The 284786-nt window shown below is 48.2% G+C and overlaps 7 protein-coding genes across 17 annotated transcripts; 3 read left to right on the top strand and 4 right to left on the bottom strand.

Moving 5' to 3' along the window:
* Positions 1-5380: 5380 nt before the first annotated feature.
* On the top strand, positions 5381-76751 carry CHST12 (carbohydrate sulfotransferase 12). 3 transcript variants are annotated; one of them, XR_012996397.1, is made up of 3 exons: positions 5381-5443; positions 29475-29554; positions 76603-76751. XR_012996397.1 is itself a non-coding variant. In XM_076350751.1 (2 exons), the coding sequence occupies exon 2, from the start codon at positions 11076-11078 to the stop codon at positions 12333-12335; it is 1260 nt and encodes a 419-aa protein (XP_076206866.1). In that variant the 5' UTR covers positions 5423-5443; positions 10981-11075; the 3' UTR covers positions 12336-12756. The 3 variants fall into 3 exon arrangements, 2 of the variants coding, with proteins under 2 accessions (XP_076206866.1, XP_076206867.1); XM_076350751.1 differs by lacking the exons at positions 29475-29554; positions 76603-76751 and adding an exon at positions 10981-12756 and having other exon boundaries at positions 5423-5443; XM_076350752.1 differs by lacking the exons at positions 5381-5443; positions 29475-29554; positions 76603-76751 and adding exons at positions 5645-5683; positions 10981-12756.
* Positions 47278-48797, bottom strand: LOC143166616 (galanin receptor type 1-like). The gene has a single exon (XM_076351143.1). It carries the CDS (start codon positions 48795-48797, stop codon positions 47469-47471), a length of 1329 nt encoding a protein of 442 aa, XP_076207258.1. The 3' UTR covers positions 47278-47468.
* On the bottom strand, positions 62409-64917 carry GRIFIN (galectin-related inter-fiber protein). Its single transcript, XM_076351494.1, has 4 exons — positions 64906-64917; positions 63303-63382; positions 63046-63208; positions 62409-62573 (listed from the first exon to the last, which is right to left on the bottom strand). Exons 1-4 carry the CDS (start codon positions 64915-64917, stop codon positions 62409-62411), a joined length of 420 nt encoding a protein of 139 aa, XP_076207609.1.
* Positions 76752-126572: 49821 nt separating the features above from the next.
* Positions 126573-138611, top strand: LFNG (LFNG O-fucosylpeptide 3-beta-N-acetylglucosaminyltransferase). Its single transcript, XM_076350975.1, has 8 exons — positions 126573-126999; positions 134336-134384; positions 135312-135411; positions 135567-135720; positions 135827-135912; positions 136214-136379; positions 136670-136755; positions 136846-138611. The coding sequence occupies exons 1-8, from the start codon at positions 126598-126600 to the stop codon at positions 136910-136912; spliced, it is 1110 nt and encodes a 369-aa protein (XP_076207090.1). The 5' UTR covers positions 126573-126597; the 3' UTR covers positions 136913-138611.
* A 6894-nt stretch (positions 138612-145505) lies between these two features.
* Positions 145506-225570, bottom strand: TTYH3 (tweety family member 3). 3 transcript variants are annotated; one of them, XM_076351396.1, is made up of 14 exons: positions 225521-225570; positions 185050-185219; positions 177197-177308; positions 176352-176572; positions 175462-175557; positions 172822-172894; positions 172403-172478; positions 164603-164658; positions 163210-163302; positions 162997-163089; positions 162112-162248; positions 159916-160092; positions 158904-158979; positions 145506-151217 (listed from the first exon to the last, which is right to left on the bottom strand). In XM_076351396.1, exons 1-14 carry the CDS (start codon positions 225527-225529, stop codon positions 151146-151148), a joined length of 1461 nt encoding a protein of 486 aa, XP_076207511.1. In that variant the 5' UTR covers positions 225530-225570; the 3' UTR covers positions 145506-151145. The 3 variants fall into 3 exon arrangements, with proteins under 3 accessions (XP_076207511.1, XP_076207510.1, XP_076207512.1); XM_076351395.1 differs by lacking the exon at positions 225521-225570 and adding an exon at positions 224577-224731; XM_076351397.1 differs by lacking the exons at positions 158904-158979; positions 159916-160092; positions 225521-225570 and adding an exon at positions 224577-224731.
* A 6516-nt stretch (positions 225571-232086) lies between these two features.
* Positions 232087-262157, bottom strand: IQCE (IQ motif containing E). Of its 6 annotated transcripts, XM_076351514.1 has the most exons (23): positions 262074-262157; positions 260631-260678; positions 259952-259994; positions 258578-258718; positions 258153-258284; positions 257100-257170; positions 256294-256407; positions 255575-255625; positions 254974-255044; positions 254677-254749; positions 254215-254264; positions 251350-251507; positions 250789-250844; positions 250263-250471; positions 249364-249468; positions 248510-248612; positions 246132-246227; positions 245396-245419; positions 242034-242129; positions 240840-240970; positions 240002-240120; positions 235504-235640; positions 232087-232670 (listed from the first exon to the last, which is right to left on the bottom strand). In XM_076351514.1, the coding sequence occupies exons 1-22, from the start codon at positions 262113-262115 to the stop codon at positions 235510-235512; spliced, it is 2064 nt and encodes a 687-aa protein (XP_076207629.1). In that variant the 5' UTR covers positions 262116-262157; the 3' UTR covers positions 232087-232670; positions 235504-235509. The 6 variants fall into 6 exon arrangements, with proteins under 6 accessions (XP_076207629.1, XP_076207628.1, XP_076207630.1 ...); XM_076351513.1 differs by lacking the exon at positions 232087-232670 and having other exon boundaries at positions 233569-235640; XM_076351515.1 differs by lacking the exon at positions 232087-232670 and having other exon boundaries at positions 233569-235640; positions 259952-259991.
* Positions 262158-262795: 638 nt separating this feature from the next.
* On the top strand, positions 262796-275614 carry BRAT1 (BRCA1 associated ATM activator 1). 2 transcript variants are annotated; one of them, XM_076350770.1, is made up of 14 exons: positions 262796-263024; positions 263370-263524; positions 264308-264455; positions 265403-265775; positions 265869-265988; positions 267140-267231; positions 267489-267607; positions 268122-268308; positions 268703-268776; positions 269353-269455; positions 269737-269835; positions 270848-271026; positions 271242-271347; positions 273981-275614. In XM_076350770.1, the coding sequence occupies exons 1-14, from the start codon at positions 262847-262849 to the stop codon at positions 274034-274036; spliced, it is 1989 nt and encodes a 662-aa protein (XP_076206885.1). In that variant the 5' UTR covers positions 262796-262846; the 3' UTR covers positions 274037-275614. The 2 variants fall into 2 exon arrangements, with proteins under 2 accessions (XP_076206885.1, XP_076206884.1); XM_076350769.1 differs by lacking the exon at positions 273981-275614 and having other exon boundaries at positions 271242-272202.
* The last annotated feature ends 9172 nt before the right edge of the window (positions 275615-284786 follow it).

Below are 284786 nucleotides of genomic sequence, written 5' to 3'. Positions count from 1 at the left end.
AAGAGGCCAAGGCTTAGCTGCCACCTCCAATTTGGGCTCTCCCTCTGTGTGAATCACAGAGTCTCCAATGTGTCCAGTGGAGTGACGGGAGTTGTAAATAGAGATGCACCATGCAATCTGCTGTGAGGGGACCTGTGTTGTCCAGGATGGTCACCTTTTATGCCATTAACTGATCTGCTGGGCCCTGGTTTGATGACTCTGGTGAAACTGATTTCACTCGGCACCCTGGAACAGGAGGGAGAGTTAGGAGCTCATTAGTTTCTTGCTTGCTGGCTGACTCATTTTGTAGCCAAGGCTCTATATGGGAGATACACAGTCAAAAAGCTTTGCCTTTGTTTCTCTGTACATAGAAGTTGTTACAGTAATATTTCAGGTGAAATTTAATGTCTTCCACATGTTTGAAAGTGCTTTGAAGGGGAAAAGTATAAAAGCTTTGAATGAAAAGCAAATTATGCGGCAATTGCTTTGATTTTTAGCAGAAACTAGCAGGTGTTGCTGCAGGAAAGATGACTCCCAAGCTGCGTTCCCCCACCCCTCTAGACTTGCATGGGAAAAAGTCAACTGCAGACATTGCTGCTGTTCCACTGAGTCTGGAGACCTTGGAGGAAATTGCTGCCAACACCAAAAGCATCTCCCTCATTGCAGCCAGTCGCCGTTCCAGAGCCCAACACAGAGACCCTGGGAGCAAAGTCTCCTCAGCCCACTTCTCTGAGGAGGATGTGCTTGAGCTGAAGTATCTGGAGGCCAATTCCACCCCAGATTGTCAGACAAGAGACAGTGCACATATTGGGGGTTTGCAGTTGGAGCCCGCAGCTGGCAGCCAGCTGCGCTCCCCAGCCAGGGGAGTGCTGAAGAACAGGAGAGACCAGGAGCTGTCTGCTGAGCAGACAGCCAGAAAGAAAAGATCTCGCACTCTCGAACCAAACTTCAACAGGGTAGGACCTTTGTTTCGTTCTAAAGGGGATGGGTTGAGCAGAAGGCATAGACCCAGTGGAGCTAGGGTGGTTTTTAAATACAGTAAGAGAGAAACATAGTACAAACTGCATTAGAAAATAAGTTAAATATCTTTATTCTTCTATAATGCCCTTGACCTCCTGCCTAAACAGCAAACTAAGCCAGTCAGGTGGGAAGGGAATTTTTTTGGTACAACGTGGCAACACTCAGAGGTGAGAGACATCACCACTGAGGTTAACTCAACTTGGTGTCTTTCAGATCTCGAAAGCTAAGCGTTGGACTCCCTCAAGCCCCAATACAGACAAAGCTTGTGAGAACCACCTGCGCCGAGCTAGACTCTTCCATCAGTCAAAAGCTGCAAGTAGCCTATCCATTGCCACAAAGGTCAAGGTTCCTATCGGCCACCATTCAGGTAGGGGCCAAAGAGCCACTGGTGACATCCTGCATCAGCTCTGTTGGAAAAGATGGATTGTCACGTGAGAAATAAGCCAGACTAAAGGCTAATGATCAGAACTATGAGTAATCGGATCTTTTTTTTTTTTTTATATGGTCTAAGTAGCTTTTGATGGGTAAGAAAGCACATCCTTTGTAGACAACTGCCTCAGCTATGCCTCTGTAACCTAGGGGGAAGAATTAGTGTTCAGCTGGATTCACATGCAACAAGTTGCTGATCTCAGTCTAGTCATTGACAGAGTTTCACATCCAAACCGAGCCTCAGCAAGGAGACCAAGACATGACGGGCTGCACTGACCATCTGTCAGCTTCAGCTGTTTTGCTTTGTGCAGACACACAAGGCCAGGATGAGTTTAGGGGAACTGGATACCCAAATCCTATTGAAATGTAGCTAGAATCCTTCCCCATTCTGGCAAGGGGTGCTTACTGATGCTAATTAGTTTTTCTTACTTATTTTTTTTACTAAAAACCAGTTAACTTTTGATTTACAATGCTATAATTTATTTTGGCTAGCTATTGCATTGCAAAATGTTTTTAAACTGAGCTCTGCTCCCACTGTTTATAATGAAGCTCTCCCTGCCTTTGATAGCGGGGACTCCACTAGAGGTGCTGCCAAAAGACAATGTTCCTGCAAGCACCATCCAGCAGAGCAATGCTGATTGCGTCAAAGGACAGGTCCTACAGAAAAGCAAGCCGAGGGCGAGTACATGAAATATCAGGTTGGCTGGCTCAGGAGGCACTACTATATTCTTCAGCACTTGCTCTGTTGCAGTCTGAACCTAAAGAACTGTAAATGCAACACAAACAGTCCAGCTGGGAAAGCAGTCACGTGGGTAGGGGTTTTACAGCCAAGTTTTAAGCCTTTTTTTTTCTTTTTTTTTTTCCCCAACAGATGACACGGGCAATGTTCCAGAATGAGTTACACTCCATCTCCCTCTTAGCCAAAAATAACCTCTTAGGAAGAGAAAATAACATTTTCAGAGGTGTTCATAATCCTAGTCTAATCCATATGTAAAGTACAAAGTTTAATCTGAGTTAGCCATCTGATAACATACTGCTTCTACTGAAAAGTGTCACTTTGGGATTTTCTTAAGGTAACGATGTGCAGATCCTAGCACCTTTGCCAAACTCTCCCCTCCACAGCCTGTGGCAGTCTGTCTCTTCCCCACTTAGACTGGCAATGAGACTCAAATCGAAGCATGAGAAACTTGACCAAATACTTCATCCTCCCTCACTTGCAGGGCCTGCAGATGGTGCCAGCAGTCGGCAAAAGCAGCAGTCAGTCGCCCACTTGGGGAACCAGCCGAAGACTAAATAGAAGTCGCTGGGAGAGCAGGACTCTCTTATGACCCCAAGGGATCGCAATTTTGAGACTGCTGGAAGTCGGTTGAGTGTGCCTTAAAATGTAATTTAGCTTCTGTGTTGCGATGCTGAAAAGCAGAGGGAAGGCTAGCAGGGGGAGAGGGACCTTATACCTTGTAGATTACTCTTTCCATATCCATACTGCAAGTCTTTCCCCTCTACTGTGCGGTCTAGCTGTTAACTTCAGTTTAAGACAAACAGGATGTTAACAGAGTCCAGGAGAAGAGGAAAAACCTCATTTTCCCCACAGTCTTCTCCCAGAAAATGTCAGCATGGAGCCCGAGCTGCCTTTTTTCCCGGGGCAAAAGTGTGGATACCACCCATGCATCCAAAAGGCTCCCTGACTATTAAAACCAAATGTAAATGCCTGAGAAATAGTTTCTTCCCCGCTGTCCCTGTGTATTGCTGTGAAGGTGGGAGGTGTAACGCACGCCTGGAATGCTGTTTGGGTGAGCAGATGTTTGGCTGTGAGAGCAGCTAGCGATTGCTCTAAGCTCTTTTCCACCTACAGAGCATTTCAGATCTGACTGCAGCCGGGAGAAGCAGCGTGGTGATAGGTGAAGACCCTGATAAGAGCTAGCCTGGAGGTAAACCTCGGGAATGTGTTTTTCTTTTTGGAACAAATGCCTCCAGCCAGCAGCCTTTTCCATAAGGGGCTTTTTAAAAAGTATTTTCCCTGCTTTTTAAATATGCTGCAAATAAATTGGTTCTGGTCACACCACTGAATAAATAGTGACTCCATGCCCGAGACAGGAGTGGCTTCCCTCCTAGGTCTGCTGAAGTATCTAAGATGACAATCTCAGGTGGGTTCATGCATTTTTCAAATGGATGAAGAACCCTTTTTACAGCTGCAGCACTTGCAAAGAATTCTCCTGTCTGCTCTTTCTGACTTGCTGTGTGGCACCAAGCACGCTGCCTGTCCCTCTGTGCCTCTTGCTTTACTACCTGTCAAGAAGATGAGGGATAGCTCACTCCAGGGATGAGAAAACTTAAATTACTTGCATTTATAAAATGCGTCTTAAACCCCTGAAGTGGGGATGCGATACAAGCGTGTAAGCTGGCATAAGCAAGCGGCCGACTTTCCTTATGAAACAGGAAGAAGCAGGAAGAGGTGCGATTGCGCAGTCAGAAGGTCAGGAAAACTTGTTCTCTGGGGCTGACTCTTTCACATAAACAAAGATATAAAAAAATTACACACAGATAAAATAAGCACAGACTGTGTGAAACAAACCTGTGCCAGCAGGTCTTGAGCCAAGCCTCTATTTACAAGACCTCACATGACCTGCAAGCACTGAAAGACCAAAAGTGAGGGAAAACGGAGTTTTCCAAGCATATACATCTCCACTAATTACCTTTGGGCTGAATCACCATGAAAAGTTGCAGTGTTCGGAACTATTTCATACAAAGAGTGGGACATTTGAGCCAAATGCATCAGTTTGAGGATGTATCTCTGAAGGGAGGCTGTGTAACAGAGAGTTTGATAATTTGCCATGACTGTTGTGAAGAGCACGGAGCCCCATGGTATGCTAAGTTCCCTGTTTTTAAAACCTACATTTCAAGTCTGTTAATAAATCTAAAAGTTGGGGATATACTCTCAGAGGTAGAATCTGTAAATTACCATTTGCAGCTGTGAGGATGGCTGCCCATCTCCTGTGCAAAGCAGGACCACGCTTGGTTTCAATGCTGGTCTAATGGCTTTTTCATTTGGTTCTTGATCACAAGAGTAGCAAAGGGAGCTTACACTCTTCCGGGCTCTTCAAGCAGCATTTTCTAGCCTTGCTGTATCTAGTTATCTGTACTTCGCTCCTAATAAAGACTGCTGGGCTAGAACCCGAAAGGCTGGGTTTTCTTCCACGAAACAGCACGAAACTGGCTACATCTAACTGTGAGCTCCAGCAAGCAGCGACGTGGGGTCTCGGGATACTGCATTCATCTCGGGCTGAGGACTGCTGCCACCGCATCCATTGCTGGCTCTTCCTATTCCCCATCCTGTCCCTGGGGCAGGGCCGGTGCTGGAGGGGGGGTTTCTCTCTGCAGCCCCTGAGCCCCCAGTCTGCAGGGAAATTACATACCCACGCAGGGTTACGGTGTGGTGTGAGTTCTCCGCGCAACCTGTAACCAATTTAAAAAGGAGTTTTAGGTTAAATTTTCCTTGTGTAATTGCTCGAAGGGGGGTGGGCAGGTGGCAACGCAGCCCCATTTCAGAGCGCTTTGAGAAGGCAGTCATCTCTTCAGCGTTCGCTACCCCTGGTTTTCTACAGAGGTCTCGGTCTCGTTCCGGCTGTGGGAAGGAGCCGGGGGCTGCCGTCCCCCGGTGCCAGGGCAGCCCCCCTGCTCCCGGCCTGGCCCACGGGCCCCTCCTGGCAGGCCGGCCCGCACCAACGGCGCCCGAGCCCCCGCTGCCTTCAGGGCCCGGGGTCCCACCGGCACCCCGCGGCGGCCGGGGCGGGGAGCACCCGCCAGGCCGCGGGAGAGGCGCGCAGGGAGCGGAGCAGGGCGGGCCGGGGCCTCTCGCCGGCGGGCGGAGCGGCGCCTGCGCCGCGGCCCCGCGGAGACCCCCGCGCCCGGTGTCTCGCGAGAGGCGGCGGCGGCGGCGTCCGGGTAGCGGCGGGACGGGGACGGGCAGCGGGAGGAGGAGGAGGAGAGGAGGAAGGCGCCGCTGCCCGGGCGGGAGGTGAGCGCGGGGCCGCCCACGGCGGGGCGGGGACGGCCTCTGCCTGCGGACAGAGCAGGGCCCGGCGGTCGGCGCCTGAGGGGACGGGTTGGGCGGCGGCGCTGCCCGGGGCGCGGGTGAGGCGGTCCCGGCGGGGGGTACCGCCTCGGGGCCGGGCGAGCTCCAGTTGTGAGCTGCAGCCGGGGCGCGGCGCCCCCTCCGCGTTTCCCTCCGCTCTCCCCGGCGGCCCCAGCGTGCCAGGTAGGGCGCAGCGCTGGCCGGCTCCGCGGGCACGGCTCCGTCGGCAGCCGGCGGGACGTCGTGTGCGGGGCTGGGCAGCGCTGCCCGTCCTCCTGCCTCGGCGGTGGCAGGGAGGCGGTTGGGTCTGTGGGGTGGCGGGCGGCTCTGCGAGGCAGTTCCCCTTCTCCAGACCATGGAACGCTGGCTTTCCCCCGCTCTGCTGCCAGTGCTGGGCCTGAGGCTTGGTAACAGCCCGCTTGTGCAGTTCTTGTGTGTTGTTCTGCAGTCTGTGTTGCTTCTGGACTCGGGAGCGTCTGCGGTCTGAGCAGCTACAAAAGCAAACCCAGGAAACAGCCTCTTCATTGGAGCGTTTCTACTGATGGTAGAGCGCGGCTTTTAACGTTGCTTCGCAAAGACGGCCGTTAACGTGATTAATCCTGCTTCAACTTCATGCACAGAACTTCAGAGCAGAGCTGAACTATAAACAGTAGAAAACTATGCTTAAATCAGGTGTTTGCAAGGCAGAGGCAGGCGGTGCGAGTGGCAGGGTCTGATTTCTGGCCCCTGTGTTGACATACGACAAATGTTCTGTGGTTGTTGGCCCAGGCTATAGGCACCCAGGCTTGCTGAGGCTCATCCTGCATTTGTAAGGCCAGGAATAAGGGGTGTGCTTGAAGTTTGCGACAAAGGTAATGAACGAAAAGGACGTGCTGCATTTTGGGAGTTTCCTTCTGGAAATCTTAGAAATATGGTTATTGAGACAACTTCCAAGTATGGATATTAAAAAAGAGGTGACTGGTGCTGCCAAGCCTGTACAAACCAGGCTTTGTGGCAGCGATGGGAGGGAAGGCGCTGGGATAGCTACGTAGGTTAGCACGTTCTTTTGCTGGTCTCTAGCATATATGTGCTAAATAGGAGTAAAATGCAATGCAAGCCCTACTTTTTGCTTAAACTGTGCATTTATACTAACGTAAGCGCTGATGTCATTACATGGGTTAAAACTTCCCTGCTCTGCAAAGGGTGCTAGATTTTTGGAAAGCTGGGGAGAAGCAATTTATTGAGTGGTGGCCAAGCGCATGAAATTCATTTCTGGTTATTGGTACAGCACCTCGTCTGCTTTGACTGATGGGAGCTCGCTCTCCTGCACGTGCAGGAAGTTAAACTGGTTCCACTTCTCTAGAGCCTGCTTCTTCCCTAAGCGTAACTGGTAGCAGGTGTGTACCATGATACGTGGGTAAAGAAGGCTGCCTGGGTTGAGCAATTGCTGGTGAATGCAGGTGCCCCAGGGGAAAGTATCCACTTGAATTTGGTTTTTTTGTATGTTTTTAAAAGTTCTCATTCCACCTCTTTCTGTCTTCAGAAGCAGGCAAAGCCCAAGTAACGTACCTGAAATCCCTTCTCACGTTAGAATGAGTGGGCGCTGGAGGAGGTGAGCTGGCGCTTAATGCCTGACCTATGCCTTGCGCTTCCCCGCGGGGAGTTAGGAGCAACGGATAGGGACAAGCCTGGGGAAACACAAAGCAAGAAGAGGTGGAATCTGTACTCAAGCCTTTGGAGGCACAGCCCCTTCGAAACCATCCCTGTTCATAGAGAGGGGTTATTGTCCTCTGTCTCCGGTACATACCTGTGTGTAAGCTCCTTTATGTTCTGCAGGCCTTACTGCTCCTGTAAGTGAGCTGGAGTTACTCTCTTTTGCAAAGAGACGCTGTGAGAGAGTGTAGTCATTGCACCAAGCCAAGAGGAGAGGAAGAAAGAGACAGGAATTACTTAAGCTGCTGTTTGCCCTGAGAACAAACAGTTACAATTGGGCTGTGAAGTGCAAATAAGGTTTCCAAATCCCTGAGGAGTTGCATTTGCAATAGCTTTTGCAATAAGAGTGCTGGGGACACATCCCCCCTTTCTGGTTTTAAATGAGAGTTTGAGAGGTGGTTATTTGACATGGCAGCTTGTGATAGGAGAGGATGGGACCAGTGACCTCGGACCTGTGTCTTTCTCGGGCCTGGGATGGGGAGAAGAGTCCTTGGTTCGCATCCAGGCCAGGTTCAGGATGGAGATGATCACGGAATGGCTGCTCAGGGGACTCTGCAGGGTGATTATAGCGCTTGGTCTGTTTCCCGGTTTGCCAGCGTCATGTCACAGAAGCAGCTTTGTGTGGATCCTGGTGCACGTTCTTGTTGGCTGGTGACTTTGGGTTAAACTTGAATGTAAATTCTTGGCTCCTCTTGGAGGCTTTTCCTTTTGATTCTGGCAAGGGGAGGATGGAGGCGCATTCCCTCTGATGTGCACAGAGACCTCTAATTTGTGTTTTCAGTCTGGTGTCTTTTATGAAGTGCTCGGGAAGAGGATGTATCATAGTCAATAGAGTAACTCTGTTTTCTGCGGCGTTTTTCTCGTGAGGGGGAATTAAGCTGCATTATTGCTCTTTTCCAGGGTTCTGCTCTGGCACTGATAGAGTTAACAGAAGTGGAGTCATTTCGATTCTGTGCTGCTTGCTGCTGTGTGTCTTGGAAAAGCCAAATGCTCTGGCAGGCCTGTGTGCTGTGTCCTGGAAAGCAGGCTCGAGCCCTTGGGGTGCGCCCGGTAAAGCTACATTATGGTGGTGGCTTTGACAAAGAGCCCTCCTTCCGTCTGCCCGAGGAATGCGTGTGCTACACATGCCTCGTTTGCTTCTGTCACTGCTGCCGAGAGGGTGATCTGTCCATGCCGGGGTGGGACAGCTTTGCAGAAACGCTAGCAGGCTGCTGTGCTGCCTGAAGCTGTGGAAGCTGCTGGGAATAGGGATGGCAGAAGGGGATGCTCCGTGCAGCTTTCCAGGCTTGCTGCATTCCAGCCAGCCTAAAGGTCTCAAGCAGCGCTGGAAACCCAGTGTGCTAGGAATTATGTGCGCAGTGGGCACCCTGTTCATCCTGAATAGGAGGCAGTCCCTACCCCGAACAGCTAACTGTCTCGAAAGCAAGGACAGATTCAGGCAAAATGCAAACCCAGAAGTGTGCCAAGCGGTAGGCTTGGCAGCATCACTCCATTATCTTCTGCTGTTGGACTGAGATGCTTGGCCTGAAGTGCTGACGCACATATGTAATTTGCCCCTTCTTTAACTCCATGCTCATCTCTCTGGGTGTTTCTTCTTAGATCTGCTCCATCCTCAATCGTGACTAGCTAAACGTAGAGAATTACTGCTGAGTAATATCTGCTTCTTGCTCTGCAGAGTACAAAGTGTTATGTCTGCAGTTCCTCCAGCTCCTCTTCACGTGTAGAATAAAAGCCTGGCTCCAGGAAACACAGCATTTGGTGTTGCAGTGCAAAGCCATGTGTTAGGCTTACAGCTACACTGAATTTCTGGCTCTCCCTACCTCTGAAGTGTACATAAATACACCAGAGTGGAAAACCCCTAAGCCTTCGGTTCTGCATTTTATGTATTTTGGGACAAGATGAGTTAATGCTTTGATATGGAAACGTAACTGGTATTGTTCCTGTTTCTTACTAAATACCGGTCTAATGCTTTTGGTCTAGTGTTTGAAACCACGACTTTGATTGTTAAAATCTGGCATCCCTGAGGCATAAGCACAGCTACGAAGATGGCTCTTTAGACAAGTCATTCAATGCAAGGCTGCTGTGAGCTTCAAAGGCGCTGAGCAAATTTCCCCTGGGAATGACAGGGCTCAGCACTTTTGCATATCCGACTCTCAGGTTCTTCATATCCCTGTACAGGGTAGGGTTGGTGCTGTTTAAGGGTGGCGTATGAACTGGCTGGGGAGGAAGAGAGACCCAGCTATCATTTTGAAAAGCTTTTCAGGGCAGCTTGCCCTGAAGTGGTTTTGTTTTCAGAGCTGGTGTTTGTAGGGTTTGTTCTGAAGTCGCTAGAAAGAATGAGCATGTCTGCAGAAAGGGCGGCTCTTGTTTTCTATCTGTAGGTGCTGTTCTGTGCTTATAATCAGGGTCTGGACTGTGCTTGGAGGGGAGGAGGAGTTTGGAGTGACTACTTTTTGCTTGTCTTTTGACGTTAAACCTTGCAGAGAGAGACTGTAAAACATCAAACCTTGGTTTGTCTCTCAAAATATCAGATAGCTGCTCCTCACTTTACTACGTTGTTCTTCCCTGGCTGTAGGCACTGGCTCCTTGATCACTGGGGAGAGAGCAAGGCTGGTTTGCCAGCCTGCCTCTGCGCAGAGCCTTGGACCAGAAAACATGCAGCAGCTTGGGGAGACGGATCTCCCTTGAGGAGCTTGCCGGTGGAAAGGGGCTGGGAGTCAGCAGGGAAGCAGGTAGCAGTGAAAAGATGGGACTGGTTGAAGTAAAAAAAAAACAAACCTGCTGCACCCTCCAGAAAAGGTCTTACGAGCTGCCCTTTTAACAGTGATTTCTCGCCTGTCTTTGGTGATCAAGAGTTGTTAGGGATGAGTGCAACAGAAATAAAAATTACATTAAACCAGGAAAAGACGTCCTGACTTAACACAGTCTGGACACGGACAAAGATTTACCAGAGCATCTTTAATCTCTGAAATCATACAGTTAAAAGTAATTATTCCTTTAGATTTATGTTGATGCGTGGCTCTTACGGGGCTATGTCCCTTTGGGGGTTTTTGTAGGAAAACTGTTTGTGTAATCTCTGTTCTTAACAAAATGAAGTAGCTACCAAGAAAGATCGTGGAGGTGACATCTACTGGGTGTCTTCACACAGATTAAATGAGATGGTGCATTCAGGTCAGTGATGTTCTCTCAACAGGGGCTTGCTCTAGCCACTGAGGCAATGGCATCTTCAGCTATGTATTTATAACTCTGATAAGGTCTTTGTTTTCAGCACAGTGGTACAGAGCATCTTCATGGGAAGATGAGATGACAGTGTGAATACCACAAACTAAAATCATGGATTGAGCCCTCTTTCTTCCTGTGGTGTGTTAGATACGTTTAAAAAGCAAGGAGGTCTGAAAGGTGGTTGGCTCTGCATGCTTTCTGAATATAGTTGTATTTTTTAATACTCTCAAACTTCCCTCTGCAAACTCTAGACCTGAAATCTTTATATTTTATTTATTTTTAAAATGAAAACAGAGCTTCTCTTGAAATCACATGACTCTAGAAGCCTGAGATTGATAAAAACCCCATGATTGCTATGGAAACTGGTAAAATTGCAACACGTTATGCCTCCTTTTGTCCAGTCATCGCTTCTCCACGGGGTCTCTATGGGTGCCTCAGACTCACGCAGCTGTCCCCGTGTGGAAACGGACGGTCAGCCCCGTAACGAGTCTTGATTGTGCAAGGTCATTCTCTCCAAACCAGAGTGATTAAGGGTTCAACTAACTTTTTTTCTGGTACCTTTCCAGGCTCCTGGTCTGCAGCACCATGCTGGATCCCAAGCCTCACTCTGCAAGTCAGAGGTGAATCCAGGTGAAAGCCAGCTATCACAGTAGGTGTCAGGATGACCAAAGCACGGCTCCTCCGTCTCTCTGTGGTGCTGGTCTCCATCTTCATGATCCTCTTGATCATTGTGTACTGGGACAACGTGGGAACGGCTCACTTCTACCTGCATACATCCTTCTCCAGGCCTCATTCCCCAGGAGCCATCCCTGGTATCACAGCAGGTGAAGACTGGGAAGCCTTGCCAGATGTGGATGAATTTTTGGCAAAGCTGCTTAGTTCGAGCCTGAAACAGAATAGCTCTATCCCCCGAAAGACAGAGCAGCTCCTGGTCCAGGGCTCCAGCAAGCCTGTGGTGAGCAATTTGGAGGAGAACGTGCGGGGCTACGACTGGTCTGCACACAATGACAGAAACAGCTTGGACCAAGAGAAACTGCAGATAGAGAGGCAGAGAACGTTGCGGGAGTTTTGTGCCAATTCCAGCTTCACCTTCCCCACCAAGGAGCGCTCCTTTGATGACATCCCAAACTATGAGCTCAACCACTTGATCGTGGATGACCGCCACGGCATCATCTACTGTTATGTCCCCAAGGTGGCCTGCACCAACTGGAAACGGGTGATGATTGTGCTAAGTGAGAGCCTGCTGAACCAGGGGGTCCCATACCAGAATCCTCTGGATATCCCCCGGGAACATGTCCACAACACCAGCACCCACTTGACCTTCAACAAATTCTGGCGCCGTTACGGGAAGTTCTCCCGGCACCTCATGAAGATCAAGCTGAAGAAGTACACTAAGTTCCTCTTTGTACGAGATCCTTTTGTCCGCCTCATCTCTGCCTTTCGCAGCAAATTTGAGTTGGAGAATGAGGAGTTCTACCGGCGTTTTGCCATCCCCATGTTAAAGCTGTACTCCAACCATACCAACCTTCCCACCTCCGTAAGTGAGGCCTTTGGGGCAGGCCTCAAAGTCTCCTTTTCTGACTTCATCCAGTACTTACTGGATCCCAGGACAGAGAAGATGGCCCCCTTCAATGAGCACTGGAGGCAGGTTTACCGCCTGTGCCATCCGTGCCAGATAGACTACGATTTTATTGGAAAGCTGGAGACGCTGGATGAGGATGCTGCTTATCTATTGCAGCTCCTCAAAGTGGACAGGCTGCTTCGCTTCCCCCCCAGCTACCGGAACAGGACTGCCAGCAGCTGGGAAGACAATTGGTTTGCCAAAATCCCACTGGCTTGGAGGCAGCAGCTCTACAAGCTTTATGAAGCAGATTTTGTACTCTTTGACTATCCCAAGCCAGAAAACTTGCTTAAAGACTAAAAGCGATTGGGCGGTGGGTGTGGGAGGGAACATCTGAAATACCAAAAATGTTTAAAGCCTCCTCATTTTTGCTCTTAACTCCCTTCCCCATACAGGTTGGTACAATGGAATATATTTTTTCTACCGCTTCCCCTTCCGTTTTTGCAATAATGCCAGAGTCCAGGGTATTCCAGCCAGCTGTGCATATGCAAAAAATGCCAGGTTTTTTTGTTATCACTTGTTTTCTGTTTTTTAAAATGTCCCCATGTTTTGCAATGGGTCGCTGCCCTTGGTCACTCTGCCAGCTGTGTCCTTCAGTAGCTTTTTATTAATACTTTTTAAAAATTAATATATTTAAGATATTTAATACAATGCGTGTGGCGTGGCAAAGGAAGGGAAGGAATAAAAAAAAAAAGTAAAAGAAAAACCCAAGAAATTATGCAGTTGCCTCTGTGTTGTCTCGGGGCTGCTGTTTCAGAGGTCCGAGGTTTGCAGAGCACTCAAATCTCTTTAGGACCTGGGTTTGTCGGTGGTGCCTTCGCCAGCCACGTCTGCTGGTGATCGCTCTGAGCTGGGCTCAAGGCAGATCGGATGGGTCGGTGCCCGATTCTTCCAGGGCTGTTTGGCAGAATACCAGTGCTCCGGTGACGAGCGCTGCTCACAGCTGGTGAGCGTGACGCCAGGGTCACAGGAAGGACATGGCGGTTGGGAGCAGTGATACCAAGCCCCGTGGGGTGTTTGAGGATGTGCATGTGGCCAACGCGGTACCTCTGCACTGCTTCACTTTTTGGCAAAGTGGTGGTGGGACTTTACTTTCCAAAAAGCTGAGTTTCCTCAGCCCTTGTATACCTTGCTAGTGTGGAGCATCTTCCATGACATGTCCCATTCCAGGATGGTGCCTGAAGTTCTTGGGGGTTGTGGCCAACCTGGATGGGCAGAGCGTGCTCGTGGATGGATGTGCTGTCCAGAAATTGGCATCCAGGCTTCACACTGCCTTCACACACACAGCTTAGGCAGAAACACAGGTCACCATATCGCAGCCGGTTGCAGGATGGGGAGGTGGTGTGCTGCTGCGTGGCCTGGTCGCTGCTACATACAGTACAGGTCCCTTGAAGTGTGCTATGTCCTCATTCCTATGCATGCTTTAAGGGGACATGGCAGGGATGCAGATGCTTATCCCTGGAAGAAGAAGATGCAAAAGGTTTCTTTCAATCAGTAGGCGTCAAGGTGAACTCAAAGTTCATTTGCTTTCAGAGTGCCAGCTACTGCTCGTGACGCTGCATCCTCATCCACTGCTTTTCTGTTTATACCAAATGACCGATGCAGATTTAATCATCTGCCTTGCTGGGACCTGCTGCAGGGGTGATGGTTGCCCACTGTGCTAGGAGCATGTGGGCTGCTTCCCAAAGGAAATTAATGCTTTTAGAGAGACTTTTTGTGTCTCATCAGCTGAATCTGCTTCTCTTTTTCTCTCTGAATTGCTCTGCAAAAACTGTCTGCATAGCAGATTGGGCAGGCAACTCTTTTAGAGCTGAAATGCTTAATTATTTCCCTGGGCTGTGGATGGTATCAGTGATGAAGGTCTAGGGTCAGGCCTTGGGAGGCAGCCTTGCATTTTGGGCAGACTTCTTTATAATGGCCTTTTACTCAGTTTCTCTCCGAGACCATCAGCAGGCATGACTTCCCCTCTCGCTCCTTGCTTCCCCAACCTCTGTACACATACATCTTCGTGGCATTGCATGCTCTTCCTAGCAAATATGCTATATCAAGCTTTTTAACCTATAAATGAAAGGTAATTTAGTAGTTGAGCTCGAAATGAATAGTTTGTTTCTCATTGTATTCACACCACTCTCCTGTAATTTCTGCAGAGATATTTGCAGTTTAAATGAGCCTGAAGCCATGATCAGGGTCTTGGTGCTTAACTTTTCACAGCTTGGGGAAAAAGGAAGTGCCTGTTTCTGAGTCATTATTTAAAACTAATAATAGAAAAGCGTTGATCTGTTCAATTTTTTTTCCAGTTACCAGCTAATTGCTGCAAAACAGAAAGATGTTGAGAATCTCATCTCCTGTAATGAGTAATCCCGGGAGTCTCTTGGTTCCTGCAACATTTACGTTTCTTCAGGGTGGGTTCATCTCACTCTTCAAAGATACAGCATGGATGTTTTAATCTCTTGTCTTTACAAAGTGTTTATTTTTTTATCTTTTAATTTAAATTTAATTGATGTTTAGTATGTGTAGAGGTGGGCGGCTGGGACCGTAGCACAGTTGCCGTGCAAACTTCCTTCCAGCTGCTTCCCCTGCACCTCTTGATCTGGTCCTGTCTCTTCCTGCCCCGCCGACCAGCGCTTGGCCGACGTACCCCTATGACACCGGCTCGCCCTGCAAACTGGCTGCTGCCTTCTCAACCGCAGTTGTCCTGTGATTCATGGCCATGGCTTGTCCCAGCCAAGAGCCCGGGAGCATCTTTTCAAGTTCACAAGCTGTCAGTCAGTCATCCGGGGCAGAGGAGGAATGGGTTGCAGAGTGTTACCTCATTTTTGGCAGCAGGGTCCTGGTTGTGCAATTGGCAGAGAAGGTGCAAAATGGCTACAAATCCTGCACAGCAGCTGCTCCATGTGATGGGAGAGCGTATCCTCTCCTTATGGCTGCCTTGTAATTTAACAGCAATAGAACAAAAAGCCCTCCCTTCCCTTGCGGACATTGGGTAGAGAGGGGAGACTTTGAACGCACTGACTTCTCTCCTCTCTCCCCATCCAAAGCTGGATAAAGGGGATAAATTCCAGCGTTATGTGCTAATACCACCCTATGTCATGCTAAGGTCCAAAACACCCCATAGCCAAAGTTCAGCGAGCTGCCAGCAGGCTGCCTGCATCCCAATGGCTTCATCAGCCTCCGTAAGAGCTGCAGTCAGGAGGATGGATGGCATAAGGCCACTGAGGGCTCTGTCTTCTGTACTTTCCCTCTTTCACCCCATCGAGTCCAGCGGGCGTTGACATTTAAGACACTTTAATGTTTGTAGACCGATACCCAGCCAACGTGCTGGGTGCTGTTGGCTCTCTCCTCGTTTCCCATTGCCACGCGTCAAAGCGCTTGCCGGGAGGAGCAGTAAAGCTCAGATGGAGAGGGTTCACGTTGCAGTGGATGGCTTCTGGGTTCCAAATAGCTTGTTCCTTGCTGCTCTTTTCTTTTGAAGCCCTCCCTCCCCACCCTTCCACCACTGTGAATGTATTGTTAAGAAGTCAAAGGGGGTCCAGGCTGCGCTGAGCTTTGTGGTAAGACCACTGGCTTGCCAGAACTGGGACGTAGCCTCTGGCTTTGGGAATGTGCATTTTTTGTGGGTTTCTTGCTCTCTTCTTATGATGTAAAAGGGGGAGGAGTGGGGGGGAGAGAAGGACAAAGAGTTCAATCAGCCATGCTTCCTTACCCCCTGGTTTCCTAAAGGAGCTGGAATTTGGTATTTGACAAATAATAGCAGAATGATTGCAAAGGGCAGGCGGTATGCATCCGTGCTGGCCTGAAGTTAGAAGAGGGCTAAAAATCCTGGAGTGTAGATGGTTATGATACTAGTACTGATTTTATAAGGGGTGGAAAAATGCTTTGAAGTGACCTATTTGAGTCTGAATAAACCTGGCTTTGTCATTTCATGCTTAGCCTGCAAAGTTATGTCCTGTTCCCCCCCAGCTTGCTTTTCCCTGGGGTTGACCACTTGGCCAAAGTCAGCACAGAGTCTCTAACCAGGCAGAACCGATGCACAGATGCAAAAATAACCTGGGGATTGACCAAGCTGTTTCCAGCTGGGTAGAACTGAGACCAGCTTTAGTGCTCGCTCAGCATCGAAGCCGAAGCCTTTACACAACCATTGAACATCGGTCCCTTGCTGTTTGATGCCGGATTCACTACTACAGTGGGATGCGTGTGACCTGGCCCTGCAGACCCTGCGTGCTCCAGGGAAGGACTGTCAGGCCTCAGAGCTCTTTGCTTTTTGAGCAGCGACGTGGCTTTGCCAGGGTATGGAGTGTCCTTAACACATGGGTACCTTTGCATTTCAGTAGTTTTTGCCTTAACCCTTTAATTCACTTGCGGTTTAGGGGGACAAAATTGTAGACCCACTACCCACGGACAACAAAAATTTGCCCTGGGATAACATCTGGGATGAAGTGTTTTGGCTGTGTGTTTTGCATCCCTCAAGGTGGCACTGGGGGGATGGAGGGCAGGGGATGAATGGCAGCGTTGAAAGGGTGGCGAAGAAAAGCTAGTTTGTTCCTTCTTATGTAAGCTGGACTTCCGCGGCAGCCCGCGGTGAAAGCCGGTGACTTGGCAGGGTGCTGCGTGGCTGTGGTGCAAAACAGTGCCAGGGAGGGTGTGGGGTGTGGTGACTTACAAGCAAGTCGTGTTGCTTGAATTTAAGGGCTTGCCCATGTTGGTCTTGCTTGTAAACCCTCTAGTCAAGGGCAGGAGGGGGAAAAAAAAAAAAGCAGAATTTAATAAAGCCATCGATAACCAGCTGTTTGGGGAAGAGATGGGGAGGGTGGGTGGTGCTGGGTCTGGAGCAGGCATAATGCAGCTCTTCTGCTCTCTCCTTGATTAAATCAAATTGGGGATTGTGGCGGTGGGCTCCCCCTGCCCTGCATGAGCAATGACCACCAGTTGGGGTCGTCGTGGCTGCATCCAGCTTATGCTGGACTTTGGGGATGGATGGCAACACAGTAGCTAAGGGCTGCCTGTAGCAGTGACCCAAATGACTTGCTGATATGCAAATATGACTATAAGTCAATCATCTTACGCTATAAATAGTGGACAGCCCAGGGCCCGCTGAGCTCTCCTGCACGGCAGCGGGCTGCACGGCGGGATCTCCCCTTGAGTAGGGACACCTCTCGAGGTTACTCCTCGAGGTTTAGAGATTCCTTGCCGCAACAGATCCTCGGTAAGTGACTAATAGCATGCTAAACTTTGAAATCTTAGCTAAGTGATATAAAGGATTGATTGCGCATATATAATCCTTTAGACATAAACCGTTGACCAAGTCTGGGACTAGGATTGGATCCAGCCGCACCTAGACTCCTCTCTGAGAAGTTTAGAAAGCAAGGGGGTCCTTTCTGAACCTCATGACTCAACGGGAGGGTCTCCCTGACAGTTTTGTCTGACCCTGTCCTCTATGCAGTAAATAATCAAGTGTACCTTGCCATCGAATCTTGTTCACTGTCGCATTTACCATTGAACCTTGTTAATTCACACTTTAACTCACTGTTTTCTATCAATAAAGTATCGTTGCTTCTCTCTTATGAGTGAAGTGCAGTCTCACTCCATCCGTGACAGGCATCTAGCTCAGACTGTGGAGGTTGAGGCTTCTCCTTGCAGGAGCTGGGTAGCGTTTGGCCTGGATGCTGTGGGAGAGCCCCGTGCCGGGACAGGAGCGATGCTCAGCAGGCCGGCGGGGCTGGCTGAGCCTCTCGCTGCAGTCGCTGTGTCTGTGCAAGGTGCCATGGGAGCCAGGACCGTGCGGCCATTCTGCAGTGGCCCATCTGAAACCCATTTTCTGTTCCTGGGCTCTGACAAACGCCACTGCTGCTCCCCGCAGCCTGGCTCCCTTGGCAGCAGGGGTCCATCTCTTACACCCGCTGTCAGCGGCAATTCCTGTCACGGGTGCCCTGTGAAACGATTGAGCAAAGCACAACCAAACCTGCAGTCAGGCTGTTGCACCCAGCAGGAGCTTTTATTTGTGCAACCTGTGTCGCAGGTAGTGCCTAGCCTTTGGGTCGCAAAGGGCTGGAGTATGGGGGGTGTGAATACACTTAAAAAGTGAGTGACCCTCCTCTCCTCCTGCCTGCTGGCTCACTGCTGGAGCTGGGAATCAGGCCCTGCTGCCTTTTCCCTGCAAGATATGAAGCTCCTTTCCCTTCGTCTCTTCTCAGTGTCCCCCTATGTCTAGCACCGCCAGTGTCCCCTCAAGCGTCCCGACGTGCCGTGTTGCCTTCCTGCGGGGCTGGCTGCGGTGGCCTGATGTCCCCGCAGCCCTGCTTCGTCTTTGCTTTTTGTGGTATTGCCTCGTTCAGGGGTGGCTTAAAATAAAATGTTTTTTAAAAAAATAAGAAGTGGAGCAGTTGTAGCAGCTGGTTCCTGTCGGGACGGAGGTGCGAGATTAGCAGCCTGACCTTTTACAAGGAGGGAGGGAAGTTTCCATACCAAAACCCTCTGGCTGTGGGTTTGGGCACCCTGAGCCAAACCTCTTTGAACTTGGGCCTTTCTTCCTCTTTAATGCTCATAAAACCCAGCTGCCCCACCTGAAGATGGTGTTGCCTCGCCTTGGGAGGCTTTGGGCCGCAGCCTCAGCTTCTCTTTTGTGTCTTGTTTCTGCCTGGGGGCAGCGCCTGCCAGCGGTGGGGGGGGGCAATGTGTCTGCCGGCAGCAGGGTGCAAGGGTTTGGGCTCTCACCATTGACAGGCCAACAGAAACGTGGTGAATTCAGGAGCAAACCTGACGCTGGAGGCCCCTAGGGAAAGCTGTCGTGGTACTCAATGGAAAGCAATCACCTTTCTGCAGGCTTTTTGTTTCTTTGTGAGCCTTTCCCTGAGACTGGAAAATTAATTGCTGCCACAGAATACCAAAGCCTCCGGAAAGCCACACGGAAGGTGGTGATTTAAAAAATAATCTATAGGCGCTAATGGAGAGTGGCGCAGTAATTTTAGCAGACTGCCCCAGAGGGGAAGCGGGGCAGGTGAACAGGGCTGTTCAGCAGTCTTTGCTCACCATTTATACCTTAAGACTATTGCTTTTCATTTCTTTGGCTTTTCAGGTGTTGGCGTCCTTGCCATCTGGACCGTGAGGTTTGGACTCTGCTGGTAGGGTCCATTGCATTTGGAAAGAGACGGTGACCCCCAGGCTGTGGTGGGATGCAGGGTGGCGGCAGGAGTTTCCCTTGCAGAGGCTGCTGTGAATACAGGTGTTACAAACCCAGGGACTCATGCAATGGACCGTGTTCTCCTCAAATGATAAGGCAGAGCTGAGGAGCATGTTTTTAATTAGCAGTGCTGCTAATTGTTTGCTGTAAGCCCTTCGGTGAGTTATGCAAGCTGTCTTCTGTTTGTCCCCCGTAAGGGGGGAGTGGGAGATACCTGTTTTCTGGAGGGCTCCTGGGTATGAGCTGTGTCCACGGGAGGTTTGGAGGTCTCCAGGAGGAGCAGTGCCTTGGGAGGGTTCGAAGACAGGGCTGCAGCATTCAGCAATGAAAACCAAAACTGCCTCAATCCAGACTTTTCTTGTCACAGGGTGAGTCTGGAAGCTGCTGGCATGAAAACTGTCTGTATTGATTCAAGAAGTATGTACCCTTTGGAGAGCTCAAGGGCTTGTATGGGTCTATGGGCAAAACTCAGCTATGGAAATGCACAGAGTTCATGGCTCGCCGTCCCGCTCTGTCCCTGGCTGGCTTCCAGGCAGCTCGGGATGCAGGGGAGGTGCAGAGCATGCCATCTCTCTGAACAAAATGTCTTTCTTTATCTTGGAAAATGCTGGGCATCCTTGAGCAGATGGTGCTCAGCCAGCTGAGATGGCAGTGAGCATTAGCGGGGCTGTTGCTTTTCACCTAATGAAGGGGTTTGTAATTTTGTCTCAGGTTCTCATCCTCAGACTGTGCCAAATCTGGGTGTCAGACTGTACCAGCATCAAAATACTCCCAGCCCTGCCCAAACTATTTGTTAAATAATTGAGGGAGGCTTTTCCTGATCCACCAGGCAGTGCCTTCACGAATCCCGTGTTTTATCCCCCAGGCGGATGGATCATGCGCAGCTTTGGCAAAGACACATTTTGTGGCAGAGAAGCTGCAGTTTCAGTGTTTATTTCTCTGTCATTGCAGGAATTCAAAATGGATGGAAGAAAATGCCATCGAGATTGACTCTTGTTTTGTTTGGACCCTGGACAGGTCTCTGTGGAAAATATGGGAGGAGCATGGGGGACAGAAAAGAGCCAAGAAGACGTGTCAAAAAGACAGCGGCGGCCAAAAGAGTGGTCAGCAGGGAGTGGAGCAGGGCTGGGGATGCATTTCTGAAGGATAAAAAGGGTGGGGGGAGTTGAGGGCATCTACAAACAAAATGGGGGTGCTACAGAGTGGGTAAATGCTGAGATGAGCGAGAGGGGCTGCTGAGAAACCAAGTGCCATCTGCTGCAGCATGGAGACCTGCCCTGTTTGCTTTTCCGGGCTGGGAGCAGGGGCCAAAGTAGAGGAGAAAATAAATAACTGCATAATTAAGTGGAGAAAGCTTATCAGAATACAGCGGGCAAAATCCAAGGGGTTCTGACACATGATGTGGGGTCAGATTATCTGAAATAGGTGTGGCTTCGTGAATGGTGGTGGGACTTGTAGGCTTGGACTGAACAAGCAGTCATTTAGAGGCAGACTAAAAATAGCAGTGGGCTAAGGTGCTCCTTGCCTGCGCTGGGAGAGGAAGGCTTGCAGCTTCACCAGCTGTCGGGCTCTGCAAGCAGGGCCATGTCCACAGGGGATGGAAGTGCAGGAGAGATGGTGCCAATGACCTTTCACATGCTATTGGGCACATCTATCTGTATCCAGTTTTTCTCTCTCTTGACCTTTGCATGCCTTATTGATTTCAGACTCTCTATGTTTTGGCTCTTGGGTAAATCAGAAGTATTTGTCACCTAAATCAGAAGTATTTGTCACCTAGAATGGTCATGCTGAGAGTATAAAGCTTTTTACAAAGCCTTCAGTGACCTTTAGCTAATGGGAAATCAATGAACTGAGTGTATATAAGCATTTCCCAAGTGCTGGGTAATGATGTGCACAGTGGGGACCCACCTTGGCATAACATGGCTACCCAACAGTAGTCTGGGCATGCAGGTCTTCTGGATAAAGGTTCTTGCATCAGGTCAGGATGACCTAGACTTGTGTTTCTTGATTATCTTTACTTGTGTCTCATATATTGTGAGTGTGAATGTATGTGTATGTAAGTCAAGTGGCAGAATCAGTCCACAATCCTGGGGAGGTGAATGCATTTGAAATGTTTAAACAAACACCTAAGTTTTTGATAGGGTGAAATATATGCAAGTTACGGCCTTCTGTTTTCTATAAGCAGAGGATCATTTTTGTGATTACAATTAGTATGTTGCAATGAATTGACATTCCTAGGATGGTCACTCCTCCCTATTAACGCAGTTTCGTTCTTCAGTTCTCCTAAGCAAGCCCCCGTTGTGACCGGGGGATGCTTGTGCTGTGCAACCACCGGGCAAAAGCGGGTGTTGCGTTGGATGTGGGACAGTCAGGCTCTAACAGCAGCTGTGGACATCCCTCTGGCTGTACATCCCTGAGCCTGCTTGCTTTTTTCCTGTTCCAGCTACCGTTAGCAGCCAAAGCGTGAACCCAGCACACGCAGACACAGCTGCTGTGTGCACCGACCAGTTTTCACTGCGTGGATCCAGGGATTAGAGCAAGTCCCCGGTTAGTGGGGCTGGGAGCTAATCCCTGCTTCAAAATTATGGAATCGGGATCGTGTTGGTTTTTCCCTCTTCTCATTTAGATGCCTCAAATCCGAGCTTTCTGGATTTCTTGGATTCTCAAAATAGCATCAGGTTTCCTTCTAAGACTTGCCAGCTGCAACAGGAGAAAGAGCATAGTGTATGGTGGACAGTAAAACTCGTAGCGTTATTCCACAGGTACTACCGAATCAAGGCAATTCTCAGATTGATTTTGCATCATACACACAGATTTTCCTGGGGAAAGTGAGGGTGCTAGGAGCCAGCCTGAAAACAAAAGCCCTTTGTAAGACCAGGACAAACCGTGTTTCTGTTCCGCCCCGCGGCACCAGGTAGAGGCAGAGTAGCAAGATGAAGCTGTTGCATGGTGAGGTCCCCTTCACGTACCAAAACCGGGTCAGGTTGGGACCAGGTCCCCCAGCACAGCCATGGCTCCAGGCTGCGGCATGATTTCTGGGAGCAAATCTGTTTAACGTAAGATGCAAAGCATCTCTCATCAGCAAGTGAGAATGTGAATTCAAGATGTCAGGGCAGGTTCCAGATGCTGTTGCACTTTGCATGTATGACATTTTTTAGAGCTTAGCAAAAGGTCAGTGTGCTTGGATGCAGTTCCTGACTTTTGGAAAGTCTGCAGGTTTGGGAGTAACGCTTTTCATTTTATTTGTCATAGGAAAACAGCCTGCTTACAAAGTTTGCCTTTGGAATTGAGATGCTAGCTGAAATCTAGCTCTTGAGTTTGTCAGTTTAGGCTAAAAAGATAACTAGGGACAAGTTTGTTTGGGGTTTTTTTCTTTTTTCTTTCTTTTTTGTTTTTTCCTCCAATATACAGGGAAAATCTTTCAGTATAGATCAGCTTGCTGTTGTCAGTGTTAGCTTTTTTTTTTCTGGCCATGCCGATTGGAAGGAAATTTCCAATACAGCATAGTTGCCAGAAACAGATTCTTTGCTGGAACATTTTGCTTAAAATATTCTGACTTGCTCCTTGCAGTGATGCCATTTAGTGTGAGAACACACGGCAATTGGCTGCTTTGTTCTTAACTCTGAGCTTGACATTTTCTTTATTTTTGTTGGGTTTTTTTGCTGGTGTTTGCTTTGGACAAGCCTGTTATCACACTACAGAGATCAGGATGCCACTCGGATGTCCACAAGCAAAGTCTTTCTGTAGGATCCTTTCTTGGCCCTTCTATAGACCTGTGTAGTACTGGGAGTCGAGAGCAATGGCAGGAGGAATCCCATCAGGATGGGGTTAATATGCTGGTGAAGGACCAATATGTGGGCAAGGCGTTGGAGACAACCTGGTTTTTCTCTCGTCTTCTGAACTTCTTCCTTCTGGGAGTTAGACACTATGTATTTGCCTCCAGGATCTCATTTGGTGCCTTCCCAGTAAAAATGGGGAAACTACACGTGTTTGGCTTGATCTGCCTGACCCTGGCAAGGCATTTCTGAGGCCATTGTGCTACTGCAGCTCACTGCCCTGCAGCTGCAAGGCTTGACAGCATGACACCGAGACATTGCTCTTCTCAGCCCTTTTTAGACAGTTACCCAAAGATAGCATGAGCTGTGTTTGGATTTGTTTTTCTTCTTTTCTTGTTTGGTCAAAAGCAACAGGGGATATTTCCCCCCGAAAGAACAGCAGTGTTTGGTTTGAGAGAGGATGAGGTCAAGAAAAGGCAGGAAAAGGCTGTCTCATTGTGTTTTCAGTTACTCAATTGCTTTTTTGCACCTGCACCAGACTTCCACTGGTGAGAACTGGGGCTTTGCTGGGCTCCCAGAACAGCGCTGTCGGAGAGGAAATGTCTTCCACTCCCCAGTCGCGTCCTGTGTTTTCCTTCTCACTCTGTCATCACTTTACAGAGTAAAATCCCAAGCTCACATCAGTCCCTCCAAGGTCTCCGGAGCAGCTCCGAGTGGGCGGCTGTGTCTGCAGAGCCCACCGTAGCACTGGGCAGGCACCAGCTCCATCCCAAAAGTGATGGAGCTGAAATTAGCTCCTCAGCAGGATTTTTCTGGCTCGGAGCTGTATCACAGCTATACCATTTCCACTTCTGCAGTTAGCCTGGAGATGGTTTTGCCTCATGTGCTGTAAAACTGCCTTTAGGATCAGGGCATTGACATAAGAAACCGGGGTTGAATTTATGGGAAGGCAAAGCTCTGTCGTCTTCAGCAAATGCAGCCACCGCCTGACACATAACTCCTGAGCCTTCCTAAACACACTATGGCATGAAAGGGGAAGAAAAACCCAGGATTAGCTGCATCAAATCTTTGAGTGTCTTGACTCACGTCAATGGGACTTCAGTCCCCGTGTCCGGGAAAATGCTCGTTTTTATGCTTTTTGTTTCTTAACACGAGCAGAACAGAAAAGAGCTGGGGCAAGGGACAGAGCGCGGTTTTCCCTTCACCCCCTGTTAGGGACGTGGAGGAGATTAGCACATGTGCAAGGTCTCGGGCCAGGCTGCAGAGGAGGTCAGCTCTGGGATTTGTGCCCCGACATCAGCCCCGTCCCCTGCAGACTGCTGCTTTCTGACAGACAGGCAGGGCAGTCGGATGCCGTAACAACGACGCGTTTTTCTTGCTGTGCAGCACAGGCTTATCAGGTGTTTGGGCTGGAAGGCTGCAAGGCTTTTAGCGCTTTGACATTTACACAGCCATCCACCGTTGTGTTTCCAGCTGTCGTCAGGCTGGGAGAGTGGCAAAGACCAGCAGCGAAGGGGTTAATGGCGAGGTGATTTTAAGGGCTCCCTCCCCAGTAGGGACACGTCTCTCATTTTTCTCCAGTGAAGTTCTCTGCAAATAAAGAGAGACTTTGCAAAATGAGACGTTTAAGAGTAAAAAAGAAGGAAGAATAAAACAATTTTAAGAATAAAAGATTTCTTTCAAGAAAAGAATAAAAATTTTAAGAATAAAAATGAAGGAAGAGGAAAAAGAATTTGTAGGTCACGTTTCTGGGCTGTTTCAATAGCAGTTTAACAGAAATAAACTCTCTGTGTGTAAATGTATTGGAGCTGCCTTTGCGTCGCCTTTCCGGAGAGCAGAGAGCACCAGGAACACGGCTGTGTCCAAGGGCCGGGATATATGACTAAGAGGTCGAGGCGAAGGGTTTTCCATTCTTAGCTCTGCAACTGGGTCACGCTCTGATCTTCAGTGACTCACTTACCTGCTTGATGCCTCCAGTTTTCCTGAGGTTACAACTACTAACTTGTTTCTAAGGGTTCAGAAACAATCTTGGGCCAGACAGATATAGAGAATTACAGAAAACATGTTTTAGGTTAATGGCTGCAACAATGAAATGGTTTCAGTTATTTACTACCCCAGGCTGTGGTTACAAGGCAAGTTAAGCGAACAATTAGGTTACTGCTGCGGCGCCTGTAGGGAGGTACTGACCCATTAAAAATCTTATTTTGCTGGACACCTTGTACAGAGGTTTTAGTTTATGCTAGTTATCCTTAATCTAAATCATGCGTATTTGATAGTTTAGTGTGCTGCAGTTGAATCCTTTCCTGTTGTGTTTTTCAGGGATGTGTGGTACGTGCCTTCTATTAGCTCCAAAGCACTGCACACAAGATTTTCTGCATGCAATAGTCTCTGGATTTTAATAACTTACTGGGCAGGTCGATGGAAAGTTGACATCTGTCTAGTCCTATTGGCACCTCCTTGGCTTTATTTTGACTTAGGAAACTGCAGTGTGAAGCAGGCTTTTTTCTGCCAAATAATTTTTTTTCCTAGGATGTTGTGGGTTTTTTTTCTTTTCCTATTCCTGCTTTAACTTTGCTTGCTCTGCCTATTTTAAAGGATGAAGAAGGCTAACCCCTGTTCTCCTTCCCTGCTCCCACTCAGGCACCTTTTGAAGAGTACCCACAACCTCAGTTTTGCAGTCCGTGCAGTTTGAGTGTGTTAGATACCCTGGTCTCTAACACCAGCTATGAGGGCTGTGTTTAGTCTAGCAGCATTTGAGATTATACTTGAGCTGGTGGAGCTGGGAGAGGACTTTAGAGATGCTAGAGAAGAAAAGTTATTCCAAGAAACCAATATACTCTCAGGAGCCCCAGGGGCAGCAAGAGAGAGAATAGAAATAGGTTATCTAAAGCCCAGGCAAATAAAATATTCTTATTATAACTCCACGGGCACTACGCCAGCTCTCTGTAAGCAATATTTCTCTTTGCATCTCACTTTGCCAGTTAATTGGACATCTATTATTTCATGATTTCAGCAGGAAACATAGCCTGAGTGATGACTTTGGTACCCAGCCCAGTGCTGCTGTGCACTTTCCGAGCCCTGAATTGTGGAAATACTTCCAGTCGGTCTCTGCTCCTTCTCCAAATGTGTACGTGAATTGTCAGTGCTGCTTGGTGACATTTTCTAGGGACAGCGGTTCTGCGACACGCTCCTTCAGCAGACAGCGCCTTCCGTGATGTTCAGGACCCTGCAAGGATGGAGGGTGGAGGTGGCTCCTCCTTTCCCATCTCCTGCTCCTCTCCCTGCCCTGCCTGAGGACCAGTTTTGCTGCTTCCTCAGGGACATCGGGGCAGCTGAAGGACAGAGCCACACACCGTGTGGCAGCCCAGGGTTGGTCCCCCAGTGCCCAGTTCTCTCTGCCAGACAATTTCAGCCACAGTTGCATCTAGAAGCGTCGGTAGAAGCAGCTAATTTTAAGCTGATACAATTTCTTTAATTTTTTTTTCAAGATCATGATTTTGTAAACAAGTTTATTTACCCTTCCCACCCGACTCTGGGGTTATCCGCACGCAGCCAGGGAAGGCAAACCAGAGTCTGAGCACAGTTATAGCTGCCTGCCTGGATGCTCCTAATGAATTGTTTGCAGACAAGCTTCAGACCTGCAATTACTCACAGAAATTATTCAGCAAATAGTTTTGAATAATGAATCCCTTTGAGAAATTTGAGTTGTTTTGCAGGCAGATTCCAGACAGAGAGCATGTTCAGAAGTCGTAGCTTTTAATACATTTTCCCCTCTGTTTGCCAAGCTGTGGAGTTGGCATAGCATCCCTTTCCAATACCTTCATGTAGGATTAAACCTCTCCACCAGACACATGTGATGCAGGCTGAGAGTGCCCACTCGAGAGTCTCCTGCTCTGATAGAGCTACACGCACTGCGTGCCCCCATGTCCCCCCCACATCCCCTCCTTGATGGGGGTCTCGGTTGCTGTTTTTCCAGTCCAGCTTCCCTGGAGTGAGTCAGCGGGGATGTCTTCACCCGTAGATGCTACCAGCAGTGCAGAGCATCAAGGGTTGGAGAGCTGGAGCCCACCTGGTATTACCCCTTTTGGCCAGTATTGCCTCTATGGTCTGCAAAATCTGCACCTTAAATTGCCGTGGGCCCTTTGAGCAAAGGGGCTGTAGAAGTGCAAAGAGTCAGGAGAGGTCTGGGTGAGAATTTGACATCCTGAGAGCTAAAAGAGGAGGAAAAAGCAGCTCATGAGGTCAAGTTTCTGCGGGTTTGTTCCAGCTCCCGCCCGCCAGACAGTGAAGCATGGTGTGTGATGTTTTATAGCCAGGGGATGGAGAGCTTTTGGCAGGGAAGGCAGAAATGACTGACACCACTTTGCGAGCTGAGGCTGCTCGGTCCCTGAGTCCCATCGAGGGGCTGATTACTGTGGAATACGAAGATGGCACTTGCCAGCAGGGAATCATGAGGGCAAGGAGCTGAGGACCTGGCTTTTTTTTTGGGGCAAGTGGCTTTCAATCACCTGCTCTGGACCCTGCAACTGGCCGAAGCGGTTGATGCTATAGGAGGGACAGGGCAGAACCTGGTAAGCGTGCTGATAAGTGAAGGACACAGGTCCTGGGGTGAAGAGGAGAGTTCAGCCTGGTGGCACAATAACCTGACGGTTAAATACTGGGGCCTGTCACTCACATGGCCCTAAATCTTCTGTATCCACTTTTACAGACCAGGGAAAGGCTCAGACACCAAAGGAGAGAGGAGAGGTGATCCCCACCAAGAGATCTGCTCAAGCCTGGTCAGGAGATATGTTTGGGGTAAGGCACGGGGTGTGGTTCAGATGATCCCCCCTGCACATGCGACAAGGAGCAGCGGGAATCTGCCCTTCATGAGACAAGCCCTGCAGGGTCAGGCTGGGGGGGGCTGGGGACCCTTCAGGGCAAAGAAGAAAGATTTGGAACATTGTGATGGGTGTCCTCTCCTCCACACATGGTTCTGTCCCCCACAGTCAAGGGATGGGGGTCCATAAAACCAGAGTTGGCATTGCCACAGCAACAGGGTCTGTGCATCCTCGCTCAGCGCCTCACAGGACAGATCTCCGGGTTATCTTCCACTTACCCGTGAGCTCCCATTGAACTGGGGCTGGTTTCCAGCCCCAAGGGATTTGCCTTAGTGAACGCAGCAGCTGCACCTTTTCCACCCCAAAAGGGATGTGGGAGGAGGAGAGGGGAAAGTCACAAATGGCATAGAGAGGCGTGGGGGAACCATGCTGCCAAAATGGTCCGTTCTTCATTTTGGAGCCGCTAAAGGGAAAGGCTGGCGGTGCTGCCCGTGCAGACATCCACGGAGCACGTGCCGCACGTTCACTTGTCCCATGCCCGTTGCAAGGAGCCAGTGTATCCTTGTAAATAGATAGGCTCTGCTCTAATTGGGCACCGCTGTTTGCATATTTGAAGCACTATGGCCACAATCTGTCAGCGGGAGAGCAGCAGCGAAGGAAACAGCTTTAGACGCTCGTACGCAAATACCTCCGCCTGACGGTAGGACAGGAATACAAATTAACTCATGTCTCTGTTGGGCTCTGTGCATTTAGATTTACAAATTCTGCATTTTCAGCTGCGTTTGAAAAACACCCCAAAGCTCCCACAGCCCCTTCCGAAGGGGCCGAGATGCGAAATTCCCTTTCTCGGGATGTTTTGCCACCTAGTGCCCAGCTGGGAAATCTCAGCCAGCAGCCTGCTGCAGGCAAAGCTGGGGCCCTGTGGAGGCAAAAGCACCAGTGATCACTTTTTTAGGACAGCATAAATATTTCAGGAGGACAAGGTAATGCAGGAGCCTAGATTTAGGGACTTCTGTGGGTGAGACTCATTGGTAGCCAACAGCACTTATTGATATCTTGTTTCTGACAGTAGACCTCAAAGTCTTAAATTGTTCCACTGCTGTCATGCCTGTTGCATCTCTGAAAAGGCGGTGGTGGAAAGAGTGAAGAAAGGAGAGGAGCAAAGACCTGCTGACCTGGGGGATGAGTATCACAAAGGGCGGTAGAGTTGGATGTGAAGAGAAACGGCAGAAAGGACAGGGATGACCTGGGAGAACATCAGACAAGAAAACAACTTGCACCAGTCACCAGCCTGGGTCTGTCTTGGTTCCCTCATCCTTCAGACAGCAGCTCACTCCTGCTGTCCAAGTGTTTTGTGGATCTGGAGCTGATGGTGGGGCTGAAGCTCTGGAGGGGAAGCCCTCTGCCTTGTTTTCAACTGGCCAAGAGCTTGTCTCATTGCTGTTCCCCTGCTGCTCAGGAGATGCTTGAAGAGATGCTGGTGATAGACGAGACCTGTCTGTGTGTAGCAGGCAGGAGGTTTGTCAGATAGCAAGGGAGAACGATGACACTACTGACCCAGACAGACCCAATACCAGAGCAAACTCCCTGTCTGCCTGGAAGGCAAATAAAATCAGCTGGGAAGCCAGACCCATGATGGTTTTTCTCTCTCTCATTGCTATGACAGTTTGCAGATGATGGAGGAATGCCCTGTTGGTGGAGAAGGGTGAGAAGGCAGAAGGTAGAGATGGAGCTGAAGAATGACAGGTAAGCAAAGCCTGCCAGAGCATCCTATTTGTCCATTAGTCAATATGTCACCTCTCTCACTTGCCACCTCTCCTATAGACAGGGCATGAGCAGCACATACAGCCATTTCTGGCACGGGAATTTGGCATCTCTCACCATCACCGGGTTTCACTGGGAAAGGGGGACTTGGAGAGCCACTGTCAGAGGTGACTTCCTGCTGCTATGAGATGCAGCCTTAAAATGGCAGTTGGAAACTGCTGAGGAGCAAACATCACAGTGCCTGGGCAGTGGCTTGGTGCTTTTCCTAGCCAGGAGCTGACTTAGGAGAGAAAGTCCTGTCCTAAAGAAGCCTCCCACAAGCATCCCGCCTGCATCTGGAGGATGCTTCTGGAGAGACAGGCACTCAGGGTGGGTGCTTTGCCATCTCGGGGACCAGTCTGCCCAACTCTGGCATTAGCTAGCATCATCATGGCACCGAGTGCTGTGACTGGTTCAACAGCAAGGATGGGCAATTGCGTTCATGTCCTTCTGCCGCATTGTATTTGTACTGCCAAGCAATCTGGTGCTGCCTGCATCTAATACGGCCAAACACTTTGTGCTCACAAGGATCAGATTTTCAAAGCTATTAGCCTCCTAAATATGCCATTAGTCACCTAAATAGGTGACTAATGGCTTCTAAGTGGACTATGTTCTAACAAACCTGAGACATACAAAGGGGCTGAGAAAGGACAGGAGAACGGGCTTTGTATCATTTTTAAAAAAGCTGCAACTCTCAAGTGTTTTGAAAGAATATGTTTAATGTCTAATATTCATTTCTAATGAAAAGAAAAACCTGAATGAAGTACCTGAAATATTTCAATTACTTTATCGATTGGTATTATAAAGTATATGTTACTAAACCGCATTCTGTTGTGCTTCTGCAGCAACTGATAAACAGCATCCTTGGCAAGTGTTTTCACAAGCTCCGTGTTTGTATTCCTCTAGTTTGCAAAACGCAGCTCTGTGGAGTTCGGCTTACCCTTATCTATTTATCTTAAAAGCAAAGTACCAAAATATCACTGTAGCAGATAGATACACAAATTGTCTCAAGTAGTATCCTTCTGATGGTCTTAAAAATGGAAATAACAAATTGCAAAACATAGTTATCATCAATGGCTGAAATAAAAATAGAATCATCGCTACACACATTTTTTTTAATTATTTTGCAAGTTTGAAGGTCATACAATATCCAGTTTTGCTGTTTGCTTTATCAGCTCAGGTATCAGAGGAGTCTAGTTCAGAGCAGAAATAAGGCCCCATAAATGATAATGGTTGCATCATAAATGTAACAAAATTCATGTCTCTGACCTGTGAGAGACACCAAGCTGGTGCATGGGGAGGAAGCTACAGTTCAAAATCACCATGAAGTCATCAGAAAATCTTTTCCAAGTTGCTTTTATCTCCAGCCGGGAAATGTGGTGAAATCTAGACTTTCCTCATGCCTTGCAAAATTGGTCGTCAAAGTATGTATCTACAAATAAGTTAACTTCCACTTAGATGGAACGAAGATTCCAGTATCTCATTGAGTCATCATAAAGACAATCAACAACTTGTATCCTGTTTCATCAAAAATCCCTGTGGAAATCCACTTTTTCTTCCTTGAGACGTGGTGCTATAGTCTTGATTCGAGCAGGCGTTGGATGCAGGGCGGTGATTCTGCTGAGGCATCAACTAGATTTCAAAGCTGAATTCTAAAAAAAAAACCCCTCTCAATTTGTCTATCTGATATATGTTACAGAAGCATGGGAATTAAATTTAATGGTCTTTCTTTGTAGAGTCCAGAGACTCAGTAATTTTAATGCTGGATTCTTTTCAATCTGATTTTTAATTTGACATTAGTTTTTAAACTGGGATGCTTACAGAATGGCTGCGTGGTGCAATTCAGGGATGGGCTAGGAATCCTGGGCTATTTCCTGCAGAGCTGGAACAAGACGAAATACGATGAACATCGTTTCAGATATCCCAGTGTTTGGTCCCAGGACACTGGAGTGTCTCTAGGGCCAAGTCACCTAAATCAGAAGTATTTGTCACCTAGAATGATCATGCTGAGAGTATAAAGCTTTTTACAAAGCCTTCAGTGACCTTTAGCTAATGGGAAATCAATGAACTGAGTGTATATAAGCATTTCCCAAGTGCAAATTGAACCAACCTCTTTGGTTCAACAAGGCCAAGTGCCGGGTCTTGCACTTCGGCCACAACAACCCCATACAGCGCTACAGGCTGGGGGAAGAGTGGCTGGAAAGCTGCCTGTCGGAAAAGGACCTGGGGGTGTTGGTTGACAGCCGGCTGAACATGAGCCGGCAGTGTGCCCAGGCGGCCAAGAAGGCCAATGGCATCCTGGCCTGTATCAGAAATAGTGTGGCCAGCAGCAGTAGGGAAGTGATCGTGCCCCTGTACTCAGCACTGGCGAGGCCGCACCTCGAATACTGTGTTCAGTTTTGGACCCCTCACTACAAGAAGGACGTTGAGGTGCTGGAGCGTGTCCAGAGAAGGGCAACGAAGCTGGTGAGGGGTCTGGAGAACAAGTCTTATGAGGAGCGGCTGAGGGAACTGGGGTTGTTTAGCGTGGAGAAAAGGAGGCTGAGGGGAGACCTCATCGCTCTCTACAACTACCTGAAAGGAGGTTGTAGCGAGGTGGGGGTCGGTCTCTTCTCCCAAGTAACAAGTGATGGGACAAGAGGAAATGGCCTCAAGTTGCACCAGGGGAGGTTTAGATTAGATATTAGGAAAAATGTCTTTACTGAAAGAGTGGTGAAACATTGGAAGAGGCTGCCCAGGGAAGTGGTTGAGTCCCCATCCCTGGAGGTATTTAAAAGACGTGTAGATGAGGCACTTAGGGACATGGTTTAGTGCGCATGGTGGTGTTGGGTCAATGGTTGGACTCGATGATCTTAGAGGTCTTTTCCAACCTCAATGATTCTATGATTCTATGATTCTAGGGCACAGTGACATGCCCAACCGTCATGGAGACCTGGGTGATAAAAGTGCTAATAGCTTCTCAGTAGGTCTAACGAGGTATCGCATTGCAGCAGCAGACCTAGGAAAACGCATGACTTCCTACTGATTTCATATCGTCTTAAGGATCTCTGGACCAACTACGTCATTGAGAAGTTTGTTACTTCTTCAAGAGCCACAGAATCATGCAATGGTGGAGATTAAATCCAGATATCAAATGTTCCAGGCATATACTCGAATGCAGTCCTGTGAAAAACTTGGATTAGTGTCAAGCAATTTATCAGAGGACAATACCAAACTGGCATCTTCTTGTTACAGTTGCTTATAACTTTATCTTATTCAGTGACTAGCGCAGTACGTAATTCTCTAGGAGCAAGGTGCGAGTGTTTGGGAAATCTTTATATAGTCTATGAAACCTGGAAGGAAAAGATTAAGGATGTGCATTCTTTATAAGAATACTGTGGGGTCTACTCCTGTTGAAAGAAGCTGCCTTTAAAGAGAGCAGAGATGAAGTCCATGACCTGCAGAGCTGGAGTGCCTGGGAGATCAGGGCTTGGGAAGAGGACTTTTGTTGGAAATCCATACTGACCTTGGGGATGTGGGGCAACAAGGGCATGGGAGGCCACCTCCAGGACACGGCAGAGGGGCTGGGTGCTTTCATGCATGCCAAAGATGAGGCCTGGAGCCACCAAAGAGCACAAGGATTAGGCAGGTTGGAAGCCAAACACATCGACATTGCAAGTCCAGCAGGGAGGCTTTTACGAAGGTGTTGTGTGTACTGTATGCTTTAATTTAAACCCTTCTTCTGAATTGGCTCCACGCCCTTTCCACTGTGTGGATTGAAAGAGAGCTAGTTCAAAAGCAGTTACTTAATGTTCCTGTTGGATGTTCTCTTAGGTTTATATTTCTTGGATGTAGGAGAAGTGTGCACACAGCATTTCCTAGTTGAAAGCTAGCATGCGGTTCATGTGTTCTCACCAGAAGGAGAATACACGTATCCTACTTTGCTATTTTTTTTGAAGACTACAGAAAGAAAGAGCCTGTGGAAGAGGGTCTCTCACCTGTTTGCACGGTGGTAGGGAAGACTCTCTGAGATGGAGCCAATAGCTCTTCTGGATTTTGCAGATGCTTTTGTGCATCCTGCGCATTGACAGTCCCATGTTACAGCCCGACCCCATTCTGCATTTCCCGAGACATCATTCACTTGTGTCTGTTGGATGCAACAACTGACTCAGATTTCAATTCCTCCGTTTCTCAGCTGTTTCTGTTGACACCCAGTAGATGGTGCCACCATGTAGCACATTTGTTTGAGTGGTTTCTTATCGGAGGCTTTTTATGTTTCCTTCAAGGACTACCCATGTCCTACCATCCAGCAGAATTCTTTCCTTCCCCCTCTTTTTAGAGTTTTTTCCCCAGGTCTTGATTATTACTCCAGAAGGCATTTATACCTTTAAATTTTCCCTATTTTCCTCATGCCATCTATTTAGCATCCTTTTTACAGTACAAATATTTAGGAAAAAAAGCCCAAATTGTGATCATTCATGTTTGAATTTATATAATTTCCCTGGCTTTTCATGTTTTTTGAGTAAAAGTCAGTGCTCAGGTTTTGTATTGGGCCAGAATCTAGTGTTAGAAAAACCCTACGAAGCAAGTGGTACTGGAGAAGAAATGTTGCAAAGTGAGCGCTCAGCATCCTCGGTCATGTCTTGAGGAGAGTCTTAGCTCTCCATTTTCAGACTCCCTGGCAGCATGTTTGCAAGCACTGAGAGATCCACCATTAGTTTGACCTCTGGCCAGGCTGGAAGTCATGGTAGCTAATTTCTTGTAACCAGAGCTGACAGCAAAGAAACAAACGGTGACCTCCATTTCTGGCTTAGATGTCTTCTGCTGCATCAGCCCCAAAATAAGAATACTTTCTGTGTAGCACAAATGCTTTGATAATTCAGGCTGTCAACTTGTCTGCAAAAGCCAGAAAAAAAGATATGAGAGGCAGCTTCCCTATGGCCAAAATGCAATACTTCGTTCCTGATCCTTTGTTCTCTTTTTTGTTAGAAGTTTCACCTGTGGAGCATTTGGTTTTCTGGGTCTCAAAGCATGGCTTTCCTTTAGCAGGCTGTTTAAATATTTACCTTCTCTGCCCTTCCCATCCCACCATACTTCAAAATGGAGAAGGGAACATTTGGCCATGTGCAGACTGGAAGATGCTTTGTCTGAGCGAGTAACAAATATTTGCAGTTTAATAAAGACTGGAGCTTTCAGTCTTTGGGAACATGTATTTCAGCCTCAATTTGGAGTAAGCGATGAGGTGATTACTAAACCCTGGTTGCCATGGGGAAGGGAGGAGGGTGATTGCTTTTTGATTGAAGAAATCAAGAGTTACCTACAGTAACTTATCGCTAATACAAACTCAAGGTGCACTTGGCATCAATGCATCTTACAGGGAGCAGCAGTCAGTCTCATGAACGTCTAAGGAGTCAGCTTTAGAAATATTAGTTATTGATGCTGAAGGTCAGCTTTTTGTGGCCGGCCATTCCTTGTAATGTCCCTCGAATTTTGTGCGACTGTGGGAGTGATTCCTGCAAGGGCCCTTGATTGAATTTGTGCGTGGTTCGGGGATACTCACAAATCAAGCAGACAGCTGGCCACCTACAAACCAGCACTTCGGCGGCGCAAAGCATCAGTACGAAATGGAAACTGGAGGCTGAGGGCTTCTTAATAAGTCAGATTATTGAGCCTGTGTGCTGGAGAGTGACTCCTGCCTTAGAATTCAAAGATCTTAGAAGGAAAGCTGTACAGTGTTGGGCTGTTCATGGGGTTGTAAAGTTGTCCCAGCTGAGCGGTGTGTGTTGGAGGGTTTGTGTCTGTGTTTTGGTGCTTGGAGCACAAGGAAGAGGCTGGCTCCTCGATTAGATATACCAGGCCTGACTCTTTCCACCCTGGGATAAAGCTGCAGCAATCCCTCCCCAGGAAAAACAGAAAGGCAAGGGGAATATGAGAAGGGAGCAAGACCTGCGTGTAGCAGAGGTCATTTTCCGTCACTCTGGCGATTGTTTAGAGAGAGACCCCATGGGCTCCACAGCCACTGGAGGCTGTGAGACAGTCTGCCACCATCTCACGGCTCTCAGGGAGGCATCCCGACACTGGTGCCTTGCCAGGGCACAGCTTGGTCTGTGAAAGCAAGCACCAAACTGTGGCAGAGATGGGGCTGAGCACATCTTCAGGAGCTCAAGAGTGACGGAGGGGCTGGAGTGGGTAGCGGCTGGTCTATCTGCTGGTCCTGAGAAGCACTGAACACCTTCATCCTTTCCTACCCCCCTCTCCTGCAGAGCGTGACTGAGGGCTGCTCTTGGTATCTTGTTCCTTTCTGAAAATGGGAAGTATTTTGGGTGCAACCATTGAAAATATGGGCTAACTCCTGCCTTCTTTACTGGTTGTCGCCCCAGTATTTCTGGGGGGCTCCTGCGCTACATGCAGGTAACAAGCCAGCCTGTTTGCCCTGGGTCACTCTGGGTTTTCTGCCTTGCTCTTTTTCTCTGCTTAGTGCTTCTTATGTTGGAAACAGCCCTCAAGTAGCCAGAGTCTTCAGAATGATACTTAATTCTCTTATCGTCGTCCTTAATGATCAGACAGTGGTGGAGACACATCACCGTAATTGTGTTTGTCTCCTTCACCGGCTTTTCCTTGTAAATTTGTTCCTTGCATTTGTTTCTGGATGGCAGATGTGTTAATGGGTGGGTAGTTTCAATGTGTTTATCTTTTGTGTGCTGTATATTTTGTATATAGAAACAGTGAGAAGAGATAAGTGCATAGAAACCACTTCTGCATTAATGCCAGTAATTCAGAGTTTATAAATATATATGAGAGAGTTTCCGTGATTATGAGTATATTTTAATGTTTTGTTTAATGCATTGACTCTCTGGGGATGAGACAAGAGAAAACCTCATTTGTATAATTTAAACTGCTGGCAATAAAAATAGGAGCAAAGAAAGGACAAATTAAATAACCATGCTTTCAAATGTATGCAGATAGCATTTCCATTGAGGACCCAGTCCTTGCAATGGAGTCTGTACGGCTCCAGCCTGTCCTCTCCTGGACCGAAGCCTTGTGCTGTGGAGCCTGCAGGACCAGGGCCCTGGCATCTCCTTGGGGTTGGCAGGACTGAAGGAAGTCAAGTCCCAGCTCATGCGGTGGTACAAGGGAGGCATGGAGAGTGTCGCTTGACATTTTCCATTTGAGGGGGCCATGGAAAGGACAGCGGGGACTGCCAAAGCCAGTTGTCCTCCCCTTCCCCTGGGTGAACCGCAGACTGTCACATACTAAGAGGAGAGGTGTATTGGATAAGACAAATTCATGTAGTCCTCATGTTGGCTATCTGGTTCTTGGAGCAGCTCCTCCTAGCAGAGGAGGTACAGATGTGTGCTCACCAAAGGATACTTCTTTTATGTTCGTTCTTGCTGCTTCACAATCCAAGCTGTTTTCAACTCTGTATGTGTTCAGCTCTTTGTTCAGGGTCACACTCCATCATCTCACCCCTTTATTTGCAGATTTCTCTTATTCCAGCACAACATGCCAAGGAATAATAAAAAAACTTTTCTCACAGTTGAGAAAGGACTTGGGAAAAAACCCCAACAATAATCTATCAAAACATTTCCCATGGGCAAAGGCTGCTTGACTAAACACGCTCGGGCTTATCAGCAAAAATGAAATGCTACTTTTCTCTTTCTCAGTCCTTTTGAGTCCTTCTCACCAGCAGAGCACATCTCTGATCCCACAGGGCAGCATAGGGACCTTCATCAGAAAGTGCCATGCCCTGAGGATTTCCTCCAGTCACTTCCAATTGCCAATGAGAGAAGAGTCTATGGGTTATTGGCCATACTTCCATGCTACAAGAGCAGGCAGCAAAGAATGCCTCTAGTTGCCTGTCTGGTTTAGTGCTTTGTTTAACAGCTTCAAGTCTGCAGATAAGAAATTTAAGGTCTTGCTGTCTGGTTGCATTGTACCTTTGCAGCCAACCGAACCTGGAGCGAGGAGCTTTCCCCGTGTCCTGGCGGTCTCTCCCTTGGCTTCCCTTGGCAGTGGGCATGGAGGAAGGGGAGCTGCTCTGTTACCACCACCCAGACCACTGCACCCATCACTGCCCCCCATTTTCCCAAGTTTCACTTTTTGCTTGATGGAGTGAAAGACTCGGGAAAGAGTTGTTTGCTGTTACTAGGAGTTCTGGCTTCCAGTTCTGGCACCGTGCCTCACAGAAAAGCGTTGCTGTTTCCATGACAATTTTGGCAGCTTTCTGGCTTCTGGGCTGTCCTGCCTGGACTTCAGGAAGGGAATTAGGAAGATGAGATCAAGAAGAGTATTTTGTTATTTTACTTGAGAGCAAAGACTTTCCCACCCTACACAGTCTTCCCGCACTGTGCTTGCATATGCGGACATGTGACTGTTGTGGATGTTTTTCTTCTGGGACGTGTGTCTGTGTAGATCCATTTCACTCTCCCGCAGCTGGTCCTGTGTGACATGATACTGATTAAGCCATGAATTTCCATTCACAGCCTGCGGTCACACAGATATTCACTGATTTTTGGAGGGACCAGGGTGTTTTGAACTTGATATGCCTACACCATTATTGGTTGGGAATTATGTGTAAATATTCCTTATTTCTGAAGTATGCAAGAAAAGCCCATATACATGTAAACCTATTTATTCTTCATTATCTTAATTTTCACTGCAAGAGGCTGCACATCGTCAGGCTGCTGTGTTGTTCCCAGCAAATGGCAGCCTCAGGAAGGGGCTTAATACCCCTCACAGCAAATTGCTGAAGGACTCCCTGGAGGATACAGTTGCCCATTTTGGCCCCTGAGGGTCTGTCTGGAACAAGCAGATGGCTGAAAGATATCCAACCTTGGGACTTGAAGGTAACCTGAAAACATTACTGAGAATTTCACCTTTTTTCAGGGAGAAAAATGAATGCATTGCAGCTCAGACCTCTTGGAAAGATCTAACGTGGTATTTATTTCAGATATAAATTTGACTATATAAAAATGACACCTTTGTACTCAGCCTCTGGTCCCGGATCCAGTTCTGACTTGTAAATTAGGAGTAGATCCATTAAGTAGATGGAATTACAGCAGCTGATGTGACAGCAGCCTCAGCTTGACAGTATTTCATTCACTGTGGGCTTCAGTCTAATCTCCTGCTGGTATATATCAGAAGAAACTCTGCTGAAGTCAACAGTGGTGGAGAGGGAATGAAAGAGAAGCAGGATCTGCATGTTTTCAGGCAGCAGGTAACCTGTGGACACTCTCCTGCCACAGGGGAGGCAGCATCCCCACTGCCTCGCCAGGCACTTGGGAACCATGCTGGAGCGATGGCATCAAAAATGTTTTTGCACAAGCTCTTGATCATCCCTTCACGCTGGTGCATGGATGCACCTCTGCACCTCCTCCCTGATGTGCCAGGATCACCACGTGGACCTCGTGGGGCTGCTCGTCCCACCCCAGCCTGTTTCTCCTCCCGCTCACAGAGGAGCGGACTGCAGCTTTGCCCCTGCCACAAGGATTTAGGAGGAGGATTTTTGATACTTTGCTATTGTATATCCTTTTCTTGATGCGTTTCTGCCAGAAGCTGTGTTATGTTGTTAGCTTTTGAAGGAGAACATCCCAGCCTTTGTGGAGACTTTATGAGTCAGCCCACTCCGAAGACTGATCCATACTGTGAGGCTGTGTAGGAACTTATTTTCTCCTGTGCTACCCAGAGCCCAGAAGAACAGTCTGAAAAAGCAGAAGTGCTGGATGAAGCCTTAGGAAATCTGGGTTCAGTTCTCAGCTGAAGGAGGCAATTAGGGGGGTTACTGAGTCACAGCCACTCAGCAATTATGCTGACATCTCGGATGCAGGTACCACTTACCTGCTGCTGGTTGTGCACGTTCGTGCTGGAAATGGTCTTCCTCCAGGCACGTGGCTTTGTGAGATCCTTGGGCTGCCTCTGGTAATAATTACTGTAGATTTAATAGCATTATTAGTTTAGCCAGTCAGACCTTTATCAGAAGAGATTAGCAGGTGCGTGAGAGCTTTAATATCCTTCGTAGCTATATTTCTTCCCAGGTAATTGCCTTAAGATGGTTTTATTTCACTGTCTGGATTTTCTTTTATTTCCCTTTTTATTCTTTAGCTTGTTTCCTGAATGTTTTGCCACATTTTCCTTCCTCACACTGAGAAATAACAGCTCATGACTTGTGAGCACCAGGTAATGGGATACATCTGCCTAAAGACTCATTCATACAGCTCTTTAATTCAGCAGCTCGATTCTCGTGGTGAATGGCTAAGGAGAGGAAAGCGGGGGTTGACTGAAAACACCTCAAGTGGAAAATGAAGAAAGGCAAAGACTGTGCAGCACCTGGGGTAGCAGCATGCTCGTGCAGCTGCCCAGAGATGCTGGAGCATCGCCGGCTCATGGTTGGAGGGTCCTCGCAGTTGGTCTCTGCAAGCTCAGCCTTGCTGCGGTGATTAGAAACAAGAATAGTTCAATCTCTCCAGCCTGCACCGGCCAAGTGCAACAGATCCCCAGGCTGTGGCCAAGCCTGTTTCATGGAGCATGGGAGCCAGCCTGGGAGTCCTCCCTGGTGGCTCTGCTGAGGACGTGGTCTTCGGCGTTTGGAGGTGCAGAGCTGAGAGACTCAGCTTGGCCAGGCACCAAAAAGCCACCTCCTGCAGGGACAGGGGAAGACCAAGCTGACAGGCAGAAGGGACAGTGAGAGCCTGGCTGTCAGCAGTGCCGACTGCTCGCTTCTCTGCAAATTGGACCCAGAGAGCCTGGCAGAGTGCCGCGGCTGGGAAACGCATGCCTGATTAAGGAATGATTAAAGTTTGGTGATTTTATCCTATAGTGCACACAGCATTTTGTGCTCCACAGCATCTGTCTGTTATCATAAAAACTCACAGAGACAGGGATATGGCACACAGGGACAAGCTGTTAATTCCTGGATCTTTCAGGTGCAGAAATATTTCATATAAAGTCTCAGATAATTTCCCGCCCAGTTTGCAACATAAACCAGCTGTCTTAGTCAGGGTGCAATGAGGTAAGAGGGAAAAGGTTGGGCATAGAAAACATTTAAAATCAAAGGTCACATTGCAGCTCCATGAGACTTCCCCTTCCCCATGCCGTGAGGATAATCACAAGGTAATCAGTGGCCCCTGCTCTGGCAGTCCTGAGCCAGCTCTTTACCGGTGTGCTCCAGGCACTGATTTCTTCAGGGCATTTCTTGCAATCAGCAAGAGACACCAAACAGGAAGACTCTGGTGTAGATTCCTCACTCGAAGAAATGTTTTCTGCAAGTGCTGAATCCATCTTTATTGCTGAAATATTTTAAAATTATTATTTTAATAAAGTATTAATGAAATAATTAAATTATATGACTGCCTCACAACCTTTAGTGAGTGGGTAACCTTGCCAATGTGACGCCCATCTACAAGAAGGGCCAGAAGGAGGATCCGGGGAACTACAGGCCTGTCAGCCTGACCTCGGTGCCGGGGAAGGTTATGGAGCGGTTCATCTTGAGGGCGCTCACAAGGCATGTGCGGGACAACCAGGGGATCCGGCCTAGCCAGCACGGGTTCATGAGAGGCAGGTCCTGCTTGACCAACCTGATCTCCTTCTATGACCAGGTGACCCGCCTAGTGGATGAGGGAAAGGCTGTGGATGTGGTCTACCTGGACTTCAGCAAGGCCTTTGACACTGTCTCCCACAGCATTCTCCTAGAGAAGCTGGCGGCTCACGGCTTAGACAGGTGTACTCTGCGCTGGGTCAAAAACTGGCTGGACAGCCGGGCCCAGAGAGTTGTGGTGAATGGAGTTACATCCAGTTGGTGGCCGGTCACGAGCGGTGTTCCCCAGGGCTCAGTACTGGGGCCGGTCTTGTTCAATATCTTTATCGATGATCTGGATGAGGGGATTGAGTGCACCCTCAGTAAGTTTGCAGACGACACCAAGTTGGGCGGGAGTGTTGATCTGCTCAAGGGTAGGAAGGCTCTGCAGAGGGACCTGGACAGGCTGGATCGATGGGCCCAGACCAACTGTATGAGATTCAACAAGGCCAAGTGCCGGGTCCTGCACTTAGATCACAATGACCCCATGCAGCGCTACAGGCTTGGGGAAGAGTGGCTGGAAAGCTGCCTGGCGGAAAAGGACCTGGGGGTGTTGGTTGACAGCCGGCTGAACATGAGCCGGCAGTGTGCCCAGGTGGCCAAGAAGGCCAATGGCATCCTGGCCTGTATCAGAAATAGTGTGGCCAGCAGCAGTAGGGAAGTGATCGTGCCCCTGTACTCGGCACTGGTGAGGCCGCACCTCGAATACTGTGTTCAGTTTTGGGCCCCTCACTACAAGAAGGACGTTGAGGTGCTGGAGCGTGTCCAGAGAAGGGCAACGAAGCTGGTGAGGGGTCTGGAGAACAAGTCTGATGAGGAGCGGCTGAGGGAACTGGGGTTGTTTAGCCTGGAGAAAAGGAGGCTGAGGGGAGACCTCATCGCTCTCTACAACTACCTGAAAGGAGGTTGTAGCGAGGTGGGGGTCGGTCTCTTCTCCCAAGTAACAAGTGATGGGACAAGAGGAAATGGCCTCAAGTTGCACCAGGGGAGGTTTAGATTAGATATTAGGAAAAATGTCTTTACTGAAAGAGTGGTGAAACATTGGAACAGGCTGCCCAGGGAAGTGGTTGAGTCCCCATCCCTGGAGGTATTTAAAAGACGTGTAGATGAGGCACTTAGGGACATGGTTTAGTGCGCATGGTGGTGTTGGGTCGATGGTTGGACTTGATGATCTTAGGGGTCTTTTCCAACCTTAATGATTCTATGATTCTAAGGTGGAAAGCAGCATCCTTCCCTCTCCAGATCGGGCACTTATCCTAGTGTGGCTCCTCCTCTGCCCCAGACCAGGTTTTCCCAGTTGATTCAAGCTAAGAGTGAAAAAATCCCTAAATCAGGGCAACCAGGAGCCTCCATCATGGGCTGGCAGGGAAGCTTGAGGGTAGGCAGTTGCATGAGACTGCATTGACTTTACAGATGAGTTGTGTCAGCTCTGAGTCCTGGGACTTTGCCTAAAGATGTTTAGCAGGCAGAGAAAGCAACTACTGCAACTTTTGTGCCCCTGGGGCTGACCTAAGCAGTAGTCATTCATTCCCAGAAAGTTTGGGAAAGTCTTATATGATCTCCATACGTGCCAGGCGAGCAATACTTTCCTGAAGGCTGACTCTTTCCTGGAGGGCTCCAGCGATCTCTTTGGTAGTACCTGCTCATGGCTGCTCTTTTATTTGTTCTTCTAGCAGCCTCCGGTGATTTATTTTCATGCTGAATATAATCACAAAGGTAAAGTGAGCTGCACTGATTTTTTCTAGAAAATTCGCACTGATAGTTCTCTGGTTCTTTACAACAAGGGCATCACAATGCGGTGGAAACCCAGGCAACTCCTGCGCTCTCCCTGTTCATTTAGATATTTCAAGTCAGGAGAGCTCAGGTGTTCATGTATGGGATGTGCTGTGGTGGGGGGAGTGCGGGAGGAGACACGGGAACCGTGCTGGGGGCTGCTGGTGTTGCAGATAACTCACCAGCTGGCTTCCATCCTAGTTTGAATCCCAGCATCAATGTCTAATACGTAAAATACCAACAGGCGGGAGTTTCCCTTTGGAGGACATTCTTCTTTCTGGGATGCTCACGGTTTTTGTAATGAAGGTGCTGACCCACCCAGAGGGCTGATGAATATTAGAAGAGGGACAGATTTGTTATTTCTGTTGTGTTGCGCTGGAGTGGGCACCGTGCACCGTCCGCTGGGGCTCCTCAGCTCTCGCTCTGCGAGTGACTGAGTGAGCATTTCTCAGCCTGCGCTGTGTCAGCGTTAACGTGTCCTACCTCCAGATGACTGTGTCCTGCAAAGTCTTACTGTTGATCAAATTATGCCAGGTCTGAAATCATCCCCTGCTCTCCCCCCCACTCTTTAAAACAGGACTCAGACTAATTTGGAGGGGGTTTTGCATAGGGATGTAAGAACAAGGGTACCGAATAGACCAAACAATGCTCAGCCCAGCATCCTGCTCCCAACAGTGGCCGGTAGCACGTGTCCTGGGAAGGAGCAAAAGTGGAAATTATAGGTTATATACCCAATACTCTCTAAGCCAAAAGTTGCATCATTGTTTTTAATAGTCCTTGATGGCCCTTTCTGCTGTGAACAGTCCAGTCTCCTCTTGAACCCTTTTTATTGCTTTCAGCCCTCACCACTGTGAGCTCAGCTGCTGGTCGCAGTGTGAGTAAAGGTGCTGCCTTGCCCTTACACATGCTGGCTAATCATTTCACTGGCTTCCCCTGAGTATTTTCTTATAAGAAACAGTAATTCGTCATTCTCCATATGAGGGCTACGTATCAGTCGTGATTGTATGTACCTCTGTGGTACCTTGTACGAAAGATTGTATCTTTTTTCATCTCTCCAGTGGTTCACAGGCAGAAAATAAACCTGTAGCATCTTTGAGACAATACTGACAGTACAAGAACAGATCATGGGATATTCCCCGAGAGAGTTACCAAACAGCAACTCTCTGTAAGTCCTTACCGCAGCAAAGGGATTCAAGTAAAGCTGTTTTAAACATCCTATTTTGGTAATGTGGTAAAATTCCTGTATTGATTCAAATGGCAAAGCAGAGAAGAAAGACCCGTGGGGGAAAGAGTGGGACTGAGATGCATTAGCAGCATTGACGTGGGAAAACATTGTCCCCGAGACATCTAAAATTCACATTTCCAGTCTGCCTGGGCACATTTAGAGAGAAACACATTTCCTCAACCACACACCAAGCGCGAGACATTCGGCTTGAGCTCCTTTGAGGAGACCATCTGTGTTCACCACCCAGAGCTGTGTCTGCTCCTGATTCCTCGAAGGGCCAGGAGTCCCTTGAATGCCTATCGAAGTGCCTGGCATCCTAAACAAGGAGCTTGTGTGGCGGGAAGGACCCTCAGATGTCTTCTCAGCCCTAAATATAAGGAGATGTTTTATCAGGTAGGAGGGGAAAAAAGCCACTTTCCCAAATGCTGAGGTTTTACCTCACTCGGAGCCAGCGTGAGTCACCCAGGCACTGCTGCGTTACACAGACCTGTTCAGGTTAATAAAATCACTGCCAGAGCCCGGGCAACTCACGGGATGCTGTGTGGCTTTCACATTGACGTCACTGCTTCTCATTTACCCTTGGGTGATAGTGACCAAAATTCATTACTACCTGGCAGCCATCGGGTAAGCCATGCAAAATAAATCAGCGTTCTCCATCGCAAACAGGGGTCTGCAGCACAAAAGGAGCCATTCAAATCAGCAGGGCAGGAAGGAATTTTTCATCAGAGGAGTGAAGACATGAATGAGTCGTTAGAGTGAGGGGAATTCGCAGGCAGAGAGTGATAACAGTGAGAGGCAGGGGGAGGTTTCTCTATAGAAACAGTGGAGAAGTGGTTGGAGCGTGGAGGATAGGGAGAGAGTGACCGAGGGAGACAAAGAGGAGTTAAAGTGAGCAATTTGACTTTATTATAGGAAAACAGGAACACTGAATGAAACTGGAAAATACATTTAAAAGTGTGAAGAGGAGATGATGTTGGCCAGTGGAAGTGGCCCATGCCACAGTGTATCTTGGAGGTCAGGAGCGCTGTGGGGCTGGCGAAAGGCATGGGCATGTGCATCAGAACGGGAAGGCACAGGCACGTTCAGGAGAACACACAGTCCCTGGTATTTCTGCTGCCGTGGACGGTACGGAGACTTTCAGGGTAGGACCCAGGCAACAGCTCATGAGCTGGGAAAAAAAAAAAAATTCTCCTCTGGGATACTTTAAAATGTGGATTTCTTGCACCTTTGATTGCATCATTTGTTCCTGGCCATTTTCAGAGCTGGGCCACCATGTGGGACAAGCTGGTCTGGCATCTCCATGGTTCTTTCTTTGCAGTTTATTCAGGGCAGGATTAAATACATTGGTTAGGACAACGTAGGGAAGTTTCAGTATTGTGTCACATCTGGTCTGGGGGTGGAGGACATCTGTTTCCAGGACCTGGAGTCAGTGGGGATTCGGTGCAAGCTTTTAATGCTCCTCAGCCTGGTGCATTCTGCCAGCCCTAAAAATATGCCTTGAAAGAGGAAATAAAATCTTCACAGGCTTTTCTCCACAGCTACTAAAAGATCAAGCAGTACACTCCTATATCACCTGCAAAAATGCAGATGTTCTCATCTCCCAGCACACATAAAAGCCATTTCTCACCCAGAGTAAATCTGGGTAGTTGTAATTTCTTTCTCATTCACACAAAAAGAGAATACAAATTGCGGATGGCACTGCCTGTTAAGGAGGAATCTTTTGTTTTCCGGGCAGATCATTAGTAACATAAAACGTTATTGTGCGATCATTACAAAGGTGAGAATCCTGTTGGGTTGAATGGCTATTTTTTTGTCTCTATTTTTTTGTGAGCAAAAGGCTCCCTAGAAGGCAGGAGGATATTATTGGAAACTTAGATTTCCCGGAACATCATTCCCTTGTTCAGTAATTAAAAAAAGCCCCCAGTCATCAAAAGTCTCAGTTCCATTAAATGCAAAATCCTCTCCCAGGAAGGCTCCTGTGTTTGTTCTGGGGCTTTCAAAGAGGAGAGCCCTGCTGCACTGGGCACAGGTACACAAGTAGCTGGGGCACGGGCTCTTCTGGCATCAGGAGGCGGTGTGCATCCCCTCACACGTAGCATTGGGCAGGCACTGGGAAGGGGCTGATCTCTAGTTTCATTCCAGCCTTTTGGGTCCTTGTTGTATTTTTTTTTCCTCCCACCTGTTGCCTGGTCTGATGTATTTTCATTTTGAGCTCTTTGGGAGAAAGGTTTCCTTTCCTTATGAATACAGATCCAGTGCTCAGCACCATAGAATTCTCAAGCATTAGTGGGGCCTTTCAATGCTAACTTAATAAAAATATACAATGTATTTATCAAAGCCTCCTTTAAAGGAGATGATGGAAGAAATAGGTTTTAACCTACTTCTGATCCTCAGGAAAAGCAAGCACTTCAATTCCTCCTTTCCAGACAAATAGCATTGCATTAGTTGATTCTGATTTTATTAGCTATAAACCCCTTTCCGTTTTTATTTTCACATGCCATTGACTTTGTTTGGTACAGACACAGCTGAACAAGATCTGGTTTTTCAAGTGCAAATCATGTTAATAGATGTCCGGTTCTTTCCACTCCACCCACTGGAACATAGCTGTAAGAAAGATAGCCGATGCCCAAGAATATTTTCCTATTGCATTTCCTAAATGACCTCCAAGGCCACATTATCCCTTCTGAATTCCCCAGTGTGGAGTGGTGGTGGTTGCTTTAGTACTTCTGGCACTGTCTCTTCACATCAGGAGAATTTATTTGCATGGAGGAGTGAAACAATACGATCAGACAATGAAATCTCAAGTGGTGAAGTGTGTGAAATTCTCCACTACTATTACTTTTTATGATGCTGTTTCTAGCATTTCTTCACTGCTTGCAGCTACAACTGATGGATTTGGAGCAGAGAGTGCCTCTTATCGCTGCTCTTTATCAGCACAGGGTGAGCAGCAGCAAGCAGTCAAATTGTTGCTGTATCCAAACAGCATCTCTGCATCCAGAGATGGAGCTGCGGGGAGAGCTCACTCGTCAGGAAGTTGATCTATCTAATTATGTGACTGTTGACTGGGCAACAGGCTACTGATGTAGTTGTCCCCCGTAAAAATCATTTGTCTTAAAACTTGATCTGAGTTAAAATACATCATCTTTTTCTCTTATTATTTGCTTCTTTCCCTGTCTCAGTATCTTTGAACTGGTGGTGGGAGTGATTAGAAGAAAGGTTTTTTCCATCATTGAAATATCTGGTTCAGAAAGACCTCTGAAGAGTCATTTAATTCAGATGAGGGTATGAAGTGCACTTCCTGAGCAGAATTACAAGGAAGTGTTCTCACTGGAGACAGTGGTCAGAGGTGGATGCTGGCAGGAGTTCAAGTGTCCACGCTTGTTCTTATGGCCATGTCCTCCCTGACACCTCCTGCCCGTGGTGGGGGTGGCAGGGGGTCCTTTCCTTGCAGGCTCCATTGAACTCTGGTAAGAGAGCACCTCTGGGACCGAGGAACGGGTTGTTCCTTCGGACAGAGAGAAGTTAAAGAGAGATACCATTCTTTGGTGGTATTTGCTCTTCATTTCCTTGGCTGATCTGTAGAGGTTCCCAACAAAGCAATAGCATATAGGGTTGAGGCTGGAATTGGTGAGGCCAAGCCACTGGGCAAAAGGTCTGAGCTGCAGGATCCAAGGAGAAGGAGTCACATCCTGCAAAGATTTGGGGATGTTGAAATCAATCCAGATGTCCATCAGGTAGACGGGCAGCCAGGAGATTGCGAACAGCAGGACCAGGGCCACCACCATCTGCGCTACCTTCTTCCGGATCTTCAGCCTAGAGGCTGGCAGAGATCCGTTCAGAGCAGTGCTCTCCTTCAGCTGGCTGCTGCGGCTCCACAGCCGGCGCACCGTGAGGAAGCAGATGACCATGTTGAACAGGACCGGCAGGCAGTAGAGGGCACAGAAGAGCAGAAAGTTGTAGGCTTGCTTGAGCCTCTCCTGAGGCCAAATCTCCCTGCAGATGGAAAACACCAGAGGCAAGCCCTCCACCACCCCAATCTCATCCCGTTTGTTCATGAAGATGAGGGGCATGCATATCCCTGAGGACAACAACCACACCACCAGGATGGTGCTGAGGATCCTCTTCTGGGTGAAGAAAGACCGGGCGTTGAGTGGATTGTGCACGCTGTAGTACCGGTTCACGCTGATGACGGTCAGGCTGAGGACGCTGGCAGAGACAGAGACAGCCTGGATGAAGGGCACCGCCCGGCAGAGGAAGTCCCCGTACACCCAGGCTTTGTAGATGAGGTTGCCCACGGTGATGGGCATGCAGACGCACACCACCATGAGGTCGCACACCGCCAGGTTGATGAGGAGGCTGCGGGTGGCGCTCAGGCTGGACACCCGACTCCGGCGCTTCCGAGTGAGCACCCTGATGGACATGATGTTGCCCACGAAGCCCACCACAAAGGACACCAGGTACATCACCGTGAGGCTGATGGTGACGGGCTCCTTTGCAAAGACGAAGAGCATCTTCTCCAGCTCTTCCCAGCCCAGTTCCTGGCTCCCGTTCCAGAGCCCGCCTTGGGTCTGGTTCTCCTCCTGCCAGAGCTGCAGCGGGCCGGGGGGGGCCCCGGGGGCGGGGGAGGAAGAATTCATGGTTGAGCCCTCTCGGGCACCCCGGGTTAACGGGGCAGAGCCTGCCGCGCTGCCCCGAGCGCTCCTGGCATGTTTAGCTGGTACCAGCCACGCCTGCAAAAGAGGGTGCAGAGAGAAGGGATGAGAGCGGGCTTCTGGCAATGTTTTCCCTTCTCGGGGATGGTGCCGGGTCAGAAATGGCTTCTCGGCAACTTAGTTGAGAGGCGGCCGTGAGCGCTGGGGAGGGCGGGCTGGGCAGCGCGGCGCGGCTCCGCGGGCACCGGCCCGGGCAGGGGCGGCGCAGCCGGCGGGGAGCTCCGTGCCCGGCAGCGGGGAGACGGCGCCTCCGGGCGGGGAAGGGGGAAAGGGGCCACGGTCCCCCCTGCACCCCTGGGAGAGCGGCCCCGGCCGCGGCCCGCCGCGACTCCCCTCCCTCCCGGGAAAGTTGCGTGCCCGGCGGCCGCGCTGCCGGACCCCGGTCCCGGGCTGCCCCCAGAACCCCGGTTCCGCCCCCCCCCCCCCCCCCCCGGTTCCCCGGTCCCCGGTTCCTCGGTTCTTCCCCGGTCCCGCGGCGCGGTGCGGCGGCACTCACCGGGCGGAGGGCGGGCAGCGCCGGGCCGGGCTCCTCCCGCGGGCGGCTCCGCCGGCGGCTCTGCCGTGTGCCGGCAGCGCAGGACCCGCTGGCACACGCACACGCTCGCACCCACGCACCCACGGCACCGCGAGCCCGGCGCCCACCCTGCGCGCGGCTGCCACCCGCACGGCCCCCGCGCCCCGCACACACCGCGGCGCGCACACACGTAGACACTGACACGGCGCTGCACCGGCACACGGTCCTGCACACACGCACAGCCTTCTTCACAGCCCTGTCCTACAACCCCCCGAACACACACGCACTCCTGCGTAGCTGCCCGCAGCCCTGCGTGCGGACCCCCGACAGAGCCCCCCCCTCCTCCCTACACCCTCCCCAGCACACACGCACGTTTATAGACACCCCTACACGCACCCACGCGCACACACACACACACACACACTCTGGGCAGACTCCCCTCGCAAGCACTTGGCTTCACGCACCTTTCTACAGGTGCCCTGCACACCCCTCCCTCCCTCGCACACCCCACCTCTGCACATGCACAGGCACCCTGCGCATGCATGCACCACCCTCCCTCTGCGCACCCACCCCCCCCGCACCCTCCGCACCCCTCCCACACCTCTGCATGTTCGCACCCGCTTTGCAACCCCCGACCCCTCCCGCTCACACCCTCCTTGCACACGCAGGTACGGCTCAACCTTTGCACCCGCACACGCGCACCCTGTACACACACACACACACACACACGCACACACACACTTTGCACACCCATACGCCCCCCCTCTTGCCCTGCCCCGCAGAGGAGCCTCCCTCCCCTCCGCCGGGAGCGCTGGCTGGGTCCGGTCCCTGCCCGGGCCGGGCCGTGCTAGGGTGAGCCGAGCCGTGCCGTGCCGGGCCGTGCTAGGCTGAGCCGAGCCGTGCCGTGCCGGGCCGTGCTAGGCTGAGCCGAACCGTGCCGAGCCGAGCCGTGCTAGGCTGAGCCGAGCCGTGCCGGGCCGGGCCGTGCTAGGCTGGGCCGGGCCGTGCTAGGCTGAGCCGAGCCGTGCCGGGCCGTGCCAGCCGCCCCTCCCGCCGGGCTCCAAGCGCCCGGCCGCCCCGGCCGTGGTGCTGAAGGGACAGCTCCGCGTGGGCCGGGCAGGGAGCGGGCAGGGAGCGGGCAGGGCCGGGCAGGGCCAGGCAGGGACCGGCCATGGGCTGGGCAGGGAGCGGGCAGGGCAGGACCGGGCAGGGACCGGGCGGACACCAGACAGGCAGGGACGTGCATGCGCTTCGCCCGACTCTTTCTGATGTTCTCCTCTCCTCTCCTGCGGGTTCCCTGGGCTCAGCTGCAGCAAGGCAGGGAGGTACCCGGGCACTTCAGTGCTTCTACTCTAACATCAAATCCACCCTCCTTCTGTGCCTTCCAGCAGAGGCTGGTACGCCAGTGGTTAACATCACAGCATGTATTGGTGGGAACCCACTCGAGCAAGGAGCACTCCAGAAAGAAACACAGCTTTTTGCCTTTTCTCTTAAACTGAAGGAATGGGAAGAATGGGTCATGGGAAAAATGTCACCTGAAAAAGTTGAAGGGCTTGGTTGGGGAACAAGGTTGGTTTGTAAAATGAAGCTTTTGACTGGAGGTACTCAGATGATGCCAATGAATCACAGGGGAAAATGTTTGACAAGATACCTCTGCCTGAGGTGTTTATTTTTTATTTTCTTTCTTTGCCTTCTCTGAGAGAGAGCAAGGTAACAAACCTCCCATGTGGAGGCTGTTTGTCACTGATTGGTGAATGCCCTTGATTTCAGCGGGAAATTCTCCATCCATTTTAGTCTAGTTATATGAAAGAAGAAAGTAAATATTTTTGGTCAGCCTTACGTGAAGTGAAAGAAAGATCAGCAGTGGAACCACATTTGGGGGTGGGTGGGAATGTGATCAGCGTATAAAGCTCTTCTGCATTAGAATGCATTTGCTTTAAGCATGTGACTGCTTATTCCCTTATAGTTTTATATATGTGTATTTATAGATCTTCAGAGACAAACAACTTCTACAAACTAATTATAGTGTGTTGCCCAGAGCACAAGGTACACATTATTCGACGCAGTGAAATGCACGGATACTCTCATGGATACCTAAAATCTGCTGCAATTTCACAGCTGCTCCACAAGCAAAGAGATCTGTCGCAAACAGGCAACTACACAGGCCAGGGTCGAAGCTAGCAATTGGAAATCTCCATGCACCCAAGCCCTTGCCAGCCACTGCCCAGCCTCCCTAAAGCAGACCTGTCATTACGCACAGAAAACAACAGAATGGAGGTGTTTAAGTCAACAGTTTTAGTAGGATATTAACAGAATACAAGAGAAGAGAGTGAAGAAATGTGCCAGGGCTCTTTGAATGTATTTTGTCCAGGTAATTACCTTCCAAATGTTCAAGCTAATAAATACAGTTAACTTCTTTTTTACTCCCCCATGCACTTTATTTGTAACCTGCACGATTTACTGCTAAGGAACCTTTAGGGCTTAAAATACTAAACTAGACTTCTAAGTTGATCAGTGGTTCAATATAATTAGAATGAATCTGCTTTTGCATCCATTGACACAACTCACAAATGCCAAGTCACCTCTAACAACAAATGACAAATCTATATGCTGTGTACAGCCAATAGAGAGGACAGGGGCATTGATTATAATGAGTTCATTGATTCTAACAAGTCCAAAGTTGCGAGATAACTCAAGATGGGGAATCTCCAACAAAAAGAAATGCCGTACCCTTTTCACATTGGTTCCTCTTTTATGGAACACCTTTGGAGTGGAAGCTAAATAAAGCCCACTGGAGACAGGAGCCATCCTTCACCAGCAAGGGTAATGGACTGGACTGTGATCGTACAGCAATGTACATCAGAAATAACCCACTGGTCTCACCAGAGTTACAGCTGTGAAGAACTGACCTGAGAGGAGGAGTGAGTCAGCCACTTTGGGGCTTTGCCAGAATCTCAGAAAAACTCACAACAGCTCCCAAGCCTGCTACAGCTGCCCAAACCTGCTCTGCCCGCTGCACATCAGAGTCCCAGGGCAGGGTAAATTTAGCACAGCTGTCTCAGCACAACCTCCCCGCTTCCGCTGCAGCATGAGCTGGGAGTCACACAGCCGCAGTGATGTTCTGACTGTCCCAGGCCCAAGAACCGGTGTAAGTTCAGGAAACCCTGAGGCTTTTCCAGCTTATGTTGGTGACCAGATGGGCCAGCTCCTTGAGAGTGTGAAGGTGGAGCAATTCCTCTGGCTGTGCATCTACTTAGAGCAGCTCGTGTGCTCTCCCCACATAAACTTTTCTCCCTGCTGAGAACACGGGGGGCAGTACTCAGACAGACTCCCTGCCAGTGCCTCCCCACGGGGAACACGCACTCCTGCATGGTCCCAATGGAGCTGCATCCTTGACCCCCTGTGTGCTGGCTGGCACCCAACCAAAGGGCACTTTGCTTTCTTAGCTGTCCTCCTGTGCATATCCCAACATGCCTGATGTGTCTCAGCTGCCACAGTTTGACCTGAAGGCCTATTTTGAGGACGTAGCTGCTTTTCCCCCACTGTGCTTGCCCAGCAGATAGGTGGGATGGGGTCTGCTCACTTCACAGAGATGAAACAAAATTAGGGCTTGTCTCAGATAAGCAGGGGCTGGATTGGTGCTACCAGGATGGACCATCCGGGTGCTGCTTGTGTTTGGTGGGCTGGGAGCACATCCCAGCTCAATGTGAGGGGGAAACACTGGCACCGGCGAAATCGTTTCCCACTGGTTTTGCTGGGAGGTGCTGGTTGGACTGCCCTTGAAAAGCACTGGATAAAATCCACCTTCATTGCCACTTTCCCCTTCTGCCCCTCACATTTTTTGATTGATGGCATGGAAGCAGGAGGACCTTGGGGTAAGGGAGGCTCCTCAAGCCCTTGCATCCGCCCCTGTGCTGCGCACACTCCTTCTCCCTCCCAGGGACCTGTCTCCCACAGCATTCTCCTAGAGAAGCTGGCGGCTCACAGCTTAGACAGGTGTACTCTGCGCTGGGTCAAAAACTGGCTGGACGGCCGGGCCCAGAGAGTTGTGGTGAATGGAGTTACATCCAGTTGGCGGCCGGTCACGAGCGGTGTTCCCCAGGGCTCAGTACTGGGGCCGGTCTTGTTCAATATCTTTATCAATGATAAAGATGATGAGGGGATCGAGTGCACCCTCGGTAAGTTTGCAGACGACACCAAGTTGGGCGGGAGCGTTGATCTACTCAAGGGTAGGAAGGCTCTGCAGAGGGACCTGGACAGGCTGGATCGATGGGCCCAGACCAACTGTATGAGGTTCAACAAGGACAAGTGCCGGGTCCTGCACTTAGATCACAATGACCCCATGCAGCGCTACAGGCTTGGGGAAGAGTGGCTGGAAAGCTGCCTGGCGGAAAAGGACCTGGGGGTGTTGGTCGACAGCCGGCTGAACATGAGCCGGCAGTGTGCCCAGGCGGCCAAGAAGGCCAATGGCATCCTGGCCTGTATCAGAAATAGTGTGGCCAGCAGCAGTAGGGAAGTGATCGTGCCCCTGTACTCGGCACTGGCGAGGCCGCACCTCGAATACTGTGTTCAGTTTTGGGCCCCTCACTACAAGAAGGACATTGAGGTGCTGGAGCGTGTCCAGAGAAGGGCAACGAGACTGGTGAGGGGTCTGGAGAACAAGTCTGATGAGGAGCGGCTGAGGGAACTGGGGTTGTTTAGCATGGAGAAAAGGAGGCTGAGGGGAGACCTCATCGCTCTCTAGAACTACCTGAAAGGAGGTTGTAGCGAGGTGGGGGTCGGTCTCTTCTCCCAAGTAACAAGCGATAGGACGAGAGGAAATGGCCTCAAGTTGCACCAGGGGAGGTTTAGATTGGATGTAAGGAAAAATTTCTTTACTGAAAGAGTGGTGAAACATTGGAACAGGCTGCCCAGGGAAGTGGTTGAGTCCCCATCCCTGGAGGTATTTAAAAGACGAGTAGATGAGGCACTTAGGGACATGGTTTAGTGGGTGGTGGTGTTGGGTCGATGGTTGGACTTGATGATCTTAGGGGTCTTTTCCAACTTCAATGATTCTATGATTCTATGACCCTGCTGCTGCTGCAACCCAGGAGGGTCTGTGTGAGCATTTCTAGTGCTTGATATAAACAGGAGTAATATTGAAACCTGTCTCTCTGGGTCTCTCTTATCATCAGGAGAGAGTAACAGCATCAGTTTGCTAACCTCTACTGGATAAAAAAAGGTGTCCATCCTTCTCTGGGACATTTTCTTACCAATCTTTAACCCAGCAACAAAACTCCCCAAATGCTGGGTGCCATCGGTTTGGGGGACCTCTGAGCCTGCTTTGCCACTCCCTCTGCTGGTGGCTGCTCTGTCCCCGTGCCACCGCTGCTCCAGCACCGCCGTTGTGGAGGGGACATGAGCTATTTCTGGCAGCGTGGTTCAGGTCCTCGGCATAGCTCAGGCATGCTGTTCGCAGATGTCAGCACATTGATGGGGCTGTGAATCTAGGAGGAGATAAGAGGCCAACGCTGCACACAGTCAAAGACAATACACGGAAGATGCCAAGTGCACTTCAGATTCTTTGAAAATAAAATCACAAAATAAATAAATAAAAAACATCTGGGAATTGATGTTTGTTGTTTGTAATTACTTTTATGAGAGTGAAGACCTTTTTTCTCCTGCTGTTCTTCCCTCTCAATCAAAGAATGAAACATTTAAACTATTTCAAATGTCCTGTGGAGGATTTTAAATGGAGAATGTGTGCATTTTTATGCCTGAGAATATTCACTGATGTCTGTTTTCATAAACAGATACGTGCCAAATTCTTTATCTTCTGTCCTTTTTATTGGAAGCCTCTTAGATTGAGTGCTCCAGAAATGTAGTGGCTGAAATAAAAAGATAATTTAATACAGAAGAATTTGTCTGATACGATGTTCACTCGCTCAAGAACAATGAAACATCAGTCTGCCATTACTGTGATTGAAAAATCAGTCTTTGCTTTTGGTTTGTGCAGAAGCGCAGGCAAGTAGCAGGCTGGGGAACACAGGGCTGAACGTGCTCCTGCAGGGACCCTGCTTGAACACAGGACCACACCAAGTGAATTTGACCCCATCTCATTAAAAGGAGAGTCACTAAATGGAGATGCACTGCACAAAAAAGTGGGTTTTTTTAAGGAGAAATCACTGCTATGGATCCCTAATTAATTGCCCAAATTTATGCACAAGGTTTTGAAGTGATACTGAGCACCAAGTCAAGTCTTTGAGAGGTTAAGAGAAGCCAGGACTTAGCAGGGGTGGCAGCTGACACGCAAAGTAACCATCTAACACCGCCTGCACCCAGCCCTTTTCTCCCCTGAGCTGTGACCCAGGATCGGTTGAAGCAATGGTGGGCTTTTCTCCGTGTCCATGTTTTGTGTGGTAGTCTCACCCTCTTGATCAATACAGGCACCATCAACCCTGGGGAGAAATAATTAGAACCAGACTGAAAGCAAAGCCCAAATCAAGCAGATTTGGTAATTGAGGAAACCTGGTGTTCTGATCAGGTTTGTGGGGCTCCATTTCATGCTGTTATAACTCTAGTGGTCTAAGCAGTTTGCCACTGATACCACTGAGAAGGGAAGCAGATAAAACAGTATTAAGAGCAGGAGCTGCTAAGGCAGTCAGTCCTCTATCCTTCTACCTGAACGCTGCCAGATTTGCATAACAATATTGCTTCCCTGGTGCTCTATACCCAGGTGCAACAGGCTAATAAAGGGCTTTTTAGATGACAAAGCTTTCTCAGTTCCATCAGCTGATTGCCATCTGGGGGAAGTCTCTGACAAAGGCTTTAAATTTGCCACTGTTTGGCTCTTCCCAGCTGCAGAGGCTTGCAGAGGGGAAATTCAGGGAGGCAGGAAGGAAAGGCTCTGAGAAAAGCGCTCTCAGGGCCCAGATCTGCTAGTGTCAAGGAGGAGATAAAGCTTTTAGAGAATACAATAGAAGGCAGTTTGTCTTTCTGAGAAAGATGATTTACTTTCAGCCTAGGTGATGCTTTGTGGGTAGCTGTCACAAAACGGATACGCCTGGGATCAGGTTGCAATAAGAATTAGAACTTGAGCACATTTGCAACGAGGGCTTGGTGATCAAGTATTATGTGTTTAAAAATAAGCTTTCCTATATTTTGTACTTCTAATCAGGAAATCCTTAGGATTTCTGCTCTGTGGTTTCAAGAGGGGATCAGCTGGGAGGCAGGGAGAGATGTGATCCTGGGTCTGAATGCTCTCCAGCAGCCTGCTCTAGTGTTTTGACAAGATAAGGGGAAAAAAAACTCATTCTGTGAGATGTTACTTATTTTGGGCACGTTTTTAGAAGGAATCTCCAAAACTAGTCGTAGAAAATCAGACAGGCAGAGGCTCTGAGAGGTTGTTAAACTCTGTCAGGATCAGCTGCAAACTTCTCTCTAGTAATAATGCGTCGCCTCTCTCTGTGCAGTGACTCATCTGGAAAGACTCGGGCAATTTACTGGAAGTACAATCACTGCCCTCTCATCACCACTGACCACGTCTGTCTTTCTGCTTCCAGTGTGTGTTCACAGCACAGAGCAACTTCAAGAAATGAAAGCTGACAATAGCTGGAGTTTAGCGCAAAGGTGGAGGTCAGAAGGTGAAATAGCTGCATCTCAGTTTTACTCCCAATTTTTGAAACCAGCAAGCTTTTGTGCGATAAATAACACAGCAATTGCTAAGCCTTTCTTTGGACAGGTGATGTATCAAGGAAGGGGAAGAAAATGAAGGGATATTGGTGGCTCTTTGGTTGCTGTTTGGGCTGGAGCATGAAACACGCTAGAAAAATGCTGATTAGTAGCTGAGACCACAGCAATGATATCTGTGTACAGATGGATGGAAAACTCCTTGGGCTAATGAGCTGCTCAGCAGCCCTGGTCTCTCATTTAAGATGAGGGGCTGGCTTGTCTCTGCGACCTGGGCTGTGCTGCAGGCTGTAGAGGGGTTCAGCATGGAGCCTGGTAGCTCATTAAGGCGCAGGGCAACATCTACTAGATCATGAAAAGTCCCAGCCAAACCTACCCACAGGCTACATGGCCAGGCCATGAGCTGCAGGGTGAGAGCACTAGGCTGGAGGCAAAAACACCTGGTTCCCTCCTTCCTTTTCTGCTCTGCTTCTTTCCTCCATGTGCCTTGGTTTCCTCACCTGCACAAGGGTGTTATACTTCCTTCTCTTTATAGTTTACTTGGATCCCTATGGTTTTGAAGTGCTTTATAAGACCCAGACAGCCTTACAATGGTGTGGTGGTGCAGAGAAAGCAACCTGATCTCCACAGGCTGTTGTCTTGTGCTCTGGTAAAGTCAGAGATTTGGCTAGCTATGTTCATATAGCTTGAAGGAATAACACGATAAATTGCGTCTAGCTTTGGCAAGAGGGTCTTGAACAGACTGCAGAACTGGAGGGCCAGCAAATTTGGGCATCAGGCTAATTTCTGTCACCCTTTCCTTAGGCAGCAGTGATATACAATAACACAGCTGCCAAATAAAGCAATACCATCAGCTTCCAATCCTTCAACCTCTAGAGCAGATCCTTTCTTTCAGAAAATAATCCCTCTCCAGCCTGCATTTAATGTCTGCAGCTGGTACCTGCCACCATGCATGCAAGATCAGGGCTGGCAGGTGTATTTTCTTGTCTGAGCTGGCTCTGGATGGAGATGCTGTGAGTTAAAATGGCTTTATAAAGCTCTCTTTAAATGCAATAAAGGAAACATCCCTCTGCTTTCCAGCAGAGACCCCTTTCTAGCTGCAACCTGGGGCTGCCTGGTGCCTCAGAAATGCCTCTTCCCAGCCAGAACTGAGAGTTACTCCTCCTTTCCTCTTGTTTTTTTTTCTCATACTCTTCAGAAAAGGGCTGAATATTTGCCCTTTATGTTCCTCAGTCCTGCCAGCAAACACCTGTGACTCCTGAGCATTTAAGGAGTTTGATAGTCCATATTGTTGAATAAGCAGCCTCTTAGATAAGGACTCGGAGATGTAAGGAAGAAAGTCATTGCTAGTAAGGTCTGCACTTCTAGCAGCTCTTTCTGTGGCAACGTGTCGGGAAAACCGAGGCCTTGGAGGATGTGGGAAATTAGAGATGCCATAGACATGGGTCCAGGATCGCTGAGCTTTACCACAACGCAGTTGCTTAGGATCAGTGGAGAGGTGAGTAGCTCTGCAGCAGCGCAGCTGTTGTCCATCAGATGTTCATGGGGGCATTGAAATGGGAATTGTTAGTTAAATGGTTAACAAATGCCCTCCTCCTGCCTTTCTTCACCAGAGCTGCCCTCTAGCTATGAGAAAGTAGCTAAACCTCCAGCATCAAAGGTTTTTGGGTTTTTTTTTTTTTTTTTTTTTTGTGGAGGGATGGTCATGTAAAAAAAAATAAGACATCGAGTCAGAATGGGAGTATGAGGCAGATGCAGCCTGCATGACTTTCTCCTTTTTTTTGTGCTTTCCTAGATGTCTTTCCCACTGCATCGGCAATGAGTCCTTGCCCTTTCTCATGCCACCTTTTCTATCTCAATGCAGGACCCGGTGTCTAATATTCAAGTGTCCCTTGCTAAGGCTGGCAGAGACAGTGTCACTTAATCCGATGTCTCCAGGCTGCTGCTCTGCTGATGAGACATGACTGTCGCTGACGTGGGAGCTGTTTGCTCACCAGCCTGTGAGGAAATTGCTGATGCTTGCTGCTGGGGTACGCGATGACTGCTAGCAGTGTCAGCAACACCAAGGAGCGCTCCCTGATCGTGCATCGGCAGATGCTCCGCAGGAGATCTGCAGTGCTGTGACACTGCCAGAGGGGACCCTGGCCCTGGGAGTCCTGGCACAGCTCAAGAACAAAGGATTAAGAGCCTGATTTTCCCCTCATTGATCTGGGGACAAGCCAGAGCATTTCACTGAACTTTGCAGATCCAACCCAAATGAGGAGAATCAGTGAGAAAGGGAGAGCCCACGTGGGAGGTCGCCACCTCTCCTGGCTTTGCCTCCTGAGGGACATCTCTCTCTCAGGTGTCACTCCCCAGTTCGTGTAGGCTTTAAGGGCAGCAGCTGCTGCTTTATAAGCAGATCCTGCCTAGGATAGTCCCGATCCCGTCCCGCAGTAGTTGCTCTCTCTGGAAACATTTCAGCCCGGCTCCTGTGCTGCGCTTGGCCCCAGCAAAAATATTGAGCTTGACCTTTAGTTTGGGCTGTGAAATGCTGGTCCCACCCAGACCTGTACCCCCAGCTGCCTCTGCTCCTTCCCCTTCAAAAGGCCTCCAGCTCTCCAAAGTATACCCCTGGGCAGGAGCTCGTCTCTATCAGTTCCCTCCCCAGTTTCAAACCCCAGGTCATGAATAGGAAAGCAGGTTAAAATTTGGACGAAGGATTGGTTTGTTCCCTTTGATCACCTCAATACCAGCACGCAATGCCTCTGTGCAAGTCTGATGTGCCAACCCCTCTTCTGAGCTCCTGAGAGTTTAATTGACCATCATAATTGTGGGGCTTCATTTTCCTCCAGAGTTTCTCCTTAAGGGGCAGATGAGGGTCACAGACTTGGAGGGCATCTCTCATTCCCAATAAAACTGTGCAAAACAGCTATAAACAGCTGGCCCTGGAGTTTTTCTCCCAGAGATACTCTGTAGCTCCCCAGACCTCTCTTGCTCTGAAGACCCCTTCACCCTTGGGAGTGTTTTGGCTGGAGGAGGCAGCAGATAAAATCCTGAAGCCAGCAGCAATGCTGTGGATGTGTCAGGAGAGATTGGACTCTCTCGGTGCAGATGGTAATGGAGTGAGATCAGCCGCTGGCAGAAGCTGGGGGGAATGTGTTCAGGAGTCAGGGCATAATCTCTGCCGCTGCCTGATTTTTTGTGGCATCTCTTTATTTATTTGTACTTGAAATATTTTTGCCCTGTTTGTCTGTGGTCCTTTGTGCTCGCTTCTGGAGAACAATGAAACAGTGGTGTTTTTGCAGCAGTGGCTATTGACGGAGTTTGCGGCCGTATAAGTACAAAGTATTACCCTTATAAATCATTTCATCACTTTTCCTCCATGCAAAATGATCTGTCTCTATCAACCCCCAAAGAAGCACAAATAAAAAGAAAAATTTCTTTCAAATGCAGTTCAGCATTATCAGATGTATGACACAGAGATCCCAGCGGGCCTGATTTTGTCTGTGTTTGTGCCTGTTTTACTGAAGGGATGGCCATAAGAGTAAAGTTTATTGAACCCGAGTTATGTCACGACAACCAGGATTTGATCTGACCCTCTTGTCCCGGTGGTGACAGATTTATTCCAGGCCAGAGGAAATCTCACCATCTCCAGCCTTCCAGACTTGCAACCAAGACTGTGGCCATTTCCAAACCGTATTTTCTGTTCTTTCTGGAGGGAGGAGGTACCATTTGGGACCATTTTGTGTTCCTGCTGCGCTCTTTGCCACATGAACAAGATGGGTTCCAGTTAGTGTTTTTTATGGTCTGGAAAAACATTATAAACTTTTTAGCAGACGCAAAAATGCCAATTTTGTGGCATCCTGTGTTGTGGTTGGCTATGTGGTCACCTCTTCCTCGTAAGTCCTTGAGGCTATAAACAGAGGGAAGAGTTGGGAATGGCCAATTTAAGCATTGAGAAAAGGCTGGAGCAAAGCTGTGACCTTCAGAGATCCCACCCAAAGGCAAGGACTGCCTTCTTACCAAATGATTTCTCCTTGATGGAAAGGACTGGCAAGGTGGGATCATCTTTGCCTTTTGCATCAGGAATGTGGTCTGTCTTATGTCTGAGGAACAAAGGAGTGATTTGGGGGCAGCTGTAATTGCATTTTTGGAGTCAGTTCCTGTTCAGATTTAACACTGTGACATTATGCTTCTTATGATGCGTGTAATTAAAACAAAGTAAAAATACATCTTTTAGCTTGCTGTGGCCTGGTCAAGAAGTAGGAGATATGTTGTGCTCCAAGGAAGAGGGTGGAAAAGAGAAGAGGGTGCAAGGACAAGTGGACTGTTTTGATTTTGAAAGACAACTGAGAGGAGAAAAGGAAACGAGTGCAGAGTAAAGAGAAAAGCAAAAGACTAGCCGCAGGAATAATGGCACTTTGTTCATCCTGAACTTGTCATAATTTCTAGACCCTGGTTTCCTCAGATCCTTTTGTTTGGAGTCCAGCTGCATTTCTGGTGCATGATGAAGGGACTTTTATGCGTCTCTAAGCTTTTACCCTTTTCTGACCCACTACATCACTCTTAGGGTCTGTCTAACAAGCCTGGAGTTGGCGGGACTCAGGCTGAACAAACATCTCTCAGTTGGTGGAAGGAATCTCTGGAAATATCTTGCAAGTTGAATCTTATCACCCTGATTTGCATACATAGGGGACCTTCATTTCAAGTTAGCCCTCAAAGCAAAAAGGCGGTATTTTGCCAGTGCCGAAAACAAGCAACCCTCAGCTTGTGTCCTCCTGCCCAGTCACCAGCCCTTGCTCATACCATGTGCCTGGAGAGTTGCAGGGAATGAATAACTCGATTGATCTGCCCAGTGAGGGACATCTCAGCAGGAATTTCCTTGTTTGATTTTATTGGCAAATACGGTAGCATTTTTACCCAGCTGCTGGAAAGGAATGTGCCTTTCCATCCCTAACATCCACACCGATTGCATCCTTCACCACGTGGCCAGCTGAGGATTAGTGCTAATTCACACCCTGCTCTTGGACAAACACAATTTCTAGGGTAATATTCAGGTGTCCAGACTACTCGAGGCAGACCTGACCTGTCAGGCTGTCCAACAGCAAAGGTGATAAGACCTACAAATCCCATTGCGCACCCTAAGACATAGGGGCAGAAGGTCTTTGATGATCTGTGCTACTGTTAGCGTCATGGCTGGGTGCTGCCTTAGTGGCGTGCGATGGGAGTCACCATCTGTTCCACTATGAGGACACGTGTAGCCAACTCCCTGGCTGGTGATGGCATGTGTTGGGTGGAGAAGGGGAGATGGTCTCCAGCTGGATCAAGAGCTTAAGGGGGAATGGTCAATGAGACTGTCCCAACTCCGATCTCTAGTAAAGGCCTCGTTTGGTGATTTCCACTGAAGAAATGGCAATATCATTGATAATCTGCAGCTTGGTGATGGATGAAAGCCGCTTCTGCCGATGCTTGAACTGCAAGATTTTGTTTTCGTTGATGAAAATGTGGAAATAGTCCTGGTCAGAGTAGATTTCAACCTGAAAGAGAGACTGTGTTAGGTTCACCATGTGGCCACACATCCTCACTGGACCTTGCTGCCATCATGTCAGTGAGTGCCCAGATCTGGGCACATGCATCTACAACCCACTTCAAATCCTGCCAGAGCTGACACACACACTGCTCACCCCCATTTTGGGCAAAAGGAGGGAATAACTGAGTTCTTCACTTCATGATAGCAGAAACTGGCGATAGTGCACAGTCTAAAGTGAAAACAAATGCAGCATCCAGGGATTTTTGCTGGACCTCTGCATGCCTGTGCCAGAGTTGGGTGTAAATCAGCAGCAAATCAGGGGACAACAGAAATACTAACAGGGGACAGAGCCAGAGAGGCGATATTACTGGGTATGGTGCTGGCAGGAAAGGCAGAGTTAGATCCATGAGGAGGACCTCAATATTGGCTGCGTCACTCCTGTCCCACCCGAGGAGACCCATGGGATGACACAGGGTTACCTGGAATGGCTCCTTTGCTTCGAAGGGGAAGGTGTTATTAACCTCTTCCTTCCCCCAGTGGTTGGCGAGGAAGGAGTTGCAGATGATTCTGGAGCTGGAGAAGCGGGGGTTAAAATGGAGAGCAATTTGGTCTCCGGGGTCACAGAGCAAATTAATTTCAAACCTAAGACGGCGAGAGAAAGAAGTGATGGAGAGCCATGGAGCGATGCTGCCGGCTCTCACGAGCCAGGAGAGCTGCAAGTGGGGCGTGTCCTTACATGCTCGTACTGGAACTGGTCTCACCCTTGACCACGACGCTCCAGCCGGGACACATCCCCTCTGGGTACAGGGCCTCGAACTGCCAGCAAGGAGGTGATGGTGAAGCATGGCAAGGTGGGAGAGGTGCACAGCCCCGCTCATCCCTCACACTTCTCCATCTTTCTCACCCTTTCATTGTCTTCTCCTTTCTCCCCGCTTCCCATGCAGGCACACTGTCTACCCCTGCCTTTTTCTCACTCCTAAATAATCTCAGGGGCTCTAAATTGATAAGAAATGAAGTTGCTACAACATCCAGTAGATGAGGTGGGATTTGCTGCCCCCAAGGTCTTTTGTAAAGGGCTGGGTGGGATCAGGGAGCAAAAATTAAAGAAGAACCTGAATGCCTTCCTTGTCGGCAGGACACAAAGACACTCTGCTCCTCTCCCTGCCTGGGCAATACAAAAATCCAAGCAGAAAACTTTGTGATGCTTCGAAGCAGGGTGTGAAAGATAAGGACTGATCAAGGAATGGGTGTAACATGGCATCCAGCCTGTCCTCATCCAGCGTTACATGAGTGACTCTTCCCATGAGCTCCTGCCTGATCCTCCGTTCCACCCGCTCCCCCCATCTCCAAGGTTAAACTTGCATAAAATGAGCTGGAAAATGTTCCTTTTTGAATAATTCATAGTTTTATAACTCATTTTAATAAGAACTGCTTGCCATTTCACCCCACTTTTTTTAGCACTCTAATGATCTTGCATTTCTGAGCATCTTCCTCTCCCAAACTTATTGCTCACACTGGGAAAATCTCTCCAGCCTTGGCATCTCCACTGCCAGCTGCATGCCTGCCTCTCCCTCCCTACAGCTCAGGACTTTCACTCCCCTGTTTCCTTCTCTGCCGTGATTTCCCATTTCCAATGCATTTTTGGAATATGCACATTTTGGGGCAGGAGCTGAGACATGACGATGGCCAACCTCATGCCCTCGTGCCCGGCTACTTTTGGAGGGTTGTTTTAAGAACCTGCGCATGGTCATTCAAAGGCTCTGACCACACCAGTGTTCAACCATGGGAAACACAGAGAGCTGATGGAGCTAATGATACAGTTTCAAACAGCAAGTGATGATGGCAGCACCCAGGTTCGCCTTGCCTTGACCCTTAGCTTGTCATCGTTTCAACAAACCCGGCAAAAGACACACCACATGCACAGGAAACAGCAGTTCCCTCTTCGCGGCCGGCTGTCCCAGCGGAGACGGATGGCAAAACACAGGTCTCCTCTGCTAAAACATCAGTTGTATTTTGGTCTCAGCTTAAACCCTCCAAGCCAGAAGTGCTACCATCAGGGCACCATTACCCCAGACCAGCCCTGTGGTATAACCGAGATGAAAAATCTGCCCTGTTGCCTTTTATTGAAAGCCATGAAGCTCACAGCTTTGCAATAGCCTGGACCGGACTGAAATAGAGGACCAGCACTGCAAGTAGCATCCCCATGTCTTTCAGGATTTCTGCATCTGCTCTGCCTTTCTTGCCCTTATTTGTGCTGCTTTCCTTTATCCACCGCCTGACCCCATGCCGTCACCCCTCAGACAGACCAGGCTGTGCCGGACCGTGTCCCCAGCGCTTACCCGCAATGCCATCCTGCTTGCCTGCCCCTGCGCCACAGACCTGGCTGGGTGCACGGTCAGAGGGCCCTATATAGGGGCCGCCAGCCAGCAGCCCACGTGCGCGGGGATTAGCAGCAGCAGTGGGCTGAGGTTTCCTTTTCAGAGTGGGCTGTCGGGCGCGGCTGGGAGATGGGGAGCAGCAAATCCCGCTGCCCCTCAGCAGGGTTAGCCCGCTCATGCATGCAGGGCTAATCCAGCCCCGCTGCTGCCCGCACAAAGGCAGAGGTGGCCGGGCAATCCTGAGCTGTGACGTGATGGAGCCGGTGTGCAGCAGCGACGGGGCGGACAGGCATTCAGGTTGTAATCCAGGGGGGGCAGATGTGTTTAATGCATGAAGGAAGGATGGGGACTTCCAAAGCTGGGGGAGATACCGGGAGTCCCATCCACTGCAAGGTCCAGAGAGAAGGGAGGTGGCAGAGGAGAAATGATGGCTCCTACAGGGGCTCAGACCAACAGAGATTTCTTTTTTCCCTGTTTTCCTTTGTGATCACTCTTTGTGGGTCAGAGCCCAGCCTGAAACAAGCTGATGCCAGCTCTGACACAGCGGCTTTTCCACCTCGCGGCGCCCTGGGGCCGGCGGGGCTCGGGATGCTGCTGTGCTGAGTTCAGCACGCCCTGGCTCTGTGTTTCCCCTCCCTGCTGGGGACAATACAGGGATTTGGGAGCAGGGCAAGGGAGCCTTTGTCTGATATTTCCTGTCATGGAAAGGCACCAAGAAATGGGTAGCGATGAAATGAATTTCAGTGATGAGGGTTTTCATACTGACAGTCAGCATGTGCTAACGTATGCCTGGGTGAAGCCGAGCCGGGGCAAGGAGGGCTGGCTGTGCATGCCCCCGCCTCTTCACAGGGTAAATGCATTAAAACATATGCTGGCCCCATCCCTGCATGCACTGGAGGCTGTGATACTCCCCAGCTGGTCCTACAGGAATCCATGGCTTTCACGGTTAAAACCTCCTCACTGTATGGGCCACAGTGCTGATGTTATTTAATGTGTTTATTTTATTTCCAGCAGATAAGCAGAATGAGAGCTACTATCCCAGGCTCTGGTGCCCTTGGCAGACAATTAAAAATGCAATCCAGTGGACGTAGAAGCCAACAGCCTCTCTCGGGACTGAAAAAGCCAAGTCCCAGGCTGGGATTTGCCCATTTGGACTCCTACAAAACCAAACCATGTGACACTGAGCTCTGCCGTGGTCTCCTTGCCCAGCTCCCAGCTCTCCAGGCACTGTGCCGGGGATCACCGGAGCAGAGCTCTGTGCTACAGATGGCAGCATCGGAACGTGCAAGAGAGCTGCGAGCCAGCAGCGGAGGTGCAGAGGTGGTGGTGGCAGGGCCAGGGACATCCCACCCATCCCTCCTTGGGCTGCCGTAGGATGCTGGACATTGGCCTCTCCGTTCTGCCCAGCTGCATGTCTCCCCTACTTATGGCCTGAACCCAAAGTTGTGTTTTCACCCCCCAAATCATCCCTCCCTGCTTGTTTCTCCTGCCAGCCAAGCAAGGGACTGCGGGGAGAAGGGGCTGCTCTTGAGATACCCACCATGGCGGTGGGCAAAACCAGACAGCGTTGCAGTCCTGCACGTAGGAAAGGAGTGATCTGCAAGCTAAATAATTGTGCCAAGTTTATCATTATTATGCTAATGAAATCAGTGGACTGGGGAAGGCTTGGGCACCGCAGGGCAGGTCGGGGTGCAGTGGGATGGCAGAGGGCCTTGCCCATTAAGCTGTGGTGGGACAAATACCGGCTCCTTTCTGTGCCCAGGGTCTGCATCTCACCCATGCAGTGCAGAAACCAGTGTCAGTCACGACCTCTAGAGAAGCTGCTGTAGCCTTTTATTTTGTCTAGTAAAACCAAGTGCTTGCCACAAATCCGTGCACACAGCCTGTCCTGGCAGGGTGATGTCCCGGCCACGCTGAGTCTCATTCCAGCTCCTATTGCAGCCTCTGCTGGTGCCACCACCAGCAACAGGCATTGAATTTGCTCCCCTGCTGTGAAAAGCTGCATCAGGCCAAGCAGCACTGGGAGCCACAGGGCTTCCCTGTGGGAGAGCAAAAAAAGCCAGTGAAGGCAGGTTTGGAGAGATGGTAAAGCTCTCGAGGAAGGAGGGGAATTTAGATTGCTCCAGTTTTGGGGACAGCAACTTCTGAGATGCTCAGCGCTTCCCAAAATTCAAGGCTTTGCTTCCTGTTTGCATTTCAGCGAGAACAAGAAAGATTGCTGGGGAAAGACGCAAACACATGTGTTTCACCAGTAAATGGTGCCCAAATACCGACTGGTTTTACAGGTGTACCTTTATTTGCCTTCTGCCTGTTATGCCACTGCTCAGAAGCCAATGTAGCATCTGTCTGTTTAGCAAGGAGGAAGGGACTGGAAATATGTTTAAAATCTCAGATGTTGGAGGCAGCACTGGGTGGTTAGCTCTTCATGCCATAACCTTTCCCTCTCTTTCGTGATGGATGGAAAAAAACCCAAACACACTGATTATGTGCCACTGGGATACAGAAGAGACAGATACAGTCTGGGGTGGAAGGAGGCTAGCGTAGGAAAGGAGCTGATAACCTGCTGATTTGGTTAACTGCAGGGGATCTTCGTTAGTGTGACACTTTGGTGATTATCAAATCACTTATTGGCAGACCTGCTTATGCATTTGTCAGCCATTTGGTCATACAGCCATCAGAGTTTGCACCTTTTCTTAAGTTGTTATTAGTCATGTCCTGCTCTTGGTTGGTTGTCCCAAAGTCTTTTTCCTGCTGCTCATGATGTGGCAGAAACGTTCAGTGAGGAACTTGATACTGCGCTTCCCATGGGAGTTTTCATGCAAGGCTCCCCTGCACTAACCCGGGTGCATTTCTGGATGTGTGATTATTCACATTAGTCTCTAGAGGTCTCCAAACACACAGCCTGGACTTTCAGGAGCTGGACACAGTGCTCACCTCCACACACCATACATCGATTTTCTCCTTGTTGCACTGCCTGGCTCTGCAGTTCACCCGCAGCGTGATGCTCCAGTTTCTGACACCTGCTCAGGCTTTACTGTGAGTTCTTGTAGGAAAGAGTCGTCCATCCCATAATTAACTCAGTCGAGCCCTGATGTGAACGCTGCCTTTGGATATTGCCCCAGGTGTATTCTCCACACGCTGGTCATATCTACCTTGTCCTGTCAGCCAGAAACATCAGCATACGGACCTGGCTGTGCCCACACCTGCATTATAGTGCTATATATGTCCTCAGACATTATTGCACAGCTCTGTCTCCTATTAATGGTCAACTATGTATGTACTCACACACATATATACAGCAGCCACTGAACCTCAGCAATATATACCTACTGGAGGCCTGTGATCACAAATCAACCCACATTCCTTAAATACACCAATGCAAACAAGCCAGCCCAGTGCTCCTGGCCCACAGCCACGTGTGGCCAGTGGACTTACATGTGCAAAGCTGCTTTTGTACCTAATGGCCATAGCAGGGTGGCTGTGGCCACAGGGATGCAGCCAGAGCCGGGCTCATCTTGGAATCACCCTTGGCTAACCCTCCTGGGATTAGTCCAGGGGCCTCCAGACCTGCAGCCTTATGGAATAATTTAAGATTAAGCTAAGAAATGATGTATTTTTAGTGGTGGGCTCTAACCACCAGACAGGCTGGGCACAGCAGTGAGGCTGCAAATGGTGCCATTGCAAAGTCCCTTGCTTTTTCTTGCTTTGAACATCCCCATCCAGCCACAAGCCATTACTTGTCTGGGCACAGCACCACGACTCCCTCCTCCAGCCCAAGGACTCAGGCCTTTTTCTCCACCTCTGGAGCCAGAGCGACTCACTGGCTTTCCTAAAACCCCATGCTCTTTGTTTTAGGACAATAGCTTTGCAGAAAAAAAACATACCATAAAACAATAGTCCGGGTGCAAACAGAGCCTCCTGGGCATTGCCCGCCAGCTGTGCGCTCCAGGCAGGCTCAGCTCTTTCCTGGAGGGTGAGTCGGGGTTACCCCAAATCCAGACAGGTCTCCTGGAGCCTTCCCCCACCAGACCAAATCAGGGGCTGTGATTTCCCCAGTGCACACCTCTGTGCGAGGCTTCTCCAGACTTGCTTATCTGCCACTTGGCAGTATTTATACCTCCTCCGCAGCCATTCCAGTTCCTCCAGGGAATTCCTAAAGCTCCCCCGTGCTATTGGGAGTCAGCTCTCTGCTCCAGCCATGCTGCCTCGGGAACGTGTTACCCTGGGAAGGGTTTTGGCACATCACTTTGCCAGCTCAGCCCGATTCCCTTTCCCCCAGACCTACGACTCTGCATTAGCTCCCTGCTCCTGGTTGCTCTGCTTGGGATCTCTCTCCAACACTGCTGTCTACAAGCAGCATCCAGAGACCAGCCACCTCAGTGCCATGCCAGGGTTGGACAGTGCGAATACTTCTTCAGGCTTGGTGCTGGTGAGAAAAAACTATGTTTTATAAATATAAACTATTTAAACTATTTTTTTAACTCAAAAACAACGCTTTTGAGTTAAACCTTATCAATGATATCTCATATCAATGATATCTCTATATCTCTGCAATCTCACCCTGCTGTGCTTTATGGGACTGACCAGAAGAGGGCTGGAGACTCCAGGCAAATCCCTGAGACAAATTATAACCTTGTAAAAATCACACACGGATCTAACTCTAGAAGAGTCTGATGTAACACCCGCTGCTGCTCTAGGATGGGGGTCAGCTCTGCAGCCTGCACCTTTCCTACCTGCTTTAAGGAGACTTCAGTCTCTCTCAAAATGCATTGCAGAATAACCCCTTGCAGCTGCCCAGCCTAAGAATTGCTCATCGGAGAGCAAGGAAAGAAAAACGTCACACCCTGCAAGGTGGCAAGAGAAACAGGGAGAAGCTAACACCCCCCGGCACACGCTGCCTGGCTCCGGCCCGGTGTTGACCGAGCTTCATGTGCCTCGTTGGAGTGTCAGCTCCACTAAGGAGCTGCCGAGCCACTGGGAATGGCCTCAGCGCTGGCAGCTTCTGGGGCCGTTGCGTTTGTCAGATTTTCCATTCTTTGGCCACTTGTTAGCATGTCCCATCATCCTCCCAGTTAGGCACTGGTGCTGAGGAAGGGGGGGGCGCGTTCTCTCCCCTGGCAGCCATCTGGGCAGCTGCCGGTATGAAATTCTGCTTTTACGCTTGTTGGACGGTAAGTGAGAAAAGGAGCCTGGTTTGGTCCCAGGCGGTGCCATGAACGTGAACGACTGCAAGCAAAATCTCTGCCTCTTGTTGCACTCTTTCCCCGTGCCAGCAAAAGGGGAAGGTGATCCCAACCCTGCTGGCGCCGTGAACCAGCACAAGTGCAACTGAGGCCAAGCCCAGAGCCGCTGCTGTCCCCGGCACAGCTCCCACTCGCCGCTCAGGACTTCCTTTTTGCGTGGCTTTGAGGAGCAGGGATGAAAGGCAAGGCAGTTGAAACACAAAGCACGCCTGGTTTATTTTATTTATGACTAGCCTCCGCTTAAAAAGAAACCAGCATTATCAGCTCCAGCACCACCGGGTCAGATGAATAAGTGAAAGAGGAGGGTTTTGTTTATGATCTGGAGCTTGAGTTTGCTCTTATATGGGCATCCCCACCAGGCGTTGCTTGCTGCCACCTTGCTGCTACTCGTGTCACGGGGCCAACCAGGCTCTAGCTGGAAACAGAGCCAGGGTCCTCCAGAGGTGAAAGGCATGAGGCAGAGAGAGCGGCTGAGCTTAGGTTGTACCTACCCCTACTTTCTTGGCTCAGGGCAGCTACACGTGCTGCCACACAAACATCGCTGCAGCCAGCACATCCCAGCCGGCTGGTACTCATACCTGCTGCGTCGTTATGCAGCTGGGCTTTGTGAACCATGACTTCATCGTTTCTTGCTCAGTTCCCCAGGCAGAAGGCAGTAAAGCTACATCAAAGGAGGTCCCATTGCCCTCACCAGCGGCTCCAGCTGGAAAGGAGTGGTGGGTTTGGGGCATGGCTGGTGCTGGTCCTCACCCATCACTCCTGCTCAGTGCTGCGAGATGCAGGCAGAAGGTAAACACATGACCTGGCACGGGCTGTTGTTTATTGCCTGGGGTTCCTAGAGCCAATATTTGATCATCCGTAAATAATTGCCCCGTTGTATATGCAGGGATCTGATTTATCTTGCTCCTCAGTGATACCTTCCAAACTCCCTGGGGAGACATCTGTCTCCCTCTTCTTGGTGATTAATGGGGAAGGAGGAGAGCTGGCACTGGGCCTCACCGTGCTCCTCAGAGTCAGTGGGTGTACTGCATGTCCTTCCATGGTGGTCTCTGGCTCTGAGCTAAAGCAATGACAGATCTTCAGGAGGAGGGGGGACACATGTGAACTCTCCCTGCTCAGTTTTATGTTGAATTCCTGGCTTCTGGGGAACAGCGTCAGCATTGCCGAAACCCCCTCCATCCCCCATTGCCTCACTGCTAACTCTTGCCAGTTCAAAAGTGTTTCCCAGCAGCTTCCCAGGTGAGGTTAGTCTCCGAGGGCCAGGTTTCCTTGGTCTGTGCAGCTCTTATTCTGTGTTGAATGATTTACTGCCCCAAAACACAAGGGGAGGAGGAGGCACATCACTAGAGGGGCTGCAGCTTGGCGGCGTGCTTTGCTCCTGCGCTTGGCTATGAGCACAAGTAGCAGCACGACTGTCTTTTGCTGATGCTCTCCCCCGCAAGCTTCGTGCCAGCTCCTTGGCCAGGGAGACCACATGGCGACAGGCCTGAGCACAGCACAGGTGGGCCACACTCCACGTATCAAAGCCTGGATTCCTCCTCCGGGGACCAACTCGTGGGTTGGAGCCACAGTCGCATGCCTGCAGGTGGGTTTGGAGAAGACACGGAGGAGAGGGAAGCCTGGAGCTGGGGGGAAGAAGGGAGGCGACCTGCAAGGTTTGGGGGATGCTCTGGGGTTCATGGAGCTGCCAGACACAGGTACATCCCATGTGCTGGAGCCCTGCTGGCTCTTGGCAGGTTTCATGAGGACGGTTCAGGTCTGGGGACATCAGGATTTGTGTAGCCCTGTTTTTTCACCATTTTTTATTGAGATTTATTAACATAAGGAGTCATAATCAGGTGCTGGCATCATAGAAACCTTACCATGCCCATGTTTGATATCCCCATCAGCCCTGAAAATAGCTGTCCTATAGGCTGGGTCCTAGAGAAGGTCTAGTTTGGGGTCAGATGGTGACTGGCACCAAAGGAGGCAGAAAAGGCTCAAAAGAGGAGAAAACAATGAGACCATCAGTGTCACAAACCTTCCTGCCTCTTGCTGCTCAGCTCAGCCCTGGGTGACCTTTCCCAAGCACACAAAAGTGCAAATAATATTTACCCAGGAGGAAGATGCACCAAGCCCAGAGACAGCACAGTCCCTTCCCAGCAGGCAGCCAGCCCGGGAAGCTCTGCCTGGAGAGTCACCATCCATCTGGGGTGGCAAGATGCACCAGAGATGGTGCTGCCTCCGACCAGGATGAGCAGTTTTGCCTCCAGGCGGGTCAGCGGTGGGTAGTGCTGGGACACAACAGGATAAGCATCATGCTGGGCTCTTGGAGCTGCTGATGGAAGCATGAACTCCACCTGAAGGAGATCTTCAGGGAGCTTAGAGAGGTTTAAAAGGTATTTGTGGGGGAGGAACTCTGGGTTTGTCAAGGAAAAGGGTTTAGGAACCAAGAGGCTTGCAGCTCTGGGGTCCAGAGCATGTCCTTCCTCCATCTCTGAGCATTTGACCCAATCCTTACACTGCCGCTGCTTTCTTGTCTTGGTCTTTTTGCAATGAAGCCACCAGGCTGTCATCTGCCCTGCCGCATCAGTGCCATAAAGGGACTGTTATGTTTGTAGAGGGGATGCAGGGTCCACGCCCCATCCCAGCCTCTGGGAGAAGGTGGGATCACACATGGGAGGTGAGCGGTGGGAAGGGCATTTTCAGCCTGGCAGGGCCTGGCACACATCCAAAGGATACCAGTACCAGCAAGACCCCATACATATCTGCCTCAGGCCGCCAAGTCAACAAACCCCTGAACTTGGAGACTTGGTCATCTCCACGTGGACTCTGACCTTTGCTACGCAGGGCTGGTGGCTGAGGAAAAAAGTGCCGGGTGTTGCAGCAACTTGCGAGAAGCAGCTGGGGAGGAGGATGCAGCTATCTGCTATTTCGGAGAGCAGGGAGGAAGAGGAAAGGCTGCTGACAAAGACCAAAACTAGAAAAATGACGATGATGCCAAAAAACCTCCTCCCATTTAGGGAACCAAATGCATTTGTTTCCTGATGTGACCAGGATAGCTCAAACCAAGAGACGCAAGATCAAGTTACTAAATTGCAGCGCCTCGTGTCCCAGGGCGATCGGGTGGACTTGTTTCAGTTGGAAAGGACCAAACGCCCTACCAGACCCCTCAGTCCCTGACCTGCCCAGGGGTGGGGAGGTGCCTTTAACTAATTGCCTATCTCCTTTGCTTGGGTCCCCTCCATCCTCTTCCCTGGTCACTGTACAGGGCTGGCTACCAGGAATAGCTGCCTTGTGGTCGCACCCCAGAGCCTGGGACTTCACCGGGGGAAGTCAAGGAGGTGGTAGCCAACGGTACCATATTTTTAGGAGATTTTGGGGCACACGGTGGTGCTAAAGAATGGAGAAGAGGAAGTGTAGCCTTCCCTGTAGCCATGTTTGTTGCTGACTGTCCCACTGCCTGCTCCTCCAGAGCTGGAGGAGCAATGAGCCCAGCTCCCCCTCGGGAGCTCTGCTCCTCTCTGCTCCTTCCCGCAACAAGACTCCCTGACCCCGCTCCAGCTCCCCATTTGCAGACAGTAAAATTGTTCTTCTTGAGACAAACAAAAAGACAGTCACTGCCCCGGGGAGCCTGTGGTCAAGGTGAGGAGATGCCATGTTATTTGGTTTCTTCTTTATTTTCGACTTTTAGAGTTGCAGACAGGCCCCAGCCACAAAGACTGGAGGCAGGTCCAGCTTCCAGTGACTCCTGACTTGGGTGGAGGCTGAATCCAGGCTGCTGATTCAGTCCTTCTCTGTTTCTGGTGCTGGATTTATACATAATTTGGTTCTATTTTGTTATGGATAGAACTGAGCAGAGCGTGAGAATTTCAGCAGGGAGGTGAAGGGATGCTTAATAAATGAAGCATTTGTTAGTGCAAGATTTCAGCAAAAGGAAGGGATATAAACTGGCAGCAAGAGCACGGACTGGAGGGATGCCACGTGCTCTGTGGAGGGTTTAATCCACAAAAGGCTCAACCCAGACCTGTCCACACCTTGACTGCAATTTTCTTGCTCATGGAACAGCTCTGGGAATCGGGATTGAAGCCCCATCTGCATCTCAGTAACAGCTCAGGAGAAGCCAAGGCATGCTTGGGACCTGAGGACAGAGCTGCAACACCAGAACGTGCTGTATCCATTTTCCCTGCTCCTGCCATGGCTGATGGCAGGTTTCCAACCCCTCAGGGCTGGGGAGCAGGCACAGAGGGAGATGCCTGTCTGCCGCAGTCAGGGGCAAAGCTCCCATGGATGGGAAAGGAGATGGGCTGCAGGGTTTCAGTCTCCATCTCCAAGAGCAATCTGGGGTAGCTCTGACCTGCCCCAGTACTTCATCAATCCTGTTTTGTACTTGATGTGGATCATAGCCTGGGGAGAGGTTATCCGACCGTGGCTCTGCTCCTCACGTCCTCTGTTCCTCCTCCTCCTCCTTTAGATCTGGCTGCTGGGAGAAATTATCTTTTTTTCTGGAGCTTTTACCAAACTGCAAGGGGGTTTCCAAAACATCTGGAACAACTCATGGAGCTGGAGTGGAGTGTAACGCTGAGGGTGGAAATAGGGTCATGGAAACGGAGGCACCCTGTTGGATTAATGCTTGAAAGCAGCACTTGGGAAGGGCTGAGTTCAAATCCTCACCCCACTCGCAAAGGAAAAGAGTTGGAAAAATCCTAGTGAGACCCTGTCCATACAACCACATGCCTCTGGGTCCTGCTCCCCAGGGACCATGCCTGGAGGAGGTCTCACCAGCACTTAGCAATGCCAATTGCCTTCACGTGTGGATGTGGCACTGTGCTGTGAAGGACAGCATGGGCATTTTGGTCTCCTAGACCCAAAACCCGCTCCATGTCTCAGGCTGTGATGAGGTCTAGGAAGAAGCCAGTATTTCAGAAAGGGCAACAAGGCCTCTCAGGTTATTCGGAGGCTGGCAGCTTGACATCAATCATAGCTGAGATACTGAGAAGGCTTTTATACAAAGCAACATGTAGTTAATTAAAGGAGGGGTGTAATTGATGCCAATCCCAGAAAATGATGAAAATACATCTCTGCTAACTTCTTCATTTCTACAAGGCTAGGATTTGGACTGATAAAGATGATCTTGTCAATGCAACAGCCTTGGTTGTGTGGTTTGACTTGGCGTCTGGCCATGGTACAAATGGAGCTGGAGTGGAGTCTGCTGCTTAGACAGACTGATAAACGCTAATGATATAAAACCATCAGGGCTCACCTGATGGGAGGGCAAACGGGGCTGGCTACAAGCTGGGAGAAGCAGCTGTCCTGGGGAAGTGTGGTCACACAGCTGCCTTTCCAGTGAGGTTGCACAGAAATTGGTTCTTGAGCCTCTCCAGTTTTACCTGTTCAGTGAAAAAAATAAAACCTTTTTGATAACATTTGTAAATGGCTGTTACAGAATAATGCAGATCACTCAGCCTGGTGCAAGCCAAAACTTTCTCTTTTAGTACAACCACATAAAGAGTCCTACGTCTAGGAACAAAAAGGGAAGGTTGTAATTATAAGATGGGACAACCTCTCTGTCTTGGGAAGCAAGGAATGTGAAAGCCATGGCAGAACCATGGGTTTCAGCCTTATTTTAGCAGAACAATCTCTAAAAACTTTTCTGTGTTCCCTCAGAGGTGATCCAAACTCCCAGGGTCTCCCAGATCTGTGGTTGCAAAGTACTGCAGTAACTCTGATTGTGTCCCTGGTGCAACGCAGCAGCCGTGAGGGCAACCACCATCCTTGGATGTAGTGGGGCGAGGGTGGAGGTTTTATTTTCTGTGGCTGTGGCGGTGGATGTGAGAGCAGGGGGAGTGGTGTCCCCAGTTCTGGTGTCCCCTTGCCAAGGAGGAGGGTAGCACATAGGGAGTGTCCAGAAAAGAGCTCCAGAAGTGATTCAGGGACTGGTAATGTTGCCTATGCGGGCAGGGTGGGGAAACTCAGTTTATTTACTGGGTGTTCTTTATTTTAACATTATGTATTTTGAAGAGTTTATATATATTGAAGAGTTTTGGCTGATGGATCATGGTATCCCTAAACATCAAGGCTGAGATGGGAGAGGGTTTCCCGGACCAACAGACAAAAGCAGGATAAGACCAAATGAATGGATACCAAGGGGCACAGCTTTGGGCTGGAAGGAACACTCAGTTAATCTGAAATCTTTAAATGGAGACTGGGACACCCTGTCCCTCTGCATTGACTGCCATGAAATCTTTAACTTCTGCAGAGAGTATTTGGGAGACAGGGTGAGGGACTCTTGCATGCCATGGCAGGTACCTCCACCTGCCAGCTCGCAGCAGGCTGGCAGGATTTAAACCCCGCTGATGGCCTCAGGCTTTCCCATCCAGGCGAGAAAACAAGCTGTGAAAAAAGTAAACATGTCACTGAAGTATTTTCCTTTCAGATGGGTTGATCCTTCCGAGCTCAGAGAAAGGACACAAGGAAGCTGCTGTGAGACGTGAACGCACCAGCCCTGACTTCACAAATATTTGAATAACGTTTACTGAGCTTTACGTGTTATTCCACAATAAATTTAAAAAAATTTAAAAAAAAAGGTTTTACTGGACTCTACCAGATGTGATTCCCTCAGGTAAATTCCCTCCCTGCCTCGCTCAGCCCCATGCTCAGCAGCTGCCGTCACCACTGGCTACACCCACCCCAGCATCCCTGGACTGAATCCTTGCGGAATTGAAAGCTCAAAAAGGGATGCTGGACCCAAGCGTATCACCCATGGGATACCGTACCAGGCACCACGCCAGGAGAAAGCCTGCCCCATCTCCATCACATGTGCAGCGCCGCCATAGGGATGGATGCCACCCGCCCTGTCCCTTGTTTAATGCACAGATGGGCCATTGTTTATGTAGGATCTCCCTAAAGTGCCTTTGCTGTTCAGCTTTCTCTGCTGTTTCCTGTATTTGAACCCCTTATCACAGCCTTGCCTTAGGAATATGCGCTCGGGGAGGGTGCATTTTATGGGTTGATAAGCTTTTATTGCAGCCAGCCTTATTGTCAGGATGTCTGAAATAAAGAGGTGGGGACCCTGTGTCTGGGCAGGGGGAAAGGAGGTGTAAGGGGCTCCGCTTTCCACTAAACGTAGTAATCTGGACACAAGTTTTAAGTAAAACCCAGGCAGTTTTGAGTCTAGCTCAGGCACACCTGGGAAGGTCTGTGTCAGAGATCTCCGGGAGCAGCTGCAGTTTGTACCAGGGAATTGGGTTTCATTGAAATATTTATTTCCATCCCCTGCAAGAGGAAGCAGCACATGGGGACATGGTGTCCCCTGCACCCTGTCCACACCTCAGCCCCATAACACTCCTCGGGACCCCCCTTGGCACGGCAAGGGCTCCCCGCTGCACCCCACCGGGCCATCCTGCTTGCATACGGAGTGGTTTGCACCCTCTTCTGCCTCAGTTTCCCTCTCCACTCCTCACACCTCCATTGCAGCCTTTCCTCCCACATGGCCTGAGTTCTTCTCTTGGCGGCGGTTTGCATTTTGCTTTTTTTTTTTCCTTAGCATCAGATTAGAGATAAATTCAAGTGGCCAACAATGACTTTGCCAGGTACTGACTCCCTTTGCACTTCAGCTCTGAGTGTGCCTTTGTGTGCATGTGTGTGTACAAGCGATGAACAATGATTAAAGAGGCTTTATTAGTCCCATGACTAAGCTATAATAGGAAAAACCTGTGTCCTTCCTGCAGCGACCAGCGCAAGGGGAACAGCTTGCTATGAATGCTCTGCCCCAGCTCCCCACTCTTGCACAGAGGACAACACTGTGGCCACATTAGAGGGCTTTCTGATATCATTTACCCCAATAAATGCCTGGGGAACATAATGTGGGACATGAAGATGGTTCTATGTGGTCTCTTCTAAGCTGTTCATGGTCCCATGCGTCTGCTCCCAGCAGGCGTGACTGCTCCCCAGGTGCTGCAGGGGAGCGGGAGCTCTCACCATGCAGCTCTCTTCCACGAGCCGGTGGTTTAACCTGCCCCTGCTCATGGAGATGATGATGTCCATCCAAGGACACAATGCAGTGCTGAGGCTGCAGTTCTCGGGAAAGGATTTGTCTGCAGGGACTTGAACCAATCTTCCCCTAAATCAGCGCTGCAACCTGAGCTGCAGAGAGGAGCTGCACAAACACCTTCAAAGTGCTGCCAGGGAGCCTGGTCTTCCTGATTTATCCATCAGTCTAATACAAGATATTACCTTTTTTCAAACTTCACCTTGCTCTAACCCAACCAAATGCACCAGACCTCCTGGGTGTACCTTTCCAGAATATGTCTTCTACTTCTGAGATGGCAGATACCAGGACATTTCCCTGGCTGCTGTCTAAATTGCAGGGCATAGGGAAACATCTCCAGGAGAGATGCTGTTGGACACTGGCTGGCTGTGGCTGTGCTGTCGGCATCCCCTGGTCCCTGAGGTGTGTGACTGTTCTCGACCCGGCACCATGGAAATGAATTAGGAGCTTCTGGGACCCAGGATGTGCTGCGAAATCAGCATGTCAGGAAAACAAAGCAGCCCAAAGTTACTGTTGCTTTCTCTGCAAGAAGAGGCCAATTATTCAAAGAATTTTGGGCCAACAGATACAAACTGCAGCCAGCCACACAGCCTGCCCTATGGATGTAAATTTGTCAAGAGTCCAAGTGATGGGGTAAGGGCTGATTTTTATGTTTTGGTTGAGACCTCTTCCCAGCACAGGGCTTTAAGCTGGTCACTTATCCCAGCTACACCACGTCTCACCAGAGCAATGCTCTGCGCTTCTGCCACGCTGCAGATGGCCAGAGGACGGGGCAGAGGAAAGCCCAGAGGGCAATGCAAGTATTGCAGTAAAGAGAAGAAAGCAGAGCTAGATATTTTCTTTCCTCCCCATACCTCCATGCCCTGGGCAGCCCTTCAGCAGCTTCATTCCCGTCGGAGGAGGCAGGATCCAAACATTGGGAGCAGGATGCTATTTTCCCTGGGCCTGCCGCCACTGAACCACACTGGGCTTGCAAAGCCTTCTGCAAATGCCCCCCTGGGCCAGCCGGCACATCCCGCCCTCCTGCAGAAACCAGCATTACCATCCCTGCTCGCATACAAAGGAGGTTGCATCATAACTGCTTTTTAAACGCCGAGGCTTTTGAAGTCAAAGCCAAAGTTTGTTTGTATGCCTGCATTGAGCCAAGTCCCTTGTTCTGGTGTTTACGAGAGTCTCTTCAGTTAGCAGGAGCTCACCTCACCTTTTATAACAGCAGGGTTATCTTGGTGATGTTTGTCCAGACCGGCAAGAATCTGGGCTCTTGAAGGACTAAAAATCAACGTCATGAGAGAAGCCAAATCACAGCTCTACTGGAAGATTTCCATCTCTCTCTTCAGCTGTGGCTGAGGTAATCAGGATCAGGATTACCTAAAGGGGAAGAGACAGATTTTCAAAAGATGGACATCCTTTAGGAGCAACAGGGACAACGTCAAAAACAGGGCCTTGAAGTCCATGGAGTCAGCTGTGCCATCGTTCACCCCACATCTGCATTGCAGGAAGAAGATGCTCCAAACCGGGCGGGAGGGACCCCCAGCATCCCCGGGAGCAGCAGGTTTGCGCAGGGAGTGATTTTTCCTCCATTTCTGGGCTCATTTTGGGGTTGCAGAGCCACCATGCGAGCTCCGGCCATGGCACCTTGCTCACTGGCAGGAGTGGGGCATCTCCAGGAGTCCAGCTTTGCCCGGGACAGCTCATCGCATGTTCTCTGCTGAATATTGGCAGGACAGCAGTTTGCAGACACTACTCTGGCTGCTCACAGCATCACGGTTTTCCCCAAAATCAACCAGTCAGGCCGTCTGCTTGGCATAAACATCCCGTCTGAGGTGCCAGGGCTGAGCTGGCAGCAGTGGGAACCACCACCGCCAACGGGAGAATGGGGAATGGGCTGAGCAACCCCAACCCAAATACCTCACCCCGGGCACGGAGCAAAGAGGGCATTCCGGGAAAATCTGGGCTGGTGGATGAAAGCTGAGTGGTTAATGCAGTGCCTCTTCTGTGCTGGCTTTCCAGTCGCGGCTTGCACGGGCTTCCTTGCGGACATCTGGCAGATGGGCCAAGCGAGGAATGTAATGAGTTGTGCAGATGGGAGGTGCCGCGCTCAGGTTGCAGCCCGTGGGGCAGGGAGTCAGTGTTTTGTTTATAAACACAGGCGGGATGATTAAGATAAGAAGGGGATGGTAATTAAATTAAATTAAGGCTCTGGAAGTCGTTAGATGAGCCTGAAAGCATCGCCAGTCACTTTAATTCCTAACTCTGCAAAACAGGGGCTCACTGTGATGGAGCATCGGAGGGTGACAGGGGGGACTGGGAGACTCTTTCATCGGCTCAGTGGGGAAGAAATGCACACAGTTATATCCAAACAGGGGAGACGGGAGGGAGCCAGGTAGAAGGAAAGCACCAGAGCATCAGGGGTGGGAGGGAAAGGTCCACAAAGGTTCTCCCCATCCCCCTGGCAACAGCGGTCCTGGAGGGGAACCGAGGCACAGTGGGATGAAGAGCCCAGGTTCCCATTGGGATTTCGGTGCCGATGGTGCAACGAGGAGCGTAGCAATGTTTGCAGTAGTCAGTCAGGTTGTAAATGCCCCCGTACATGCAGAGCATTTCTGCAGACACTTGGGAACCTCTTCATGAGCAGGGGGGAGCACCCAGATGAGTGGGAAGGGCAGCAACAGGGAAGGCAGCCCCGTCCCAAACTGCCTGGGAGGCATTTCTTGGCCAAGGGAATGACAAAGCTGGTCGCCCACTGGGTGGGGGGTAGAACAAATTTGGAGAAAAATGGGTTAGGAAATGTGAGAGCTGATGTGCAGGTTTTGGATGTATTTATGTCTCCGGCATGGAGGCTGCAGCTGTACCTGTGCCAGCTCAGAGCAAACAACAGCAACAACATCCAGAGCCCGACAAACCCACCCCCCTGGGGCACCGAGGGATGCTGGCTCCTCTTCTCAGGGCTGCCAGTTTGCTGGGAGATCCTGTGCCTGTTTATTTTTCTTTCGTTCTTGCAGTGGCCCTGATACACCTCCAAGCCTTAAATGCTTTCCCTGCTGCACAGATGTGGTAAATTGGTCCTAGGAGCTTTCATACCTCTTTGGGAAGAGGGAATGGGCTGAGAAGGTCCGGATGCTGCAGGGCAGGCGGGGTGGGTGGCTGGAGCAGCTAATGCTCGGGTGAAGGATGCTTCATCGACTGCCCATGACCCAGAGACTTAGATCTGCTGCCGTCCCAGCTTGGGAACCTGGCCCTGTTGAGCACGATATAGAAACATGTGCTTTTTAGCTTAGAAGGTCTTCAGCCTGGTCTTCTGGTGCCAGCCCTTTGCAAAGGGCTATTAGGAAGCATGGAGGAAATATCAACAACCTTTGCAGCAGTAATCATGGCCAGGATGGTGAATGCAAATAAGAAGCCCCTTGGCCAGATCCTTGGAGAGGAGGAGAGACTTTTCCCCATCAACTGTTTGCAGGGTGGTGGTTGATTGTCCACCCCAAGCTGGGCTGCGGGAAAGGTCTCTCTCATGCAGGTGTCAACGGGAGAGCAGGTAATTGGTGGCTGCATGTGAAAGCCATCAGGCAGAGCACTCTGCTCATGGTCCTCAAGCCAGAGCGAAGCACACTCTCTAATCCCAATCCAAGACCCTGGGAAACCGCCGGCTCACACCCATTTCACAGCCTGGCTGGGTGTCAGGGACTGCAGGAAAGTGACAGCTCAGTGGGATGCTGACGGAGCAGGAGGGAACCACACCAGTGAAGAGGCTGGCATAGGTAGGGGGATGCATAACAGCTTTTTAGGGATGGGTCTGCTGCCGCACCCCCGTCAGTGTGGGTAGGTACAACTTAAGGGGCAGCCAATGCGCTTCCAAAGCAGGTTCGTCGGTGCCTATTAAACACAGCAGCTGACTTGTTCACACTGGCAAATCCTCTCCTCTTTGCCTACCAGCCCCCATGAAGCCTTCTTCCTTCCCCTGGGGCCGTGGGGCCGGAGGGAGTGGGCTGGTGGCGGGGTGGGGACGGGAGCCGCCAGCCTTGCAGCGCGCCGGGCTCAGGGCCAGCATTCCTGCCTCCGCTCTGCAAACAGCCCACGTTTGTTCAGGCTGCTAGCAGCGACAAGGCACAAGCGTGCCAGGGCTTAAGGCTGTGGGGCCGAGGTCTGAATTTGGTTCCTGGCACGGGCCGGGAGCTCAGCATCCCTGGAGGAGCAGGGGGCACAGATCTGCGGCTCCGGGTGTGCACTGAGCTACAACTGCTGGTCCCTGTCACCCCGTCCCAGCTGGTGGGACACCCCAAAGGAGGTTTCACCCACCAGGGTCTGTCCTGGGCTGCGGTCCTGGGGGCAGGCTGAGCTCCCCATGCAGCTGCCCTGATGTGATGGGGGACCCCAAATGAGAAGCTGATCCCCCAAGTGCTGGCTGGGGCTTTGGGGGAGGGGGGTGTATGTGCCGGCTTTCCTCCTGCTGATCTCCCCAATTAGTCTCCCATCTCTTTTTTCTCCTCTCCAAAGCACTAAGCGTCATTAATCTGTTAGGGGTATTAATGCCAGGCTGAGCTGGAGAGGATGGTGTCTCCTCGACCCTTGCGCACACACAGCCATGCACACTAATAGTTTTTTGCTACGCCTTCATGGCTGTTAAGGCTACAAAAGCCCTGAGTAATGTGATCTCCTGGGGCCCTTGTCCACCGAGGCCCAGGCACCCCGGGGCTCTTTTGAAGGCAGGAATGTGGCCGAGCATGACCAAGTTTGTCCCAGCGATGGCCCTGTGCTCTCCTCTCCAACCTTCCGAGGGAGAGTTAACAATGCATGAAGAATTGGTCAGCCCGTGGGACCGCCAGCCCCCGGTGCCCCCCGTCCATCCTCCCAGCTCCCGCCACCACAGAGGGTCTCAAGGTCAGGGATGGGTGGCCCGAGACCCGGGAGGGTGTGCTGGAGGAACTGGCGGGCACAAAAGGATTTAAGCCCAGTCTAGGGCAATAAGCCTGGCATAAGTGTAATTATCCCAGACCTTTGCCCATGATTGCTCTCTCTCAGGAGACAACAGGTTGAACACACGCTGGAGGAGAGGTCTCACATGGCGGCTGGTGTGGGCCATGCCAAAGGGACCAGGGTGCATGAGGGTGCAAGAAAGCACCCCTGTGCATCGTTCGCCAGGACCCAGGGTCTTCTCTGGGCACTTAAGGGAGATGGGTAACAGCCAGGCATGATGCAGGAGGGTGCTGGTTGCTCTGGGGGGCAGTGAGAACCCTGCTCCAGACCTGAATGACCTTTTCCCTTACCCCAGGGGACTCCAAGCCCACAGTCGCCTCCCTGGTACCTGGGGCCATGGTGCTGTGTCCCGTGGGGAGGGAGCCCAGCTGTTGTTTTAAGCACTGCCTGCTGGAGACACTCCAGTCTAGATTTCAAAGCAGCCGCTGGCTCTTTCCTTGGATCCGAGGTGGCTCGGTGGGATCAGGGCAGCTTTGTAATTTGAAACAGTGGGGTTAGCGGGGACTGTGCTGCCGGCGGCCCTGGCCATACAAGGGAAAAGGATCGCGATGCCTGCACGGCCCTGCATTCCCCATCCTCTCCCTGCCCCAGCCTGGGACAAGCAGCCCCCAGTGTCCGCTGGCACCCAGGGGTGCTTCAAAGCACCTGACAGCGGAGGCCAGACAACACTGTGATGGGGACCAGGCACAAACTGTGTCCTGTCCCTCCCTGTGCTGCCGCAGGTTGGGTTTGGGTTTCTCTCCCTCTTGTTTTCTACCGCAGGTTGAAACTCTACGCCAGGGCGGGAGACGCTCAGGGGAATTTGCAACGGCAGATGGTGGGGAAAAGAGAAAAGGACAGAGCGTGCTGCCTGCGGGCACGGGAACACAACACCCCGAGAGGGAGCACAGAGTGAACAGCCAAAGGTGACCAGCCTGCAATGCTTTTAATGTCAAAAATGCACGGTGCTGCCCTGCCTTCCCCGCGCACACACCTGCAGGCAAGGAACAATCCCGCTCCGGATGCCGTTTTCCTCTCTTTCTTTCTCTTTCTCCCTCTTGCTCTCTTACCCCTCTTAAACAAAGATGTTTCCCCAGATGCACTGGTCCCCATCCAACAGATCCCTTTGTCTTGTCTCTTTGAATTATTTTTACTTTGTACGCATTCGCCGTCCTCCCAGGCTCAGCACTGGATGTCTCATTATAAGGGAGATACTGGTCAGCGGTGCCAAAACTCCTTGCAATGCTGATGCAGAGGGATCCTTACTAGAGCAAAGATGCTAAAAGCTGAATCTCAGCCAAGGGAAGACTGTAGCATGAAGTCAGAGAGGAGAGATACCCAAAGGGGATTTGGAATTTTTGGGGTGATTTTAGGATTATAAATAGTAAAAGGGACAAAGAGAAATTGCAGGAGCAGAGCCAGAAGACTTCCCACCCCAAGCATATCATTTCCCATGCCAAATGCGGCACCGTCCCTGGGCTCTGTGGGGCCACGTGAGCCTCCCGTGGATGCCATACCCCAGGGAGGAGTGCAAGGGCTCTCTGGCACAGGCCACGCACAGCCTTGGGTGATGACAGCTCCTGCTGTCCCTTGCTCTAGGGCAGGACCCCAAAGTGGACATCCTGGGTGTGATGTCCTGGGCTGCCCGTGTCTCCCAGGCAGGCAGGTCCTGCTGAGCAGCTCGGCTGCTCAGCCCGAGCCGCTGTGCAGTGATTGAGGACTGGCTCTGTACTGGACCATGGCTGTCTTTCTATCCCAATAACACCATTTGCTTTTGCAAATTGCCGCTGGCTTTAACCCATCTCCAGCCATGCTCCCACTGCCCCGCGCTCATGCATGTTTGGGCTCCTGTTGTTTCCTGACCCTTTACCCCAGACCTGAAAGAGCACTTGGGTGCTCCAACCCAGACCCATTTCTCCCAGCTGGCTCGAGCTGGTCTAGGAAAAGAAATCAGCTCTCCCTGCAGGCCTGCCCTCACTTAACTTTGCAGGAGGAAATTTTCTCCCGAGCTCCAGGGATTGCAGGACATTTTTGATGCGAGGGAGATATGGAAAGCAAACCTGACCTTTTCAACCAGAGGATGGCCGTTTCCCCACAAGCCTATGTTGCAGAAAATGTCGGGTTTTATTTTCCTCCCAAAGCAGCACTGAAAACAAACACCCAAACCTCAAACGTTGCTACAAAGCACAATTGTCTCTCCAGACCAGCTCTTATACATTTCTATCCAGCCCTGCCTCCCCATGCTGCTCCCCACCTCTCTGCAGGCTTGGGGGGTGTGGTGGGATCAGCCTGGGAAGTTATTTTGTTCCCACCAAACACCTTGGCTAGCAGTGGAGTCCTTTTATTGCCGGGATGTCATTCACACTGTGCTTGTTTAACACACATACCAGCTGCCTCTTTTCATGCTACTGCTCTGAGAACGGAGATTCACGAGGACTGAGCTCATCCTAAGTTCACAGGAAGATGGGCTCAGATGGGGACGTGGGATGTAAATCCCCTTGAACACTGCATATATTTGCATCTGCATCTGAATTTACATCCTCTCTCTCATCGCAAGATTCCCCCGTCGTGGCGCGTTGGGGAAATGCAATGCATCCCTCACAGGTTGAGTTGGGGATTTTTTTTTGCGCTGTTGGTGACTGGTTTACTTTGCATTGATTTTTAGAGTCATACAATGACCAAACAAGGACTTTTTTCCGTCAAGCAAAGTGACTGCTGCTCAACCACCACATGGCTCCCAAACCTGCAGCATCTGGAGTGTCACCATCTCCTCGGGCAGCGCACAACATAGCACATGCATGGAGCAAGCTCTTCCTCGGTCACTGTTACTGTTTTCCCACTTTAGGACATAACAGAAGATCCTTTCAACAACATTTCCTTTGAAAAATAATCCATCTAACTCTGTTTTTGGAAAGTGCTCCATGCTCTGCACAGGAAGAAGTTAATTACTGTCCAGGGGGTGAGGGCGTGTGTTCTCAAATGTTTTAAATGTTTAATTTTCTTGAAAGAAAAACCATCTCTGATCTCTGTTGGATCCTCTCCCTGTTTATACAGAGGGTTTCTATTAGCAGGGCCAACAGTACATCCCTGACCGCCATGTCCATGTCCCTTTCTTCTTCCCTCAAAATAGGAACCACTCCCAAGGGGTGTGTGTCCCACCTCTCCATGCACCTCTCTCCAGGGAGTGGGGCTGGTCCGAGCCCTCCTGACGGTGTCTGCCTCCAAGGGCTGCTCCGTCCAGACCCTGAGCTGAGGTGAAACTATCTCTGACTGCTGCAAGTTTTCCTTTTCTGCCCATTTTCCAGGAAGATGAGGAAGGAGGGGCGGGTTACCCCCTTCACAGCCCCTTCTGGCGAGAGGCTCTGAGTAAAACGTCACTGAGACCTTTGCTGGTGGGTTCAAGCCAACTCCTGCTCACATCAGCTGGGGATGGGCCATGATGATGAGGCATCCACAGCTATTTCAGATGAGGTTTCCAGGTAGAGGGTGTCCCGCAGACATCCCTGTCCCCCTGTCATGGAGAAGAGTGCTCGCTGTAAGGACATCATTAGCTTTGCTTAGTCCCAACCTCCTCTAATGGGAATTGGGGTCTCCCTTCCATCCCATTTGCACCATGGAGGGGCACAGGCTCCCAGGCCCACCCAGGGGGTCCCGGTTGCTGGCCCCCAGCTTGTTGGGATCCTTTACGGGGTGTTGAGCATCCCTGGTGTGGAGGCCATGGGGAGATGGGCTCTTTGGTGGGACAGCCCTGAATGACTGGCCGTGCATTGCCTGCCAGGATGCCCCGAGCCCTGCAGGCTGCCACGGAGGATTGATTTCCTTTTGTTACTGCTGCTTATCTCAGCCCCGGTGGTGCCGCTATCAGGGCATTGTTGGGATTGCTAATTTAATGCTGATGAGAGGATAATGAGGACGGCCATCAATTGCCGTAATACCCATTTGATTTTTAATTTATTATGGTAAGGAAGAGGTGACTAAGAGGAAGGGCTGGGGAGCAGCAGTCAGGATGAGCTGAGCGTGCCAGCTGCATGCTGTGGCACTTCCAGATTGTGCTGGAGACTGAGGTGGGCAAACCCTGCGGGCCCCCTGATTTGAGAGGTTGTTCTGTGAAGGGCTCAGGGCTAGGGCTGTCACCTTTCAGGGAGCCTTGTATGACACCATTGCATCAGGGTGGATGATGGTCTCAGGATCCTATCCACTTCCAGGACCTCTAGGACAGCATGGGCTAGTGTTCAATGGGTGGGGTCCCATGGGAGAGCAGATGGACAGGGTTTGCTCTTCATCCATGTGTGTGGAGATGGAGGGGATTAGCTGTGGGGCTGCTGAGGGGAGGAGAGGGGCTTTGGCACTTGGTTGTGGGGCTGGAGCAGGGAGGACGTTGGACAAGTTGAGGTGAACAACGGGGACTTTGAAGGCTTTGCGGGCTGGGCCTCATGGCTCTATCTCCTGAGGTGTCTTCAAACCTCCCACAGCCTTAATTTTCAACTGTCAAGTTCCTCTGGAGCCCTCTCCCAGAACAACTGGTATCTCACACCCATGGCTTGTGTGCTCAAAAGTGTCTTACCTCCCCCAGTGACCGAAGCCCACAGACCCCATCCTCCAGCAGGCTGGGTATGCTGTGTAGTGCTGCGAGCTGAGGAGCAGGCTCAAAATCGACCTCCGAACTGCCCTTCTACAACGCCAGCTGTATTTTGGGTCCAAAACATCCATCCTGTGCTCAGAATGAGCTGAGGTCAGTTTGCAGCGAGCAAGCCAGGCTGGTGCACAGACCACATCCGCACCCCATCAAGCATGCGTGGATGTACGCAGCGAGGAAGGCAGCGGTACTGGGGGAGAAATGGGAGATGGAGAGGACGGGAGGGAGAGGAGACAGGGCGGAGGGCAACGCAGGAGCGCTGGGGAGGTTCCAGGGCCTGCAGGCGTGTCCAGCCAAGCCCATGTGCTGCTCTTTGCACTGAAAACTGCTGCGGCTGGAGGAGGGGGCTGCCTGGGGAGCACTCAAACACGCCTCTGCCGGGTCAGGGCTCCTCACAGCTTTATTTTGGCCATGGGGGCAGCAGCGATGCTTCGCAGTAGGCTGTCGGGTGTCTCACAGTGCTGGAGGAGCACCAGAATGACTTTATTTTGGAAATATGTCCCTGCGGAGCACTCAGTGTCCCTCGGCCATCCCAGCCCAGAGCTGGCCAAGCCGCTGGGACCTGCTCTGCTCACGATTGTGCTTGCCCTGTCTCTTATCACTCTGCTGGGAAAAGAGCTGGCGAGAAAGTCAGCCAAACCCGCGCGCACTGTCACTCCCTTTGGCAAGCTTGAGCCAAAGGCTGGTTTCTTTCTTCCTTTCTTTTCCCTTTCTTTCTTCTTTCTTTCCCAGGCACATTTTTCAGGTCGATAGCATGACGGAGAGGGTGATAACATGGCGGGGCTTTGGCCAGGAATGGGAAGGGGGGACGGTGTTGTGGTGCTCGGCAGCACTGTCTCTGCTGTCAGGCCAGCCGGGTGCCAGGCAGGAAAGGGCGTCCCCAGCCCCGCGCGGAGTGGGACGGGGAGGAAAGGAAAGGGATGGGGACAGGAAGGGCAGAGCGGCGCCCGGGGGTGTCACGCCAGGCGGGGAGAGCACCCGGCTCCCCTCAGGCAGGTTGTGCCCTTCAGCCTCCCTGAGGGCTGGGGCTCGGGGTGGGGAGGGACGACGCGCTGTTGAATCTGGCCCAGAATAAACAGCCTTCTGCCGCTGGAGAAAACAGCCGGCCTGTTTTCCAGGCGGACGGGGAAACGGTGGAGCCTTTTTCCTCTGGCCCCGTTCCAGCGCGGAGGCGCAGCAGCGTTAACCCACTCAGCCTGGGTGGGAGCAGGGAGCTTGTATCGGGGCTGCCGCCGGCTCCCCTGGGGATGGGGCTTCTCCCATTTGGCTTGTGCTTTGCAGAGCTGCAAGGTTTGGCATTGCCACCTGGTTTCCTGCTCTTACTGTGTCGATCACGGGTCCCCTTGGATGCTATGGATTAGGGAGCCGCTGCCTCGAGTCCTGCTGCTCTCCTGGCGGTGGTGGTGACTTGCTGGGAGGATGGAGAGAGCTGGAGCTGGGTCAGGTTGGATGTTCTCCCCCAGCTTCCCACACACCAGGGACGAGGTGGCACTGCAAACCATGAGGGGAAGGACAGCAAAGAGCAACCCACACCTTCCTGAAGGACTTGATCTTTAAGGAAGATACCCAAAAACCCATCAAGTTCATCACCTAATAGTATTATTGGTGCCAAACCCAGAGCCTTCCCCTCCCTACGGGACATGGCAGCCCCTGTGTGTTTGCTCTGGAGCAGAGCTGAGCTGAGCACAGCCATGTGAGTGAGTTGGCCACAGACCCCCAGGAGCCAGTGATAGGATGCCTCCCCGTGGGAGGAGCAGCTTAGCATAAATATTTAATAGCTCCAGTAAATATTTAACTTCTCCGACATGAGTGAGGATGGAAAAAATAGACCCTGGCGGGCAACCTCGCAAAGCCCCTGGGTGAGATGCTTCTGAGCGCTCTTCCCAACTCTCAGCCAGTTGTATGGGCTTCTAGGCAGGACCTGGCTTTCATTAGATGTATGTGCAGAGCCTAACATAAGGAGGCTGTGATCTGAAATCAGCTCATTATAAAAATAGCATGCCCTTTGCATGAGTCAAAAAACACCCGCTCCCAATTAAACGGGAACGTCATCCATCTGAAGCTTAGATCGGCACTTCAGCTGGCTCATGCTCAGCATTAAAGTCATCTCCTTGGGCATTTCTAGCTTGAGAGAGTGCTCCTGGGCGGATAAGTTTTTTAGAGGACGGGCACAAACTGTGCAGCAGAGGAAATTCTGCTCTTCTTTGCTATTGAGGATGCTTAATGCTGATGTTAACTTTAACAGAAGGGTTTCTGCCCTCCCCAGGTATGGATAGCACTTGGCAGATTGCAGTCAATGCGAAACACCTCCTCTCTGCTGAGGGATCAGTTATGCCCGGAGCAAGGGGAGACCTGCACACCCATGCTGTGAATGCATGCAAGCCAACCCTCATCTGACACACCAAACCTCAAAATTTGATTGTCAGCATAGTTTCCTCTCTTTTTAGATGAAACGCTGCTTGCTGAGGGGATGTCCCACACGTGCAAGATGCTAGAAAAGCCCTTGTCCCATGTGTCCCGCTGCCTTGGCGCAGTGGTCTGGGATCTCAGGGAGTGGCGGGCAATCCCGGAGCTCCATTCCAGCCTGTTTTATTCTGAAGAGCCAGTTTCACACAGCAAGACCTAGAAACATTGCCATCTGGTTGGATGTTCCTGCGCTAATAATAGTGTGGCTAAATATTTGCATGTGGGCCTCTTTTAGCACTGGGGCTCCCAGAGGAATATGGGCCACATCTCTGGGGTTTTTCATAGAAAGCGAGCAAGGCCATGAAGTCAGAGGAAGAAAAGGTGTCAGAAAACACCGGGTCAATGGGACAGGGCAATGGGGGGACTCCAGCATGAAGAAGAGTCCTCCAAAGGCTCTGCGTGACCAGCTCCAAGCGATGGTATGGGACTGGTGTGGTGCCACGTGGGTCCGGGCTTGGGTGAAGCTCTGCCTCATGCGAGGGAGGAAGCCTGACAGGTCAGCAAGCTAAAACCACTCAGACTCATCCTTCCCGAGACACATTGCCCGATACTGGTTCTCTGAACTGTGGTTTCCTGATGCAGCTGTTTGATAAATATTTATCTCTGCTCTATTGCAAAGCAATTAGGACAGCCTCAGAAGTGGGTTTACTCAAGAGGCACCACAAAAATAAGACAATTTGGATAATGAATGTATCTATTTATTTTCCGCTCATAAGGACTCTCCTGAAAGCTCCTGCGGAAGCAGGCATTTCCCAAAGCTTCGTGTAAGTGTCCGGTGCCGCCCAAAGGTTAAAACTCACATCTCTATTCTCACTCATCTCATACTGGTTTTATCCCAGTGTCCACCTGTACCAGTACAAGGGAGAGCCGGACTGACTTTAATCAGGCCATTGGCTGCAATTTGGGAGGCTTATCCTTTAGCGTCCACACGTGCTCCTATCTTCAGCCTGAGAAGGGAGGACCTTCTCCCGGTGCAGGCTGTTGGTTATCAGTTGTAGGTAAACACCCAGTAACAGCAATTAGGCTGCAAGGGCTTAGCTTTCACTGCAGAATAAAGACGTGGTCTTGCCCCAGGGTAAGGGTTGGGGGTCTCATATGAGGTACTTGGTCATGGAGAAGACAGTGGAATCTTCAATTCAAGCTGTCAGCTCATGAAAGAGTTGGTTTTTAGCTTTCTGCTTTAAGCTGGTTTTTAGCTTTCTACTTTTTGCTTTGCCCAGGACAGAGAAGGCGCTGGGGCCATTCCCAGGCTGCAAACCCATACAGTACAGGATGGGCGCAGGCAGGTTACACTAACCACGGTGGGGTTAGCTCAGGGGTCAAGCCCCAATTTCCTGCTCATGCCTACGAGGAGCCTGATCTCATTACAGCCCCAGGCCACCACCGCTGGGTTGCACCATGGCGTTCCTCACTTGAAGCAGTGGTCCTGGTGTCAAATGCAGCTGGATTGCACCCGTTCCCAGGGCTCAGCCCCAACGGCCCGTCCCTGGAGGAGGTGTGGGGGGACCAAAGGGTTTGCACACCCTTCATGGAGGGACCGAAGGGTTTGCACACCCTTTGTGGAGGGACCAAAAGGCTTGCACACCCTTTGTGGAGGGACCGAAGGGTTTGCAAACCCGTCATGGAAGACTCGAGGGTGCTGCTTGCAGAAAAAGGAGCTCTTTTTATGGACTTGTAGCACAAACCAAGAGAATCCTCCACGTGCCGTGGCCAGAAGATTAACTGGGGCCCATCCCTGTGAGGGTAACAAAGGGAAAGAAGAGGTTTCTTTGTCAGATTTGGGAAGAGGCAGCTCCTGCACTCTCCTTTAGGGAATAGCTGCCTCTTGCATTGCCTTCTTCCTCCCCTCCCTTCAGCCGGTTGCTCGACACAAGCCTTCCCGGCATTTGGGCCCATCCCACCCCCTCCCCAGCGCCCATCACCATCTGCTCGCTGCAACCCCGCACAGCCCGGCCCCGATCCCTTGTCCACCGCGGCTCCACCACCCTTTGTGCCATTTTATCCCCTCAGCCGTAACTCTGCTGCTTGCCCCTCGCTCCCTCCTCCTTGCCGGGAAAGGCAAGAGGTGGGGAAGGGAAAGGTTTCCCCAGCTCTGTGCAGAAATGTTCAAGTGTGTCAAAAGACAAAGCCTGTCCCCTTTGCAACCCACCAGCTGCTGCTGCCACAAAAGCGGGGAGAGGAGGGGGGCCGGGAGCGTGGGGGGCACTTTGTGACCCGAAAGGAAAAACCTTGAGAAAAGAACAGAATAAATATCCCCTCCTTCCGCCCCTTCTTAACAAGAGGGGACAGAATTAAACACTTTTGTTAAGTGAGGGGCTGTCCCCCACACCAGTTAACACGGCTCCTGCGCCCTGTCCTGGTGTCGGACTTTAACTCACTCTGTGTCGTGTCTTTCTCTCCACGGGCAGAAAATTCAATTAGTCTCGAGCAAATGCCTTCCTAAAGGACACAGAAAACGAAAATAAAGAGGAGAAATCTGCTTTCATCCTGTACAGAAAGAGGCTTTGGGGGGGAAATACAGATTAGGGAGATAAAGAGGCAGGTTTAAGGCTTTCAAAAGGGGTTCCCTCTCTCTCTCCCTCCCTCCCCCTCTTTTCTTTTCTTTTCTTTTCTTTTCTTTTCTTTTCTTTTCTTTTCTTTTCTTTTCTTTTCTTTTCTTTTCTTTTCTTTTCTTTTCTTTTCTTTTCTTTTCTTTTCTTTTCTTTTCTTTTCTTTTCTTTTCTTTTCTTTTCTTTTCCTTTCTTTTCCTTTCTTTTCCTTTCTTTTCTTTTCTTTTCTTTTCTTTTCTTTTCTTTTCTTTTCTTTTCTTTTCTTTTCTTTTCTTTTCTTTTCTTTTCTTTTCTTTTCTTTTCTTTTCTTCTTTTCTTTTCTTTTCTTTTCTTTTCTTTTCTTTTCTTTTCTTTTCTTTTCTTTTCTTTTCTTTTCTTTTCTTTTCTTTTCTTTTCTTTTCTTTTCTTTTCTTTTCTTTTTTCTTTTGGTTTGCTTTCTTTCTCTTTCTTTTTCTTCTCCCCCTCCTCTCACTCTCTCTTTCTCCCTCTCTCTTCCCTTTTCTCTCCTGCAGCCATCTGATGACCAAAGCCTGTTCCCACACACACCACTGCTGAATTGATCCAAACCCCTGTGTAAGCGGAGCTGTGTTTGTCTTGCTGTGAGTAAGACTCCAAACCGGCCCCAGGTTTTTGCCTGTCTATATAGCTCCTCCATCCAGGTACAATGATACCCCACTGCCAGGGAAAGGGAAGGGTTGATGCTGAGAACACTTCCCTGCTGGGACACCCCTCCTGCAAGCCAACAGGCATGGGGATTTCTGTAGGAGCCCTGGCAATTAGTGGCCACTGGAAACCAGGGGAAATGTTGCCGGTGGCTCAGCAGCGAGGACCAGCTCTCTGCGTGTGCAGGGCTCGGGCACTGCCTGCTGGGCACTGCGCCAGGGGGGCACGGAAGGGCTGGGTGCCTCCTCCGCGGGGCACTCGGTGGCTTATCGCGAGCGGTAAGAGAGGCGAGCATTTCCTGGCGATCACGCTTCCTGCCTCTTGATTGCAGATGCTGGTGTCTAATCACCGCTTCCTCCCGTCTCTCGCCCTGCGCTGGGGCTCGGGGCTCCTTTGCAGCCCAGGGCAGGTTGGCATCATCCCATCTTCCAGGTTCACCTCCCACAGCTGGTTTTCCCCATGTTGTTTACCTCCTCCTCTTCCAACAAGTTCATCTTCGTGTGCTGGGCTGGTCCTCAGCTGCCAACGTTCCAGAGTGAGGGCTGGTGCCTGATATTGCTGCCTGCCAGAGATAAGAGCTAATCTCTGTTTTATGGTCGCGAATACAACTTGCAGATCAGAGTCTCTGTGCGGAAATCAGGACCATACACACACTCGCGGGAGAAGGGAGGGGGCTGGCAGCACATCCCTTTTATTGAAGCTGTTTGTTGTTTTCTTGTGGGCCTGCCCCTACAAAGTACCAGGCCTTATTAGCACAGAGGTATAGCTCCAGCAAGCACTGGGTGAGAGGGACCAGATACATTGGTGGGGCAGAAAACTTAATTTTTCGACTCATCAGAGGCTGGGCATGGGGGGATTGCCCATGAGCTTCCCCTGAACACAGCCCTCTCGAAGATACAAGGAGGAGAAGAAGGGAAAAAGGGCACTGTACCAAATGATAACCCAATTTCACACTGAAATAGCTCACAACAGTCGTGCACCAAGATTTTAAGGCATTTATAGTGTCTGTCAAGGTCAAGTTTTGGGAGGGAAAGAGACTCCACAAACAATGTAGGAATTGCCTGAAAGGGAGAAAATCTGACTGTCCTTCCTTCCAGTACCAGCCACTGCCATCTCTTTAGGTGCACCCAACATCTGGCAGGAGACTTTGGGTTTTTAGTTTGCATCCTTCTCCCCCAGCGCCTCTATCTCATGAGCTCCCTGTCACACAAGCAATGGATACGCTTGGCTCTTTCTGCTAGCACTGGCTCCATTGCCCAGACCACAGGGCACGATGGACTGGACCATTTTCAGGTTGCTTTTGGAGACAAATGCGCAGCTGTGGCCTCCCAACATTTGCCAGTCGGCAGGAGGATGAGCCAAGTCTCTGAAGTGCCAAAGGACAAGACCACGTGGGATGGAGTGAAGAGATGGCGGAGTCCCAAAGCAAAAGGGTGGAAGATCAGGAAAAAAGCAGGAAAAAAGAGAGACTGCAGAATCAAAGAGACAGAATCAGCTTGGAGACAGGGATTTGTCTCCAAGGTTTTTCCCTACATGCAGGTCCCCCCCAGTCTCAGCTCGCTCTGGCCGAAAGCCGGAGAAGGACCGTTGAATGAGCTGTGCAGAAAGAGTACAGCAGCTCTCACAGTGTCTGCAGAGCCCGGCGGCTGCGGCACTGGTTAATCAGTTACTCGCTCATAGCCCCGAGCTCCTGCGAGCTGCTTTCATCTCTGAGCCAAAGGAAAGGATGGATCATTCTTCAGCAGCTTCCTCAGCAACATCTGGGCTCCGCAAGAGCCGGCTCTGCTTCGCCGGGAGCAGCGCAACGACTGCAGCCCCCCCGGGCATGGGATGCTCCCACCGTCCAGCGCCGTGGATGCATCCAAGGGAGCTTCTTGATCCTGGGCATAGTCTCGGTGCCACCAACAGCTGTCGTTCTGGCCCTGATTCAAGCTGTGGGTCTCTCCAATGTGGACAACCCAGTGCACTCCAGCCTCCTGCCCCCCTGCTGAGGTCTCAGGCTGTGCAATACCCGAGGCTTAAATAGTTTAAAGAGAGGGGATGGCAGACACTACCTCATGCCAGCTCCCTCGTGGCCATCCATGTGGTCATCGTCCCTCCTTGACCGCTGCCCTGGACTCTGGTTCTCCTGAGGTTCTTGTCTTCCCTCCCTTTAAATAGCACTTTTTTCCTGCTCTTCCTCCCATAAACAGGGCTACCAGGCTCCATGCTCACAGGAAAAATTCCCACTCCTCTTGCCCTCATGGTCTGATGAGACAAAGTAGAAAAAAATGGTCAGAGGGGAGAAGAAAGGAGCTCGTTTTGAAATGAATAGAAGCTGCTGGTCAGGCTGCCACCGAACAGACAAAGGCTTTCCAGCGTGTAACTGCTTGTCTATGCAGGGAAATTAATTGGAACAGCTTTTCCAAATTAGCTGCATCTGATAGTGATAAAAATAATAAAAACAAATAGTGGATTAAGTTAAATTAGGAAAAAGCAGCTTTATTCTGGAATAGGCGTGTCCACATTCCAGCATATTTTATTCCACAATAGCAGCTTTGCTCTGCTCCTCTGTGCCGACAAGCCCTGACACCGGCCCCGTGCACACTCCCGCTTCTCCTCTGCAGAGCAATCCTGCCTGCTTGCTCTCCCCTCCTGCTGCCAGAGGCTCCTCCAGCCTTTTTCCTTCAGGCTGCCATTTTCCAGCACTTCTCCCTGCCTGAAAGTCCTCTGGGAACCTGGCCCAGGCTGTCTTGTGGACTCTTTGTGTTTCTCATCCCAGTGAAAGTTGCCCCCAGCCCTTCCCAAGCACATGTGTGACCCCGCTCTCCTGCTGCCCCTGCTCTCTGCAACAGCCTCTTGGCCAAATTCGGCATCATTCCCACTTTGAAAATTCATTTGGGTCCTTCACTTAGCACCCAGTCCTTTCTGTGTCGCCTGCAGCCCTGAAAGCTGGCTCCCCTATTGCACAGGCGGCTTGTCTGCCTTCAGCTTAGCTCCTAAATGACATTTGCACACACATACAAAAATCCCGGATTTATGTTGGATGGGGAAAGATGAGAATTTGGCACGCACAACCAAACAGCGACCTCTCTGACCACACTGCATTCGCAGAGCCTGGTTGCTGGATCCCATTTCATTGCTGCCAATTCCATGGGCTCAGTCTCCAGTGGGGTGAGCAAGAGTGACTCCACTGACTGTATGGAGCTACAACAGCTTGCATCAGATGAGGATCTTGCCCTTTCTGTTAGAAGAAAGACATAATTTTAATTATCTTGACATGTTTATCACTGTGAGCCTGGGCCTGTTATCTCCATGGGTTCGTTCTCAAATGTGCAGAGCCGCAAGAACATGATTGTCTTTTACTAAAATCCTGCTTGAGGTATTCCTGCAGCTGCACTTTGTGTCAAAGGATAAAAAATGTGCAGAGTGACTTTCCTCGCGTTGTTAACCGGGAGTAGCTGTTGTGTGCTGCGAGCCATTGCTTACACAATGGGGCTTCAGCTAGTACAGCTAATTTATGGGTCTGCATGTGTTTGCCCTGTCAAACCTTCTTGCAGGGAGGGTTTAAAGCCATTAAAAAATGTTTTTTGCTAGTTTCCCTAAAAGTTGCTTCCCTCCACGGACTGAAATATAAGAGCTACTGGTTTGCTGTGCATCATGTTGACTCTAGGTTCCTCTCTTTTGACCCCACGCAGCAAAGCTGGGACGCATCCTGGGGGGTTGGCTGTGCCCTGCGAGAAGGGCAGCATCGCTGTTGCCCCCCGTCCACCCATGGGAGCATGTGCAGTTTAATGAGTTGCCCCACTCAAACCCAGCTACTCCATCTCCCTCTCCAGCATGCTCATAGCAAGACCCTACCGCCTCCTCTTCTTCTTTGATTCTCATTTCATCTCCGCAAAGGTGGGGTTTTTTTCACTGACATTGCCCATGTGAATTTGGAAAATACTTTAAACATCTGCCTTGTTGTCTGACAAGTTACCTGCCCGATCCTGCAGCCATCTCACTCCTAGACTGACTGAAGTCCATGCCCCAACAACCTCATCCCTGTGGATTTCCTTCTCCCCATTTGAACAGCTGGATAGTTTGTATCAGACACAGTAAATTCTTGGTGAATCATTATTTGTATCTATTTATTTGCCACACCAAAGGGCTCGGGCATCCTGGACATGGGGTCCTTGACCAACGCACAGAAATGATGTTCTCTCTCCCAGCAACTTTTATGATCGAAGGACAAAACACAAGATAACAGGCTCATTGAAAAGCCCCAGACCACAGCGTCAGCCAGCCTCTAAATAGTCTCAGCATCAGCATCAGGGCTAAAAATAAGTCTAGTGAGGTTTATTTACATTATTATTCTGCCAGAATATGCCTTCTCCAGCTCACGGCCTCACGCCAGCCCCACTCCCAAAGTTGCCAGGAGCAGCTTTCCCTCCTCCTCCTCTTCCTCACCCCTGTCCCGCCATCCCCATCCCCTCGGGGACCCCCCCACACAGCCTCCTGCCAGCCCTGGGGGACCTGCGGGTTGCAGTAGCAGATGGCAGCTGCGGGGGCCGGGTGACCTGTTAAACCACCACCGGTCACTGCCTGTGAGCCCCCGCCGGCCCGGGGCTCTGTGTTTATTTGTCTAATGCAGCAGAAAGGGCTGTTCCCCGACGGCCCCGCTCGCCTGGCAGCCTTCATCCCGGCGATGCTTATGCTTTCCCACCTGGATCACGCTGTTGATCCCCAGGGCCAGGAGCGTGCTTTCCCCAGACAGCAGCTTTCTCCACATCTTTCTGCCGGGGTCTATATAGTGCAATGCAGGGCTGCCAAGGCAGAGCCCAGTCAAACCCAGCTCCAGCAACATGGGAAGGAATAAAGCAACAATAACCCATCCAGGATAATAGCTCTGCTCCTCGGCAAGCCCGGGAGAGCATCACATGGAGGTGGCTTTGTCCCCTCCATACCTGTGCTCGGTCATTTAGGGCAACGTGAGCATCTGTCACTGCCCCGTGTTGGTCCATGGGGACCCATCTTGGCCTCCCAGCCCAGTGCTGGGGGATGAGGGACCCTTGCTCGGGTGGGCGGGCAAAGTGCTACTGGCAAATGGTGGAGTGAAAAGGGAGGGTGGCAATGAGAAAGAGCCCACAGTCACAGGGAATGTGCAGGACCGTAAAAGCACACTGCAACATGTAATTATCAGGGAGAGGTTGGGGAATCAAATACAGCAAGTGGGTTATGAGGAGGTGAAAAGGAACAATGTGGCCAACAATTTTTAATTATTCCTACAACAATAAGGGGAAACTAATCTCCAGGCTCAGGGTACAAATTTAATTTTCCTCTTCGCTCCCCTTCCCATCATTCGCTGAGCACAATGGCACAGATGCCGCCTGGGATGTTTCTGCTTCCCCCGAGGGATGCCTGCCTGCTCTGGTGTGGCAGAGCCCATATCCTGGGATAAATGCCCTAATCCCAGGGTTAGAAGAGGAGATTCCCTTGGTGGGCTCCTGTCTCACGTGCCTTTCAATTCACTGTTTTAAGTGGGAGTATTGCAAGTCTCACTAGCACACTATGGTGCAAGGCATTCTACAGAGCTGCTCTGACAAAAAAATGTTTAGCGTTTATATACAGCAGGCAAAAGGCAGAGAGAAAACTAAGGCATGAAGCAGGGACATGACATGCCCAAGTCCACCTGACAAGGAAGGGGCAGAGGCTTGGTATCGGCTATAACTCACTCTCTGCTGCAGTGACAAACCCTACAGCAGCAGTGAAGCCAAGCTCGGCCCCGCTCACATCATCAGGGATGTCATCAGAGGGAGTATGGGGGATGCCATAGGGGGGCACAGAGCAACCCTGCCAGCCCCGGGGATCATCCCACGGCCAGTGCAAAACATGACACCCTGCGAGGGGAAGACTTCAAGAAGCAAAACCCTTTTCCTGTTGGAGCAGAATTGCTTTCATAGCTGCACCCCAGCACATCCCAGCCTCTCTGTCCTTTGCTTGATTAACTCCAGAGCTTGTATGGTTTTCTTTATTTTTAGGGGGGGAAAAATAGAAAGAAAAGCAGAGAAGAATGCAATTTTTGAAAACGCCCCCCGCCTCCGCGGGGCAGCATGGGTCTGCAGCCCCGCGGCTGACTTCCTCCGCCGCCCGCCCCCGCAGGACACCGGCGCTGGCCCACCTCCCCCACACACAGATGTGGGCTTCCCCCGGGCCCCCGGCGCTGCGCTGGGAAACGCCAAACCTGCCATGGTTCTTTTGCAGCTCTGCCGAGAACGTCACCCCCCTGCCGGGGCATCCCCCGCATCCCTCATCATCCCCAGAGTGGCAGCCCTGAGGGGTTGGGAAGCACTTCGTCCCCCGCTCCACCTTTCCTTGGTAGGAAGGATCCCGGGTAAATAAACAGCAGCTGCTGGTGAACTGGATCAGACGGCTTTTTCCCATTCTTCGGCCGTCTCTGTGATTGCGTCCAGGTGTGGGAAACCGAGGCCGGAGGCTGAGCGCTGAGATGCTGGGACAGATTTGGCATTGTTCTGCTTGAACAGTGTTGGTGCGGCGGGATGACTGCGGGCTGACCCTCGATACATACATTGAAAGACAAGACCCTGCGGGATGAGAGTGACCGTGCCTCTAGCCCACGGGCTGTCCACAGTAGGGAGGCAGTTTTGGGGAGCTCACGAGGCTGGTCACCATCCCCAGTGTCCTCTCCTCCCATCAATCCAGCTCTCACGCCCCACCCCACAGGAGGTGGTCCCCATCACATCAGGCTGTGCTGAAGCCAGCAGTGGCCTTCAAGCGCAGTGGAAAGTTGGTTTGAGACACAGGAAACCAAACTCAGTTTCACTTTGGGTTGTTTTTTTTTTTTTTTAAATGTCGAGCTAGACCTACAGATCTGAGAGCAACCCAAGTTCAAGGGCCTTTGCGGTCTGGTCTCCATCCCTGCCCAGGGAGCTCCCAGGGGAGTCTTGGTGTTGACCCTTGGTGCAGGTGGCAGCCCCAGTCTCCCGGCAGCATCCCAGAGCAGCAGGGATGCTGATTGAAATGAGGAGGGAAAAGGCTCATCGTAACTCGCCCTGCGCGAGGCAGCTCTGTGCTGTCCTGCAGAGACCCACAGAACCCACAGGTGAAAGTGCAAAGTTGCATTTTCACTCACTGGGGTGGGAGCTCAGTCGCAGGCAAAAGGAGTCAGGGTGGCCCAGGAGACACATGTCCCATGGCTGTGCCCAATGCCACCTCCTCTCCCAACACCCATGAATTGCCTGCCTTGGTCATGCTGACTCCACCAGCAGGGACTTTCCCACGCTGGGGTGCAAACCAAAGCCATTCTCCCTCTGCGATGCCAGCGTTCTCGCCGGACCCCGACAAAACCCAACACATCCCCATGCCCGCTGTCCTCCTGCCATCCAGGGGACACTTTGTTGCCTGCACTCCGCACCCGCCCTGGCAATGGCATGGCGCTGCTCGGCAATGAATCACTGTCTGGCACGGACAGCATCCCTCTCCATACCACACCTGCCACGCTTTGGTTCGCCCTTCCCCTGGACAAGTTTTTCCCCCTCCCTTTGAGAGTGGCTCTTTTCAGCTTCCCATGAAAGGAGCCTGTTCCACCCCGTGATGGATTGCACCTGATTTCAATATCAATGAGGGCATCAGCTCTGCCTGCACAGCCCCAAGCAGCCTGTTTAGCTGAGGTTTGTTAACAGGGTCGCCCTCCTCCTCCCTTCCCTCCCTGATGCCTCCTCCTCTGCACCGAGGAGCAGGGGCAGTGGCTGATCCCATCCTTGGGAATGGATTCTCCTGCCAGCTGGGTGGGCAGTGTCCGTGATGGGTGCATGATGCATGGGGCAGCGGAGGCAGGGATGGCCTAGCGGCGGGGTTTGCCCAGGGCTGTGCGATCGGAGAAGGGAAGTTAGCATGGGGCCTCCACCACAGAGCATCCCGCCCGAGGAGCTTGGTGTTGCCATGGTGCCTCCTCTCCCTCTGCTGATTTAAAAAAAAAAATGAAAGAGAAAAAAGATGATCCTTTCTTTTCTCCCAGCCTTTTATCTCCCCCTTTAAGGCTGTTGCTTTGAGTCCTATGTCGAAAGCATCCATTGCTAAAGGAGCCAGAGGGTGCCATAAATTCAGGCGGCCCCGAGCGATGCCTCTTGCCTCCCACCCCACCCAACGAGGCGCCTTTGTTGTTCCCACTGGCTGCAATTTATGGCCCTCAAGCCAGGGCTGTTCCCAAGAGTGCTGTCCCCCTTGTCCCCAAGCTGGTGGAAGAGCCACTGAGGAGGCACCGGGCGTGTTTTGGCGGTGCAATACCTGCCCCAAAAACAGCAGCCTTGCTATGCGCCCAACCCAGCCTGAACAATGCCCGCTGCTCCGCATGTTGCATGTCCTGCAGGGATCATAGTCATGATGACAGGCCCCTGCTAACCAGCTTTTTAAAGCTATCCTGTGTTTTGGAGTTCCTCGGCTCAATTCCCATCACATGGGCCAAATGGGTGTCAGCTTCCCGGCGAGGTGCAGCATGGCAGGCAGCCTGGCAAGGCTGTGAACAGGCTTCCTAACTGCCAAGCTGCAGTTCATTGAGAGCATCTTACGGGTTTCTTCAGCAATAAAAATCCTCTGCTATATTAATATCTTACCGAGAGAGCAGAAAGGGCAGAAACTCTATTGATAACAACCTCCCGCACTGAGAAAGTGCAAGTGAAACCATCCCAGAAAAACACATCCTTCCAAGCTGTCCTGGCTGCCGTGCATGGTAAGATCAGAGCCCAGATGAAGAGACCGGAAAGTCCCATGGGAAAGGTGAAGAAGAGTGATGCGAATTACTCAGCCAGCTCTGGCTGGCCCAAAGGGCAATCCCCTGGCTCTCCCTCTGCCTGCACCCTGCAGGGCACTTAAAACCGTGCCTGTATCTCTGGGGATATTACAGAAATGCTGAGCGAGAGTTAGCATCTCGTTCCCCCCTCTCCTTTCCCCTCCCCAGAGTTTAGTTAAGCTTCGTGTCACGGAGAAGAGGAAAAGGAAAACAGAGGGCGAGAGGAAGCAACGCAAACTGTAAAAACAGTGAAGGACTCCTCCAGCACCCCGGGGAGCTCAGGAATGGGAATGAGGGTCTAAATTTTTTAACAGGAGAAATAAACCCTCCTGGTGAGCCAGAGAGGTGAGTCCCTCCGGACGAGGTCAAGATGATCTGAAAGTTTGGAGCAGCCAGACGGCTCGTCCTCCTCTGCAGTTGCCCGGCTTTGTCTCCCTTTGGGGCCTGGGCTTGTGTCTCCCATGTCTTTGGCTGAGTTTTGGGTTTCTGCAGTGGTTTCTCTGCTAACTCTGCTCCCGGGGATGTGGACGAGAGCCTGTGGTAATGCCGGTGTAGCCCATGTGGATTCTATTGCTGGGATAACAGCAGAGCTATCCTGCACCAGCTCTCACCAGGACCCAGCTGGTTAAATTTGACCCCATAAACACCCTGCCTGTTGCCCTCCTTTTATTTATTAACTGGTGTCTGTTGTCACACACAACACAATGTGGCAGCACAGTTGATCGCGTTGCCTCCAAACCCCGTAGTGGCACCCCGTGACAGCACCCTACATGACGAGGGCACGGCTTGACCTCCCACCATGGTGCACCTTCACTGGGGTCCCCGTGACAGCAGCCGGGGTGGCCATACAGGCTTGGCTCTTGCCCTGCTGACAGCAGCTGAGATGAGTTTTCCTATTCTCCCTGGTTCACATGGTGACAGTGGCTGCGAGGGCACGGGGACGGGCCTTTCATATTGCTCATCGCTCCTTCTCTCGACTGACCAAGTTAAGCCTTTACCCCTGGACTTCTCTCTCCGGAGCAGGAAAAGGCTTTTGCTGGCTTTTGTTGAGATTCACTTTCAAGGCTGGGGTTGAACAAACAGCTGGGGAGGTGCCAAAGCTCCTATTTCGGAGACTCGGTCTCCAGTGGAGCTGCGGGGGCTGTTGGCAGTGAGGCGAGCAGCTGCGCAGCAAGACATTGCATCACGGAGGTGGATATAGGTGCAGCCCCTATGGCGGGCTGTTCGTGCCTTGGGGCTACTCTTTACTGCGGTGTCTGACAGATGCTGGCAGGTAAGGGCTGGCCGGCAGGATCAGCTCTGTCTGAAACACAAATGCACACCAGAAAAAGGTGCCGGGAGGCAGGGATGGGTAAGCATGCCGGAGTCTTCTTGACAGCTGGATTTCCTGTGCCTGTGCCAGCTCCCTGACGCAGGTCTCTCCCCAGTCCCTGTGCAGCTCCTGGGGCCGCTGCTGCCCTGGAGAGGAGGAGTTGGAGAAATCCGGGGTGCAGCGAGGGGTCTGCAAACCTCCTGCCGCACAGGCGGCTTTCCTGATGGATTCGCCCCGGTGCTCCCCACTGGGGAGGGACTGCAAGGGAGGTAGGGGCTTGGAGCAGGGCAGAGCAGCTTCGGCCCTCAACTAGAGATTGAGTGGGATGGAAATACTCCAGCAGGTCTCCAGTAGGAAGGTAAAACCCCTTCCAAGCCCAGCTCCTTGCAAAGGTTGCCCGAGGGCCCAGCCAGAGGCTGTCTTAAGAGCTAACCTTGCACAGGTGAGATGTGCAGCCGCTTTCTGCACCCGCTCCACTGCCTCCCGCCGAGCCACAGTCCACAAGACAGAAGTAACTGGGATCACATGAGCTGTATCTCTGTAGGTTTTCCAAGTGAAGTCCTGGGAAGACAATAGGGTTGATCTCTCCCCTTTCTTCTCTGGAAATTCCCCATGTGTATGGGTTTTTCCATCCAGCCTGCACATCATAGCAAGGAATCTGGTTTCGGTAGCTCCTACCCTCCCGGTCCGTCCCTTGTGGGAAGTGTGAGCATGGCTTGTACGACGATGATGCCAGGTTGCACCACATGCCCATCAAGTACTTTTGGCAAGTTCTGGAAGTGAGTAAAACCAAGAAATAAACACAGGACTGACACATATAGAGACATCCGTAATATTTTCCCGGGCAGCTTTGTGGCATGCAGGGCATCAGCGTTGTGGTTAATTAAACTGTGGTCTCCATAGCAACCAGGCAGGAATAGGAAGAATTATATATTTACTTTCATTTATAGTGGCAGCCTTCATCCTGAGATTAAATGGGAACCAGCCCCTCTCCCCGCACACACAGCAGCTCCGGGGCAGCTTCTGCAGTGGGAGAGGGAAGAAAAGGCTGCTTGTTTCTTGAGATGCCCTTTGTTACTCAAGATCCTGCTACGTGGTTTTATTCAGCTGCATCTTACACCAGGCATCAAACAAGCCCCAGACTATTATGTGCTGAAAGCTTTCCCCATGGAGAAAGCTGCTTGGATCTGCCTTGTGTTTTCCAGTTCATATCCCCAGTGAGACATACAGACAAGTTAAAACAGGCAGATTTCGACAGGGCCCAGAAAGAGGACAGTGGAGGATCTGCCAGGCACGGAAGGGCTGCCTCCCCTCACTCCCCGCCCTTCTCAGTGGAAATCGGGAAGGTCGCTACTTTCCCAGCTCCCGGCATGGGGGTCTTCTTCCCCATCAGCACCCACTGGCCCCGATGTGAAGGAGACAGTGCCCCATGCCTTCCCCTGGCACGGGGAAGGAAAATCTCCCCGCTGGTGGCAGGGTGGGGAGGTGATGGGGAGCTGCACGATGGGGCTCCAAGCGAGGGTGGGGACTTTGCTACTAATGTGAGCTGAAGGGTGATTAGGCAAGGGCTGCTCGCAGCCCCAGCATCCCCGCGTGTGCAAGTGCACCTGCCCTGTCGCTCCCTCGCACTTGGCCCCAAGGCATCCCCAAGGCTCGGGAAGCAGGGGCAGGGTTGGGGCATCTCTTTCCCAGAGGGAGATTTCCCCTTATCCAGAGCTGGAGACTTTCTCCTTTGGCCCAGAATCATCCCCAAGAGGAGATTACCCCATCCTGGAGTTGGGCTTTATGGTTTTCTGGGCTCTCTGGGACTCCAAGAACTTGCATCCAAGCCTGGCAGCAGCATTTATTTACTAAATGACCCAAAAAAGGGAGTTCGCAGAAGAAAGAGATTTAAGTGAGAGGTTGGCCTAAGCATGGAGGCAAAAAGAGAAGAGACAGTGCAGAAAAAGGGGGAACAGGAAAGGGGAACTTTGTGGGGCGAAGAGGTACATTTTAAGGTCCTTTGGAGAAGAGGATCTTCACCTTTATCCAGACCAACCACTTGAGTCCATTGTTTTGAAAATTTCTGCTTACAGAAGCTTGGCCCCGGAGCTGAGCTGCTTTTTGGTGAACGGGATTGAGTTCAGCGAAAAATGTGCCCTTTTGTGGGGAACCAACAATGTGTAAATCCAGGTCAAATGCAAATGCAGGGCTTCAGCCAAAACAAGTGAGGGAGATCATTTGGAAGATGTTGAAACATCTTGTTTCAACATTTTTTCAAAACAAAACATTTTTTTGGCTTCTTTATTTCAAAACAGCTTTTCCTATTTGAACAGTGCTGTGAGGCAAAAGGAGAAGAAGGGTTAAAAAGGTGCAAAAAAGACCCCAAAAAGGGAAGAAAACATTGTGGGTTTGGTTGGAGGGATGTTTCAGGTTGAGCTGAACCGACTTTTTTTTTGACGTCTTGCCAACTATTCTCCCCTTGGTATTTTTTTGGCGCGGAGAGCGAGCAGAGAAACCGCATCCCGCGGAGCACCCCTGCAAACCAAGGATGGAGTTTGCCATGCAGCCGCCCACAATACCCCTCTGCTGCTTAGAAAACCCCATTTTTCCCTTCTGTCTGCCAAATTTACAGAGCTGCGAATGCAGCATCGCGCAGTCCTGTCTGCCTGGTGGGGACATGCATCAGGCGAAGAGCAAACCCTCCCTGGGGTCAGAAATCCCCGGCGTCCCGGAGGGGAGCCAGCTGCTCCATCTCAACGGTCTCCCCTCTTCCCTCACCCGTGGCACCACTCTGTTTTTCCACTCGAGCATGTGAAGACCGAACGGGGCGAGGAAGAATACGGCCCTTTGTGTGAGCTGAATACGGGCCATGTGTTGCGCTAATGCTGCCGGCGAGCCCACCCCGAGCTGCACATTCAGCCCTAGATTAGTGCAGCTATCAGGACACATTTAGATATGGACGATTTCCTCCGCCGTCGCCGGCGAGGGGGGACGGAGTGTGGGAAAGCTCTTCTCTGGGCGCGGGGCCCTTCTCTCGCCCATCGTTGCCCAATCCCTGAGCCGGGGGCCGGTTGTTAATCGGATTCCCACCGCGCCAGGCGAGATACAGTAGCGGTGTGTGACCTTCCCGGAGGTGCGGGGTGGCTGAGGAGCCCTGTGGGAACCAGGGCAAGGAAGGCTCTGGTAGAAAGGAGGAGATTTTTCAGGGTTCAATAGTCAAGGTCTTTTCCAGCAGGCCACCGTGCCTTGCAAGCTCGAGTCCCACCTGTGATGTCCCCAGTTCCCGTCCCCCCCCCCCCGCCAGACAGCCCACCGGAGCGGGGCAGCGTTAACCCTTGGTGGCCTGGGTGACTGGAAATGAATTTAGAAGGACAGAAAACACGTGGGGGAGGGAGGGGAGAGGCAGATGCAGCACCGCAGTAGAAGCTGCATCACCCTGTGTCTGTTAATAGGTTGAAAGCCTCCCTGTCCAGGCAGGAGGGTTGGATTCAGCCTGGATCAGCAGTTGCTCACCTGCTGTGTTGTGGGCTTCGTAGCGCTAAGCAGTTACGCAGGTGGTACATCCCCTTGTCAGCCCTGCCCAAAACTGGGGTGCTGTGTGGGACTACCCTGCCAGGTGGGACTGATACCTCCTTTCTGCCACTGGAAGGAATAGGGGCAATAGACAGGTTATGTGGCTTCTTCCCAATTAGCAGCATGACAGGGACTACCAGGCAGGACTTCTGGGTCCCTCTCCCCCCTAAAACCATGCTGTTTGGTGCAAATGTATGTTGTATGCTGTTGCAAATGTATGCTATTGCTAGCAACACTGTGCAGGCAGGACATCAGCTGTGACCAGCAGGGCAGACCCAGGCCTGGACCACGGCACCCAGCTCCCCACACTGGGCTGTGTGTCTCCCCCTCCCAGCAGCTGGCTGCGGGGTGACTGGTGCAGGGACGGGCTGCGATGGGGACCGCAGCCACAGAGACCTGCGGGCGGGCACGGTCTCTCCTGACCTCTCCACCAGAGCCGAAGCATCTGGAGCAAACGCTGGGTGCCTGCATTGCTGCCTTAAGGATGCGGACCATCAGGATGGTTCATGGAAAACTTGGGACAGGCTTTGGGGGATGGGGCTTGGTCAGCTCGTGGGAATCGGCTGCAATGGAGAGCAAACCCCTGCGGGGACACTTCCAAAGCGAGTGCCAATCCTGCCACCTCCTCCTCTCACCCCTGCGGCGCCTCCGCACCCGCTCCCGTGCTGCCTGCGGCCTCCCTGCTGGGAAGGGGCTCTCATTCCCCACCTTCCCAAAGCGGGGAGGAAGGATGGCAAACTTCACACCACCGTGTCAGGCAAGCTCCCAGCACACCTTCCCAGCATCCTGCCCCTCCGCCCCCGTGCCTTCTCACCCACCTCCTTCTCCTCCCTCAGATGTTGCTATAAAGACATCAGTGGCAGTAAAGAGGTTAATGTGTGTGGGAGGAGGAGGCGGGGGAGAGCGAAGCGGTTCCCATGAACCGGGTCCAAGGCTTTTACAGCCTCCTTAGCAAAGCAGAGCATCTGGCCACAGGGTTCATTTGCCTTGGAGCAGATGGTCCTGTCCTCCATCCATGTGGCCGGGCGGGCGGGCGATGGGCTGTGGATGATTCTGAGCCCCAAAGAGCCTTTTGTCACTTGGAGATTTCGCAGGAGACGGGGCTGAGCCGCACAGGGGGGGAGGGAAAGGGGCAGGAAAGAGGTGCCTGGGAGAGCTCTAAAACGCTCAGTCTAAACAGGCTCCTGTAGGTGGTTTGGTTTTTTTTAAAGCCTCCAGAGCTCAGTGCTGACCCCTTCACCCACAGCCCCCATCCTTAGCTCATGGGCTGTCACCCAGCACTTCTCTCCTAGGGGACCACTGTCCCAGCCACAGAGCGGCACTGGGACCTCCTGGCTCTCATGCTGTTGAGTGTGCAGGCACCAGTGCAGGGAGGAGAGACTGCTCTGGCTTTGGTCAGCCTGCCTGGGCACGTCGCCTCGCTGGAAGGAGGGTTGGCATGTTCGGAGCCGCATGTCCGGCACTGTCTGCCTCATCATGCTGCCCAGGGAGGCTCGGCTGGGAAAGCCTGGGAGGTCCTGCTGGGAGAGGCCTTGGGGAGGCTGGAAAAGTCACATCTTCTGTCACCTCCCCAGGGCCACAATGCTGCACTGCCAAGGCCCAAGTGTGCCCTGAGGGCTGCTTTGGGGCTGCCCTTCCCATAGCAGAGAGATACACCCCCAAAAACAGCTGCCATGTTCGCCACACTGCTGAACAAGGTGTTTGGTGGAGAACACCCTTGCCAAGGATGCCGCAAAAAAGATTTATGACGTGATGGTTTAAGGCTGTAACCAGAGCTGAACTTAGCAGGCTCCTGGTTTCCTAAGCGGAGTCTCCTTCCAGTACGCAGGAGGTTTCCATGCCTGGGGCTGCTGGGCAAGGCTGGAGCACAGTCCTGGAGTGGGACCTCAGCATCACATTCAATGTACCGTGAATCATGCCTCTGGTTTGTTTTCTCTCATGTGTGACATCTATCTGTGGTGCCTGGAGGGAACACAGGGCTCCACCTCCGTCTACACTGGAGAGCAACCTCCTTGCTTATCCCCTTCTGAAAGAGAGAGTTAAGCTTCCCTATTTACCCGTATCTGGGCTTGCAATCTCTAACAAAATAGCTCTGGGCCGTCTCCTCGGCAGCTGTGACATAATTATTGTTACCAGAGATTTAAGCAAACCCCCACTTTGCTCTCCAAGCACTACAGCACTTTCTCACCACTTGTCCCTACGCTGGAGCAGGAGCCCTGAAACAGGCCTTTCCTCTCCCAGATTTCTGCGTCAGGGTTGAGGACCTGAGGTCCTTCTCTTGGATCCTTTCCCTTCCTTGGAGGACTTCATACCATGACACCACTGCTTTTCTCTTCTCACCAGCCTCTTAAAACAATAACCCATCCTCAGTGATGCAGGATGTTATACAATGATGTTTAAAGATACCACATCGCTGAGGGTTCCTGAGACCTCCTCTGCTCAGGAGGAGGATGATCAGCTGTGCTGGCTCCTCCAGGCTTTCTCCTGAGCCTGGCCTGGAGACCCACCTGTCCTGCCACTCCTCTGGGTCCATGGAGGTGGGAGAAAAGGCTGAACTCACCAGGGACTCCAGATGGACCTCCATCATCCCTGCTGTCCTGCGGAAACTGTGTCTTCCCCTGGCCCTTTGACAAGAATAAAGAAAATTGATGAAATCTATGACTTTGTCAACATGCTCCTCAGCCCTTCAGGTCTCCAAGCTTCCAGGACAGCTGTAAGTTATTTTAGAAGAGCCTATATACTCCCATCCCACTGGATTTTCCTACCTTGGCTCCACTATGTCCCAAAGGGAGGACAACACTAGCACAAATCTTCCTCTGCAAGCCTGTTTACCAGAGGATGGGAGCAATTTTCCAGATGTGCTGGAGGGAAGTGGCTTCATCCAGGGACCTGCCCATTGTGCACTTTGTATCCCTGCTAAGACATCTTTTCCTTACGTGGAGGATGCGTGTGTTCGGCAGCCGGCCCAACTCGCATAAGCCTGGACCTGCTCCCAAACACCTCGGTCAGGGCCACATCCGACGGGCCGCACGCTCGCGCACGCCATGGCGACTTGGCAGCTGCAGGCAGACGGCGCCGCGCAGCGTCAGGGAGTGACCAGCCTTGCACCAGCCTCGCTGCCGCTCTCCCCAGCTGCTTCACAGACATTTCTACCCATCCAAGAACATCCCTCCCCATCCAAGGACACGGCGGCAGGTCAGGTCCCCTCCCCAGCCATCCATTCTGGACAGCAGCAACCCTAGCAGCATCTCCCACCTGCCTGTCCTGTCATCCCCAGAAATGCTCATGATTTCCCACCAAACTCAACATGCTCAATCACACCGAGCCGACAAGGGCTGCCTCACAGCCTGGCAGAGGATTGCTCTTCCCAGAAGAAGCAAGGAGCCAGCTTGGTTTAGCAAACTGAGAATAATAAAAGGAAATGCAACGAGCTGAAGTGCAATCGGAAGCGAGTGGCTGGGTGCTAAAGACAACAGGGGAAAGTCAATGGCAAACAACTGTAGTGCAGATGCTGAGCAGAACCGAAAGCCTCAGCTCCAAGGGCAGACTGTGACTAACCAGCAGATGCAGCTGGGATGAGTAAATCGGTTTATCGCTAAGGGAGGAGGTCATTTGTCACCTTAGGCAAAACCAGCGTGTCACAAATGGGAAACTGCAAATTCTCCGTGACATTGCACCGTAGCGGAGAGAAACCACAGATGATGTCGCGGAGAGCAGCCAGGACACTGGAGGAGGAAGCATTGCGCAGGAAGAGAAAGGTCTTGATCCAACTACATCCCATGTTTAGGTTTAAGCAAGTAAACAGTCCCCTCATGTTCAAGTGCTTTAATGTTTTATTGGGCCAGGATTTTAAAAGTGATGAAAAGGCTGTATGAATCCAGAGCGGAGGCTCGGCTGAGAGAAGAGGGAGGAACCTATCAGTCAGCACGAGAAGGCTGGAGATAAGGGATCAATGGCTGGTTTATATCAGCGAGGCTTCACCAGGGTTACGCAGCTCCTCAGCAGAGAGGAGCCAGAAGTGGCTTTACATGGACTAAATGCAGTTAGCATCTGTACTAAATCAGGCATTTTAATAGGATTGGAGAGGGGCGGGTGCTGATTTCTTTGAGAAGAAGAGACACTGCAGTCTTCTTAGACTTGTCAGTGCTCTAGATGTCATCCCATCCCAGGACGGGCAGGGTCATGCAGCAGCCAGGCTCTGTCAATACAGGATGGGGCTGGACATCCTCGGATGGGACACCCAACAGCAGAGGCTGAGGACAGACATCCCTTCCTATGTCTCTGGGAAGCATTTAGCATCCCAGTCCTGCAAATCCCAAAGTGGAAAAGAGCTGGAGACAGGCAAGAGTCTCCCACTTTTTGTGAGAGGCCGTGGGTGCTCTGTGCCCAGGGCCAGCTCTGCCTGGCCATGTCAAAGGCTGCGTGGGAGGAAACAGAGACAGCCCTGGGCTTTCCTCCACATTTCCCCACTCATCGCTGAGTTTTTGAGGTTGTTGCTGCTCCCCCAGCGCCCTGGCAGAGCCAGGGATGATGAGGTGGTTTCCTTGTGTTGCCTCCTTCTTGCATATCCAAGGCACAAACCCAGATTTGTATGTGGTGTACCAGTCACTCTCCATTCCCCAGTTGTGTGTGTGTATGTATGTGTGTGTGTCACCCTCTCCATCTCCATGCACAGGCTTGGGGATGCTTGCCAAGGGCACAGGGCTTCCATCCATACCTGCTCTTTTGTGAACATCTGAGTACAGAAGAGAAAGCGCCAGGAAGCAGATGTCGACACAACCTCCTCGTTAAGAGATCGGTCCCTCTGGACCGCAGGAAGAACTGCCCGTTGGATAGGTCAGGAGCGCCGGTGCCTTTCAGCATTGTCCTACCGCTCCGGTGCCGAGCCATGCCACGGGTTCCCACAGCTGCACTACAATGGAGGCACAACAGGCTCCTCTGGGGACAAAACCTAATCTGAGAGATACCGAGGCTGAGAAAGCTCTTCCTAAAAAAGACACAGTCAAAAGCTCTCAGATGCTCTGCGTCCACGGATACCCGATACGCCTGCCTGCAGTATGATTACCTCCAGGCAGGCTTTGTCCGCTCCGGCTCCCCTGAATGTCACACTTGTTCCCAAATACCAGCCGGGAACAATGTGGGGGCACACAAGGAAAAGCCTCCTCTGTCCCTCCCAGCCTGAAAGTAAATATCAAATGCCGGTGCCAAAGGGGAGGGAGGGGAATGGCGAGAGAGGAGACAAAAAGGAAAAAGCCCGGGGTTGAGAAATGCCTCAGTGAAACTGGGTCATGGCTATAGGGTGACAGGCAGAAAAGGGTCCCTGTTCTCAGGGAGGGTGAGCAGATGCCTCTGCCCAGCAGCTGCTCGCTGCTGGTGGCCTCGCGAGCAGACACGGCTGGAGGGTGCCCGAGGAGAAGGGGAAACACGCCGTCATTACGCCATGTCTCTCCAGCTACCCTATATGGTATTTCATATGGAGTGAGGTGCTTTGATGCTCCCCATAAAATCCTTTCTGGGCTCTGAGAAGGGCAACCATGATGAGGTCCAGCAGAGGTTGCAGGGCAGTGGGTGGTGGTGGGGTTGGCTTCACTCTGCCACACTCAGACCCTCCTCGTGCAACTGCCACCATGGCAAGTGTCTTCCTGGGGACAAAGAGGCTTCACAGGGTCTCCTGGAGGCCCTCCCAAATTCCCCCAGTTTCCAGCCCCTTCATACCACACATGGATCCAATAGCCTCTTCCGCACAGACTGCCTGGACATTGCCTGGAAACAATCTGATTTTCCATCCTTATCTTCCCTCCCCACTGCCGGTGAAGTCAAGTCCTCTTCAGCCCCCTCCTTCCTGTAGGCCACACATGCTTTCTTCCTCTCTCAACGAGTCCCTTTGTCCCTTGAAGGGGATGTGTGTCCGGCTGAATGTGCCGCTGGGCCAGTGGGCTGGTTGCTGGCTCTCCCGTGTCCTCTCCCAGATGGGGAGATGGTCCTCTGGGTATTCCCATGGTCCCTGGAGCTTGGGCAGCGCAGACAGGAGCTGGGCTTTCTCAAAGGCTTGCTGGAAATGCAAATAAACACTGTAATGAATGTGGTCATTATCAGATGTGCGTCCTCTTCAAACAGCCGCACAACAGCCCCGTCCTCTTGCCTGCTTGAGGGTGGAAGGGAAAATTGTCTAAAAACACATGTTTGTGTTGGCACGGCCGCCCTTGCCCCCGGCACCCCTGGGCCACTGGCCCCAGCAGCAGGTCCATGCCTGGGCCAGTGCAGCCAGGGCCATGGGGCAGGAAAATAGGTTTTTCTATGAGTTCAAGCTCGAGGTCTGACCCAAACTCATTGACGTTAGAGGCAGTTTTTGTCAGGCTTTGGTGAAATCTTTTAACAAATCACTGGGAACATGGGAGGAGGCAGAGCCGCAGGAACAGAGGGCTGATGAGGTAGAGAAACAAATCGGACTGAGCACAAGGGACTGTAATGCATGGCCTCCTCCTGAAAGAGATCCCTCATTCTATAGGTAACTGAAAAAAACAGTCATATTTCAAAGAAACTGGAGAAGTTACTCAATACCACATGGGAACCTAATGGGAGATCGCCTAGTGAGATCCTGGGGGAAAGGCTGGAGGCACGCCATATAGTCTCCTTGGAGCAGAATGGATTGGTAGGGTGGACCATAATGGGAAGTCCTCTGCTTTGAGCAGTGACCCACCAAACAAGCCACAGCAGGGCCAACTGCTGAAACTGCATTTTGGAGACATATAGAGGTTCATGTGTTGCAAGAGTTGATGGAAGACTTCCTATAAAGAGAAGACAACCCAAGGAGGAGCCCCATCTGTTGCCAGACGGCCACACAGGGAGTGTGACCTTGTCTCACAAGATAATGAGATTTATTCTGCTCCTTTTGATAGGACATCGATTAAGGCTTCTATGCTTGTGAGGGCACCGGGGGTTCAAAGGGCTGAGGGGACAGCACAGAGCAATGAAAGACAAGACTCTCTTGGCTTCACCCAGAGATTTATGGATGCTGTTTGTCTTAGAGCAAGATCGGTATGAACATCCAACTGCTTGTGACCAGACCAGAAAGGCAGAATCCATCAAAACTGCCAAACTGAGATGAACTCAAAATAAGCCTCAAGACCCCTGGCATATCAGGAACCCAAACAAACCGTGCTGCCAGTGCTCGTGGAGCTGCAGGTCACCTGGCTGCTCTCCCAGCAGTGTGCCTTGCAGTCCAGAAGAGATGAGCTCACCACGCAACGGGGCTGGAGATCAAACCCAAGCTGGGAGGGCAGTCTGTCTGTCTCATGCTCACTCTGACAGCTAGCTGGGGCCAATTTTATACTCATTCACGAAAAATGGCTGTTTTGAGTGGATGCAGCCACTCATTCCTCATGCTTTTTGGGTGACAGCCTCAGCTAGGGCAACTCAGTGGGACATTGCCAATGGAGCTGCGTCAATCTGGAAGTACTCCCTTGGAAATAAAGCTCAGCTGCAGGTGCCGTGAAGTGGGATTTGCAGCTTAGGAGCCTTCGATGGACTGAACTCACCGCCACTGAGCAATTTTAACCTGATATCGGGCTAGTGAGCCCTTACCACCTGTGCATCTAAGGCAGGAGGAGCAGTGGGGACACGTGTGCTCTGCCGGCTCACTGCCTCCAGGAAGCCTTCCTGCACTATTTTTGCAGTGCTGACCTCATTGTTCATATCAGCCTGCCCTTTTCCAGCTTCCTCTCCCTGATATCTGGCTTTTGCCCCATATTTCCTTGCGTGTTGAGCAATCACCTTAAGCCTCTCTCCACATTTCTAGGATTCTTGTTTATCTCCCCACGCGGCGCGGGGCTCTGACGGGGCCCTGCCTTCCTGTCCTGCCTGGCCAGTTCCTCTGTTTACCTATAACACAAATTATATTTGTTTGCTTTTTTTTTTTTAATGCAGAGCAACAACTTGGTACGAGGAGAGATGTTTTCTTCTCTCCTTTCTACTCATTTCTCCATGGTCCCAGCCATTTTCTCCAGTTCTTACCACCTGCAAAGAGTGTTTCTCCTGCCCTCACCAGGGGCAATGTCTAAAATTCCTGCTGCAAACAGAAATTCTCAGCTCGGGGAAGCCTGGAGTCTCCCAAAGCCTCTAACTGGTCTCATACTGGCCACTATTGTTTGCAGGGAGGTAAAAACTTCGATCCCAATGGGGCACAGAGGGGAAATGAAAATCCCTTTGCGACGCCCACCTCCCTGCGCTCCCCCACTGACCCCTCTCCCCTCCGTGATCCCACACTCTTCCCTCACAAAGCAAATTCTTCCTGGATTATATTTTAATATCTGCAAAGCCTCAAGTTTGAAAGAAAAACAAATGTGAAACCAGTTCATGAATTTTCTCAATGTGAAAAAAAGAGAAATGGCCTCCGTTGCTCCCGAGAGCCTGTATAGGAGCCACATGACTGTATTAGGGTGGGCAGAGCTGACAGCCAGGCATTCTGTTAGACCCTGGGATTGAGACATCAGGAGCTTAAACCGAAAAGAGACAGGACTGTCGTGCAGCGCAAGGGGAGACCACGACGGCAACCATCTTGGGAGCTTAGTCTCTCTTTCCCCACACATTTCTGATTCATATCTCTGGCTAGTTTGGGCATTTATAATATATGCTCCTGGTAAAAGTGATTAGGCGGCACTGCAGAGTCTTGGGGCTGGGGCTGGCGCACCACCAGGAGCACGGTCCTGCCTCCTGGGGAAAGCCTGTCTGCAACAGCATCCCACCCTGCAGAGGCTGGGATCTAGCTGGGAAACAAAGTCTTGCTGTTCCCTGAGCTTTTCCCTTTTGCATTTGACCCAGTCTGGGCTTGGGGGAAGTGACAGCTTGTCTGCGCACGGCCCTCGGTGAGGGAAGCTCCAGCCCCTGCCTGGCCCCGGCTCAGCGCGTGGGCTCTGGCAGCCCCTGCAAAGCACCGGTGTGTTTTTCTGTTTTGCAAAGGGATGGGGTTGTTACAAAAGGGAAGCAAGGTGAGAGATAACGATATAATATGGTTTCCTCTTCCCTCTCAGCTGCCAGTTTGAATCCAGCCCAGGTCGGTAGTGGAGGACGCCGTTGCCGCTGGGTGCCTGTCCAGCGGTGTGTGCAAACTGTGCCGTCTGGCTGCCGTCCCACTTCCTACGGGGCAGGTGGCCACATCCCCTCCATGGGCTTGGCACGCTCCCTGCACCCTGTTCCAGATGAGCAGCCAGCGACCAGCTTATTCCAGAATAAAAGTCATGTTATTCTGAGTGTAATAACCAGGATAACTACTCTTGAATAATGTCCTTTCTCCACCAGAGTGGATAACCCACACCCAGGATGCTACTCCTAAATAGAGATTTCAGTTAATTCTCTAATTGGGCAACACTTGAAATAAACCCAAAAGAAATGCCCTTGTCATCCTTAGATGTGGTCCTTCAAGGTCAGGGAACGGGGGACAAAGATTCTTTTGACCCTCACGGGACAAAGGACAGAGGCCATTCTGCAGCAACAAGATGAGCAATCACTTTGTCGAGGACGCCTAGTCCCTTCCAAGAGTACAAAACGTGTCACCTCCACCCTTCCTGACGCAAACCTTTCTGAGACATGGCGAACAGGAATAAGGAGTTTCCTCATTTTTTGCTACCAGGTTTTAATGATGATCACTGACCTAAGTTTTTCCCAGGTGGTATGCACAGTTCTCCGCTACATCTTGGTTTCTTGGCCTACAGTACACTTGTTTGCTTCTTGGCTCATCTTGTTACAGCAGGACAACAGGCGACACAGGCTGTCCACGAGTCCCGGGGTACCTCACAAATTGGAACAGCTGCTCCCAGAGCAGCCGGTGCAGTGGCTAGGCTGGGTTATTTTCTCCCCTCCCAGATAGGAAATTAATTCCCAGTATTTTGACTCTGTTTCCTCTTTTGTGTAAATAAATCCAGGTCTGAAGAAAGGCTCTTGGCCTCTCTGGGTGTTGGGAGCATCTTTCCACATCCCTTGGCTGGGGACTTCCCCACTGGGCTCTGTGTGTGGGACAGGCGTAGGAGCAGGGACATTGGCTTGCAGTACACACAGGCTGTGCCTGGCCAGCAGGTCCTAATGTCACCTGGGCTTCCCAGGCACCCTGCTCATACACATGTGACAGTAACTTCAAGGGGACTGCTCAAAACCTCAAATGGGTGACCAGTGCTGGGCATCTTGGTGTGAGATTACAGCACATGGAGGGAGCTGGAAACATGCATAGGGTGGGGGGTTAGTCCCAGACTAAATATCATCTGGGGGTTTGTCTATGACTGACTGATCTGGGAAGAAATGTTCTCAACTCTCTTATTGCCACATGGATTTGTTCTGACTTGTCTATGTTTTGGGGTTTTAAATATTCTCTTCCCAAAAGGATCATCTGTTCTCGGTTAGCTACCACAAGGCCACCCCATGGCGCCGGTGGATTTCAATGGCTAGAAGGACTTGTCATAAAAGACTCTTAGCTCCCCAAAGGCTTTAAAAAAACACATTTTTAATGAAGTTTAAGAAGTGGATCTGAATGCTTCTGAACAATGTGATCCTGGAGCAGCTGGGCTGAAACCTATTCATGTTGGAAAACCGTTTCTGCATGTGCCAATATTGCAAGAGCAAATATTGACTTACAAGTATTGCATTTGCATCTATGAAGAATTCTTTCTCTCTTTTTTATCGGTCCTTTTCACCTGGAGCCTTTCTTCTGAATAAATCGATGTTGTAAATTCCAGTGTTTGTTAACATCCTTGTCCTCAGGGTGTGGGTGTGCTCTTATGGGCTTTCATGGAAACACAAAGAGAAGATCACCCTTGTTATACTAGGACAGAGAATTGCAGATTTTCTGGGGAACGTTTGAAGTTTGGGTTCCTTGTTTTCAGTGGTTTCCATATCTGCTCAGGGTTGAGCTCTGTGTGGCTAATTCCTCCTTCATCTGCAGTTGGGCAAAATGCTTCCTATTTTCAAGAGACCTGAAAGCCGAGAGCCTTGGGTTGGGAGGGTTGCAGAGTCCAAGCATACTCCTCACCTCCAGGACAGCTGGAAGAAAATGCCTCCAGCCACAGATGTCGCAGCTCCTCTGCCCACAGAGTGTGACAGCCCATCAGCAGAGCTCCTGGGGCTATTCTGCAGCACTAGGGGAGGCTGGAGCCAGGTTCACTTTGAGATTTGCACTTTGAGCTGTGCTACAATCTTTTCACACTGATCTGAAAGGGTTGTGCTGAGTGACCAAACCCACCAGGAATATTGCTTATAAGGCCAAGAGCTGTTCTGACACAGAGGCCACCAAGCAACTAAACTTGCCAAGTGTAAATTGTATTGCTGTGATCCTAAGTACTGGGAGCACTTGTGGGGGGGATGAAGGGTGGTACAGGCTTCCGTAGGACCAATGAATCAAAACCCTCTTGCATGAATGAGGCTGGTGGCTTCTTGTTGGTTGCTCTCACCAGAGGAAGATGTGTAGATGGGCAACGGAGGAATCCCCGGCTGTTTGCATTCTCAGGGAGATGAAATGCCTCCAGGAGTTACAGATCAGCTCCATCAGGGTCCACCCTAGAAGATGCTGCACTTCAGTGTCAGATCGCATATATTAAGTGGCTTTCTCTGCCTATGAAATGGCAGCCTGGATGAAGGCTTCCCAGAGGATGCTGTGGAGCAAGCAGTGCTCTGCGAGATGGATGGGGAGAAAGGGAAGGAAGTGCTAATATTAAACCCTGTGCACCCACCCTTGTTTACAACATGGGGAGTGGCATCACCTGCAGCACAGCGGTGGGGTGAGGGGCAGCGGAGATGCTGCACTGTGCCTTGGAGGAGACAGTGGCACCCGTAAGGAAACTCTTCTCCTCTGGAGGGGATGTGCTGGGGCTCTGCAGTGTTTCTGGGTCGCTGCAGTCTCAGAGGAACTATTCAAGGGGAAAATGACATGCACATTCCTCAGCACGATGGAGCCCAGTGCCAGACGATGCTGTGGTCCAGGCGCATCCTCCGAGGACGAAGCCCTACAGGAATACCTGAAAGAGGAAGACTATAGTTAAACTTCCAGTTCCCCCAGAAGGTGGAAGACAATAAGCAGCCACCAAAAGGCATTTCCTGCCCATCTATTGTTTGCCTCTCTGGGACCTGATCAAACTTTGCACGTGGTCTGCAAATGGACAGACCTTCTAATTACGGCACTGAGTGAAGAGCTACGCATACCCTTGTTGTCTGCATGAGCCTTAGAGCAGTCACTGAGCAGCTGAATGAAGGTGTTTCTTGCAAAATTTGCCGCTGGTGGCATTTCTCCATCTCACATTTGGTCTCACCAGGCTCATGAACCTTCCCAGTCTCCCGCTCCCCTCCTGGGTGTCTGCACAGCTTCAATCCTGCTGGAGGCTGGCGCGGTGCAGAGGCTGTTCCCTGCCCGCTTGCCTGCCAGAGCACATGTAGCATGTCTCCTCTCCAGGTTAGGGCACCCGACCTGTCCTCCATCTCTGCCTGCCTTTATCTCATCCCATCTCTGCCTGCCTTTATCTCATCCCGTTTCCTGGCCCCAGCTTTTCTCTCCTAATTAAATGGTAAAAACACGTGGGATCCAGGCCAGGCACGAATGGTTTCAGAGAAGCAATTAGCCCTACGACGTGAGCGAGGAACAATTAGCACTGCTCTCTGGAATTCGGCCATTGTGCGGCTCATTGTATATTTTTGCCTTAAAAGGGGGCCAGCGTGTTGGGAGGAGAGCGAGGGCCCCCGTTCACGGGCTGACATTTGCACTATGTTAGTCATGCTACATGTCAACATTTTTGTGAGCTTTCCAAAAACAGAAATTCTAATGGGATGTTTTAATCCCATCTTCACCCCCGCACGTCCCCCCCCCCGCTTTCCCCCTTTCAACTCCCACCTCCCTCCTCCTCCTCCCTGCCTCGCACAGCACTAATACCACTCTCTCTCAGCTTCGGCTCCCGGAAACCAGGCGAAGCCAGAGCAGCGAAATTCCTATTTAAACTAACATCACATGAAAAATGAACTGTTTCTTTTAATCCCCTTTGCAGGGGGGATGGGAAGGGAGCGAACAATTTCCCAGGGGTGTGATGGGGAAGGGGCTTTTGGAGACCACCAAGGCAAGCTGGGAGAAGTGGTGGGTGAATATTGCCTCACCGATCTACCTTTGAAAAACCACTCAGCAACTTCATCGGGACACCCCAGGGGCAAGTAAGAAGCCAAGAAGCTGTGGGGGCCCAGAGAGAAGCCAAATTCCCTGGGGGCAGCCAGCGTTTGGAAATAGCCTTGGCAGGAGCGTACTGGGGCCGGGGTGACACACATCTCTGATCTAGGTTGGATGCAGAGGGTGTGCGCAGGCGGCTGCGGGAGCTATCGCTGCTCCAGGGAGAGCTGCGGGCACTGAGATGCTCAGGTCTGGGCAGGGAGTTAAAATGCATCCCCGATCCTCTGCCTGGCTCCCTCTCCCCGGGAGGTTTTGGAGACCTGGAGCTGTAAGTAGCTGTGGACAGGAAAGGAATGGCTGGTGTCCCATCATGGGGGGAGACCAGCTGCTGCATCAAACATGGACCTTAAAGCAGGAGATTTAGGGAGTTATTAAGGCAGGTGCTGAGCTGGAGGGGACCCCCGGGGGCAAGCAGCCACCTGGGCTCATCTCAGCTGCCCGATGCAGCATCAGGGCTGTCCCCAGCAAGGAGGGTCCCAGCACTACTCTTGCCTGTGGCTGCTGGCACAGCTGGGCACAGCTGGGTTCTGCCCTAAGCTGGGCTGAGGTGTGGCATTTCAGGGCCAGACCTCACCTGCTCCCACTTGCTGCCTCCCTCGGTTCTTACCTCCACTCCCTTCGAGCAGGACCCACAGCGGCGGCTGCCGAAGGGTGCAGGGCTTGGCTGGGATGGGGTCTGGGAGCAGCCTGCCTTTATTTGCTGTTCCTTATACTCCAGTTCTGCTGTTGCCAGAGACGGGACACTGGGTTCACTGGGCCTTTGTGCAGCCCAGTCCAGCCCAGTGTGAGACTTTACTCCTGCCTCCTCTAAACTCTTCCCCTGACATCAGCTTCTGGGTCATCTTCAGAAAGGCAGTGGGGAGAGGGACAGCTCAGGACAGGAATGTGAAAAAATTTGGGGCCAGAAAGAATGAGAGGTCAGAAATTAAAAGCCAGGAGCTGCAAGCTCCTCTGACCCCATCTCTGGCTGGAAGGAGCTTGGGACAGGCTGGCCGTCATTGCAGTAAACCGTGATCTCAGCTTGTTGTGCTCTGGCCCTGCCTGTACAGACGGACATGTACAGGCTCCATGGACAGTCCATAAGGGAATCTCCCAAACCGGCAGCTGTCTGGGGGACAGGGACCTTGGGATCTCTGCCGGAGGCACGTCACCTCTTGGGAAACTGAGGCACAGTGAGCTGGGCGCAGTTGGTGGGAGCCTGCTGCCCCACCTGCCTCTGTCTGTCTGTCTGTCCACCTAGCTGACCATTGCTGAAGGCTCTGGCTCTGCAATAGCTCGTGCAGTACAGGGCCATGAGTCACTTAAGCTCTGCGTAATTATTTTCTTTTACCACCCCAAACCCACACTGCCAGTCAAACCTAAGCAGTGTGCGACAGCAAGCCTCCAGCCCAGGACAGCTCTAAAGCTCCCTGGTTTGCTGTCAGGATCAATGCCAAATGAGAGACCTGCAGCTGGAGACAGCCTGCATCCAGCCCAGCATCCCTGGCCGGCAGCAGTTCCCCCCTCCATGGCCTTGCAAAGAGGGGGGGCTCCTGCCCACTAACCAGGGCATTTTGAGGTGGGAGAGCCAGGTCTGTAAGGCCAGGTCTGCCCCAGGAGCTGCTGTTGGAAGGAGAGAGGTGCACGGGCTGTGGGAAAGCAGGGTCAGATCCAGCTGGTTCGTTAGTTCAGGTTCCCTTTCCCTCCTGTTTTTACCTTCGTTCCATGGTTTTAACATTAAAAATTCACTCCCCAAAGGAAGGAGCGGAAAGCTCCCCTCACACACCTTACACTGCCGAAACCCCCCTGAGATCCACCTCGACCACGAAGCCCCAAGAGAGGCATTAAGTCAGCGGCGGCCGCCCCACCTCCCTCTCCTCTTCCCACATCTACCTCCCCTCCCCTGGGCTGAATAGGGAGCATGAGAAACAAGGCCGGGTGGGGACGGCCCCGTGCCCCTCGCTTTCTTTCAGGATCAGTGTGTCTACGGGGCCGCTTGTGTTCCCCAAGCCCCTCTCCCCCCACAACACCAGGGGCTGTAATCTGGGGGCAGCGGGCTTGGAGATGGAGAAGATTGCAGGAGCGGGGAGGGGGGGACGGGGACCGTCCCCTCCCGCCACTGCCACCGCCAAAGCCCCAAATTCTTAGACCTGGAGGAGTCACCACCAAATTCCATTCAACTGACAGAAAAGAAATCAAATCCTTTTAAAGAGAGCCCACTTTCCCCGCAAGAATGCTCCCTCGGCCTTTTGTTGCAGGGCTTTGCTTGCTCCCGCCAGCTCGGAGGAAGCTGCTCCAATACATTAACCAGTTTAACTTGCTCGTGACCCCCTCTGCCCAGCGCACAATGAAGCTCTTCGCCCGCTTTTTTCCCCGGCTCCTTTTCAGGAGCTAAATCCCCCGCTGTTCCCCGCTCCATGCCTCTCTCCCTCAACCTTTCTCAGGCCTCTGCTTCAGCCCCGGGAAAATAATAACGCTTTGCATTTGTATAGCCCCCCGGCCCCATGGGATCTCAAAGTGCCTTGCATGGATCGCATCGTGTCCCCCCCACCCCGCCGAGGGGACCCGCAGTCCCCCGAGGTGGAGGGGGAAAGCGATGTAGGGTCTGAGGCCACAGAGAGTGGGTGGGGTTTGCAGCAGGTCCTGGCACAGAGCGGTGCCAGAGTCGGAGCACATCAGGGGACAATGGGGACGGGGACAGTTCAGCATCAGGAGCTGCATCATGAGCACCTGTTGCAGGAGGTTTGGGTGCTGGACAGAGGGGCACTGCCGTGCTCCACTCTCCACAGCCACCCCGATGGCACTGCCAGACCCTCTGCTACAAGGGCAGGAAGGTTTTATGTTCCCAGGGTGGTTAAAAAAACCCAATAGATGAAAAAAATGAGCCCTCGCACTAGCCCTGAATAGCGGAGCCCGTCAGACAATGGGAAGTTAACCAAAGCCGGGCCAGGGAGTGCAGAAGTCTGCCGCGCGGCGCTGCCATTTTTGTACCAGTAACTGATGCAAAGTCTCTTTTGTGCTCTCAGAAAATCCCAGAAAGAAAAAGTGGGGAGTGAGAGGGGAACCACAGGCAGGATCTGGCTCCCGGGCCGCCCTCCTCCGACATCTCCCTCGCACACCTCGGCCATGCGGTCAGAGCAGCGGCTGCCCGGCTGCGTGTCGGGGCCGAACCCTGTTAAATACCCACGACAATACGATGGCGGTGAAGTCAGCGCCTGACAGAGCTTTTAACCCCTGTCCGACGAAGCGCGTAAATTGGTCTGGGCAGACAATGCAGCTTTGCAGCCTGAGCACGGCGTTTCTCTCGGATGACCTGAACACTTTATTACTGGGGATTTATTAACCGTTTTTAGCAGCCCTGAGAACCTGGGAGCCTCTTAGGGACCACCTATTGAGCGCCGGGGTCAGGCTGTGAGCGGGGCCGATGTGGAGGGTTTAAACCAATTTAAACTGACCTAATACCGTGGTACGGCTGAAAGAGAGATGCCCCACGTGCAACCCCGGCCCTGGGTTGGTGTGGGGCTGAATCCAGCCAGCTCCAGTGGAAAACCACTATGGAGTTTCAGTGAGGTTAATTTGCAGTGGGAATGAGCTGGTGGGGTTCCTCTGTGAAGGGCATATCCCTGAGATGTGGGGGACTTGGGCAGCGGGTTCTGGCTCAGACCCATCCCCGTGGGGCTGGGCAGAGCAGGGAGCACACCGCCGCCACCCCGCAGCCACGGCCGGGCTCACCCTACGACATCTCAGTGGGGTGAGTTACAGGCTGCATCCAAAATGGGATCCCTTTTGGGGGAGGAAGTGAGACGCCCCTCCTGGTCCAGCCCTGGCATCCTTCCTGCAGAGCAGATGTGACCATCCCTCTCCTCTGGCTCTTGTATTCCCGGGGCACCGAAACTTTTCTGGCACTGGGGCCACCCTGGTTAGGGTTAGGCTCTTCGTACCCAGAAGAGTGGCTGAATGGCAACTAACAGGGCACAGGGCATTCCTGTGCAGGCACAGCATCCTCCCTGCGGCAGCCTCCTGGTACCCCTTGGTACCAGGGTACCCCTTGGTACCATCCTGCGCCCACCGAGGGGTAAGCAGTTGCCCTGCTTACCCCATCACCATTTCCCCAAGGGGGACGTTGCCTCGCTGGGGGCATCCGCGTGGCGGGCAACGGCCGAGCCAGGAGGCCGGGCACCTGAAGAGGAAGCCTGAGGGGACGTGGCCAGTGGCCTGCCGATCCCTGGGGAGTCTCGCTCCGGTGGGACAATGCCATCAAAAGAACGGCTTCCCCTTGCCACCGCAGCTCACTGACCCCGGGCAGCTGTGCCGAGCCGAGCACCAGCCCTGGGAAGGGGGTTATGGACAGCACCGGGGGGCCAGGAGAGCCCTTGTGCCAGTGCTGGCAGCGGCACGGCGGCTCGGCAGCCCCCCCTCATCGCTCGGGGGGCCGGCAGCACACAGAGCCCATATTGTCGCTCGCCCCGTGGTGCCGGCCGGGACCCCAACATCTGGCCACGGCGCGTGTCCCCAGCCAGCGCCAAGGCTGCAGGAGCGGGAGAGCAGCTGGTCGGGGGAAAAGTGCCTTTACTCCCCTTTTGGCTCCTGGAGAAAGGGGCTCTTTCTTCATTCAGGGTTTTGCCGATCGGGCTTTTCAGCTGCCTCTCGAGCCGCGGTTGCTGTGCCATCGGGTTGGAGACAAAGCACGCCTGAAAAATATTGAGACTGGAGGGCTGGGCTCTGCAGCAATAGCGGGAAGTGGGGAGTGTGGGATTCAGTTCCTGTGTTTGTACGGTCTAACTGCTTTTTTTTTTTCTTTTATTATGGGAGGCTTCTTTGGCAGCACAGGTCTCTCCCCAGACACAGGCGGTGCCGTGCAAAACCAAACCCGTGTCCACAGCCTCCCCGATCATTTCTAGCTGGGGCCATGGTTCAAGGGCTGACCAGGGGAATGTATAGCCTAAAATCAGGAGAAGGCAAACGCTGGGGCTTGCCTGAGGAAGCAGCTCCCTGCTTCGTCCTGCCTGGTATTATGGTATTGTTTATCCAGTGCCAGAGATGAATGGAGCACGTGACAGCAGGAAAAATGCAAGTTGGACAAGATCCCTGCCCAAAAATGCAACAGCCCCTGATTATGGCATTACGTTGCAGGCCAGGCCCAAACCCAAATCCACCTCCCTGTAGCAGCGCACATGCTGGGAGAGAAAACCCAAAGAGCTCCCTGCCTGCAGAGAGGGAGGATAAGGGGGAAAAGAGGTCCCGGGGTTTGGCATCCATAAAATAATAGGTTGGTGGCACATCCAGGACCAGATTTCAACCCAGTTTTCTCTCCCAGCCGCCACTTCTCCCACTGCCTGGCTGGAAAAACAGTGTCTCATTTAACAAGGCATCATTATCATGGTTAGCAATCACTGGGGGGGCTTGCTTGGCATCTATACAGTATTTATTTTCAGGCACCCCTGCACCGTGGGGCTGCCCATCAGCAGTGGCTCCAAAGCACGGTGCCGCACCCGGGACGAGGTTAGCCAGGTCTGGGAGCGTCTCCGGGTCTCCCCAAGCAGAGATGGGAACAGACGCCCCAGCACCCTGTTCCCAGATTTACCCACCAGACTGGAGCTTGGTGGAAGTGAGAGGAGTGCTGTGGTTTTTTGGGGTTTTGGTGTTTTTTTTTTTAAATTATGCTTGGCCTCAGAAGAGACTGATGGGAAACTGCCTGGAGTTTGGTCAGGCTGGTCAGCTTTCTGGTAACCTCTTGGACACGGCTGTGAGAAAACCTCGGTGCAGGGCTCTGGGAAATGACAGCTCACGACGAGCGGGAGGGGGAACGCGCCCGTTGCTGCCAATGAAGCAGTGAGCGATGCTCCCGGCACGCTGGGGGCTGCAGGGACCGGCGTACCCCCATCCTGCACCCTGCGCACCATCGTCCGGGCCTCGATGGGAGGGAAGGAGGAGCAGGCAGCCTGCCTGCACCCTGCCACGCGCTCCCGGCCGTGGGCAAGGCAGGGCAAGGCCCAGGCGGGAGATGAGCGGGGGCCAGGCAGGGCAGAGGCCAGCCACGGGCAGGGGCCAGGCGGGACGGGGCCAAGGGGCGGGCAGGACGCGTGTAGGGGGCCGGCGGGGAAGACGCGGGGGGACGGGGCGGCCGCGGGCGGGCCGCGGGCAGGGCCGGGCGCGCGCTGCCCACGCCCCGCGTGGGGGCGGCCCCGGGTACGTCCCTCCCCGGGCGGGGCGGGGGCGGTTTAAAGGCGGCGGCGCGGCGAGGGCCGGTGGCGGGGCGGGCGGAGCGCGGCCGGTGGCGGCGGCGGCGGCGCGGAGAGGAGCGGCGGGAGGATGCTGAAGAGCTGCGGGAGGAAACTGCTCCTGTCCCTCGTGGGCTCCATGTTCACCTGCCTCCTGGTGCTCATGGTGGAGCCGCCGGGGAGGCCGGGGCTGGCCCGGGGGGAGGCCGGCGGGGCGCAGCGGGCTCTGCAGAGCCTGGGGGCGGCGGCGGCGGCGGCCGTGGCCCCCCCGGCGGCGCAGGGTCCCCCCGGTCTTCGCAGCTTCGCCGACTACTTCGGGCGGCTGAGCCGAGCCCGGCGGGAGCTGCCCGCCGCTCCGCCGAGCCCCCCGCGGCCGCCGGCCGAGGACATCTCCCCCCGCGATGTCTTCATCGCCGTCAAGACCACCAAGAAGTTTCACAAGGCGCGGCTGGAGCTGCTGCTCGACACCTGGATCTCTCGCAACCGCGACATGGTAAGGTGATGGGGACGGGGACGGTCCCCGCCGCCGGCCGGGACGGAGCGGCACGGGCTAGGCTGCGGCCCACGGGTGTCAGCCGCGATCCTGGCCCTCCACCGTGCGGGGTCCGCGGGGTGCTGTGGCCTGGCAAGTGCCACCTCTCCTTTCTGCTCCCCCATATCGCTGAATAGGGGGTTATTTCCAGGCTGTCTGGAGCTAGCAGTGGTTTTGGGAGGGTGAAATGCAGTGTTGCAGGGTGAGTTTGGGATGGGTGAGTGATGGAGGGAGCTTGACCTGGGTTCCTTGCACTCAGCAGCCCCCCAAAATGCTGCTCTGGGGTCCTTCCTGCTGAGCGGCTCCCGTTGCAGAGCTTGCCCTGACTTGCTTTCCACTGGGGAAACTGAGGCACAGTGTAGGGATGCAGCCTAATCCCCTGGTGCCTGATGTGGGATCAGGTCCCTGCGGGTGCTGTCCTGGGCTGCAGGGCCCGGCTGCGGGTGAGGTTTGGCAGGGTCCCATGAGGTGCCTGCAGTTGAGTTGTCCAAGGGACACCCAGTTTAGCAGCCCAGGGCTGGGAGAGCACTAGGACGTGCCGAGGCTCTCGGTCTCCTTGCCAGGAACTAGGCAGGACTGGAGTGGCTGGGGGCTCTTGCAGGTCTGCTCTGGCTCGCCTGCACCGGGGCAGTTGCAGCTAGTCCGATCCCTGACCTTACTGATGTCCTGCCCAGAACCCTGGCAGTCCCTTACTCTGTCCTTCAAGTACTGAAGCAAAATTGAAAAGGGGGGGGGGGGGGAAGCTGTTTCCTTGGGAAATGTGCCTTGCCATCTGCTCTTAAGACACTTTTTTTTTTCTATCCTTAGACAGCTTCCCAAGTAAGTTATGCCTGGTCCTAACCTTTCCATCCTACTGTCTTCATGTGTTTCTTCCTGGCCTGGAATCCTGTTTCTTGCTTGCAAACTGGTTTGGTTTTTTGTTTGGTTTTTGTTCTGGCTTTTTTTTTTTTTTTTTGGAAATTGGGAGTGGCTGAGGGGGGAGGCAGGGGGGATTGACCTGCCCTGCCTCCTTCACCCAGGTCTGCTGGACCCTGTGGGGTCTTGGCTCCTGAAACTTACCCCAAGTATTATCTTACTTTTTTTCCCCCCCTCTGTGAATCTTGTCTTTTTTTTTTTTTTTTGCTCAGGTTTCCTGGGTTTGGCAGTGGCTCTGCCATCTCTCCCTGGTACAGTTATTTAATGGAAACCTCTTTTATGCTCTGCTGTCACTGCGAGGGGGTGGCAAGTGGTGGTGGGGGGAAACGCTCTTTGAGCACCTACAGATGATCCTGGGAATGGCTGCTCTTTTTTTTCTCTCCCTCTTATGAGCTCCGGCTTTCTTCTAGGTTTTTTTTGTTGTGCTTCGTTTGTCCGTTTGGATTCCCAGAGACCCGAGGCTCGGCTCTCACGCTGTCCCCCTGGGCAAGCTAACAAAGCCCCTTTTCTCCTGGCGCAGAGAAAAGGCTTCGCAGCCTCTTGTGTGGCACTTTCCATGGGAACGGGGGAGCCGGAGCCGGCAGTGTCCAGGTCAGGTTGCCTAGAGATGAGGGCCATGAAGCCAGGGGGGCCGCAGCCCGGCGAGGTGCCCGCCTGACAAGCCAAGCCGCTGAGTGACGGCTCTTGTACAGCACTTGAGGACAAGGAGCTGCCGAGAGAGCTGGAGGTGGTGCAAACTCCTGTGGAGCGAAGTGAGGGCTGGGGGGGCACACATGGAGGCAGAGGGGACGAACCCGTGCTGCCGGTGGTGATTGGCTCCAGTCTTCCCACGCTGACCTGGCCGCTGTCTCTGGGAAGCTTTGGGGCACCCTGGGCTCCCCCAAACTTGGCATCAAGTTGGGTTTTTTGCCTGCAGAGTGCAGGATTGATGCCATGGAGCTCCTCTCCATTGCTTCCCTGTCTGGTGGGGCTGTGTGGTTTCTGCCCTGGGAGGGTGGTGTGGTGACAGCGGGGTGCTGCCTCTGCTCAAACGTCTGTCTTGGTCTGAGTCAGGCCCGTCTCTGCTCATCCTGTCCCTCTCTCGCTCTTGTTTTGCTAACGGCGCTCAGGCTTGTGTGCCGCCTCGCCGATGCAGGGAAGTTCCTGCCCAAGGGCTGAGGATCCCCCATGCCCGATGCCATGTCTCTCTTTCCCCTGACCCTCCTCTCATATCAAACCCCAACCTCCATCTTGGCTGTTCATTAGCCAGGCAGCTCTCTGGGGAGGAGGGATGCAGGCACTGGCAGGAAGGGGTTAAATCCAGCAGGTAACTCCAGGCTGGACCCTGGCAGATAGGGGGAATAGCTATTGTGTCCTTCCTTGTCTGCTCTTTGTTCTGCCCACAATAGTCCCTGTTTCCTGCCCTCTGTCCCCTCAGAGACCCTGCAACAGGCACCCCCTTCTCCTTCCTGCTTCTCTCTGCATGGGGAGGGCAGATCCCTATTCCCTTCTAAATCTGCTCCCCGGCTTGCACAATCCAGGCTGAACAAGCTGCTGTTGGAGGAGAGTTATGGGTTTTCCCCTCCTTGCTTTGGGGAGAGTTTCCAGCTGTCTCAGTATCCTTAGGATGCTGGAGTCCAGTCTGGGGAAACTTTGCACTTGAAAGAAAAGAGAGGGGAGAGGAAAACGGCCATTAGGCAGAAATCGTGGACAGGAGGGAGTCCAAACCCACTGGTTTCCTGCTGAGTCGGGTGATTTGCAGTGGCAGAGTTGCATAAGAAATGTCCCCGGGGCACCCCAAAGGCGGCCAGGCGGCTCGGCACACGCCGCGGTGCCCGCGAGGGGTCTGGGCTGGGCTGCCGTCCCGCCAGCGTGGGATCCGCTGGCTTCCTCCAGCTCAGCACGATAATTGCAGGCTTTGAAAAATTCCTGCTCTCAGGGCAGAGGGAATGGGTTTGCCTTCCAGAGAGCATGCTCCTCCGATGGCGGCTCCCAGATTTCTCTAGCACCTTGGCCAGGGTCCCCATCCTTGGGGTGGCCATGGCAGAGCATGCCGGCATGCGTGTCCGACTTGGGCTCCCACTGGAGTGGCTGGGACTGGGGGGCTGCTGATCCCAAACCAGCTCCACGGTGCAGCTGGCTCCCCCCAGTCCTGGGCTGTGCGCCACGGCCTGCTGAGCACTGCTAAACTCGGCTCACGTGTGAGGGTCCCTCCCTGCTGCCCCCTTGGGCAGCCTGTGTGGTTTTTGGGGGTGGGGGCCCCTTAATTGCCTGCCCCAAACGATGCCGCTGTCCTTGTCCATAAAAGCCCTGGAGCTGGTGAGCGGCGCGCGTGGAGCGCCAGGCGGGAGGGTGGGGGACCCTCGCCGCACAATGAGCTCATTGTTTTGTGAGGAGGTTATTAAAAAATTATAGCATTTAAAATTACAGTGGAGGATTCTTCCTCTTGCCAAAAGGAGCAGGGGGAAGGAAGGGCCCGCGGCCTTGCAAGCCCCTATCCCGCCTCTGCGGGTCCCAGCTCTGTGTCTGTGCCAGCACAGACACCCCCCCGCCCCCCAAGTCCTGGGGAAAGCCACCACCATGCGGGAGTGGGGACACTGCCATCACAGGCACGCCGCCATCGCGCTGCTCCCAACCCCTTGAAGCAGGGTGGGGATTTTCCCTCCTAACCCCCGCAGGCTGGAGGGAAAACATCTGCTGCGGGGGACACAAAGCTAGGCAGGGACCTGCTCCGGCAGCACCCTTGCCTCCCCCCAGAGCCCCTTGCCCAGCTGGAGGCTGAGGGCCCCCCCCCCCCCGCCCCAAGCACCTCTTTGCTGCCTCCTTCCCCCTGCACCCAAGCGGGGTGGCTGCTTCCCCCTTGTCCTTAGGAGGAAAGGGGGTGCAGCCCTCCCCCCCCCCCCCCCCGGGTGCTGTGTAGGTGGGTGCCAGGGTGCTCCATCCTCTCCCAGCACAGGGAAGTGAGACATGGCGTGGGGGCAGGATTTGTGCACCGCAGGGTCACGGGGGGTGCCTGCCTGGCCGAGCTTCCCCTTTTTGGTGGGTGTGCTGCTGGGGAAGGTGGGGACGGCGGCAGGCGCGGGGTCTGCTGAGCATGTGTCACCCTGGGAAGCCGGCTGAACCGCTCGGCCAGGCAGCACAGCTGGGGGCAGAGGGAGACAGGATGACCCCGGGGTGGCCCTGGCTGGTGGATGCCTTGCCCAGCACCCAGCTGTGAGCGACCCACGAGCTCGGTTGTTGGAGGGGGAAATGAGTCACCACAAAAGGAGAAATGAAGGGGAGGGGAAAAAAAAAAAAAAAAAAAAAGAAATGGGCCCTCCCCAAGGGCGAGGAGGAGGTGGGGGGCTGCCAGCGGCTGCCTGGCTCCTTGCAGGCAGCTGGGGGGCTGACCCCATCCCAGCCGTAGGGACCCTGGGTGCCTCTCAGTCCCTGTATGCGGGGGCCACGCATTGTGCCGGGCTGTATGGAGCGGTGGCAGCTATTGTTCGGGAGGGATTTGGCATCCTGTGTTTCTTGAAGCTGCAGTTTTGAGAACAATGAGGTTTCCTGCAGGGGCTGGGGGGGGCAGCGGGCCCTTCCTCTCCTGCACCCCGCAGGAAAAGTTACTGCGGGGGGGCCCAAGAGGTCCTGGCACCCCTCGGTGCCACGGCTGGCATGGGGGCCAAGTCAGGGAGAGGTAGAGGGGAGTGGGTGTAAGGGCTTCGGGTGCTTTCTGCCTGGGAGAGGGATGGGGGCCTGGCCCTGCTCTGGAGGTGGTGGCTTGGTAGGTGACAGCTCAGTTACCATGTCCCATCCCACTTTACCACACTGCAAATCCGGGCGCTGCCCTGATGCCCGATGCCCTGCATCGGGGATGCCGAAGGCTGATCTGTGTTTTTTTCTTGTCACGCCAACATGGGGTTTTCTTGTCCCCATCCTTTCCTGGCCTGTCCCCTCTCAGGCTCGGCTGGCACCTCTGCTCCTCTCCCCTGCAGCCCCGGGGCAAGGGGGCTGAGCAGGAAGGGCACAGACCCCTCACCTACGAAATGCAGACAAATTAATTAAAAAATAGAGGCTTTAATTTTTTTTTTAGTTTTAATTGTATTTTGTGGTGGGGCTGGGAGGGAGGTGGGGAACCTGCGAGGCCCCAGTAGCCCCTGCGAGGTGACTTGCAGGGCTGCGTGCCCCTATCCTGGTCCCCAAGGTGCCGCCTGGTCCACCCGCACCAGGAAAATTAGGGGAATGTACATGAGGAGAGGCCAGAGGGAAGATGCCTCGTTAGGATGAAGCCTTTCGGTGCGGGTGAGTAATAAACAATTGTCCCTGTGGTCTATTTATAGCGGCTGAGCCGGGGGATTAGTTGCAGGGTTATTTTTGGAGTGGCTGAGGGCACAGTTGCTGGACGGCGTTTCTGAGCTAATCAAGCAAACATTTTCTGTCTCGCCTGCGCAGAGGTTGTGTGTCCCCTGCCTCCCCTGTCCCCCTCCAGGCAGGGCTGGAGCCTTGGGGGGGAGGTACCGGGGCACCACGTGTCTCGGGGTGGATGAGAAAGGGCTTGTGATGGGGTCATCTTGAGCATCCTTGGATGGTCTCCCCCTGCTCTGGGTCAGCTCGTACCCCCAGCAGCTGCCTGACCCCTCCCTGAACACCTGGGGGAAATGGGGACCAGCAGCGAGATGCTGGCTGGACCCCACATTGGTTGGGGGTGATGTCCTCCTCCTCTGTGCGCAGCACTGACCCTGTCCCACCCCAGCAGTGGCACGTGTTCCAGGGCCACAATGACCATGGGCATCCTTGGCCCTGCAGCCAATGGGCTAAGGTCCCTGTCCCCCAGCTGTCCCCTCCTCACCAGAGGGTCCCCCATCCCCTAACCCTTTGCTCACAGCCTTCCTGACCTACGGGGGGCTGACCTCTGTCCCTCCCCAAAAGCAGAGCTGTGTGGCGGGCTGTGCATTTGTGAGAACTTGCCTTCCCACCTCCTCCATCCTTTTTTTTTTTTTTCTTTTTCTTTTCTCCTTTTCAAGCCTAAAAGGTCATTTGTAGCCCTGTCCCCAGGAGCGCGCCGTCCTCCCCTCCCATTCAGCCTTCCTGCAGATCTGGGCTCTCCCCACCAGCCTCCCCGCTCGGGACCTGAGCAAACACCGGCCGGCCGGGTTAACCAGTGCAGCTGTATGCTAATGACCGCCGCTGCCCGCTTAACTCTCCTCTGCTGAGTAAAGTCAACCCAGCTATTGTACCCACCTCCTCTAACAAACCACAAAAACCCAGCGCATTCCCGGGGCCGGCCGGCTGCGGGGTGGCACCCAATTTCCAGCTGACTTGTAATTCATCATCCCCAGCACTCCCGGCTCCATCGTCCCCCCTCCACCACCTCCTGCCTTCTCCCCCCCCCCGCCCCCAGCCCTTTTGTCTTTCTTTCTTTGCCCTTTTGTGCACGTCTGGTTTTTAATAGCGCTTGGCAGCTGGTTGTGGTTTCTCTCCTCCAGCTTTGTTTGCTGCCCGCTGATTGATTGCGATGCCTTTCCCACCCCCTGCTTTCTCCTCCTGCTTCTCGCCCTTCCCCAAATCCCAGGCCAACAGCAGCCCCCACCAATCCTCCTTCCCGGGCGGCATATGCCAGGAATTAGCTGTGTAAATAGAGGAGTGCGGCCGGGCGGGCAGCTTGGGTGCCCAGGGAGGAGGTAGGGTTCTGCCTGGCACCACGGGGACCATGCTGGGGGGGGCAGCGAGGGACCGTCCCCTCCTTGGGGCTGGCGAGAGGCACCCACCGGCACCGGCTCAGTCACCCTGGGCAGGGACAGGGAGCGGAGAGAAGCCGTGGGGGTGTTGTGCAAGTGGCCGGGGATAGCCACATGCTGTTGACACAGGTGGGGACGCAGTTGGCAGCCAGCACCATGGGCAAACACACCTGCCTGGGCAGGGAGAGGCGCCGGGCAGCTGCTTTGGCATCCCTGGCTGCACGTGCTGGCCATGCCGACTAAAGTCTGAAGTCTCTGCTCAGATTGAGCCGTGCTGCACACCCGCTCCTCGTCACCTGCTCCTCTCTGTGCACCCACCTCGTGCTCGGGACGGCCCTTGCGTCACGCAAAATCCTCCTGCCTGCTGCTGCCCCATGGAAAAGGCGAGAGGATGGGGATGCTCAGCATGGGTGCTGGAGGGGACTGGGGTTTGCACCCCGGTGAGGCACAGCATTGTGTGCCGTGTCCTGCCAGAATGGCTTGGCACCCTTCTTGGTCTGAGACTGAGCATGTCATGGGCTTGCCTGGCTCTCTGGTGCTGCTTTGGGTTTTAGCGAGGAGGAAGAAGTCACCACCAGCGTCCCAGTGGGACCAATCCCCAGTGCTGCCCAGCTGTGCCGGGTGGTGTCCAGAGCTGCGTGGCCTCGACTCCTCAGTCCTCAAAGGTGCTTCGTCTTTTCTTTCAGACCTTCATCTTCACGGACGGGGAGGATGAGGAGCTGAAGAAGCAAGCACGTGAGTCTGTGGCCCTTGTCCCTTTGCATGCGAGACCTGGCCAGGTTCCCTGAGGACCCCCCACCTGGGGAGCACGGCTGGCGTGGAGCCTGCCCCAGGAATTCCGAAAAAATGGTCAAAATGCCACCGGTTAGACACTAACCTCAGGAGCCCTCGCCGTAGGGACCTCGGCTGAGAACGAGACAATTTGTTTCACTGATGGTGCCTAAAGCACCCTCTGCCCCGGAGCCCCACCTGGGGACGGGTTTCCTTCCCAGTCAGCCCAGCCCACCTCCTGTATGATGCTGCTGGGGAGCGCGCTAACGGGGTGGGGTGCCTTTGCACCAGTTTGTCCCTGGGGCTCACTGGGATTGATGGGCAACATGGCCAGGGTTTCATGGGAGCATTTCCCTGGCAGCCGGTCCCTGGGGCCAGGATCAGCTCGGTCTATTCTCCCCATGCAAATGACTCCTTTTCAGGCCGGGAAGCGATTGCCTTTGAGCTGGGCAAGCAAATAACAGGTGGCTGCTGCAGAAAAAGGCAGTGGGAATAGGCCACGATTTTGGCTATCATTTGCTGGGTGGAGAAGCTGGCTCATGGACACCCCCTCGCTCCCGGGGTGACTGGTACATGGCCCCGGGATGGGCAAGGTGATGTAGGGCGGCATCATGCATAGCACACGGGATACAGCTCAACCCTGGTGCATCTGCTGCATCCGCACCCCTTGCTCCCTTCCCTTGTCTCATGTGGATCCAAAAGCCATTCCCCCAAAAATTCATTCGTTGCCCAAAATAATGTGGCATGGAGGCCACCGAGCATCAGGGACATCCATGGGGTTTCCATCCCCTGGTGCCCCTGGAATGTGCGTGGTGAAGCATCGCTGTTTGAGCAAGCAGGGGAGTATGGGATACCCCGGCACCGGGCTTTGACCCCCGTCTCTTCCCGCAGGAAACGTCATCAACACCAACTGCTCAGCCGCCCACAGCCGCCAGGCCCTGTCCTGCAAGATGGCCGTGGAGTACGACAAGTTCATTGAGTCCGGCAGAAAGTAAGCAGCGCCCGGGGCTGCCATGGGGGACGGTGGGGCTGCGAGGGGGGGGAACACGACAGCGTAGGCAGAGGCCGTTCACATTTTTGGGGCCATATCTCAGCACGGGGTCTGGGGAGCTGCCCCAGCCCAGCGTGACACTGCTGCCGCCACAGGTGGTTCTGCCATGTGGACGATGACAACTACGTGAACGTGCGGACGCTGGTGAAGCTGCTCTCCAGCTACCCCCACACGCAGGACATCTACATCGGGAAGCCCAGCCTGGACCGGCCCATCCAGGCTACGGAGAGGATCAGCGAGAACAAGATGGTGAGGGGGGTCGGGTGAGAGGTTGGGGCTGGCTTAATTTGGGCTGGGGTTTGTTCCCCGGTCGGCGGGAGGAGGCCTCACTGCCATTGCTTCCCCTCTCTCGCAGCACCCTGTGCATTTCTGGTTTGCCACGGGCGGAGCGGGGTTTTGTATCAGCCGGGGGCTGGCACTGAAGATGAGCCCGTGGGCCAGGTAAGAGCGTAGGCGTTGCTCTCCCGTGCGGACTCGTCATGGTCCCAGCGGGGCACAGAGTGGCAACAAGATCTTTGGGGATGGGCGCTGGACCGTGTCCTACCACCTTGCTCTCTTTGCCTTGGTGGGGGATTCTGCAGGGGGCTTGAAAACAATCTGGGAAGGATCTCAGTTCCCCCAAGTGTAACTGACTTTTAATTAGAGCTAGAGCTGGGCACCCACTGGCCAAGCCCAGACCCCATGGGGTGCCTGCATCCCCCCAGGCTTTGCTCCTCTGCAGCTCCTCTCTGTCTCCCCGCAGCGGGGGCCACTTCATGAGCACAGCGGAGAAGATCCGCCTGCCCGACGACTGCACCATCGGCTACATCATCGAGTCTGTACTGGGGGTGAAGCTCATCCGGAGCAACCTCTTCCACTCGCACCTGGAGAACCTCCACCAGGTGCCCAAGACGGAGATCCACAAACAGGTATCCCTGTCCTGGTGCCCTGGGGTGGATGGAGGGGTTGGGATGGACAGTACCGTCATTTGGTTTCATGTTGTCACCTAAAAATTGGGCATCACAGCTAAGATATTGATTGACGTGCTTCCAAAACATGAGTGGAGGGGGAAAGCCCCATCAGCCCATCCCTGTGGGGTGATGCAGAGCGTGACCAGAGGCTGTGGGAAAGGGGGTGAATTTTGCAGTCCCCCCCATGCCCCTGCTTGATCCTCGTGGCCACGTCGTCTGCTTGACCCCCCTGTGTTTCTTCCCCCCAGGTGACACTAAGCTACGGCATGTTTGAAAACAAGCGCAACTCCATCCACATGAAAGGAGCCTTCTCTGTCGAGGAGGACCCATCCAGGTGAGATGGGGGGGGACCCTGTCCCCTCTGAGCCGGGATGCCACAGGGCCGCCACCGCCCCGTGCTCAGCATCACTCCTCTCCTCCGCAGGTTTCGCTCCGTGCACTGCCTGCTGTACCCTGACACGCCGTGGTGCCCCGCCAATGTGGTTTACTAGGAGACGCGTGTCCCCTCCAACCTCGTCCCGAATTTCCCCGGTATCCGACGGGTGTGCGGGACCTGCGTGCGGGTGTGTCGGTCCAGCCTCGCTGTGAGGCGGACGGACGGACAGACGTCGTTGCTGTGGTATTGCACAGTGTGTGTGTACTGAAGGCTGCTGTGCGGCCCCTTGTCCCCTGCCCTGCCTGCCCTGCCTGCCCGGCTGCCCATGCCCGCTGCCTGCTCCGGCCGGGACAGTGGAGAGGGATGGGTCCTGAGCACTTAACCGTTGGGCACCCCCGCAGCGCTGGCGGGCCCCACGCCATGCGTGGGGAGTGACCGCAGGCGCTGTGCGGCTCTGCCTCCCCCGGGCTTGCTTCTCCTTTTTTTTTTCCCTTTCAAATGTTAAGTTTTTTGGTGTGTGCCTCCCCCCCCTCGCCTCTAACCCCCACCCCGCTCCTGTAACTCCTCACCCACCCCATCCTCTTTCCCAGCCCCAAAATCTCAGCAGCAAAGCTCCGGCTCCTGATTCGGATGAAGGGTCACTGGCGACTTTTGCTCCCTGGCTCGGCGGGCAGGCAGAGGGCGGGCAGGGGAAGCCTCCCGGCCATGGCAAACACTGATCCAGGGTGCTGCAAAGCTGCTGGGTGCTCGACGGCCGCACTGGAGGGAGATGGTAGGGTGGGCTGTGAGCCGGCGTTGGCGTTAGCTCTCTTTCCCGGAGCTCCCCCCATCTGGCTGAACTGTTGCCGGCAGCATCAATCTATGCACTATTTATAGAGACTAATGTAAAGACTTTCTATAAATACGGGGGGCGGGAGGAGGGCTTTTCCGGAGCCACCGGTGCGGCATGGGCGCTGTGTTTGTACAGGGTCTCCCTTCAGTGCCGCCTCCCTGCCTGCTCACGGGCTGGCCGCAGGCAGCAGGTGCGGGCAGGCTGAGCGCGGGCAGCCCTGCACCTTTGCAAAGGAGCACTTCAAGGTCCGGCTGGAGGCTACACGGGTGTGTGTGTGTCCCCCGCCATGGGGCCGGAGCATCCTCCAGCCCTGGCCTGGCTGTGGGTGCTGTTGAGGTGGCCGGAGCACCCGAGAGGTGGGCACCCACTGCGGGCAGGCAGTGTTTCCCAGCCCGGCCATTGCTCTCTACCTGCCGGGAGCCGGGGAGGGATTTAGCCAGGGAGGGAGCGGGACCCCGCGTCCCCTCCCCCCGTGGCCATCCTGCCTGCCGCCGCCAGCCCTGTGCCCCTGGGGTAAGCAGGCTGAGCCAGAGCTGAATGTTTCCAACCCGAAGCTGAGTGAAAATAGCCCATAATGGGTGCGTTGTAAATATGTTATTGTGCCAGTATTTTTTTTACTGTGCCTTTTTTTTAAAAAAAAAAAAACAAAAAACACATTGAGAAATATGTAGATTTTAAAATGCTTTTTATACATTTTCTGTGGATCGGAAAAAAAAACCCCAACCTTCTGATAATCTGTTTAAGAAAGAAAAAAAAAAATTGCCGTGTCTTGTAACTATCACTTACCTTAATTTATATGTTCCAGTATCTGGAATGTCGCTCTGTGCTTTTTGTAACTAGGATGTGTTTAAAGCAATAGATGTGGGATGGGGAACCAGCATGGACAGTGTGTTCTCAGGGACTTGAACCCGATCGCTGCCACGGGGTTCCCGTGGGAGCTGTCACCAATAAAGCAGCTTTTTTGCTGACCAGAGTCACCTGGTCCTGGGCTCCGGTGTCTCTTTATGGACGGGCTGCGCTGAACACCCCTCATTCCCCCCATGGATGTTATCGCCTCTAATGAATCTCACAGGGATGCACCTGGGGATGCACCGAGGAGGGGTTGCGCCTGCATCCCTCTCTTTTCCCACGGGTACCGGGATCTGCTGGCCATTTGCATCCCAGGGTGCGAGGGTCCTCTCCTCCGTCCCCTCCCCAAAAGGCTCCGGCGGGGCTTGGCGCCTCGGGGCTGGTTTTTCCCAGGCTCTGGGGTGGGAGCGGAGGTGGCAGAGGCGAGAGCCGGTTGTTAGCAGGGTGCTGTTAACAGCCGGCGGGCAGGCGTGTGCGTGGGAAGGTTGGGGGCTGCGGGGGGCCGAGCCCCTTCCCTCCCAGCCCTCCCTTTGCCCTCTGCCACCGTTTTAGCCGAAACTAAGCACCCACCTGCCAGTAACAAGCTCCAGGTTTCATGGGCTGTGGCGACAGCGTAAGATCTACCCCCCTCCTGAAACCAGTCCTGTTTGTGCCCCACCAGTACCAGCTTTTGCCTGCGCCATCCTCTCCTCCCCCCGCCTTCCTCCATACCCGGCATCTTTTTTTTTTTTTCTTTTCGAGGCACACACTTACTTTACAGTTTCGCTTGAATCTCGGTTATCAGGGGTTGGCCTTGCTAAAAATACAGCCTAGCAGGAAGTCGGCGTGTGCTAAAGCAACATCCCCCCCCTCCTCCCAACACCCACACACCCTTCAGACAGCCCCAAAAATCAAAAGTCCCCCAAACTCTGCAGCCCTTGGGTTGCTGCGGGGGGGGGGGGGGGGAGCGGCTCTGGCTCCCACCCCAGGGAACCGAGCATTGCCCTGACCTGGCCCCCCAAAAAAACCCCACAGGTACCCAAAAAGCTTCCTGGAGAAAAGGAAGGGTGGACAGCAATGCTGCCTTCCCCCAGCACACGTTGATTGGGGCCAGGGACCATGTGGTGGGTGCAGGATTTGGTGCCCCTCGGCCCCCCCCCACCCCCGCGTGGGGGTCAGCGAAGGGGAACTTCGTCAGGCGCAGGAAGCTGTGCCACCCGCCGCTCGCCCGCGTATTTTCCTATTGCTCACGGGGCTGTGGTTTCAGCAGCGCGGGCGCTTCCCGGCAGCGGTGCCGTCACCCTTTCTGCAGGCTGGTCCTCCCTCGGCACCCCTTGGGAGGGATGGGGAGATTCAGCCAGGATGGCACCCATCTCGCCCCAGGCAGGGTTGGGTGCAGGGGGGTCTGTTTACTGCAAAACAGCCCAGATCTTGTGTTAAGCATCCACTGAGGCACCGGGGAGCCAGGGGCTGTGGCACGGGGCTGGGATTCTGCTGCAAGGAGCAGGAGCCCCTTGGCAGGGGTAAAGGCTGGGAGGGTGCTGGGCATGGTGCAACACCTGGCGGGGGCTTAAAAAAAAAAAAAAATTAAAATTAAAACATCCCACCGAGCCTTCGGGAGCGGATGCAAGGCAGCTCACCAGCCCTCCGGTTTGTCCCACACCAGGCTCCCAGCCTCTCCCTCCTCCCTCCCTACTCGTGGGCTGAAAAGTAAATAAATACATGCATTGATAAACAAAACGAAAACAAAAGCAAAGCCTGCTGCTCTCGCATACTTGGCGGGCTCATCAGGCCAGCCTGCTTTCATCTGCACCCTGGCGCTGTTGTGGGATGTCCTGTTTACTCTCGCCAGCTCGTGGCAGCTGATAAGGCGGCTGTACCTTTTGGAGAGTGCTGGTGTGTGGTGGGGGGGGTGGGGACAAGCCCGGCTTGATGGGGACACTGCTGTTATGTAGGGATCACTGTTGCTGACACCATCGTGCCCAAGGGATACTCCAGCACCATGCCCGGCCAAAGGCTTTCCCGGTCCCTGGGTGGTTGCGGCATCAAAAGCAGAGAGTAACAAGCTGTTTTAGTCCTTTTTGTTGCTCCTCCACCTCCTTTTTTTTTGGTTTTAATTTGCATTTGGGTCACTTGCTATCCTGGACTTTGTGTGAATCACTGCGTTCCCAGCCCAGCTGCAGCACGGGAGCTTCGTGGCGTGGGGACTTCTCACTGGGCAGCTGTGTCTGCGTGGCGATGGGACAAACACCCATTCTGACACTGACAGTGGTGAGAAATATTTGAGACTCGGGCTGGGAGGGGGTGTTGGGAGACAGCGAAACTTGTGTGAATCAGCTCCAAGCGCCGCTTCCAGCCGCTCTGGCCCAGCAAACTGGAATATTTGTGGGAAACAAACATAAAAGCAGCCGAATCGCAGGGCCTGAGCAATGCACAAAACGCTCCAGCTGCAGCTTTGAGACTCGCCAGTCCCAATGCTGGGAGAGGAGAGCGCTGGGTCCCCACGGGGGCATGAGCTGCACCCCACCACCTCTGTGCAGCTGGAGGCCATTAAATCGCCCACTAACATCATCTGTCTCAGAGCAAGGGGCTGCAAAGCCCTGTGGCAGATAGTGATGGCTGCAGGACAGCCGAGACGCAGTGCCAGGGTGTGCAGGGCAGCCCCCCCCACCCCCCCCCAAAGCAGCTCCCAGCCATTGCCCACACCCCCTTTATTTTTTCACCTTCCTCCTATTTCCCACTCCTGCATCACTTGCAGATGGTTAGAGGAAATACCACCCCAGCCCTCCAAAGTTTATTTTTCTCTTCCTGACTTTTAAGACCAGCCTTGAATTGATCAAAACCAACTCCCTCCCCCTGGCCTGCCCCAGGACTTGCAGCACCCACTGCTTCTGGTCTGCCTCAGCCGCTCAGCGGGGCCAGCTCTGCTCCTGTAGCCATTTGGCAAGGCAAGAGCAGAGGAAGAGATGAATTGAGCATCTTAAAAGCAGCTAGAAACACTTCCCACGGTGCTGCCGGACAAGACCCGTGAAGCAGCGGCACCGCTGCACAGCCCCACTCCCAACCCCTCCTTCCTCCTCCTCAGTGGATGTGTCCCCCTCCATCCCCCCAAACGGGGGTGGCTTCACCGGGGGGATGGTGCCAGGTTTGTGCCTGTCCCTGCTGAGGGCAGGAGACTGAAAGCAGCAGTTGCACCACAGTGGTCAGTGTCGGGTGATGTTCTGACCACGTCCACATCAGCCCAAGGAGTCGGGGCCCCTTACTTAGAGGGACACAGGAGGGGCTGTTGTGTTAGGAAACTCCTTGGGGAGCGGGGGGGCCATGCCAGCTCCCTGCCCAAGCAGCCTTCCACTGGTCCTGGAGCAGCAGCATTTGGAGCGGATCATGAGTGACCAAGTGATTCATGGGGTGTAAGCACCAGGTCCCGTGGTGCTCAGCTAGTGGGAAGAGGAAGCGGGCGGGAGAAGGGCTCCAGCACCAGCATCTGCAGCACCTCGCAGTGAGAAGGGAGCTGTGCTTCCTCCCACTCCCCTCCACGGACCGGGGAAGGATTAAAAATCCCTGAGCAGGGATTTTCGCTGAGGTCATGGTGAGAAATGCTGCCTGCTCCAGGCAAAGACCTTCCTGCCTGCAGCCAAGGCAAACCGCCCTGCAGTCCCGCGTGCAGCAATAGAGACATCAGCCACAGAAGGAAAAGTCCTTCTGCTCCTGCCACCGCCCATCCCTTCTCCATTGTGTTGAACGTAATGGCACGAGGGCACGGCAGTGTGACCAGCTGCTCCGTCGCGGTGGTTGGACCTGTGACCTGAGGTGGCTGCAGCCAGGCCACCCTTCTTCCCTGCCCGGCTACCTGAGCTGGTGAAGGCTGCTGGCAAACGTGCCAGGTGGTCATGTCCCTCTACGCTGCGGTGCTGTGACCCACGGAGCTGGTCCAGGCAGGGCTGCAAACGTGGGGTGCGGAGGAGCCTTGCTGAGCCCTGCGGCTGCAGCACGGCTGGACGGCCCCGGGCCAGCGGCAGCATCTCTCCCCTCGCCGCTCCTGTGGCTGCCTCTGCTTGCAAACCCTTCCAACTGCCAAGAACAGGACTTCAGCATCCCCATGCGGTCAGACAGATCTGAGTCTCCCTGTTTAGGCTTTTCTTTCAAGCTAATGGACCAGCGGGTGCTCAGCTATCTGTCCTGGCCTCCCTCGCAGTGCAAGGAGAGGCCACGACCTTCTGAAAGCAGACATGGTCCGACAGAGTGGGACAGGGAGATGGGGTCATTGCTTGGGGACAGCGGTGCTTCAGAAGGGGTTAGAGGAGATGAGATGCAATTTCAGCTGCTTGCTGCCTTCTCCGGACACGTGGGGAGGCAGAGTCCTGACGAGACCCTACCAAAGGAGAGCTGTGACTCCAGGTCTCAAGTGCATCTGATGGAAGAAGCCGGGCAGATCCAGGCTTCAAGCACCAGCAGCAGATGCTGCATGCACAGCGCCACGTTCAGCAGAAAACATTACCCGTAGCACGTGCCATTTCCCACCCCAAGAGGTGACAGGAGATGGGGGCATTTGGTCAGTGACTGCATCCCAGCGAGCACGCCGCAGCCACCAGCTCTGTCTGCCAGTTTTCCAGCCGCCAACCCACTGACAGCTCCCGGAGGCAATGCTCCTGTTAGCACAGCTCAGCACACCACAGGAACAAATATGTTTGAAAGCATCTCCCCAGGGCATCCCTCCCTGCCTTATCTTCAAGGACAGAGATCTAACGGACCACTACTGAAGGCTGATCAGAAGGCAAGGTTTATTCAAACACATACTTCACCCTCCCCTCTGTTTTATCCCAGCTCTGCATCACTTAGGAGAGAGCCCTGCCCTGCTTCTGCTGGGACAGGGTGCGGTGCAGCAGGGTGAGCAAAGCCTGCGGCTCCTGGGGGCGGCTGGCTGGAAAGCACTGGGAAAGGTCACCGGGCAGGTGGCCTTTGCATGGTCCCACCCCTGGTGGGAGTCCATAATCCTGGTAAAATATTTACGTGCTGACTCTGATGGGGGCTTCATGTCATCAGATTCCCTTGACTGCTCCCCAAGCCCTTTTGCACCAGAGAGCAGGTTTAATCATCTCAGATCAGGGATGAAGATGGAAATCATGGGTTCCTCCTTTAGGGGGGAAAAAAAAAAAGAGGGGAGGGAAATGTGTCAATTATTAGTGAAGGGAGGAAAACTGGTGTCTGCTGAGATTCACAACCATGAGGGTGAAAGGCAGCAAAAAGCCCTCCGTGGTTCTGCACTGCACCAATGGGCCGGACTCGAGAGCAAGGGTGTGGGTTTCAGCCATACAAACACACACAGCACTTAAAAAAATACAGCATTAACAAAGGCAGAGTTAAATTATTGCTTAGACCAGTCCAGCCTTCCAAGGAAACAGGAGATACCTGTGCACGCACACTCCCATAGGGAGCGGGGCAGGACCAGCAGCACCAAGGAGGAGGGTGCCCAGGAGCCCAGCTCAGGTCGCAGGGCTGCAGGATGCGGTCCCCTCTCAGTGGCCTTCAAACTGGCTCTGCCACTTAGTGGTGACATCCAGGACATTCAGCCTGGTCCTTACAGCATGACGGGGTAGGTTGGGAGCTTTCTGCTTTAACCCGTGGTTGGATCAAGAGCAGTCAGCACTGCTGGAGCTACCTGCTGTCACCAAACCCTGCCAAGGGGCTTTTCCATGCCCCCTCCTGCCCCACAGTTGTTTCCTCTCCCCCCAAAAGACCTGCACTCCTGCATGAGGAGCTGCTCTGCTCCTCCCGTCCCCAGTCCTAGGGGGCAAGTTCAGGCACAGGGGCAGCCGGCAGCACAAGATGTTTGGCTTTACCGCAGTTTCAGGGGGGGAATGTTTCCCAAAGACCCGCAGCTGGTAAGCAAAGGGCTGAGGTCAGGGGCAAGAAAAGCGCTGAACGGAGGCAGGAGACCAATCCCTTGATTTGACTGGCAGGATCAGGCAGAAAACGGTTCAAGAGAATTACAGGAAGGTAAAGGTTTTAGTTCACTACTTGCTAGAGATGCGGCAGAGTGGGCCTGTGATCAGAGAGCAGTACAAATGAAGAACTAAAAAGAAACCTGCAGTAGCCTGGGGCAGAGCCGAGAAAGACAAGCCCACGCTGAGCTGCACCAGCTCCTCCGGCACCCCGTGTGACACTACCGAAGGCACATATATACATTTCACTGTCTTCTGAAGAGGGACGCCCTTGCAGTGGCTGAGCTGGTGGTGTACCCCCCCACGCCCCCCACCCCCATTTTCCCACACCTCTTGTACTTCTGCTGGTGAAAATGAACCGCTTGCGTTCGCTGCTGCTCCAGCATAAGCAAAGAAGCAGAGGGGGCTCGGTGTGGGGGGGTATCCCACGCCATGGCACCATGCGCAGGGTGAACATTTCCACAGGCTGATGTACACGTCCCCCAGCTGCTCCAGCATCTTCTGCAGGGGTGCCAGTAGCCCCCGGAGGTCCCCGGTACGAGGACAGCCCCACATCAGGCATCAAGCCTGGCTCCGTGCCCCCATCCAGCCTCCCCCCCGCCAAACCTCAGCCTCCCAGGCCCCCAGCTACAGATCCTCAGGAGGGGTACAAGCCACATCGTTTCTAAAGCAGGATTAGCACAACTTCCCCTGAAGGAAATGTCCGTATCAATCATTTTTCTTCAGAGGTTCTTTTGAAGCTGTCCAATTCAATTTTAACAGTCCAGTCTTCAAATTGGATTAGAAATCCCAAAGTCTATGATTTCTAACAGCAACCAGATCAGTCCAAGACCTATAAGCAAAGGAAGAAAGCAGCCCTGCTAATACCTGTGCACACACTTCATCTCACACAGCAGGACTGACACTAATAACTTGATTTCTGTAGTACAGGGCACTCACATTCCTATTCCTTCCACCCTCTACTAGCTATTAGACTTTGTGGCTCTGTTAACCATCCTTACTTCATGGATCTACCACAATGTATGAAAGGTAACAAAAAATCCGGGCAGGTTTATGAACTAGGGAAAAAAAAAAAGAGAGAAAATAAGAATCAATAAATAGGAACAGTGGTTTTAAATCATTTATTTTTAAAACATGAAACCCAAGCTGAATAGAAACCACAGAAATTACATTTAGGTTTTTTGTTTAGTATTTGCAAACCAAAAAGTTACAGTAAAAAATAGCTACATTACAATCAATAGAACTACAGAATTAAAAGTAAAGATACAAAAATGGGCTCAATCCTCTTTAACCCTCACAATTTAAAAACATTTTGGGTAAGTGCAGGAACACTTGAAAGAAACTAGCAGGTCCAAAGTTTTAAAAAAAATTATATATATTTATATATTATATATGTATATAAAGTGGTATGATATACAACCATTATGGTTAAGAAGAAAAAACAGAAAAGTTACAAAAAGGCCAGGTACATGTTCACCATTAGGTTTCTGTGCACAGTGTCCAAGAAAATAAACTTCCCTCTGAATGATGCGAATAAAACTCATGGGGCCTCCCGTTAACAAGGGACCTGAGGCACGCGACGTGATGGCTGGGCAGCCGGACCCAATGCAGAGGACAATGAAAGAAATGAAGCTTTTCTGGGACTTCAGTGGCCTCCTGGGCAGGGGCCACTGGAGAAGTCTTGGTGTGAGATTCGAGGAGGAACAGGAAGAAAGAAGTTGTGAATTGCATAGTGAGGAGCAATGTGGTATCAAATATGCAGAGCACCTAAGAGCTTCATGCTACAGTTCTCCTCTTTAGGAAAGGAGTATTTTGAACTTTCTGGTTGTACATCAATTTATGTTCCACTTTGTTCACGCACGCAGCCACAGGGGCTGGGTGAGCACCCGGGAGCCCCAGGCCACCAGTAACCCATCCCTTCTCTCTCCCAGCTGGGCAACAGGCTCACCATCACGGCTCAGCAGGAGACCCCACTCCCCCCCAAAAGCACAGATCACTTGCTAGCCATCTAGGAACTGCTACCAAAACATCCCACGCTTCCGCGGGGCCTTCTGGAATGACTAGGGAAGCCATCCATAGCATGCACACAAATAATTTCTAGAAAAGGGGAGTAGACTGTGATGAAAGAAGCCACCTGGTTAAAGGTACAGATTAAGTCTTGTCAGGTGTCTTCTTTCAAGGCATTAGATCTACTCCTTGGTATCTCCCTGGAGGGCTTTTCCCCTCCCACCCAGAGATGTTCACTGAGTTACACTAACAGACTTGTTGAGTCGGGGAAGACCCTGGCTTCTCCTTGGTCCCCAGGTAGGAAGTACTTCAAAGACAGCTCCTCTCCGTAGCTAAAGGAAAACCCACCCACCTACTCCTGAATCAGGTGGGGTGGCTAGAATCAACAAGCCAAGACGCCGCTCTCTTCTTCAAAGGGCCCAGCATGGTATTTCAGTTGCTGCTAGAAGGAAGAGAAGGTGGGACCAGAAGTCAAGCATGGGTTTATCCGCACAGGTACCTGTACCTCGCTCTTACAGGTATCCACCCACTCCTGTCTGCTATCACCCTGCAGCACCCAAAGCTCTCATGAGCGATGGCTAGGCAGCCCCCTGAGAAATGGTTTACTCTCAGAAAGGCCAAACTTTTAATGTATTTTCAGGGAAATGCTATGGAAATCCTATCTTAGGATCACTTAAAACCCCATGCACTGTGTCCCCCTCAAAGCACTCAAATGAACATCCTTGCATCTTGGCTGAGATGACTGTACACGGAAAATTAAACACCTACCAAATGGAGAAAACTTAAAAAGGACAGGAGGGGAAGGGAGCACTCCATCCTTCACATTTGGATACATGGATGCACGCTAAAAATCTTAGCTTGAACCCTTTTATCAGCACATAAAATGAACTCAGTTTAATAATACATACAGGATACAAACACTACAGTTATATTCCCAAGACAGCACAAGAAATTCACAGCCAAGTCTTGATTTGATTTCCTTTACAATTACAATGCAGTCTTGAACACTGGACACAAGAGTCCAACATGCTATTTACATTTCACATTGTGGAGATGTTTGTGTGCTTGGAAGAGTTCTCAGTTCCAAAAGAAAGTGTCATTCACACATGATGATGCAGTGGAAATAAACCAAGCCAACCAGACAAGCCAATGACCACATTTGTGCTTCTGAAAAAGTAACATGAAGTGTCTTCACTGATGCAACCACCTTCAACCGGACAAACTGCCTTCCATTTTGCAGTCAGTGAGGTGTCCAGAGGCCAATCTCATCTCCCCTGAATTCTGGACCCTTTTGCTAGCAACCAGTAACATGAGTAATGTTCCAATAAGGTCAGCTGGGACACACCAAGTGATATGGCCTTAGCATTTTGTCACATTAAAAACAGAGAGACACAATGGAAGAGAGAGAAGTCTCTACAGCTTTACCTCCTACAGCTTGAAGAGTTTGGACTCCCTCAACCATGAATGCCATCTAGAACAGATGAGTCTTCGCCAGATAGCACCTGCTGTTCACCCGAGAGGGAGGCACAGAGTCTGGGAGATCTTGGCTTTTGAAAGTCCGCTCCTCAGACAAAATGTGACCATATGGATGAGGCTGATTATGTCTCAGCCGTAAGAATAGGCAAAGGCCATCTGTTCTTCAGCAGATCCGTTCAGACGAGCCTGCAGAAATGCCACACTGTTGCTCAAGGTTCCAGTAAAAAAAAAAAAAAGTAGTAATAATAATAATAAACCAAAAGAAACCCATTTGTCTGTGTTTCCTATCCAGCGCTCTGCACAGCATGCAGCGGGGCAGCAGAGTCCCAGGATGCTTTACAAAAGTGCAATATCCATGTCAAGTAAAGGAAGTGCTGGCTGGACAAAGGTACACAGCAGTCACGTTATGCTGGCCTCCAGAGAACAAAATGTTGTCTCCGTAACATTCTTTCCAGTTATATTTTGAAGTCACAGAGCACGTATCTCCCCATCTGTGCCTTGCTGCAAGCCCCAAACATTGTCAGAAGCTGTTCTGGGTGTTATGAGTGGCTATGCCAAACCCTGGAAGGAAGCAGGTCAAGGTGGCTGCTCCATTAGATGCTGCAAACAAAAAGGCATAGGCTCGCTCCCCCGTTATCCCTGCTGGCACAGACAATACCACGGTGACAATTTAGATCCAACCCAAAGTGCAGTCACACGCATGTTCAGGCTGCATTCTGTATACAGAAAAGTCAATATACAGAAGCACTTGTTTTCACAGGGTTCCCCACACCCTCCAGCCTTCAAAACACTTGCCTTCAACGAGTAGGACCGGGCAACAGATCTTAGGGCAGCTCTCCTAAAATTGATAGTGTAAGTAGCAATCTGAGCACATCCTTGCAAGGAGAGATGATGGCAGAACAACTGTCTTAATAAGGATTATATGGCTCTTGCTTCTTTCTTCAAAGCAAGGGGAAGGTTCAAGTTCCCCCCAGATAGCAGTTGCACACTTTGAGCCCTGAAAGCTAACCGTCCCACATGCTTGCACACCTGGGTCTCCTGGTAGGCTTTAAGAGAGGGTGGAAAACCTGGTGCTCATGAGCCACAGTGTCCCTCCATATCACCTGTGACTACATTTCCCCACCCTTGTTATTTGGTAACACAGAGGTATGTTTCAGTGTGAAGCCCATCAAACATGTCTGAAAGGGCATACTCAGTCCTGAGCACGAAAATCCGGCTTCCAGAGATTCATGGTGAAGCGTGAAGCTTTCTCCAAAACCTTCTCTTCCTGTCTGCATGGTGGTGCCTCCTCCCTGTCTCCCTCACTCCTTTGAATGGTAATAGCTGGCCTACAGCTTTTGCAGTCTATTAGTGGTTTCTATCTTAAGAGGAGTCTCAAAGCTTGCTCTTCCACGGAGCTGGTACCATTTTACAGCAGGTACCATCATCCTAGTTAGCGACCTGCTAGGAGCAATTCCTACCTCGCTGCAAGAAGGCAACTGACTTGAGTAAAGGCAGATTGGTAGATTCTGCGCCCCGTACAGCAAACATGGGGTAAACAGACATCAAGCCTGAACATCACTGAGGTGACAACTAACTGTCTCTGCCAATGGCTCAACTTCAGTTTGAGAGATGTTTACCACTTTATTTACTCTGCCAGTTATTTACTATAATGCTCAGCAGCTATGCTAAGATGCCCCTGCTCAGAGGTAAAAAGACAAAAAGGAGCATCATAGTTACCCTACTGAAAGGACAGTACTTGACAGTACCTCCCAAGAGGCAGTCTCCTCTTCCAGTAGGAAGCTGTCAGTGCCCTTTGGAGCACTGCTTTTCAGTGGAAAGTACAGCACCAATGGAGGATGTTGCCCTCTGCAGGCACCCAGCTGCCCCTTTGCAAGCCTTGTTCTGCCTCATGTCTAGAAAAATGCCTTACATGTGCCTTCATAAGGTCAGATAGTGGTTAGCAACGTGCCTTGAAAACAAAATGAAATAAAACAGAATAAAACAAAAACCTGTTCTGACAGTCACAATGTTCTCCAGATGTCATTTGTGTTTCTGATTCTGGAACACAAAAGAAGATATACCGACAGTCTTGTGAGTTTGTTAGGACTGAGGCTCCAAAAACTTCCTCCAATGCCAGTTCAGCAACCTTGTGCTGTAAATTATGATTAAAAAAAAAAAAAAAAGAGAAAAGAAAATAAGAAGTCCAGCAGAGTTCACAGGTCACTCCTGCAGGAAGAGCTTGCATTGGTGCTTCCAGTCTCTCTTGCTTTTGCAAGCTGACTGTCCAATAAGATCTAGCATCAGAGAGCTGAAACTCTTTAGTGCAAAAATACCTCCCCATAAAGTCTTACAAGTCTTTTCCTGGAAAAATTTTGTTGGCACCAAGTGGGTGGTTGGCTCCTGTTTGATCTATGTGTCGGCCTCGTAAAGGGCAGCACCCAGAATGCCATCTGCAAGTACCTGGGCTTCCCTGATGGAGCAGAGAGGTCAGGTTCAGGGTAATGGACAGGGTAGTTGACTGGTGCTGGGACCCCCCTGCTCCTCCTCGAGAATTCACATGCTAGATATAGTGGGAAAGAAAAAGGCATTTTCTTAATGGATTTTTTTTTTTTTTTTTTTTAAAAGTTAACCAGGGTAGTGGAATGGTTTGCTCTAGAAGAGCCCCAGGCTCCCAAATTACAGTGGATATAAAGTGACACCACAAGGCAGGGGTTTCTCTCCTCCCTCACACAGGGTACCGGACCAGAGGACTCCCAGAATGCTGTATCGTGCATTGACTCAGCTTTCCCTCGTTGTACACTAGTCATAGGCACCAAGCCTCTGCTTCTTCAGTGTTTGACAGACTGCTGATCCCACTGCAGAAGTGAAGAAGATCTACCACCATCTTTCACCGAGTCCCTCTGGGGAACAGAAGGGGAAAAAAGGGGGCAGAAGACATTCACCAACATTTTCTGATAAGCTACTCTGATGAAGTTGGCCCCAGGCAGGTGGACCCAGTTTCTTGCCTGGGTGCCCTCAGTTGCTTGCCTGCGCGTGCTTGCTCTCTCTCACACATCAGGTACAACAAGGTGAAGGCTTAAATTCAAAAGGGGCTTCTACTCCAGTGGTCAGGTACCAGGTTGGAGGGGTGGTCTGGACTGGAGAAACAGAAGGAGCTGCACTGGATTTTGGGCAGAACAGCAGGATTGTTCTACGAGGACAGCACAGGGGCACAGCAGTTGGCACATTGTTTAGTCTGACTGCACGTGTGGGTTTTGTTTTTTTGCTTTTGCTTTTTCATTTTAATGCACACTGCCAGCATCTGGACGAGGTTGGTTGGTGGCGAGGTATTTGGCTCTCATGCTGGAGGTGTACTGGAGGAAGACAAAACAAAAAAGCAAAACAAACAGAACAGAAAAGTAAGTCAGAATGACTAATGTAAACACCGAACCACAGATTATGACTACCTCCCAGCATAAAATGGTCTGGATTGACAGCAAACGTATCAAGGAGTTGCTGCTGGCTTGGTCTGACAAGGAAAGCTTCACAAGCCACTGCACGGTCAAGCCTGAGTAACGTATTTCAGCCTGCTGCAAGGATGCTGGCCAGGTCAGTGCAGATAGGCTAATGATTTATCCAAGCTCTCTACAGAGAAGGAAATCCAACAGTCATCGAGTCAAAATATGCCATACTTCACTTGGGAGAAGAGAGGGAAATGGAAATGATGCAGATGTAAAAACCCACCTCACACCTTCATACTCTCTTAGGTCATGTTGTTGCTTTCAACCATGCCAGAAAAGGAGGTTGAAAAGAAAATGGGTGTACACTGCATTTTTGCATTGCATTTTACAGCAATGAGGGCATCAGAAGACTGCATGCATCACAGATGGGCAGTTTGAAAGAAAAGGGTGTAAATTGTTGAGAGATTCATTCTTCCACACAAGAACGAACAGACCCTGTCAGGCTAGAAACAGGCTGCCGTCAAACAAGATGATATTAGCTAACAGTTATCAGATGGGTAATAATCCACTGTGGTTTGGGATCCAACCTGCGTACCATGCAGCAGTAGACAAGACTCCAGCTTGGGGGTGAGAACAGAAAGTCAGAAAGATGAGAGGTTGTTTTGGTTTGGGGGGGTTGTTTTTTCTTATTTTCTTTTTTATTCTAAGCAGTGTAATCCAAAACAGCTCCCAGAAGCTACTGAGGTAACATATGTCATTCATATGCCATCTGAATAACGAGCTGAAAAGCATGTAAATAATACCCAGCAATAAGAACAAAAGACTTTGCCTCTTTATGCCAGTGTTCAATGCCTTCATCATGACCACATTACTGCTTCTGGGATTCTGCTACCATGATACTAACAACCAAGCAATGAGAACAGACTTTTTTTTTCCCCTCTTTTTATACCAGCTGGAGCTTGAATAATTCTGTAATACCCACATCTTACTTCCCAAGAGTGCTCTTCAGCATACTGACTTTTTATCACCTTTAAAACTGAACCACATAAAATAGCCGGTTAAAGCTGGCAGAGACACAACTGAAAGGCAGTTCCACACCAGGAGGTATGATTTATCTTGCCCACTGGGAAAGAACATTATGAGGCATCTTTAGGCTCTCAAAAGCTCAGCTATCTAAAGAGGTTTTCAGAGAATTAACAGTATTTTATCAGTTTTCCCTGGAAGACTGACCCGGGCTGAACCTCTGCACAATAGAAGAGAGAAACTGCTCCTTTGGCAGAGCTGACCCCATCAGCACAAGATGAAGACACCTGTGGCTTATTTGCACACTCACCTTTTAGTGTCTTCCATAATTGGAAAACTTTCTGCAGAACATGAATCTTAATATAAAACTGGACCAGAAATGGCATCTATATTTAGAAGACAAAGGGTACATCTGTTCTTTCTCTTTTTAAGATGTATTTTTTGCCAGTGAGAAGGAAAAATGTAGAAAATACCAAGCTGAGCCAGTTTAAGGCTATATTCTATGCAGTTTATTAAATGTGATTACTGTTTCAGAAATAAAGTTTAGGGCATTATTAAAACATATGAGACTAACCCAATGGGTTCAGAGAGGCTTAGGAGTCAAAGAACTTGCTCATAGAGTACGTAGGGCATGTTTCAGGTAGCGCAATGCTGAAATTACCAGCCAAGCATCATGCCAAGAAGAGGGTCTTAGAAGGAAAAATGCATTTGATTGCTCATTTTCTATTTGGGTTTTATGTGTGATGTGATAGGAAATGAGTATGAACAGAGGACTTGCAGGTGCTAAGGTTTTGTAAGAGGTATTTAGGAAAAAAATCTCAGATCATGGAAGGTTATTGTGCATCTTCCTGGACAAGTCATATAGGTTCAGCACACAACATGCAACATCAACTTTCTTTAGAGCATTAAAATCAAGAAGGGCCACTTGATGAACTGCATTTCAAGGATGTACAAAGTACACCCATCATGAAGGGAGAAGTCGAAAAGAACTCACTTCTTCCTCCACCAAGAAAACACCCCACAGTTGTTTTAAGCATCACTAAAACAAAGTAACCAGGAACAGGAGATTTGGACAGTGAAGCAGAAGGCATTTTACATTCAAACCTACCTGCAATCCAACACAAGGAACAAATCAAGACTTCAAGTAGTCAGAGTTAGGGCTGATGTTCTCTCCTTAACTCAGGATTTTTGCGCCTTTGTACCTTTTCCCATTACAGTTTGAACCAGTTACTCCTTCTGTTGAAGTGTATTTTTAATGACCACGATAAGTATGATTGAAACCTGGAAGTAGAGAGCTAACACTTCACTGCGCACCTCTCATAACCAGCACAGCTCTATCAGCGTGCACTGGATCTTCAGGCACTGCATTAGACTCCGGGTACAAACGCTTTGCTCCACGTGCTGTTGACAGTAGCCCCTCATCCAAGTCCTTCAGTGCATCCTCTGCTGGGAAGCAGAGGAAAGATGCTGTGGAATACACAGATCCCAACATCTGCACAGGCCAGCAGATGAAGATGTGTCAGCAGAAACTTGCCAGTCACATGGATATGAAACCAAATTATATTATCCATAGTTAAAATAACTAAGTCTTTAGCTCCTTTAAAAAGTAATTCTAAAGACTTAAAGCCTGAGCACAATTCAGAGCTAAGGAGGTCTTGGACTCTACTCTGAGGTAACCTGGATACAGTGCCTGACACAGCTATAAGGTATGCAGTTGCATTTAGTTTCCTTTAAAGAGGAGCTTTCATAGAAGGTTAAAGAACATGCACAATGCTGTCATTCTTCCAGTACTCTTGCTGGAAGTACCCATGTGCCTATACACCCTCATTTACCCTTTCAAAAACAGCATGGAGGACAAGTTTCAACCCATACCTTCACCACACTGTCAGCTACCCTAAAAAGAGTACCTAAAAGACTTCTTGTTACTGTTTCTCCTGGTGGCTTGTGCTATTCAACACAGCACACCTCTCAGTCACTTACCAAGTCAGCTAGGACAAACACAGCTGATTGCACGTAAGTTTATTTTTTTTATTTCTCCAAAGAAAAAAAGTCTTCACATTCAGCCTTGTTGAGGGTATACACTTTGATAGGCATGGTTTGCCAGCACATATTAGTTAGGTGCTTAACACATATAGCCTGTGTACAAAGGAATTATTGGTTGCAAAAAAAAAAATTTAATGGGAATAATCAGTTAATTTTAGAGACCATAAATTCTACTAACTCCTGTGAACTGTGCAGACCATGAGTACTTCACAGCTAACTGAGCTATGCTGGAAGATCACTTACCATATGAAACCATGACTCCAAGTATAAACCGTTTACTATTTGTGGTTAAATAAACCCCATGTATCTCTCTTCAGCTACCCTGACTTTGATTTCCTGCCAGAGCTATTCAGGTAATCCAATAAAGACCAAAGCTTCTGGATTCAAGTTCTTAAGAGGTTGATCCACCTCTCAAATAGCTAAAGCAAAGTAAACACACAGGGTTGGGTATCATTATGTATGGGAGGTACAAGATGCAGGGAAACAGCCAATTCCAGCCAGTGGGTTCTGAATTCAAAGGGACTTCAGTTTTCCAACTCAAAAGAACAGGGCTTCTGTTTGTTTTGTTTGTTTTTAAAGTCTTGGAAAGAATGCAATGCCTTTTTCTCATCCCTGCAGACAGCCACATTAAACTCTGGGTGTGACCTTAGGTAAACAGAAGACAGTGCAGACTGAGATCAGGTCATGTTTCAGCCCAAAGGAGATTTCAAGTCCAGAATGAAGACACTAAACTTTCCCCCCCCACAAGCAATATTTTATTTCATGGAATAGACCCATCTAACATCGCTACAATACCACCTGCAGGAACCAAAAAGCAGAAAAACCACCATAAGCTGACGCCCAAGAGCAGTCTTTTCAAGACTTAAGACTGAAGAAAGTTGTGACCCTTTCAAGGGTGCTAGCACCATGCTTCAAGACAAGTTTGTTTGCATTCATGCACCATGGCAGAGGGCATCAAGATAACCTGGTTCAGACAGCACCCTTCCCAGCGTGTCACAAGCAGGCAGACAAATGGCAAGAGGCAGCAAGAATGCAGACCAAGCAGCAACATGACAGAAAGGAATCCAATGCAAGGCTGACAAAAGTCCCAACAAGAACGGCAGAAAAGAAGGAAGAGCAGCTTTATGGACATGTATTTCTGGGAACAGAATGAAGATACAGGTGATTGATTGCACGAGCCAAAAGCAACGGGCCCTCTGTTCCAACTGGAACCAACGTCTTCCAGTTACTGTGTGACTGTAGTTCCCTTGAAGGAGCGCTGTCCTTCGTACCAGGTGAGTTGCCTGGTAGCTCTAATTATACCCTACATTCAACCAAACTAAAAAACTACAAGGCCTAATGCAGACCACCTACTCTTTCTATAGGCACGTGGCTTTGTCATGGACCACTGCGAGGGAAGAAACACTGGCTATCTTGGAGAACATCAGCAACTACAGCCCATTAGGAATTCAGACAGTGACATGGTACTAGGGGGCCCCGTTCACAGAGCCTGTGGGACACGGGTGGGATGATTTGGACACACACAGAACAAACAAAACAGTAAAAGGTTTTGAAACAGAATGAAACAGATCTTAGTGCTTATGTCTGGACCCTTAGGGAAGTTTTTTTTAAACTTGCTCCTTTCTGACTTTAAATGCAAGGAAAAAAGGAGAAGCTGCACAGAGGTCTAACAGGCAATGAAGTAATTCTTCAGGACAGGCCACAATTACCAGCTAGGATCTTTCAACAAATTAAAAATCCTACTGAGGAGCTTAAAGCTTGTGGCAGGTAAGTATCGATGGTTTCGGGCACATGCTGTTATGACCAGTCAAGACAAACAGAACAGCAGTAGGGCTCAAGGGAAGCCAAAAGCTGAATTAAGACAATCAGTCCCGACTGAAAAGCTGCTAGATTGGTTCTCTTTACTTCTAGAAAATGGCTTCTTGTGAGGGGAGAACTTGTATTCTGCATTTGGAGGGCAAGGTTAGTTCTACATTTGAGCAGCACTCAGTACTAAGTGTTCAAGCTGTTCTCAAGTGTGGACTCTGAGTTGAAGCTGCTGTGAGTTAGCTTTTGTGAGGCATGGGCACCTATAGCAATGTGCACCAGAAGCCTTTGCAAGGTTGGTACTGCTCCTTGAGTCTGCACCAGAGCAAAACTGATTTTAATTTTAACCCTTGGCAGGAGGGAATGGGGTGGGAGGTGCAGAGGGAAGGAACGTGAAGAAATAAAAGGCACTGGCCTGGGATAAACAGTGCAGGGATGAAGGGAGTGGTTGGGAGCGGAGAAGGGGTTGAGCAAGAAGGACCTTTTTTCCAGTACCTGTTCCATTTGCGGGCGCTGTTACCAGTATGTCCGTGCACTGTCCGAGGGCTTAAGCTGCCAGCTCATATGGCTGCTACTGTCCATGGCAGCCAAATACAACTGTGATGACGCAAGAAAGAGAGAAAAAGAGAGAGTGCAGCCTCAACGTGCATGAAAAACACAGTGCAAGCAAGTGAAACGCTGTGGTGTGTGTCAGCGACAAGGTGGCTCTACAACCCTAAGGGAATAGCCTCGTGGCAAGAAGGAGAAAACAGAAGGAATGAGAGAAGGAAAAAAAACAAACAAACAAAAAGCCAGGAAAAGTAACGGACAAACAATGCAGCAGGATCATCACATCTTAGTTTTCACCATCTGTTCACAGAAAGCTAAATGGAATATATCAGCTCTGTCCACCCACTGGACATAACCTATTTAGATGGTTATCCCCCTCTCCTCCCTCCCAAAGAGGCAGGGACATGTGCATTGGTATTCCCTTTTCGTCTCTCTCCTCCCACAGATGATTTTCTATGAAAAGTTACAATTTCTTCTGCCTCAGTATGGTCTCAGCCACCTGCTAAAAATCCCAGAAAAGCCCCCATCCCTGCTGCCTGCCCTGAGAGTAGACAGTATTTTTCTTCTCTCCACTGCCTGTCTACTATCTCCCTCCAGAAAACACATTTATCCTATAGCCTGTTCCTTGCCTCGTCTAGGGAGAAGCTCCCCTCGTCTATAGGTGCAGCGCTGCACTCTCCTCCTCCCCCAGCTCCTGCACTTCTCTATAGCTCATATTGATGGCCACCAAGTCAAGTTACTCTGGGGAAAAAAAATAAAATTAAAAAAAAAAAATCTTTATCTACTCTCAGAAACCAGCCTAAAGCACCAGGACTCAGATTCCCCCTCAGGGTATTAATGCAAACAGCTACTGAAGAACCAGGGAACTTCTTGCATAACTAAAGCCCCTGCGGAAAGGAGCGTGCTTTCTCTGAAGCAGAAGAGCTGTAGGGGAAGGGGAAGCAGGACCTTGGTCTACAGACATCGAATAAACATATGCCTTGGCAGTACCAGAGGGCCAGTGCCCTTCCTACAACAGGAAACGCCAGTGGTAAAGCATTTGCCACACTCTATGTGTGCAGCACATCAGCTCTTCTTCTGAGGACCATCTTGTTGCTGAAAGCAGATAATGCTACCAGAGCTTTGCGATCAGAGTACTACCAGGGATCAGGAAAAATTCTTTGGGAAGGTTGAAAGAGGTCTGGCCAAGTACAGAGACAAGGATCAATGCTCCACTTTTCCACTTTCTCTACAGCAAGATGAACTGGTCCTTTTGAAATGAAAACATGAATGTGATGTCCTCGTTTCCACCACAATTCCTACTCCTTCATCCTCCAACCTCCTCTTCCTCCCCTTCCCATGAATTTGAATCATGCAACAGAGAGTGTATTTTCTTTACCTATACCTGAAGACTGGTTGATTATTAAGCATGCTACTACTCATCCTCTGTAATCACACCACCAAGTTAGTGAGCACTGCGATGTCATGTTCTCCAGGTTCTGGTGTAAGTAAGGCTTACAGAATCCAGTGAAGGAGGGCAAGATTCGTTTAGTTCTTACACAGACATGAAGGCAAGCCCATGTTTTATCCAGCATACGGAAACAGCTGTCAGGCCACTCCAAATACCAAAACCTTCCATGAAAGTTTTTTTTTTTTCCTCCATAGGAAATTAAATACAAAAATAGATACTAAAGAAAGCAGAACAGTTATGAAAGAAAGATTTAAAAAAAAAAACCTCAACAAAAACAATAATACAAGGTTTCATCCTACCATCTCTTTAGGGCAGATTAAGGAGAGAGTTTCAGCGATAACTCTGAATTTACAGTTTTAACAAGTTTCTTTTTAAACTTGAGGAACCAATGCCACAGATAGCAAGTACACCGCATGCAAGTGAATCATCCTAATGAAGTCATCCACCAAGATACTCATGCACTTCAGTGGTGGCAGGACTGGGCCCATAGGATTACCAGTGTTAATAGACTGAGTTTTATTCTTTTTATGTGCAGTGCCCAAAGTAGCATAGCAGGGTTTTAATCTCCATGGCAGGTGAGACGTGGCTTGTCTATTCAAATTGCTGCCATTTATGGGCCAGATCCTGTGTTTGGCTGCACAATCAGCTCCCTTGAGAGTATACAGGAGTGGCAGACGTGTATTCCCCAAAGTTGCTGAAGCAGAGAGGAGCAGTAAAGAGAGACTTACTGAGGGAGGTGGGGACTCCCGGCCAATGAGCGGGGTATTCTCGCAACGGGGGTTCTGGAAATTTGCATTCTGGCTCCTAGGAAAGGAAGACACACATGGTAACAGGGGGTACGTGCCATGCTTCTCTGGAGAAGGTCTCTCATGGTGACATGGGACAGAGCATACGCACCCCCAGAACTACCGTATCAGGTCAGTCTCCCTCAAAGATTTTCTAACAGGCCAGGTGGATCCCCTTTTTCAGACACGGGCACAAAACCAGCATTATTTTCCTCAGATTAAGCACTATCTTTACACTCTTACTCAGAAGGGCCCACACTGAATCATGTCAAGTGATTTAAAAATAGGTCTGTGTGAAAATCTGCCTCCCTGCAGCGTCAGAACTGCCAAGCTGCAGAAACGGAGATAAAATGAGGACAAAATCTGAGAGGAAGAACAAAATGACGTGCCAGCCTAAAAAAGATGGGCCCTGAAGGTAGTCCAAGTGTGATCAGGGTTAGGCACTTCTGGAGTAAGCTCTGAAGATCCCACCTGGACTAGGTAGCTCTGGACTGCAACAGATGTCAGAGCTGACTGCAAATATTGTGGAAGGACAGAGCCTGCAGGTTTTGTCTTGGCTCTCAGTTTCTCAGAAGGCTTAAAATCTTCTGGCAAGACTGCTCTGTCTGATGAATTAAGTCTTCTGGTGATCAGAATCATTGTGTAATAAGGAGCTCACACAATACTTTCTACTCCTTTTCTCTAGACGGATTTCTAAATCCTGCAGGACAAAGCTGTTCACATTTTGGAGCATGCTGTCTAACACAACTCTTTCTACTGCAGCACTTTTAAGCTATTCCGTTCTCCCAGTAGATGCCAAATCAGAAAACATGCCTTTTGACACTTTGGACAAAATCCTTCATCACTTTCTACTGCTCGGTCAAAAGTGCCAGCCTCGCAGCACTTAGCGACAACAGGAATCCGAATGAAGCAACCTGGACAAGCCGCAATACAGCCTTCTTGTCGGGATACTCACATGTACTCTGTGACAGGAGCATTGCTGACTGTGTGTGCTGCTGCTGGAATGCTGGTCTCACTGCCATAACTACTCCCACAGCTATAGAGGCTGGGCATGTGCACTCTGTAAAGATTATCGTGTGTTTGTCTACTCCCTTGAGCAGCTGATTCTTCTTCCCCATCATCATCTGAGCTTCTGCAAGAAGGAGAAAAAGTTCCTCCTAGAACCCTACAATTACCCCACGTGTGGGGTTTGCAGGAAACCATGGTAATCCTAGGAACCTCCCAACCATCTTCCACACCTCCACGTTTATACCCATTTGGGATGCCTCAGGGCGGCAGTGTCAAACACAGCCTACACCACAGTGACTCAAACCTCCCACAGATACCATCTGGACTTTTACACTGCGTGATCCCCTACAGTCTCCCTACGGTCTTCTCTCAGGGCTTGGCAGACAGCACAGTTCTGCAACTGCCCAGTCATACAACCAAAGGATGGACACACATCCTGAAATACACAGCACTTAAAAAAATAAAAAAATAAAAAAAAAAAGAGAGAGAGGCAGTGGGGATATAGTGCCATGCACCCCACAGAAAGCATCCTTCAAAACTGCAATCTGTGTCTTTCCATTTCTTGCAGCCATGTCCAAAGAGCTTTTAAGGATAAGTCTCTGTAGACTTCTTTGAATTCCCATTCTGGTTACAAAGGGTCTGCTTCAGCTTCTAGCAAAATCTCAGAAGTCTTTACAGAGACTAAGTTGCAACATTTGCGTCCAAAGGCTTTATTCTCTCAAAAATGCCAGGATTTTAAATCAATTTTAATGCAGAGCAGAGCTGTTTGCCAGCTGGTTCCTTCCCCCCTTCCCATAGTATTCTCTTGTCCCTCCTATATAATATACACTGCTATTTTATCTCCCTAATTATGGGATGAAGCATCAAGGTTTGAAATACATATTAGCGACGCTTGACGGAGCTAGTAAAAAGGTTCCACAGGAAGCTCTTCGTTGCTGGGGTAGACAGCATGGACACCGCTAGAACGTCCCACACATCACAGCTTCTGTACCACAAGGTGGCACTGAAGATTTATTCAGGGAATGGCAGTCTGCAATAAGTATGATATCCTCCACCTCCCGGAGGGAGGCAGAAGAAATGGTGCTCCGGGGAATGCAAGAGGGAATCCTTCAGTTCACAGCAGCAGCCCGAGCCTGCTGGGGCTGGCAGGGCAGGCAGCAGCCTACCTGGAAGGCAGCACAAGAGGTAACACTGTGTAAACCTTTCTCCTTCAAATGGGCAGACTACCATTCTCTTCTTGATAACGCCTCTGCAGCTGCATGTGGAAGAGGTAAGGAAACCAGCCATTTTCTTAAGTGCTATTCTGACGCATTTCCCAAGGCTTTCTCTGTGGGCACTGCAGGCCTGGAGGGCTCTGGCTTCCTGGTATTGTTCAGGATGTTCTATTTTACTTTGAACCTTGAGCCTAGGCTTAGACCACAAAAATCATGTTTCAGGACCACAGAAAAGAACTTGCTGCACAGTCTACTGCTCTTCTGCAAGAACAGAAAACTCAAAGCTATTTTAATAGCTGCATGTGGTGCAGCAGCCAGTCAGTGAAGCAAAGGTTTGCTCAAGACTTACTGGTCAGCCTGGTTACCATCATTAACACTAGTTCCAAACAACTCTGCTGTTAGATGATTGCCACCAGTTTGCAAGTATCTCATCTGCCCATGCTATTGCCAGCAAGACAGTTCCCGGTTTCTATTAGCTATCCAAGTCAGTCGCCCCAGCATCAGCAAAGCCAAGAAAGGCAAGTGTGAACTGCCTCTCATTCCAATTCTCTTCCCTATACTTGAACAAATGCCTCAAAGCAATGCAAGAGAATAGGTACTTTACAGCGATGGCACATAGTTCAAGCACTGCCTCTCTCTACAGCTATAATCATTAATCTCTGAATTGACTCATAGTCCTACAGTGTACTGAATACTCTGCACACGTAGTATCCCAGTGCAATAAGGTTCAGATGTAAATATTAACCACAGCCAGAGCAAAAGCCAATAGGTTTTTTTTTTTTGTTGGACCTGTGCTTATAAAGCCTCATCCCTCACACTCCTGGGATTACATGGGAAAGAGCTCCATATGCTCATGGGCACAAATCCAATAGCCAGTCTTCATTAGGAAAGAACTCTACAACGCTACAGGATCTAAATCCTCTCTATACCTCTTTTGCTGCCAAGTGTGTGGGACGCTGCACACAATAGAACTGAACATGAGGGCTGTGACAAAGGAGAAGAGAACCAGGTAGATGAGGCCTTCCACTCCATCATAGCAAAAGCCCGTCAAAGCCTGGACGTAATCCTGGAGAGAGAAATGAGCACAGTTTCCTGATCACTAGAGAGTTAACATTGAGCTCTAATTCAAAAGCCCTTCCCCTGGACTACGTTCTCTGAAACAACTTACAAGATTGTAGTCCCTTTTCCAGAGCATACTTCAATTTTCATTTTGGGGATCCTAAGTGTTTTTCATAACTGACCTTTACCCTTATTTCCCCTCATAAAGCCTAACTCAGACATGGGAATATTTTCAACCCCACACAATACAAGTTTAAAAGAAAAAAAAAAGAAAAAAGCCAAGACAAACTTATCCACCAAACTCAAGATACCATATTTTTCATTAAGCCTCTCAGCTCCCTCACTATGTCCCATTGCCCAAGAACACAAGCATGGACTATCTGTTTCTCTGCCTTCAGAGATGCAGCTAGGGCAACAGTTAGGCCATGCTATACTGCAACTATAAGGCATTCCACTCCACAGGAAAGGTAACAAGCTATGTGCTATAGAAAAAAAAAACCTGAAGGCCCCTGAAACCTTAGGGCTGCAGCTTGTAGATGTATAAAGGCATATTATCTAGTTTCCTATGTTGATCTTTAAACAGAAAGCTAACTTGATCCAAATTCCCATTCTCCTTTCTGCTGGAGTCAATCAGTAAAAGCTGTTGTAAACTGTTTGGCACACCAGAGATTTGAAACTCCAAAATAATCAGTATACTACAGGCTCTACACCCCCTTTGTTCTTTCTTAGCTCAAGCCCAGTTACTGAGTACTCACCAAATGCAGACTCCGACAGTCTACTAAAGCCGTCAGTTGCTGCAAGTTGATCTCTGTTGAATTTAAAACCTCCTGGATCCGAGTAAGATACTCCTGTAAGCAACAAGCTAGCAATTACGGCAAGGAAATGGCTTAGCAGGAGCTGATCTTGGGCTTGGTACAAGGGTAAAGGAAGCCAGAAAGCACAGGGAGAGCAAACTTGAGGAGAGTTACCTTGGAGGTGGGGTACTCTCTGCTTGCTGACCTCATGAGTTCCATAACATCATCCTGCATTTCCACCAGAGCCTTATGACTTCCCGACAGCTTCTGCTCAACACAAAACACACAATGTTTTAGCAATTCAGGCCACATGAACCAACAGAACTCCTGGGAAAGAAGACTTAAATCCTGTTCCCAAACACTGAAGCATCATCTGTACAATCATCTGTACAACTGAGTGGTACAAGTTAAGGATGTCTCAACTGACATGGGTACAGCTGCGATAGGGTTAAGTTTGACTTTTACCAACCTGGAAGAAGTACAGACAGAAAGAAGAGGGGAAGGGAAGAACCAAAAGAAAGAAAAAAAACACCCAAACAAAATACACACACACACACACACACAAAAACCATATACACAGCTGGGGCCGGCTCCAGGACAGATGGAAAGGAGCAAGAAAAAACACAAAGCACTCATGTTCTCACTGCAGACCACAGCTGGATTTTTCTACTAAATCAGATGGCTGAGAAAGACTTAAGTTAACACTAGATGTTGTTTGTATTGGGGTGCAGCCTTCACATCCCATTAAAGCATCCCATGGGAATTTCACATGCAATAGCATGTCAGAGAGTATACTGAGCAACCAGAAACGCAACAGATGGCAACGGTGCATCATACCACAGCTTGAAGTGTTCTTACCCCACCCTTTAAAACAGAGGAAGACAAGACTTAAAAAATCCTAAATATAAATGGTGAAGCAGCTGGTGTCTGCCAAACAGTGGGTGGAGTGGGTTCATTCTGGCCTCTGATACAGAAGACAAAGTTTGGGATGGGCCCAGGTGCCGTTCCTCAGCCCCCACACAAAAGAATAATGACTCACATTTATACTTCAGGATACAGACCCTTCAACATCCAAGGGATTTAAGAGGCGTATGTGAGAATCACTCCCTCACCCACAGAAGTGGCTGCGTTTTGGGAGTGGAGTGTTGCCACCGTTTAACCGAAAAGAACCTGCGAGAAGAGATTCAAAGCAGGAAGTATGTAGTTTCCCACCCTGGCATTAATTGTGGGTGCTCTGTCTCCACGCTGCTGCCCTTAGAAGAGTGCCATGTAAACGGAGGTACCACAAACAAAGCCATGGTCCTCACCACATCACACATGGGCCCCTCTAAGAGGGCATCCTGGACCTGAAGCTACACAGGTAGCGACGAAGGTGGAAAAAGCTGCTCACTAAATCACAGTGCCACCTCTTGCACAGCTGGGAAGTAGCTACCAAAGCTTTACCAACAGGTGGAGTGCTCTAAAGCTAACACCTTGCAGCTTGCTGCATGCTGGCCTCAAAAGCCTTTAACCTATACCCTGCAGGATGCCGAGAAGGGGCGAAGGGAGCTAGGATGCTTACACTCACCTGCTGGAAAGGGTTGGGGTATCCAGCACTACAGGTAATGTAATAGCGGAGAGTATCTACAAAGACAAAAGAAAAGAAAGTCATGCTAGATACATTGTTCCAGCTTTGCAGTATTTTATGACTGCCGCAAGGGAGGTGTAAAGTTCTGAAAGTAATACACAAAATGAAAATGCAATATAAATGGAAATATTTCCCTGTCTCCGTGTAGGATTACAGTGCATGGATGGCACTAGAGAAAGGGATGTAACCTGCCTTTGGGGAGAAAACAAGGATTTGGTTGTTTTCATGGGGGGTGGGGGTGGGGGGGTGGGGTGGGTGGGGTGTTTTGGTTTTTTTTTTTTTATTTTTGAACGGTGAAAGGCACAGGGCTGCCCCACTTATATAGTTAGGTGAACCATCAAAAAAGTTTTATTCAGAAGTCAGCACTATCCGCAGTATAACCATAAGACAAGACCTTAGCCTAGATGTCGTCCAACTGGATGTTTAATTTCTGCAGCTTCCAAGTCTCAGAATACCATTCTATGGTTGCTGGAAGCAACCAGCTTTAGAGACTGCTGCCTAGGGCACACAGCAAAGAGACAACTCAACTTGCAGCCAGTTCAGTTCACCAGCCACAAAACATTAGCACAGGAGATGTAGTAGTGGTGATATAAATACAGGCTGCTATCAAAAATACCTGTGGAAGCACACCGTTGGGCCAAAGACAGTGCAACTAAACATCCCTATGCTACTACACAAAGCTGAATGTACCGCTTCCTAAGTGAACAAGTTCAAGTGTTTTAAAAAAGAAAAAAAAAAAAAAAAAGAAAGAGACCTCTTCACAACTGGGGATTCTTCTATCACATTCAAGGAGAGACTGGTTTTAGGCAGTGTTCTGTAGAAGAACATAAGAAAGCCCTCTTCAATCAAGAAAATCATAACTTTCAGTAATAGTTCCTAAAAATGGTTGCATTTTGAAAGCAAGCGAGGAAATGGATAGAAAACAACAAGTTTTGTCTTTCTGACATGTACTAGGGATGAACAAGTAAATAGTAGTCTGTTTTCTGATGGATGTCGCTTGCACGCAATTAGATTTTAATTGGATGTTTTAATTAGACTTTAACTAAAAGAGTGTATGTCATTTGTTTTGCATCCTTCTTTTGACTTACACAAAAAAAAGTTACTTTTGGTATTGAGTCAATACAGCAGACTTGATCAGGAAAGAAAGCTCCTACCATGTATTAGGATACCAGCAACATGTTATCTGTTCAAGGGACCTCAGATCATTTGCTGGTAGCATCCCAAAAGTTAGTCTTAATACTGAGTAGCTCTATCAGTAATCGCAGTACTGCAAAGATGTGCTTGTAAACTTCCAGATAAGACTGTTACAGTGCTCTGCTAGCAGCATCACCCATTTCCAGGCTTGAAGACAGTTTTATTTCTCCTTATTCAGATGTGTATGAAAGCAGCCTGGTGCTATCATGAGCCCTCCATAACACTACACCAACTGCCAGCACGCACAAGTTACAAATGTCAGGCTTTCCCCTACCATTCTCAGTAACGCTATCAAGGGAGAGAGCTCTGAAAGACTTGATCATCCAAATACCTTTAGATTATTTCTCAGGCATTTACAGTTCCTCTTCAGACAAATGGTAGTGCATCAGCTCAGCAAAATCAAGGGTGAAATTGGCTCGGTAAAGACAACAAAAGCCCCAAAACACACATACGCTCTGCATTTCCCTCCCCACTAGCATCCTTTTCGCCATTCCTTTTAATCTTCTGTCTGTGACTTTCACTAATGCATATTCCAGACTGCAAAGGTATTCTAATCAGTCCCAACTCAGAAATCGGTAAAACGCACAACCACAGGCGAGCGAACCTGTGAAGGAAGCAGACCTGACTGTATCCTGACTCTGCCACACTTCCCATAAATATTGAATGCACCTTTCAGCAAGCCAACACACTGGAGACCAAGTGGTACAACACAGACCGTCAGCTCCTGCACACTGGCAATGCAACCTGACAGCTGTTATTTATAATTCATTAGCCTACTCTGGGGCAGCTTCTGCCAGCTGCTCCATCTCCCCCCCACCAACTCTTTCTCTGGGATGACTTACATCTCCCCAGCCAAGCCTCTAAACAGCAATTAGCAAAATCTGGGCAGATAGGAGGGCAGCAAGAACTGCTTTGTGTGCCTCACTTTGGGCAGACCGCAAAAATGACTGCCCACAAGTACTGAGCCAGGGAAAGGACTGCTCCTCCCAGGCTCATAAATCACACTCAATGGCTACGGAAAAATGGATGAAAATGCACCCGCAGCTGAGAGAACAGCATAGCAACAGCAATCCACAGCATCACACACAGTGACCTAAAGGAGTTGTGATCTTGTCACATATTTATTTTAAACCAACAAACCACTAAGTTTCTCTTAAGCTCCCACAGTGGTATCAAGTTTGCATCGCCTTTGTAGGTGCATTAAGTTGCATGACATACTGCTAATACATAGCTCTAGAAATGTTTCTTCAGGGCCTTCTGGATCATCCCTGGTGGGCAGATTACAGATGAGAGTTCCTGATATCATCATAGTTTGCAGCTTGTAAGCCCAGGATAAAGATTGCTGGTTACAAGTGAAGCGAAAGGCAGTACAGTGAAATAAATGCTTCCCTTGCTTCACCCTGGAAGGCAGGATCAACAAGGCTTCCCTGTGGTAGCGCTGGCTTTGCAGCTGACAAGTGTGACACTGAACATAAAATGTGCTTTCCAAAATGGCAAAGCCAGCAGGAGCAGCCTTCCTCTGCACTGAACCCAGTGTGCTAATAGCCGTGGTGCTTTAAAGCTAAAGCTACAATAGGCAGCGAAGCTGCGTTAAAGCGATTCTGTGCTGCAAAGCCTGGGAATTAAGAGGAGCATGACCCCTGCCTCCATACCGCCAGGCTGGGAAAGAGGAAAGAGCAGGAGGCACCTTCACCAGTTTTAAACCTGGTGGAGGCTATCCTGTACAACACCAAATCTCAAATTTCTGTTCAAAAAACAGCTATACTAACCCATCATTTGCACTCTGCTAACAGCTCCAGGCAATTTCTTTCTATAATTACCCTTCCGATGCATTTTCCTCTCAAGGAAAATTCCTGAAGCTTGGATCTGATTTTTGAAGCCAGCCTTTAGGCCATCTAGTTTATAGGAGAAGGGTTAGGCAGGGTCACATTTGCAGCTGCTGTTGCTAGCAGCAATCCTCCTGACCTACTCTCTTGGTGCACAGGCAGTGTGGGAGCAGAAGGCAAGAAAGGGAACTACCCAAAATGTTTTATTTTTGCAAAGTCTGTTTTTCCTAGAAAGGAAAGTAGAACTGCCTACTAAAGACAGCTTCAGCTGCTAGAACTACTTATTGCTTCTGCAACCATGGAGACTTACTCCATTCACTTCAAAGCCCAGCTGAAATGCAAAAATGGCATTGTGCACTCGCCAAAAGGCAGCAAGAAGGTCTGGTAGGGTAAAGAGCGATCAGGAAAAAAAGATCCCAGTTAAAAAAAAAAAAAAAATCCCCACACCTAGAACAGCCCTCCTTCATCTCTACTTGAGCATTCTCTAAACAGCTTGCATTTTACATACACACCCAGATGAGACTGTCTCTGTGGGTTCAATCATCAGAGAAAGTTGAAGTGTATCGCCTGTGATGTCAAAGGAAGACGACTCTTCTGGCCAGATTTTCTTGCCCAGGTAACATGTTCTCCACCAGGAGTTTTGTTTCCCTAAGGCAACAGTCTGACAGCAAAGGGAAGTATCTGCATAACATTTATATTTCTCTCATATAAGCTACTCTTGTACTGGTGAAATCAGTCATCGCGAACCTTCAGCAAAGAGCTCGTAGCCATCCCACATGCCCTCCTCTCAAAGCTTTCTGCTAATCAGGAGTCCAACAAAACCACACAGCAAAACACAGCTTCTCAACACCGACATCAGCTCAGCAGGATTCTCAAGAGCGCTTCTTTGGGCAAACTCTTCTGCAGTGCCCGCTGAGCCCAAGTAATAACTGTGCAATCACCACGTGCCCCACATGAGGTTTTGTCCTGACTTTACTTCTAGAGAGGAAAGGGAGGTGGTGGTGGTGTCAGTCCCCCAATTAATTCAGCTTTAGGCTTCCAAGATGAGAGTGAATCAGTGAGAGGCCAATTAGGAGGCTGCACGCGACAAGAACGCTTGCTGCTTATATCTGAGCAGCTAAGTCTCAGCATCCAGCCTGACCAGCTTGGCTGGGCCGGAGGTAAAAGGCTCCATTATCCATCCCCTGAGGTTTACAGTTCCTTCAGATGAAGCGAGTGGCTGTTCACCATGCAGATTTCTAGTAAGAGAATCTGGAGAAAGCTCTTCCTGTTGTTTAGACAGATTGTGCCTTTTTATTTAATTTTATGCAATAAGTCATCTGATAACAACATGCTATCAATGAAAAAGAATGAGACTAGAAGATGGCCTCCTGCTTTGAAAATAAACATCTTGGCTGCACCAAGTCTTTTTACTAGCAGCAGGAGCCGATTATGCAGTCACTGTTCAACTCCATTGGCTTTATCTCAATTAATGAATACTGGGCGAGTTAGGCACATATATCAGCCTCTTCTGCAAAATGATTTAAGTCTCTCCTTCTCCAGGAAACCTGCATTAAGGCTCTTTGCCCCCCATTCCCCCCTCCTTTTTTTAATGCAGCGCATTTTATCTACAAAACAAGGACATCTCCTCTCCAGCTAAAAACATGACAATAATAATGCACTTAATCAGATTATTCTCAGCTCCATTAATTCTATTTAGATTTGCAAACAGCAATTAATACACAAACAGGAATATTAACATATTAGTTGTCCAGTATCCAACACGGTTATTTTTCTGTGAAAACTGCTATAACCACCACCAAAAAAAAGCATTGCAAATACGCAAACCTAGATGACTCAGTCCTAGTCTGAATGTCAGAGCATAGAGCTGGGAATATTACAACACATTATATTTAAAAACACCTAGAAGTAGTGATTAAAGGGAAAAACTGACCCAGCGCTACAAAGCTGCTTAAGATATCTTGTTGGTTCTTATATCCTTAAAAGTAGATGGCAGCACCTAGCCCGGTATGCCGTACCCCAGCACTGGGCAAAAGCAGACACCTAGGCAAGACTGAAAACGCAAGTGCCCTCTCAGCCCAACTTCAGCTCAAGTGATTCCCAAGGTAAATGTGATTCCTACATATATGGTAACTCCCAAAGGATTCTTCTTCCATGGACTACCTGAAGCCCTCCATCCATTCACACCCTCTCTTAGTCATCTCTTTTCTGAACTGAAAAATCCACGGTCGGATACACTCTGGTGAAACTAGCTGGAGCAATCTTAAAGTGTTTCTGCCTTATCTGTCTATATTGCTGTTAACGTCGGAGAGCATCACCCACAAAGCAGAGGCAGCAAACCAGAGAGTGTGAAGAGTCCGTGCACGAGAACTGGGAGCCTTCAAACAGGGCAGCTTCCTCCAAAAGAACAGCATCGGTGCTGGCTCCTAGCTGCCTACGCCTGTCTCCTCAAGCTCGATGCTCTTGTATAAATGGCTCAACTGATCACAAAGCAGCTGCTGCAAGTTACAGCCAAGCATATTAAGGGATACCAACACTTATTTCAGACTTTTAAAGATGTTTCTAAGGAGCCATTATTGGGATTAAAGTTTCATTGAGCAGTGCCACACTGCAGTCCTCGTGCTGTGATTTTCCTTCCTGCTCAGGTGCACAGGACGGTCCCAACATCGGGGACCAAGAGCTATTTCTGTAGCTTCCTGATCATAAACTATGACACAGCAGTGAAAATCCACATGGGAAGGCAGAACATTCGATCATATCCCAACCAGCTGCCTAGTGCGATGGGAGGCTCAGAAGTTAGACTGATTTCCTTCTGAAAAACAGAAAAGGCGCTCACGAACGCTCAACGGCTGCCTAACAGCAGGGAGCTGACACACCAGCAACCCACGGAAGGGGCCACCCTTCCAACTCAAGCCTGTGACAACACCTGCTCTTCCTCCTCTTCAGCATTTCACTTAGACCCATTCACTGTTATTTATGGAGCCTTAACAACTGTTATAACTCACAGTGCTGCCAGAACAGAGCCTGATTTCACCCGGGGGAGCTGACTGTCCCTGCCGGGGGAAGCAGGAGGAGGGACGGGAATGTCAGTCCTGCGCTCACCGTTAGCGTCCAAATGAATGATACTGATTAATGAAAAACTGCAGAGGCCAAGCAGACAAGGGCAACTGAAATGGAGAAGTAGCACAAAGGGGCATTTCTTCAATTTCCCAGGGTTGACCTAACTGTTACCAAACATGCTCCAGAGCTGATTTGGGTTGCCAAATTATTACAAGCACAGCTGGCATTAGCATCAGATATTTCCCCTTGGCCCCACTGACCCATTTGCCTCCTTGAACAACTAGGAGGCTAGCTTGGTACCTAAAGCCACATCTTCATCACCTTCACAGCCAAGAGAGGATTTTCATCTTGTGTCGTGTTAAACACTCATTCTCTTCCCTTATTGCATTTCTTCGTTACAAAGACTCTTCTGTATTGAGCTGCCTGGCTCTATCCTCTCCTTCCCGGGAAATCAATAAATAAGGCATTCCAAAAATAAGCTGTAGGGTGGTAATATCAACCTGTACCTACTCTTTTATACCACGTTCTGCCTCCAGACATAAACATTTCTTATTGCTTCCAATCCCTGCATCCTCAGCCATAGCTACATACCTAATTCCCTATCAGTTGCACAGTAAGGGGCAGCATTTGGCTAAGCGCATGGCCATACACTAGACCTTCTGTGCACAAGGCAAAGATTCTCTGGTTCTGCTAAATAAGAACCAGGAAAAACACAAGTGACTCTTCTTGCAAATCAGTGTCATTGCTTATTTGTGTTTTATCATACACAGAACTATACAGAGGAACTATTGGGGGAGAGAAGGTAGGAGAAAAGAAAAGTTAACTTTGTTACCTAAGCAGCAAACTCAGTCCTGAAAAATACTTTTCCTTTTTAGCACTTGTGGTATCTCTGCTGGCAGGCACCCAACCACTTTTTTGTTAAGCCACAGTTCTGAACCGCTTTTGCCCCCCCGGAGGTCCAAACTGGAGGCACCCCTCATCTCACCAACCACTTCAGTCTAAATTAGGAGCAACAAACCCCAAATCCATCAGTGCTTCAGCTGGATGCCAGTGTGATGCAGGCAAATTGCTTTAAATGGAACAGGGTAAACAAAGCAGTCAAAATACTGCATTTATAATAGAAAGGGAAATTCATACTTCTCTTTGTGGCTGTTTCCATACATTTGCCCTTTAAATTAGCTTTAAAGGGACTCCTAATTTATAGCCACCTTTAAGAGAAAAAATTATATATATTTGCTGATAACAGATATAAAAATAAGTATTCTGGATTCAGGAGTACAGACCCAAGAGCAAGGTTTAAAAAAATGACAAGCTCAAACTGCACACTGCTATTGCCACTGTTCTGTCACTTAGAGAGGAGAACAAGATTCAAGAGTGCTACGTTTAAAGCAAAGTAATCCAGGGACTTCTGTTGTTCCATCTTATCACTTATTTCCACCTGAAGGCTCTTCTGACAAAAAAAAAGTGTACATGTGCACTTCTGACTGGAGTATAAATGCTTCTTTGGGAAGAACATTGGTTTTCCAGACCTCCACACACATATGCTTTTCCCACTGTATGCAAGCTCCCCTGTTCTGTCTTAAATTCTCAGCCACTGCCATGCTCCTGTGTGACAGCTGGAGCCACAGTACCCCGTGCCAAAGCCAGTCCCAGCACTTACCAGCACTGAGCACTGCATTCTCTTCAACCACTTTGGAGATATAAGCATCGGGGTTAATACAGAAGTCACTGGAGCCCTAGATAGATGAAAGACAAAAAGGAAAAGGAATATCAAAGAACACCATATCAAAGAGCAGTTGAGCCAGGTTAACATCAGGGAACCCTCTACTATAGGGGTGTTTCAGATGCTGAAGTCTCTCATCGTCATCCCCACTAGCGCTGCTTTACACAACCGCAGCAGTACTAGCTAGCGTGCCACACCACGGAGGAAGGAGGAGCTCTGTACTTTTCATAGATGCAAATTCCTAGGACAGCTACTTAGAACAAGATGCGCTATAAAACAGGCACAGCGTAACATTAATCTTGTGTCTGATAAACCTGCAGCAAAGGGTGAATGGGACCTGGATCAGAGCCACTTACCACAGCGACAGCCAGCTCCAGACCCAAGGATCCCCAGCTGACAATCAGGGCAAACACCCCAAGCAAGCACACCCTGTGGGAGACAGACAGATGGCAGATGTAGAAACTCTCATTTCAAGCAGATCCTTTCACAAGATGTGTTATTTGGAGTGCAAAGCAATTACCAAACCCAAGAAATTATCAACCGCTATATCTTAAGATAAACCAACCCATTTTATATGTCATGGACAGCAGCAACCGGAGAAGTTTACGTCCAGCAGTTGGTTCACACGTTACCTGGCCCTGGGGCTGCAGGGGAAGGAAGAAGAGGGTGGAAGCAAAGTCTTACCCTGCTTCTAGCAGGGAAGCCAAAGGCACAAAGACAAAGGGGTGGCTGTAGGGAAGGCAGATTGAGAGATGGATAACTACAATCCCATCACTTCAACTATTCCCATTCTGGACTTTACTTTCCCAGTCCAAAGATATTCAAAGAAAAAATATGCTGTATCAAAAAAACCCCACAAAACATACTGAACCAAAATTGGACAAATCCCTCCTATTTCTAGAATAAATCAGGTTGTCAGGTGTAAGCACTGCATGGCTACAGACGGTGGGAGGGAACATCAGCCCCTGTTAGGACACCTGACTTTGGTTCCAAGCTGCGTGCATCTGAACAGCACCTAAGCATCCCACATAGCCCCAGGAGAGACAGTCACCTGCAGGCAAACAGTTCAGAGCAACAGTTTAGGTGCCTACCACTGCCATGCGAGGCCACCTCTGCACAGATTTCGAAGTTTTGTTCTGATAGCTGGAGCTCATTACCGACAGAAATAGTGGGAAGTGTCCGCTATCAAGCGGACACAAGGCAGAGGGATGACAGAGCAGTGGTCTCAGTGACATTCAGCTAGCACACACCGGTGGAAAAGGCTTTTGCACTTCCCCAGCCAGCACATTAGCTCTTCACCTTTGCTGTCAGTATGAGTACTAGAGATATGTAGGCAAAAGTGCTCCTCAAGTCCCTCAGGTATGGGGATGCAGACTAATGAGCAGTTTTGTTTTATGTATCCCTGTCTTCAAAGTAAAGGGACACCGGCTTGCTCTCTCGGGGATGCTTTTTCCTTCAGGCTTTGAACACAAGTACGTTCCTCCCGCCCACCCCTTGAAGAAAACAAAAGAAAAACCTGTTCATAACCAAGATATTCTTTATTCAAACCTACTCCAAGCATCTCTGAGGAAGGGACATACCTCTTTTCTGCTACATTTGTCTCATTGAAGACTAGAGCTTTAAAAAAAAAATAAGCCTGTGGGCCTACAATTAAAAAAAAAAAAAAATCCCTCCCTCAGTTTGCCAACTTATTTTAATCCTGAGTAATCCCCATTCTCTGAATGGATCTGTGGCTCATCTTGCAGAAGTAATGGAGCTTCACCAGACCGACCTCTGTGCGGCACTCTGGAATAAGATGGCTGAAGACTTTATTATGCTTTTTCCAAATAGATGCAAAAATTATCGGCCATGGATCAGCAAGGTTCTGTGGTTTTATGACATAAGGACAACATTGCTTGGTGCCTCTAGCTGAGCATAGTAATCAGTTCAATAAGACACATTTGTTGTTTTACTTTAAATGAAGATGACTGGGTCAGTAACTGATTGCTTGGCTAAAAGACTAAAACTGGCATTTCACCATCTTGCTTGGCTGTGATACACTTGCTTCTTTATGCCATGTGCTCCCTTTGGGGAATGCCTTAATATGAACTTCAGGGAATGAGATTCTAATTTAAACCCTGGGTTTACCATCTGTGCACACACTTGGACTTTTGTCTGTATAACCTGCCAGGTATGAAGTCATCTGGCAAATAATAAATCTGAATATGCATTCCAATTATTAATGGCATCACCATGTACCAGGATAAACTCTTGGCCATGTCAGTTGTCAAACTGTCACTGTGCTTATGATACCGGTATCTTTGCCAAATATGCCAAGCTAAACCAAACTACAGGAAAGGGAGAGGAACATTTTTTTTCTTGTAATGGGGCCTGAGCATGGCAGCATTTGCAGTGGTTTTTAGAAATAGACATGCATTAATATTGCAGTACCATGGCAACAAGACTCCTCCTCATAACTGTACAAACCATTGTTTGTTCTCAGTTTAACATTTCTTCAGGTGTGACAGCCAAAGGTAAACAAGAGCAGATCGTGACACAAAAGGCATGCTACCAGGTTGTGTAGACACATGCAATGCTTATAATTGATTAACAAATGCCTTCATAACTGTAGAGAATTAAAGGGAGATTTTTTTAAAGCCTGTAAATTTAAGGGAGGATGTTCACATTACTCTCTCCCAGCAAACAGAGGCTAGTAACGCTACCCAGTGAAAGGCAGACCGCCCAGATGGAGTTCCTTGTCTTTGATGCAAAAGCAACGGACACCAGTACCATTGCATTTTATAGCTCAAGAACCTTCCTGTGAACATCCCTCATGTAGCCCTAATCCTATCCACAGAGCTACACTCTACAAAGTCTCTCTATATCGAGAGGCAAATTTAAGCTGTTCAGTCTCAGAATTCCTTGAAATCGACTGACAAGAGTCTAGAGGTTTAAACTAGCAGGCACTTGCATTCAGCTGACCTTCCTTTATGCACTGCGCCTGGGTCGGGACTTACCCCATAAGAATGGCCCTGGAGTTTCTAATGAGCCCAAAGAGCACCAGCAAACAAATCAGGACATGGAACAGGAGCAGGCCCAGGTATCCCAGCCACCTGTGGCAAAAAAAAAACCAAATCCAACACATAGTCTGCAAAGGAAAACTGGTGTATAAAAGGCACAGATCAAGAAGCTAGTGTGACTCGTGGGAAAAACGTAACCCTTCTTTTCTTCAAGTAAAAGCCACCACTAATGATTAATCTCCAGAGAGCTCTGGATATTTGCTGGGTCTGGAGTCGAGGCAGGTAAAAGCATTTACACAACATGCACAGAATACACAGTTGTTGAGAACACAGCTGGACACCATCACGTGAAGAACAGGCTTTGCAGCTTCTTGAACTTCCTAGACATTTGTTAGAAAATGCTTCAGTTATTCCACATGTGTGGACAGAGGTTTTCTTTTGTGGAATACATTGGATGCGGTCTTTTATTGAAGAAGTTTAATAAAAAGGAATGTTAGAGTATTGTGTTAACGTATGGAACTAGTTCAGTTTTCCACTCTATTTAGTTAATGTGTCACACAACTACAATGCACTTATTAGGACACAAGAGTAGCTATCTCTGTAGCTGTTTTCTTCCCCAGTGTTAGAACACAAGCTACAGACTTTGTACATTGAGAATAAGTTTCCCTTCAGCTGGTGGTAAACATAGTTAAGAAAAAAGTTGTTGCCATGCATTTTGATTTAAACTGAATGCAATTTTGCCATAAGAAACAAATCCGCTGGATGCACCATGAACACCTGCAGTAATATATACAGCCTTTGGCTCAGCCACCCAGAACATGCACATCACTGCTGCAAAACAGGCCAAACCAGATGCTACAGCCACTACACTACAGCATGCTACACACCTGTACCAGTCATAGAGGTCAATCTGAATTGCCAGCTCCTCCAGAGACAGCTCTTCATTCTTCCAAAAGGGGATCTCGGTTGTTTGCCTGACCAGATCATCCAAGAGACCTTGCAGTTTCTGGATAACATGCAGGTAGTCTGTCTGCTTTGTGAACATCTCCTCCAGGATGAGCAAGTTCGGTTCCACTGTTTGGTTCAGGGCCACTGCGGTATCTAGTACCTATAGTATGGCAAAGAAAAAAAAATAAAAATAATTAAAGGACAGGAAGTCAAGGAAGTAAAAGAGGATTCATCCTTACTAGCAAGTTACGGACAGCTTCCAGATTACCAGTTCTCTGTCTTAAGAGGCTCAGAATGCTTACCCTTCAAAAGCAACTTATAAGCATCTATAAAGTAGATACTTTGCAAGTAGTCCAGTGATGGCATCCCAGCTGAGCCTTTAACACATGTACACATTTTGCAGCCATCAGGGTTGCAGAATGATGCCATGAAATTAGAGGTAGCACAGCAACAACTGATTGTACTAAATTGATACATTTTACTAAGAGACTTGTCTGCTTTGGCCTGCCTCCTCTTCCGGGTGTGGAAGAGAGCTGATCAGAAGCTGTTTTTAAACCTAGAAAAGAGAAGACTTCATTTAACAAGCTGTGTTTGCTTTGGTATTTTTAGAAAAGCTGAAGAAAGCACTACTCCATTAATGGAAATTTTAGCACATCTCCAAGCCCAGAGACTAACAAAAAAGAGGAAGAGATACAGGCACAAGCCACATTCAAGAGAAGAGGTGCTGAGCAAGTCTGCTCATTCCCACACTCCCCATTTGCTAACGTGTCTCCCTAGTGCCTACCCGGTCTTGGACACCTGCCACAGTGCGGTTTGCATGGCGTAGCGAGTACGTCAGCCGGTGAATGCCATCACTGGTCTCTCCATTCCCATAGAAGCCAACAGCAATTCCAGCACTGCAGAGAAAGAAAGCAAGAAAGGGTAGAGTTAAAGCTAAAAGGCAAGCTATATAACGCACGGCTTACCGCTACAGCACCCTTCATAGTCACATCAGCACTTTCCACAGAAAGGGAAGCCGTGTGCCTCCACAAAGGGTAGCTGGGGTAGTCGTGCTCCTCAGCAACCACTAAAAAAATTCACCTGTAAACATTTGGTGGCTGTGTGGAAAACACGGGCAATTCTCTGTATAGTATCCATATGATGAACAGCGGAACACCATCCCTTCTCAATATGTATCCTTCATTTATGGTACAATAATGAAAATCTATTAGAGAACTGTTAGAGAGTTCAGATCTAGCCATGGGCAACCAGAAATCCAGCCAGCCAAGCGGCTCTCCAGCAGCTCCCACAAGAGCTACCGTTGCTATGTCAGGAGACGCATGCCTTCTCTGGATGTGAAATAACAGATTGTTTTGTTACATTTTTTAAAAGCAGGACACAAAGAGCTTGCATTGACTACTTGCCCACGGTGGTGGTTCCTCTAGATCTATTATCCCTGCCCTCTTCTCTACACTGTGAAATATCTATGAACATCATCTATCTTGATTTATCTTCCCATTAGTAGCATTTGTGTCGCACTGCTTTAGAGTACTGGGAAGGAAGGCTTAATAACTTACTGGGACAAAAGGCTTATTTATTTTTAAAGCAAGCGAATTTCAAGCTTGCAGACACAATTCAACTCCAGCTGCTTAGCAAATTACCACCTATCAGCCGATTTGCCATAACTGTCCACACGTATCAGTCTGCCCCAATTATGAAGTAAACCATATTAGCTTAAGCCTCACTTAAAGGAGGAAGATCCTATAAATGAGTTGCAACCGGGATATTATCTCATGCAAGTCTGCAATACCTCTTCTATTAAGACATTGCTGCAGAACTCACAGTTGTTCTTCCCAAGCCCATTTTTTCCTAATAATGGAGGAGGAAAGAACTTGTGAAGGGGTCACACAACTAAACTCAGGGCAAACAAACATTACCAAGATACCAATTTCCTATTCTCATGTCATATTTAGCTTCAGAGCACCCAGGATCTTTTCTGGGAAGGTTCTCAAGACACCAAGGTTGTGTTTGTGGTAGTAGAAAGGAAGGCGGTGGTGGTTTCGGTGTAAATCTAAAGTTATTCTGGATGAAACATTTAGTGTCTTCACAACAACTTTGTGCTTGGGTTACAGCACTGCCCTCACAGAGTTGGTTTGAAGGAGGAATAAAAGAGGAAGGAAACAAGCCAAACAACAGCTCTCAGAACAAGTAAGCGTAGCGCCTTTGTTTAACAGGAAGGGTCACTAAAGGACGTTAGGCATTCTTCACCACCATCACCACCCGGCTGGGAAATGAACCCAAGCAGGCAGGCCAGAGTGGGCTTTGTCTAGATAACAGACCCTTGCACAGATTTGCTCTGGCACCCGCATCAATCTGCAGCCCAAACGACTGTTTCTGCTCTTGCTCCCCTCCTGCAGGAAGACAGCATCCGTCCCTCCTTTCCTGGGCTCATCCACTTCAGAAAGAGTGAGCAGAACAATGTAGTTCACCTGGTTGCATTTCTACTTTCTCCTCATACATACAAGAAATGGAAGCAAAGATCATGCACTGGAAGAGGATCCACTATGAAAATCTGTATCATCCTCATGCTTTTTCCAACAATTGAATCTCCATAAATTATAGAGAGCTTGGCCCATAAAAGCCTCAGCTGAAGAGTTTTCCAGGGACAGTAGGCAGCCTACATTATACACACACAGAGAGGCAGCAGGTATGTAACTCTTAATATTTAGTGTTAATACAAGAAACCAGCCTCTTTCTTCATGAACACCATTCCTCAAACGCTTTCCTAATGCAAATGATGCTGATAATTAAAGAGAGAAAAGCCCTCTGCATTCCTCCCTGGTTGCAGCTATTACCAAAGCTTGATAACACATGTCTAGGATGCACAGGGGTGGAGGGGATAAAAAAAGACACACACGCACCCCTCCCCCTGAACTAGAGAGATTACAGACCTAGAACTATGCCCAGGACAAGGCAACTCAGCATCCCATTGCGGCAATTACAAACCTCTGGCTTAAATTTCCCCTTGTCTTATCAGAGCAAACAAATTCAGACAGACCCTTTCACTCTCCTGAGCAGCAGAAAACTTAAACAGTTCTTTCTACTATAGACACCAAATAAATTCCAGAACATTCTTGACATTCAATATGCATATCTGACCCCTTTAATTGGTGAGCGATTTTTATTCAGCCTGTTACAGCTACTAGAAGCCTATTCTTTCAGCAAAGGCTTGGTAAGTGCCCAAAACCTGCGGCTTGGCTCTCAGTATTCCCAGCACAGTAGCACTGTTTTGGTGGAAAAGACTCAGAAACAGCACTCTGAAGTAGCAGCAGTCATCTTGTCCTTAAGGATGCAGCACAGCTAGGTATATTAGCCAGTTTACTCAAAGGTACCATTTATGAAGCGCTAGCAACTACAGGCAAGTGACTTGAAACTCATCACTCTATTTGAGGCAGAACCAGCCCAGCAGCCATCCTCGTAGGCTTCCTACCCAGCCCTGCATGAACCACAGCTTCAGCTGCCCTTAACCCTCTAGGCACAGTCACTGCTCCTGAGAGAAAACACTAGAGCAACAGGAACTGGGATAAAAGCCATTTAATTCAAGGAACAATTCCTCTAGACATGCATATCACACATTCATTGGAAACTACACATAAAGCATTAATTATTCCATTACTGCCCAGCAAAAGCCAGCTCTGCATTCACACCCTGTGCTAGCAAGAGCCACTTACACAGCCATTCCTTCTCCTAGGAGCAAGCTTGTACAGTTTTGTGGCAGTTCCCCCTTCTATCCTGCTAGAGAGGGAAGGAAACCATCCCCGAAGGCCAGAAGCCCAGGCTGGGGACAGCTGCCCGGACCCACGCTGTGACTGAGGAGGGGGCAGAGCTGAAGGGCAGGCAGCGGGGGAACTGCCAGTGGGGCAAGAGGAGAGAACCACTGCTGTTTAGTTTTCTGTTTGCATTTGGCTTCATCTAAATCCAACAGTTGTTTCAAATCCCTGCCTACACACACTGGTATAAGTTGCTATTGTTTAAAGCAGATTTAGGGATTTGCACTAGTTTTTAACTACTTTTTATTTTATTAAAGGGAAACAGAGGGGCTCCTTCTATTTAAGTGCATTCTTTTAAAGTAAAAATAGATCAACTCCTCTTAACCCAACAGCGTACGTCCTTGAGGTCAGGATAAATCACATGGCTTCTTGCACAAACCTCGGGGTGCTCAGCAGCCTAAGACACAGCAGATCCATCTACCGGTACAGGATGACAAAACCATTGCCCAATGGGGAAGCCTGCGTTTCTGTCACGCAGTGTGGATAGAAGAACAGCATTCCTCAATGACACAGCTCTTTTCCACCCTAGCACCCTCTGGAAGATACTCCAACGCATTTTCAATGCTTCTATAGAAAAGTCATCTCCACTTCTGCTATTCTTGCTTCTGTCGCACTCCCCTCCCTAGCGCGCACACGCACACCTCTCTCCTCCTGAATCCACACCATCCCATCCTCAGTTCTTCCTCCCAAACTTACCTCTGTCAGTCTCCTGTCGCTTCCACTAACCCCACCTCTCCCTTGCCTTCCTTCCCACTAATATTTTTGAATAAAAATCTAACTAACTAACTAACTAAATCTACCAAGCTCTTACAGGCCATTTAAAAAGTTGCTCCTGCTGTTCAATACTGCATTTAAAAAGCCACTTGGCTACTCAGTCATTTTGGTAAGTTTTAGGAAACCCACTTATGTTTAAGTCAAGAAAACACTGCACTCCTGAGATTAACATTATCGTGACCGGTGCTCACCCACAGAAACACACCAGAGAGAGACAGTACGCTATACCAGCTCTTCAAAGAGTTATATGACATGAGACAGAAAAGCAGCACGCCATGCTTTCTGTGTACTCCTACAGATACAACAGTATGATGTAAGGTACCACAGGTTGCGTACACACACTTCAGTATCACTTTTCAGCAAGACTCAAGAAATTCAAGTCTGGACAACAGCTTTCCTGCTGTCTGTATGCAAGAGTCACATGGGCTTAGGACATCCCCTGATAAAGAACCAGAAAAGAAAAATCAAGTGTAATTCCAAATTAGCTTGCAATGCAACCTGCAAAATAACATTTTCTGGATTATGCAAGGTATACATGAACAGCAGAGTGTTTATCTGATACATAGAACATACAAATGCCTTCTGGTGGATAGATTCTCCTGTTGTAGTACCCACGCACTCACAGTGAAAACCCCTCTGGGTACCCAGTCACCAGTCTGAAAAGATGAACACTAGCCATTCACATCACATCCTTAGAAATGAATAATCTAACTACACCAAGTCATCTTTAATTACAGGAACTTCATAAGGAGAACCCTTTTTAGACTTCATGTTCTCAGGAGGAATGTTAATTTGTCTGTCTAATTACCACCTTGCACTTTCGCACCAAGGGAAAGCGCTATTACTGGCACTTGAGAAAGCAAGTTTTCACCATCTATTTGTACCAATTTCTTTCAGGTATCCTCTCCATGAAGTTTCCTACCCACCTTCGGAGCTGAGCTCCCTTCTGGAAGAGTTAGGGTCACCTAACTGGTGGATGAGATGATTTATAAAACAACTCCCCATACACAGAAACTGATCAAAATCGGTAAGGGCTAGAAATGATCTAAGTATTCAAGGAATAATCTACGCAAATCATTCCTGCAGCTTTGTGGCTAGAGCAACTGGAAAGACTCATTAGAGAGACATTTTGTTGGAGAGCTCCTGCTAACCAGTTATGCCTTCCTGCTGGCTCAGCATCTCCCTTTTGCTCAGCAGGAAACATCGAGTCATTAGGAAACAGTGATCCATAGTACTCAGCAGGATTCACAGTACAAACAGCCCTCTGGGATTAAGTACTACCTAGATAAGCATCTAATAGGCACGGCTGGACTTAACCAGAGTTAACTAGTTCTCAACTAGGAAGACAATAGTCCACTTCATGGTACTCGGACAGACCAGACCAGCTGCTGTTTGGAACATCTCGCTGCTTCAGCATCCAAGCTACTTCTTTCCCCTTGCGTACCATGGTGCAAACTGCCTCCCAGGTCAGCCTACTGTCAGACAGACATTCAGAATAGCCTTATTCCCCATCACTCTGAAATGTAACAGCATCTGCCAGTCTGGCACTTCTGTTACATGTAACGCACAGCTAGGATAGGATATATCCAGTGGACTAATCTTTAGCTGTTGGTATCTAACTGGGACTTGCTGCTAGCACAGATTAGATTCCTTGCTTGTCAGAAGCCATATCTGCATTCCCAGCCAGACGCTGAGCAGAGAGTGCCAAGAGGCACCGGTTCTATGCACTGTCGCATCCAGCTGCTCTAAGAGGGGCAGAAAACCGATCTCGGCTTTGCAGGAGAGCAGCAGCACTTGGACAGCACCTTCACTCGCCACGGATGGTACCAACCTGCTATCGCTCAAGCGCGTGAACTTCACAGTGGAAATTTAAAAGAAGTCAAGAAAAATATTCATCCAATATCACTGTAGATTCTGGTAGAATCTTAGTTTTAAGGATACTCCTGCATTTAATACTTGCAAAAACAAATGGTACACCAAGGATGAGAACCAATGGTTCAGATTTTGAGGAAGCCTAAGCAGTTTTCCAGCTTGCAGACTTGACTAGGAGTCGCATCAAGTTTACCAGAATTTATATGCTGAACTTCCAACTTTAAGTTGTGTCACGCACGCTCTGGGAGACATGCAGAATACCTCCTTCTCACCCTTTCTACAGTTAAAAACAAACACAACTACCACACTCTGCAGCAGCTGTCTTGGACACACATGCTGCATAACAATAGCTTACAAGAGCCTGTAGCAGCAGCACAACTATAAATAGCATCAGCTAGAGCTTCTGTAAGAAAGGGTTAGGACCACAGCACTTTCAGTGGATTAGAATGGATGCAGCTGAAGCTCTTGAGATCACTAAAAAGAAAGGTGAATGAGGCTGAGATTTCTTCTTTGCAAGTTGTTCTCTGGTTTGCCTTTCCATTCCAGGCACCTATTTGCAGTCAGCAAAGCACAGAAGAGCTCCCTGCAAAGACGGCAATATTGGCTGGTGCACTAGCTCTCCTCCTCAACACTGAGCCCTTGTCTCTACAGGTAAATCCATCCCCAGCTGCTAAACTCACAACATAATGTCTGCTCTGCCATGTTTGTTCCAGTACTTCAGGGGTTTTCTATTCTCTTAAGTATGTGCCTTGAAAGAGCAAACACACAAATGCATTAGTAGCACAACCTAGCCCTTGAACAGCTAAGCCTGGCCTTCAAGGAACATGCTCACCTCCAAAATGGCTTTAAACTAAAGGGGGGTAGATTTAGACTAGATATAAGGAAGAAATGTTTTATGCTGAGGATGGTGAAACACTGGCACAGGTTGCCCAGAGAGGTGGTGGATGCCCCATCCCTGGAAACATTCCAGGTCAGGTTGGACGGGGCTCTGAGCAACCTGATCTAGTTGAAGATGTCCCTGCCCACGGCAGGGGGGTTGGACTAGATGACCTTTAGAGGTCCCTTCCAACCCAAACTAGTCTATGATTCTATGATTCTAAAAAGATCACATACCAGATCCACCACCTATTAGCAGGTTAATACAAAAAGCGAACCACAAGACACTGCAAAACACAATCATCTCATTGTTATCTCCTTTCTGAATAGGGGACTGCTCCCAGACCTGCCAGCTCTGCAGAGGGGCAACTAAGACCACCTGGAGTCTTGGGCAAGGGCAGATGATGCCTGGAATCAGCAAGAAACACAGTGCTCAATCTCAGGGCACACGTCCATAGAGCTCAGAGTATTCATTCTGCCCAGGTCAAAACAAACTAAGTTGAAGGCTCCTTCCAGAAGTTTGCAAACATGTACCTGCTTTCAGATGCCCCATCATTAACTTTGTAGGAAATGGGATCCTCATCTGTGTTGACTTACAAAAAAAAAAACCCCAACCCAGAAAACAAACAAAATGTAAATTCTCTCCTTTTAACTTTTTCTGCACATGTTCTCCGCTAGTTACTTAGTTTTTCTTGTTTTTCAGAAACCCTTCTTTTCACCTCACCTCCAAAAACTTCTGTTGCTCAGTCATAACACGAAACATTGCTGACACTAGCACCATTACTAGCAAACCTTGGAGATGGCACATTAGTACAGATAATGAAATGCGGCAGTGTCTTACACAGGCTGCAAAATCTAAATGTCCACTCCAGTCAAATACCAATACTTCCAAACCCAAAAGAATCATCTGTGCCTCTTTCTTCCTAATCTACTCTCCCACGTAGTCATTCTTTTTGGACACCAGATTCTAAGAAATCTCCGTCTAGACTTAGTAAATATTTCAACTGTATCCATTCTATTTAAGCGATAAGCTCCCGAGGACACAGTGTCCTTGATTTACCACTTGCAAAGTATCAAAGAGCAGGACATCAGCTATTCCTTTTCACATTGCTCAAACCATTAGGCAGTTCAGCAAGTGGTAGAAAGGAAGAAAATACATTACAGATATTTGAAACATACATATACCAAGTGGAAGGAGGGATTACTGCCAACTAACTACAGACACAGCGTACCAAGTATGAAAATGCACACACAGGATACACCACCCCAAATAACAGGGAAGATCCCTTTCAGGCATCGACCGTACCTGCACACCAGGGTTGCGATGATGACGCACCACGCCGTACAGCAGCAGTCAGCATTTAGATGTTCTTCGCTCTTCCGATGGCGGCAACACAGCCAAAACGAGTAGAACAAGAGAAAGAGCAGGTCCAGAGCGAGGCAGGAAAGAGCGATGCCACCCAACAGCAACAGGGCCTGTGGAAAACAGAGACACGCGTCACATCTGACCACAGCACGGCCGTAGCGGGGGATGTGAATCAGGGCCCAGGTGTTTGAGGGCTCTGCAATAAGACAGTGCTGAAGGCCTACCTTGAAAACAAGTTGTTTTGTGGTTTTTGTATATTTTTAAAATATAAACAGGAGGTTTTTAGCCCCGCTTTCTCCCCTCTCTGCATCCCACTCAATGAAACCACATCTGTACCTAAGCAATAAACAGCTGAGCCATTTTGTCTGTCCCAGTCTGCAAACAGCCTAAGTGAATCAGAGAGGGTTTCCTCTTTACTCCTGATCAGCAATCAGCAGATTTAAAGGAAAAAAAACCCTAAAAAAAATAGTTCAGCCAGCTGCCTCTATCTGTACAGTTCTTTAATCTTCATGAATAAATATGCAGGCTTATTCATTAGAAATCCAAGTGCATGAGTGGGTTTGAAAGGGGGTGGAATTTATTATACATGCGTGAGATTGATTTAAAAAAAAAATGAATCCCCATGCAATGCTTCTGTTCAAGACAGACCTAGAATAAATGCTAAACCCCTCCATATACCATCCACATATATAGGTACAACAAACGTGGATGCTACAGACACACTGGCTTGAAGCCGTCACAAGCTGAATTGTGTTATACCTATTTCTAGTCAGATGTTCCTGGGAAGAAAGGGAAGCAATGAGTGTTTAATTCCATTCCAATTTCTTTTTATTCAGAAAATCCTGGGTGAAACCAAAAAATGCAAAACAATTTTGTTAAATAAAATGGAAAAAAAAAAATTTAAAATCCACTCTAACACCAAATCCAGCCACGCTTTCCCACATGAATGAATCAAGTAAAAGGATGATATTTTATTCATAAGCTTTTTTGGATAAACCCTTGGTAAAGGTGACAAATGCCAACTTATTAGAAATGACTTAAATATCTGGAAAGGGCCTAAGTCACCTACTGCTGCCCCGATATCGGGAAGGCAGACGTGGACCTGCATCAGCAAACCTAAAACAAAGGTTTGGGTTTTTTAAATCAGTATCTCTTTTCCTTCCCATGCAGAAATTCCTTAAAGAACATTTATACGCTTCCTCCTGATTGAAACAATAACTTCCTCCTGGGTCAAAGAAATAAAACAAAGAATACTGCAATTGAAGTGAGATTCTCAACAAAACTGGTGACCTTTTCTAACAGGGTCTGGTAGTAACTTGCTCTTCGTAGGCTTTTCTTCTGCTCTGCTCCATAGGTACTCCCTGCTGAGTTATTATCCTGGCAAACCATACGAGACACACAACGTACTTTCCAGCCAAGCAAACGTCAGTGTGTACAGACTGTAGGGCCCATCAGCCATACATAACGAGCTTCATGCCAGTTAAACCTAACTGCTGCATCACAGGTACTCCACATAGCCATGTGCTGTTTGCTTTCCCAGCCGTAAGAAACCCACCCAAGCCCATCAAGCGCACCGGGATGGGGGGGAGCTTACAGGTGCTGCTTTCCCAAACTAAACAGCAGAAACCTGGTCCCGTTGTAGAAAGTGAACTTTGGGATCTTTAACGGAGAAGCGCGGGGGTGGAAGGGAAAAAGCCCTATCCCCCTTTCCCATGATCACGCCAGATGGTGCGCACGCTGCTTGAGTTCCTGAGCAGAAAGGGGCCTTCGAGAGGGAAGCTGCGTTCAGAGCCCCACGTTCTCCCACTTCTGAAGGCTTGCCATGTACAAGCACTCAATAGTAATTTAACTAACACATTCAGCGTACCAAAGCTCCTCGGGGATATTCTTTATTTTTTAAAAACGTCAGCCTGCTGTAATGCAAAGCTCTGCTGCACTGCTTACCTGCACTTCTTTCTTCACACCCTCAACCTTCCTGCACATGCTAAAAGGCATTACCGCTAGAAAGATGAACCCAGCTGAAAACATCCCCCCAGCAACTGTTTATCAGCAAAAAATTCACACTGCAGCTCCAGATGTAGGGGAACAGACCCCATTAAAAGGAAAAAAGGAAATACTGAAAAGAGAAAAAAATAATTAAAGAGCAGCAAGCAACCTAAGTTCTCGACACTTAATATATGCTTTAATTTATGCATCTGGCCAAAAGGACTTGGCTGGCCACTACACCATGATCTGTGTTTCATTTTGCAGAGAATATTTGTTTTCCATTAATGGATATGTGCCATGACAACAAGTGAAATCATTCGGCAGAGCAGTTGTTAATCTTTCTGACTGGTGATCAGTTTAGGACCCAGAGACTGGCTGGCAGTGAAAGCCTGGTCGCAACCAAAGATATGCCTGTGCCTGCTTGTCAGGATTAAATGACTATTTAAAAGAGGGGGTTGAGGCTGGATAAACCCTCAGACACCCTATCCTGCAACAATAAATCTGGGACTCGGTTATCCAAGGCCACGTTATCCTGAGTAAATGTAAAATTATGCACTGGGCCTTTTGCCACAAAAGAGCATCAATTCGTCTTCGAACATTTGCTGAGCTATCAGAACCTTTACAGCAAATGATGCATGAACTGCCCTTACAGGAAAATGGAGACAACTTGGAGGAGCAACATTTTACCACTGTGCTGACACTAATGGCAGAAGTGGAGACAGAGCAGTCCCTGAAAATGAGCGTAAATCCAAGGGGTATCAGCCAGGCTGGCAGGAGACGAAGCTACAGCGTTAGGAAGCACTTTCAAAATAAAAGTTAATAGCAGTAGACAGGGAGGTAACCACGAGCAGCATTGCTAGCTTGGAAAGGCACCATGAAACCTGAATACACTCGGTCTTGTGCAGGGCCAGTGCTCGACAGCCTGCTGCAGTGTTAATAGCCTTTAACTCCAGCATGGTTGCCAGGATTCATGGTACTTACTCTCTCAATGGGAATAAGAAGCCAAAAAAGGGGCAGAAAGTATCTAGGTCCCCATGCACGGAGAGGGGCACCATCACAATAAGAAACACAGGGCACAGCAGAAAGATCTCCTGCAAAAATACCCGGGGCTGGTTAGCTCTTCCGCATGGTGTAAGGGTACCCATAGGTGCTGATATTATACCTAAGGACATATATGTAGATCAGCCTTCAGTTAGCACAACCCTTGGTCTCCGAGACCATGCCTTATGTTACTGTGGATCAATTCAAACAATATACTTGTCTACTGGATGAAAAATTTCCATACAAGCCAGCTGGTTTCAGCTCTCAGACCGCAAGTTCCAAACTGCCATCCACATTAGTTATCTGAACATATCTCTGATCACTGTGGTCCTGGAAGGCTAATTTTGGCTGCTGAAACTGCACTTAAGGGGATGTATACTCCATCCCATCCTACATACGCAGTCACAAAGAGAAGTGATCTACATAACATGAGAAAAGGTTATACAAGATACATTTGAGTATGTTTCCTTAGAAGGGAAAGCCACAAAGCATTGTAATGCAGGAGGTAAATGTTGGGTTGCATTCACCCAATGCAACTGTTGTGTCAAGGTTTAGCACTGCCTTAAGTGCTGTTTGTTCGTCACTCGACTGTACAGAGGAGTGTTGGCTTAGGGGCACCTCCTCACACCACCACCTCCCCCCTCTGCCATGAAGGTTACTGGGCACAAGAAGTCCTGGCAGCAGAACAGGTTTAGAAAGTTAATTCTGAATACACGTGTTCAAAATAATCCATGTGTTTATTAAGTACAAGTTTTACCAATCTCAACCTATCCAACTTCCGCTTACCACATTCTTTAGACCTTAACTGTACTAACAGCAGCATGGCGTAGTGAGCAGCTCTTCACATGGAATAGATGATAGCTATTTCTGGATAGCACTGCTATTTTACTACTAGTTAGAAAGTCCACTAAAACCTCATTAAGAAACTTGAGAGCAAAGCTGAAGCCTTCAGGTGGTTCCTGAAAAGCATGCAGTTTCCCTTTTAATCTTCCATCAATTTTAAAGTTATTTCATCTTAAAACTTCATAATTTCAACCCACAGGACAAAATAGCTACAGCTTTTGAGCATCTCACCACAGCTGCCTTAATCATTGCCAGATTGAGAACTGTTTATAGTTTTACCTTAAAGTTAGCTTTTGCCAAAAGAAAGCTTTCCACTGAATCTGCAACTAATGTTCCTTCTGGATTTCCATGCAGCGACTTGAGATTGTGATAATAAAACAGAGAGAAGAGGTTAAAAGGAGTGTGGGAAGAGAAAAACGTTCACCCAGAAGAACAAATGAAGCAAACTGGGCTGCTGCCAAAGGAGCACTCGTCTCTATTTATTCCACGAAGGACGGAAGTCTTCTTAGCAAGAAAAGAAACTGCTGTGGGATAGTGTCATGCCTACACTACTTCCTACACTGTTTTTTTGCAGACTTCAGGACATTTCCAAGAAGCTTACGTACTCATAGATGGTAAGTAACTACGTCCTACCAAACTGATTTTTTTTGTAACGCTGGCAGCACGAGGAACACACTCTGACCCCCTCATCAACTTGTGTGTTCAGAGACTCGATTTTCACTTCTGAAGAATGCTGTACGTGGTGTTTGTTGAGATACTTAAGTGTCTCAGGATGTCATTCATCCCACAGCCTCTACAGAAGGATGCAGGCTTTGGTAGGGAATGCAGCCAACCGTATATTGGCAAACGTAATGTGGGGGGAGGATGTGGAAACCACTGCTGATCTCAGCACTAAACCATCCATACCTCCTCTGCCTGGGGGACAGGCCTTCCCAGGCCAATTACTGTACTCAACACAGAAGAGGAGCAAGGCTGGGCAGGAAACGTGCTGTGGAAGAGGCTTTTCCCACGGTACGGAGATATATTCTCCTTCGTGAGGGATCCCTCAGCAGCATGGAAGAGCACCATGGAAACAAAGGACAGGTTCCACCATCTCATCTCCTTATACAGACATCTCCCAGAGAAAGCACACTGTCAAGGGAGTGCAGTAGATACATATTTAGGGCAAGTCCACACTGGAGCAAACAATATAGGCCAACACTTTGCCTTTAGATTTTTTTGGCTATTGGCTTTCCTTTCTGGAAAAAGAGAAAATGCCAAGGATTATGTCATGCTTATTTTTTTTTAAATCACCTTAAGACAATACAGCAGACACATTAGAATGAAACAGATCTACAGTTGCAATATCTCCTAGCGTGACTAGATAGCTCAAATCTATTTAACCATCTTGGTTAAATAAACAGGCTAGCTTTCTCAATGCTGAAAAGCTATCTACACAGGCAAGGGCACTCCACAGTTAATTGGTATTAGGGCTGTGAACTAAAGCCACTTTAATTACAGATGAGTGTTCACACAGGGTTTTAATGTAGTTTAACTAGAATGGCCTTAATTCAGTGTAGTTTAATTCACTTTAGTGCATTTAAAGTGGTTTAACTAATCTGCTTTGAATTTTTTCCTCCAGTTAATTCAGATTAATTTCTCAAGTGCCCTTGTGCAGGCAACATCTGAGAACAAGGCTAGGCTGATTGAAGATTCATCATCATTTCCTCCATACTAACATTCTGACCCCTTATTTCATAATTAAGGAGTTTCAACGCTGCCTTTATATTTGGTCCAATTCACAGAAGCCGCCAGTGCAGAGGACGAAAAGACACAACGTTGTGATACTTGGTTTATTGCAATAACCAACACATAATACAATCATCGCCAGAGTTTTGAGAGCTGTGGTTAAACAATATATAGCACAGGTACGTCTGCACACCTCAACTTCCACAGGTTACATGGGGGCAGGTGCTAGAATTCATCAGAGCATCTCACATCACAAACTGAAGAGAGATGGAAAGCACCGAGCAGAAAGGATTTGCTTAACAATTGGGTTGGATTTTTTTTTTCTGCCCACGAATGCAGATCTAAGCCGTGCTAATCAGCAGTGAACACTGGAGTCCTATTGGGTTGAAGTCAAATAACATTCCATTTATCCCTTTAGCTGTTACCAACTCAGCAATCTCCATCTTACACAGCAAGCAAACGTTCCCAGAGGTAAGGGGGTCCTCTAAATTGGATGTTCTTATCCCTAGTTTCTCCATAATGCTGGCTGAAAGCCTCTATGCACTACAGTGATGAAAAGAATGAGACACTCTCACCAAATTCAGTTTCCACTGACAGGTCCCCACAGACTAAATCTTTATTAAATGAGGCTTAGCTCAGAACTGGCAGCTTGTCAAATGAGCATTCTCGCTGAAAAGGCGGATTTCCTTTCTGGGGATTCTGCAAATTCCCTTGCAGGGCTCTAAAAAACCACCACGGATGCATCAGTGTTCATGCAGGTCCTTGCCCCAAATCCCAGACCAGCAAAATGTGTAAGGAATCCTCTTGGGAACAGGCCTTCAGCTTTATAAGTTTACTCCTTCCTAGTATTCCCAGTTGGACAAAGTTAAAACCATTAGTTAACTTTGTTTAAAGGTAAGAATCAGGCAAATATTTGGAATATTGAGGTGAAGGGCACCGAAAGGATAGCTGGAAGAATTCGGTGGGTCTCCTGCACCACTCGTGTCCACGCTCAGCTTGCCCAGCTTGCCCATGGTAGATCTGCACAATTTCACCAGACATTCCTTTCCCACAACAGATTAGCTCACACATTCCCGCCCGACAGCAGCTCCTCTAGTCGAGGTCTTTTAGAAGCAGCTTTATTTCCTTGGTTAGAAAGCTGTATCATCCATTAAAGTCTTAAAACACAATCTCCTCGTAAGGTAATTTTCCAGCAAACTGGATAATGGAAAAAAAACCCCGTGCTATAAAGGAAGTATGAATTTAATGCTCCTACAACTCAGGGATAAGCAAGCACTGCCTGCGTTACCTGGCTCAAGCCCAAGTGCTGTATAAATTCCCATGCCAGGACAATTCCCCATCCCCGGCTCCGCAGCGGGAGCTCAGCTATGCTCCTGCTGGCCTGGAACTCCCCGAGGGCAAGACGTGGCATTGCCAAGCTGCCTGTTGCACACAGGCAGGGACCAGGGCACGCTTGCACAGCCCAGCACATGAGCTAGGCAACACTGGTGTATTTAAAAAAAGGCAAAAAAAAAAGCAGGAAATGCTTAGGCCTGAAGCCCAGTGACTTAATCCAATTTCCATCCTTTTTCCCTTCCCCCTCCTACAACGTGGGCTCTCAGAGACAATACACTTCATTTGGGGGGGGCGGCGGAATCTCTCCTATGTGCCTATCCTTACACACTATCAAGCAAAGCGCTGGGACACTGCATTTTTTTAATCTATCTATCTATGCTGACCATGCATGCTCTGGAGTGGTCGCCAACCTCAAGACTCCAGCTGTAAGGAGTCTGTGTTTTACTGCCGGCTAGCTGCTCTTTAGCTGTTGCTGTTTCTTATTGGATATGGTTTGAAACCCAAGTATTCATACTGCTCCTGTGCATTTCAAAAGTTCTCCACAAAGACAGGGTCTTTCAGTAGAGATGATTACATGCATCACCTACAAGTCTCCTGTTCCTCTGTAGGACCTAAACCCTGTCCTTTCCAGGAATGGATAGGCAATGACATGGCACCGATTAAGATTAAATGCCATATTTAGGCTCACAGCACCTTTCTGATCTTCTTAATCATCTCCTCTTAAACCAGCCAACCAAAATCGGAAGAGATCAGCCACTACAGGGTTTGAAGATACTGAGCTCAAACCTCAACTCTGATATCCAGAGCAGGAAAGGCCTGTCAGGGAGATCACTGCAAGCTGCATACACCATGCAGTACCCTCTTAGCAGGCAGCCATCAGTCTGCTTTGAGAGAGGCTTTCACATGCCATTTCTATTTGGAAGAGGATAAACAAGGCATCGGGGAGGGAGGGGAAGGAGAGCAGAAACGAGCAGAGCCACCCCTAAGTGGAACAGAAAACAAAAACTTGTCCCAGTTGTGGAAACTTTTGCCAAAGGAACATCGACCCATCAACGGGGTTAGCCCATCCCATCATCAGGGATAGCAGCGTTTCCAGAAGCCTGGCTGCTGTAGATAACGTGGTTCTGCTCGCTTCTGCCATTATTTTGAACTTGCTGTTTTGTCTTCAGTGATACAGAATCACATCGCTTGTGTTAGGTAACAAGTTTTGCTGGGCAAAGAAGATTTGTTTGAATTTCTTAGCAGCGTATGCATTCAGTTGCATAGGACGCAAGCACAGACGTCCAGCACAAGCATTCTTCCTCTCACTATACTTTTCTGGCATCTTTTCTATGCAGCTCGTGACTTGCAAACGTATCAAAGCAGCTGAGAGGAAAACAGTTCGAGTATGGCCGCTTCCCGTCTACCCCAAGTAATAAAAAAAAACCAACACTGAGTTTCCAAATTTGTCTCCAAAATTTCCACATGAAAGAAGTTCATTTTAAGAGAAGATATTTTTAACCACCACACTTGGACTGAAGTGATTCTGGAAAGCCAGGGCAGGCTGCCTTTCACGGGCTTCCACTACGGGACCATGCACGGCACCTCATTCCCTTCGCAACAACACTGCAACCTTCCACCGCCAAGTAATTTTGGCGGGACTGTAACCAGGATTCGGTAAGGCTCGCTGATCAGGCCCAAACAAGTAGGGAAGCTCATTCACTTTGAGGAGAAATGCAACAGCAGGACTAACAGAAGCAGCAACTTTACCTTGGTTCCCATGCACTGTGTGCAAGTAACGTAGTCCAATGTCTACTCAGACCTACCAAGCTCATTTTTAAGGAGACTATTTAGGGTAGAGCAATGATTTATGGCAAGACCCATAACTGATCTGCAAAGAACACTGAACACTTTTTTTTTCTTTTTTTTTTTTTTTCTTCTTTTTTTTTAAATCAGCTATACCTGAAAACAAGGAATTAGCACTCCTTGCAATCGGACGGATTATGAAACTGTCCTGACTGTACCACAAGAACGCAGAAAGCATGAAGAAACTTGAGAGATAAAAAAAATTTAAGACAAATGTAGAAAACGTGATCATCGCTGGGCCAATGGGGTTGTGTCCTTGAGTCATTTGCAGAACCACGTCTTGCCCAGAAAATTGTCAATGGCAACATGTCTGCAGGCACCATTTTAATCCCATTATGTCTTGGGAATTTTTGCGCCATGCATCTACTGCTGCACACAATAAAAACTCAAGCATAACATTTGCTGCATTGAATGCCAAAAGTGATGCAGAATAATTTGAGAGAGAGTCCAGATTGGAATGGAAACTCCAACATCAAATTGTTACTAATGTTAGACTTGAAAGGCAACTTAAGGTGCCTGCTAACATTTATACAACTTGTTTCATATCATTAGCATCATGAAGAGGTCTTTTTCTAAACAGCAGATATTAGGAAAATGTTTAAGCCACAGTAAGAAGCTCTAGCATACACTTTGGCATTTGGAGGCACCTGAGTTTAAAAAAAAAAATTAATTAAGAGGAGAAGAGATACTTTCTTGTCAAGATAACAAATCCACCGCAAATGGCTTCATAAACTGCTTCTATTAGCACCGAATGGACAGGAAGGTAAGTTGCTATAATGGGGCTTCTGCATTTATACGTCAGTGACAGGAATGGGCTAGACTGGCGATACTCAGGTGTCTTTAACATGGAGATCCATGTCCAGTTTGTGCTCAGTTTGCAACCTGAAGTCAATCTTCAGAATCAAAAGTGAGAAGTTTGGAACAACAAGAAAAAACCCAACAAAAATAAAAATGGGGCACTGGATTTCCATTGATATTTACCCCATTCAGCTTCACTGGCATTTGTCTACACAACTGAAGCAGGCCAAATGGCTGTTTACACAGCCAAAACTTAGTGTAGTTCATAATACACATTAAGCCTCCTACAGGGTGAGAGAAATAGCACTATCACATTAGCAAATTACACTGGTTTTGCTGCCCTGATGGCTGACCTCTGGGAGGGGATAAAGAGCAGAATCAAAGGCAAACTACCCTACATCTTCAAAAACTCACAGCCCATTGTGCTACAGCTAGCAGTCCATATGACATCTTCCTTAAAATAATTTGTATTTGAAGTCAGCTTTAATGCAGTATGTCAGTCATGTGGAGAGGCCGCGAAGAACAGGAAAGGGGCAATATACCATAGGGATATCTTCTGTAAGTTGGGGAAGGAGGAACACAGACCTCTGACCCATCTATTGACTGCAGACCTGAACTGACCTCCTTGCACAAACAATGCAAACGTGCCATTTAACTGTCAGAGACAAACAAGTGCCACACTTCTCACCATAAATTCACTCCAAACTTCCCCTTTGAAGACTACTAGAGTTGGGGTTAAAAAAAAAAAAAAAAAGAACAGGGACAAAAAAAAAAAAAAAAGGAGGCAATCTCTTCCTTCAACTTAAAGCTGTACATTTCCCTCCCCCAAAAGAGGCTCATTCACGTGCAGGAAACATTTCCACATCACATCGTCCTTGGTTTTATTTTGGATTTTTTTGTGTTGGTTTCCCCCCCCCCCCCCTTTTCTTTCTTTAAAGAAAAAAAAAAAGCTCTCAAAAAAAACCTCAGGGACAAAGACAACCAATATTCACTATTGAGAACCTTCAAACCCAGGGAAAAAAGAATACCGTATAGAGACTAACAGAGGAAGCAGATCAAAAAACTATCCAAGCTAGCCAAGACCCACCACAGTCACAGCTGGAGCCTGTGTTTCTGCACCACTGACAAGACTGGGAGCGTCATTAACCACTTCTCCGCTCAGCACTGCAGCCTGCGCAAGGGAAGCTATGGAGCTAAGAAAGGCCTCATGCAGGCTCCTCGCCAAATGCCGAGAAGGGATTAGGGCCTCCGGCAGCTATACTGAAGGGAAATGCAATTTGAATAGAGATGCTTTCTTTACAGCTTTCCCCATTAAGCAGTGCAGAGCTGCAGATGGCCCTCTCAGCAACCAGAGTAAAGTCAGATGCTATCCCCTCAAGAGCAGCATTCTGGCAAGCAGTCACAGCCTTACCCCTCCACTACTTCTGCCCAGTCATCATGCTGATAAAAAGGGGAGCACACGCTTTTTAAATTCACCTCCTGAATGCTATTCATGAGAATAGGGAAACAGCTAACAGTAGACGTGCATATAGATTAAAAAAAACCTTGCGGTTACAAGTCAAATATGGTGCCACAACATATATTTACAGAGGGCATCCCGCTTTGCGGCTTCAGGTCTGAGCACCTCTTCTCACAGTTTCTCCATTTCCCCACAGGGTCAGGGGAAGAGGGGAAACTGGCTCCTTTCAACCAAGCAAAACTATTCAACTCTCTTAGGACTTGTCTGCCTGCAAAGCTGAAAGTTGGCGTGGACCACTGGCCTAAAAAAATTTAAAGTAACTGGGTTTATATCAGCTATTTAGGGACAAATATACCTCACTTTTAGCTTCCTTTACCACCAAGTTTTGGGAATACGTAGAACGTGGGGCTGTTTCGCTAAATAGCAGTTATGTCAGTTAAAAGAAGCAGGTGCTTGCCCCACTGTGTCGTAACAGGATTTTTCGTTAGCTGCTCTGCTTTCCCAAGACAGATGCATTATTTCCACTAGAAATCGATGCACTTTATAGGTAAACTAATAGGCACACAGCCCTCCTTCAGAGATCCTTCTATCCTGCTCACAAGATCAGTGCTGGTAGGATTCCTTGAGCTCCTGCGCAGGCATTCATTCCTCCACCAATTCTTCTGAACTGCATCTTGAGATCGATTTTACAGGAAAGTTCCCAGAGCTCTCTTAGAGGTTCTGCCTACACTGATGTTATGGCTATATTTAAAGAAGGAATCCCACTAAAGTGGTTATAACTTGCTCTGGCGGGACAGAGCTAAATCCTATTCAGCTACTTAAGTTGCTTTCCCCCTCTAAAGTCATCTGTCAAATGCTGGCCTTACACATAGCAGCCAACCATCAAACTAGCTTATCAAGAGTCATGCTTAAAACACCAAACAAAACAAAGAGATTCAATCATCACACACATGAGGAAGAAAAACTGGGGCAGTGTGCTGCTCCAGTAACCTCCTGGGATCCCAGAGGGTAGAGAAGGCTGGTGATCAGCTTTTCATTACAGTTAGATTGTAACCCACTTGCACACCACTGGACTTTTATTAGCTAAAGATAAAATGACTGTTTCTTCACGTTACTCTTGACACAGAGTCAATATATTTTGAAAGGACTATATGCGGAATATGTCAATGTAAGGCATACTTTTTAAATAAAGATCACACTAATTGGGGTGGGGGTAACTGGGAAAACAGAGCATCGTTCAGCCTTAATGCAGCATCTCATGGAGAAGAAGGAAAGCAGCATTCAGTCATCTGGTCTCCTTTCCCAGTAACTTGAAAATAGGCACCACAGAGTCCTGAAAGATTCATTCCCATAACTATTAAATGCGCACATTTAAAGTTCCAGTTTTATAGCATTCACTCCACTAAGTCAACATGTTACTGCAACAAGATTTCAGAGACAAACCTCAATTTCACAGATCCCATAACAGAAAACAATAGGCTGGAAAAGACCTCTGGAGGTCACTGTAGCCCAACCTGCTGCTAAAAGTAGGGCTAATTTAATAGATGAGGTTGCCAAGAGCCTTGCCCAGGCAAGTTTCAAGTGTCTCTAAGGCTAGAGTTTCGCAAGCTTCCCTCAGCACTACAACAAAAAATGTTCATGAGCGATTGCACCAAAGCGCCATTTCCCATTGCAACTTGTGGTTGTTGTCGCTTGACCTTTTGGTGGGCACCTCTGAGGAGAGCCTGGTGCCGTCTTCTCCAAGTCCCTCCTTCAGATATGCGAAGGCTGCTCATGGATCTGTCCTTTTGGCCTTCTCCTCTCCAGACTGAAGGGTCCCAAGCCTCCCAGCCTCTCTTCTCAGGTCAGCTCTAAGCACCTCAGTGGCCTTCCCCTGGGCACGCTCCAGTTAGTCAACATTCCTCCTGCACTGGGGGCCCCAAATCGTTATACAGTTCTACAGCACTTATGCTGGCACACATAACTGGAAGAGAGCCCATGCACACGGAATGGCTGATGACCCCATTTTAGGACTGTTTTCAGCTTGCTTAGAGGGTTAGGCAAAGCATAAGCCTTCAGAGCTCAGGTTTGCCTCCAGCTGCATGACCTATCCCACCTGATACAGTCACGAAGCACCAAAAGGTGACAGATCCCCCCCCCACGCTGAACAGCACGGACAGTCACTCTGTGGGCGTGAGAAATGCAGCAAGTACCACTTGAGACCGAGTGAGAGACGCAACAGCATGGATGTTATTCCTCAAAACAACAAAATGAGACAGCCGAGGCGGGGAGGAAAGGAGAGGTAGGGAAGGAAAAAAAGCAGCAATAGAGAAGTTACACGCTTCAGACTGAAAACAAGGTACCTTGGGAGTTATTCAGCGAGCCCAACTGCATGGATGCTCGTGCTTCCCATTGGCTGCCGTCTTCCAGAGCTGCACAGCAACGGGAAGGTGGGAGGCTGCCAGCACACGAGAGCTCCCTGCTCGACCCCTCCTCCGCATCCCCACAGCCCAGCCTGACAAGCACCGATACTGCTCCAGCTCTCCAGCTAATCACAACATCGATCGCTCTTCCGCCGCCAGAGGTCAATCAGGGAGAGACAGCCAAAGCAGGCAGGACCTCGGTTAAACGAATGACAGGGTCGGTGCAGAGCAGCCACACCAGGTTATTTCAACAAAAGCAGGATAGGACAATCCCATGTTCTACTTTGGTCCACGACTCAGGTTTTCCTTGGCGAGCAGGGAGATGGCACTGCAGAAATAAGGATGGGGTGGAGGGGAAGGGGTAAGATGCACAGTTGTGCTCGTGTCTGACACAGGTTAGAGAAGTGCTGACCCCCAAAAGGTATTAATACTCCTCAAAGGCAGCACCGCACAGCATGAGTGCTGCTCTTGTAGGTGTTTCGCTCCATTGATTTAGGAAAGTGAGGGAGGAACGGTCACAACAGAGAAAGCTACCCAGTCTCAGCTTCCCTACGAAAGGGGCTCCAATCCCAGGGCCCTAGACCACACCAACATTTATGAAAGGAGATCAGAGCTTCTCACAGAAGGACAAGCAGGAGAGAGTACAGAAACTGGCATAATGTGGAAAAGCAACTGATCCAGCTGTTGGGCTTAACACCACCGCGGCCACAGAACAGATCATGAAGTGCACTACGGATGTGGAGGAGGAAAACTAGTTCTAATGCCTGAGCACAACAGCTCACAGCAGGAGAGCTTGTTACAGCTTTCCTCGCACAACCACCTAAACCAAAACATTAGATGTGAGCAAAAATTAATCTCTAAGACACAAAAAAGAAAGGTTGCAATTGGACAAAGAACTCAAATGCAGTGGTTTGCAGGCTCTAGCACAAGAAAGGTCTGGACTTCTTTCTGCTCAGACTCAAAATCATTATCTCCCAGAAGTACTTAGAGCCAAGCAAAGGACACGCTGAACTCCTCTGCCCCACTTCCTAGCACGCGCAGGAGAAGCTCATCTTCTGAGCAGTCATTACTGATCAGGTGCATCTTCACAGACAGCACCTGGTCACACAGTGCTGACTCTCAGCTTGGAAAAGCAGAAGTAACAGAAGGAAGAAGGCTGAAAACCAAACAGCAAAACAAACAGCCCAACTTCTTTCATTTTTCAGAAAAAGAAAATCAAAGTTCTCTGTTGTTACATTCCCGAGTTGGCCACTGAAAACAAAACCAAAGACCATGGCAAGGTCTCAGGGCAGCAAGAACACACTCTGAACGTACAGAGTGTGACAAGTTAATGCTGGCTACTACTGAGGCCTGTACAAGATCCCAGGTAAGCTACAAGTGTGCGGCAGGGGAAGACGACAGAATTTTGGGACAGGGAGAAGGTATTTTAGAACATATGCACACACAACTCCTCTAGCTTTTTTCAATGGTCCAGCTGCTACAAGCCTCAGGAGTCCATCACATACAACACTGTCACCTTCACCTCTTCACTGGCAAAGAAAAGAGTGTTAGAAGGTGGAGAAGCATTAGCATCTCTCCCTTTTGCCATCACACAACTGTAATTACAGCAATTGTTTATGCAGCTTATAACACAGCTACCTGCTTCCCACTATTTATAAACCAAAAGTCAAACCACTGCAGAAACAACTATGTTTTATGTCACTGCCTCCCTTAAATTGCCTGCCCCTCAGCTGATCAAACTGCACTGAAGCAGATGAGAAGCACTAGCACGAAGTCAAACAGATAAGCTTGGCTCCTGACAACCAAACTCCACACTGAAATGGGAGGCCCTGAAGCAATCCGTGCTGCCAGCTCTGTTGGGAATAGAGCAGATTTAATATCTTAAACAAAAACCACAGATTTCCCGCACGCACATATACACATGCCCATTTCTGCTATGGCAGTCTCAAATGAAGAAAAATCTCCAAAAAATACAGCACCTTCCCCATACACTTCCTTGTCAGAGAGAAGTGGTAGATCCTGCCAGCATACCCGGTACAAAAACATTTTTGAAGTTTTTACAGACTAAGAGTACAAATTCATTTGAAAATCTGTCACATCATTTGTTAGTTCCCTTGAGTTACGTACAGCAAAACTAGTTGTGGAGACATTTAACAAACAGACAGCTAAAGATTAGATTTCTTCATTATTCGGCAGTAGCCAAAAAGTTTGTAATACGGGCATAGTTCTCAAGCTTATAAGTTATTGTTATTTTTGCATCAACTTGCTTTTACTTCAACAAAAAGAGATAAAAAGCATAGTTTTAAGAAGTGAGATCTCCCCAGAATTGACAAAATACTACTTTCCCCATTAACAGCTGCCGCTATATATGAACATGTCAGAGGGTTTTTTTGTTTTTTTTTTTTTTCCCTTTTTCTCCGGCTTTGCCACTGAACATTTAGCAACAGAAGAAAAAGAACACCAATGTGAAGAGGTTGTGACAATTCAGTGCTGCGATGGGTAGGCTGGCTCTCACTGGTCTCAAGCAATCACTCAACATGCCACTGGTGCGGTCTCTGAGCTGTAGACAATGCCACACTTCTACTAAAACAGAGCCAGCAAAAGAAGGAAAGAGTAGGCAGCATAGCTGCATCTAAAACTTGTTACCCCATCTGCAGGGGGAACATATCAAGGCTTTCCTCCATTTTCCTCTCATCTTACAAAAAGGCTATCCCTATGTCCTCAAATGAGAGTCTGACTTTGATATCCACTACACAAATATTGAGATGTGTTGTTTAAGCAAGCTATCTAGAGGTCATAATCTATCCAATCTGACCCGCTAGAGCAACGAAGCACAGCAGACACAACTCCACCCTAATGAGCAAGGCTATTTTTGCTGCTGTGCTTGAGGATCAAAGCTTTTCCCTAAAAAGCTATGATCCCAGGGGCTAAGACCACTTTGGTAACAGCTAAGATGGGAAGAAAACCCTCTACTTCCAGGATACTTAAGACTCAAGCAAACACCACGTTCAGGGTAACAAGCACCATGCAAGCTATGTGTTAAACTAGTATCACTGACGGCACAGCAGCAAGAATGTCCTATTAAAAACCTGTAACTAAATCAAGGAATGCTAATATTCGTAACTGAACTTAAAAGCACTACCCTCTGGGATACTAGCAAATTTCCCCTCAAAGACTGCTCACTTCATTGACAGTCACGTTGCTTTTCATAATCTTGTCCACAAATTCAATCAAGCTCCAGATAAAATCTAATCAAGTTGGACAACCTGAATTGCAAGGGCTGTCTTTTCAAGTCCTTTAACGGGAGGTCAGCTCAAAATAAACCTCTGAAGTCCCAGGACTCAAGCAGGCTTATTTCATGTAGTTCATTGCTGTAGGCACCAAAGACCATCTTAGCTCCCCAAACTATTTTTAATACTCACTCTAGTGAGTATTAATGCTCTAGTGGAGCATTTGATCTCTAGACAAGCTAGGTTTAGTCTGGCGTCCTTTTTGCTCATATCCTTAGTGATTTCTCCAGGCACAAAAATGGCTCTCCTAGGTATAAGAAAGACCTGCTATTCACAGAACCCCATTACTATAATTGTTCCTCAACTTAAGTTTGTCCCTCTGGAAGACATGACCATCCCTGAGAACTACTGCTAGTCTGAAGATAGCGACCATTCTAAAGCAAATATGAAAGCACCCATAGATTGCCAGGGCAGAGCATTTACATTTAGGAAGACCCCATCATTCACATTTAAGACATGTCAGTCACTTCAAATTCAGCCAAGTTCCTAACATTTCAAAAGTAATTATTTCTAAGCTACTGAACAGATAAACAGAACTAACAAGTTTCCAGCCAGCAAGCCACTCCCCATCTTCCTCTTGTTCAGCGTGTGTAGCTCAGCTCATTTCCGATTTCGATTCCAGCAGGAAGAGCTATTTCAACCAGAGCACAGAAATAAGATGCCCAGAAGCCCAGACTCACTGACTCTGCACTGTGTTAAAAAAGCACTTGGAAAAAAGGCTACTGATTAAAGGAAGGGTGCTGTTATCTCCAACACACCAAACATCTGAAAGGATGTTCCCTCCCAGACACTTCAATGTATGAAGTTCGGTTCCCTTCCTCTTTTTTTTTTTTTTGTTAAATAAAGTCTTTATAAAAACAAAAGAAACTGTTTGTTCGTTTGACTGTTTATCCAGCCAGCTTCAAAATTAAAATATTCCTGCCCTGTCTCCACTCCAGGTTGGTCCCTGGTGAGTATCTCCAGTATTTTACATATAAATATTTCTTTCTAGAAACTAAGCTCTAGGGAGAATGAAGAGGTGAAGAAGCTCAAGCATATTTATCAGGCTTGACACTTTCTATCGGTATGCAGCACTAGAAAACAATTCCCCTGATAAATGGATGGGCCCAAACTAGTCACACAGCCCTGTATGTTGCTTTCAACCTCATTACTGTACCTCTTTTAAGGAGGTACAGCTCTGCAAAGGGCTTCAAAATGCAGACAGACTTGCAACAGAGGAACTTGCAGGGAAGGTGGAGACTGTAGCTACGTTACAGACACGCAGCTGAACTCTAGGGGTCTAGTGAAGACAGTCGTTTGTGTTACTGCCTGTCCAGTTGTAAAGTGGCATTACACCACCACCTCAAACGTCCAGTGTCAACACAATATGGCTGTGTGTGATTTCACAGTCTTGTCCAAAGCTTTAATGCACTTTGGCGAGGAGGAGATGCACACACACCACGCAAGGAGAGCATCAAATCACACATAATCTACTGCTGCAGAAGTGAAAAATTGATCAACTGCTCATGCGGCAACAGCTCAAGATGGAGAGTGTGGTCTCCAGGACAGAGAGAAACAAAGAAAGAATAAGCTCTGAAAAGGATGGGTTGACGCTAGCACTTTAACAGGAATATTCCCCGCTCAGCTACAATTCTGCAGGTCACAAAGTAACCAGAAATCAAATGCTATTACAGACCCCTTTCACTAGTGGTACAGTGGTTTGTTCTATCAGCTTTCAGCATTGTTTCTGACTCCAAACCAGAAAGAAGCCATAAAGGGCAGGAAACAGCTAATCTATAAGCCAAACCCAGAAGTGTGTTTTTTCCATGATCGTTTTAAAAAAGCTATGGTTTAGAAAAACCTACGGGGTCACATGAAGACAGAAGTCAGCCAGGAACTTTTTATTTGGCTCCTGAATTCTGCTTATTGATTCAACGCCCCAAAATATTCCAAAAGAGAGATTCACCACAGAGCCTTGTGCATCCCACACTTTTGCGCCCAACTCGCTTAGCGCTGAAGCACAGGCACTTTGTTCCTGCCCCAGGTTTATGCCAGACCAGGGTTACAACAACTCATCCGACAAGAAGAAACAGTGTTTTACACCTGGATCAGGTGCTCAACCTGGTTCACTGGGCAGCCGTTCAAATACCCTGGCCTCTAGTTAGCAGGACTGCTTCTTTTCGCACCAGGGCTAGTTACACTATAACTTGAATCAGACGTACCTCTGCACTGGTGTTGAAATCTGTTTTCAGCCAGGTCAGTTCCTTGATTGAATCACTGAGCAGCTCCAGGGTGCAAAGTGCTCCAGCCGCCTTCCTGGACCATGACCTCAGGAGCCACAAAATTCCACTTCAGACACGTATGACTAAAGGGTCTGAAGCTGCAAACTTTTAGGGATGGAAGAGTCACATCAATTTTAGGATTGCCCATGCAGGCCCTCAGGTTTAGGTCCCATTTACACAAACAAAGGCACAATGTTGAAACCACAGTTTTGCACTATTTCTCCACTGAGGTCTTACCTGAAGAGGCCTAGCACAGACAAACGCCCATGTTCACAGCCCAAGTCTAATTTTAAATTATGCTCAGAATGTTAGAATACAGTACTATCAATTTTTTTCTCTTGTACAGAAACATTGTCCAACAAGGAATACACATGTATTTATTCCAAATGGGTGCTGGAAGCAGTTTCACCAACACACACAGGTCTTAGCACTGCAGCAGTGACAGAGCAGTGCCATTCCACAGGAGTTCAGGAGCAAAAAAGTTTCTGATGCCATTAAAAAAAAAAAAAAAAAAAAAAAATCGGGCTTTCCAAGGCTGCAGCTCAGTGCCAAATTTTGTGCAACAGACTTCTACAGAGAAGAAAAAGCTAACAAGGAGACTTTGAGCACACAGCTACAGATAATGCCAGAAAGCGCTAGTTAGAACCTTGCTCCCCATAAACCACACCTCCCTGTAAACACAGCTTAGCATTGCAGCTTGCGCACTCTCGCACAGCATTCACCACAACCTTCTTTGGAGGTTTGTACTAACTTTTATTTACTTTTTGCTTGTATGTAGTACATACAAATAATTGTGTATGTACTACCTTAGACTTCTGGGTGGTTTAGGAACTGCCAGCAAACAGCACACTCCACCCTTGCCGTTTGCAGCACAGACACCTTCCAGTGCTTTCAAACCGAGCACGCAGTTACAGAACCTAGACATCCAGTTCAGCCACAAGAAGAGGCTACCTGTGCACAGCGCATGATCACTCTCTCCTGCGCGTTACGCAAGAGCGATTTCCAGTGTGCATTTCCAATCAGTCACGGCCTGCCTAGCAGAAGCGATTTGTGGATGTTTAAAAAAAAAAAAAAAGGTCTGCCACTCTGTAGAGAAATGGACTCATTCTTCAAACATTCAGGTCGCAAGTACAAACCATGCAGCAAAGTTTGGGCTGCATGTAACTATGGTATTTCCTGTGTTTTCAGTGTACAAACAGGCAAACAAAGTCAATTTGTTTGCATGGACTTCTACAACATAAAGGTGGCTTTTTTGGTTGTTTTTAAACAACTTCAAAACTTCTGTTCAACTCGTAAGGAAAGCTACAATAGTAGGTTTTCTCTTGGATCCTTTGAGCGTATCTAAGCACCTGCATGTTGCAAAAAAAATTCTAACAAAAAACCACCCACACAGGACTTGAGAACACCCTGTTTTTCTGGGTTATTAGAAAGAATAGTCTTTCCAAAGACAGCACAAGGGAAGAAACATTTTGTAATGCTTTACAGTTCCCAGAACAAAGAGTAACCTCTTCTAGCGCTAACCCCACTCTGTGCGCTGCAGGCTTGGACACCACCAAATCCTTCTGCAATTTACAGATGCAAAAGAGGAAACGGTGACACTACAGGCAGCCAAAGCCTTCCTATTAAGTCCGAGATTGAAAAATGGGCAAGACAGCAGAATTATAAGTCATTTGGTCATAATTTTAGCAGGAAACACTTTGCTCTTATCGGCACTGCTTAAAGCCGTCCCTGTAATGCTAATCCAGTAACTTGCGAACACTGAAGGGCCCTTGATAGAGAGGGCCATTGTCAAAAATAAGTCCTTCAACATTTGTTTTCGTAGCAGCTACATCTGGGGAAGAAATTACTGCAAAGCATCCACCTCTCAGCAGAGCACTACTTGGATCAGATTGAGAGGCAGAAATGCAAACACCATATGCTCTGCTGAAGCTTTAGAGCTTCATAGATCCATGCCTCGTCAATACGTGCCACCCCAGCCCAGCCCTCCATGCTAACTGAACTGTGCGCGTCACTTGGACACAGCCACCGAGCATGCTTCATTACTTGGGATTGCTGCTCCGAAGCTGGGCCTGGAGTACCAGTGTTAGCACCGAGAAAACAGCAAACAGCTCCCCTGTTGTTATTGTCACACCTCAGCCACCTGCTGATAACCGCAGAGAGGCAAGCCATCACCCTGACATGCCTTCATCTGTCAATGCTGTTCTTTTAGGACCATTCAATGCATGATTTACATACTGCTCCTGATGCAGAGGTGCACTAAAAGCCAACTTTTGTCTAGAAAAAGTGATCCCCACAAGCTAAAAGCAAAATTTGTGCCTTTTATAAACGCACTGACTGCAAATTGGTTTCCCCACTTGTGATCAACTTACCCTTTGCAATCTTTCACCTTGCATTTCATTGGGAAATTTAAGCTACTTTAGACACTTGCTGTTGATACGGAGACTTTCCCCATTTCTCCACCCACTAAAAGGCTATTCATGTTACCACTGAAGTTCTGCATTTTGAAAGCATTGCATCCTTCCACCAATAGTCTCACCAGACAGCAGCCCTGTGCCTTTGACCTTGAAAACCTTAAACACACTGAAGCCTTCCTTCAGATAGCAGCAGCAACACTACTCACTGAGGACAAAATTACAAAGTAGAAGAAGGAAGTACATTTTCTTTCACATCCTAAATTGGCTGACAGTTCCCCCTTCACAGTGTAATCCTGAGCTATGCTTCTCACCAACCCCTTTTTCTTTTGTCTCTAGCTACGTATACTGTAATTACTGTACATACGGTATATTTCCATGTCTTCTCAATGCTACCTTTAGACTAATAACCAGTGCTTGAGATGAACCCTTTCTATCCATGGAGAATCACAACAAGGCAGAAGAACTACAGCTGAAAAGCTTAACAGGTCAAGTCCAAGGTGTTGCACAGCCACCCGATAAACTTCAGGGGAAAGGCTTCTTCACTCAAAATGCCCCTGTCGTGGCATCTGGCACACGAGTAAGAGCAGCCGCCGGAGCGGGACTCAACAAGCGGTCACACCAGCACCAGCTGAAGAACCAGGCTGCAGTGCTCCCTGCTCACCAGGTCCTCACGTGACCCTGCGAGGGACTAACTTCTAACCGCAAACCAGGCTCTTTTCCTCCAACATCTTCACAACTACTGACTGGCAGAAGGGTGGCGGATTTTGGATTACAATGTCTTTCAGAAAGAAAACCCAGGAGCACAGACTCTTCACTCTGCTGTTTTGTTTTTAACCTCACATCTGGGGTTAGAAACAGTGTCCCCTGACATTCAAACTGGAAGTATGAGGAGGGATGCAGCAAAGGAAGAAGAAATCCAATGGACAACAGCCAGCTGCCTCATCCACTTATTATTATGCACTCATATACTGCAGCACTTTGAAACAATACGGAGTCAGGATAGATTCCTGGCCTGAAAACTCTTGGAAAGGACTATTTAATCCAGCCTCCCGTACAACATCCAGGCCACAGCCATTGACAGCTGAGCAGTGGGCCATTCCTGCTCTGAACCATCCTTGTGGTTCCTCTGACCTTTGGCTTGGCAAGCCATCCAACACACACCTTGTGGTGCTTTACAATGACTTCAGTATGTCTGCAACGTCACCAAGGTTGGCCACTTCCACTAAACAACAGCAAAAAAGCATTTACCGGTCCTTCAGGGAGTGCTTACAGAAACTTTTAAAAAAAATTGGGCTATTTAAAAACAGCTGTTAGGGTCACCACCAGATCAGCATTCTCAAGTTAGAGGTTCCCCAATGCTGAATACAGAAATGCATGATCTCATCTTTTCTGGCTGTTGTGGTTCCCAAAACACATTTTCATCAGATCTACATTAGGAACTGGTGCTTAGTTACTTATTTGCTATTTGCCAATCATCTCCTGCTTCTTTGTTTTTAATTCAGTGTCTTTCAGTTCACTACTGCGACTGGATGGACTTTCAGCCAGCTATCTTGACTGGTGAATCACATTCCTTGGCTTTATAATAGCCTTCAGCGTTAATACCTACATTTATCTTCATAGTTAACTTTGCATTTGAAAATAGCTCTTCTGAAGCAGCAAGTATCTTGTTAGCTGTGCAGATCAGCAATTTGCCTATTTGGAACGTTATCACAAAGTGGGATTCACCAATTCGTAAGCAGAAATCCCCCAGGCTGTTTATGAACTCTCTTATAAAAGATGCCACAGAAGGGAGCCAGGTGGATCTTTTTGCGTTTGAGTAGTTCTATACGTATTTTTAAGCCAGGTTGCACCAGACATTCAATTTGCACTTGAAATCTCAAACTTAAGATCCACCTTTCCCTACACACTATTCTTCTTTCTACTTTTTATAGGCAGGTATTTTAAGCCACATTTGCGAACTTATTTTCAGAGAGTATCCTAATCGGGAACAAAGAGAAGCAAACACTATAAGCTCCAGTACAGCATTCATAATATCTCTTACTGAAGCTTATTCTCTAATCAGGTGAGGCTGGCAGACCTCACTAAGCACAGGACCAGCAGTATAAATACATCCATTGCAGATTCCCTGAAGCTAGAAAGAAGAGAGCCATGCCCTTCTTAGCTCTATCACCTCTCCTGTATCACCGCTAGTGATCACGATCCCTTGCTACAAACTCAGCTCAGCTCACTAAAAACACCATCAACAAGAAAAGTAGTTTGGGCAGCAATACAGTTAGATCTGCTCCAACCAACTGCATTAGATTAGCGGGGAACATTATCTGACTCCCATCCTATACAGAAAACTGGATCTTTGACAAGAGACTTTTCACAGCACTTACGGGCTGGCAGCAGTTGCCTGGAATTCTTCACCCTTTTAGCAGGTGTTAAAGCTTCTGCGAAAGAGCCAAGCAGTACTTTTGACTCACTGAAGCAATCGAACCATTCATTACATCACTCAAACACTGCAAAAAGTGAGAGCAATTCACTAGAAAGAAGTTTTGAGCAGCCCCAAGATAAGACACCCTGAAGCCACAAAGCAAATACCTGCAATAACTCTCGTGTCTTCACGTTGCTTTTTATTGAATGAAAGCAAGCGGTGCATAAACTGCAGAACAAAGTAGAGCAGGGCATCTGCTCAAACACTCTTACAAAGCATTCAGTAACTGTTCTCACTTAACTATATGCAGCATAAAACCCACCACGATACCTCTGGCAGTAACTGTGTGCAAGTAAAGTAGCTCTCTTTCCTTTATGGGTCTGCAGAAGAACACCACAAGACACCGTTAGCCTTCACTGCAGAAGGAGCTAAAGAGAGAAGCTTTTGATTTTGCTGGTTCTCCCCATCATCTTTAACAATAAAACAGCTCAAGTTTTTACTAAAAAGAGAAAGCAAACTTGAATGTGTATTGAGAAAGCATTTTAATTTAACTCTACAGACAGTACGAGTGGAAAAAATGCAGTACTTCATAGCAGACAAGCCTTACCCTCTCCAGACTGGGGGGTAAGGGTGTTCTTGATGGGGGAGAAAGAAGGTGGGAAGAGAGATGGCTAGAATATATCCCCTGGTGCCTTCACGGTTTTAATCACATTAGCTGAGATAAGGCAACCTACCACACTTGCACCTTGAGATCAGTAACAGGCTCTGTGTAGGGTTTACCTTGGTTTGCTAATGACACAGATTCACCTTCTTGAGGCCTTGTTGCATTAGTTTAAGGACACACCTCATGCTACACACGTGCATGTGTGCCCTTCCTCCTCCCTTGTTCTGGTGACTCATCCCCTTGGTGCCACACAGCACGCGGAGCAGGATGCTGCTCTCTGCACATGTCACTGAATTTACCCTTTTCCGCCCCACGTTAATGAGGGTATTTACATGAGGGGATACTTCCTAAATTCTTTGTGCCCTCCATCCTTACTAGGCACCATAATCCTGTTTATGACATGCTGGTTGCTATGGAAGCGATTATATTGTCACTAGATCATACCTTCAGGTGGAAAACGTGTAAGTGAAGGAACACGAGCAGATTTTTGCATGCATTTAAAGACATGATAGTGCAATCCCCATGTAATGACTAGAAGCTGTAATAGTAGCTTCTGGAGGCAGAATCTGACCACGAGGAATAGCATGGCATCAAGTTTTGATTTGGCTTTCCTAAAAATCAGATGTTTCATTTTCCTGTCACTGGCTCCCACTATTTAATTTTAGACAGTGCCTTACAGCTGAACAGTACAGTCCCAGCCACTTTCCCAGGACCCTGAAGGTTTTTCTGCGCTCAAAACACTATCTCCTTAGTCCAAAATCAGAGTGAAAGAAGTGACAAGATCATATAACCATGCTCCACAACTCTAACTGCCCTTTTGTTGATTACTGTCTTTTATAGAGCAAGGATTCAGAGAGCAGAAGCAAGAGAGACAGACCGTCTCAGATCTGACACGCTTGGTGAGACGCCTGACTAACCCAGCTTGAGCTATCAGAGCAGGACAGCGTACGTGCCTGGAATGTGTAACCCCACTTGGAAGCCTATTTACCAGGGGCACAAGCATAGGGGGTTATCTGGGTGCTGCCTGGAAGTTAAATACACGACAGCTAAGAGTGCAGCATAAATAGCCTGAAGACCCCATTCCTTGCAAGCAGCTGGGAATCAAACAAGACACTTTCCTACCTACTGAGACCCCACTCAACAGCGCTGGAGGAGCTTTAGATCTTTAAAGCCAGGATTGTACAAGGAGCCAGCACCCCGAGTACAGCATTGATGCTCACATGCAGTGGCTAGCACCGTTCCCCCAACTGATGGTAGGTAGGTAGGTATGCATGCACGCATGCCTCCAAACTCTTCCTGGCCTATAGCACAGTTTCAGCCATCAGGGCACTTACCTAGATCAGGCAATACAGAAATACTGTAGTAGAACCCAAAGAGCCATTGCACAATCCAAACCACAGCTGCACCAAGAACAAGATTCTTATCCCAGTATAGTTAATGTTTTGACTACAAGAAGAATATATAGCTTGCAGTTAACACCGAACTTTGCACCATGTAATACTTCCTTACTGCCGCATTAGAACAACACTGCAGTTCTGTTTCACGCGTGTCCTGTTCTAAAAATAAAAGTATTCCTCACTGAGAATAAAGCTGAGGACTACTTTGCAGCTTCCAGAAGCTCTCAGCCCTGTTTACAGTTAGCCTATGTTCACAGCCCACGGGAGAGACCGCGCACACTTACCAAGGTCCGAGTGCAGCTACACAGAAAATACTCAGGATCTTTGTTTTCCCAGAAGCGACCAGTGACTTGTCCAAAGGCAACAGCATGTCAAAGGCTAGTTGAGTACATCTCCAAGGATGAAAGTCTTGTAGGACTAGTTTTAGCATCAAAGAAGTGGTGGTGTATGTGTTTGTGAGTAGGAAGTCAAGAACTAAATTGCTGGTGGATCCCGTCTGAAGGCACAGGTGTTAGAAAGAAAGCTCAGCACTCACTACATCAGGCATCAAGCAGCAAATTTCACTTTGGAAGGGAAAAGAAATACAGACATGCCTGGTTTGAACTCAAGGCATTCAAGGCCTATCCTCAAAACTGGTCCTTTCTTAGGAACCTTATAGTTCATTTATTGCATCAAATAATCAAGATCACTCTTACTGAAGCCAGCACAAGTAAACCAAACCTAATAATTAAGTTAGTGCTGAAAGTCCTGCCCATAGGTTATACCTGCAGAACTACATTTCACCTGTTGGATATGCCACTGCTGTGGTACAAGAGGCACATCTCCTCCCAGGCCAAAGTGTAGCTGACATCAGCAGAAGATGATTCAGATCTACCCACCAAACAAACATGGATCTGCAGTCCTCTTCAGCCCTGGGAACACATTAAGAGGTGGGTCAACCACAGGCAGAAGACGCAATAGCTAGCAAATAGCTATTAAATGTATTTAGGAGCAGTAATAAGACAAGCAGCAGTCTCTCAGAGCAACATTTTCTTGAGAACAAAATTAACAGCAATGAAATACTATAGCAGCCAACTGAATGTTAATAGCTGCAACAAAACCCACACAAACACCAAAAAGGTTGAAAGGGCACTGGAGTGAGACACGCGTGACCCAGCAAGCAGTTGCCTCAGTATGAATTTCAGACTTAAGATACAAGTACACGGACAAGAAGAATTAACACGCCAAGGGGGGATTAGGGTAAGAAGATCCCCATACCTTCTCGTCATCTTCTGCTGGGAGAGGAGGCAAGTTCACAGCTTGTCCCTTCCTCCTTCTCCCATAACCTCCACATTGCCTGAGGCGAAAGCTAAGCTGCACTAATAAAAACAGCAGAGCTAGTGTAAACTGTCCAACCTTGTTATTTACACCTCAGCAGAACGCTCCCAGCATCTACTATCACTCACACAGCTTCTCCAAGAGCCGCCTGCTAATGCACAGGCATTGGAAGCACGTCCCAGAGTCCCCCTTGTCCACACGGAGAATTCTGTTGACAGCACTGGACATATTTTATATTCATCACCTTTAGTTTACCCTTTAATATTAAAGCGTTTAAAATGCTTTTGAAGAGATTTTAACTTGCAGCAGGTCAAGCTGAAAAAGCTCGAAAAACAACCCCTGCAGTGATCAAGAGGTTCACTCAACCTGCCCCAGAACATGGTCTCTTGAGACCAGCCAAGAACTTTACCAGGATCTTTACCTGGTTGTACTTATGAGAATGAAAGGCTATTTTAACCTTGTAAATTTGTTGCTCCCACTAATTTTTCTACTCAGGTTGATTCAACATCCGTTGTCCAACCTTTAAGAATTTTAGATATATACAAATATAAGGAACGGCCAGTGATCCGGTGTATTTGGCCTCAGAGACCAAGGATGAAACCCTATCCTACCCAAGCTCTATGCACTACTCAGTCTCGTAAGCCGACAATAACTCAGACTGTGTGGGGAGAGGACAAGAAGGACAAACAGAAGACATCGGTCACATTTTGAAATACTAGGCACACAGGAAGCATTGTACAGTGCTTTTAAAATAGCACTCTCATCCGAAGCAAAGACTTCTGTTTAGCTACAGGAGAAGTGTCAAGCAAATCATTCCATCCTCACTGGATGTGCTATCTGTGCTTTTCACTAAATCCAGACAGAAAAAGACCCAAAACACAGCTGATCCATTTTTTCCTGCCACCTACTACAACTGAAACGGTTTCCCTCTTAAGGGAGCATGAACATTAATACTTGCCATTGACTAGAAGTACCTCTAATCTAGTCTTGTGCAACAGCTCCCACTTACTCAAGTCCAAGGCGTTCAGTCTAACCTTACTCAAGTTCAAATCCTAAGAAAAAGAAAAAGCAAACCTATCTTTTTAATTGTATCTGTCCTAGCCCAGTGACAGGCCAGCTATCTCTGCCCCTAGCCTTTTCCTAGCTCTGTGCCTTTCGGTATTGCTTGCACTTGACAGCCTGTCAGTCCAAAGCTAAACGGAGATCATGTTTTCAGGGTCTACCATTGCATTCGCAGTGATCATAACTACACATAGAGTTGCAGTAGGGTAGAAATAACAAGTCCTTCCCTGAAGTCCTTTCAGCCTTCCCTCTAGTTCTCCTTCTGCAAAAAAAAGAAAAAAAAAAAAAAGCACAAGTATTTCAAAGATACCAGAAGTAGCACAGACTTCTCTCAGAAGACCCTAGTCATCTGTTGGCAGGGGTCACCCACACAAATTAGTTCTGAAAATTACCTTCCTTCATATTTCAGAAACAAGAAGAGATTACAAAATAATGGAAGCTTACTATTGATTTTTTTTTCCCCCAGAAGACTAAAAAAAAAAAAAAAAAGAAAAAAAAAAGCCTGGTACTTTTTGTTGTAACACACTCAGCCGTTCCCTAACTTCCAAACGGCAAAACGGGCACTGCTTGCAAAGCCTGCAACTGCTCCTGTTACACTCTTACTCCAAAAGTAAAATTTTCTCAGGTGCTAAAGTTTTAGGAAAATATGTTTGCATAACTTTTCATTAGATTCTCCTTCCTCTTTTCTCTCCTTGAAAGTTACATTATTACACCTCCCAAGGAAAAAAGAAATATTTATAAGCAGGACAGCTCCACCCTTTCCTCTTAGTTCAACACCAGGAGGCAAGATTCAGCCAGAGGTCAGCCACTGAGCACTCTCAGCAGCTTCCTTCATTTCTATGCCCTTCCACATTCCTCACCAAAAACCAAACCGAGTAAGAGCTCACCACATCTGCATTTGCCAAAAATCCATGATTTCTGCAATTAATGCAGCACAGCTTATTACAGCTGCAAACGTTCCTAGGGTCTGATAATTATAAGCTCATGGCTGGGTGTCTAATTAAAGGAGGAATGAATTAATGAGTTTTACCAAAGGCTTTTGAGTCACCATTATAATTCTCACCCTTAATCAGCTGCAGGACACTCAAAGGACAGCGTGAGCAGGATCAAGAGCAGAGAGGGGGGATAAACCACCCCCAGCTGATGCTTCCCCCATCACGTTCCTCTCCAACATGTCACTGTCATTCAGACCCCGACAGCCAGATCGAACCCAGCAGGAAAACGCCTGGGCCTTTTGGGCAGCTGAGTACAAAAACGCTTCCTGAAGCTGCCACAAAGCACACACCAGCCTTTGAATGCCGAGAAGCGGCGAGATGCCGGGCAAGAGGCTCTGCAGAGCGCTGACTCCACCGCTTTCATTCATCCACAGCCCCAGCCCCCACCCTGCGCCAACAATTACAGTTCAGTCTCAGGCTCCCAAGGAGGCAGAAATTGAAAACACGTTTTCATTGAAGCACAGCTTGAATTTCATGAATTCCATTACTCTCAACTTTCTCAGCATTTCCTGAAGTGAATACTGTAAAACAAGGGAGAAAGGGGGCGGGGGGGCCGTATGCGAGGCGGCAATCGTATGCCACCCCAAGAAGAGACTACAGAGGCACTTGCAGCAAGGAAGCGACATAAAAGAAGGACTATTCCTAAGGTGAAGAAAGTAAGTGTATGCTAAACGTAAGTTTAGGGAGGAAGGAAAGTAACAGACTGCCAGAGGCCTCAGAACAGTAACGTCATCCGTTACGACTAGCGCTTAAATAGCAAGGCTACAGGCACAGCCCAGATGCAAAGCGTTACAATTTCAGCAATGCAACAGAAAGCATCTCTTTGGTAGACTGAAGAAATCTTAGCTGCTATAGCAAGTATCAAAATTACCCAGTTTATCAGCTACAGGAACTCGAGCACACCGTTAAACTGCAAGAAAGCTTACCCCAAGAAAAGAGCATGAAGTACGGTGAGGTCATGCTCTGCCCACCACATTATTCAGAAATCTACTGTTCAACACTAAAGCAATTATAACAGTCAGAGAAAACAGCACCAAGCAATGGCTCGTTTTTCCCACGTCCAGTTGTAACCCAATCAACTTTGGGATTATTCAGGTTTGCTAATTAACACCCTATGGACAGCTTTGACACCATTACCAATACTCTTAACGGTTCCTTCACTGACACCCTCTTCCCTCTCCCCCCCCTGCCCCAGCTTGGGCCTTATCTTAAGGAGCATTACATCATCTACTGCACCGAGTCCTCCTTGTAACAGACACTATTATGCAACTGAAGTGCCTCCATTTGGATTTTGGCATTATTTTTAATTTCAGTGTTGAATAGAAGGCTTGTTTAAATTCTCTGCATGAACAGCAGCGTTTTACAGACTGAAAAGGGTGTCCATGCACAGACACCAACACTGGCATAACAACATGTCTGAATGTGTTATACGTTTGTGAAACATCCATTCCCCACATTCCCATTTCCCCTTGTCCAGGAATAAGTCCGGCATTGTTAGGACTGATTAGCAATATCTTTCATCTCTAATTTCACACTACAAAGGACTTTCATGCATATGCACGTGTGGCACTATTCTGAGATGTACCAGCCAGAAAAAGCATTTAGCATGGACCGAGGAAATCACAATCTGAGGGTGCAGCTCCAGTTTAAGTGAGGGTGAAGGGGAACGTCAGCTCTTTCCCCTGCCTGGTTTCAATGCTGCTCTTACTATTGACCAAAAAACGCTCATTTGTTAAAATAACAACTTAAAAGAAGTCTGGCACACATTACATCTGCTGAAGCAAGCAACCCGATAACCATGTGAAAGCACACATTATTATAAATGTTACTCTCATATCCAAGTGCTTAGAGAAGGGAATCGGTGCAAGTATCATTACTGAGTTACACCAACTGCTGTGTCCATGTATTGCATGCTAACCTACTTTTTTTTTTGTTTGCAAGAGAATAGCCTTGCAGCCCTAAGCACACAAATGACTATTCGCAAGAACATGCACATTTGTGGCTTACCAAACCCTAAAGCTCACAATTATAAGATCAGACTCAAAAACTACAAGTGGCTTACTACCCAGAAATCTAAAAAAAAAAAAAAAAGAAAGAAGTTTGAAATTAAAGCCTTTGCAGCATGAAAGTGCACTGTGGTTTGCTCTTTCCTAGTTCATCTAATATGAAAAAAAAAAAAAGAAAGAAATAGCATCAGCATGGCACTGCCCCACAGTGACTATTCACTAGATACCTGCAGACCCCTTCACCACGCAGCAAAAGCTATTTCTGGTTTGGGGATAAATTTTACCAGTTCCTAGTTTTTCACCACTGCAATACAACCAACAGTCTCAGCCACTCCTTGAAGTGGAGGAAAGGGAAGGACTTCTAACAGGGATGACTTTTTTTCTTTTTTTAGACTTGTCATCTGAGTGCATCCCCGGGACTAAAAATCTTGCATGAACTTGATCCTCCTTGATTTTAGCTCACCTGTCTTGTTAATCGTCATTGTCAGCTAAAACAACGAACTGGTAGGATGACATAACTAGAAAGTACAGACAGCCTTCCTGAGAGAGGAGCAGGGTTACTGGGTTTTGGTTTTATTATTATTAGAGACAACTCTCCAGCATATATCAGTATGTCCCTGAGTATTTAGACTCTTATCCCTGTCTTAAAAGTGAGAATTAAAGTTCAGTACAGAAGGTAATCCTGACATATTCCAAAGTTACCCAAGTCTCGTCTGAATCTTAGAGCAAATAAATTCCCAGACATCACGTCCCTTCCCCCAGCTATGGGAATTACATTCAGTTGAAAACAAGCCAAGTTCTCCTACCCACTCAAGGGGAATGGGAAATCTCAACATAACTGGTGGAAAGTTTACTACTAAAAGATAAAACAGAAACGAGAGGAGAATTGACAGTCATCAAGAGGTTAGTTGTAAATGAGATGCTGACTCCCCTCCATCTCAAGAAAATTAAGAGTGAGCGCCACCTTACTCAGTGCTTGCTTGCAGCCACCCAAGCATATTCACTTGACATCAAAGAACATAAAAGAATGACTTCAGGAGAAGCGTTAACCATCACTGCTTAGTCTTCAGCATACTGATCCTTACAGGTACAGAAGTGTCCCCTGAAAGGAGTCACACAGAGCTGACCGGGCAAGCTCTGCCACAACACAGTCTTACCACATCAACACAAATAGCATGAACCATCGATTCTGGACTTCACCCTTTCCAGCAGTAAGTGTGCTGGTGGGGGGAAGGGGTGGGGGAGAAGAGGTGTAAAGTTAGCCTTGTCCTAGAAGGAGAAAAAAGAAAAAAAAAAAAAGGGGGGGGGGGGGGGGGGGAGAGAAATGCCAAGGGATTGGAGGGTGCTTGTCCCTCCAACTGTCTGTTCTGAAAACAGGTATGTCAAGAAACCTGATGTGACAAAGGCCCATAACTTTTGTCTATCTCATTCTCAATAGACAGATTTTTGTTTACAGGTTCAAAAATAAATCTAATCCCAAAATACAAGTAAGAGATCAAGAAGACTTGTGGCACAGCTCCTTAATCCACATTCAAAGCCTTGGGATTAAGTCAGAGGAAAGCACCTGACTTCCCACCCTTAATCTCCAGAGTCATGCCTAATGGGATAGTTCTTCTGGGTGAGAATTTCTCACTTTCCCTAATAATGAAAAATAAGGAGCACTAAAAATCCACACCAACATCTGCTTGAAGCACTGTTTGTTTTATTGGATCAACATTTAAACAAAGGCTTTTTGTTAACCCGTGAAGCGTGGATTTTCCTCTGCTCAAAAAGGCATTAAGAATTGAGAAGAAGAAAAAAAAAAAAAGAAGAAAGGGAAGAGATGGTAAGACTAAACTGATTTTGATTAGTCCTTTCTCCAGATTGCTAGTGATATCAGGCTTTGCAGCTGGACACCAAGATAAGCTTCCTAAGTAGCTATATCATTGTGGTGGCAAACTGAAGGTTAGAGACCCTCATCTGCATTTTCAGTCTCTGTTTAGACTCCCTTTTTCCAAAACAACTGCAAAATATAAAGTTCTTGACTGTCAGCTCCTCCAAACCGATAAACACTTGTGTGCATACAGGTAAGTGCAATATATAGGCAGTGCTCAGAGGAGGTGGATGCATTACCTAAGATTTACTTCATAAGTACTTAAATCCAGACCAAGAGACATATGCTGTTACACTCGCGTAGGAAAAAAAATAGAGGATTTTCAAGAGGACAAACGTTGTCTTGGTGCAGAAGCGCCAAGGTGCCAGTGGCTGGCCACCACCTGACCAGACTAATACTTTTAACTCTGGTTCTACTCTTCCAGCTAAGGCCAGCATGATACCTTCAGAGCACCACATGCTGCACAGAGGTCTCCTAAGACTGGGAAGCTCACCAGGCCTGGCAAAAGCATCTTCTCTGTGCAGGATTAATACTTTTAGGATTCTACCCAGATGAAGCAAGCATGGTTTACATCTTTGCACACTCACTTGCATCTCCTTCCCTCCTCGCCCCACAACGTGTTTCACATTTCTCCACGTCACCTTTTACCCCTCCGTGTGTACTTTGGTCTGCTAAAACCATACATTCAGAACAGTTACTTTTTTTGACTAGACTAAGGTAATCCACAGTCACGGTTTCCAGAAACTGTCAGTTCTCAGGAGACCATCTGAAAACGTGGCAGCACAGCATGGGTCAGCAAAAAAGTAAAGCTACAGACAGAAAGCTGGCAAAGGTTGACTTTTTTCCTGTCTGTATACCATATGCTGCTGCATGACTGGATGTGTGGTCAACAGAAACCGTTGTATGTCTACGTTTGGTAAAAGTCAGCCATCAAAAATTGTCTTGATTCTACATTTTTTGTTATTCATTATGCTGCAGTTCCCTAGTAAAGGCTCCTTTAGATCAAACACAGAATAGAGGAGTCAGACTACAGCACCAATTTGCTGATAAGAGGTATTACTGCATGGTTACTCATGCAACCGAGACTGATGAGTAAAGGGAAGAGGGGATTTACCATCGGTTCTTAAAAACCTAAAAGCAACTTCAATTTAATTAGAAAACATTGGATTCTACTAACCGGGGTCACCTAACCTTCCTGGAAATACAAGCAAACTAGTGCTACAGCGAGATAGCTGATCAGACCTTGGAAGTGGTCCATCTATTCTTGAAAGAAACCTTCAGTCTAACCCCTTTAAGAAAGGCACATTACCCTCTGACTTTGAGCCAACTAGACAAAAACACGTCATCCAACTTGATAATACACATGTTTCCAATTTACAGAAAGACTCTTGGTTTCAGAATTGAAATAAGACGCCAGTACAGTAGAAGTGGTTCTAAAACAATCTCTCTAATCCAAGTTTTTTTGGCAGTTTAGGCTCCATCACGTTTCTCCAGCCAAGAAATACTTCCAAAGACGACATTAGCTGTTATGTGTAGGAAAACAGCCTCACAGAGCCAGAAAGTACCTGACAGAATTAATTCCTTGCTGAACCTTTGCCTACAGGTTCAAACACACATGCCTTGGATTAGAGTCTGCAAGTCAAAAAAAGGGAAGCGTCGTTGGGCTTACACAGCACCTTTCACTGCTGGATCCCTCCTCAACACACATTCAGTAGTAGAAAAAGAATGTTACAACACAAAAGCACTGACACATGTATGATAGAAAACTCCTGGGTGACAACACTATAGAGACCGTCTCAAAACCAAGGACTAGAGCATACCCCTGTTCTTACCATGCTTCCTTTAGCGTGGTTCTGCATCTTAATTGGTGTGAATCAATCATCCAGTCTTTTTCCAAAGCACACACAGTTGCCATTACACCTACTATCCGTGCATCTGCAGTTCTGACTCTCGCAGAAAAAGCACGGGAGTGGTGCAAGGAAAGACTTTCAAAGATGCTGGAGAATTTTGCTTTATTCTAGCCTGATTCACGCATAACCCATGCCTTTACAGACTCAGGTCAACATTGCCATTTTCCCGCAATTAAGAAAAAGCAGAAATTCAACTCAAGGTGCTCTGTAGCTTAGCTTTTACAGCCTCTTTTCTTCTTCACTGTTTATAGTACGCTTCTCAGCACACAGTGAGACTTAAGAGCTACAATAAAGTGTTGTAGGCTCCTCTTCTGTTGGTACCAAAGACACTCTGTCTCAAGTAGATATCCCATTACCTGTTGCTGTGCTGTATTAAAAAGCTATTTAGCTTTTCTACTTCTTTCCAGCATGTAACTTCCACACTACCTCAAGGATCTTAACCAACTCTACCCTGAGAAATAAAGTGCCATGCAACTAAGTCACAAGTAGAAGTACTTACATTACTAAATAGATTAAACTAGCGACAGCAGCAGTGTCAGGACCATCTTACTGGTCAGATTAACTGAATTGGACAGTAAGTGGACAGTACTGGTAAGATCATCATCATTTGTTCAGCAGCAAAAGGCACAGAGACCAGAACTGGTATTAGCACGACGCTGTCAGAAGGAACACGAGCTTTGCTCCATTTTTACATTCCCTTCACTCCAGAGTTTGTGACTCACTACACAATGAAAAGGCTTTGCAGAGCACTGCAGTATGACTCAGATGAGAATACAGCCAGAACAAAACCGTTCATATCAAGATATCTTCAACCTCAATGATTCATGGGAGGATTAGGAAAAGAACTGGTCTGATAAGATCCTCTATAGGGATGACTCTATGGAGCAAGTCCTGCAAGCAGCACATGAAGGCAGCTCTGACAGGACTCAGCAGCATGCCAAACCCCCTGGAGAAGGAGGATCACAACCCCAGCTCATTCTGCATTGAAGCTCACCTCCATTCCCCCAGAAAAAGGAAACAACTAGTTGTACTGCTGTCCTCAGCTTGTCATGACAGAAGCAAAGCATCTGAAGGACGCATACATTTTTAAACAACCTAGTCCAGAGGGGAAGGATCTGTTCTGCTTCTCCACACTTGCACACACTGTTCTAACCTAATGCAACAAGATACACTCTGGGAGGAGATAAGAAGTAAGTAATACCAAGAGAGAGCGTTTTAGAAACCAACTCAGGTGAAGAAGGTACGCAGCCAAAACCTGCAGCTGCCTTGATCTCAGCCCTTGGCAACAACATTGCTGTAAGTATTTCTCAAGCTCTCATACAAAAGGAGGAAGCCCCTGTAGGTTAGTACACAATGGACACAGCCTCCACGAGACAGGCCGGTGCGCAGCTGGGTGTCCCTCCTGCTCTGACAAAAGGGACTACATGGGACAGAACAGCATAACTAGCCATTAGATCTACACCCTTCTAGATACTCCCCATCATCCAGGGTCCCAGAAAACATAACAAAGACCTAGACTTCAAAGACCGGCAGTAGGTGCTTATCTACGAGCTACAAGCACTTCAGAGAGGTTTCAGGGGACAATAGCTTGTCTGCTGCTTCAGTGGAATAGTGGCTTGCACATTACAGTAATCCTTGCTAGGTAGAGGTGGAAAGCCTGTTGAATCAGCAGCCTCCTCACCTGCAGGAGCACGTGGCACTGCAACAAGTGACATGACAACATTCAAATCCAAGCCACTGTATTTCACTTTTGGTTGAAGGGGGATGTTCAGTTGATGCACAAGTTCAAAGCCTATCATCAAAACACGAGTACAAAAGAAAAAGTAGGTCTTTACTAAGAGGTTACTAAAGGAAACAGTTTTATAAAGAAAGCAATGTTCTCCCTTGGTCATGGGTTGGGAAATCTTTTCTAGAGAAGCAGTGAAGAATCAGAAAGGACATGTTGCTTCCTTCCTCATAACAAATCAGAATGAGCACAGACACAGAGCCCTGCTGTATGCCTATTTATGATAACAGTCTAGCTACCTGATAACTTGAAGTCATGGAAACTTAAAAGTATTTTCAGTTTAGTAAAGGTAACCCTTCCTTACTACAGCTAGGGACACTCTGCCCTTTCCCATCCCATAAACTCCCAGCTAGCATCCCCCACTGACCTCTCTTCAGCCACCAGAGAACTCAAATGCAGCGTGCAGTTTAACAGTTTATACTTAAGAACTGGAGTATCAACCACTAATGGAATAGAAAACAAAAATATACACAATTTGGGCCAATGAAACCTACAAAAAAACCATACAGAATTTAAGTTTAAAAATGGACTTTCTTATTTTCAGGACATGTACGATCTCAACAGCTAAATACGAAAGGTTCCTAAAGAAAAGGGGAGACTATGCCAGCATAGGCTGCAAACAGAGCAAGGGATGCAAATTCATAACAAACCTCATAGAAAAAGCTAGAATTCAAACCAAAAGGCCTTCAGAACAATTTAAAGCATGAGAGAGCATTTAGCATTACAGTTCCCACTCCTGGATTAAGTTTCCCTGTTTCATTAAAATTAATCTACGTGGCTACGAACTCCCGAGTCAACTTGCAGAGCCACAGGAGCTTCGTTATATAACCGGCGACACCGATAACACGGGCTGCGTTACTGGAGCCTGCTTGCTATCCCTCACCAGCGCCGAAACCAGCAAAGCTGCCGCTACTCAAATCATTCTCTTGACGACAGACACTTCAGTAATCCAGACATTCGGGTTTGGATTTGATAAGATGTTTTCTTGCGAGCTGAAGTTAAGACTTAAAAGGCCATCTACTGCTGTGCAAGAAGTCCTTAATATCAGCGAGGGAGGAGAGGCAGCTACACAGGAGAACAGCAGAAGGCTTTAAGTCGGAATACGATTAGTGTAGAAAAATTATCTGGCAAATGAACACAACCCCAGATTGTTGTGAGGAATGCTTTTAAGCAATTTAAGTGAAAAACAGTACATCTGCTGTCTAGTCAAAGGTCAACGAGTGCTTGTTTCATGATAACGCACTCCCAAGAACATCTTTCCACGAACTCTTAACTTCTGATCTTCAGCATCTCACATCCCCCGTTTTAAAGGCAGCTACCCTCTGAGGTCATGGAAATACAGTGAAACTGCTGTGCAGCGTTACATCTGTGTGTGGCCATCTTGAACTCTGCTAAGCCAAGGGAGCTAAAACAAATGAACAAATTGAAGCCCCAAATACAAAAGTTAGGTCAAAAGTCTGTCCTGTTTACTGGTTTAAAGATGTTTCTTTGTATCTACCCATTGCTCTTTAAATACATCTCTCACATTTTGCTCTAGCTTCAGCCCACAGATCTGTTCATCCGTTTAAAACAAAAAGCCAAAACATACTGCTTTCTAATGTATTTCTAATACCTTTTACTTCTAGGATAAACGAGAACCGTTTAGATGCCCTAGCCTTTCTGCCTGCATGCACGATAGGAGGCTGCGTATATAGGACGCTGCAAGTATGTTCAGAAAAGCAAAATGGTGTTTTCAAAACCACAGACCGTGGCAAAACGAGGCAGCAGAGTCACTGCAGCCCTGTTCCAAGATGACAGCGGAGAACACAGATGTTAGCGCACACAGATTCACTCCACAATCGTTTTAATTACATGCCTAGCCAACCAAGCACAGGATGCAGGCTAAGCAGCATTAAAGAAAAAAAAACAGCGGCACACAAGTATGCCGCGAGCATCTTCCCCGTGCGCTTGATGCTAACGCCGCTCTCGTGCATTAAGTCATCTGTTTTCCAGCAGGCCGGCAGCCGGTTTTGGAAAGGCACCGCCGGCCTCTCTGCAGGTCGCGGCGGTGCGGGGCTGGCGCGATCGGCGGCGAGCGGCCGGCGTTATCACCGGCGACGAGGGGCTACGATCCGGCCAGGGGCATCAGGCCGGGCCGGTGCCTCCGCCTGGACAGCGCAGCTGGCGGCAGCCAAGGGACCTGGCGAGGGCTCTCGGCCGGGGCTGCCTCCTGCCTCCTCTTCCAGGGGATCGTTTCACCTCCTCCCAAGAAGAACCTGGGCTTCCAGCGAGCCGGACGCAGCTCGGGGCTTCTGCTCACCCCGCCGGGGGGTGATGGCCTCCCGGCCCAGGCCCGGGCCGGCGAGACCACCGCATCCCCGCCTGCCCCGACCCAGCAGGGAGGCAGCCCCCCCACCTGCCCCTCGTGGGGTGGACACACACCACACGGAACAGGGGAGACGTGGCACCCACAGACACCCACCCGAGGAGCCCCGGCCGGGGCCGGGGCCCCCTTCTCCTCCACACCTCCCAGGGAGCCGAGCCCCCTCCGCGCCCCCTGCCCCGCACAGCCCACGGGTGTACAAACACCCCCCGCCCGAGCTGCGAGGGGCCCCCACGCGGGACACAGCCACACACAGAGACCCCGTGCGGGGACCCACCTGCTGGTACTCGGCGTCGTGCGGTCGGAAGTCGGCGGCGGTGAGCTCCCAGCGCAGGCTGAGATGCGGCAGGCGGTGCAGCAGGCTCACCCACCAGGGCGGCGAGTAGCTAACGCCCGCCATGCCCGCCGTGCCGCCTCGCCTCGCCTCGCCTCGCCTCGCCTCACCCCGACCCGCCGGCCATGGAGCGCCGCCGCCCGCGCCGCCCGTTCGCCTGCCCGCCCGCCCCTTCACCCGCGCCCCGGCCGGCGGCCCCTCATGGCCGGCACCCCCCGCCTCCTCCCTCCCGCCGCGCCGCTCGCTCCCTCTTTGTTCGCCGAGAGGCTCCACCGCCCGCGCGCCCGGCACCGCCCGCCCGCTCCCATTGGCGCCGCCGCGCCCCGCCCCGCCCCGCCCCGTCCCGCCCCGCCCGCCGGGGCCCCTCAGGCCCTCGGTTCGTGTGGGCTCCGGGCCGCGGCGGCTGCGGCCGGGCCCTCCCGTCCCGTCCCGTGTTCCCTGTCGTGCCGCCCGCTGCCCCAACGCGCGGGGGTCGCCCGCCCTTCGGCAGCCGTGCTTCGCCGCCACCGCGGCTCCTGCTGTAACGGGGCGCATGGTCACGCGTGGCAGAGGGTGGACGTCCCACAGCCGGCAGCAGACGATGTCCCCTTCTCTCGTACCGGCACCTTTCCCTCCAAAATAACCCCAGAGCGGACCCAACCGCTTGGCAGCTTACTTCCCTCGGTGCCGCCAAGGGAAGCGCCGTTCCCAGGCCTCGGGCACCGACGCGTTCGCTCGAGCTGACGCACTTTGTGCAACACGCTTGATCCCGGGGCACTGGCTCCCCGCTTGCTTCCCCAGCCTGTCTTGGCTTTTCCAAAAGCCAGGGGGAAATTTCTAGAAGTCCTGAGGTGTCTGAAGATGCAGACGGGCCCCTCGTGCGATTTTCAAGTGTGCCCGATCGTCACCTGTTCCATGGAGACCCGAAGCGCCCTGGTTTAGCTTCCACCATTCTCTCTGCAGGCAAAGGTTTGGCCTCTTCCAGACTCTGACCCAAAGCCAATTATGTTGCTTCATTAACTTCAATGGACTTCGAACTCTCAGCTTATTTTGATGACTATGTAAAGCAGAGCCGTGAATGAAACACCTAAGTATTTAAACAAGGACAGCCTCTCACTGCGTAACACAGCGGAGTTGTGCAGAACGTAACAGAGCTTTTGTTGTGCTCTCCACAGAGCCCCTCTGACACAACTTTCCCAAGGATTATACTCTGACCCGACGGGAATGGCTTTTCATTTCTTTCTAAACAGAACAGAACCAAACTATTTTTAGTCTTAAAGGTAAAAAATATGAGCATACCCTCCTGGGGACACGTTGGAAACTAGTAAGTACATAAATACGCTGGATAACATTAGGATAGAGTAGTAAAACAGAAAAGATAACAGTAAGCAGCAGCAATCCCAAATTCATTCGCTTCATTACAAAGATCACATTGTTCCTATTACGACTGAAACGTGTAAAAAGATTTGCTGTTTTCTTTTAAAAGGCATAGATCAAATAATTTCATTCCTGCTCTACATAGCGTGGTCCAGCATTAACACATGAGTTCCTAAACTTTGCCAGGCTATTCAGACCATCTCCCGGGCCTTCCCTCTCTCCACAGCGTCATACGAACCACAGTCTCCCCATCCCAGCCCTGCAGCAGCACACCTCACCCACTGCTGACCTGCCAAGCTGAAAGCAACGTGGGCTAAACATCGCTTAATGCAGCTTGGAGTTGGAAGGGGAAAAAGGGCCATCCAGCCTTCTAACAGACGTCAAGCAAATGTCTCACCGGTCTTACAGGTTTGAGAAACTCTCATCTAATCGGCGCTGTTTAGAATTAGAAACCGTTATGGCCCATGAAAACTCAAAAGATATTGGAGTGCTGTGTATCCCATTTGTAAAAAAAGAGTGATACCAACCGCTTTTTTCTCCTAAATGGTGGGAGGTCAGTAGATATTAGCGACATCTCTTTTGCAAGTATGATTTTATTACTTTCCCCAAATGCAGCTAGTACTTTATACTTTACGCTGTCCTTACCAACACATTTTATAAATAAGGAGAGCAAAACTGCTAAAGTGGGCTATTTAACACATTAGGACCAAATAAACATATTTCTGCTGATGTTCTGAAATATAACATCAACTTTAATAGCTTTTGACAAGGACAGGATTTTCATATGAGTACTATCAACATAGCTAAAAAGAAATCTTATCGTTCACAAATAGCATTAAGACACACGTCAGAGAGTCCACAGCCACGCAGTATGTGAACAAGTACGAGATATACAAGGGTACGAGATATAAGAGCTCAACTCCCTCCAGCCTTCTCCAAGAAAAGCTCCTATTTTTCTGCAGGAGGACAGCAGAACAACAGCCAATTTTGTTTTCTTCCCTTTTCTTTTTTTTTTCCCCCTTTTTCGCAGTGCCAGCAAGGATGAGGAAGAAATTCTTTTAAAGCCCGATGATTTAACATATTTCACCTCCAGTTCAAACAATCCGAAGACAAGGAGCTGAGAGACCTCGCTGGGGGCAAGAGATCTCTCTGCGTAAGCCACTTATGCCACAGAGTTTATGCAATTCGGCACTAAAACGCTCAAGGCTGGAATCTGTCCTGCAGATGTTACTGCTGCCACGAGCCTCTGGACAGATAGAAAAACCCCACCAGGCTGCGAGTCCAAGTACCTTTGTCAGCAAAATGACGGACACGGAATAGGAGCAGATGCAGCAAGCACTCCGCACCGAGATCTTGTTTGACAGCGTCGATGTGAATCAAACTGAACAAAACGTTTTGGAACAAATGACAGAAAAAGCTGGATGCTATTAAATGGGGGTGTAAGCACCCGAGCATCAGCGCGGCAGTTTGAGGCGCCATATGGGGGGCGGGGGGGTAAGTGGGAAAGGGAGCAGGCTCGGCAGCGCTGACGTGCATGCCTCTCACAGCCATTTGCTGCGGAGACAACTGGATTAAATTATAGTAGAATGAGGATGTGGGATTACAGAGAAACAGAGGCATCAACAGTTTTAATTTCTCCCCCACAATTGTTTATAATGATATGGGAAAATAAGAAAATGAAGAGTAAAATGAATTCAGCAACTAGGAATAAGAGACAAACCGCAAGATCTAGCACTAGCCATACTTGCCATGGTAGGGCACTTCAGCCTGTTGTACCACGTCAGGAAGCAGTGTTTGCATTTCTTGGATGTCTAGCATCTCTCATTTGATCCTATTCAGGTAATTCTTGATTACATGACAACAAGACAGTTACCAAGGCTCTCATGCTTAGATTATAGCAGCCTTTTTTCCTCCCCACACAAATAGGTACTCTCTGTTTTGCCAAAGCAAAATGAACAAACAAGCCACTGCTGTGACATCCCAGGAATAAAAACTAACAGTAAATCACCCTTGCATGGAAAGCAGTTCTACAATCAACCAAAGCAAACTGCAAACGTCAGCTTGTCGGCTGGTAATCCTGCTGAAAAGTAACCCTAAGAGCCGTATTAGTGTTCGCTAACTTGCTTTGACAGTGGCTTTGCTAAAGAATCATGGGGCAAAATAGACAAATGAGAAATGTTCCAAATTAAAGACATCGGAGATAAAAAGACCAGTTTAAACCTCCAAAAAAAGGCAACTGGTACTGTCCCCTGTCCCCTTGAGACCATCAGATAGTCTGCGAAAGCACTCCTAGGAAGTGTACTGTTTTTCACTCTTCACAAGCTTCTCTCTGGCTCGACATCCCTACTGCTGACGTGATACTTGCAATGAGAGCACTTTTTAGAACAGCAATCCCATACCCCTGGCTCTTTTTATCCACTATGAAATGAAATAATTCAGCTTTTAATATACTGTGAAGCGAGGAGTCTTCCCCTGACTGTCAGACCTAATATGCGTTATGAAAGGTTTTAGCCAACAATACAGATTTAAAAAAAAAAAAAAAGGGCAAGATTGAACTCCAAGTGCCGGCAGAGGGATGAGTTACCCTCTTGAGACTAGGGGCTAAATTACGGACAGTCAGAGGGAGGTCAGCGAGACAACCATGTCTCGGCACTCGGCTGCCGCTGTTAGGCAACACCTCTGCCCCGCTCGCCTCTGCCGCTCCATAAACTCTGCCCTTACATCAAGCCGTGCCCGCTTCCCGCTGAGCTAGGCTGTGCCTCTATTAAGATTACCTTCCCTCTCCTCCCAGGGCTTCCTCTGTATTTTTCTGCTGACAGTCAAAGGAAATAACGAAGCCAGGGCTGCTCTCCAGCCTCCCCCAGATTTCTCTGCCCCCTCCGCGACAGCTCAGTCCCCAGCCTCCACTCTTCCCAGCAAAGCCACATTGCCGGGGATCTTCCCAGTTGACTTCTCCTCCCAGCTTAAAGGATTTCCCCTGAGCGGAGGCAGCTGCTGAAAGGAACGTACATTTGGGTCTTTGTTGCTTTCCTCTGAAATCCTCCTAGGGACCTTTGGGTTTAAACAAAGAATAGCCACGACCAGGGCCAGCATAAAAAGCTTTAAGCAAACTCAAAGAAATCATATGAAAGGGTTAATTCTGTCATTTCCAGTCCTGAGGCAATACTCTCTCTCCCTCGTGTTCTACCGGTCTTTTTATACTTGGCGAGTCCCAGGGAAATGGGTGGAAGATGTGGAAATCCTACTGCAAAAGCACCTGCCCGCTCCTTTCCTTTCCCCAGAGAGCAACACACAGAACATTCTATTATTTAGTTAATTGCAAAGAAACAATTAGAAAGGAACTTGGCAAATTCTCTCTAATCACAGCGAGACCCATTGCAGTTCAGTAAGTTCAGCAAATTAGCAAATAAAAAGTGAATATAAAAAGGAAAGAATAACACAGCTCAAATTGCACTTTGTTCATTTGCTTTGTCACTTGCAGTTTCTGTTTAATTATTTAAGATATTTCTTCATAACATTCTAGTACATTTTGTATAATAATGAAGGTTTACTAGCATAGAAATGCAATACGTGGCTACTAAATGTCTGCCGAGAGGAGGAAGAAAACTGCCAATTCTGTGTGTAAAATATAGCTTCTTCAGGAAACATTTCCAGGTTAGATAAATAGAAGGTTCTGCCACAATTTGTGTAGGATACAAATAAGGATGATTGCTAGGTAATGACAACGCTAAGTCATGTTTGCGCAGAACGTTGTAACTTTTACTACAGGCATTAATGGTCAATCCCCTGTTTATTTAAAGCTGTTCTAATTTTCCATGCATATAACTAGAGGCCATTTAAACATAGCCTTTTTTTACAGCAGCACTGTAATCAAATGACAGATTTTACAGCATTTCAGTTCTAAATTCCTATTACAGGAAAGACTTTCAAGCTCCGTTACATTACTGAAGCAGAGCCTCATCTCTGCAGAGCCGACGGACTGAGGAGGGGCAGAGGAGCAAGATCCAGGTGTGATATTATCTGGCTGATAGCGAGGGAGGTAAGACAGGCATTTACAACAGGCATGATGTCCCCCCTGGTTCTTCCCAGACCATTTTGAGCATCAAGATTTTATGACACATCTGTTCACACGACCAAGAATAGAAGCCCTAAAGGGGCTTGTGCGGTACCCCGCGCAAAGTGTCTTTGAGGCATGCTGGCAAAAAACCTACCCAGTAGAAGGGGAGCTGTTAAGAGTCTGAGACACATCTTGAGAGGTGAAGTTCTGTTTATACACAGCTCCGGTGAGGGGAACAACATGAACGCTCTCCTGGAGACCAGAAAAGATGTACGAATACATACGCTCTCAGATTTGAAAGAGGTAATTAGGACAGCCAGGCAGTGGAAGGGGCAAGAGGAGCAGGGTATGACTTAATCAGTAGACTACAACAGAGTATAGTTAATAAGAACATAACAACACGTGCTGTTCAAGGCTATTCCTTTGAGCACAGCGAGGACAGAATGAGAGCTAAAGGCCACGTATAAGCAAGAGCCAACGTGCCTTACACACATCTGAAAATAGGGCAAACATTCAGAAACCGATGTCAGTGCTGTCTCTACCAGGCAAAGAACCGCATCAGCAAACGTTAGAAGGAAACGTCAGAGGAACTGATGCAGCACCAGACCACCAACCATGCCTGAAAATCCTCCCCTAGTAACCTAGAGTCTAGCACGGATATTTTGCTCTTCGCAGGTTTTAATGATGCCCGCAGAATGAATGAAACTGGGGGGTTTTTTTGCCCTTAGAAGTTCACGTGGGGAAAGCAATTGGTTAGCTGACAAACCTACCATAAATAGATGCTGCAAAGCTTGCAAGAGTCAAGGGCACTCTGACTTCAGATGAAGCCAAAGTATGGTTTAATACAACTAGTGTGAACACTTAATTGCTTTCAACTGAATTCAAGACCAGTCTGCTCCAAGAAATCATATCAAAACTTTTCCATTCATGCCACATGGCTTACACCTCCAGCGTTTAAGATCTAAAACTGAAGTTTCTGCTAAGAAATCCAGAGCATGTCAGTGGAGCAGAGAAAAAAAGAACAAAAAAGTGAAATTTAGATAATACAGTCTTCAAACACAGATTGTTTGTCTCAGTCTTGTACTTTTATATCTGTTTTAGTCCTACAACAAGGACTCTGCTTGATAGGAAGATGGCTGTAGGATTCCCATGTCTTCACAGCAGTTAGCAGGGTGCTCTCTCTTCATAAAGCAGCATAAGGCTTGTTTTTCCTGGGAGTCCCTAAAGGCTTTTTCAGTGGACCTGGAAAGGAATGCAGACGCCCTAGTTCCTTCCACCAGAGCTTCATAAACAGCAACAATAACCGAGGTAAGGGGATACACTGTAAGTAGAGCGGACAGTCTTTGGAACCCTGCAGACTCCTATTCTCCCCCCAGCTGACAGCAGACCAGTTTCACCCAGTCCTCTGCGCGTCTACAGCTCTAGCAAACCCTAGCACAGGGAGAGCTCTGTGGCCCTAGTGAGTTCAAATACTGGTTATCCATTCCGCATCCCTCCTGCAAAAGGTTTCTGAGAAGTATCCATCAATAATGTATTTAGGCATGAACAGTCACCACAATGACTTCTTTTGAATCTTTTATCTGAATTTCACTGGTTTGGTAACTGGTCAGCATGACCGTTGCAACCAACAAGCAAGCAGCACAACGATAGATGAAAAGGCATCAGTGAAACTCGCTGTACTCCGCACAAAGCCAGATATGTTTGAGGCAATGGCATGGCTTTTAGTTACAGAACTACTTGACAGGATCTCTTTTCTGAATAAAACATGGAAGCCAAGACTGAAAGCAAAAGCCCATCACCTCTGTCAGTTCCACTAGGCTTTGGTCAAGAACATCATTCCTGATGGGACAATCTTGATCGCGTACTAAAGAAGAAATTCACACCCTACGTATTTAAGAGTTAACTCGTTACTATCGGCTCAGCAAAACAGAGGTAAAAGGCCAACCTAGGTGCAAAGTGAAAACAACAGGAGCATGCAGCAGAGGCCAGAGGAGCAATGCAAATACAGCAACGGCAGCAGAAATGCACAAACAATTAATTTACAAACTTTAACTTTATTTGAAAGTTCAACAATTAGGAGAAAATACATTGTAATTGTTTTAGCTTTTAAAAGATCCCAAAATAAATTACGTAAAAGACTTGCACAGTTCTAAATATTAAAAAGATCATAAAAATTAATGGTGCTCTCATACACCAGGATTAATCCTTTTCCCTTTTGACTATATTAAAAGTTGCCTGTGCAGGGATTACTGTTATAGTCATGCAGAAAACAATACAGTTCTCAAGTCTTGATGCCTCAGTAAAGCTTTACAGGCATAGGCACTTAAGGGCAAAAAGAGATCAAGAGCGGTAACACCCCATGGAAGTCAGATCCCTACATTCACACACAATCTCTTAACTAAACACTACTGTAAATTGCAAAAGGTTTTAAGTAGGCAACATTATCCCGTATCAGCAGAATGGAAACTGTGCTGTAAGATTATGTAGGTTACAGTGGAGTTTAATTTTAATTTCAAGACCTTGACGCCCCCACAAGGTTACCGGTGCTTTCTACAGAAGACATATTTTTCAGAAACTGAATATGTTTGTACTGGGCCACACCGATTTTTACTGTCCTCAGCTCCCTGTTAAGGAAAAATGCCATTTATTAAAAAATTAACTTTTTCTTCCTTCATTGTTCCACACTTCTTCCTAGATTTACAGGTGGTGGCATTCAGATAGATAACCACAGAATGAAACCTACTGTCAGTTACTACTCCTTTCAACACATTCCATTACCGTATATAACGAAGCAACATTAAAGGCTACTAATACCGTGGAGATTTCTCTTTCTACTGTACCACACCAAACTTTTGATGTGCAGTGAGCATATAGTTACCTTCCAAACTAAGATATGAGTTAAGTATCAGATTTTTGATGGCTATGAGATAGCAGACTCAAATTTAGGAAGCTCTAGACACATTTTCATTCATCCCAGAAAACATTTGCTCCTTTTCACCCTGATTTCTCGTCTGTGCCTTTGGGCCATACCAAGATACTATCTCCCCTTTATCCCAGAACTTGTCTATTGACAGCACTACTGCTAGTCACATGCTCAGTTAAAATGCAAGCCTTTCTGCTCTGTATCTACTTCCTAATACTTTCATATCGGTTATTACAGCACAGTGAAGTAAAAGAATGTCATCTTCGTTATATTTGCTGTCCAAGTATTTCCATATAGGATAACAGCTAGGTATTTGATATCAGTCTGGGTCCTGACACTCTACATACTCTCCCCTTAATGTGTCAGGAGTCCTCAGCTCTAGTTATTCCTTTGGAGGTATCCATGAGAGAGTCACAGTTACAGACCTGAAATATTATACATAAGCAGCTCAGTATAGCTCTGCTTCTATTTAGCAAAATAACTCTTTTTCATAACACGACTTCCAGAAAAAGAGGGAAACGGGTCTCAGCTTCCGCCAAGAGTATTATATCCCTTTTATTCTTTCATATATTTTTTTATCCTCTCTGCAGATGACAGTCATGTGACCAAAGTACCAGCAGGAAAAATTTACCCAACAGGAGTGTAAATGACATTCTTCAGACTGCTTTGGGTATGGAGAGCTCCCAAAACTGCCTTTGGAAATAGCACAGGCAGCATTTGCACTGATGGGATTAAATGAAATCAGCTGCATTGTGCTGCAGCCATCCAGTTTCCTCTTTGGCTGCAAGTACTGGCATGAACTATGATAAGCCTCAGATAGTGCTTCACTGAAATCAAAGAACTGAGACAACTCTGACTTATTAGTATTCCGTGAAACAGTGCTGACTGATTTTTAATTTAAAAAAAGAAGAGGGAAAGGTGATAAGAATCTTATATTTAAAAATGTGCTTTCTGTTTACAGGAGTCTTTATTACTCCTTGATGACAAAGAGACCATTATGGTCTCCACAAAAACTTCACTGTGTGTTTGTAAAATTAAATTCTCCTTCCAGTAAATATCACATAATTCACCTAGTTCACCTTAAAAAAAACCCCCACACATTGTAATGCCTATGAAGGATGTTGGCATGATAGTAGGAACTATAAGGTCCTCCTTCCAGTGAAGAAGGGGTACAGTCTGCGTAGAAGATCTGGAAAGACTCCTCCGACCATATTCTCCACAGCCCATTATGTCTTTGGTCCTTCCATGGACAACGATACTGTCAAATAGTGTTATTTCTGGATGCAGTCTTAATTTCTATTATAATCCAACCTATCACTTCTGTTCCTAAACCAAACAGCATGGGTTAGGTTTTGTATATTACACTGATCCCAATCCATATCCCTCAGAACAGAGCAGACTGCTGGAAAGCATGGGCACTGTCAGCCTCGTAGCTTTACCTGATGACAGAACATGGCTGTATATTGTGATCCCTCTCCCAGCCTCTGTGCACTTGCAGCGTGTGTGAATATATATGTATGTAATTTATATAACGTGTGCACATGCAAAGGCAGTACTGAGAGGAGAGATCAACAACAGCAAAGCAACGTTAGACTTAAAACCCCTTAGTGCTCAGTGTATGAGCAATCTAGTTAGATGAAAGTTTCAGTCAGTCAAGTGATGCAAGCTAAAACAGGACATAAAGCAACATAACTCCTACGTCAAATGTTTTCACATATTAGAGGTGACCCTGCATAATCCACTCTCATTTGTGATATGTAAGCAGAAGCAGCAGTCACAAGGGCATCCTTCACAGAACACTCCTGCTATTACGCACCTTCTCTGACAAATAAAAAAAATTGATTATGTGATCGGACGTTTCAAATATGAAATCGTTCTATACATATCATAGCAAGCACACTTGGAAAAGGCAATAAATAAGAAAACCCTGCTGATACAGTAGGCCTAGAATATCCCTATGACAAAGAAATGGCTTTCTGAAAGCCTTTACGAGGTCTGCACAGACTGTAAATGTTCAGTATAAAAATAAACAAAAAGATATTAACATATGACATGGTAAAATTTTTAAATAGAGAGGACCTGGTAACAAATATAAGCTGTTCCCCTTCACGTACACAGATTGAAACCTGGAGCCATGTCATTAATCACTTTCCGATTAAACAAATGATTTTAGTCGGCCTGAAACAAAACTTTGTTTGACATGAAATAGCTTAAGGCTTTATTGCTTTAATTTAAATTTGGCAACTGAATTTATAATTCTCATTGTGAGACAAAATATTGAACTGTTTTGTTTTAGTTTTTAAATCCAAACTCTCTCTGTGTACCAGGAGGATGAGGGTAACAGTCAGTCAGTGGCTTTTAGCCATAAAGTCTGCAGAGATGACATATCAAACAATTACTCATTTATGGCTGAAATAATGACAACGATCATTAAAAAGGGGCCGATATTCCCCCTTTTTTCATCTTTGATATGCTTTATCTTGGTAGAAATAGTTTTGCGAATTGAATAATTCAAGATCACCAGAGCCTGTTACCAAAACTTAAAAGTGGGTGTAGTTTTTCTTCATCTGCAACGACGGAGAGACAATGACAATATCATCTGAATCATCTGAGTGAGCTTCATCCACAGACAGAGGGAGAGGAGGCTGTGGTTGCTTCTCAGAGGACCTGGCTGAAATAATTACAAAGGAAACAAGGTCATCAATAAACAACACTGACAAAAACAAGCCCTTGTGGGAAGTGTAATACTCTCTGAGCCATTAAGTTTCCAGAATTACCTATTCTGGAATATGAATAACTCAGAGTTATGAATAACTCTGATCTATCTTTTTCTGCATATAACTATTCCTGTTCCTCTTTCATTAAAGAGCATGCATGGCAAGCGTTAAGTTGACATACTGACCACACATGATTTGTCTTACTGTCTTTAAATCTTAGCAAGTGGTTACACACCACAATGTAAAGCAATTCGATGCTGAAGCCATCTTAGGTCATAAAAATAAATATTTATTAGATGACAAGAAAAAATTGACCCAAGCAAGCTTAAGCTAAGCAGAAAGGTCATAATGAGAACTTCAGTCAGATATAGATAGAGAAAAGGGAAATCAGTGAGGAAAAAAAGGAAGGAAGCTCTCAGTGACTGTCTTTCGTCCTTACGTCTGTAAAATACCAAAAATATTATTCACATGCTGTACTACTTTACTTAATGACAGTAAAAATGGTGACCACACCATGGGGCTTTTTTTGGTTTTTTTTTTGCTTTTGCTTTCTTGCTGTTTTTCTGGATGCATGGTTCTATGCATCTCATCAATTCCAACATTTGAAGAAATGTTCAGGGCATAAACAGATAGAACCCTAATGATTCCAGTAAATACAGGAAAATCAGAGGGATAAAATGGATACATACAAGGCCCCTACGATCTGATGAGCAGAACCAGCAGCTTTGTATCCCCTCTGCAAGAGATCTATGAACTAAATGATGACAGCTATTAATACCTTCTCGCACAATATCCTCCCCTCAGCTATTAATACCTCCTAGAACAATATTCTCCCCTCAGCTCCACTTATTTTTCAGTTTCAAATATCAATTCTCTGAAGCGACTGTCTCCCAGAGAAGAGAACAAATCAAGACAACCTGTGGTAGAAAGAGGAAATAGACAAGTAAGAAGCCATACACTGAGATTTTGACACCAAAATGGAAGGGAAAACGGAGAGCACACAGAGAATATTACTTGGGGAGAAGAACAGATGTGCCATGGGACTCATAGTGAAATAAAAGGTTCCTGACATAGAAAAAAAACCTCCCGGTATGGAAGAGGAGGCATACACAGCGATGAGGAATAAAGCAAGGGGACCGCAACCAGCCCAGAAATAGAAAGAGTGCGACAGACAGAGAGCCTGTGAATGGAAAGGAGGAATGCGGGGAGGCCATTACATTGACCTCAACCTACAGAAGCAAAGAAACAGGACTTCCTAGTTAAGTGAAATTCTTCTCTGCATCAGTCAATGAATAATGTAAGAGTTTTTCAGGAAGATTTATAAGCCAGTAATTCTGGTGATAAGGATGAGCAAAGAGAACTTCCAGAAGCAGGCATGGTAACTACAAGATGCAACTCCAACAATAAACAGATATTATATATGAAATAGCTTAATATTTTCCAAATCACTCTTGATTATATCCTGCTCTTGATGTCTGAGATTTTCTTGTCCTCATCTTCAGTTTAGTATACTTCAGAGTGACAACTTTATCTTTGTGCTTGTGAAGGGGTAAGCACTGCTTAGAGCTAAGGGTTGTATGTAAAGTGATTATGATTTCAAAAAAGCCTCAAATTAAGTTAACAGTTCTATCCAGAGTGGCTAGTGATACGCAGGGAGAAATGCTGCCCTTATTCAAGATTGGTGTGCATGTACAGAACATGTTCTTCCTTCCTGCCACTCCCCTGACAGAAAGAAACAAAACGCTAAGTTTCAGACTGAATTGTTATCTGTTCCATTTCATGGGAAGCAGCAAAAATGGCTTTACAAATCTTCAAGTACTGTCCACATTGTGAAGACAAGCAAAGCAGCACTGAACGCTATACCCCTTTTGCTATTTTTTTTGGTTTTCCTTTTTTTTTTTCTTTTTTAGAAAACATAGACACATCTAACCTGATGCAAACAATGAATTAAAAGTCTGCAGTGCTAGATCAGGATTATATAAATTTATTCTAGCAGATATATAAGGTTCTTTAAAACACATTTTCATCTTTCCCATTCCTCTCAAAATAATGCTGAAAGGCTAGTGAAATTAAATGACTTACTGCAATATATACTTTCACTGAAAGTTTAAGATCATTGCAAGATCTAAAGGTCACAAAATGCAAGTTTGGACTTGGGACAAATGAAGCAAGAGCTTGTTCAACAGCTGCATGATTTAAAGCTAAAGGAATTTGATTGCTTTAAATCACTCAGCTGTTAAACAAGCTCCTTGTCTCATGTACTTTCCAAGCTGCAGGATGACCAGTGAAATACATTACATCAAAAACCAGTTTTGCTAGTGTATTTTTGCATCGGTCATGAGCTAGGAACGACAGATGTTGGACTTCTAGTTAACTTGAAGCTGTTTAAGCTACATGAATTCAAATGGCAAAAAAACCTGCTATAACCAAACAGATTGCCGAGGGGTCACATTTCTTCATAGAGGTGGCATTTGCACCAGGGTGCTCTGCTTCCTTTAAGTAGGTTTCTCCCGATTTGTCTTTTGGGAGAGTTTGGTTAAACCCTCCAATGCACCAAGAGCTAATGCTTCAGAGCTACTTAGTGCAGGACAGTCTTTTTCTGGCAGTTGTGCAGTTACAGAAGCACATATCCACTATGCCTCTTCACAAGCTACCTAGATACATTCTATCCTCACCCCAGATTTTGAAAACGTCTCCCATATTTGTAAGATCAGCAGCAAATATAACCTGCTTTGCTCCCAGTCTCTCCTTTATCGATATTCACCAGAAAAGGACTGCAAGGAAGAAAGTTTGAATGCTTATGGTCTCCTCTCTACCCCTTCCAATACAAATTCTTCCAGAACTTCTTCGCTCACCACTTTGTCATCATAATCTGCAATAAAAGTTAGCTTTGGAGACTTCATAGCTAGGCAGTGACTGTGCTCTGTTAGTATTCATACTATTGCATTTACCAGACTAGCTTCATCTTACATCCTTCTTTGGGTCTTAGAAGCACTCCTTCAGAAGCACAAAGCACTTTTTTTTTTTTTTAAGTGGTTCTTTCTCTTTGGGTAGAATTTCACAACTGATTTACTCTGGGTTTAGACTGAGCATACCAATAATGACTACTGCAGTAGACCCCAGGCAAAACAGTATGCTGCAGCATTTTTTTTTTCTAGATACTGTCGCTAGACATAACTAAAATCACTCAAAACTGTAACATCTTCAGAAGCAAGTACTACCTACTCCTTCACAAAGTAGAATACGCTCCTGAATATGGAATACAGTAAAGTTTCTTAAACACATTTTCCTTCTCTGAAGAGTAACTTCTGTATTCACAACCCTTGCAAATCCGGCTTATTCCCCATCTCATATCTTAGAGAAACAGCCTCAGCTGCTTCCAGTATGCTCTGTTTCTGAGCAAGTCTGCAGAGACTGTGTCAGCTTTTCACGACAACAAACAAATCAATGTTTCTCAGGTCACCCTCAAAGTTGCTCTTTTCTCCTCCAGCTGGTCCATAAAAGCCTAAAATATCCCACTCTGGATAGAACTAACCTTTTTCAGTTTGTTTTTAACTCCTTTGAAGCTGCATGTCTAAGGCTGGCTTATCTGCATCATTGTTTTGCCTTTCCTACTCAGTACTAACATCCTCTTAAAAGCCTCTTTGGCTTTAACTCCTCTTCTCACAAGCAGCAGTGAAGAATTCAAGAAGGAAACCAAACAGCATAAGAGCAATAAAAAAAGAAAGACATTTTCCCAGCTTGTATTATAGTAGTGCTAGTTGGCAAGGTTATCCAGGACTTCATTTTTCCCCTTACTGCAGCAACTGAAGATGCTGAAAAAACATGACTAAATACACATGGCTGACTAGGATGGTTCTTTTTACTAGATGTCTGTCCCCTTCAAAAACTAAGTCAGGACGGTGAAAACGCTCTCGGCTTGTCTATGGCTTTGGGCCCAAAACGTAGTGGAAAGTACCACACTACAGCTACAGGGCTGGGGAGATTGAAAAGGAAGTAGAGAGGCAATACAGGGGAACACCATGTTCCTTGAATAATTACTACTCACACCAGAGAGAGACCTTCCAAACCACAGTTGTGAGAGATCTGCAAAGCACTGTGGGAAAGCTGGTACTGATACTGTCAAAGCTTTTATTTTTTATTTAAGGGACTGCACTTGCCAGTATAAGCAACACGTCATCAAATTAAAAGAAGACACACACAGAGTACAAGTATGTATTTGCACGTGTGTGCATGTGCAGATGTTCTCTATAAAATTGTGCGTGCACTCACACAAAACTGACATACTTTTGAACACAGAGGGAAATGAGATTACCAGGAAGAGGTGACATGAAGATTGAAGGAGGTCTCTGGAGTGCTGCTGAGACTGGTTTCTTCTCTGTAATGTAAACTGCAGAATCTGCTTTCTCACTTGGTGCACCGGACACAGAGGGCCTGCAAAAAGACATAACTGCACAGCGTGAGGCACACAACAGGAATTGCAGTCTGTCTTCAGAGGGTATGCAGAAAAGTGTCTTGTGTTGCTAGCTTCCAAGAGGTAAAAGCTTATCACCTGCAGAAGTGATCTCAGACACTAAAGTGAGGTGACAACTATGTAACTCCTTGTAACCGTGGCAGCCAATATTAAAGACTTTTGGAGCAGTAAACCCTGGAGAGAAAGGAAGTATATTTCAAGACAGAGTCACGATAAACCTAAGCAGTAAGCAAATCACCGTGTTCTTCCTGAGCTAAGTCACTAGACTGTATGCAAGATAGTGTTCTAGCTCTTCCCTGTTCTTCCTCCACATAACCCTTAACTTTTACATGTTAGGGCTTCAGATTCACTTATATTAGGCGAGTGTACTAGCAATCAGTTTGACAGCAACTGTAATGTTCCCCCCCCCAAAGAGTAATTATTTTACTTTACTTTTCCTCATCGCTATGAAAGAGAACATGCATCAGGACATGGGAAGACTACTGCTGCGACGAGAAACCCTTTTAGTTGCATACCCTTTCCTCACGAGCAAGCTCTCCCTTGTCTTTGTTGGAACTATGGCCTTGTTCTCCTTCTCTGCCAAGGAACCCACACCAAAATTCTATAAATTATGACCCCTTTCCTGTAATAAAAACAATTTTGCTACTGCATGTTGCAGAAATATCTCTTTCTCACTTACCTCTCCTCAAGCAGTACTGTACGTGCTAAGTGAGCCCTGAAAATGGACTGGATGAATGTCACAATCTCATCTTTTTCCTCACAATCAGAAGACAAGCTCAAGGAGTTTGACACAGGAGACATACAGGAGATCTGCAAAGCAATCAGATTAAAGAAAACTGACCTTTTGCAGATTGCACAGAAGCTTGACAGAAGCTTTCACAATTTTACTCCTGATTGTGAAAGTGGTAGTAGAGCAAATATTCCCATCTTTCGGTCTACCGTCTTTAAGGTTCTATAAGACTAAATCAGCAGGAAATGCAAATCTGATCACCATACAAGCTTTGAAGCATCTGTATTCAATTAAGGAAAGAGCAGACACCTGCAAGGAAAGTTCATTTATTTTCCAGGAAGGAAACCTTTCGAAGTCGAAGGAGGTAAGGCAACCTTCATGATGCATGTATCTTCTGCTTGTATGAAGCAAAAGGATTCAGTCCTACTACATTGGGCCAGTTTACTGAAATAAAAGCGCATGTAAAGTGCAACTAGATGGACAACCTGGATGGACAATTACAAATTAACTTTAGCCTGCTAAAGGTCCGAAGGATGTTCATATAAGTTGGCAAATGATTTACAGAAACTAAATGTTTAATTGGTAAGGAATTTTTTTCATATTCAGAACTGAGCAATCTGGAGCGAATTTGATGTGACAGAGGACACTGCAAGTCTTTGGCTGAGCATGCCACATGCAAGACTCCTTTACTTTTCAATCCAATCAAAGATGCTTTCCAAATTCTTATTTCTGAACTTCAGTGACAAAGGTTTGTCTATTACTACAGTGATTCAGTAGTGAACACTTGAGAGCAAGTACAGTTTTCAATAGCACTCCGAATTAAAGTTAAAGAGTAGAGTTAAACTGGAGTTAAAGGGTACGTCATTAGCTGATGGGAGAACCAGGAAAAAAGAGGAGACCTAGTTACAGTCCATAATGCAGAGAAGTTATAGCTTTATTTCTAAGAAAAACTGTGAAATAAAGAAGATGGAAAGGGAGGCTAGCGAATGAGCACGATATCTTTCTGGAATTACAGTGGTGCTGCCAACTAGTGCATTAAAACATCACTGGGTGATTCAGAGAATTAAGTCTGGAAGTACAGTACTTTACACTGTAAACTAAACATAATGGGATACCTGGATACCCATTTGCCCCAATAATTACCTTGTTGTGAGATTTTGCATCATGCATCCCATTATTCAGTAACAGTTTCTGTCGAGCTAAATGTCCTCTGAAAGCTGCCTGAAGCATAACAACTGCCTAGCATGGAAAGAAATAAGTAGATATTAGCTCCTTTGAAAGATGGCAGCTATAAATTAAACCAAGAGTCCAGAGGGAAGAGGCACATGGGGAAAATAACTTTTCCCTGTGCAACGGAAACTCTTTGATGTCTTGACATTTGATGTCTTGACATTTTCTTATGTTTAAGGGATACACACACGTCCCCATTACTTCACAGGTACTCTGCTGCAATCCAAAGAATCCCCAGCCTGTGACAACCCATAAACACACACCTCCATGGTTTAAATTCAACCTGGGAGGTGTTCATGATTGATCTTATCAAATGCAGTTAAGTTGTAGCTGCCAACACTAGCCTATATTTCACAAATAGAGCAACATGCTCCCATATCCATATTAGATTCTGGCTGTCCAGCAGGCTCCGTGATGCTCTGGTACAATCAGAAATCAAGCCAAGTCTGGCAGACCATTGTGGTGATTACGCTGAATCATAGAATCGTTTAGGTTGGAGAAGACCTTTAAGATCATCGAGTCCAACCGTTAACCTAGCACTGCCAAGTCCACCACTAAACCATGTCCCTAAGCACCACATCTACACATCTTTTAAATACCTCCGGGGATGGTGACTCCACCACTTCCCTGGGCAGCCTGTTCCAATGCTTGGCAACCGTTTCGGTGAAGAAATTATTCCTACTGTCCAATCTAAACCTCCCCTGGCGCAACTTGAGGCCGTTTCCTCTTGTCTCATCACTTGTTACTTGGGAGAAGAGACCAACACCCACCTCGCTACAACCTCCTTTCAGGTAGTTGTAGAGAGCGATATCTCCCCTGAGCTTCCTTTGCTCCAGGCTAAACAAGCCCAGTTCCCTCAGCCGCTCCTCATAAGACTTCTTCTCCAGACCCCTCACCAGCCTCGTTGCCCTTCTCTGGACACGCTCCAGCACCTCAACGTCCTTCTTGTAGTGAGGGGCCCAAAACTGAACACAGTATTCGAGGTGCGGCCTCACCAGTGCCGAGTGCAGGGGGACGATCACTTCCCTACTGCTGCTGGCCACACTATTTCTGATACAGGCCAGGATGCCATTGGCCTTCTTGGCCGCCTGGGCACACTGCCGGCTCATAGTCAGCCGGCTGTCAAGCAACACCCCCAGGTCCTTTTCCTACAGGCAGCTTTCCAGCCACTCTTCCCCAAGCCTGTAGCGTTGTCTGGGGTTGTTGTGACCCAAGTGCAGGACCCAACACTTGGCCTTGTTGAGCCTCATACAATTGGCCTCAGCCCATTGATCCAGCCTGTCCAGGTCCCTCTGCAGAGCCTTCCTACCCTCAAGCACATCAACACTCCTGCCCAACTTGGTGTCATCTGCAAACTTACTGAGGGTGCACTCGATCCCCTCGTCCAGATCATTGATAAAGATATTAAACAGAACTGGCCCCAGTACTGAGCCCTGGGGAACACCGCTTGTGACCAACCACCAACTGGATTTAACTCCATTCACCACAACTCTTTGGGCCCGGCCATCCAACCAGTTTTTTACCCAGCAAAGAATATGCCCATCCAAGCCATGAGCAGCCAGTTTCCCCAGGAGACTGCTGTGGGAAATGGTGTGGGAAAGGCTTTACTAAAGTCTAGGTAGACAACATCCACAGCCTTTCCCTCATCCACTAAGCGGGTCACCTTGTCATAGAAGGAGATCAGGTTGGTCAAGCAGGACCTGCCTTTCACAAACCCATGCTGACTGGGCCTGATCACCTGGTTCTCCTGTACGTGCCGTGTGATGGCGCTCAAGATGATCTGGTCCATAACCTTCCCCGGCACCGAGGTCAGACTGACAGGCCTGTAGTTCCCCGTATGCTCCTTCTGGCCCTTCCTGTAGATGGGCGTCACGTTTGCTAACCTCCAGTCAATGGGGACCTCCCCGGTTAGCCAGGACTGCTGACAAAGGACTGAAAGTGGCTTGGTGAGCACGTCCGCCAGCTCCCTCAGTACCCTTGGGTGGATCCCATCCAGCCCCATAGACGTGTGTGTCTAAGTGGTGTAGCAGGTCACTAACCATTTCCCCTTGGACTACGGGGGCTTCATTCTGCTTCCCTTCCCTGTCTTCCAGCTCAGGGGGCTGGGTACCCGGAGAACAGCTGGTCTTACTATTAAAGACTGAGGCAAAGAAGGCATTAAGTACCTCAGCCTTTTCCTCATCCTTTGTCACTATGTTTCCCCCCGCATCCAATGAAGGATGGAGATTCTCCTTAGCCCTCCTTTTGTTGCTAATGTATTTATAGAAACATTTTTTATTGTCTTTTACGGCAGCAGCCAGATTAAGTTCTAGGTGGGCTTTGGCCCTTCTAATTTTCTCCCTGCATAACCTCACGACATCCTTGTAGTCCTCCTGAGTTGCCTGCCCCTTCTTCCAAAGGTCATAAACTCTCTTTTCTTTTTTCTCCTGAGTTCCAGCCAAAGCTCTCTGTTCAGCCAGGGCGGTGGTCTTCTTCCCCGATGGCTTGTCTTTTGGCACATGGGGACGGCCTGCTCCCATGCCTTTAAGAGTTCCTTCTTGAAGAACGTCGACTTCCTGGACTCCTTTGCCCTTCAGGACTGCCTCCCAAGGGACTCTGTCAACCAGGCTCCTCAACAGGAACGTAAGTCTGCCCTCTCTACTCAGAGATTTTACTGGCTTCTAATCAACAAAAAGCATCTAGATGTAAAACAGTATATTTGCGTCACATGGTTAGAATTTGTTCTAATTTCTGAAAAGATTTTTAGTGTTCTGGGAGAAACAAATGTTAAGATGCTATGTTGTGCTATTTGAAAAAACAGTTTAATCAAAACTTTTGTGCAAAGCATTTATCAAAAAGTGACAAGTTTGTCAAACAAAGTCAATTTCTTCATAATACTCAGATGTTTCTTCTCAGCAAAGGTTTCAAATTCCTATTTCAAATCTTTCTGAAGACTCATCATAGTGAAAATGAAAGCATTATTAGAATTACTTAATATAGAAAAACTTTCCTGTCTGTTTGTATCAAATTTTGTTCAAAATTTTCAGAAGCATTCATTATGCAGTAGGTACCAAGTACAGAAAATTTGAGACCAAAAGGGGAACACTTTGACAAGATATATCAAACAAACCCAGGATGTCAGGAGGTAGATCATGAGCCAGCCTGAAGAACAAATATGATCTTGGTACAACAGTTCATATTACAATAAAACCTCTTTAAAAATAAAAAAGTTATCTGTGCTTTCATACAAATTAAATCTGTTTTACTGTTTTGTTGGGTGTCATAAACACACTCACCTCATCCAGAGCAATTTCTTCTTTCTGAAATGAAAAATGCCTGAGTTAATGCCACAAATATATGCAAGTTTTATCTAAAAGATTTTCCAAGTTTTCCTCAACAATTAAAACACACAGAAATACCTGTCCCACCTCCCCCTGAAAACTCAAACAACAAACCTGGGGGGGGGAAGCTTTTTATCTTTGAAAGATGTGTGGATAGTTCTTTTGTCTTTAGTTTCCTAGGAAGTATTTATGAGACCCACCTCATACCATATGTCCTATATGTGGAAAAAGCACCATTATGTTGTTGCCCATAGAACAAAATCTAAGGTTAACGCCTTTTTTCTAGATCATTTTGTTCTAGTTGAGTGTAACTCAATACACAAAACTTCCTGTATTGTTTGGAAGATTTCTGCAAGGGGAATTTAACTTCTCAGTCATACTCCAAGCAAGCAACAGCAACAGCGCTGCTTCAAGCATTGCTACACTTCCTTAGTTCTCTGCTCACCCAGACTCCCCCATTCAGAAACTGCCTATCTCACAGCAGAAACAACAGGGTTCTAGGGAGCAAAGGCAAAAGAAGGAGCAGGGAGGACTTGAAAAAAAGCAGTGGAAGAGAAGATGGTGGTAAGGAATCATACCGGGAAGCACTGCTGCAGTTCCTGGAGCCTGGCAGCAGGTTGCTGTAGATGCTAAAACAAGAGTAAGATTCAGAGGGGGATGTCCTCACTGTTCCCCAGTAAGAGAATCTCACCTTGTTTCGGTACATCTTCCACTGTCTCTGGATGATTTTGGCTGCTTGTTCCTTCCTGTGATCTTCTTTGCCTTTAACCGTGCAGACTGGTGAAGACTGCAAAGGAGAATTCTTTAACTTAGTACACTAAAGACACAAGTTGGAATTCTATGAGGGAAACAGGTTACAAATGACTCAGAAAACGCAGCACCAGAGTTGTTAAAAGTTCATCCTGCCTGCAGGGCAAAAGGAAGTTAAAAGAGGAAACTCTTGGTTCTGAATACTGCTCCTGTTCCAACTCATCATCTAGATGACTGTTACAATGAAACACATTCCTGTCCCCATTTTAGCTGTTAGCAGAGCATGGGAACAGAAAGGTTTTCATTTACACATACTCCTATTTTTCTATGCATTGCTAAAGCAATAGGAGCTCCAACAGTGGAACCCACTGCTTTGTTGATCAGAAATGGTTTGTATGTTATCGACAGACTGAGAACAAAAGTCAAGATACCTAATTTTGCAATTCTTCTCCAGGAAAGACTAGTATTAATTAACTGGGGAGCTCTCTCATGTCTCATCCTGGCAACTGCGGCCCCATAATCATCTGTTTAAGCTTACTGATGAGTTGGCCATCATACGACACTGACAAGACGGAGAGCTTGTGTAAACTGGCATAACTCTCCTCTTCTATCTTGAACAAATTAATTAGAGGAAAAAGACAGAAACCAAGAACAAAAAGAGATTTTGTTCCAGTTATTTCTTCTGAGCTGTGGTTGCATATTCCACCTTCCACCATCTGATCCTTTTGATCCCTAATTATCCCATACTAATTGTCGTACCTCACTTGCCAAACAAAAGTTAACAGCAATTTTAAAAGACTAATTTAATTTGTTGGTGTAAAATTCTAAGCGGAGGAACAAGAGATTTTATACTCTGAAAAAACCCTCTTGATTCTGTGAAAAGGATTTATTTATAACCTAAAAACACTGAGTTATAGGCTTAAGTTTAGCAAATGGATCATGTTGTATTAAAAATGACAACCTACTATTAAAATGAAAAATTGGTAGGAACTTAGTGATAATTACAAATAATGGGAACATTTCAATAAATGGATGGTTACTGGCCAAGAATATATATAGTCTGTGGAGGGAAAAAGGAGCTGTTTGTTGGCTGTTTTTAAAGACTCACGTTATTTGGTATTCAAAACATTGTCTATTCAAAACGTCAGCCTATAACGCACAAAAAAGAATCTAAAGAATTGCACGGTATATCAAAAACCAGCACCCCCTTAAGCTACTGGACATTTTTATTCATATTTTTTACTACCTGTATTTCAGGGTCTATTTATTTTCAAGTACAAAAGATTAAAATCCCCAGTAATAATTTTCAACTAGTTTTTAGTGAAATAAGATTAACAAGACCACACTGCATCTGAAAGCATGTCTGTCAGTGCCCATTCATCTCTGCTGGCTAGTTACAACATTTGGCAGAAGGATGGAAGACTGCAAAGATATCAAGTTCGGTCATATTTCACAAAAACCCCCCAACTGATTACAGAGCCCCATTTAAGACTGTCCAGGATTAACAGATGCGCAAAAGATATTTATTAGATACCGGAAAATCCAGAAAGAAGAGGTTATGAATACCTCAACTCTAGAAAAACTTCAATTCAAAGGGGATAAGGGTTTATTTTATTGTATTGACATCTTCCCTAATTCTTTACTCAAATATGGTGTCTCATCAGCAGTGAAATTAAAAGAACCCTCAATTTTCATGATGATTAGTGCTCTACATCCTGTACACCTTCCCATGAAAAAGTACCCAGCTTCCATCCAAACAGAAAGGCTAATGAATATTTTCTGACTGGACAGCACATGTGCCCTAAGTGATCACCTGACCAGCATAAAAATCATTGAAAAGGGTTTTTTGTCTTTTGCCAGTCTGCCAGCAAGCACACTTACCTGTGTCTCTATCCTTTATCTGTCAACTCCTGCAAGACCTTCCTCCCTCTACAAAATTGGACTGAAATTAGCTGATGGGTTCAGATGTTATAAGCAGATATAAGCAAAACTACAAATGTCTTTTTCTTCTTAGAAAGTAAGGCAATAAAACCCAAACACTTAGAAGGGTAAGCTTTTTGCAACATTCCACTGAATAAGAAAAAAGTGATGATGGGGCAGATAATCAGTAAGAGAACAGCTCCAAAAAACCCCAAGTTGCAGTGGTAATTATTGAAACAACTCATCAACAAACTCTGGGAATTCAGAATCTCTATGACAAGATTTAATGCCTCTGTGAAAAGACACAACTAGCAGCTATTTAGACTATCAGCTCAATTTGCAATATATTAGTTAGATGCAAGGGGAAAAAAAACCCCACGAACAAAAACGTGTCCGTACCTTATTAAGCTTTTCCATTGTATCTTCCGCCATTTGTCTCTTCTCTTCCTCCAATTTTGACTCCAGTTTCCCTACTTTCTGTGTCAGGTTCTGGATTTCCTCACTACAGTTGGAAAAGCAAAGATTTATAGCTAGAAATTTTCTGTTGTTACTGCTTTGAAAATACTGAACCTATTTCATAAGATTTGGCTGCTTTGGTTTTTTTTTAAAGGCCAAAGTGGGAAGCTGCTCAGGATAACATGATACATATTCCTATAGTAACAGACACATAACATCAATTCTCAAGTTGTGATAGTTGCCTTACGTTGAAATTAAAAGGTCCTAAGGTTACAGTGGTACCCTTGATACTATTAATATTGCATCTAGATCTGCTACAGTTTCATATTTGTCAGTCCAAGTCCTTTCTTACAAAGCAATAATGAGATAACTTTTTTTTGCCACCCTTGCACAGGATTTATTATCAACAGTTACACAGACTACATGACGTAAATGGAATGACATATTGGCAATGGTATAGAAGCATAGGCTAAGGTAAAGATACTAGTTTTTTCTTAGAAAGAGAAAAAAAAAGTCTGAGCCCAACATGGCAGCTTTCTTTTTCCATTTATCTTACTAATTTTTATTATAATTTAATTCTTATTTTTACTATGGTTCTTAGTCTTCCACTTCCTCTAAAACCACTCTATAGAATTCTTCTCATAGTAACTTACTCCATCCCTCCAAAACAGTTCTGTTTAAATGAATTCCCAGCTTCCTGCAGTTCACTCCTATGAATTTGAGCCTCTTCAAAAGAGAATTATACTTTAATGGATATTTTTGGTTCTGAAAGGATCTGCTAATACAAAATATGATACCTTAAAGTCTGCTCTTCTGTACTCTTTTCTTCCATCTTATTCCGCCACTTCTGCAGCTCCAGCTCCACTTCAGCCTTAGCCTGCAGTAACTGCTTGATATCTAACCTACAAAGGTGTAAGGAAATCCAAGCAATACTTAAGACATTCACACTTCAACAAAGTAGTTATTTTTTGTTTAAACTTCTAAATAAAATAGGTTCTCAAATTTGTAAAGTAACTAAAGTTTCCTTTTAAACAAAACAGAATGCAAGCGTATATTGTTCAGAAGCAAAAGGCCTCTTCGCATGCTCTCACTACGCATCTTTGTTCAGAGGTGAGTTGACGCAGGAGGCAGCGTGTCTTATCAACAATACATAGTTGTGTGCACATCTCTGATCATGATCATTTTAACCTGCCTGCCCTTATGCACTGACACACCAAATGAGTCCAAGCAAGACAAATTGCAAATCAATTGCTTACTAGGGAGAAAAGAAGTCACAGAGCATCATATGGCAGAAGGCAGGCTTAAATGGAGAAAGTGGTAGATCAGGATAAAAACGTGTTGGAAAAAACAAGACAAATTTTTACAGCAAAATACTTGCAAGAAGTGCTGCGTAGTGACATATAACCCTTCAAAGGCTTTTCAGTGCGGTTGGCAAAAAAATATGCCTTGAAAAATGTGTTAGAAACAAGTAGAGATTCTTTTTTCCATCCTCTCACTGACTTTTTTTTCTGCAATGTAATTTTACAACGCTAGTAGGACTAGAAGAAGCTTTTGAAATAAAAGCTGAAGGGACCCTCAAAATTCATTTTCTTGCTGCAAATGTGAAGGACTTATTACATCGTTTCATAACATGACAGGAAATAATGAAATAATTCACACCTACAAAAGAACAACATCTCAGACGAGTCACGCTTACTCTTTATTGAGTAGGAGATTTTGAAGTGCCTTCCTATCACTCTTCAGTTTCTTCACTAGCCCTTGGAGGCGGCGACATTCCTCAACGTGGTCTATCTGTTGAGAGGCTGGATGATCCAGGTCTACAGAAGGCGAAGATGACACAGCAAGTAACTGTGATGACTCACTATCTGCTGATGACACCCTGGTGTTCTCCATGGCACACACTTTCTAAACAGGATAAATGTACACAAAAAATACAAAAGAAAAAAAAGAAGAAGAAAATTAAATTTAGCATAAAATGATTTTATCTAGGCCGCGAGAAAAGATCAAACGGAAGTTAATTCTAAAGTGTGCATCTATATGCAACAAGTATGAGGAAAGAAAAAAGGGAGGAAGGGCATATGGTACAGACATCAGTTTACATGTATGAGCCAGAATGCACAAGGCGGATACACTGAAGGACTACATGCCATGAGCACAAGCCAGTGGTTCTCCATTTTCTGCTCAAAGACAGGTAAGATGACCACATGATTATTACCACTTACTTTTTCTAGTTCTGAAATCCGCCTCACCAGCCTCTGTCTGCTCCACTCACTATAATCTAAATACAATAACAAAGCTTTAAACATGAAACTGTATCAGTGAGTCAACATCGTTCTTGCTTTTTGAAACTTCTGTCCATATAGAAAGACTATCTAAAGACCTGACCCCCAACTTTAAATATGCAGCACTGAAACAATGAGAATGGTCTTGAAGTATCTGACTTCTACACCAATTAGCTCAGAAATCAATATAAACCATTCACATTCATCAGTTTTCAACAACTGAAAAACAGTTTTCCAGTGAAACATTAAATCTTCAAGTGATTCCAGTCCAGAATTCTCAGGGATAATACTAAAGGAAACCCAGGTCTGACTGGAGCAGCATATGCAGAATTCAGAGAGAGACTCCTGTAGGAAACTTCTCATTCCAACCTTTGCCCCTCCTGAGTCTTCACCTTTGTAATAACTCCCTTATTTCTACCATTGTAGGGTCCTGCTCTCAAACACATCTTTCAAATGTACCTAAATCCCTTGCCCCATGTTCACCAACTTTTCAGCACGTACTTTTTGTTTTATTGGAAGGAGGAGAACTGCTCAGTACATGATCTAGATCTTCTTTCAGCCTCCGATTCTCATTCTGCAATTCTTTGATGTTCCTGGATAGTCTCAGGACAGCAGCATTCAGTGCCTTTAGTCGTTTTTGGGTATCTCTGCCCTCTGTACTTGGAAACAGGGTCAAAACCAGAAAGTTAACTTAAAAGTAGAGAACAAAGAAGCAGCATTAAAAAGAGTGGAATAGCCTCACTATTCAAGTCAGCTGGCTAAGTTAACTGTCTCAGCTCCCCCCCAATAGCATTTCTCAACATTTTTTACTTGAGGAGTTACCTATTCTTTTAGGAAAAAACATGCAAAGACCATCTTGCTCAACACTTTCACAATTGTTTTAATTTGCGTCAAAGAAAGAAGATACGTTGAAACTTTGAAAGCTCATTTATTAGTTTTAATTCCTCCACCACTCTGTTTCACTAACGCATAAACAAGGGTGCTTGTATGAGTTTTACTTACTTGGTTTTCTATTTGTTTTGTTAACCAACCTTCTAATGCTTTACCAGCACCCTGTGGACCTCTGATTTAAAAACACTTATCTTCAGCCAATTGGGAGACTCCTCCAAAAAACTGTTCAGCACAGAAAGCTAACCTGCGTGCTCTGAATTGCTTTCTTTCACTTAAATGACAGATTGAGATTGGGAGAGAGAGCGCGCTATACATAGATGGAATAACTCTCAAACAAATCCAACACACAAGTGTATTTTCAGATAACTGTGAATGCTGCTAATGCTGCTCTAATATAAAAGGAACTATTCCTGTGAAAGTAAACCCCAGAGAAATTTCTTTCTTCAAGATACATTTCAATTGACGAGAGATTTGAAACAGATTTGAAGAATACAGGTAACATTGACGCGATGGGAATAAAAGGCATCAGAAAAGGGAAAGCCTACTATGTGTTAAAACTGTTTTAAATATATTACAGTGATTTTGCCTTTTTAATTTTTCTAATAAAAGAGGGAAGAAATCTCAGATTCTAGATGCGCAAAGTTGTAAAGTCTGTTCACAAAACAGATTTCTAGTGAGATGAAATACTTGTTCTTTATTGCTTTGAGAAAATTCTTAAAAACTTACTTCTGGAAACAAAGGTCTGAAGTAACTGATGGACCTACTTTTGGACAAATGCCACTGCCAATGACAATCACAGAACAGTTTGTGAAGGAATCTTACATCCCATCCACTGGAATAATTACAAGGTAAAGGGGGAGACAGTCTGTAATTAGCATATCAGGGTGAAAAGCTGAATCTAATCTACCTTCTGGAAATTAAAAGGAAACAAAGCCATAAAACAAGCAAATAAGGCTGTCCAGATGTCATGGATGACTATTCATACAGCTGTCCCAGGCAGGAGGAAAAAAAAGAGTAAAAACCAAAACACAACACACCACCAAAACGGGAAATGACAGAAGTTATAGAAATCATAACTGTATCACTGAGTACCATTATTTTAGGCTCATCAAAACCTAAATGAAAGAATTGCAGACCATTTTGAGGACTTGAAAGGTTGCCTAGTTTCTAGCTACAATTGGATACTACAGCTTCACATAGAAATAACCGTATTTCAGTGTTAACACTGAAAAAGAGGAGCTAAATGCCATTCACTTCAGCCAGAAATAACATAGACAAGCATCATGAAAGAAACACTCTCGTACAACGCTTTCTATGTGCCAGAGTCCTGACCTTCAACATCATTTATTATTTCAGTGCTCAGCCTCTCAAGTAGAGACTGACAGTCACATAATGGAGAGAGACTGCCCTGACCACTGCTTTTTGAAGCTACGAATAAATGAGGACAAGGAAGAGACCTGATGACTCATTTTCACCTGTAAATAAATTAGGTGTGATGGCTTACAGCCTCGAGAGGCTAGTCACTGCATGTCTGAGCCAAAAGAGATAATTTTTTTTTTTTTTTTTTAAAAACCAGTGACAAAACAAATTGCAGTTTTCAATCCACAAGAGACAGTGAATTAGGGAAACACAAGTAGTATACATAATGACCCATAAAGAGTTCTCGTATGTTTCTATCAATCTAAATAAATACACCCAAAATTAAGATAGTTGCCTGTACTTAACACTAGGAGGGCAAGGATATTTTGAAGTGGTGTGGTAACAAATTTTCCTATCCCACGAGACTATTACCCTCTTCTCAGCTCAAATAAGACTCACTTGCATAGATGCTTTTACTTTGCTCTCTTACTGGAGCTTTGTCTTTTGCCTTAGTGCTTTGATTTTTTTTTCTCTATAGACCGTTTACCCTCACCACCGTGTACACACCCGCACACTAATGACAAGCACTAGTACAAGCTTCTCTGACAGTGTCTTACTAGTGCCACTCATGGATATCTCACAAAAGCTACCCTGATGTGCAGATCTGTCTCTCTGTACCACAGGAAAATGTTTACTCCAAAATACCTTCTTTGCAGCGTACACCCTAGAGCAAGATGCAGAACCGACTCAGGAGTAAAATGTCAAACATCTAGTGAGTTTGTTTCAATCACCACTGATATCAGAATAGGTGTGATTATGGGGGAAGATGGATTTTATTTAACAGAGATAAATTTTCAAATTTTTCATGTACTTTTTAAATAGCTCTAATATTTTTTCCACATCCACAAAATGATCTATCTACAAGAAAAAACAACTTGACTAAGACATATCCCAAGGTTGTGAAGCCAACTAAAGCAGTAACAAAAAGCAAATCCAGCAATCTAAATGACAAAATAAACTGTTACCATGTAGTTGTTTTCCATCAGTTAAAGTAGTATACAAATGATATATCAAACACATATACGCAAACATTTGCCTCAAAAGAATTAAACATACTTTTTCCTCATAGACTCAGATTTTGCCAGGAGGAGTTGGAGACGATGAACCTGTGAAATATGAAATATAGATTCCATTAAGGAGCTAGCTGTGGAAGCTGACATTGCTAATGCAACACATTTGTCCGTTAGGTGAAAATCAGAACAAGACTCTCTGGGTAGTAGCAGAGGCAATGATGCCATCACTGAAAATCAGGCTACTGTTATATTGGCTTTCATCTAGACACTTATGGATGTACATTAGTTTATTTACGCTTTTTGATTAACACATTCAACTTACTGAAGAAAAAATGTTTTTCAGTACATATATTTGGAGCGATGAGAATATCTATGAAAATCTGATTCCAAAGACAGGTGCAGCTAAGCTGTAAGAAACCTATCTGAAACATTCCATTTATACTTCGACTCAACAACTGAACGACTTCCTCTCCTGTATGCACATTGAAGGACCTGTCAGACATACCTCTTCATAGTAGGTTTCCATAGCTATCCTCATTTCTTCCAAATTAGTGGTCTTCATGTCTGCCTGGAATTTGCTGAAAATAGAATAATACAAAAAATAATTCAGTCAGACCAGCAAAGATGCTGCAATACCTGTTGGTTTACAATTTCTCGGTGGGTGGTTTATAATTGCTAATACGTTCTCAGAGTTCATTAAAACATCTTAAGGAACAGAAGAATACAGATGAAAAATAACATGGATTTCAAATTCCCTTTATTATCTCATCCAATACAAGCCTCTATCCCCCCAAAGTCATACTTAATAGTGTTGTCTTTCTCCTTGCACTGTTGTTCTAGCTTGAGAATCTTCTGCTTTAATCCACTAACCACCTACAGAAAGAACAAAGAGCTCATGAGTCCTAGAATAATCCATCTCTTCACAGAAGTTCCATTTCTCCATGATCTTGCCCTGTCTTTCTAAGTTGTACCTAACCGGATATAAATATTCCTACATACTTCAGTACTCAGTAAATCACACACGTGTCTGCTACCCTGTGACAAGGAGAGCACTAATGAAATCAGATCCCTAAGTTGTATCTGTGGTAACATAACTAGCTTAATAATATTTATCCACAATCATTAAATAAAAACTCTGCCCATTACCCTGCTAAATTCGAAGAAGCAAATAATAGGGAGAATAATCCCTAAACAGATTCAAGACAGTGACAAAAGCGGCTCCCTAAAATAATGTTAATTCCAGATCTTTGTTACTGGTTTCTTATCTGACTACAGAAATAATGGTTACATGATTCCCTAATTGCTTATTCTTACTTCATTTTATTTTTTTAATCAGTAGTGCTTCAGCTTGGCAAGAGGAAAAAAAGAAAAATGAAAGCAGAAGGTAATGAAGAAACTATTACCCATCCATTATCAGTCTTCTTTTCTGACAAAGTTCGTGCCAGCTCCAAGCCCTGCAGGAGAAGACAGATAAAGCAAGTGACCAACCTTGCTACTTTATGCTACTGCCAGCTCTTTCCACAGAATTTTCTAACCTACTCATCTCCACAGTCATTTCACAGTCCAACAGCTTAAATTCTGAAGTCCCTATGCTCATTGTTTCGTATTAGCACACTTCTCCCAAGATGTAGATCTGCATGCAGAAAATGACAGCCACCAGGAATTCAGTGAAATTCAGGTCTTCTAACTATGACCCTAAATGCTTCTCAGCATCCTGGGTCTGGCAATAAGGCTCATCTTTTCCTCCCTGGTTCAGGTCTCAGGACTGCATGCGTCAGTCACCATGCAAGACGTTAACTCCCTTCTACTCTGAGGCAAAATATTCAGAAAGTGGGCCTCTTTAGAGACAGCATTTTAATTTTACCTTCAGAAATTAGAAGTACCTTTGCTCAATAAACTTATCTGCACAGCATGGCATGATCTTCCTTTGAACTGAGCTGGAATGGTGAGCTGAGATACTCAAAACAGAAATCCCTTCACACCAACCAACCACCCCTCATTCAAGCTCATCGTTCCTAGGAGCCAACACACTAGAGAGTCCTGAAATCTAGAGAGACAAGGAGAAGAGGATCACACTGCTCAGCACTCTTGCCCCGCTTTTATCCCCCCAAGAAATAGTCACCCTGGAAGGATCCAACAGTTGCTCAATCTGTTTATCCTTTCTATTGTTCTCTTCTTCTAGTCGACGGAGCTTAGTTTTCATTCGATCTCCCTCATTTTTTTGAGCTTGTATCATCTAAAAGAGGGGAGAAAAATTGTAAGCACATTTCAGAAATAGAAACACACTGAGATTTCACATGGAAACACGTTTTGACGTCAGTAACAGTCCAATTACAATGGTCAGGATGAAGCGAAAGGAGGGGGGGAAAAAAAAAAAAGAGACCATCACACTGGACCAGGGCTGACAGATAAGGGAGGTGACAGGGCAAAGATAAAAGGAAAAGGTTTAACAGAAAGGCAACCTCACACAAATGATCTAAAACAGCCAAGATATTTGTCTACAGGCATCCCTAGTGTTCAACATGCCCAGTCCTGACCTTTCATACGCTGCACTAAACTCAACTGACAAATTGTTAAAAAGTGATGGGTAACAGCCAGGGGGAAAAAAAAAAGGGGGAGGTGGAGGGACAAAGAAACCAAATGTAATGAACCTTTTCAGCGTCCAGCTAGGGCCATGGCTGGGGTTCAGGACTGGGTTTACTTCAGGGCTTCCACATCCAGTACTCAGAAGTATCTATCACACCATAAGAACAATGAAATTGCCTTAAACAGACACAAGTTTAGTTTAGCCTTACATTACAAATGCAAAAAAATTTGGTGGATGTCCCAGTTGTAGAAACCAAAGTATTCTGAACCAACAAGGCCTGGACATCTACAGGTGGATGGATCGACCCTATGATTTCTGTGTAAGTATCAGAGAGACTGTACCTTTTTCAGTTCTATAATTTCATCATACATATCTTCTTTTTCTTTGTAGTCAGGAGTTCCAGGAATGTAGCCTACAGAAAAAGGTATGTAAAATAAGCAGATCTGAAAGAGGTATTTTTAACTAACCAGAAACCTTGCAATTAAAGGAAATATCTAGAACAGCACCAAACTGGAAACTAAGCTTTTTTTTTTTTTCTCTGAGAAGAAGAAAAATCAGCAAGGAAATTAATTTTAGAAATGGAGGTGAAGTGGAGATGTTACTGTATGAAACTTCTGCCGGATTTTACAGCAAATTTCTCCTAATTACTTCTCTCTGGTGCTAGATTAAAATATCCATCTCAAGAAAGATACACACTTCACAGAAGACTGCAGTCTTCTCATCCCAACAAATCAATTATTTACAAAAGATTTCTAAAAGGTGTCCAGAATACATTTTTCTATTTATGCCTAATGTGTAAAAATCTATCATCTTTCAAAGCTGCCAGAAACTGTGTATTACCAGTAACACTATAGGTGTCATTTTAAATGGAAGTAGGATTTTTCAGTTTACAGTTCTCCTTTAAGAAAAGCAGGATGAAAGGTTTAAATTTTGCTCTTCTCATAAAACTCAATTGATTTTAATATCACAACCACATGATAAAACACTTTCTAGAGAAGAAGTAAAAGGAGTCAATTACATAGAATTTCAGGCAAGCAGATGGTTTCTATCAATGGTTCCTAAACTATGTTTTGCAAAGTCACAATAAATTGTCTACAGCTGGCCCATTGAACCATATTATATTTGCAATGTTTTCAGCTGCAAATGCATGGCAATTTGCAAAAAGTTCTGAAAGCTAATAGCGATTCATTGCTCAAAAATTTTGGAAACCCCTGTCTTATCCAATTTAGAAATCTCAAAAAGTATCCCATGGATCATATTTTGACACATATATTTTAATACAAGTTAAACTGAAATGGCTCTTGCTTTACTAAAGCTAAGATCTTAAGCAAGGTGTGTTTTTACATGGAAAAAAGATCATTAACTTTTATCCACCACACCATTACATAGTTTACCATTACTAGAAGAACGAGAATGTTTTGGCTTCTTCATTCCTAGAGCTTCCTTCAAATATTCTGGAGTGCTACTAGAAATGTTTGTTCGCATATGACCCATGACAACATCTGATTTCAGAGGATGGCTCATTCCTGCCAACAAAAATAGAACAAAAATGCAAAAATCAGGGATAATTGCGAATTAAATTTGTGGATTTATTCTGAGCAAATGTAACATAGAAAGCTCCAGATGCTGTTAATTATTCCCGCTATAAATTCCAATGCTCAAGATCAGATAATTCCAACCACCCAAATAAATAATAGTGAAATGACTTCCTATGTAGCCTATAATCAAACACAAACCTATTTTTTAAGAGTTTATACGTTAAGCTGCCCACAACACTGAATTTTATCCACATATGCAGATAAAGTTTCTATGCTTATACCTTGTTTCAGCGATCCCAACCACATCTGCCTTGGGTTTTTTACAGCTGCGCTCTCGAGACGTGCACTGCCTGTTCCCTGCAGAGATCGCCAAACTGCAGCTTTTTTAGGATACAGTTGTGTGCTAGAGCTGTATGGAGACTCTAAAAGAAAAGAAAATACCTCAGCATTGCCTTACAAAGCCCCAGGTCACAACTATTCTTTCTGTCTTGTGTTTTAAGGTTCCCAGACACAGTCCTATTACTTATAAGAATAGAATTTAACAGCACACTACACACTGGCTTATGCGGAGCAATGGTACATTCACCTAAAAAAAGTAGCCACGATAAAGAAAAAGTCCAATTCCAAAAAATGAAGAAAGGCATAGTGACAGTAATATGTATGCTACACAGGCAAAAGTAATTGTATAGCTATTAATCCGCTAGCAATTTTCTTGCAGTAATCAACAGAATTGGTCTGATGCTGCTGTTGGAGAGCCCCTCCTATTGCTGCTTCAGGTATGGCTGTCAGGTTCAAAAACTGACACTAATTCCACTCAAAATTATTAGTATAGATGTGCACTATATGGGCTAACTAGTTAGTCTTCAAATTACCAAGAGAAGTACAGTAAGAAACAATGTAACAAACATCATAGCTAAAATTAAACAGCTATTTTAAATTCGATTGTTTAGGCACGTAAAGGGATTTCAGGAAAAGAAAGAAGATAGATGTACATCTACCAGAAGAACATCTCTCACACAACCTAAAGCAAAATTTAAAAGTGCAACATTATTTAATTTATTAGAAACAAAACAATCAGCAACACTTTGAGGAAAAGTCTTCTTTGAAACATTCACTGGAAATATAAAAAGGAAGGTAAATGGAAAAGTATATGAAACCCAGAAAACCAGACAAAACCCCGTATTAAACCTGCAGATCTAATAACAACATTGTACTTCTAAGATCATGTGAACCCCGCCCCCAACAAATGAAACAGAGAACTGCTTAATCTGCAAACAAAGATATCTACTGGATGGGTAGGTAGCTACAGTAATTCTAGATTCTTTCTACATAGCAAGTATCAGCATTTCTCCAAAAAGATAAAGAGAAATTCAGAATGCTTGCCATTAGAAGGGACAACATGAAAAGAAAATAGTTTATGCTGGAGAATCAAGAATTACAACTAACCCATAAACTTCAACATTTAGCCTACAAAAGTCTAACTTCACCGGTTACAGAACAAATCTCAGATAGATGTGCTCTGCGCGCACCAGTGAATAACTCTGAAAAGAATAATAAGATGTTTTTTCAAATAAATCTTCCAGTTCCTGTGTCCCACAGAAATCTATCTTGTTCTGCAATAACAGAAGCAGAAGAAAAAAATTTGGAACACTTACTTGGTGACTTTGGAGGCTTATGGAAAATTTTCTTCTTTAACTTCTGGAAGAGAGTAAGAATTTTTAATGTATTTAAAATATTCCACTCTTCAAAGATTTCAGATATAAGCTCAAAATTGGCTTCAATCTCCATTTTGTATGAAGAGCACTTGTTCTAGTAACACAAAATTTTCTGTGTAGAAAATAAAAATAGTAGCAGATTTGGCCACAGCAACAGTCACCACAATTAAGGTGGTGCCTACTGAAGTTTTATGTTACAGATAAAAAGTAGTCACACTCAGAACTCTAAGACCTTCCCCATCAGTATTAAATACAAGTAGCAGCAAATTCAAGATGATCACAGAGTAGAGGCTGATCTGTAGAACCATTTAGCTAAGGGAAACTTATTCAACTCCATTAAAACTCTGTAAAAGGATTACTTAGGCCCGTAACTTGATAGAACAGCGAAATGAAGCCAAACATCATTTGCATCCCCCAGTGCTGAGAATTTAGAAGCCAGAATTACATCTGGAATTAGAGGAGGTTTTTGAATCAAACTACATTGCAATAACATTGTTAGCTCTCCTCTCTGAAGGGTGTCTTATCGATCAGGAGGGATCACGTGGATGTACTGTGTGCAAGGACATGCTGAGAGGCCTTTTAAGGCATTCACCCGCAGTGCACCATTAATAAAACTCACCATTTCTGTATCTGATTCACAGGTTATCACAGACAGGCTGTCATCTCCCTGGGAAATAGACACATTAACTGTGACATTTGCTACTAAAGTAATTGGATATAATACACATCCAGAAAACTTTATATCCTGTTACTATCACAATAAAGTTTGAGTGCAATACGTTCAAATGGCAAATGTGTCACCACCATTGCAAAAACCAGCATCATTTGCTCTAACACAAACGTTCTGTGGGATATAGCGCAAGTCACTTCAGGCTCGACCCACGGAGACTTATGCACTTCAGAGCATCACAACAGCTGAACCTTCAGGTGCCGGTTCAGCATTAAGTTCTCCACCAGCAAGAGTTAAGCAGCAATTCATCCATCTGTCCCCTTCCTCACTCACTTGTTTCTACCCTTGCTATGCTATGGGAATGTTCGGTAAACTCGACTGGAGAAGTGACCAGGCTGCGGAAAAAAACCCAAACCAAGGAATCAAAGAAGTGGTTAATTTTTCCCGAGATTGAGCTGACAAGTTTCCTTGCTTCTCAAATGTAAGCATATCCGCAGCAGAAGGAAAATTTCCACTTTGCTGTCAAATTATCTGAATGTATGCTGCCCTCACAGAAAGAACATTTTCACTTGCTGCTGACTCCATGGTGCTCGCAGCCGCAGCACCATTCTCTGGATGGATGCTGATCTATCTCTGTAAGAGGCAGGGTGGTGTGAAGTATTTTTGAGACCCTGGTTGACAGAACAGGAGCTGGAATTAACAACAGAGCAGGTAGAACAGCTTTTTGTGCTGGCTGAGAGCAAGCAGGTATACATCTCACACACCATGCCATATAGTTTTTAATTTCCTGAGGCAATGTTCCTTGCAGCACACTGATTATTTTTGTTATTTTTAAGGCCTTTTTATCACTCTGGGAGATCTCTCTACCTAACTGCAGCTATCGCATTAGGAATCGGATAATGTGGAAGGCGCCCAGCCTTTATAGGAGATGGTAAACAACAAAACATTCACCAGAATATAAACATGCAATAGCAAAAACACCGCAGTCCTTGGAAACCTTCACAGTCCCTTTGCTCTTGCAAAACAGGCCCGACAAGAGCCACTTACGACAGACAACAAGAGAACATGGTGGCTCCCAGCAAAGGGCCTCAAAACCTCCATTTGGCTGCCGAGGGCGAGGGAAACGAACGCTAACACCCACCCAGCCACCCCCCGCCCCGCCGTGCTACCGTCCAGCCGTGGAGATACAGGCAGAACCCAGAACCCCGCGGGCTGGAGACGGACCGAAGCCGTCCTCCTCCCCCTCCTAGCCACCGCCTCGCCGGCCTGGCGAGCCTGAGGGGACTCCAGGCTTTGCCCCGGCCCCGCGGACAGACGGGAGCGTTTCCCGGGCCGGGCCCGGGCTGAGACAGGCCCGGGGCGGCCTCCTCCTCCCCGCTGCCAGCTCCTTACCAGCTCCCCCTCCGCGGCCGCCTCGCTGGCCCCCTGGGCCATGGCGGGCGAGTGGTGGGGAGGCCTTAGGGGGCGGCGGGGCGGCGGGGCCCGCCTCGGGCCGCGGCGCCCGGCTCGGGGCAGGGGGCGGCCGCGGCGGCCTGGGCGGAACGCCGGCCTCCCCCCCAGGGCACTTCCGGGTTGCGGAAGCCATGGCAACCAGGCGGGCGGCGGCGAGGCGGGCCGGGCCGGGCCGGGCCGAGCGGCGCTCCACCCCGCGGCCGGGGGCGGCCACGCCTGCGCAGAGTGGCCGGGGGGGCGCCGCGCCGGCGCCGGCAGCGGCTCCGCCGTCGCCTCCGGGTACAGCCTAGGCGGGCCTCGGCCTGGCTGCGGAGCGCGAGTGCCACCAAGCGGCCCCGGAAGGCAGGAAACCCCGGCGGGCTGCGGAGCAGCGCATGAGAGGGCCGGCTCCGCTCCGCCACCCCGCCAGGAGCTTCTGCCCGGGGGCGCAGGGACAACCCCCGGCGAAGCACGGCCCTCGCAGCGGCCCGCCTCCAGCCCCCCGTGGGCACTGCCTTTAGAGCGACCGTGGGACCCCCCGCCCGCGCCCCCACCGCGGCCGACACGGCGGCGCCCCACGGGCGGAACGTCCTGCCGCACCGCCCGCCCTCTGAGCCCGCCCGGGCCACGCCCCCACCTTTGCGACACTCGCTTTGCGGCCGGGGCCGGTAAGGCGGGTCTCTGCCGGTCACGGGGCGGGCGCGGAGGGGTCTCGCGGCCGGCGCCCCCCCGCCATGTCCGTCCAGAAGTCGTGGTTCGTCGCCCGGGCCCGCCGCCGCTTCGCCATGACCCGCGAGTGCTCCCTCCTGCTGCCGCGCGTCTGCGCCGCCTTGGCCGACCCGCGGCAGCCCGGCTCCGACGACACCTGCCTGGAGAAGCTGCTCGACTGGTTCCGGGACCTGACGGAGTTCGGTGAGTGCCCGCCGCTTGCAGGCCCTGCCCTCTCCCCCCCCCCCCCCAGCCCTGGCCGCCGGTGACCGGCAGGGATTTCTCCGAGGGGGAGGGAGGCCTGCAGGCCGGGACCCTGGGGGAAGCTTCCCTCAGAGGTGCTGTTCCCTCGGTGACACCTGAAAACGCTGCTTAGCACTTGAGGCCTGTACCTGGGCTTGGGCTTCTGGTGAACCCAGATTCGTCCCTAACAGCTGTGAGGGGTTACACTGGGCTCAGGCAAGCGCCTGAGAGTTATGAGAGAGGACAGAAGTCCTGGCAGTGACTCTCTGTTTTCTGGCCTCTTCTCGGGCAACGCCTGGTCGCTAGATCCTACCGTGAAGCTGCTGCAGGACAACCCCTGTCTGACGGAGTTCATCGCCTCCGTGCTGGCACTGCCAGAGCCCAGTGCGAGCATCCTCTCCTTTACTCTGCGGTTAGCTGGGATACTTGCCGCTTCCGAAAACCGCTTCCAACACTTGCAGGTGAGTCGGCTACCCAGGTACATGCTGCCACGTGTCTGTTTCCTCCTATATGGAGGAGAGCTGAAAATGTACGTATTCTGCTTATAAAACTTCTGGCATACATTGAACAACTCGGCAAACAGTGATATGATAATGAAGACCTACAATCATACCGTTCCTATTCAGTTCTCATGTAAAGCTGCTGTTGTCTTACTTCTGTCTTGCCACAGTAGTACTATGAATGCTAATATGTAGCGCTTCTCATTTTCCGTTCAAAACAGTATATGGGATAACGCTATCTCACAGCAGTCACTGCAAAATATTGTATCCCTGGACAAATGCTGTAGGTTTCAGCTGCACTAACAGATGTAGTCTTCCCTCCATAGTAGGTTGACAGGAAATCTCTGATTTCCTGCAAAAATGAGGGAGCTTTTTAAGCCCTGCTTTCTACAATAGCATACATTTATAGTACAAAACTCAAAACCCAAAAGGCTTCCTTCAGGGAAGAGATGCATGCAACTGCGTAAAGCAGTCTAATGGAACTGATATATACATAAAGTTGTCCTTAGCATCTTAAAAACAAGCAATTTTGGTTTTGAACACCTCCGTTGCTTAGTCCATGAAAGAGACTTATGTTGAGTTTAAGCATGGGATTCTGAAAATTTTCTATTTTAGTGATACTTCTAGCAAGAGAAGGTTTCACTACAGTATTGATGCTCTTGACTTGGATGACAGAGCAGCCTCTCCACTCCCCTTGAGCCCCGTTGCTTACCGTTTACTCTGTGTGTTCTCCTCTGGCCTCAGCAGGAGAAGCTGTTGGTCAGGCTCTTTGGCAGGGATGGGCCTCTGAACAGCGCAGTGTGGGAAGATGCATCTGTGCGAAGTGGCTGGGTGGAGGGTGTGCACAGCATGATGCATCACCAGCCTGCCCTCCACTTCCTCTGCAATGGTGGTGAGTACTTCTAGGACTGGTAACTCCCCAAATCCTCTGTGTCTCTTCCATTCCAGTCTGTTGCTCAGATGTCAGATGAGAGAGATGGGAGTTTTCATTTATTTAAGATAAAAATAAGCCATTTGTCAAAAACACTGAAGTCATTGAAAGATGGTGGGGGTTTTGTTACGTTAGTTATGCATTTAATTTTTTTTTTATTCTTTTTTTTTCCCAAACACTGAAGATGGTTCCCTTTTTAGAGGGGAAAGAAGCACATCTTATGAAACACATGATAAAAATAGCTTATTAAAAGCTTATTAAAAGCCTTCTGTATTTTTATTTGTAACTCTTACTAAAAGGTACGTTTCACTATGATTTTAGTGCAGAAAAACTAACCAGGGGCTTATTTATTTCTTAATACTTGCACACATTTGCAGTCCCATTGTTGTTACGCAGGTATGTAAATTCTGCTGTTAACACCAACTTTAGATCCCATGTACAGAGGGGTGTAAAAGACTGGATTGGTATTAACATGCAGCGCTGTTGTCCATGTGATGGAAAAGTAGTACTGTTGCTGCCGTTCATGTTTTTCCTACTGGTTGTGTCTGGAGATGGTACAAGCTCCTTCGATAACTACACAGTGAGTGTGCTGTCAACTCTCCCAATATTACTAATGTTATATTGAAGTCCTCTTCTGTTCCTGAGTTATTAAAACACCTGAGGATCTGAAAACAACTTTACTTTCTTCTTTTGTTTGCTTTTTGTTTGTTTGTTTGTCATTAAGGACTGGCTGACTTTGAAATGCCGTAGAGACTATAAAATAAAGTAGAAAAAAACCCCACCAACACCATTTAAAGCTGTGTGGTACTTGAATTAGAATAATATATGGTTGGAGTGCAACAAGGCTCCACCTCACAATAGGAAGGCTGTTGTTTTTCCCTCCAGTGACTTGTTTTGTTTTCACACAGGAGGCATAGATGTGATCTTCACTCTGCAAGGGGATCCCAGCCTGTTTGTGGCTTCAGCTGCCAGTCAGCTTCTGGTGCACATGCTAACACTCTCTGTAGAGTCTGAAACGACTAAACCTCTCAGTACAAAGGACTGTGACTGGCCAGCCTGTGCCCAAATGATTATAAAGCGTATAGAAGATTCCCTTCAGTCCAGCTCTGCTTCTCACATCGAGCAGTCATTAAAACTGTTAACTAGTTTGTTTGGCAGTTGTCGTGCTACGTGGACTGAAGTACTTTGGTTAGGCATAGCAAAGCAAATAGAATCCTTTTTGACGGAAGAGACTGTTCAAGCACAGCACATGCTGGCGAATCTTTTGCTTAACATGGCATGGTAAAGATCTTCTGGGACCTTGGATCCAGTGATGAGATATATCTGTTTTCCACCGTCTAATAGGACATATTACTTACACTTCTTTCTTCTCAGGTCCCCTGTGTTTTGTGACACTGAAGGCAGTTTCTGGGCATTAGTGACTTCTGCTCTGGAACACTTAACCCCAGTACAAGCGGGTCCTTTGGCAGTGGGAATTCTGAGGCTCTACAAATGGTAGGACTTACTGCAATGAAATTTTTGCACTCTGTAAATGTTTCTGTACTAATATCTCTGGTGCCTTTCCAAGAACTGGTTTTTTCCTCACTGCATTTTCCACTGCATTCCTTAATATGTAAGACTGGTCGGCAAGAGCCATGCCACTAGCTAACAAATTTCAGACACTGATAGTAAGAATAATACAGAGAGAGAGAGAAATGAAAGGAGCCAATATCATGTTTATGTATATACGCTTGCATCTTACCTACAGCCAGCCAATTTCAGGAAGAAATAGCAAACTCCTTTAACTTTATACTGCCAAGGTTGATTAAGATGGACACAATTTGACTGCCTGACAAATCCAGTAGTCTCTGTTCAGTTTTCTCTTTCACAGAAACACTGACTAGTGTAAGAGCTTTCACTGCTGTCCAGCAGAAGTGTGCACCTGGAGACTCTGTCGACAGTTGTAGAATAACTTAGGTTAGAAGGCACCTGTAGAAGTGATCTAATTCAACCTCTTGCTCAGTGCAGGGTTAACTTCAAAGATAGATCAGGTTGCTCAGGGCCTTCACCATTCAAGTTTCAAATATCCCCCAAGGATTCCACAGCTTCTCTGGGCAGCCTTTTCCAGTGCTTAACCACTTTCATTTCACTATGAAAAGTATTTTCTGTATATCCAGTTGGAATCTACCCTGTTGCAATTTAAAATTCTTGTCTTCTTGTGCACCTCTTAGAAGTCTGCCTGCGTCTTCTCCATAACTCCCCTTTAGGTAGTGAAAAAGCATCAAGAAATCATCAGATGAATACAGCACATATGGATACTGATTTACAGGCTAAATAACACCTGTATCTTAAGATATAAGGACACCATTTTGTTGACAAGAAATGCCTCTCTCTAAACACCCTTCTTACGCAGAATCCCACTCTCTATTTGCATAGCTTGATACGGCTGCTTCTAAGTTCCAGAGTAATTTCTCCTCTGCTTTCAGTTAGCAGAGCTGGAAGCTTGGAAGAAAGCTTGAATTGTGATAATACTTTCACTGCTCTGTCATTGCTGGCTTGTTTAAAAGCCTGCATGAAAAACATTATTCGGCTCAGCATTTGGGGGCAGATGTTTGGGAAGGAATTGAAGTGTTCTTGTTTTGGTAACTGCTGTTTCCTCCTTGAAGCCCACAAGATGTGAGGATTCAGGCACTGACTGTTCTACTTCAGCCAATGGATTGTATTTTGAGAGCAGCCTCCCAGCCCCTGGAATATGCAGGTACAGTTGTGATAGAAAAGTTAGAGGCTAGTCTGCTTGCCAGTGATTTAAGTGTCTGGTGCAGACAAAACTGGAGGAGGAAGAGCAGAAGAAGTCAAAGACAATAGCAGCGTTTTTGCTGAAGTGCAGCATCCTTCTGACAGTTGCATTTGAAGGGTTATTCATACTACATCACCTGAATATCTTGATTAATTTTAAAAATCACAGTCCTTTGTATTCACTAACAACCCAAGCTCTTCCCTCCTTTGGTCCTCTAGGTTTGCTGGATGAGTCTGTTAGTGATCCCATCACTGTTGAAAGTCTTCTGTCCTCCAAGTCATCTTGTGCTAGTCTCCTGTGTCAGACCCTCGCTCATCTGGAGGAGCTGCTGTCTCTGGTAACGTTCAGAGAAGGAAAAAAGCCTGGGGATCAAATTGGTCCTTGAAAGACAGAGTTAAGATTGGTTGCAAACTTTTGCAGTAGAGCGTAACAGAACGTGGAGAGGAGTTGACAGTGAGGGCTTCCATACGTTAAAGAAATCTAGCTCAGTAGACTCCAAATAGGAAAACAGAGGAATACTGAGGCTTGTAAAGAGGGACCGCACTTAGTTTTAAATGTCTTCGCAAGCTTTGTTACCATACCTTACTTCTACTGCAATTATTGATCCAGTGAAAAAACATAAATTGAACTGCTTTCCCAAGCAGTGAGAAGAATCTCCTTCCATCTGTGTAATAGTTCTTGGGAGAGAGGAAGATAACTTGTTTGTAGTTATTAGCATTGTGGTACCTTAAGAACATACTAGAAATTGCAATTTTTGCTGCCTCCTGACCAAAAACTCCTGCTCTGTATGCACGCTTGAGACTTTTGCTAGAAATTCTTTTTTTTTTTTTTCTTTCTCCCCCTCCCATTAGATATGTTTGCCAGTGGATTTACCCTATACATCTTTGCTACGCTTTCTCATGACAATATTACAATTTTGTAATGGCTTCCTGAGTCCAGCTTCTCCTCTAGGAAGCACGATAAGCCGAATCTTGATCAATTGCTTCAGAGTACAGAGGTCAGCTCTTGATGTCCTAGCAGCACTCTCGGAGCGAAAAGGTAAGTTAATCTTTGCACTTCAATTTTTTTTAAATTTTGGAAATACTTGACTATTCTATAGTTGCAGAATTTTTCATTCCCTTTCACTGGTCTTTCTGAATGAAGACTACCACTTCCATTTCTAAAACTTGTTCCTTTTTTCAAATTCTTCCTACCGTCTTGGCTAACCTTACTTTCTGTTGATGAGCTAGGGTAGATAATACTGTAATTAAAAAGGTTTTAGTGGTTGTGAGAAATTGGGTCTGGCTGTGAGAAATTTACTGAGGACTGTACTTGCTTTCTTCTCCAAAACAGTTTTACAATCCTGCGTCTTTCTGTATTTCAGCAGTTGAATTGTGATTCAACTGCTCCTTCTCTCAGTATTGGTCCTTTAGTTTTGTTTTCTATGTTCCAGGCTGTGACATGCTCATAGGAAGTCTATTTGATGTCCTTCTGGCATACCTGGAGAGTCCGAACACCAGCCCTACTGTGAGTATATAACTAAGGAGAGATCCAAGTCTATTAGCTTGCTCCAGTGGGATGTCGTTCTGAGAAATTGTCTGACAATAGTTGTTTCTTAGCGCAGTTTGTATTAGAATATGTAGGAGATGCGTCTTGGTTCTGGGTGGCTTGCAGGAAATAGCTAAAATTCTAATGAGCAAGTAACTGACCAATACATTGAGCGTTCTCGAAAAGACAGGAGCCATCATGTCTAAGAGTAGTGCCAACATACTCAACTTGACATGGCCCTTAAGTATTGAATTCTTTGCATTAAGGGGTTTTGTTTCTTTGTTTTGTTCGAATGACTCTGATGACAACTGCGAATGAAAAGCTGGAGGTACTAGAACTTTGTAATACTAAGCTGAGAACAAGCATTTTCTAGGTGTTTGTTAGAAATGTTATATAAGCACCATTTACTTGTGGCTTACTTCTTAGTAAGGAAGCATATGTACTTGTTTACTCTGAGAATTTCTCTTAAGTTTGAGGCTAAAACAAATTTTATCTAGCGTCAAGGCAACAATGCCTCCTCCTGTAGTAAAGTAAGTCTGCTTTGTATTGCTTCAGGTTCTAAAGAAAACATTTCAAGCTACATCCAAGTGGTTGGTGCGCTTGCAGGAGCTGTCCTGTTCCAATAGTCAGTGGCAACAAACTGAGAAGATTTTGCAAGGTAACGAAGCTATTCAAGCTGGGACAAACAGCAGCTAGTGACATATGAAATCTGCTCTTGCCTACCTTTCCTGCTCAAAGCACTTAGGATTCATTTGTTTGCAATTATGTTGAATTTAGGTTTAGCTGCCCAAATAGTGCTTTGAAGAACTATGGGAGAAGCACACAGCAGCAGCAAAAGGGATTGCATCAGATAAAGTGATATAGAGGTTGTACAGTGATTGCTTCAGTAAGGCTTGTTGCCTTTCGTGTCCATTCAAGCTTGTCAGTTGACTTTTACAGATGTGTTTCTGGTGCTGCAGAAGCGTTTGTGCAGTCCTTGCTGGGAAGTAAGAGATTCTTCTCTGGAGTTCCTCACTGTCCTGATTAAATGCTTGAGAGGTAGGTACAGAGATTTAACAGTTCAGATTGGAGGAGTATTTCTTTTAATGTTGTGAAAGTCAGTCAGGCTTGTGAAGCATCCTCTGACCTGTAACTGGAGGGGTAAGAAAAGAAAGAAGTGTCAAGATTTTTACTCTTAGACCATAATCAAAATCTGACAAAGAGATTAATAAACTTATCCTACTTTTCTGTTGAACTCGGATTGCTGTGCCCTCCTTAATGGCAGTTTTGGCAAGTTGAACTGAGGGGTGTTGAGACATGTATGTCAAGGCAGGTGACAATGCTTAACGGCAGATAATACTTTCCCTTTTTTTCAGTTTGCTCTGCAGTGGAGTCTGTCTGGTTTCACTCGGCAGGCTGGGATTTAGGAGGCTAAAAGCCTAGATCTGCTTTGCATGCTTTGGGTTAATTACTGATTTTCCACTTTACTGGTAGCTCAGGCTTTGCAGCAGGTAGCACTTAAGCTGTGTTAATTCTCCTACAGTAGCTCTGCGATGTTGGAAGAGAAGGGGATGTTGTCGACTACTGTTGTCCCCAGGTCACAAAGGAAGTCTCCAGCACACTCAGCTGCATCAGCATTTTACCCTGCAGCCCCTCTCAGTGCTGCAGTTGCATTCTTTTTCTTTGCCATATGCCTTGACGACAAGAAAGGAAGACTATTTTTTCCACTTTTAAGCAAAGGCATGAGTTTGAGGCTGAAACCATGTCCCTGCTTGCCCGGAGAAAGTTTTTTCCTGCCACTAGAACAACTGTAAATGGATTTTTCCAAGTTCCAGTGTCTAGCAGGGCTTGACTGAAAGTCACCAAGCTGCTGGAAAATGGGGAGCCTGACACAGAGCGTCTGTGCGCTTGTGAGCAGCTGCCTGGTCTCTGCAGTGGCTCAGCTCACTGGCAGCTGTCCCTGCAGTCAGTGGGCATCCTTGTATGACGCAAAGAACTGTTTGCATTGGAAACAGCTTCATGCTCTGAGAGAATAAAGCCTCGCTTCTTTGGATTGCTGTCTTGTTTACAGACCAAGATGAGTTCAGGCAGTCTCTCCTGTCTTCGGAGGTGCCGAGACTTACAGAAAATCTTCTTGAGGATCCAGAAAGCTACGTGCGAGCAAGTGCTGTGACTGCTGTGGGACACTTGGCCTTCATTACTTACTTTGCTCCAGAGTCACCTGTCATAGGGAATCAGTATAATAAAGAGGTACGATGACTTTGTGTAGCCCACTGCAGAATCAAGCAGAACTACACGTCAGTTTACTGCTGTACTACTTACAACTTTCTTCACAAGTTATCTGCAGTCTCATGCAGGCAGATTTCACAACCAGTAACGGAGACTAGATTTTTTACTTCCACTGTTCTTGTTTCTTTGCGCATTCCTCCCCTCATTGTGCTTTCTCTTTGTCTTCTTACATTTAGAACACTGTAGCAAAGCTTCAAGAAATCTTGTCGACAGACCCAGAGGGCTTTCCTAGGAGGGCTGTGATCAGTATCTTCACCAAGTGGCTGAGACAAGGCTGCACAGGTCAGCTGGAAGATACGGAGAAATTTGTCTCTAGAGTGATCCAAACTGTGGAGCATGACTTAGACTGGGAAGTCAGACTTGGTGGTTTGGAACTGGTTGAAGTTTTCTGTAGTCAGACAATTTGCCAACTTGGTCTTCCTAAATGCCCATATGCTCCTGTCTCATCTGCAGTCACTAGTTCCATTCATCAGAATGAGTCGCTGCAGATATTTTGCCGAGCAAAACTGTTCAGCTTTTTGTTTCAGTCTTTGTGCGACTGTGACAAACCGGTAGGTCAGAGAGCCTGTGATATACTGCTTGGCTTAAGAGGTAATTTCTATCCAATTAGTACCCTGAAGGATTCACAAGGGACTGGAGGTTCACCTGCAGGACATGGCATTGCCTGGTTACAAAGGACACTAAGGCAGGGTTCTCTGGCCCAGAACTTCCCCACAGATGGTGGTAATGGGGTGGATTTTCAGGATCCAGAGAGCATGATGCTAGCTTTGGGTACAATAGACTTAGAAGAGCTACATGATGAGCTAAATAAAAGTAGTGATCATGTGGAGAAGAGCCCTCAGTCCCTCTTACAGGACATCCTTGCTACTGTGGGGACCATAGAGGAGAATGAAGCTGACTGTTACTGAAGACATCTTTTGCTCTGAGGGAGCAGTGCTTAAGCAGTTTTCTTCTGGAGGAGAATTTTTTGCTACCAGTCATGAAGTCTTTCTTGAGACAGGATAAAAAAGTGCTATGCTGAACAGAGAAAAGGATGGTTTCATTAGTTGTTAAATGGGTTAGAAAATCTTTGCTTTAGTACTGATGAATTTTTTGTTAAAAAGTGTAGTCTCCAATAAACTGGTTTTTCAAAGTAAACACATTAAGAAAAGCATTTGTTCTTTTTTTTTTTTTTTTAAGTCCTGTGTCTTTTAAGAAAGCACCAGACCATGCCTACATAAGGAAACATTTTTAAAAAACAAAACAGTGACTGAAAACAAGTTGTTGCATGTTTCTTTTAAAGCCAGAGTAGCTAAAACTGATGAGGACTGGTTTTAAGGGATGCTTGTTTTGACCTTGTCCATATCTCCACTCTAAAAACAGAGTTCTTGAGTTCCCTGTTGCATTTTGAGGTCTAGAGCAGAAAGTGGCATTTAAGGAGTCAAAAGTTGATCATCCTTAACATTACAAACTTTCTTCCATAGATAACATACTTGTTTGATCTCAGCAGTGACACTAAAAAGCTCGCTTCGTTTTTAATTGAAGCCAGAAGCAAATCCATTTTGCTGAATGTTTCAAGTGCTCCTATTCTCCATTCCTAAAGAACTAGGATAGCTTCTAACTAGTAAGAGAAACTGACACCTGCAGCTTTTTCATGCTAGATCTATGCTTAGCTTTGGTAGACAATTAGAAAACAGCAGCTGTAGTGCGAATGGCAGTACTGTTTCCTGAGAAAAAATGGCCAATCTTTTAAAAACTCGGGTAAGACTGTAGTTTGCAACTTACTCCAATGTCTTGCCATGTGCTAAGAAGCTTTCTGAAACCTAGGGGGAAAAAAAAAGGAGTACCTTTACCAGTAGGTTAAAGCATGCTGTATTCCTTTTTGGCACTGAGGTGTCACTTGGCATCCTTTATCCTCCTGCAGCCCATGTAGAGGCAGGAACACAACACTCATTTTGGGCTAATGGAGGCTATAGCATCTAATGCAGTAGAAGGACTTCTACAATCTCCTCCTTCAATATTATCCCTGCAGCAGTACAACGGGGTGAGATGTAGTTTGAATTTCTTGCTGCTGAGGTTGAAGATTTACTTTATACCTTTTAATGAAGTCAGTGCACTTACCTATCTCTCTGTGCACAGTTTTATGCATGACAGAGCCCTTGGGTGTTGTACCAGCAGCTGTTATAGGAGACAGCAGCTCTTCTTCTGATACACAATTCTACCTGAGCAGGGTCTACACCTGGCAAAAGACAGAAGATATTAAAAATCAGGCCTTTTCCTGCCACTGCATTTTTCTCAGAAATTGAAAGGGTTAGTGAGAGAGGGGATTTGCTTTTAAAGAAGTGTGGATTGTTTGTGGAGTTTTAGCAGTCCAGTCTGGTGAAGGGATTATAGTTCTAAAACTAGCCTTATGTGTTGGCAATAGGTCAGAGATGCTCCAGGAAAGGAAACAGCAAGTTGCTGGGTAAACGTCTTCCTCCCGTTCAGCACTAGAATTCTTGTGCTTTCAGGGTTGTGCAGTTTAGGAGACTCCAAGGAATTACTCAAATATCAGCAAATTGAAAAAGTGACTTGTTACAGAAGGGAAACTCCACTGCTTATTACCGAGGCCTCTTGACTCCCAGACCTATTAATTTTTAATGGAACTTTTTTCTTTTTATACCGTCTGGGGTGATGGTGACATTGTTAAGTTTATATCATTTACCTAATTGCAGTCCAAAGTCTTGTTTATACACAGGATGCTTGTACACCAAAACCCCAATGTACAACAAACTGGGAGGGCTCCTTATCTTTAGAAGGGGAATTAAGGGCTCCTTTCATCTTTCATTAAAAACAGGTCTCCACCTCCAGCAATTAGGTGACTCAGTGCTGATTTTGTACTTCTCTCTCTTCTGAGCTCACTGCGTTGCCTTACTTTGTTTTCTCTGCCACTCTAGTTACAGTAGAGTCTCTTATTAACACTGAGATTCTTGGACTGACATCCTGGACCTGATAATTGGGAGAAACATGAAGAGTCATGAACATTTGAACAGCGTGAGGAACAAATGCCAGGGAATAGAGAGATTATGGGAGATGAAAGCAAAAGAAATATCCTATGTTTCCATAGAAAATGATGGCAGTGGGTCTTGCAAGATGAAAATTTAGCTACTGAATTAGTAAACACCCACCAACTACTACTGTGAATCATCGAGCATGCTGGGAAGCCGTACCTTCTATAGGATGCCCATCTTCGCACGCTTAAGAGCTCATGTGCAAGCCCTACCCCACTTACTTGCACTGCTAACTCATTTTCAACCCACTTCTTACCTACCAAAGCTTTTTTTTGCACCTCCACAAGATCCTTATCCCAGCCACACAGCTTTCTGCTGGGTTAAGAATTTACACCATATGGTGTGTCTTGCCAAGGAGCTGAGGTCATGGTGCACCTAGGGGGAGGGTTTAACTCAAGGAGACAATCTCGAGAAGCAGACTTGTTAACTCCACATGCATTCACTTCAACAAGTGCTATTGCTACTTACCACTTCATAACATGACAACAGTGGTCCCTACGTAAACTCTACACACCCAGCTCGCTCCTGTCACACACAGAGGACTCCCAACGATGTAGAGGAGGAGGTGGGCTGCCTGGCCTTCCATTATGGACACAGGAGACAGTTCAAAGCTGCCTTTTTGGGATGGATTTCTGTGGAAACTGCTGCTTTCACACCATCAGCACTGTAGCTGTGTACGGTTCCTGCAGGAGGCAGGCACCACCGAGAGAGTTTTTCCCAACACACACGCACACACTACAGCTGATTTCAGCAAAGGCTGTGGCCAGACATAAGCCTCGTTTAATGCAAGAAGCACTGAGGCTCAGGACTGTCATTTGCTTTAATGGGGGCTGTGGATAGCAGGTGGTAGCAATGCAAGTGGTATCAACACAGAACATCGCAGATTAGAAAAATTTATGTCTCCGATGGCTGGTACTGTGAAAGAAGAAGATTACAAAGCTCATTTCAGCTCTTTATCTGCACAGGGGCAATGTAAGTTCTGTTGCCTGATCTATACGCAGGTATGAAATTCCTGGAGTTGCTTTCAACACGTTTCAACAAAGCTCTGAAGAAAGGATTTATCCTTCAACTGCTCAGACTCAAACAGACGCAGGAGAGAATAAGCATCTTTGGCTCAGCCCTACACTAGTAATGGCTTTATAAAAACTGCCAAAAGAACGGGTGTTAATTTTCTGTTTTAATACACTGGACATTTAAAATTCAAAGAATATTCTTTGCCTAATTATACTAATTGCAAAACTTAGTAAAAAATGGGCCATAAATGTCTAAGGCTGTTGCTTTAGCTTAGATATATGTGATCTGTGATTACAGATCAACTCATGCATATCTTTGCAATTTCTTTTGTCCATCTCCAATAAAATTTGCTCTACCTTTCAATACATATTCATCAAGGCTTCTAAAAACCACCATGTGTTAAAGAGGAAACTCATCAGCCAGCTTCACTGCACTTGTGCTCAGCTATTTACAATGGAAAAAATATACCAGTAGCAACACCTCTGTAGTCTGTGTCATTTCCCTTTAGAGCAGTGGTTTTTGCCCTTTGCTGAGAAATAAAGCACCACTTAACACGGCCAGACCTCAGCCTTCGTCAGACACGCTCCTCCACCGACAGGACAGATCTTGCCCATAACCTCGCAAGCCAGCACAGAGAAATGGCAGGACTTTATCTCAAAGCAGCTGTGTGTCTGTCTGAACAAGGTGGAACAAAGCTGGCCATGTACAGCTGTAATGAAAGCATTGGGGCTCTGCAAACACACATCATGGATACACTTATAACTCATCCCCAGATGGAAGGGGAAACGAGCAGTCTGCATCAAGAGTCCCTGCAATACTACAAGTACAATTACACAACTGTTTCAGTTAAAGCAAAATGAAACTAAAGAAAACAGTATTTCTATCTGTAATATCAATACCAAGTCTCTGCTTAGAGCACAGCAGCTTAATGTGTTAAAGGACTGTATTTACTGTAAACACAGAACTGGGCGGCAAAGACGCCTGTCACATGGCTGCCTCCAAAACAAACCCATCCAAACCAAGTTACTCCCCAGCTCGTTCTGCAGTTGCCCAGTTGCTAAACTCCGTGCAAGGGCAGGAACATGCTCTCTGGGACAGAGGGTGCACCCACTCTTTTGAGGGACATTGCCCACTTAGACCAGATCAGGTATAAAGTAAAACCGCGACCTTAAACAACTCCTGTAGAGCATTAGGGCTGGAACCGTGGTAGGACTCCCCCTTTTCACTCCTTTTCAGTGCAAGATCGGTGGGAATTACCCTTAAGAGATAGATACGCTTTCAGATCTTCAGTTCTCCCATTTCATTATCTCTTGGTCCTCGTATTTCCAGTCTCTATTGACCCCATATTCCCTGAGCTTTCAGGCTGGGTCAGCAGAAGGGAGCAGGGAGCTTATGCTGCTGCGCATAGGGACATCAAGGCTTGCCTCGGCCGGTCCCTCGCCACCACCACCACCACCACACTGCTCAGGGAGGTGATGTTTCAGCCACGCTCAGAGCTTTGGCCTTGAACCAGCTTCTGGGCTGGGCTGTGACCAGCATGAAGGAGCTGCACAGTCTGGTCTGGCAGATGGTGAATCCGGGCTGTACATCTTGAAACATGACTTGGCCCAGCCAAGCCAGCTCCAAAACAAACCCTTATTAAGCTACGTTAGCCATCATACATGCAATTCTTCTGATTTAACTCTCACATAGGCTGGGCAGGGGCACAGGTGAGGCCTGGAGCCCATCGCTCTCAAAAAACCAAACACCCTTGATGGGACTGATCTCCTGATTACAACTCTCATTACGTGCCAACAGCAAAAAGCTGCAGTTAAAACACAAATGGCAATGGTTGCTAAGTGACAGCATCTGCACAGGCTTGTCACAGCCATGAGACGAACAGCTGCGGCTGCACAGAAATCCCATCTTGTCTATGTAATTGAGGATAAAAATGCTGTTTTCATTACCGTCTAGTAACCTTAACTTTGACCTGTCAGAATATTTTATGCTTTAGGTTTTGACGAACAGCCCCATGAAAACAAGGCTAAAGCCTCCACTGAAACCAGTGGAAGTGAATTTGAATCAAAATACCTTTAATATTGCATGCTCTTTCAACATATTTTCTTCCCAGTGAACTCATGCACAAGACACCACCACAGCTTTCTCAGCTAAATGGTCCGTTTCTGAAAAACAGGGAGCTATGTGACAGTATTTTCAGTGAGGATCATTTGAAAAAACAACAACAAAATCAACAAAAAATACACCTGGCGGCTCCTAAAGTGAACCTGTGGGCTACGTTCAACACTGAATGTTTCTGCAACATTTGGAAAAGATGATAACTTTTTCAGAGCTGCAAACAACATATATCCTTATAAATAAAGTATTTAAGCTGGAACTTTAAAGTTACATAAAGCGATGGCTGAGTTATTAAGGAGTCTGGGATCCAGCAGGGCATGAAGGGGTCACTTGCTCCAGTGAAAGCAGTGGTGGGACGGCTTGGGAGGAAGCCTTAATAGGTACTTAAGCACCATTTTGCCTGGGTAGAGTATTGCAAACCCCTAAAGTAGAGAGACCCTAATTAGCACAACTGGCAGCTCAATGCATCCAAGGAAGATACATTCCCCCCCCCCCCCCCTTTTTTTTTTTTAAAGTATTGCAACAGGCTGTATACAATAACTTGCTCACCCTACGTACTCTTACACACTGCAGAAAAACCTGTTTGAGGCTGTGCTGGTAGCGGAGACAAAGGGACGGATCTGTCAACGTCCTGTGAACAGATCGGAAGTGACCAGGAAAAGCCACCACCCAGCTGCCAAACGGAGCGAGAAAAGCACAAACAGGCGTGCACAGCTTGGCACGCACGCACGCCGGCCGCAACGCAATCGTGAGCGCTGTACGGGCACATCCAGGCACTCAAACACGAGGGATCATCTTCAGCTGCCGATGCAGTGCATCTGGGCGTGAAACGTCCTACCAGAGTGTGTGTAACCACATTTACTCCAAGCAGCAGTTCTCAGCGACTGCTGAAGCTAATTATGCCCTTTCCTGATGAATTCTCTTTCAGTTCCATCCACAGAAGCCTTGATTTCCAGTGCCAGGACTAACAGCCCTGATCCTGCCGACAGCTCTAACAACACACGAGTCGCCAGTGCAGTCAAAGCTCATCCACGTGGATAAAGCCAACCTGACTGTCGCCTTTGGTCACTATCTCCACGTCAGCATATTAAACACTTCTGTTTTGCACGTTGCCAGAGTAAATGCAATTTTTTTCCTCTATATTTTATCCATAAATGCAGCACTTTTCCTAGCTGTTCTTATTCCTCAGATTGCTTCGCCACAGTCAAGAAAACAAGCGTGCCTCATACTGGTATTAAAACCCTGTGTCCCTGCTCTCTAAATCACACAGCACAGGGTTAATATTGCTGTGCAGACAAAGGTCTGACTTTTCAGCAGCATTAAATTAGGCAGCTCAAAGGTATAGCATGCCGTCTGGCTGGCTGGATGAAAGGCACGTCCTCCGCGTATGTCATGGCACAGCGCTGGCGGGCAGACAGCTCAACCTCGCCGTTACTACAGACATGGCATCATGGAGGGAAAAAAAAAGAGACCTCCTGTCTCCCTAATTCCTGTTGAGAACTTCTGCCCCGTAGGGATCAGCCTTGCCTTCCTCCCTAGTTTCAGAGCATCTTCTCCACCCTTTATTTATCACAATGAGATCAAAGATCCATCTCCATGGAAACGTCAGAGCTCAAAGAGTTTCTGCACTACGGCTTTACATCCTGCACAGAGGTTTTGGCACTGTTTTTTGAAACAGCAGCTTTGAGATAATCAGCATTCAGGTCTCTTCAGAAATGGTTTGATTAGTAATAACTGATAACCCGAGCAGCACGTGTATGTGTGTAAATAACACGCACACTGCAGAGTAGAGCTGCCGTTGCATTACAGCATCTGCGGTCCATGAAGAGTGCAGCCATTCAGCTGTACACAGAGGCATCCCATGCCCTGGCTCCTACGGCTTCCAGGGTGTTTCCCTCATGTCCAGAGTAGATGAGGGACACTGTCACGTGTGTTCTTCGATAGCTGGCACCCCAGCAGCTTGTCCCTGCATCTGAAGCTTGGTAGGACTTTCAGCAGATCTAGAGGCCAGAGCTGTGTAGGCAGAGCTGCTGGAGCCCATGACTGCCCGCTCTCTGCTGCATCTCAAGCCTTGGAGGAGGCAGCTGCAGAGCTGCTTGGACTTCCCCAGCAGAGATGGCAAGTGGCACAACACCCAGCCCAGCAAAGACTTCATGAATCCCACATCCAAACTGTCACCTCTGGACCAGCAGTGGCTGGGGCACTGGTGCTGGGTCATTCTAGTGCCTTCCCTCCTGGTAGTGCTTGAGCTCCAATTCCTTCAGCACAGTCACTCGTTCAACTGATTCCCAGGAGAGGGAAAATAAATAAAAAGTAAGTAAAACAGACATGGTTTATGACATTTTTGTTCCCTGTTCAGCTCACCACATGGCCACACAAACTGTTAAAACTGTCGTACCAGGGGCAGGAGCGAACAGCTGGGAGGAAAACTATTCAAACAGCCATTGCAGCTGCTGCCGACAGAAAGTGGATGTGGGGCTGCAGCCTCGCGGGAAATCCTGGATTCAGCTTAAACCTCATGTGAAGAAAAGTCAGGACAAAAAGGAGTGAAACAGAACTCACTTGCAAGACTCACATTTTCACAGGTGTGTCCCAAGAAGGGTGAGCAGGGAGTCAGGAGCACCTGTGGCTGTGTTAGCACCGAAGCAGAGCTAATAGAACAGACCTGGAGAGCATCAGCCAGCGCCTGGGGCAGGAGGAAGCCCCATCTCGCAGCACTGCCGGGGGCAGATCATGCTCCCAAGGAAATCAGACCACATCTCGCTACTGCTTGTGGCAGCGGTGAGCCCCAAGTTGCCCATATGCACACAGAATGTGATTTTTATAATCATATTAAAAAAATTCAGAATAGCAACTGTGCAGAGAGCAATCCAGCTGCCAGCATTTAGCCTTAGCCTAGGGCGCAGGCAGAATATGCCAGGCATGAATTAATACCGCATAAGCTGCATCACACTGAGTTTCATGGCTTAATTAGAAAAGAGAAAGCAATAATCAAGGGATCTGTAAGGCTAATAGATGTTCTGAGAACACCGAATGTGACACAAGAGCCGCAGCCAGTGCGACAGGACGTGAATGCATTTTAAAAGCACATTAATCACGCACCGTGTATTAATTCGCAGCTGGTTTCCAATGACAGCACTTGGCCTTTAGCCACCTTCGTAGCATCACCGGGTGCAAGCGGATCATCACCTAGCCCAGAGCAAAGCGGGCTGTAGTCTACCCACAAGCAAAAAAAAAAAAAAAAAAAAAAATCACAGCCATGCATCAGTCCAACATGACACAGACATTAGCTCTGGCTTAAAGCTCTGCAGCCCTCTGATTCTCCACTGCCTTACGCCTAAGGTCGGTTTAGCGCTCACACCTGTATCAGCATTTGGAGGTTTCTGGGTCAGCGACGGCGTCCACCAGGCTGCCCAGCATGAGTCACCTGGCGAAGGATAGCACAAGGAGAAAGTCAGCCCCCTGGCAAATTCTCCAATCATCTCTGCAGTAAAATACTTGAAAGCACTTCTGTTTCTCAGCGCCTCCAACTATCTCTCCCCTACATCTCATATTTCATCTCACTGCAGCTTTTTAATTATGCAGACAGCTCGTTGCGGGGCTTTGCCTCTTATTCACAGACTTCCTTTCTTCTATATGGAGTACGTGTTTCTACAGAGGGTACTGTCTCCAGTGAGATTATTGCCCATGTGAAACTTGATGTCTATATGTCTCTGTCTTAGGGAAAACTCTGACGAACCTTAAAACGGAGATGCCACCAAGAAGAACTGCTCCACCTGCGCTATCACAGAGCGATCCCCAAATTCCTCTAGACCAAGATGCCAATGCAGGACATGCCCCAGCCCTTTACCAGTTGCCGACATCAGCAAGTTATTTCTTGGGCTGAAACGCTGCAGGACTGAGTGCCAGTCAGGGCTGCAGGTGTAGAAACTTGAAACACACCCAAACATCCACTTCTGCTCAATAATTTATTGCATCAGAGACAGTTTCCTCACTGCAAAGTCTCATCCTTTAGCCCTCTACAAAGGGCAGCTCTTTGCAGTTCTCTGCCCAAAGACCTATTATCAAACCAAAGCATTTCAAAAGAAATAGCTACCCTTCTTCTCTTACTAATGATCCCAAATTTACTATGTCCTACTTAACACCTCCTCTGAAAACAGGAAGGGAGATGCTATTTCTGCTGGCCTCAATAAGTGGACTCTGCCGAACCCCAGGGAACACACAGACCAGGTACCAGGCTGAGTTTAAAGCCTGGGATGGATTGCTCAGACAGCGGCCTCCTTCCTCGTTGTTCCCAAATCCTAATCAGGAGCCAAGAGGAAGCAATCATGAAAATTAAAAAAAAAAAAAAAATTAATTGAGAATCATAGAATCATTAAGGTTGCGCAGTCCCCACTCTGTACAGTCCCCAGATCTGCTATGCCAGGCCAAACTTGTACACTGAAGTTGCATTCTCCTTGCTGTAAAAATATATATCTGCGCCCTCCTCTGCCTCTGCGACCATATGGGGACATGAAATCACGCTTCCTCATGGGAATGAATCATGGAGCATCCACACTGACTTCCCACAGAGAGACTTCAAACATGAAATCAGTAGTAAAAGGAGAAAAAGACCCTGCATATGGGCACAGCTTGGGATAAAATAAATTTTCCTTAGATTGGCACAAAGACAGATTTGAACCAGCTATTGCCTAGATCTGCGGATTGACGGCCCCTTCTCAAGGGTCTCTAACACCAGTAAAAAGTCTTAAATCTCAGTAAACCTACAGATTTAGAAGCTGCCCAGGGTGCACATGGAAGCGTGAGCGAGTGGCTCTGTGGTGCTTAGTTGCCGACTGGAGTCAAACCACGACACCTAGCAACTTATTTGCAAATAAATAAATGGCTCCCCTTCGTTCCCCCGCAGATCTTCTGCCCAGTGTTTTCCTCTTCACTCCATAGCTGTTCTCTTTTTCTCTCTCTTATCTTTTCCTCCAGCATCAGCTTGTGACAGCAGACTGCACTCACTAATCAAGGAAGGGCTGGGCCCTTTTTGTTTGTTTCTTAAAGTCTGTGGCACTACAGTAACACCAGCCAAACACTTGTTTTCATTAATATTCCTCCCCAAGCCTGCCAATAGAGCCTGGACCGTGCCAGGACACAGCAGAGAGGGACAATTTTGCAGGTCCGGTGCGTTTCCAGACTGAGCACAAGCATTGCCTTAGGGACACTAATGCCTCCACTCCATCACCTACCAGAAGGTGCCTGCTGCTCTCTTCTTCTCTTCTACCACCTCCTACTAAGGGAAGGAAGCTGTCCTTCACTGCTGCCTACCCGAGCTGCTTCTCTTGGGTTTCTCAAAGGAATCACGGGAAAACCCGAGTACCACACTCACATCGCCATTCACCCATGCCTCCATGAGGTTCATCCATGGGGCTCTTTAGGGAAGTGTGATGGATAGGGTGCAGGGCATCATCCCGGGGCATGTCCTGGCACACAAACGGGGACGGCTTGGGCAGCGCCCAGGGCAGCAGCTGGGCAAAGGAGGGGCCTTTCCACAGCACCAGCACAATACACTGCATTTTTTTTTTAAGGATATCGTGAGTGAATGGAAAAGACAAGGAACATCTCATCCCCCTTTCACGCCTTCTGATGTATGCATCAGAGCCAAACCAACTGATTTCAGTGAGGAAGCACAAAGCCCCTGTGGCCTTGTTGGACGTGGTCCCTCAGACTCTCCTGTTCAAGGTGAAATCCAGCTTTAATAATTCCTCATCTCCTGCTTCAGGCCCTCTGTCTACCAGAAACGCACCACCAGATCTTCACCTTGCAAAGGAAGCAAACCGGTCCCCAGACAGGGGGGGTCCTCCCAGTAACTCCCAATCTCCACCACAAACCAGTCAGTCCTGTTTCTCCTCTTCCTTTCCATCACCATTAATATGTAGCAGATCTCACCCTTTGGCTTTTGTGCCTCTTCCTGCTGGCAAATCTTGCAGCCGCCTCATTTTCATAGAAGCAGCAACATGAGACTAGATTCCTATTTTTCTTTCTGCATTCCCTAATTCTCCTCCTTGTGCACAGCACAGTCCAAAGGCGAGACAGCTCCTTGCCCAGCTGTGGCTGCAGTTGCTGTTAGGACCAACAGCAAAGTGGCTGCTAGTGCTTCTGCAGTGCTGCCCAAATGTAGGTCACTGCTTTGTGGTTGACCGGCAGAGAGAGAACAAGAGCTGAATCCACATTGCTTTCTCTAGACTGATACCAACATGTAAACTTTAAGAAAGTTTGCTCGTGTGCATTTACGCTTTGCGATGGCAGCACAGACTGAAATTAAGAGGCATCCTGGCCCCTTCAAAACTGCCTCAAGATTACAAGGACGCAGAAATAACACTCTGACTTTTGAATAGCCAGAACTCCAGTAACAGGAGAATATTTCACACCTGCAGCAAGCAATTTGCTTTCTGAAAAATAACTGCACAGATATTCAGAGTGTAATCCCACCGGGAGAGAGCCCCTGCAGAAGCCCTGGGTCAAACTGAAAGGGCAAGCAAGGCTGGAAGAGAAACTGGGAGTCAGAAGGGAAATGATTTGCCCTAGTCACACTGCAGGTCAGCGGCAGAACCGAAAAGGTCCTGACAGCCAGCACAGAGCTCGCTCTTCATCAGCTTGGGGCAGACGACTGATGCTGCCTGGGGGGTCACCTACCTCCAGCCGGGCATCCAGCAGCATCGCGTCAACCTGGGGTGATAAACGCAGAGAGACCTGACAGAGGTTTGCACCAGCAGTCTCGCACACATCAGCACTCGAGCTTGGCTGGCAGGACAGGGCACAAAAACCCATCGGACAGGCTGTGTCTGAGCAATCCTCTGGCCGCCCTTGCCCAGCTGCTTTTCAGAAGGGGACAACCCAGTGCAGCACACACCATCACAGCTATCCAGGAGGGATTTAGAAATACACATCAAGAGTACAGTCTTCAATTCATTTCCTAAAGGCCAGTTGGGACCACGAGGTCACCTCTTCACACAGAGCAGAGACCTCTACATTTCACCCCATCCTCACTCTGCTGAACCCAGGAACACGTGCTTGGCTGAAGCCCATCTTGCGGAAAGGCACCTTATCTTGATTGGAAAACACTACCACATGGAAAGACTTTCCCTTTCCCTAGTAACTTGTTCCAGCAGCTAATCAACTTCATTCTTAAAAAATTAACGCCTATTTTCTCATTTCAATTTGTCTGGCTTCAGCCTGCAGCTGCGGGTTTGGGCCATGTCTCTTCTCTTTGGCTTAAACAGCTCTTGGGTACCTGCCCTTTCTCCTTGTGGAGCTATTTATGTATCGCTATGCAATTTTCTTCAGCTGAACAACTACAGTTGCTGAAGTTCCAGTCTTAGGCATCAGTTTGGGGATCTTTTCATTCCTCTTCCCCCTGAGGATGTGCTGCTCCATGAAGTTTCCTGCACTCACCTACTCAAGGCACACGCCTCTGTATTTTACATCCTTCTACGTGGAGGCAACAGATCGTGGCCTCTCTAGGAAACGCAACTTGGCATAAACAATTGAGTTTAGAAGCAGAATAATGATTGCTGC

Source organism: Aptenodytes patagonicus, chromosome 13 (assembly GCF_965638725.1).
Source record: "Aptenodytes patagonicus chromosome 13, bAptPat1.pri.cur, whole genome shotgun sequence".
In the NCBI taxonomy this organism is placed as follows: Eukaryota; Metazoa; Chordata; class Aves; order Sphenisciformes; family Spheniscidae; genus Aptenodytes; species Aptenodytes patagonicus.
Note: the sequence above shows the minus strand (reverse complement) of the source record. Positions and strands in the feature narration are given on the sequence as shown.

Coding starts and splice junctions, on each gene's coding strand:
- LOC143166616 (XM_076351143.1), bottom strand. CDS start 48,797: ATGAATTCTTCCTCCCCCGCCCCCGGGGCCCCCCCCGGCCCGCTGCAG.
- CHST12 (XM_076350751.1), top strand. CDS start 11,076: ATGACCAAAGCACGGCTCCTCCGTCTCTCTGTGGTGCTGGTCTCCATC.
- LFNG (XM_076350975.1), top strand. CDS start 126,598: ATGCTGAAGAGCTGCGGGAGGAAACTGCTCCTGTCCCTCGTGGGCTCC. Junction 127,000..134,335: donor TCTCTCGCAACCGCGACATG/GTAAGGTGATGG, acceptor CTTTTCTTTCAG/ACCTTCATCTTCACGGACGG. Junction 136,756..136,845: donor GTCGAGGAGGACCCATCCAG/GTGAGATGGGGG, acceptor TCTCCTCCGCAG/GTTTCGCTCCGTGCACTGCC.
- BRAT1 (XM_076350769.1), top strand. CDS start 262,847: ATGTCCGTCCAGAAGTCGTGGTTCGTCGCCCGGGCCCGCCGCCGCTTC. Junction 265,776..265,868: donor CTTTTGCTTAACATGGCATG/GTAAAGATCTTC, acceptor CTTTCTTCTCAG/GTCCCCTGTGTTTTGTGACA. Junction 265,989..267,139: donor ATTCTGAGGCTCTACAAATG/GTAGGACTTACT, acceptor TCCTCCTTGAAG/CCCACAAGATGTGAGGATTC.
- IQCE (XM_076351514.1), bottom strand. CDS start 262,115: ATGGCCCAGGGGGCCAGCGAGGCGGCCGCGGAGGGGGAGCTG. Junction 258,285..258,577: donor GTTGGGATCGCTGAAACAAG/GTATAAGCATAG, acceptor TTTTGTTGGCAG/GAATGAGCCATCCTCTGAAA. Junction 255,626..256,293: donor AACTGTTGGATCCTTCCAGG/GTGACTATTTCT, acceptor CTTCTCCTGCAG/GGCTTGGAGCTGGCACGAAC.
- GRIFIN (XM_076351494.1), bottom strand. Junction 63,209..63,302: donor ACCAGTTCCAGTACGAGCAT/GTAAGGACACGC, acceptor TCGCCGTCTTAG/GTTTGAAATTAATTTGCTCT. Junction 62,574..63,045: donor AAGCAAAGGAGCCATTCCAG/GTAACCCTGTGT, acceptor TCTCTCTTTCAG/GTTGAAATCTACTCTGACCA.
- TTYH3 (XM_076351395.1), bottom strand. CDS start 224,699: ATGGCGGGCGTTAGCTACTCGCCGCCCTGGTGGGTGAGCCTGCTGCAC. Junction 172,895..175,461: donor TCCAGGGCCATTCTTATGGG/GTAAGTCCCGAC, acceptor TGTCTCCCACAG/GGTGTGCTTGCTTGGGGTGT. Junction 163,090..163,209: donor GAGAGTACCCCACCTCCAAG/GTAACTCTCCTC, acceptor TGTTGCTTACAG/GAGTATCTTACTCGGATCCA.